General features: G+C 39.3%; 5 protein-coding genes across 9 annotated transcripts; 4 read left to right on the top strand and 1 right to left on the bottom strand.

Annotated features, from left to right (window-relative positions):
* Window positions 1-17,240: 17,240 nt before the first annotated feature.
* YTHDC1 (YTH domain containing 1) lies at window positions 17,241-45,251 on the bottom strand. 5 transcript variants are annotated; one of them, XM_040967424.1, is made up of 18 exons: window positions 44,933-45,250; window positions 43,900-43,923; window positions 37,959-38,060; window positions 37,273-37,601; window positions 36,720-37,152; window positions 33,669-33,758; window positions 33,158-33,211; window positions 32,574-32,668; window positions 29,906-30,014; window positions 29,704-29,821; window positions 28,287-28,371; window positions 27,232-27,398; window positions 24,690-24,772; window positions 23,466-23,502; window positions 23,330-23,369; window positions 23,172-23,234; window positions 20,206-20,340; window positions 17,241-18,213 (listed from the first exon to the last, which is right to left on the bottom strand). In XM_040967424.1, the coding sequence occupies exons 1-18, from the start codon at window positions 44,970-44,972 to the stop codon at window positions 17,989-17,991; spliced, it is 2,229 nt and encodes a 742-aa protein (XP_040823358.1). In that variant the 5' UTR covers window positions 44,973-45,250; the 3' UTR covers window positions 17,241-17,988. The 5 variants fall into 5 exon arrangements, with proteins under 5 accessions (XP_040823358.1, XP_040823360.1, XP_040823356.1 ...); XM_040967426.1 differs by lacking the exon at window positions 33,158-33,211 and having other exon boundaries at window positions 44,933-45,251; XM_040967422.1 differs by lacking the exon at window positions 43,900-43,923 and having other exon boundaries at window positions 23,330-23,393; window positions 44,945-45,250.
* Window positions 45,252-83,156: 37,905 nt separating this feature from the next.
* Window positions 83,157-124,838, top strand: LOC121147122 (transmembrane protease serine 11E-like). Its single transcript, XM_040966858.1, has 10 exons — window positions 83,157-83,238; window positions 99,523-99,647; window positions 103,572-103,693; window positions 106,143-106,210; window positions 106,937-107,100; window positions 109,499-109,537; window positions 111,959-112,136; window positions 115,515-115,774; window positions 116,358-116,500; window positions 123,952-124,838. Exons 1-10 carry the CDS (start codon window positions 83,231-83,233, stop codon window positions 124,111-124,113), a joined length of 1,269 nt encoding a protein of 422 aa, XP_040822792.1. The 5' UTR covers window positions 83,157-83,230; the 3' UTR covers window positions 124,114-124,838.
* An 8,744-nt stretch (window positions 124,839-133,582) lies between these two features.
* On the top strand, window positions 133,583-151,528 carry LOC121147298 (transmembrane protease serine 11B-like). The gene is made up of 10 exons (XM_040967124.1): window positions 133,583-133,650; window positions 140,381-140,496; window positions 143,364-143,479; window positions 143,560-143,627; window positions 145,106-145,266; window positions 146,360-146,398; window positions 149,051-149,228; window positions 150,013-150,272; window positions 150,596-150,738; window positions 151,367-151,528. Exons 1-10 carry the CDS (start codon window positions 133,583-133,585, stop codon window positions 151,526-151,528), a joined length of 1,311 nt encoding a protein of 436 aa, XP_040823058.1.
* Window positions 151,529-167,033: 15,505 nt separating this feature from the next.
* Window positions 167,034-180,308, top strand: LOC121147297 (transmembrane protease serine 11B-like protein). The gene is made up of 10 exons (XM_040967123.1): window positions 167,034-167,089; window positions 168,300-168,415; window positions 172,060-172,178; window positions 172,292-172,359; window positions 175,393-175,553; window positions 176,337-176,375; window positions 176,893-177,067; window positions 178,442-178,701; window positions 179,176-179,318; window positions 180,147-180,308. Exons 1-10 carry the CDS (start codon window positions 167,034-167,036, stop codon window positions 180,306-180,308), a joined length of 1,299 nt encoding a protein of 432 aa, XP_040823057.1.
* Window positions 180,309-201,948: 21,640 nt separating this feature from the next.
* On the top strand, window positions 201,949-258,373 carry LOC121147280 (transmembrane protease serine 11F). Its single transcript, XM_040967103.1, has 10 exons — window positions 201,949-202,008; window positions 223,292-223,443; window positions 230,121-230,239; window positions 240,095-240,162; window positions 241,623-241,786; window positions 243,400-243,438; window positions 245,807-246,008; window positions 250,319-250,578; window positions 251,925-252,067; window positions 258,215-258,373. The coding sequence occupies exons 1-10, from the start codon at window positions 201,998-202,000 to the stop codon at window positions 258,371-258,373; spliced, it is 1,317 nt and encodes a 438-aa protein (XP_040823037.1). The 5' UTR covers window positions 201,949-201,997.
* Window positions 258,374-269,775: the final 11,402 nt, after the last annotated feature.

Here is a 269,775-nt window from a genome sequence, read left to right as displayed (position 1 = left end):
AATAAATAAAACAAATCTTTTTTTTCTTTTCTATTTCTTTATTTTTGAAAAATAAATAAAATCAATCTTTTTTAAAATATAAAGATTAATATTTTTAAATGAATCTTCAGATTCACCCTTTGGGAACATCAGTTTGGAAGATTATAGTCTTCTGCTAAGACACACATTTCAAAGTATCTTGAGTTGCAAACGCATGATCAAGCCCTGCAAAATCTGAGTGGCATGTAAGTGGGAGAAGTGGTTCCTGAGGAGTAGATATAAGAGAAGCCTCTAGGGGGAGTGCCAAGCTTACATAATTTTGTTCTGCTTTAACTAGCAACAGGAGGACCTGGGAGAAGTTTTGAGCTGGCAAAGTTGACAATGTTTTGGGTATGAGAATCCAACAATCCTTTTAATCTGCTGTAACAGATTTGAAAGTTGATATAAAATATCAGCTCATCAGCAAGAAAAAAATGAACAAAGAAAACACTTAGCTTTGTACCAATTTTCTTAATATCAGGATATAGTTACGTGACAGGCACCAGATTCTTCAGTTTGCAGAAACATTTATGCCTAAAAGCATAGACTCTCAACTTAGCCTTACCTTAACATCCAAGGATGGAACTGCTTACATGCAAAAGGGCTGTCCCTTTTCACAAGTTAGGGTAATAAAACATTAAAAATATACAACCAATTAAGTCAATCAGCACAGCAGAACACAGTTCTGTCCATGAACAAAGGATACCTCGATGACAGCGGCAGTGGTCCAGCATTTTAACATCAGGAAATGAGCACCCAAAAATGTATCAATGTCAGGGCAGCAACTCAAAACAACACAACACAAGGCAATGAGTTTCACATCACTGTGTAAACTTACCTCAGTGGAACATGTGTATGAAAGCATTAGTAATATTTTTGAAAAAAAAAAAAGAAATGAACATTATATTACAAATAATTACTCAATTAACTAGTACAGTTCCAGATAAGACAGTATTATCATCTAAATCAGTTATGGTGTCAAGGTCTGATATTAGGACAAATATGTTACTTATCTGGAAGTTTCTTTTTGGATAAGAATTGAAGACCAGTCAATTATTCCAGGAAGTAGTCAGGTCCTACTGATTGGGAGAAGATTGTTTTCAAGTGAGCATCCCAGTAGAAGGCTGTCGGACGCTGCACTCTTGGCTCTGAGCAGAGCTTCTGTTTCTTGTGCTGCCCAACAGTGGATGTGAAGAGAAGAGGTTGGATGCGTGCCTGAGAATGATGGAGCTAAGGCTTGACTCCAGGCCGTTTTCCTGATGGATAAGTCATGAGCAGCATGGGGTAAGGTCCTTCATAGAGAAACCAGAGTTGATCTTGAATGTACTTATGTTTCAGGGATGTTAGCAACACCCTGGGGTGTTGTTCTTGGGGCTCAAGCGTGAAGAGGTGCATCAGTGGGCAGGTCAACCTGGCAGAGGAAACTTGAGAAAAGATTTTAGATTCACACCAACAGATCACATCCTTAATGACATCTAATCTTACCTGAACATTGCTTAGCTGTGCTTTGCTTACATTCATTAAATTGGAAGGGTATGCCATAGAACATCCCATAAACGCTCTACTGGAGCCCATTTCTGGAAGACACTAGAATTCTAATACAATTAGTAATACCCACCGCAAGTTAGTTTCTTGGCAGATTTTCACCAAAGTTTTTTTGTGTGTGTGTGTTTTTGTTTCAATGTTCATTTTCTGTTTTCCCAATTTACTCAGTCTTCATCGGATTTCTAGACCTCCTGATATTTCCAGTACTATTCTCAGGGTTTGGACCTGCCAGCAGGACCAGGGTCACTGAGGGTGAGGCAAATGGTATCCGTTGGCAGCAAAGAGACAAGCTAATGAGGAATGTCCATTTACTCAGCCCAAGTTCCAGGTTTATAAAGGTCTAAGAAAAGGGAGGGTAAGAGAGCGCCTCACCCAATAACGACACTATGATTGGATGAAAAGCATGCCTACTCCTGTTGGCCTTCCAACCATATCAGAGGTCATGTTCCACATACAGGGTTGGAAGGTGCACCCTAGGCCTGCGCAGATAAGCTCTAGGCCACAGCCACCAGGTGGCAGAGACCTGAGGGAAGGGGGAGTGGGGAGGTGATTTTCCACAGGCTATCTTGGTGATGATGGCTCATCTGTGGTCACTCAGAATTGAATAGTGGAATTTTGACTCTGAAATTATTTCCTTATTAAAGATCTTTATCACTTCAGAACCCTCTTTCCACCCTAAATTTAATAATAATAAACTTCCTCCATTCCCATAAAGTGTCTGCCAAAGCTTAATGAGTTCCTAAGGATTCCACTTGCCTTTGGCATCATAGTAAAATCTATCTGCAAGCTTTTCCTTGTCCAGAACTCCTGGCCCAAACTTGATAACTAGAAGATACCAAGTCTTTAACTTATTTTTGCACAGTTCATACATTTCTGTAATAAATTTTGAGTAGTATTTCTGGTTTAGGTCACTTCCTTACCTGTGTATCCATTGTAGAGTGGCATCCTGGCTACACAGCAGGCACTCTGAAGGATATGGTCAATTTCCTTTGCCATAACTGCTCTGACAAGCATTTAGCCTAGCAGTTAAGGCACCAGAAATGTGTTCATCCCACAGGAGAGTGCCCTGTGTTTGACCCCGCTTCGGATTCCTGATTCCTTCCGTGCAGACCATGGAATGCAGTGGAGATTGTTCCAGTGGTTGGATTCCCGACGCCTGTTTGAGGAGATCCGGATCAAGCTTCTGGCTGGCCAGCTCAGTCCCCGCTTTTTTGGGCATTTGGGAAGTAAGCTAGTAAACGGGCACTCTCACTCTCCCAACACCCTTAAATAATTTTTTAACATACGTGTGATTCCCTGTTACAGGAGCTTCATGTCCATGGTACACTCTTGAGCTAAATCATACAGGTATGGAAGACCTCATTCATCATGCCTTTCCAAGTCTTCATCAGAATAATTAGGATACCAGGATGAATATTTGCGAAGCCTGTGTCACACACTAACACCATGATTTTGCCTTCTTGGAATTTCAGTAGCTTAATCTAAGATGTCTGTTTAACTGCCTGAGCCATTTGTTTTTTAAATTTCTGTTACCTATTGGTGTTTCAGCGAAAGTTCTAGGCAATGAAAATAGCCACTTACTTGGTAGCAGGGTGCCCTCTAATGGCCAAGAGTGTCTTTGGTATGTTCAATCTCCCTGTTACCTTTGCTATGAGTCTCCATTCCCCACCTCCCCACCCCACCCCAGATGACTTAGGAGCATACTCCACTGAGAAGAAATACTTTGAGTGCAAATGGCCACCCTCTTTTTGGTCCCCAGCTGCAGACCTCATGCAAGCATCATGAATTATAGCTTTCTAAGCTTGGCTTCCAGAGTCTCCTGATGGGTAACTTCCATATACCCAAGCTATTTACTACTTGTTCCATGTAGCTGTTCTCATTAGTGAACATTTTCAAGTCTGGATTTTCCAACAGCAGATCAGTTAGTCAAGGACAGGTTCTTCAGTCTCCTTGGCAACAAATATGGCTAAGGACTGCTGCTGCTTTTAATTTCACATTTGGATCACCTAAACAGAATGACCCAACAGCTTCAGCAAATGACTGCTTTTTACTCCAGCAGTGGTAACACACAGTGTGAGCTGTGCACAGTGGTTGAGTACTCCAGGGCGACCTTTCCTGCTTCCTGCAGCAAATCAACAAGTGGCTGCTGCTGAACAGACACAGGCTGAGCAACTCCGAGTAACTATGTGGCTATGTCTAGAGTGCAGACAAATATGCCAATGATCTCCCATTTGATCTGAAATTCTGAGTCAAGACTTCTTAAACAATTCCCTGTTATGGATAAACACATCAAAAGGCCTACCAACATCTGCAGACGGAGTTGCCCGCGCAGTTCATAGCTCGAGTTTCATTAGGAAGAGGTATCGGTGTCATTTTCCATTTCATTCTAATGGAGCTTTCTGATATTTCAGGGTTTCAGACAGAGGTTTTACTCTTAAGCTCAAGTTCAAACTCCAGATGAGCAGGAGCTTGAAACTCTTAAGGTTGGCAATGAGGGCCACCCTGGCAAGAGTCCACCTTTGGTCAGGAAGTAAATGTCTTTGCATTTAGGAAAGCTTACACCACAGATTCTTTACACTTGATTGTGAAATCCAGGCCTTTTCTGTGAAGACTTTACATTCCCTCTCAATTGTAAAATTTGAAGTCAACATGGTGTTGTAGGCCAAGGAGTTGATTAGCACTGGTTGGGATGGGCAGGAACAGGAACTGGGCTTGTGGCTAAAAACACCTATACTAATTGGACTCATCTGTACCCAATTTCCTGGCTAAATTAGGACTTGGAGGGAAAGAGTATATCAAGAGAGGTGAAGGAACAATAGAGACTTCGCAGAGACTTCCACCATCACTGGTCTCCTCTCAGTGCTTCACCCCCAGACTTTTTCCCTGTCCAAGTTACTGGCTCTGCTGGCTGAAGCAAATGGCGCCTAACGTGGGGCACGGCCTGAAGGACAATCTGAGGGACCCCTGGACCTACAAAGGTAAGTTTAGAATTAAAAATTTTGCAAGGGCATAAGTGACTGTATCCCCAGACCCTCTCCCAGTACTAGGGCATGAGAGATAATCTGAGGGACCCCTGGAACTCTGGAGGGGCATCCATGATTTCATCCCCAGACCTTCTCCCCATCCTGGGGCGTGAGGGATAATCTGAGGGACTCAGGAAATCCAGAGGCAAGCTTAAAACTAAATATTTTGCAGAGGCATAAGTAAACTTTATCATAGGGCAAGAACTCAGTAAGTGCGGATGATTAAGGGAATCCGAGACCTGCTCCGGTCACAAGGCACCGACACTAAGCTTAAGGCCTCGCAGAAGTTCGTTCAAACTGTCTGCAACGTATCCCCATGGTTTGCTCTCCTTGTGGCCACCTTTTTCCTCTGGTGCTTGGTAAAAAAAATGCTTTGTCATCCCTTCAAGCGGAGGTGCAACCCTTCCTTGAAAAATTTTCCGTAAGAAGGGGAAGGGAACCACAAACCACGGTAAGAAAGAAGGAACCCCAAGCCAGAGTAGGAAGACAGAGGGGACCCCAAACCAGGGTCAGAAAGGAAAAGGAACCCCAGACCAAACAAAGTCTGGAGAAAATGCGCGAAGATTTGCGGTCCTCTTCTGAGGAGGAGGAAAGGAAAGAGGATAGAAGTGAGTTTGCCGATGATCCTCCACCCATAGAGCATGTGCTGAACAAAAATCGCTTTTGGCCAGGCACGGAGCCCTCTGCACCGCCTGTGCCATCGGTGCCACTGTTTGCTCCCCATTTAGTCTGTCAGGGCTGTGAAACCAAAGCCAGGAGCTCCATTCTGGTCTCCCACATGGATGGCAGAGGTCCAAACACTCAAGCCATCATCGACCACTTCCCCAGGTGTATTAGCAGGGAGCTGGAATGGCAGTGCAAGTGGTGGTTTATCCTGACCCCTCACAACACTGGCCTTGGGACTCCTTTCTCTAATACTAAGGAGGGTGTGTTTCACATGCTAGACCTGTCTGGACCTGTAGCCAGCATCAGTAATCCTGAGGCTGGGTTAATTCCTTGAAGAATCACATCCCAGTGCTGGTGCTTTGGGTAGCCATTCTCCAACAATTAATAGGCCTTTTTCTTAGGTCTTTTTTCTTCTGCAGTTGTGAAGAAGGTGCTCAGAAGGGTTCTTTTATCTCCCTAAGTAGGTTAGTGGTAAAAAATAGACAAAATCTCTAGCTCTGGAAATCGTTTCTGTAAGTAGGTGTATTATTTCCAAGACTGAGATAGAAAAGAGAGCATGAACATTAGGCCATCTTGATCTCAATGCCACCTGCTGTCGCCTACCTTACAGCAAACTGCTCTCTCCCCTGGAGGTGGAACAGAGTGCAGGCAGGCTTCCTGGGACAGGATATGATGTGGGTCATGACGATCGAGACTGCCACAGCAGGCGGTGCTGAGGTGGAGCTGGAGAAGCAGGCAGGTGAAGAGCTGCTCCGGGCAGGGATCAAGCGCCCAGAAGGCAGCCGCCTTCTCCTTACCCTTCTCGGAGGATTCAGGGCTCCATCGATCCTGCTCACCTCGGCTGTTAAAGCATCAAGTTACATATTCAGAAATCTGCCCTAGATTTGGGATGCTGTTGCTGGAAATATTTTTGTCTCCTGTTTGAAAAGTGAATGGCGCCTAGTGAAGTTAGGTGATTTTTAAAATTGTTACGATGACTGCCCTTGGTGGAGCTGAAATGCTGTTTTTATTCTGCATTTTGGTAGTTTGGTGCTTTGTTCAAAGTTAAAAGTGTTTTGCTATTGTGCAAAACTTCCTTTAAAACATTTTCCTGCTGAATCCAGGATATTCTAAAGATCCACACCTATATGTAAAGCCACTAAATGACAAAAAACAGTTTGACTAAAAAGGGGTGTGTGTGTGTGTGTGTGTGTGTGTGTGTGTGTGTGTGTGTATGAATTGCCTGTATGACTTTGAGCAGTCTTGACCAGAATATGTGCACATCTGGGAATATGATGGAGACACTGAAGCACTGGGAACAGAGGCTTCAGAGCCCCTGGGGCACTCAGCTGGATCAACAGGAAGCCTGTTGATACTGCATACTGGCTTCTGGCAAAATAACTTCTCTGGTTTTGTTTTTGTTAATTGTGGGTTTTGTTTTGTTTTGTTAAGATCTATTTATTTTCCTTGAAAGTCAGACTTATTGAGAAAGGAACAGACAGAGGTATTCATTCTCAATATGACTAATGATGCTGGAGTTAGGTCAGTCTGAAGTTCAAAGCCAGGAGCTTCTTCCAGGTCTCCCACATGGGTGTGGGGGCACAAAGACTTGAGTCATCCTCTACTTCTTATCCAAGTGTGTTAACAAGGAGCTGGCTCAGAAGTGGAGCAGCTGGGACACAAAAAGGTGCCCACATGGGGTGGCCTTGCAACAGGCCTGCTATACCACCATACCAGCCCCTCTTTTTGTTTAAATCATATTTTCTGTGGACAGTCTTATTCCAATAAAAAGGTATGAAAACTTAAATCGAAGGCATTTCCTTTCCCTTTCTTGTCTTTTGCAGAATAAATCCAGTTGCAAAATGGTACTATGATTCAGTGAACCTTTTTTTTCTTCTTTTTTAAATTTTTTTAAATTTATCCTACAATTCTGCATAGTCTGGGATTTCCCTCCCCACATTTTCCACCCCCTGATTGATTTTTCCCATAATGCCGTAACTCTTCATAAGGAGTTACAATTCCATCATTAAGTGTGTCCCAACATTGCTGGTACAGACAATGTCAGACAGTCCATCATCCCATTGTGTAGATACATCCAACACTTTCATTGGGAGTCTATCTTGTGTTTGGAAGCAGAGATGCATGTTACGTTGTGTCTTCACTTTTGGATATGGTAGGCTCCATTACTCCACCACTATACATTCCAATTAAACAGTGAAGCATTTTTTGACCAAATTTCCTCAAGTTTCAATAATGTACCAGAACCAAGCATTGCCACAGAAAAATATCATACTCTTTTTGTTGTTGTTGTTGTGGGCTTATTATTAAAAGCAAGCAGATTTCCAGAATATAGTGTAAAGGGCTGTATTCAGGGGTGGTCATCAGCGTTTCCCATATGGCACACTCACAAAACAAAGAAAACAAACAACCCAGCCTACATGTAGACAAAGGAACTGACAAATGAAGCAAGAGTTAAGTGACTGAATCTCAGATCACTTTCTAAAGCAAATCACATGCTACCTACCAAAAATCCTTCTCAAAAAGATACAAAAGGGGTTGGTAAGGACTGGCTGCTTCCCATGTAGGGATCCTATGGTGTCTTCTAACTTCAAGAGTCTTTTCCCCAGAAGCCAAAGCTCTGCAGTTAGCTTGAGCACGTGTCCGGCAAGCAAACAAGCAGCAGGTGAGGGATCTCCAAGCCACAGGCAGAGCAGTCCTGAAGCAACTCTTAAGTCCTGCCAAAGTTGCAGGACTATGTCGCCAAGCAACAGGCATGCCCCGGGGGCTAACAGCCTCAAGATGAGTAAACACCAGCTGCTGAAGATTGTGAAGAGACCGGGAAGGGAAAAAAATTACCCCCTTGTTCAAAAAGGGCTTTGGCCATGTGTGGGGTTGTAAACAGGGCGTAAATGCATGGAACAAAGTGACAGAACGCAACCAGAGCCAGGAACACAATACAGAGGACTGTTTCGCCATGCACAAGGACACATCATGGTGTCACGCACGGTGCAAGCTCACAGACGGCTGAAAGGATCCTGGAAGGAGGACCATTCAACATGATAGCAAACTATGAGGCAGCTCTGCATTCTGATCGCTCCACATGGGAGCTAGGTGTAGTTCTGACTGCAGCTTGTTCTTTTTCATCAGGTCTCCTCCACAACAACAAAGACATCTCAGCATAGTTTTAGAAAACACAAGATACTTTGGAACAGGGATGTTAGTATTATTATGGGTTATTAGTGTGTTAGACAAGAAAGGTGGTTTGCCATTAGGTGAGAGGGAGTGGACATTTTATTGTCCATGGCTTCACTACTTGTTCCTTTTCCTAAATTCCCACATTGGATAGTAACCAGTAAATACCTGTTCTTGGTCTCTTTCTTGTGTAAGCTTGCTGTTTTTATCAAACTGATTTGTATGTGTTTGGTGGAACACTGAGTCACCTTGTGATCACTGAATGGAACTCAAGATTGTAAGGTATTTAGGAAGTGGTGCATTCTCTTCTGGAGACACTTAAAATTTTCTTGCACTGGTATCTGAAACTTCCAATATGATTCTTTTAGAATTTAAGATTTCAAAACTGGCACTGAGCAGCATGTGAGTGAGTCAGCACTAGAGGTTGAATTTGTGTGGGTATATGGGTTCTCACTCCAGTGGAACAACAGTCTCCACTGGCACACACAAGAGCGGTTGCTGGGAACAGGACTGATTGCAGTACTAAGGGGATGACCTAGTTGGGCTGGGGCTCCCACTGGTGAGTGTGAGAGCCAGAATGGAGGTAATGATTTAGGCTTGACATGACTGCACTGTCCCTCAGCATGGGTGTGGACTGGGTCTGGGTGCACCAGACTGGGCTAGACTCCAGCACCCACTGGTATGCATGAGAGCCAGCATGGGTTTAGAAGGGGCTAAGTTAGGTCTTGGTTCCCACTGAACCATGTGAGAGCTGTGTCTGGGTGTGGATCAGGTACGGCTGGGCTATAGCACCAACAGTGAGAACCGGAATGGTTGTGGGCTGGTTGGACAGGGCCACTATTCCTGCCAGGACAAGAGGTAGACAAAATCTACTTGAGCCAAAGACCCGCCAGCGTATGCAACACCTACCATTGGGAGGAGACATCATAGAGGAGCACCAGAAACTCTTGTCAGAAAGCAGTCCTTGCAGATGAACACAAGAACCAGGGCAAGGAGCAGCCCTGACCAGGCCAGATTACCACACCGGCATGCATATGGGTTAGGTCAGGGAGCAGTCCAGGCTGGGCCAGTTATAACACCACTGGCAATTCTGAGAACCAGGACAGGGTGTAGGAAGGGCGGGGTGGGCCGCAACACCAGCCAGTTCGCATCAGGGCTGGGACTGGGGGCTGGCTGGGCATGGCTGGGGTCCAGAACCCAGCAGTACAAGCTTACTATTCAACATTATACTTAAATCCTGGACAATTCAGTGTATCACTAAAACATTTAAAAACCATACAAGTTTGGAGCCAGTGCATGTGACACTGGCATTCCACATGGGTCCTGGCTGCTCCACTTTCAAATCAACTTCCTGCTGCTGGTCTGAAAAAGCAGATGATTGCCAAGGGCCTACTGCCCACAAGGGAGACCTAGAAGAAGCTCTTGGTGCTGGCTTTGGCCCCTGCAGCCTGTGACAGCCATTGATGAATGAACAGAAGAGATTCTGTCTCTCCTTTCCCTCTCTTTCTATATACATAGACTTCAAATTAAATAAATGTTTAAAGAAAAATAATAGAGTTTTGAGCACAGGATAATTCAGAATACATGAAAATTTGAAGATACTTTCATTTGTGGGTAGTAGGGAAAATCAAAAACAGCAACTGCAAAATTATCACAATTCTAGAAAATGGCTTAATATAAGACAAATGTTAAAAATCCACTAAAGTGGGGCCTGGAGCAGTAGCTTAGTGACTAAAGTCCTTGCCTTGGATACGCCAGGATCCCACATGGGCACCGACCCTAATCTTGGAAGCCTCACTTCCCATCCAGCTCCCTACTGGAAGCCTGGAAAAGTTGAGGATGGCCCAAAGCCTTGGGATCCTGCACCCACCTGGGAGACCCAGAAGAGGCTCCTGGCTTTGAATTGACTCAGTCCAGCTGCACTGAGGTCACCTGGGGACTGAATCATCGCACGCAAGATCTTCCTTTCTGTCTATCTGCAATTAAAATAGATAAATCTTTTTCAAAAAAATCAACTAGAATGATATCAGAAGATGGGGAAGTAGGAAGTACTTTCCTTGAACCCACAAAAACCAACATATACGTAGAGAGTCATCAATAAAGAAACTGAGTAATAACTGTTAGGAGTTGTGAGGAGGGGCCATTTAAGGAAGTATAGCAGTAGAGTGGATGGAAAAAAAAAGACTACTACACAGAATGGGTTGTAGGGGAGCTCTGCCAACCTGAGCTTGGAGTTGGTATAAAAAAGATGGGGCCATGATCCCCAGTAGACTGCTGGGCAGATGACGCTGGCATCACTTGCCACTGAAGTAACCAAACCCCATTCATGACAGACTCCCAAGAGGGAGATAGAGCTACACCCCTCTTTAGAAGGAGCCACGGATGTGGGAGTGAACCCTGTCCCAACTTGCCTCTCTCTGCTTGTCCCTTGTTTCATATTCTGGCTTTGTGGCAGCACTATGCATGCTTATGCTTCAGACACCTAAGCTAACACATTATTGTTTAGTCACTACCCAGGAACTGCAACTTAGCGCCTCTGCATGCGTCTACAGTACAGATCCCAGCTCCACAGGTGGTCTGTGAACACCCACGTCTCTAACATTTAAGACAGAGAGTTGACCCAATTCCCAAATCTCAAAGCAGCTGAAGCTTCTGCCACGCTATGCAGGTTCTAGCTGTAAAGATCCAGTGCTCGTAATCACCACTCCTCCGAGCTCTCTACAACCCAGACCCAGAGCTGCTGCAGCTGCAAATGCCTGCGGTCTCTAACCAGCCAAATCTTGCACCCCATCATTAGAGGCGGTCCTTACCCTAAGAAATGGGTGCTACTAACACCATATTGTGAAGACTTGGTCTCTCCAAATGTGACTTGAGACCTGGCTCCATGATCACACATCAGATACTGGTGCCATTGCTACCATGACCAGGCCCACAAACTTGGCACCTAGGATGATCCAACTGGGTGAGAGAAGAATAGCGAAGAACCCAGAAACCTTCACTACCAATCCCAATAACCATCTCCACCATCACAGACACACAGAACCTACTGAAGATTCCTCCAACCTTCGTATCAACTTCGGCTGACAGGACTACAGTACCTATGCCTTTGTCAGAACTGTCCTATGTGGCTGTCACTTTGTAATTATGTCACCCATTAGTCTTTCTCTACTGAAACCAGTCCATAAGCTTTGGAGGTGACAATGATTCCATCAAATGTGCAGGCATCATTTCAAGATAACATTAAACATAGCCTGGAGAAAAGGAAATATAACACCACCAAACACAATAATTCACTAGTAACTAACACCAAATACATGTAGATACACTGTCTAAGAATTATAAATCACCGTTTTAAGGAAACTCACTGAACTTCAAAAGAACACAGATAATATATTAATCAGGAAAACAAGGATTGCAAAATTACAAGTTTAACAGATTGAAATAATAAAAAAGAACCAAATGGAAATTCTGGAGGTGAAGAAAATAATAAATAAAAATAAAAATGTATTAGAAAAATCAACAGAATTGATAATAAGAAAAAAATGTCTAAGTTATTTGAAAATGTATAGACAGAGAAAAGATGAAGAATATGTACACTACTTACAGGACACTCTCAAAACAGTCACATCTGTAGAAATAAAAGGACAGAAAACTTAGTTGAAGAATAGCTAAAATTTCCCGAAATCTGAGGAAAGCTCCAAACATCCAGTTCTAAATTATGTTCTAAAAAGGTTCATCCAAGACAAATTTCCAAAAAATGAAAAAAAAAAAAATAGGGGGCTAGCATCCCATCTGGGCAGCAGTTACCGTCCTGGCTGTTCCACTCCTGATCCAGCTCACAGACAATGGTGTGAGCGAAGCAGAAGAGCGTCTTAGAGTCTGAGTCGCTTCTACCCACATGGGACACTCCTGGCTCTGACCTGGACCAGTGCTAGTCATTGTGGTCATCTGGAGTGGGAACCAGCAGATGGACCAATCTCTGTCTCCCTGTCTCAATAAGTAAATAAATATTTTTAAAAGGAGAACTTGGAGAGAGCACCAGTTCCCACATACAACAGAACCCTGTGAGGCTTTCCACAGACTTCTCAACAGGAAATCTGGAGTGACAGAATCAAAGTGAAGCAGGGGGAGAAGGGGTATGACGCCCAGTAAAGCTGTCTTTCAGAAATGAAGCAAAGCTACTTTCTTAGGCAAATAAAAATTGAGGGAATTCATCACAAAGCCTCCTTCCGCTGGAAATGTTAAAAGTAGTTCTACAAGCTAAAAAAAATTGACTGTAATGTTAATCCCCTCTAAAAATTGTAACATTTCTAAATCTCAGCCATTTCCCAATGCATCCGAACTCAGCACCTGAATCGCTGCTGATACTCTCCTTTAATGTTAACCTCCCAAACAGCAGAAATCATCCAACTACTTCACCTCCTTAAGTGTCCTATTAGAAGTACTTAATGTTTACTAAGAATCATTAATGTGACTGTATTGAAATCCTGTACATTCCAGAAGTTTATACTACTTTCATGTTTTTGATTATTTATTCCTATGACCTCTCTTTTTCATCGGAATCTCTAGGAAGGAAGGATATAACTTTCTTAAAAATATCTTGGTATCTTCCTTCCTTGTGCGATTAACATTCCATCTGGAGTGTATTTTGACCACCTGAAACAGGAAACAAATTCCCAAACACACACGAGAAATGTGCTCTTCCTTTCTTCCCGGAGATGACTGAGGTAAAACAAACCTTGGTGTGACCTTACTACACGCTAACAATAAGTCTGCAAACACCTGCCAGGGGGACCAAGTACATGGAATTCCTCTGTTCCTCCTCAGGCTTTTCCTATGCAATGTCAGTAGTTCATCCCACTTAAAAGCCCGAGTCCAGTCAAGGTAGTTATAAAACATATCCTGTTGGGACCAAAGCTTACAATTTTATCAAGATCTAGTAGTCCCTAAACGATCCAATTATATACATGTTTATTGAATTGACTGCGCTCATCAATCTTTGAAGTAGAACACTTCTTCAGTTTACACAAGTTTTAGCTATTTCCATCATGCAGAACACTGCGGTCTTTTTTGATTCTACTTAGTCTTAAACCAGGACACTAGGCTCCACACACTCATGAATTAGTGCTATTCTGGGTCTCCCATAATAAGTAGGTCCCGAAAATCCTATAAAAACTGTCATTGGCCTTTCTACCATGTACTACCCAGTCCTAAACCATCTTTGTTGATTTGGCACTTCCTAAGAGGTTGATGCTTCCCTACCACCATGTTCATTGTCTGAGACAAAACCAGTGATTGCTGAATCAAATGGCGTCAGACATGGTGGACTATACTCTTGTGGTAAGTGAAGTACTGTTAAAAACAACTGTACTCCTGGAACAAGTCGGATTTGTTCTATTACACACAATCTATTGAAGATTTGTGCTTAGTCAGCACTATGGACTCGGATTCTACCTTGGAGTGTAACTTGAGTCCCAGCTGCTCTTCCGTTCACCTTCCTGCTCACGTGGCTGGGAAGACAGGAGAGGATTGCCCGAGACTTGGTCCCTGCCACCCTGTTAGCAGATCAGCTTGGAGCTCCTGGTTCCTGGCTTCATGCCAGCCTAGCACTGGCTGTTGTGACCATTTGGAGAATGAATCAGAGAATGCAAAATCTTTTAATGAGCCACCTTCCAAATCAATACATTTTTAAAAGTAAAATGATTCACATATTGAATCAGTGGAATCTCTTTCAAATTAACTCATTCAATGTGACCTCAGACATGGTAACAGGCAGCTGCTACAGGAATTATGATTTTGCAAAGATGTCTGTGGAAGGCAGGCAGTGGAAGGCACAGGTTGTGATTTTCAATGACCGAGAGACAGAATCGTATCAAAAACCTGAATATTTTGTGAATACAAATGGTTTAAAAAGGGAAGTTGAGCTCATAATTACCAATGTTTTTCCATAAATTTGTTGAAAACTCTAATAAAAGTTAAAAAAAAATTACTTCCATCACAAAGGGAATGCAGTATGTTTAACCTAGCTAAGATGCATTTGTGAAAATCACTTCTTAATTTCGTACCTGAATGCAGGACTTCTGAAAACTATTACTCAACGGGAAGCAGGGTCTTGAACATTCCATAAACCAGCTGCTCATGTTTTCAAACCACAGGCACACCTAACTGAACTTTCTCAAAGCTACCTACCACAGTCTCCAAAGCATGCAATAATAAAAAAACTAAAATAACTTCATTTTAGTGACTTCACTGATAACCTGAAGTCTAAAGTAGTTTACTTATCTACTATACCATAAATATCATTTAAAAGGTCTCTGATGATACAAGATATAGAAAACCAAAAAACAGAAGGGAAATTGAAGTGTAAGATTTAGAAGCAAGGCCTGGAGGAATAACCTTATAGCTAAGTTCTCATCTTGCATGCACTGGGATCCCATGACTGCCAATTTGCATCCCTGCTGCTCTAGTTCCCCTCCAGCTCTTTGCTGGTAGGCTGGGAAAACAGAAGTGGGTAGTTCAAATTCCTTGGGACCCTGCACACACATGGGAAACCAGAAAGAAACTCCTGGTTTCTAGCTTTGGATCAGCTCAGCTCTGGCCACTGCAGCCACCTGGGGAGTGAAACCAGTGGATGGAAGGTCTTTCTATCTCCCCTTCATTCTGTATATCAGCCTTTCCAACAAAAATCTTTATAAATAAAAAGATTTAGCACAAGAAAGGCAAAATACTACACAAAAAAACACAAATGGCAGAGGAAAGAATACTACGAATCATTCATGCTCTTCAAAGTTTCCAACCACAAGGAAATTGGAAGTCTAAAGGTTTGGGCCCCTTCCATATAACACGCCTCAATTTTTAATGTATACCCAGTACATAAGTAATGTTTTCTTTTCCATCAAGAAGCTTTAAAGGAAATCAGGAAAACAGTGATCCAGCGTATCTGCGACACACTTAGCCTGGGTTCCAGGAATTTGCATGGTTGGTGAAATGCTAGCAACGATTCACATTTCCTCATTTCTGACCCATACACCAGGGATGCATGAGGGTGGATGTTATCAGAAAGTAGAAAGCTCATGTCTGACCACTGTCCAAATCACCCTGAACCAAGAGATTCCAAGAGCAGGCCGTATCTACGGTGAAAAATATTCTAAAGCAAGAGCCAAACATTAAATTGACAAAATCATATGTTCAATGGACCCCCGGTAAATTCTGCCTTTCCGTATAACCTCAGATGTCCTTAATTCTCATGGAGGCACCCAAGATGCCACTGCCTTTCAAATGGCTGGCCAAAGATTCCCGTTTGCCTGAAAACATAAATTAGGGCCTGAAACAAGTATGGTCATGTGAACTCTACAAGGCCTGGCACGATAGCCTTGTGGCTAATGTCCCCACCTTGCATGCACTGGGATCCCATATGGGAGCTGGTTTGTATCCCGATGATCCCGCTTCCCATCTAGCTTCCTGGTTATGGCCTGGGAAAACAGTAGAGGTCAGCCTAAAGCCTTGGTAGCCTGTGCTTGCATGGAAGAACCGGAAGAGGTTCTGGGATCCTGGCTTCAGATAGGCTCAGCTCTGCCCATTGTGACCACTGGGGGGAGTGAATCATCAGTCGGATGATCTTCCTCTGCGTCTCTCCTCTTTATATATGATTTTGCGATAAAATTCTTTTAAAAAAATTATTACAATTACTTTCAGTAAAATTAGTATTAGCGATTTTGTATAGTTGGTTGTCTACATATCATTTGATGATTTTCCTAAACTTGAGCATTTCAAGTTGAAAACAAAATTCATGTTAATAGTCTAGTATGACTGAAGATTATAAACTGTAAATGAAATAACTTCCATCACCCATTGGTTTAACAATGTCATGGGGCTGACACCACGGTGAGGGTATGGTCCCACCCACCTGCTGCGCCAGCATCCCTTACAGACATACATCTGTTCTGAGTCCCAGTGCTCCATTTCCTACACAGCTGCTTGCTACAGGCTCGGAAGGGCTATGGAGGGCCCTGATCCTTGGACCTCTGGACCCACATGTGAGACTCAAAGGACGCTCTAGTATTCCAGCTTTGTTATCAGCTTATCTCCTGCAGTTGTGGCTGTTTGGGGAGTTAACCAGCAGAAGAAGGATCCTTCTTTCCTTTCTGCAACTTTCAAATAAAAATGAATATTTACTATTACCAGGGATTAAATTCTGGTATGACAGGTTTAGCCACCACTTTTCACAGTGGCAACCCATATGGGCATTGTTTAGCGACCCAGCTGCTCCACTTTTGATATAGCTCCCTGCTAATATTATGGGGAAAAAACAAAAATACAGTAGAACCCAAATGTTTTGCCCCTTGTCACTCACATGGGAGTTTCGGAAGTTCCTAGCTTCAGCCTAGCCCCGCACTGGCCACTGCAGCCATCTGGGGAAATGAACCAGTAGATGGAAGGTCTCTGTCTCTCCTTCACTTTCTTGTAATTTTCAAATAAAGAAATATATCTTCCCAAAAAAAAGGGGGGGGGGGTGAGAGAATAAAAGGCTTAAATTGTAAAATGTCCACTTTCAAGTAAAACATAAACCTACAATGTACTTCACTATATTCTACAAGTTAAAAACAACAGATCAAAAATTTATCTGGGTGATTAACCACAGAATAGGAAATCTATGTCATCCAATCTTGCTTTCAGAACATCTAAAAATTATGCGGATGGAAGATCTTCCTCTCTATCTCTCCTCCTCTCTGTATATCTGACTTTCCAATGAAAATAAATAAATCTTTAAAAAAAAAAAACAAGAATCTTGCAGACAATAAATACAACAGATAGGTGTCAATCTTTACCAATTTATTTTATACAAAATGGTAGCAATGTAGAATATGAGAATTATCTTCCGTTGCCACACACGCGTCATGAACATTCCAAGCCAACGTATACAATTTAAAAAGGAAAGCTAAGTAATAGCATCAACCATGCTACTCAACATAGTTTTTATTTAAAAAGATTAAAAATTAGATAGCAATGTCTTCTTAATATTGCTCTCATTATTGAAAACTGAACAAAAACGAAAAGTGACTTTGTAAGTTTAAAAAAAAGGAGGGAAAGGGAGAAAAAAGAGGCTGCTACAACACTGCCATACAGTCAAACCATCATACTTCTATATTTGCATACTTGATAGCAGCATTATTTCTTCTGAACCGTGTGCAACTACATGTAGAAACACATCAAAGCAAAATACCATGGCAGTTATCAGTCAAGATCCAAAAGAAAGGAAACAAACAAAAATAGTAATTCTAGGAAGAACATACTCTAAGATGAACATTCATGAAGAAATCAGTATCTACATCCTCGGCCTGTTCTCCTGCCCCAGTAAGTGTCAGCTTAGCTGGCAGCTGTGCATTCTGACGAATGGGAGATTTCCAGTTCTTATTATACTGCATGCTTGGAACAAGGGGATCATAATCCTTCTACACAATGAACTTTAAGTAGACAGCTGAAAATAAATTTACTACTTGTAAACACACAAAAAAAATACAAGATTTGTTTTTTATCTTCAAACGACCAGTGCTTTCCAAGCACATTATCTTCGATATCGACCTCTCTCCCCTCGGTCTCTGTCCCGATCACATAATCGCTCTCTTTCTCTTTCTCTATCACGGCCTCTCTCTCTCTCTCTGTCTCTTCTGTTATCTCTGGGACGATCTCGCTCTCGCTCCCGGTCTCTTTCGTGGGGTCTACTTCTCCGGCCACTGACAACAGCTTGTGTCCGACGCAGGAAATCATCAACCCTCATATCATAATCATGCTAGAAAAGGGAAAAAATGGATTAGGCATGTCAAAAATCCAAATGGAACTTACGTGGTTCCTATATTATGACTGGTAGAGGTAGAATCTAGAGAAACGCAAATGAATGAATCCAAGCAGCATAATTTGGAGAGTTAGGAAGAAGCTATGAGCTGCCTTCTGTGGCTATTCTGCTTCCTGACTCCATGGGACTGCTCTAGGAAGTTTTTAGCCAAAGCAATCACCTGGTCCTAAGCAACAAGCACTATGTCTAAACACTGCCAGTGTGTGTGTGTGTGTGTTTTAATTAGCAGGCTAGCCTTATTTCTCTCCTCTATGAATTCTACAAACTAACTAAAACAAATTCTGCCCTCTTGAGATGAAATCAGGAAGACATCTAAATTCTGTCTCACATGAAATAGCTGTTACTAACAATTATGGGAATTTTTTTGAAAGAAGTACATACTTTTGTTTCATACCTAGCAAACATTACAAAAGGAAGATAATAACACCAGAGGGTAATACAAATATCAAAATGAGACACAAGGGGAACTGTGGCTACCGTAAGCTTAACTAAATGCTCCAGTTCAAGGTTTCCAGTCTTTTCCTCACAGCTGGCCTTCACTGACTGACTCTGGTACTCTTACAAAAGTCAACACAGCACAGAGCATACAGTCAAAAACAAAATTCCATACTATCTTTCATAATGAGCAAATGTTACATTAATATGCAAGTATGTCTATGTATATGTAAACCAAACCTATCATGTAAAAGTCCATGAACTATAACTTAATGAAGGTATATACTTCAGGGGCCTACACAGTGGCTCCAGACTAATCCCGCCCCCTTGCAGCACCAGCATCCCATATGTGCACTGGTTCCAGTTCCACTCAATCCACTTCAATCCAGCCCTTGCTTATGGTCTGGAAAGACGATGGAGGATGGCCCAAACTCTTAGGCCGTTGCACCCATGTAGGAGACCCTAAGGAAGCTCCTGGCTCCACGAATGACTTGGCTCCAGCCATTACGGCCATTTGGAGAGTGAACCAGCAAATGGATGATCTTTCTTGTCTTTCCTCGTCTCTATAAATCTGCCCCTCAAATAAATAAATAAATAAATCTTAAAAAAAAAAAAAAACTTCAAGGAATCCTAGACTACTTCTTTTTTAAAATCATATGATCCTATCTAAAAGGGATGCTTTTAGGACACCACAACCCAGCTAGTCAACGACAATTGCATCATACACAGGATGTGTATTTCTCATGTGGCTAAATGAAAACAAGTACTAAATCTTAAGTCATTTCTTTTTCTAAAAATGGAAGCACTAACAGGAACAAAAAATGGATAGCATTTATTAAACTCAGCAACACTAATACAAAAAAACTAAGACTAGCTACCTTTCACACATCCCATTTTGAAATGACCCAAAAGTAATTTATCAATCACTAAAAGGCAGTTATTCTCATTTCTTAACATGTTTGCTGCTTGCCAGTACTACCAGAGCTAAAGCAACTTACTTAGTTCCTCGTTTCAACAAAATGTAGCAGAAACCAATGATTCAATCAAGTGAAAGTCTGTTAATATACTCTATTTGTTCTCTAATAAAAAAGATTTAATAGCTAATTCAATATATACAATCTATCCTTTACATATTCAGGCAATTAGGATATATAAATACTTCATTAAGTATTAGTGACACTATAATTAAGATCCTGGTTCTGAAAAGAAAAATATCTTAGATATCACCTACCCAGGACAATGCGTTAACAGCTGAACTAATCTATGTAGGAACTGCCTCAACTTATGACTTAATTGAATTGGTAAAATCCTACCTACACAATCTCAATGTGCACAGCCAAGTATTTTCAATAAAACAGGTTGTGAAATACTCCAAAATAGATGGCAGTAAGAATTTACGTAGGTCTCCGTCACTCAACATGATCTGGTATCCGGATACTCAGAACTGCAGAATCCTAAGTAGTTCCCTCAGCCCTGTGCCTTCGGTGCACTTACTACGCGCTTATCTCGGTATCTTGCTTCATGTGGTACTGGGTGATGTCCTGAGTAGGGTGGATGAGCTTGAGGAGGTGGAGCATGGTGTTGATAGTAAGGATGATGTGGAGGTTGTTCCATTCCTGGATAAGGGGGCTTTAAGAAAAAATAAAAGCAAAAAACAAACAAAAAAGCTATTCTTAGACTCTATCCCATCAAAACCAATAACCCCTAACAAATAATGTAATCTGCACCAGTTATATATTTTGATGACGTTAAGGCTCAGGGGGAGCAAGGGGGAAAAAAAAGAAAAACCTGCTGAAAACAGACACAGTGGCCACTTACACACCTTCTAAGGTTTAACATGATTTTAATTTTCTCACAGTATTTAAATATTAAAACGGCAAACACATAGTACTTGCTATGAACCAGGCGCTGTCCTATTACTTTACACTTAGTTTTAAGATTTATTGATTTTTCTTGGAAAAACATATTTACAGAGAAAAGGAAAGAGAGAGAGAGAGAGAAAGCTCTTCCATCGCTGGTTCACTCCCCAAATGGCCACAACGACTGTAGCTGAGGCAAACCAAAGCCAGGATCCAGGAGCTTCTTCCAGGTCTCCCATGCAGGTGCAGAGTCCCAAGGCTTTGGTTCACACTCAACTGCTTTCTCAGGCCACAAGCAGGGAGCTGGAGGGGAAGTGGGAACAGCTAGGACACAAACCAGCACCCACATGGAACCCAGCGCAAGTAAGGTAAGGACTTTAGCCACTAAGCTACCACATCGGGCCCTATGCCTAACTTCTCATTTAATTCTCATATCAATCCCATGAGTTAAGTATTAGCATTTCTAGCTTATAAAAGAAAAAACTAAGGTATCAAGAGAAAAAACTAAGTAGGAGGCTGGTGCCACAACAAAACTCTAACCCCCACCTTCAAACACCACATCCCACATGGGAACCAGTCTGTGTCCCAACTTTCCACCTTCAATCTTGCTCCCTCTTTATGGCCTGAGAAAGCAGTAGACGAAGGGCCAAAGCCTTGAGAGCCAACTCCACCATGAGAGACCAGAAGATGCTCCCGGCTCCTGGATTCAGATTGGCTCAGCTCCAGCCCTTGCAGCCATTTGGGGAGTGAACCAGCAGATGGAACCAGCAGATTAAAGATCTCTCCATGTCTCTTCTGTGTTAATCCGCCTTTCACAAAATAAATAAATCTTAAGAAAAAAAAAAAGAGCTAAGTAACTGCCTTACAATCACACTGCTAGCAACAAAGTGGAATCAGAATGCAATCTCTGTTCCACAATCCAGGATATGCTTAACCACTGTACATGAATTTATCCAGTTGCCCAAGCACTAAATGAACTTTCAAATGCCATTACAAAATAAGGGACAAATTAAGGATTACTTTCATACTGTTGACAGCCCTTAATAAAACATTTCAATTTTTAAAAAACTCATTAGAACCTAAAGGAAAAAATTCTATAATTCAACTATGTTTATAGTAGTATAAAAGTATTTCAAATGAAATAAAGTAAGCATCAGATGAAAAGGTCACGACACAGAGCATTCTATCTATTATTTATTTGAAAGGCAGAGTGACCCAGGGAACAGGAAAGAGAGGGAAAGGAGCTTGTGTTACATCCAAAGATTTTCTCCCATAAGTGGCCACACACAGCAGGAGCTGGACCATGCCAAAGACAAAAGCCAAGAACTCAAATCTGGGTCTCACATGGATGGTAGCAATACAAGTTCTAAAGGCAAACTGTGCTGCCTCCCCAGGCATATTAGCAGGGAGCTGGATTGGAAGCAGAGCATCAGGGACACAAACCTGCACTCCAATATGGAACGCTAGCACTGCGAACCAGTGTAACTCGCTGTGCCATAATACAGCCCCAACGGATAGCATTTAAACTATGTTAGAAACATAAGAGCTTTCTAAACTACTAAACTTATTGGCAATTAATACTTTAGTGCCTATTTATTTTAATATACTCCAAAAATATCCAATTTCCTTATGGGAAATAATTTAAAAATCAGGAATTTGGGCTTTACTCTTAAAAAAAAAAAAAAAAAAAGACTTGAAAGAGTGAAGGGGGAAGGCAGACAGGAAGGGGGATAACAAGAAAGATGATTTTCTTCTGACCTTCCCATCTGCTAGCTCAATCCTCAGATGCCTGCAACAGCCAGACAGACCAGGCCCTAAGTTAAGAATCCCACCTAGGTCTCCCACATAGGTGGCACATGGTCCATCATGCATTGCCTCCCACACACGTCAGTGGAAAACAAGAGTCAGTGGGAAACAAGATCAGAAGCAGAGTAGCCCAGGACTTAAATCAGTACACCCAAACCAGAGAGACAGCTGTCCTGTGCCACAATGCTTACTCACCCTGGGGCATTATCAGTCCTAGTTTATGCAGATAACAAAATTTTAAATATAACAAGCTAAAATTACCATGTATTCTGAAGATTTATCAACAATTCTATAAGGCTAACACTGCTCCATTAAATTTTAATCTACACGAGGACAGACCTAATATATACTTCATCAGCCACTTCCAATATCCAGAGCAAACACAGTGCCTTGTACAGAGTAAGTGCTGAGGTGTGTGTTTGATAAGTCAAACAGCTAACAAAGACCTACTTAACTTTACAGGTGAGGAAAAGAAAGAGATACAAGATAAAACCATCTAAGGTCTGAGTTGGGGAAGAGGGGGAAACATTTTTATGCTCCCAGGAAGAATTTATATTTTAACCATTACCATAAAACATCATTATTATTTTCCATTAGGAAGTACTATTAATGTAAATCAACATGTCCATTAGTCTTTTCATTTCAAAAGAGCCTATAAACATTTGTCACAGAAAATGGGCATTTTTCATCTTTCAATCGTTACTGTTACAGTATTCCAACTGAGTACTGAAACTACCAGGAACTGCATATCAAGTTAAATAACTTCTAAAAAAAATAAAAAGGAATAATACAAACCATTCCTTGCCAAGGTGGTGGAGGTCCCATGTTATGAAATTCCCTCACATAATCATTGTAGGACTAAAATGAAAGATGATAATGTCAATAATAAATAAAAATCTTTCCAGAACTAAAAGTAAAGCAGATCCTTTTATAATATCAAAGTCAATGCTTACCCCATTTAAAAACACATCTCGACGAACTCCTGAAAATCGTCTGTTGGGAATAAGATTTGTGAAACTAAATTCAGGTAATTCACAAACTAGTTCCAAGAATGTAATTCAAAGCTAAGCAAGAGTGAACCCAACTTACCTGTCCACTTCCTGGTACCGTGGATCCTTTAAATACCCTGTTCAAACATCAAGCACTTTAGTAAGTCAAATTTATACTTTTTGTTCTGGCATTACAATTAAACCTTCCTTACCACTCATTTCAATTCTTTCCATGAAATATGACTTTAAGTGGTGTTATTATTCCATTTTCAAATGTTCTTCTCAGATTAATAACAATCTAGGAAGTAGCTAATAACTGAATACCACTGCTAGGTAAGGTTTCTTATGTAACTTGTAAATTCATGAGCCAAATCTTGCTAGACAATTTCTTCATTCTTACGATGGGTAAGGTAAGAGCAGAAGTACTATTTTGAAGACACTGTAATAGAACTTCCTTAAAACAAATGTTTACTCCAACCTACAGTATACATAATGCCTTGCCATAAAAAAACAAAATTGCAAACGTTGCAAAAATGAAGACACACATATTTTAAACCAAAGAACCACAGCACTGAGAGAAATACGCTTCTCCCGCTTCATTAGAAGCATGCCAACAAATTAAAATGTAAAAATATGAGTGGTCATGTTACTGAGGAGAAATTATTTCCATCATCTGCAAGAGAAAACTCATTTTGGAGAAGAATGAGAATTCTTTGTCACTTGTTACACAACAGTAACAACCAAGCTCAGTGCTGCCAATTTAAAAATTGTGTTCCTTCCTAAATGTATTATAACTTTTGCTCTACGATACCCTTTCTTGAACATAGTCTGTCTTTTAAATTACACTAAGGGATAGACTGATTTAAAAGTGTATATTAGATTACAAATCAAATTATTTCTCATTCCTCTCCAAAATTATGACATAAAAGCTTTGTTCTTTCCTTCCAAAAAGTGTAATTTGTTTCTAATTAAGACTAAATACCAAGGAAAACACTGAATGTACAAGGACGCCAAAAGCAAACTATTAGATGACTACTTTCCCCAACTACATTTAATTTTATTATCTGCAGGCAGTTTCCATTTTTGCAAAATTAGCAATTTGAAACAATTAACGGGTTAGGATGAATCACACTGAAATAGACTATACCTTAAATTAGGCGAAGAGTGAGAACCACTGAATAGTTTTTTAAGGTCTGAATAATCCTGTCCTAAAATTTTCTCTCTTAAAATTAAGATTCTGGTGGAAGGGATTATTTTTGGTTTTCTGTTGTTGTTTGTTTCGTTTTAAACAAGTCAAATATCTGCAGGATTATAAAATATTAACCTGGTCTCTGGTGAAACTCAGGGGGATAGTCAATCCTTGGTTTCTTTCTGCTGTTATGAATATCATAATCTTCTGGTCGACGCCTACACAAATTAGACATATTAGAAATTAAACCAAAAGCTGCTGGGATAACAAAGAGTAAAGCAAGAATTTTTGACAAAAATAAGAACAGAATAATCCATATTTTTTATCTTAACATCTCAACTTCTGGAGAGCAAATTAATTCAGCATTCCTAAATTTTGATTCCTCAAATTAATTTCTGTAATTCAAACCTTAAATGTATCGCAGCAAGTAGATATTCTCTGCAATCTCATACTATGAGACAACTGGAAAGAGTAATCTGATCAAAGCATGCAAATAAAACTTAAGCAGTCTGGACAAAGTAAACAAGCCACCCTCCAACTAATGTAAACTTTCACTATAACAATTAAAACACTTTCCCAAATACAGTCTCCATGCAGGTGCAGAAAGAAAGGGAGGGAAGGGAAACCTACCTTCATTATACAAAAAAAAAAAAAATCAATAAACTTCTTAATGTCATCATAGGTTAAGTCTGAACAAAATTTTGTAATAAATTTCCTCTCCTTTGCACAAAATTCTACTTTACATAACCATACAGGAAACTTAAATACTTATTAAAAGTGACTCTATAGAAATTGTTAAAAACAACTTTGAAGAACTGATTTCTTCATACCTCTTAATAACATTCTACATTTAATAGCAGCTAGAAATTAGGGCAACTTTTTTTCCAGCAACAGTATCTGATAGTAAAACTAGCTTTTATAAATTGGCAAATAACAGGCCAGAGTTCATAAAACTAGTCCAAATGTACTCTCAGGTAGAATCTAAGTACAGCGGGCTGCCCTTACTGCCTCCCATAAACACTCATGGTTAATGTTAACACATCACAAATACGCTTCAGAAACAGTATTTAGGATATAAAAGTCTCCCTTTACCCTTGAAATTCAATAGCTATAAACCCTGGCATCACTGATTTTTCAGATATTATTCTGCATGTTGACCACATTCATTAACTTTTTCAACATAAATTAACTCAAACTGCAAAGTTAAATGCAATAAACCCAACCCACCAACAGAATTAAAAACATTGCATCTACAATAAATAATACTAAGAAAATTAACTGGTTTAAAAAAATAAAACATACCGCTTTCCTGAAGTTTGGGGAGTGCATTTACGACCGGTATAAAACATGATAGTAACAGTTCATATAGTAGTCCAACTACTGACTTTAAGCTGTAAGCCACATATATAAATGGAGGCCCTGGCAGGCTTGAGAGAAGGTGTAGTGGTGTTTTAAGTATGGTTTGCAGTCCATTGCAAAACTGAGGTAAAAACTTCACTTGCATATACTGTATTTTGTACTGGAAACCTCTTAAGCTTAAAACTTGAAAAGACATCTCGGTGCTCAGTCCTTTTAGGCCAGAAATAAGGGGCCCTGCCAGGTGTCCTCCTACCTACGATAGTGTCCTTTTTAAGCTCAAAGAAATGGGGACTCTCGTTGGATTATCTGTACCTACCACAGGACGTTTCCACCGAAAGGAAACTTAACCAAAGGTTTCATCCCATCAACCACATATCCAATAGTCTTTAGCAGAATATTTTAGATTAGCTGTACGCAAATCTATACAGGGAAAGGTGTTGGGTTGAAGGGCTTATATCAGTTCTTTGCAAAGACTTCTCCAATTCGGTAACAAGTTAAACCCCCTTTTCCTGGAAAATGCTGTTTAGTTCATAAAGCAGTGATCAATAACCATGGCGATCCTCTACAAACACTTTTTAAGTCCACAGGTACTGCCAGCCAGCATCTGGAAAGGCTGTAAACAGACACAGCAACAGCCCTTCGTTTTGGTTTGCTGCCGGGTCTCCCAGGGCCACTTGATCCCCTTTGGAAAGAACCTACTGTTTTCAGAAGCAGGAAGATGTGTGAATTCACTGGGTACATGTTAGAGAATATTTGGCAATGGGGTTAACACAGCACGGTGATAAAATTTCAAACAGTCCCAATAATGCTCCTCTTGAGTATCAAAATAACTTATTATTTATCCTCTAAATGAGGCGTCATCTTCTGAAAAAATATTAGTGATCCTTTATATAAGTCCCATATCTGACAAGGCTTATCCAGAGACACACCTGAAAGAAAGGCTTTTTACAAAATATTAACAATTTTTGCAAATAAAGACTTGACCTTCTTTTCCTTCTTTCTAGCCTGTTGATAGAACAAATGCCTACCTCATTTTCAAATGTATACTGTATTATCAAGTATTAGCTAATCTAAACTGGCTATCATTCTTTGGCAAATTTTTCTGCATAAGGGGAGCTCCCCATTTTCATCTTGAAAAATCACTGAGACCAAGGTGACCATGTGAAATCCTCAATGAAGCCACAAACTAGTCCATGCAGCTTGATTTGAGGATTTTCTCTTTCTTCTTTACCGCAGAACAAACTTTTGACGAATCATATTCCTCCATCATGTTATTCTGATACATGTGCCTACTATCAGTCCAAAGAACGTTTCTAACCTTCCCACATCCCGGACTGGTTCTCGACGGGATGGACGTCCTCTTGATCTGGGCTGAGAATGCATTCTTCTCTTATGACGCATTTTATGAATGACCTGATACAAGTCAATACTTTCATCAGGAGGAAATAGAAGACAAAGCTGGGTTCCACATTCAAGTTCAATTTCCTAGAATAGGAAAGCAACAGTTAACAAGACAAAAACAAGCGAACCTTTTCCTAGACTTATTTCTCTGATGTAAGAATCAGAAACTGACTTGAATGCTTCCTTCTGCTGCAGGTCACCTGAGATGCCAATAAACTGCCTTCACATTAATTAACAAGTGGTTTGTGTATTTCTATGGCCAGAAAAACTGAAAGCATAAAATCTTTATGGTTGAATATTCATGCACAGTTGCTTAAAACCAAAAACAAATCTCTGAAAACAAGGGAGTATTTCCTTGTACAAAGCACAAAAATCGCAAAGATACTGTCATTCATCTCAAAACAGTGCAGGAAAAAACTCACACTTGTAGGTGTTCCAATAGCTTGGAATACATAAATGAAATGAAATACCATAAAGTAACTACAAAGGCAACTGATCTACAGGCTTTTAAAGATTAAATCGTATGCTCAATTACCAGTGTGATCACTTACGGGCAATGAAAACACCATAGTATAATTCCTTGCCCCCACCAGGTGTGAGAACTGTTACACTTTATTTTCAATCACATTACACAACTTCACTTGCAGATTCAAGGTCTTGTTTCTTTCCATTCAAAAAAAGTTCAGTAAAAATGCTGAACAGCATTTTAAAATGTATTATACATCGTGCAAAATTTGTTAGTGACAGCATAGTAAAAACATCAGTTAAAATGAGGGCATCCCTTCAATTTTTCCCTTCAACAGTATGAATCAAATTATACAAAACTACTTGTATCTCAACACTCAACATTAACCACTTATTGACCAGTCAAAACTTTCTAGTAACCATGAATACCAAATAAGAATTATTTCACAAGGAAAGAACTGGTTGGTGGAAAAAAACGTATTTTTAAAGAAATCAATTAGAACAAACCTGTCCATCACGTCCAATTTTTACTGGCTTATGTTCATTCCAAGGATTGGTAAGATGAGCTGACTTAGTGAAGGGTAATTCTCGCCTAAAAGAAAGTAGCATCAATTACATTCTTTCACAAAACCTAAAAACTCCACATCACTTCAGTAGTAAATTCCTATTTTGTCATTTAAATGTGATCAAAATTTAAACACTGCCTTATCACTGGAAGAGCATACACACTAGAGAGATCCTTCTGATTAGCTCTATTCCACATACTTTCTATATAAAAGCTAAGTGACACTGGTATTACTCCAACTTAAAAAGAACATAGGGTTGCATTCCAATAAACTAATAAAATTACCTTATTTGAAACTATCCAAGTAAATAAAATTATCTTTAAGCTGAAACTTAAGTTTAATACACCTAGCCAGAGCACAGAATGCAGTACACTGCGACGTCTTCATGATACCCTGCAGTGGTCACAGGGATGGCACAGTCTCTACTAACACTTCAAATCCATCTTAACAAAGTTAAGCCAGGGACCACCTATCTGGACAGCACTTAAGGGCATGGGGCTTACATTTCAGCTCTCCTCTTCTCTCTTCCTAGGTTTTTTCATCTTAGAAGAAAGGTTGTCACCATCTACACTTTAGTAGTTCACAAATGAAATAACTCATTTAGCATACTTCTGTTTCCGTGTTCTCGAAAAAGGACTGCACTTGGTAACTGACAAGCCAAACCTTAAGCCAGCTAATAACAAAAAATGAAAACAAGAGTCCCCATTTTTGGTTCAGGGCTATTTTTTTCAGATTTAAGTCTTCCTCCCTATTCAATAAGGTATATTTAATATTTTCTCCCCTTTCTTGAATGGTTCCAAGTTGTAAAATTATTTATAAAAAATCATTTAAGCTATGCAATCTACTAAAATTCAACAGTTATCTATCTGAGCACTAAATCTTTATATTCCATTTTTCTAATAGTCTCAATACAGTTTCAAAAGATCAAAATGCCCACTAAGTAGTTTGTTAGGTTCCTTAGAAAAACATTTAACTGTTCAGTTAAATCAGTCACCCCCAAAACTGTACGCCAGAGTAATGATTTTCTACTCCCCAGTTCACTAATGCTAAAAAAGAAGTAAATTACAGATACACTAAGTAATATTTCCTGTAATCATCTTATTATTTATATTGTTGTACTGCTAATACACAAAGCAAACAAAACACATGAAACTGTTGATGCAGTAAACCTTTGTGGTATCCTATAAAAATGTAATAGGATTACTGAACTGAGCAATGTCAGAGTATGACACTTATTTGTGGATCCAAATCGCTCTAGGAACAAAACAAAAAAGGAAGCAAGTACAAAAACTACCGTAGTCTTAACAACATTCCAAACTAGCAGCCTATTTAAACAAGGGAAGAAGTGTCCAATATACCTGCAAATCCAGTCAATTTTAAAGACACCTCCCAACATCTTAGCACTCATTCCTGCTGGAAGCACCCAGTGTATAGGAGATCCTCCATGATGCGATTCTGAAGAAAGTCTTGCAAAACCTAAAGGAATCATGCAACACAACAAATATGAAGATGATAATGTAATTAATGTTTTTACATATCCAAACTATTTTCATTTCTTACCTTGAAATTTTCCACTCTCTCTGACTGAAAATATTAAGATAACACTCCTCGCAGATCTGAATGCAACATTTAATTTCTTCTCATTCACAGGCAATGTTGACCATACACCCTAAGCAAATAACGAAGAACACAAGTTGTAATTAACTGTAAATCTTTCATGCTTCTATTTACATTTGCAAAGCAGTAAAACTTTCAATGTGCTTTAAATTCAGGCAAGCCACACTGAAGAAGTGTCTCGTAGATCAGCTTTAAGCAGTAACTTTTTTAAAAATTAGGAAAAATTATTCAGAAAACAACTAGTAAACACAACATACAGAAGCAGTGAAGTTTTACGGTCTAGAATTCAAAACAGTACAGCTGTTCACCTACAATCCTTTTTAAATCACAGCAGTAAACACATGTTGCTATAAGGTGAATCACAACTTGTCTTTGAAAAGTGCCAAATCAAACATTAAAAATCATCTGGAATCAGGTGTGGCGAGGAATGCACCAGCATCCCATACGCATGCCAAATTCAAGGCCCAGTTGCTCCACTTCCATTCGAGCTCCCTGCCGGTATGACTGGGAAAGCAACAGGAGTGCTGAGGGCCCTGAACCCACACGGGAGATTTGAAAGGAGGTTTCTGGCTCCGGGCTTTAATGTGGCCTAGCCTCGGGCCACTGCGGCCACTTGTGGAGTAAGCCAACAGATGGAGGGTCTCTCTCAGAAAAAAATCATTTTGTTAATAAAACGATGTCATTTATTACAAATAATAAATTTCTGTGAGGACTCATTAGTTTAAGCTCAAAAGCTGACATATCGTTAGTTAGAGAAGAGTCTAGTGCTTTTCAGCTACATCCAGGATATACACTAAATGCTTTTTAAGATTTGGTTATTCTTGGGCTACCACGCCGGGACCCCAAACGGGCACTAGTTTGTGTCCCAGCAGCCCCACTTCCCAGCTCTGGCCATTGCAGCCAGTTGGGCAGTAAATCAATCGACAGATCTTCCTCTCTGTCTTTCCTCCTCTCTGTATATATGACTTTCCAGTCAAAACAAATTAAAAAAACCTTTTAAAAATTGTTTATTTTTATTAGAAAAATAAAACTGAAAATATTTATATTTATTTATATAAAAATAATCTGAAAACAGATTACTGAAGAGATAAAGATCTTCCATCTGCTAGTTCACTTGCCAAATGGCTACAACAGCCCAAGCCAACCCAACCTGAAATGAGAAGCCAGGAAGCTCTTTCAGATCCTCCACATGGGAGTAGGGTCCCAAGAACTCTGGCCATCCTCTGCTGCCTGCCCAAGGCCACAAGCAGGCAGCTGGATGGGAACTGAAGCAGCCAGGACACCAACGGGCATCCATATAGGACCCCAGCACTTACAGGGAAGATTCAGCAGCTGAGCCACAGCAGCAGGCCCTGTGTTAATTTTTGAAACATTAAGCCAATTATTTCTTCATAAAAAACAGATTGAACACTAAGTAGCTCTAACTCAGCTCACACCAATTATATTTTCTCAGTTACACTAACTGTTGAGTTATTTCTACCTAAACCCACTTTTCCTTAAGCACTGCTATAACATAAGCTACTTGATGTATTGTTTCCTTCTGTTTATTAACTTTTATGGCAACTCCTGACTAATGAAATACAGGTTACTTTCATTAATGGCTGACAATATGTACCAGTAAGTGTTTAAAATTTCAAAAACATTTACGGATTCAATTAAATCAAGAATAGCAAATATTTTCACAGCTACTGTAACATGAAATGTATGTTATAGCAAAAATACAAAATTAAAATTAAGACCTTGTATCTAGTGTAACAGTACACAATCTTTTATTCCAGACTCTTTTTTCTATAAATAAATAAATAAATAAGCTCTCCACAAATGAATTGTATGGGTTTAAAGAATCTCAAAAGCTATAAAACAAGAATCAAAACAAAAATTGGTAAACCTTCAAAACAAAAATTGGTAAACCTTAAAAAGTTCCATGTGTTAGGCTTCCACACAGTAGCTTAATGGCTAAAGCTTTCGACTTGCATGCACCAGGATCCCATATGGACACCAGTATCTGGGCACTCTGCCTCCCTTCCAGCTCCCTGCTTGTGGCCTGGGAAGGCAGTTAAGGTTGGGCCAAAGCCTTGGGACCTGCACCCAATGGAAGACCTGGAAGAAGCTCCTGGCCCCTGGCTTTGGATCAGCTCAGCTCTGGCCATTGGGGCCATTGGGGCCATTGGGGAATGAATCAAACAGATGGAGGATCTTCCTCTGTGTGTCTCTGCGCTCTGCAAATCTCTTCATTCAAAACAAATAAATAAATCCTTATGTTTCAAGTGTTTCTAGTATAAATTTGCAACTGAATAAAAAAAATTAAATTTAACAGAAAGAAATCTTGGCATAAAGTTAAGCTTTATAGCCTAATACTGAATATTTTGAAACCTAAAGTTATCCCCTACATATTTAAAAGACAAATTACTATTAGGCTGGCTGGCTGGCTTTCTTTCTTTCTTTCTTTCTTTTTTGCTACTGTTAAGTTTCTTAACTAGCCACAAACTAGATTCTGAGAGGCAACTGGTCTGAATCTTTAACAAATCATAGGCTACTAGAATTAATGCAAGCACACATTCTCATGTAAAAATCTGAGGATTAGCACAGTTAACAGAACCAATGCTAATACCTTAGCTTTGGCAAGAGACACGTTTTCATGGTTGTTACTTTTTATGAGGAAAAATCTTGCATCTTGAAGGACATACTTGAGCTTACTGGTTTGATCTGAAAAAAGAAAAAAAAAATCCAAACTGATTAACCACTATTACAAAAGGGAGAGTGAACTGAACTAACTAAAATTGGCCCTCCAAAACCCAGCTAAATGTTTTCACCCATTCTACCTGGAAAGCTAAGCCATGACATATAGTAAAGCAAAGTTAAGAAAAGACAACCAGCATTTTGCAAGAAGATAAACCTAATCTAGTGATGTTCCGATATATCAAATCCACACTTAATTATGAAAAGGATACACATTTGAAAGAAAACTTTAGCACCATTCCACTGTGTGCAGTAACTAAAAGACCCAAAAAGATCTGCAATAAACAGCAGAAATCAAACATGAAGCTTTTTAGATAAGACCAACACATTTTTTTTACTTAACATAACATATCGGAACATTACTATATTAAAATAAACTATTAATGGAAACCAATAAGGCAAAACAATGACTTTATGCAGCATGCAATGAAAAACAATTTCAAATTTAAATGATACCTTTTCGGACAGCACGAACGGAAGATGATAATTTCTCATGCTTCTTTTCTGAACCTGTATTTAGCCAAAGTACATTTGTTCAGATTGAGCTTTAATAGAGATAAGACAAAATTTCTACAGTCTTGTCACATATAATTCTCATTCAAGACAAATTATTCTGGCACACCCACACACACACCAAAAAAATACTTCTCAATGTGCACGAGTGTTTTGCATTTTGGGATGTTCGATTTTTTAAAAAATATGTATTTGAACAGTTTCCCACTCAGAAAACTAGTCAGTGAATCATCATCTTCCAAGGAAAAAAATAAAAAGTGAAAATTCCACTTACGCAGGAACAAAACAGGATTAAAATAAAAGCTTAGTTTTCTCTAGAATTATTACACTGAACATGCCAAAATCAGTGCTAATGGACATCAACAAGTTCACACCAAACTACAGCCTCCACACTTCCTAAAGCAGAATACATTAGAACCAGTCAGACAGGATCACAAACGAAAGCAAAGAGTACCTGCATAGGACTCGGATGCAGAACTTCCACTCCGATCGAACACGATGGGAGATATGCCTCTAGCTCTCTTCCTTTCCTTCTTTTTCTCATCTAAAAAGAATCCAAACAAATGCACAATAAAGAAACATGGGTATCCAACGAAGTATCATTCTGTAATTGGCTCTTGCACAGCTCTTACACTTCAGTTATTCCTCAGCATTTCAGTGATCACTCAAGTTCCTCAGGTGTTCCATTTAATGAGGTCACCAAAAAAAAAAAAAAAAAAAGACATTTTCTCCCACCAACCGCAGACAAGTAAAACCACAAGGATTAATTCATAACTGAGAAATCAGTTACTTGATTGTCCTATATAAAGCTGACCTTATAGTTTCTGAAGAGAAAAAAAACTTGCAGTTAAAATTTTCTTTTCAATAAATTTGCTGTGTCCTTTTTTCAGCAAATAGCACTGCTTTAAGTCGTGTTTTGTCTTTAGCAGTGCTATCATTCTTCATCACAATTCTATCTTGAGAAGCACTAGAACCCAATACTTTCCAACAGAAAACCCATGCGCGCCTGTGCACACATACGTGATTCTCTACTGGCTGCACTGCTCATTTTATAATTTCAATCAAATTCTTAAGCATTTTCCCCATGTACTAATTATTGCTATTTCAAATTCAGTTTAAAAATCTACATCTAAAATACTAAATATAGTCAATGTATTTCTACGAGGAAGCCTAGCATCTTCAATAACCTGAAAATGTGTGGATTACCTGTCATATAAAAATCACTTTAAACTCAATTTGGAACTTCTTAAGCATAAGACAAACAAAAACTTGTACTTAATGAAATTAAGCTCTCCTGTCTTCTGCTATTATAAATAATCCACAACCTTCCTTACTTTTAGCTAGGCTGTAAAAACAAATATAAAGGAAAAAATACACATATTTGTTTGTCTAAAAACAATGCAGAGTTGAACAGCAATTATCACTGAGTATACTTGTAATATCCTTCTATACACCAATAGCCAACTATTCAAAAAACTTTCAATTTCCCTTAATCATCAAAACCAATCCTTTTACAGAAGAGGAAACCCCAGCTTAGTTGGGCAGTGTCCCACTATTTCAGGGTACCAGGACCAAGACTCAACAGGAACATATCCTAGCTTACATAAGCTGGAAAACTCCGCTCTTTGAATGAGCGGAAAAGATATTCCACTACCATTTCTGAATGGTAATTCAAGGTTGAACAAAGTTTCAGTGGACTTTGTGCTCTGCTGCTTTTTTCAAAAGTGTACACGTTTCTTCTAATTTTGCCTCCTTGAGTGCTTCCTTTCGAAATCCAAGCATTACAAACTCATCAGATCAGTACTGGAAACAGAGCTAATTGGCTGGCAGACTGGCCAGCTCCTTCCCCCATCTTGGGGGAGTCACCCCTGGCTGTATCCAGCAGGGCTAGGGATGAGATGAGGAAGGGTGGATGTAGGTAGAAATGTCTTTCCACTCAAGATACAGGTGGTTTTTGACAGGCCCTGAAGGACTGGACTGGGCCCAGAGTGGTTGCTGGTTAAAAACAATGCTATTCGGCTCAAAGTACTAAATGATCTCTAACTTAGATAATGCAGGAAAAACAACAAAAGTAGAAGATCCTGTTAAACTCTTTCCATATAATGTTCAATGCAGCAATAAGAAATCTCCAAGACATGTTCATCTTTTTTGTATAAGTAACTGTTACTGCTTAGGTTAATGAAAACTTCCTCTGCCCCCATTACTAATCAGGTTAAAAGAATGAAAATCATAATAAAAATCTGTATCAACAACTGTGTTGCCTTTTTAAGGAAAGTATTGGCACAATGGCTCAGTGGTTAAATCCTCACCTTGCATGCGCCAGGATCCTAGAAGGGCACTGATTCTTGTACCAGGTACTCTACTTCCCATCCAGCTCCCTGCTTGTGGCCTGAGAAAGCAGTAGAGGATGGTCCAAGACCTTGGGACCCTGCACCCACACTAAGAAGCACCTGGCTTCAGATTAGCTCAGGTCTGGCCACTGTGATCACAAGCAGAGTCAAGCAGCGGATCAAAGATTTTTCTCTCTCTGTAAATCTACCTCCAACAAAAAAATAAATCTTAAGAAAAAAATTACTAAAAACTCAGGAAAAAATGAGATAACCTGGACCTAGAAAACTCATGGCACCAAAGGTAAACCAGAACCCCTTGTATTTAAAAACTACTGTATAACATTCAAGAAATTCCAAATCCACCTCATTTTTCTTTCATATAAGAACTTTGAGAAAAATTTCTTGCATAAAACATAGTATTGTATATTCAAAATGAAGACTCTTCCAAGGAAAACTGGCATAATTGCCTTTAATGAGGAAAATATAAGTTGCATCTCTTTTAAGAGAATAAATCTGTTTTAATATCAAAATTAATCATAAAACCAGAGGCTGCCACTCAATCTGAATGTCTTCTCCATAAAATTAGTCATCAAATACCTTGATAATTCTGGCATCATACAAGAGCTTGTTAAAGCATGCAGATTATTTCAGGTTCCACTCAGCTCCCTTTTTTTCATTTAACTCAAATGTGCAACATCTAAGATTCACTGTTTTAATACAAATACAAAAATAGCATTCCTCTAACAAAAACATTTCCTGTCACTACAAATAGTTTCAGGTTTTTCCATTAAAAAAAATGGACATTCACACATACTGCTCATCCAACTTCTGCTGCCCACCCATTTTCATAAATTACAAAACAAAAAGCATGAGAACAGCAAAGAAAAACGAAGATTCCAAAAGTCTTTACATACAATCCAACTATTAATTTATTCAGTTTAACTTTTCCTATCCTCTTCAAAAAGTACACACCCAAGTCTAAAAAACTCTATGAGCAAAAGATGGAAAGCACTTTGTCAATCCCTACAAAGCAGCTGGCTCTGTCACCTGGGCCACATAAAGAATATGATTTACTCCTGGCTCCTCAGTGGCTCTGCTCCGGCCCTGCAAAATCAAAATCAAAATCTAAAAAACCCCAAAAGAGGAAAAATCGCACATACACATAAAAACCGTACCTGATGCATCAGTGCCTGAGCCAGATCGGACAGACCCATCTGTGAAGGAAACAGACTCAGAGCCAGAATCACTGGCCTCACTCCGAGTGTCATAATCATTTCCCTCCTCCTTTTGGTCTCTCTCATCCTGCTCATATTCCTCCTCCTCCTCCTCCTCTTCCTCTTCTTCTTCTTCCTCCTCCTCTTCTTCCTCTTCCTCCTCTTCTCCATCTTCATCCACCTCTTCATCTTCCTCTGCGTCTTCTTCTACCTCTTCATCTTCCTCCACATCTTCTTCCCCTCCTTCCTCCTCGTTCTCCGTGTTGTTGCCCTGGTCATCAGAAGAACCACCGCTGCCAGTCTCATGATCAGAGCCATATTCTTCAGAGTTCACTTCTTCCTTCGAAGACTGGCTGGATCTACTTGCACGTCTATCCACTTCCAGCCCAATTCTCTGATGTTTAAAGAAAAAGGTATATCAGCAGTCAGGTAACACACAATGTCAAGGTGACTGAACAGTTCTAAAGCCTCAAAAAGGAACGTTTTCTTTTATATCTGCAATAACGTTTACTACCTCAGAACCATCTGGTGTGGGAGATTTGGTCCTCCTTTCAGGATCCCTCTTCCGGAGACAAGTTTTCTCAGGATGGCTCTTATAAGGCTCTCGGGAGGCACTGCTTGACAGACGAATCTTCCGATCGGCATCGAGACGCTTATTTCTTTCAGATCTTTGATATTCCTCATTTTTATACTCAGTAACTGACTTCCCTTTCGCACCAACTATTCTTTTATTATTGCTAACAGATGAGCTTAGTGGCTTAGAGATCATTTGTCTTGAATGGACAGAAGACTTTTGCCTCTTGGGGTCAGCAGATTCCATTCGGTCACTTTTTCTTTTCGATCCTTTAACACAATTTAAAGAAACATGAAAATGTATGTGCAGTATTCCATTTATTTTACCAAAAATGAATAGATAATATTTACACAGGAGGAGTGTTTTGTGCCTTAAAATGTTTGTGATGTTTTTGTCTCAAAGCTAATCTGAAACAGCTATCAGTTATTAACAATGAACCTATATTTCAGAAGTTTCATACTTTTTAAGAAGTAGTTTAATTTTGTTCTTACATAATGCCATCAATTTATTCCATGCTTTCAGTCTTAACTGCTTCAGGAACAAGTACAAAAGCATAGTCATTTTCCTAAGAAATGAAATATCCTCTATGCCTATTACTATTTTAACAAAAGAATAAAAAATCTTACCCTTTTTCTCATTTTTATCTTGTTCACTCTCTGGATTATACAGTTCATCATCCTGTTCTGGTACTTCAGTTAAAATATCATCTAGAACATTAAGTTCTCCGTCTGCAAATTAAATAACAGGGAAAACTCTGTAACTTTAAGCATTCTCTTACTAGGTACGAAAACAAACCTTCAAGTAGTTGCTATTTCAACATGAAAACAGATGATTTCTACAACACTACACAAACAACGCACACGGTTCTGGCCTGCAGAGTCGGGAGCACACACCTCAAACATTACAAAAATTACACAGACAGAAAAGCTCAATACCCTTATCTTTTTATCCCTAAAGTTCCCATTTTTTTATGACTTTAATGCAAATAATGAACACTGAAACAAATGAATATTTTTACAAATAATCCATTTATGGAAGTTATGTATTCCCAACAAAATTTAAGGAAAGCTACTGACTTCAGAGTGAAGAAATCTGGTAAAAATCTGATAAATTTCACCTAAATCAAGTAATAAAGATGAGCACCATTATCAGTGGTACTAATCCATGTAATACCCGCAGCCCCGTGAGGATGGCCTGAGAACAGGACAGCATGTCTGTATTATTCCCATGCAAATGCAAAAACAAACCCATGAGCAAGTATCACAGAAACCCAAATGACGGAACATCCAAACCCGCTCCATCGTAAAACACAATGAAACTATTCTACACTACCCAAGACTAAAGAGGCATCTGAAGCAACGTGATCTGACATATAGTAAGAAAAATGGTGTATTCTGGATAAAATGTGTATGTCAAAATATCAATGTTCATTTCCTGATTGTGGTATTAGTAAGGATAAGTAAAACCAAGTCCTTAATTTTGGAAAATTCATAGTTAAGCACTTAGATTCAAAGACACAGCATACCTGGAACTAACAAACAGAAGTTCAGGGAGACGTGCGTGCGTGTGTGTGTGTGTGTGTGTGTGTGTAAATTATATATATATATATTCCAACCCCAATCCAATGCTCCCTGCTTAGAGCACGGGAAAGCAGTAAAAAATGGCCAGTTACTGGGCTCCTGCGCTCTGGCTTCAGGTCAGCCCAGCCCCTGCCTTAACAAAGGGCATCTGGGGAGTGAACCTGCATACGGAAGATCGCTGATCCTTGCCTCTCCCTCACTCTGTGCAACTCTGCCTCCCAAATAAGAGAAATTCGCAATAATAATCTTTAAAAAAAAAGCAAAGAATATGTACCAGAGAATCTTTGAATTCCAAAGTCTTCCCTTTTCCAAAATGTATTGGTGATTCCCAACATAAACGACTACATTTCATATCAGCTTTCTCCAACACTAATAACAGTTTTGCTGAAACATGGTATACAGGGGAAACAGATATGAGGACATCCAGACTTAGTCCTTAAGAGTTAAGAATTACGGGGAGGGCATGGGGAGTTATGAATTAGGACCCGGTGCGGTAGCCCAGTGGCTAGTTCTCGCCTTGCATGCGCAAGGATCCCATATGGGTGCCACTTCATCCCCAGGGACTCTACTTCCCCTCCAGCTTCCTGCCTGTAATCTGGGATAATAGTAGAGGACTTGGGACCCTGCACTGCTGGATGAAGATCCTGGCTCCTGGCTTCCAGATCTGCTCAGCTTTGGCCACTGTGGTGACGTAGGGAGCGAACCAGCAGATGAAGATCTTTCTATATCCTTCTCTCTGTAAATCTGACTTTCCGATAAAAATAAATCTCTTTTAAATAAGAGTTACGAATTAGAAATCTCATTCTTTCTACAATCCAGTGTTTTTTGTTTTGTTTTGATGTTTACCTCTGATGAGATATTTAGCATAAGAGTCAGTGTTGGAAAAGGAAAAAGGCAAGCCATCTCCTAGTTACTCAACACTTACACCCTTCACCAGGACCAGAGTCAGACAGACAATGCCTCCTGCATCCTTTGGCTACAAGACAGAGATTTTGGTCTAGAAAGAAAACTTTTTTTTTTAAAGATTTATTTTATTTCCATTTGAAAGTGAAATAAACAGAAAAGACGAGAGACAGATCTTCCATCTGTTAATTCACTCTCAAAAAGCGGCTGCAACATCCGGAGCTGAGCTGATCCGAAGCCAGGAGCCCAGATCCACTTCCAGGTCTCCCACACAGGTGCAGAGTCCCAAGGCTTTGGGTCATCCTCGACTGCTTTCCCAGGCCACAAGCAGGAGCTGGATGGAAAGCGGGGCCACCAGGATTAGAACCAGCGCCCATATGGGATCCTGGCACATGCAAGGCAAGGACTTGAGCCACTAGGCTACCTTGCTGGGACATTTAAACAAAATGTCCCCACTACCTACTACTGCATAAAATATGACCCCAAAATTTAGCAGCTTGAGACAACAAAAAATCATTTTTCATCCTTGCTCAGATCTTTCCTGCAGCTGCAGTCCAACAGTGGCCAGGACTGCAATCCTCTGTATTTTTTTTTTTTAAGACTGATTTACTTGAAAGGCAGTGTTATAGACAGGACGAGATAGAATCTTCCATCCACTGGTTTGCTCCCTAAATGGTCTGCTTTATAAGGGCTAGGCTGGTCTAGACCCAAGCCAGGAGCCTGGAACTTCTGAGTCTCCCACAGGGCTGCAGTGCCCAAATATTTAGATACAAGTACTGGAAAAACACCTTCCCGTTTTCCCAGGTGCAATACCTGGGAGCTGGATGGGAAGTGGAGCAGTTGGGACTCTTAGCCAGAAGCAATGCAGTATGCTGGTATGCAGGTGGAGGCTTAGCCCACAATGCCACAGCTAACCTGACCTCTTGTGGTGGTTGTTGTTTGTTTAATGGAATCAATCACAAAAGGCCAACCCAGACTCAAAGAACCATTTAGCCAGCTTCACACTGGAAGACAGGAATTTAATTCCCAGCTCTGGCTCCTGTTTTCTTTCCAGCAAACAGAGCCCAAGAAGTGCCCATGTTGATGGTTTAAGCAACTGGATTCCCGTTTCCACATGAATGACACGGATTGCTTAAGTTCCCAGTTCCTGTGACAGCACTAATCCAGCCCTGCTCATGACGGGAACTGCGGGAGTGAACCACAGCATGGAAGTTCATTATCCCTCTGCTTCACAAATAATAAAAATGCGTTTTTCTGTGTTCCCAGAAAAGTGTCCAAAATGGTAGATGTTTTCAAAATTACCACATATATTCTGTTTTAATAACTTAAACTACAAACACATTTTTAAAAATCAAAAACTATGGGCCCGGCGCGGTAGTATAGCGGCTAAAAGTCCTTGCCCTGAATATGCTGGGATCCCACATGTGCGCTGGTTCTAATCCAGCCCCGCTTCCCATCCAGCTCCCTGCTTGTGGCCTGGGAAAGCAATGGCCCAAAGCCTTGGGAACCTGCACTTGCGTGGGAGACCTGGAGGAGGATCTGGGCTCCTGGCTTCGGACTGGCTCAGCTCTGGCCATTGTGGTCACTTGGGGAGTGAATCATCAGAAGGAAGGTTCTTCTCTCTGTATAACTGACTTTCCAATGAAAATAAATAAATCTTAAAAAAAAATTGTCCTGAAAGGACTCTTAACCTTTAAGCTATTTGAGCATAAAACTAATTTAATCAGCCTCCTCTAGTCATTTCCCTGGCTGGCTAGAAACTATTTCTTCAACTTAGTAAGAGATACATTAAAAAAGAAAATATTCTTTCAAAATCTAACACTATTAAAGCCTGTGATCTTCACTGGCATACTACTTGTGCAAAGAAAGAATTGTCTCTAAGAAATAAGGTATCACGATGGGCACAATGGCTCAGTAGCTAAATCCTTGCCTTGAAGCTGCCAGGACCTCACACGGGCACCAATTTGTGTCCCAGCTGCTCCACTTCCCTCCAGCTCCCTGCTTGTGGCCCAAAGCCTTGGTAACATGCACCCATGTTGCAGACCAGAAGCTCCTGGCTGTTGAGGTCGCATGGGTAGTGAACCAGCAGATGGAAAATCTTTCTGCCTTTCTCCCTTCGGTAAATCATTCAGATAAAAATATACAATTTTTTTAAAAAAGAAAAAAAACTACTATCAGTTAATTCACTGTAACTGAAACATAACTTCATCTAAGAACAATAACAGTAAAACAAGCACACATTGGCTTCTAGGTGTGAGTCTCCTAGAAGCATTATAAAAACTTTCTGTGGGAGGCGGGGGAATGTCTGTGGGAGGGGTCAGCATGGTGGCAAATCAAGCTACCCCTCCACTAGCTATGGCAGTATCCCATACAGGCACCAGTTCATGTCCCAGCTGCTCCACTTCTGATCCAACTCCCTCCTTATGTCATAGCCTGGGAAAGCAGCAGAGGTTGGTCCAAGTTCTTGGGACCCTGTACCCATGTGTGACACCAGAAAAGAGGCCCCTGGCCCCTAATCAGTTACACCCATTGGGGAGGGTGAGGGAGAGATAAACCAATAAATGGAAGATCAATCTCTCTTCTCTCTCCCTAAAAATCTGCCTTTCAAATAAAAAATACATAGGATCATTTAAGAATTATTTGTTATGGACCCAACACAACAGCTCAGTCGGCTAATTCTCTACCTCTAAGCACTAGGATCCCATATGATCGTTGCTCCACTTCTCATCCTGCTTGTGATCTGGGAAAGCAGCAGGGGACAGCCCAAAGCCCTGAGACTCAACATTCCTGTGGCAGACCCAGAAGAGGCTCCTGGCTTCGGATCAGCTCAGCTCCAGCCACTGTGGCCATTTTGGGGAAGGAACCAGCAATTAGATCTTTGTCTCTCTCCATAAACCTGCCTTTCCAACAAAAATAAATCAATCTTTTAAAAAAAAGTATTACATAGCTAATGTGCAAATCCTACTTCTTCAATTATTCCATTATCAGGTGACCGAATGACTGAAAACTGCTGCAATTTAGACTCAATGGCAGAATCAGCTCAAAAAGAAGTTCCAGTGCCTACCATCCCTACATACCATGCCCCAATACTCCCAACAGATAACCGGTAAAAGAGGCACTCAGATGCCCAAGTTTCCTTGCTTAAAATTAACAGGAGTCAATATTGGTCCTAATTCTGGCTATGATTTTATGTGTACAACAATGATCAATTCATGATCACTCAGTAGGATATTCCAGAATGCTACAGCAAGTCCAAGAGGTATTCGCCATCTTCCCACGTAGCCCGGAGAAAGCCTTTGTCCTAAGCTAGAAAGCCAAACACTTAGAACTTTTTAAACTAAAAAGTTCAATTTTGGAAACCTATTTAAAAATGGTAAACAAAGGTGAAGTAGGGAATCTTCAGGAAAAGCTGCAAAATGCAAGCATTGCTAGTAGACTATTTCCCTGACAGCTAAAAAAGTTTAGACATTTGGACCCCATCATCATCATCAAAATCTAAAATTCAAATCACCTACTTGTCACACATTCTAATCTAGCCTACCTCTGACTTCACATCAACCTTAATTAATTCTTCAAAGTACTCAATTTTACTCATTTTTAGATTTGGTCCGTCTTACCTCCCACAACCATCAGTCTCCCATACACATAATTAATCACAAATTACACCCTGACAATAAAAGGTCGACTTAATTCTTATTAACATGACTACTAATTAAAGTTTCATTTGTCCATTAACAGCACATAATTTATTGTCCACATTCCTTCCACATTTCTCAGAAAAATGGAAAGGAGAATGGGGGAACTTTCTAGGATTTAGTAATTCGTGAACTGCTAAGATAACTCCATTATCTTATACACTGTCACCCACGCTCCAATCTCCTCCCTATCCCAGAGGCAGTGAACCTGAAAAGCTGAACAGTATCACTGGTTGCACACAAGGGCAATGTGGAGCCCACGTGGCAAATCCAAGCCCCAAATCACTTCACACAGGGCAGCCCCTACGCCCCCACTCATGGCCCATCACTCCCCAGCATCCAACCCAGGCTGCTCGCCAGCAAAGCTGCAGACCAGGAACTACCCTGACCCCTCCACAGCCACGCAGCCCAGTCTTTCCAAAGCCCGACACACTGTTAGCCACATCGGTTCTTTATTTTAATCTTTCAAAGTTCTTACAGTTTGGGGGGGGGGGGAGGGTTGCAGGAGGCTGTGCTTGTTCCTGGACAGCTGCACACAAGGTCTTTCCAGCAAAATGCCACTCAGGAATTTTTTTTTTTTTTGGTTAGACCTGTCACATAATCATCTTTCCAAGCATTATGCTTTCCAAAAATAAGCATCCAAGGAACAAAACACGCAATTCTTGACACACTCATTAGCCGAGAGCAGTCCTAACTGAAGATGTTTTCCCCCAAGATTTTAATAACCCACCACTTCATCACTTTTATTAGACGACCACGTTTCTCCTGACCATGGACTACTCAAAATATTAGGCTTGTTCTGAAAAAGACGCATTACATCCGCATAAGCCTACCAGGAAGTAAGCCTGGAGGACTGCAAACTCCGGCGAGGCCCTGAGCCGCTCCAGGACCGCCAAACCTAGAGCCAGGCAAGGACTCCGGATCGAAGCAGCAGCCAGGCGACCGAGGACAAGAGGGCAGGGCAGGCGGGCTGTCTGCGGCGGGCACCCCATCTCGCCCCAGGCTCAAGGCCCTACACCCCGCACCCTCTACCAGGGTCAGGACCCCTCATCCCAGGCTCAAGGCCACACACCCTCACTTCCTACCAGGATCACGGCCCTACACCCTGCACCAGGTTCATGGTGCCCCACACCGCACCTCTCACCGCGCACCAGGCTCACAGTCCCCACCCCGCACCTCCTACCAGGATCATGGCCCTGCACCCCGCACCAGGCTCACGGTCCCACACCCCACAACCCCATACCAGGGTCACGGCCTCGCGCCCCACACCCCGCACCTCATGCCCCGCACCCCACACCCCTCACCAGGTTCACGGCCCCGAACCCCACACCCCGCACCGGACTCACGACCCCCATCCGCCCGCGAGGCCGCCGAGCGGCCCAACCCCCACCCGCCCGCAACGACGGCCCCCGCCCGGCCCACCTCCGCACCGACCTTTCTCCTCCCGACTGTCGGCCGCCATCGCTCCCCGCCGGCTTCCGCTCCGAGACTCCCGCAGGCGCCGCGGTCCCGGCTGCCGTGGCACGGGCCCGTCCGTCAGACCGTCCTCCCAGCTGCGCGCTTCACCTCCGCTACTTACCCTTCTCGATCCGCCCTCCTTCCCGCCTCTCCCCTTTCCCTCCTTTCACTGCAGCCTGCGGCGGCCCGGTCGCAGTCTCCCCGTAGGGCCTCCGAAACGGGCGGGGTGAGGGGGAGGGAAGGGAAACAGATGGCGACGTCGGGCGGCGCTAAAATGGAGCCTGCTTCCTGAGTGAAACAATCCCGGTCCCGACGTGCCCTGCGCTGTTTACGCTCCGCTCCCCTCTGCAAACGTCACAGTGCGCAGAGGGGCGGGGACGCCAGGGGACCGCGGCGTGACGTAGGCACGTCGCCGCATCGGCGCCCCGCGCATGCGCCGGCGGCGGGCTGTTAGTGCCCCAGTGGCCCAGCTTGTGTTGGGTTTGTATGGACGCCCTGGTCGCCCAGCTAGCGTTGCTTTTCCGTGGACGTGCGGGAGTCGCAGTTGCCTGAAACACTGGGTGGATCCCCTGGCAGGCCTTCCCAGCTGGAGGGAGAAGCGCGGTGGTCCGGGTCGTTCTGCACAAACCTGGGTCCCAGAAATCCTGGCGCTTAATGAAGGCCCCAGGCTTACTCAAAGGCAGTGCAGCATGCAAGAGGTTCAGTTACATTTACAAAAAAGGAATTAATTTGGTAAGGGAATTCTGTGAGGTTTTTTAAGATTTACTTGTTTTTATTGGAAAGACAGATTTTTTTTTTTTTCAAAAGAAAGAGAGGCAGAGAGAAAGATACTCTATTAGCTGAATCACTCCCCAAGCGGCCACAATGGCCAAAGCTGAGCCAATCCAAAGCCAGGAGCCCAGAGCCTCTTCGGGATCTCCCACACGGATGCAGGATGCCAAGGCTCTGGGCTGTCCTCTGCTACTATCCCAGGCCACAGGCAAGCAGGGATGGGAAGTAGAGACACGAACCGCCACCCATATTTTATCTCGGCGCGTGCAAGGCAGGGATTTAACCACTGAGCCAAATATATAATTTTGAAATATTCAAGTTTTGTATTTTCTGATATTGTTTACAAATTAGAGAGAGTGTCGCATACCCTGTTAATATGGAGGAAGGTGGCTGGGATAAATGTTTCAGTTCTTTTTCTCCTTGTGTCTGCTGGGGTGGGGGCAGGAGGAAAAAGGCCGCTCCTTGCTAACAAACTACATCAGTACCCAGGGATTGGTGGTACTCATCCGAGGACACCTCAGAGACTTTGATGTGGGGAAGAATGTTCTGAGGGTGTTGCTTGAGTGACTGATAGTTCTGAGACGTGGTTGGCTTCATTGCACCACGGTTCAGGGAACCTTTCCAAGGTCTGTAGGCTGAGCAAGTCCACCTCAGTGCATCCACACATGCAGACACTTGCTGCAAAGCTTGGCCAGAAGGATGGTCCAACCTGTTCTGCTTTCGGTCCCCCAAGGAGGCACTTGGCATCTTCTGCTGCCTTAGCTGAGTTGCCTATCATGTCCCCTGTGTGCATCTGGGCATGCTGTCCACTGCACAAGCATCGGCAATAGAGGAGGCCCAGTCCTAATAAATGCACTCCAAGGTCAGATCGCATATCTTGTGATTTTCTCTGTGGCCAGTGTTTGAGTCTGACAATCTAGTTGGAGAGTACCCCAGGAAGCCTCATCTGATGGGACCTCAGATTTGATTTCTGTGTACCAGCCAGTGCAGGGTCAGCTATGGTCCATCATCTATAGCATCAAATGCATATAGCAGTTGATTCAGCTGCCTGGTGAATTCTGCCTCCAACCGCATCTCTCAGTTGCTGAAGCCTAGCCCAGCCTGGCCCACCAGAGGCCCAGACCTCGCCAACAGGTACAACAACCTAATCAGAAAGACCCCAAATGACTTGCCCCATGCCCACTCCTGGGCCCAGTTTTTACACATGCCAGTATGTGCTGCAGCCTAGTCTGGGCTGTCTGATGTCCCAGCTAGCGTTCATGCACAACCATGGGTGCTTCAGCTTATCTCAGCCCAACCTGTCCCCTAGACCTGACCCACATATATGCCCACGGATACTGTCACCTTGTCCATCCTGAACCATCCCCAGCCCTGGCTTTCGTGCTCACCAGTGGGAGCTGCAGCCTACTAGGGGAGTGCCTGCAGTTACCCTACCAAGCCCATTATCAGCCCTGGAGCTTCCATTTGCCAAGGTGGGAGTGGTTATTGTAATCCAGCCTGATGTGACTTGTACCCAGTCCTAGCACATGCCAACAGGTTCTACAGTCTAACCTGACTGTCTCAAACGCATTCTGGCTCTCCCATGTGCTTGTGGAAACAATAGCCTAGCAGGAGTGTCCCTGAAGTTCCCCTATCTGGCTTCTCCCAGCCCCACGTCTTGTGCTTGCCAGGAGGTGGTACAGCAGGCCAGTCTGGCATGGCCCACCCCCAGTCTCAGCATTCACCAACAGGTGCTACAGCCTGGCTCTACCTACTCACCTCCAGTCCCTGCTCTTGCCACCAGGTGCAGCAGCCCAGCCTAGCCTAGCCTGGCCCACAGCCACTGCCAGCCCTCATTTGAACTGGCAAGTTTTGTAGCCCCATTCAGCCTTGCCTGCAAGTGTCTTATCTCTCCTTGTGACAATGTATATGTGAATTGGCCCGGCCTGGCCTGCCCCAGACTGGGCCTGCTCATATGCTGATATGTGCTGCATCCTGGCCTGATCCCAGCTTTGGCTCTCACATTCATCAGAGGGAACTGTAGCTCAGTAGGGAAGTTCCCCAAGTTCCTCCACTAGACCTGTATCCAGCGCCAGTTCTCAAATGTACCAAAGGGTGCTGAGGCCCAGCCTGCCATGGCACACCCCCAGCCCTGGCACTCACTGGCAGGTACTATGGCCTGTCCCAAACAGCTCACACTCATTTTGGCTCTAACTAGTGGGTGCTATAGGCCAGCCAAGCCTAATCAACCCCCAGTTCCAGTTCTCAAATGCTATGATCTAGCCCAGCCCATCCCACACCTATTCTGGCTCTTGTGAGTGCCAGCTGGTATTGGGGCCTAGCCCAATTTGGCACACTCTGAGACCCAGCCCACATGCATGCCAGTGGGTCCTCCAGCCATGCCCAGCACAGGTCTGCCCCTTTCCCAGCTCATGCACTTACCAGTGGAAGCAGCTTAGTAGGAGAGTTCCTAAACTTCCCCTACCGGGCCGAGTCCCAATCCCAGATCTTGCACATGCTGGCAGGTGCCCCAAGTTGGGTGTCAGCTCTCATTGGTGGATATTGCAGCCTGTCTTAGCCCATCATGGTCCACAGCATCTCCTGGCTGTTGCATGTTTTAGTGGGGCCACAGGCTGGCCCCACAACCTAGCCCAGACAAATGCTGAGGAATTCTGCAGCCTGGCCTGGCCTGGCCTGCCCCCAGCCAAGCTGGCATCCCCCACATTCTACAGTGCTGCACTGCACACAGAGTTCCCAATGTTTTTCAAGTTTTACATATTTACTATGCACTGCAATAAACTCCAATAAATCAACATGACAGCATGCATTTAGAGAAGTATTTCTTGGTTAAATCGAAAATTGTGCAGCTGGCTTCTGAAAGATCTACATTCTAAGTAGCTTTATAGTGATACGTTTCATTTCTGAGTCTGGACCTTCTTTCTTCAGTTTGCTGTTATCCACATTCACTGAGCAGAATTTAAATTGAGCATTGAGAGCCAAATTTGTTCCAGGGTTCTGGGTTGTTCTTTCTGTCACAGCTAACATCTGGATTGAACAATGCCAGACTCATGACATACAGTGAAGCTCCAGGACCTCCTGCTCTAATAAACACCAAGAGGGGACTCAAGCTGGGGTGCATCTTGGCCTGCCCGAGAATCTGGCAGAGGATCTTTGCAGCAGAAACCTCAGATCAAAGCTGGAAGGCCCAGGACTGTGCAGACTCCACATCTAGACACTATGAACATTCCTCCAAGTATGTCCTTAAAAACAAACAAACAAACAAAACCCAAGCCAACACCAGACCTAAATCATGCTCAGTGTGTTTGCGGGGAGTAGCGGAGCATGAGAGAAAGGTGTGTGCGTACCTAGCCAGGCACACCCCCAGACCCAGCTAAAACTGCTTTATCATATTGAGAAGGCCTCAAATAATGCAAAGACTGTCAAAATGACTCAGAAGAGAAGCTCCCTAACTTGGTTCCCATTTGGCATGTAGGAAACATATAGCGTGTCTGTAATGATAAAATTTCATGGGAGTGAAACATAACAAATATGTTTAAACTCAAAAAGCCATCATAGTCTAAATCAATCTCTCTTTTTGAATCAGGGCAACAAAAACCATTTAATACTTTGAAAATAGATTAACAGAAAGTTACCATTCATACTGCCTTTTGCACTTGAATTGTGTTTAAGATTATCAAAAGTAATTGATGGAGGAAAGTTTCTCTTAAAGGAAGCATTCCAGCTAGTGCATGGCCACAGCAAAGCAGTGACAGAACCAGGGTATCACCACGTAACAGCCAATAATGACATAACAGATCAATGCAACCATTACCAAAAGCTGCTAATTGACATAACAAAATAATTGATATAACCAGTTGTTAAATGCCTTCTAAGGAGAGTATACAACATTATAAGTAATCTTGCCAAAAAAATTAAATCTGGAATTCATCAAGACTTCTGTGTCACTGTTCTTGACCAAGTGGAAGGCAGAAAAGGAGAGTGTGAGTCTGCCCCAACATCTGAAAAGATTGTGACTTCCTCAAAGAGAGAAAGGAATGTTTAAATATAGTAGTAGAGTATCAGCATCCTGTGATGTTTAGAACAGGAAGGCACCCTCCCCCAATCCCCTTTCCCCCCCATCAGCACCAAAAAACAGAGACTTGTCCTGGCCAAGGGTCAGCAAGTGTGCAGGCTTAGAATCCTAGGGAATGGATGGAGCAGTCAGTGGAGTTAAGCAAGCCCACATAAATCCACATAATAAAGTCTATAGGACAAATAAACATGTATCTTCCAAAAGATTGAAGAGCTACCCATACATTAAAAACAAACTTACAAGAAATATACTGGGATCAGTGTTGTGGCACAAGGAGTAATGCCAGCATATCATGCAGGAGCCAGTTCATGACCTGGCTGCTCCATTTCTATTCCAACTCCTTGCTAATGGCCTGGAAAAGTTACAGAGGATGGCTCAAGTGTTTGTGAATTCCTGTATCTGCATTGGGGATCTGGAGGAAGCTCTTGGCTCAAGTCTGGCCCAGCCCTGCTATTGTGGCCATCTGGAGCCAGCAGATAGAATATCTCTCACACACTCTGTATAACTCTGACTTAAGAAATCTCTAAAAGAGGAAAAAATATCTAAGATATATATACCAGAACATGGATGTTGTGGTTTGAACTATGTCCTTCAAAATAATTTGTTAAAGGCTTAACCTGCAGTGTATTGAGATTCAGAAATAAGGTTATTTGACCTGTAATCAAGACAAAATCACCCTGGAATAAGATCAGCTTTTATTCCTGTAAGACTGCTATCCTGTAAGACAGACATACTGGGGGAGAAAGAACACTGTCCTGCAATGAGAGAAGGAGAGAATGGAGGGATAACAGCCAGTTTTCTAAAACAAAGTGCATTGCACGAGGAAGGTTTCTCTCCTACGGGCTTTGGAGAGAGACTGGCCCTCAGCACACCTCCATCTCAGACATCACCTTTTCATAACTGATAAGAAAGTACATTCCTATTACGTTAAGTCAGTTTCTGATACCTTCTTGGAGCCTATAGACACTCTCCACCTCCCGTTCTCTTACATATATCTGAGGGGAATTTCAAAAATTTCATGGAAAATAAATGAAAAAAAAGACCACTCAAGGATTTCAAAGGTATTTTGCATCAAAATCAACTAAATCAACTTCATTCTAATTTAATTTTTCTTTGTTGTTTTAAAGATTGACTTTTCTAAAAACACCTTTTATTTATTTTAAGGGCATTGTTAGGAAAAGAGGACGAAATAGGGAGAGAGAGGTCTTCCATCCTCTGGTTCTCTCTCCATACTGGCCAGAATTGAACTCGTCTGAACTGGGAGCCAGGAGCTTCTTCGAGCAAGGGCCCAAGGAGTTAGACCATCTTCTGCTTTCCCAGTAGCATAAACAGGTTGTGGGATCAGAAGCGAAGCTCATCCGGGATTCAAACGGATGCCCAGATGGGATGCCAACATCACAGACAGAGGCTTAGCCTGCAAAGCTACAATACCAGCGCCAGTCACAACATATTTTTAAAAGCATTCATACGCTTTTGAGATTCATACTAAAACATTTGCAGATAACAAATAAACCAGTAGATAGAGAGATGTGAGTGGAAAAGTAAAGGGAATAAGTCCATGAATTGATCATTGTTGAAGCCAAGACTCAAATATACAGAAATATATTATATTCTCCTCCCTATAGAGTTTGAGCTTTCCACTAATAATTTTGGTGGATCATAAAAAAAAACAGTTGAGAAAATTGAGCAGATGCAAAACTATATCTGTATTAAATTTTTACCCTTTGATAGTTAAGAATTAATAGAAAGGGACCAGCATGATGGCTCAACTAACAGGTCTTCAGCCTGCAAATGCTGGTTCATTCCTTGCCTACTCAATTTGGAGTTGGGAATTTCAACATAGAAATGTTAAGAGAGACACAGAGTTTTCAGATCATAACAGGGTATTTTTGAAGTTTTATGAAGCTTAATTTTTGATCATAGTAACCAAAGAACATAGCCAAATTTCTTATAAATTGATTAGGATTAAAAAGAATTTCAGGGCGCTCAGTGCGGTAGTTAGTATGTGTTATCCAGTCTTGGTTCTTCTGTCGCTGTCCCGCAGCGATGGACTTGGTGCACGGAGCCCATAATAACACAAGTGGACCCTGACTGATGGTCAAAGCCGAAGTTTATTAGTGGCATCAGACTTTATACACTGAGCATTATATGGGATAAGGGAGGAAGTATTGAGCTCATTGACAAAACCCAGTAACAGTTTCTATGCTTTCCAGACAGAACTCCTTTTGTCTTGTATATTCCACCAAGTGTTCTGACACACATACTGTCCAATTGTTCTTATACAAATGATATCCAATCAGGCACACAAAAGGTAGCCATTCGGTTGTTCTCATGCAAATGTTATCCAATCAACTGTAATCCTGTGCTCGCTGACCCTCTAGGGTCACAATGTCCTCCTACATTGTTCCAATTCCAACTCCCCTTTGACACAGACTCTCAGAGGCAGCAGGTGATGCTCACGCACTTGGTTCCCTGCACTCCACCTGGGAGAGCTGGACTGAGTTCCTGGCCCAGTTCAGCCTGACCACTGCAGGTACTAGGAGGCAAACTGATAAGAGCTGTGTCTCTCTCGGTGTGTGGATTTGTGCATCTGTATCTACCTCTCAAATAATAATTAAAAATATTTTTAAATTGTGGCAGAAACAATAGTTGCGGTCACTTGGGGAATGAATCATTGGGTGGAGGATCTTCCTCTCTGTCTATCCTAGTCTCTGTATGTCTGACTTTGCAATAAATAAATAAAAAAAAAATCTTTAAAAAAAGAAAGGCACAATGGCTCAGTGGCTAAATCCTCGCCTTGCATGCACCAGTAGGGATGCTGTTTCAAGTCCTGATTGCTCCACTTCCCATCCAGATCCCTGCTTGTGGTCTCAGGCAACAATTGAGCACATTACAAAGCCTTGGGACCCTGTGCCCACATATGAGACCTAAAAGAAGCTCCTGGCTGCTAGTTTCTTTTTATTTATTTATTATTATATAGATATTTTTAATTTTTATTATTTTTTAAAAAGATTTATTGGGCTGTTGGTTTCAAATGGGCTCAGCTCTGCCTGTTGTGGCTTTTAGGGGAGTGAATCGGCTGATGGAAGATCTTTCTGTCCTGCCTTCTATTTGAAAATCTGACTTTCCAACAAAAATAAATCAGTCTTAACAACACAACAATAAAAACAAGACCATTATGCTGGCTAGGGGCTAGAGGCCGGCAAAATGGCTCAACTAACTAAGCCTCCATCTGCAAGTGATGGAACTGCATGTAAGTGCTGGTTTGTGACCTGGTTGTTTTGCTTTAAATCTCACTCGCTTGAGAGAGTAGTGGGGGATGGTCCGAACGTTTGGGACCCAGCATTCATGCGAGAAATCTGACAAAGGCTCCTGGCTCCTGGCTCCTGTTAGACTCAGCTCCAGCCACTGTAGCTGTTTTGAAAGTGAAACAGCAGATGAAACATCTCTTTGTCTTCCTGTCTCTGTAAATCTGCCTTTCAAAGAAAATAAATAAATCCTTTTTTAAAAAAGGAATGAGATGCTAAAAATTCAATATGATTCAGCATTTTAAAATTCTTTCTAGCTATGTTTCTATTGTTCAAGTCAATGTTATAAAGTTGTAAGTCGTTGCTTCTCTTTCTTATTTTTCGGTCTGTGGTCGGACTGAGGGCATAGGAAATAACTAAGAAACATAAATAGACTTCTCACATAGTTAAGTGTAGACATTAATTGTAACAAGCTTTCTGTAGCAACTTGCAGGAAAATTTCCTGGAACATTCAAAAAATTGTTTGAACACAATGTGCAGCTGCCATGTTTATTTTCGGAAAGACTTTAGCACAAGCGTACACCTGCCAGTGAATGCTTTTTTTCTGAACTGACTCACTGGACCTGCACAACCAGTTCACGTGCTCCTGTCACTGGAGAAAGTACAATAAGAGGGAAAGCTTCTATGGCATTTAAAGCCGAGTAGTTAAGTCTGTACAAAGTTAATGATTGCCTTTGTTTTTCTTCCGTTTGGAGAAAGAAAAACAAGTCAGAAAGCCAAGTGATGTTTGGAATTAATAAATACTGGCTTTCTGTTGAGAATCTGTCTCGCCTCCTTTCCTCCAACTCAAGGCTTAATTTGATCAAAGATTTATACAGCTTAATTGCTCATCCTCCCTTGCTTTCTTGGTCTCTTTGTGTCTTTCCCCACCCGAGTCTTTGTTGAATATCTATTATATGGTAAGCACCAACTAAAATGCTGTCTTTATGCCAAAATACAGAGTTTGACCTTGAAATTTTTCATTAAAAGTCCTCGTACTAGACTGAGCATAGATTTAGAGGGAAATTTGATCGACTCCCTCACTTAATCAGAATGCAAAGGGTCCTTGAGGGCCAGGGAATCACTCCTCTATACAAATATCTCAAGGGAATGAAATAAATGGATTTATATTTAAAAATAATTCTATCTTTTTAAAAGGATAGTTTTTTTTTTTTTGAAAATCGGAGTAATAGAGAGACCAGGGGAGGGAAAGGGAGTGAGAGAGAACATGTGAGATTAAGAGAGAGACAGAGAGAGAGACTATCTCCCATTTGCTGATTCACTCTCCAGGAGGCCACAGCAGCCACACCTGAGTGACGTTGAACCAGGGCCGGGAGCTCCACCGTGCCTGCCGAAGGAGTGGCAAGCTCCCACACACCCAACCACCATCTGCTACTTTCTAGGCATGGGAGTAGGGAGCTGGCTCAGAAGCACAATGGGCAAGGCTTAGAACCAGAGTTCTGACATGGAACGATATGGAATGACTGGAAGCAGGGGCTTGGCCTACAGTGGCACAGCACCAAACTCTGTGAAATTAATAGGACGCTTAGTGATTGGGTTTGTGGGAAATCCAACTCCCCCAAAAATTGTTTTTAAAAACTGCAATGGGTCGGCAGTGTTGTTGACATAAGTAGTTAGGATAGCCTCGTAAGTTGAAACCCCGACCCACCCCCACCCTATATAACTCTATCCACTTAGTTGTCAATCAAATGACCCCTTCACCAGGAAGTACTTCCTCTTACTGGGTATCTGGGGTAGTGTCTTGTAGCCACACCTCTTTTATTTATTTTTTTATTTATTTTTATTGGAAAGTCAGATTTATAGAGAGGAGGAGAGACAGAAAGGAAGATCTTCCATCTGTTGATTCACTCCCCAAGTGACTGCCATGACCAAAGCTGAGCCAATTTGAAACAAAGAGCCAGGTGCCTCTTCTGGGTTTCCTGCATGGGTGCAAGGTTCCAAGGCTTTGAGCTATCCTCTACTGCTTTCCCAGGCCACAAGTAGGGAGCTAGATGGGAAGCGGGCCCTCCTGGATTAGAACTGGTGCCTATATGGGATCCTGGTGCTAGCAAGGCGAGGACTTTAGCCACTAGGCTACCACACTGGTCCCGTGGAGATTCTTTCATGTGAAACAAGAATCCAGGCTATCTTCTTTACATGTTCTACCTGGAACCTCAGCATAGGTAGGCATGTATATAAAAATCAGAATGAGAAAAATAAGTTGTTAAATTTGGTCCAGGTTCTTCACCACTTAAAGCTAGGACTTTATGCTTTAATACTCTAAAAGGCTCAAATTTATTTCATACTTTAAGATACTCAAATTTAAATGCGTGTACCACTACTACATTAATGTGTCCATAGACCCACGTGTATGCTGTAAAACCTCATCTTAGTCTTCCTTAACCTGTCCTTCTTTCTTTTTTTTTTTTTTAAGATTTATTTATTTATTTATTTATATTGGAAAGTCAGATATACATAGAGGAGGAGAAAAAGAGAGGAAGATCTTCTGTTCATTGATTCACTGCCCAAGCAGCCATGATGGCCGGAGCTGTGCCTGCCAATCCGAAGCCAGGAGCCTGTAGCCTCCTCGGGGTCTCCTACACAAGTGCAGGAGCCCAAGGTTTTGGGCCATCCTTGACTGCTTTTCCAGGCCACAAGCAGGGAGCTGGATGGGAAGCAGGGCCACTGGGATTAGGACCAGCTCCCATATGGGATCCCACCCCGTGCAAGGTGAGGACTTGAGCCACTATGCTACCACACTGGGTCCCTGTCCTTATTTCCATCCTTTGAAGAGGTATTCAAGGTCCTCTGTTGGCTTAAGTGAGCTGGCTGTTTTATCTTTCACATGTCTCTGGGTGTTTTTCTCAGCATCCGAGGATACTCAGTCCTGTAACATGTGCTCCAGGATTGGGTCACTTGTCTAATTTCCCTGAGATCAGGGGTGGAGTGCAAAGTGTCTATTGGGAGTTTCCTAAGAATTGTAACCTTTCTTGTACACTTGCAGGTGTAGGGTTAGGCTCAGCCTGACACCTGCAGCAGCCAAAGCACATACTTGTGGGTACAGCTGGCTAGACAGTCTTACCCCCAGTTCAGACTAACATGACAACTAGGGGGTATCGTTGCCTAATCAGGTCTGGCCCACCTCCAGACCCAGCTCAGACACATGCTCTTGGGTGCTAAGCCCAGCTCAGCTTGCTTCCAAGCATGCCTCTTGCAGGCATCAATGTGAGTTCCAACCTAACAGGGAAGTTCCCAGAGTTCCTTCAGCAAGCCTGACGCCAGACCCAGATCTCCCAGGTACTGGTGGTCGGTGCTATGGTTCAGCCTAGTATGGCCTGCCAACAGCCCTGGCAACCACAGGTGGGTGCTGTGGTCTAGCCTGTCCTGTCCTGTCCTCATCCTGGCTCTTGTGAGCACCAATGGGAGCTGCAGCCTAGCAGGGCAAGCCACACTCTTCCTATTTTTAATCCCAGGATCTCCACAAACATGAACTAGACATTTGCATGTTCTTGGGTTATTAATGCTTTAAAAATGGAAATACAATACATGGGTAACCATGAATAAGGGAAACCTCTTTAAAAAGCATTTAAAATTAAAATGGTTAAACTTCTGCCAACTTTAATTCGTTTCAGAGAGAGGAGGGAAGAAATGTATGTGTTGTTCCGTTTCCCTGGTAAAGAATGAGAACAGGAAGCAAGTGATAACTCAGAAGTCGAAGCCACTCTTGCACCTCCCTTTCCTGGGAACTGGTAGTGTAAGTGCAAGCAGGAAGAAAGCATGATTTGTATTATTCATGTGAAAAGACTCAGAGCATTTTGCTTGAATTTGCAAGAACATGCTACTTTCCCTCATTAAATGACAACACCAAATGCTTTTGAGATGTATCAGGTAATACAGCCACAGAGCCTTGGAGAAAGCATAGAAGGAATCCATCATGTGAAAAACATAATTTTGGGGGCGGGGGCAGCGCCGTGGTTGTAGGCTCTGCTTCCTCCCTCAGGGCCGATATCCCATAAGGCCATTGCTTTGTGTCCTGGCTGCTCCACTTCTGATTGGGCTCCCTGAGGAAACCCAAGTTCCTAGTCCCCTGCACCCATGTGGGAGAACTGGAAGAAGCTCCTGGCTCCTGGCTCCTGGCTCCCAGCTGGCTCATCTGCCATTGTGGTCATTTGAGGAGTGAACCAGCCGTTGGAAGATCTCTCTTCTTTTCTCTCTTTATCTCTATAATTTTGCCTTTCAAATAAAAATAAAGCAAATCCTAAGATGACACATGCTTTTTAATCTGCCTTATAAAGACACCAAGCAATGTAATCTTTTATAATTATTAGCTTAAAAGATGGAGATACCCTTTCAGAAAATATTTTCTGGCCTAGAGAGTCGTAAACTGTAAATAACTGAAAAAAAAAAAAGAATTGATTAAAAAAAAAGATGTAGAGTTGACTCATGTATTAGTGCATATTATTTGCCAATGTGATTTTTGAGTTGACATGTTCTACTCTGCCCAGGAGATACAGTTCAGTTGCAGGATGTCTTTATAATAGAATTAAGCAGCAAGGAATTTACAAACTTTGAAAGTGTAGGAACAGGCACCATGCGAGCTCCTGCAAACAACCTCCACTGGCCAAAATGACAGGACAACCCTAAGGGGCAGAGCCATACCCTGGATGCCCAGAACAACCGCTCACGTGAACGCAGTGGCCTCACACTGCAATTTTCATTCCCATGCGTCTGATTGGCAGAAACCGGAGCATGTGCAATAATACCTGTGAGGTCTTTTGGGAAGTGTAGCTTTTACCTTTCAAATTTATGGCGCAGGAAGTGGTATTTGAAGTCAATCAGATGCTTACTTACAATCTGTAACATCATGTTTATTTTCAACATTTCTTTAACTTTACAACAAAGCTGTCAGTATCGTTACACTTTAGAACTAAGAATTAATTCCCAAATTTGTGTCTCATGCTTAATTACTGTAAGGACTTATTCCAATATCCCACCCTGGACCCTGCGCCATTTCTTCTTCCTCACAGCTCACGGAATTCGTGCCAGTCCAGCCATCCACCAATCAGATGTAACCTGGCATTCCACCTGAGAATCCCACCCCCAATCTCCCAGCCCCTTCCCCAACCCCGCCCACTCACCAATCATCCCCAGGCATTCACCTGCAGGCACCAATCCCCTGGGGCCTTGACCTCAATCCCTCCCAATCCCCGCCCCCCACACCTGGCAGACAAAAAAGGCCCCCAGGTGCGGTTCTCTCCCTCTCTCTCTGTCTCTCTGTCTCTCTGTCTCTGTCTCTCGGTCTCCCTCTCTCTCTCTGTCTCTCTTTCTGTGTCTCTCTCCTCTCTCTCTTGCTCCCTCTTCTTGGCTCCTCTCCCTTGCCCTTCCCCTCTCTCTCCTCCTTCTTGCCTCCCTTCCCCCACCTCCCTTTCCCCTTCCCCTTTTTCCTCCTGACCTCCACTACCTCCACCCTGTTCCTGCCCCGCTGGAATAAACCTCCTAAGATAGGTCGTTGCGTCTGGTGTTTTCAGCTCACGGTAAAGAACCAGGTTGCGGGAATTAGCTGCGCGTAAAGTATCGTCATATCCTATGATCTAGAACTAGAACTCTAATTCTTTTAAATAACTAACAATTACAATCTTTTATTTTTAAGGTTTATTTTTATCGGAAAGGCAGATTTACAGAGAAGAGAGAAAAAGAGACAGAGAGGAAGATCTTTCATCTGCAACGGCCGGAGCTGCCCCAATCTGAAGCCAGGAACCCGGAGCCTCTTCCAGGTCTCCCACGCGGGTGCAGGGTCCCAAGGCTTTGGGCCGTCCTTGACTGCTTTCCCAGGCCACAAGTAGGGAGCTTGATGGGAAGTGGAGCTGCTGGGATTAGAACCAGCACTAATATGGGATCTGGGCGCATGCTAGACGATGACTTTAGCTGCTAGGCCACACTGTGCTGGGCCCATTTAATTACAATCTTAAGTCGATCAGAATAAACACAGAGGCATCCATTTTGATTTTTAAAAAGATTTATTTAATTTTGTTGAAAAATCATACCCTAATTAACTATGTAAAGACTGTCAAAAATATAATTTAAAAAACCTTATATTTTTTTTTGGAAAGTCAGATGTACAGAGAGGCGAGACAGGAGATCTTCTGTCCATTGATTTATTCCCCAAGTGGCTGCAACAGCAGGAGCTGAGTCGTTCTGAAGCCAGGAGCCTCTTCTGGGTCTCTCACCCAGGTGTAGGGTACCAAGGTTTTGGGTCGTCCTCAATTGATTCTCCAGGCCACAAGCAGGGAACTGGATGGGAAGAGGGGTCCCCATATGGGACCCCAGGGCGTTCAAAGGCAGGACTGTAGCCACTTGACTACCGTGCCGGGCTTCATGCATTCTGATTTATTTATCCATTCTTTCAATTTCATAATTTTAGGTTGATACATGTTGTTTATTGGGATAAATTTATAAACAAGCCCTTCAATCAAACCGAATGAGAGCTTCTCACGTTTTTGATAATAACTGCAATATAATCCCCTTGGAAACCCATCCACTTTATATTTGTTCCAGCCATCCTGTTGGCATAGTGTCAGTCACAATCAATACATGTGTTTGTGTTTTTGGAAAGTGAAATGATGTGACATCTTTGAGGTTCCTTCGTTACTGAATTTGAACATTTCACTCATCATCGCGGGTGAGCCGTAATCATTCTTTGACCTTTCTCTGCAGTATTTCTCTGCGGTGCCTTTGTAAACTGTCTTCTATGGTGGGCGGCTTCATGTGCTCGTGTGCTTCCTCTGCCTGTACTTGTTAACAGTGAGAGTCTTGATATCTAGTGCATCTTCACTGCAGGCTGGTGATGGTACATTACAGCCCTGGGGGAGGCAAGAGGGGGAAGGGGAAGAAGGGAAGGATGCTCAGCATCTTAAAACTGCACCTAGGAAATACGTGCAATCTCTTCTGTTTAGAATGATACAAATTTGCTAAGCATTTTTTAAAGTGCCCGTCCCTCCCCTCCACGCCAACAGTGAGAGAGAGGTAACACCGCTTGTAAAGGCTTTCAAGTCAATCTGAGGGAGACTTGCTGTCTTCTGCGCTCTCCAAAGCTGGACTGTAAAGCACGAGATGCCCAGTGCACGCCTCTGAACCGCGTGACTGAGGTCTGGCGGCACCCGCGCAGGTGCGGAATGGCTCACTCCTCGCAGCTGGAGCCTTAGAAGGAAGCTCCGAAAGGAACCTCCCTGTGACGCAAGGACGGCTGGAAAGCGTGAGCCTCTGGAGCTGCTCCTCCACCTGCTGGTGTCTGCCGGCAGAGTACCTATTCTCATTTGAGTTAATGAGGCCTCAAGAATTCAATCAGGATGTTCCTTTTCACTAGCAGGTAGTACATACAGCACCCAGACCGCTGCAGTGGTGCCAGCTTCAGCATTACTCATTTTTAAACTATTTCTGGGGCTAAAGATCTTCCCTATGGTTCCCAGGGAATTCAGAGGAGGCATGAAAGAGAAAAGTTGTTACACTTGTACTTACTAATTTAGAAGAAAAAAAAAAACTTATTCTATTTCAGTTTTGTAACTAGGTGTTAAAATTTCACCAGAGAGAAGACTTAACTGCTGTGTCTCTAAAGGTGATGGTGACACTACAAACTGTCAACGTGCTCCATCTAGTGGTAACATTGGTTAACTGAAAGTAAGTCCCTGAAATGAGATCATCTACTGAATAAAGCTGTGCAAACACTTAAAAGAACAATAGAGATTATAGTACTAGACAGAGCTCATGACCATTGTGTAAAATTTTGATATCATAAATAAAAGTCATCCATGATAGCAATTTTATATTGTGTCAGGTTATCTCATTTGGAAAAGTGAGAAGTACCATTGCTGGATGAATGACAAAATATTTGTAGAGTTTTTACAAAAGTGTTTTATATTGTCACCTTAAATATTTTTTAATTAAAAATATATTTAAAGCTTGAAAATTTTAAATCATATATTAATAATTTCAAGAACATGAAATAGAAATTGGCAAAAATTTCAATCAACATCGGAGTTGGATAATTTGACTAGTTGTTAGTGTAAGAACTTTACAATTTGCAGCTAATTCATATAAATCTCATGATTTATATACCCATGTTTAACTGACAGTCCCAAGACAAGCTGACATTCAGCCACTGAGCCAATGGCAGGCATTCTCTAAATAGCTGCAGCAACCAGAGCTAAACAAATCCCAAGACAGAAATAAAGAGCTCCTTGTGGGTCTCCCATGCGTGTCCAGAGTCCCAAGGCTTTGAACCATCCTCCTCTGTTTTTGCAGGCTATAAACAGGAAGCTCTATGGGAGTGAACATCCATCTGGGATCCCAGCATTTGCTAGGTAAGGATTTAGCCATTGAGCTATTGTGCCAGGCCCTGGTTTAACCAATTAAAAAGAGGAATAAGGTATAAAGTTCTAGTTGATGTATCTATGAATGAACAGAAATTTACAAAATATATTTAAAAGAAATGATATACCATGTTCATCACAAACATCACCTTTTAATGTGATAAATATGGTAGACTTTTCCAAGTATGATTTCTTTGACAATTATATGTTTAAATGGTTTACTTATTTATTTATTTTATTTGAAAGGCAGAGTTACAGATAAGGAGAAGCAGAATGAATGAATCTGCTGATTCATTCGCAATATGCCCGCAACAGCTGGAGCTGGGTCATTCCAAAGCCAGAATCCAGGAACTTCCTCCGGGTCTCCCACATGGGTGCAAAGTCCCAAGGCCTTGTGCCGTCCTCCACTGCTTTTCTGGGCTAGAAGCAGGGAGCTGGATGGAAAATGGAGCAACTGGGCCTCCAACCAGCGCTGATATGGTATAGCCGGCAGAAAGTCAGCTGGTTGTACCACTGTTGCAGCTCCTTGAAGATTTATTTTTATTTGTTTGAAAGGCAGAGTTATGGAGGCAGGGGATGGAAGAGGGGCAACAGAGAGAGAGAGAGAGAGCAGCTGGAACTCAAACTAGCATCTATATGGGTTCCTTTAATTTTTTGGCTATTTTTTAGTTGTATCAAGTTCTTTCAATATATTGCCTTTTTGTTTAATTATATTGGCTTCCATTAGTTGCATTCATAAGCTTGAATGATGAAACGTTAGCAGAAATTCCCAATCCATTAGCAGGAATCTTAAATAAACATGGCACACCAGAAGCAGCCAGGACTTGAACTGGCACCCACACGGGGCCCTGACGTAGCAGTGGAGCAGCTTTGCTTCCTATGCCACAACACTGGCCCCAGGCAGTCTGATGTCTAACTTTATGGTATTTTGTATTTCCTATCATCAGTCAAGCCAATAGCAGATTTTAGAGGAGACAGATGATTTTAGATGCCCAGGATGCTTCCCTCCGCAAAAATGATCAAATCAAAGAAAAACAGCTGCCTTTCTCTTGCAGCGTTTGAGGGAACACACTAAGATGCAGGAAGTGTGTGTCAAGTGCTGCAGGGCACAGAGGAGCTCAATGAGAAAGTATCCGCTACCCCATTTCTCTTCCTGAGAACAACCTTAAAGAAAAGAAAGTCCACATGGTAGGAAGAGCCTAAGTGGGAAGCCTGTAGCAGCCTTCATTAACCTCATGCATGCCTAAAATAGTTCCTTCTGAAGAAGCAGGCAGCCTTCACAGGGGCTGACTCTAGCATGGGAAGCTGCCAGGAATCCCATTCCCTTGGAAAGAGCCCAGGGAATGTAACCACTTCCAGGCTCCTGGTGCATAACATCTGCTCCCCTGCAATGCTGGGAAGCAGCCGGCAGCCCCGCCTACTTTCCTGAAGCTTCACAAAGCAGCCTGGAAACTTGCCCCCCCTCCCTGTAGCTATGGGGGAGAAGACAAATATCCTTGCCTAGCCACCTACAGGTTCAGAAAACCATGAATATCTTAGTCCACAGAAATTCCTGAAAGTAGCCACGCAGAACCACCAACCCACCCCTGGCACCAAAGGAAAGCTTGGCAGCCACTTGTGGGCTTCTTTGCCCAGCAGGCTTCTATTTTGGTACCTGGGAAGCCCTGGAATACAAAGGTAGTCCACGTGGATTGGCCAGTGGGGACTGAATATCGTATGAGCCTCAGACACGGACAAGTGTTGTTGGGAGTGCTGGGTCACACAGAGCAGAGCAGCTCAGCCCCTCCTAGAAACTTTGACACTGGCAGGTAACTGCTATGCCCACTGCACTTTGGCTACGCAGACTCAACATGATGGATCTGCCCTGACATCATACCTAGAAATTAACAGGTATTCTACATCTATAGCCATATGTGCCACAGCCAGAGCCTGAAGCAGACTTTCTTCACCTTAAAAGAATCGTCTAGTAATTCCACATGCCCCCTGGACTCCTGAGACACCAACAATACCGAATCGACTGATGATGGCTGGAGAAGCTACATGGAGACTGCTGTGTGCACCTGGAGCCAAAGCCAAAGTGGCATCCAACCAATTTCCTATGACTCATCTCCAGAGAAATGCTTTGGCTGCAGTAGCCACCCTATAAAAAATTTTTTTTAAAAGATTTATTTTATTTTAATTGCAAAGTCAGATATATATAGAGAGGAGGAGAGATAGAGAGGAAGATCTTCCATCTGCTGATTCACTCCCCAAGTGAGCGCAATGGCTGGAGCTGTGCTGATCTGAAGGATCTTCCTCTAGGTCTCCCACGCGGGTGCAGGGTCCCAAGGCTTTGGGCTGTCCTCGACTGCTTTCCCGGGCCACAAGCAGGGAGCTGGATGGGAAGCAGGGCTAACTGTATTCGTATTTCTCCTTCTTGCTAAGATCAATTATGTGAATAAACAGACAACAAAGAACAAAAGTCAATTTTAGAAGGAGAAAACACCAAAAAGGAATAGAAAATTATGAATTGAAGTAACAGCTAAAAAATTTCCAAGTCCTGGGAGTAATATAACACCTGAGTCCAGGAAGCTGAAAGGACTCCAGTTCGATTCAACAACAACAAGAAGTCCTCAGTGTTGAATATCACACTTTGAGAAGTTCAAAATAAAGGAAAAATACTAAAGTAGTAAGGGAAAACACCTGTCTGCTTTCACACTCTATTTAACGTAATATTACAAATTTTTAGCCAAAGAAATAAGGGAAAAAGTAGGCAGCATTCAAACAGGAAAGGAAGAAGTTGAAGTATCACTATTTCAAATGACTTTCCATAAAATCCTAAAGTCTCTAATGAAACCTATTAGAAACAGTTGATGAATGCAGTGAAAGCATGCATATAAACAGCAGAATAAAGTTTAAGGCTTAGGATATGACTCCTATGAGGCTATATAGCTCACATTTCAATTAGGGATAGTTCATAACCCTTAAAATATTTTGTCATTGGTCAGATTCGTGAGCCCCAGGGGTGAGGGATCTGCCGGGGCTTAGGATGCCTGACCCGGCTAATTGAACTTGCCTGCGAGAACATGTCCTACTTGATGAAAAAGCTGGAGCAGTGGACACAGGCCCTGTTGTAAAAGGAGACTGTGGCAGCTCATTTGGTGCTGTAGCAGAAGAAGGAGAACAGAACAAACTGGACACCTAAGCAAACGATGACAGCAAATGATTGCAGTGAGTGCAGCAAATGGTCATTGGCAGGGTGACATCATTGCTGGATCGGTGAAATTGGCAGCATTTCAGAACTACCCAAACAGCTTGGACAGAACCCTCGGAATATGCACACACTGAGACTCGGGGTTGATATGAGGTGGCGGTTCCTCATCCCTGGGGACTGGGATGATTGGAAAGTCATGAGTGCTTTCCCTCTTTGTCTCTCTCCTTACCCAAGGAACAAGAAGAAATAGCAAATTTGGAAGCAATGAGTTCACTCACTCTTCCCACCCTGATCAGCCATGTAATCATTATTAGCAAGTAAAATAAAAAAATAATAAAAATTTTGTCATTGTGGTAGATGTCCAACAGAGTGATCTGACTACCACTTGGAATAACTACTCCAGGGCAGAGTGCCTGGGTTGGGGTCCTGGCTTTGTGTCTGCTCCCAGGCTCCTGCTAATGCGCACCCGAGCAGGCAGTGAGTGACAGACAACTCACGTGCTTCCCGGCTTGGGAAACTGGAGAGTCACCAACTCCGGGCTTGAGCCTCAGTGTATTGGTGGAGTTCAGAGAATAAGGTCAACTAAATCTTTCTCTCCTGCTCCTTTTCTCCCTCTCTTGCCTTTCAAATGAAATAGAAACAGATAAGATTTTCTAAAGTTTTATTTATTTATAATGCTTTTTGTTTGTCTGAAAGGCAGAGTTACAGAGAAAGAGGTTCTTTCTCTAATTTACTCTCCAAATGGCCGCAATAAAAAGGGCTAGGACAGGCCAATGCCAGAAGCCAGTAGCTGCATCAGGGTTTCCCACTTCAGTGGCAGGGGGCCCAAGCAGCTTGGCTATCCTTCATTGCCTTCACATTATCAGGGATCTGTGTTGGAAGTGGAACAGCAGGAACATGACCTAGAGCTGTCATGGGATGTCAGTGTCACAGGTGCCAGCCTGAGCTATTCTACCACAATAGTAGGACCCAGAGATTCATTGCCCTTAATTAAAAGAGAGAGCTTCCATCTGTTGGTTAACTCACAAAATGGCTACAATGACTGTGATAGCACCAGGCCCAAGCCAGGATCCTGCGATGTCCATCTGGTCTCCCATCCGGGCGGATATAAAGAGCTCAAGCACTTGGGTCATATTCCACTTTTTTTTCTCAGCAAGGGGTTAAATAGGGGCACAGCAACAGAAATCTAAATTGATTCTCTAATATGAGATGATGCCATTGCACGATACATTTTAACCCACTGTGCTACCATATCAGTCTCTAAATAAAATTTTTAAAAATTAATTATTTTATGTATTTATTTATTTTACTTTATTCCTGCTACATTTTCAGCCATAAATCTGACAACAAACCTTTACATGAAGGGTAGAACTGAGTGAAAAGTAAATGAGAAAGTGGTTGTAGAGAAAGGCAAAGAAATGCCGGATAATGGCCCAAATACTTGGGTTCTTGCTGTCCAGGAGACCGGGAGGGAGTTCCCAACTCCAGCCAGGTCTAACTCTGACCATTGGGGGCATTTCCAGAGGGAACCAGCAAATGAGGGAATCTCTCTTGTTTGCTGTCTCTCTCTCTTCTCTATTTCTCCATCACTCTTCCAAATAAATAAATCTCTTTTTTAAAGAGCTGTTATTCAGAGCCAACTAATGGTGGCTTTAAGAAAAAAAGTTTCACTTTCACAAATACAAGTTTGCAAAGAATTCTCACACACATTTTTTTTTTTTTAAGTGAATTGCACCCGTTTTATAGCAAGTGAAACAGATTCTGTTTTCGTTAAAGACGCAGCTATAGGAGCTGACATTGTGCTTCACTGAGTTAAGCCACTGCCTACAGCCCTGGCTTCCCAAGTTGTAGTGTCCATCGAAGTCCCAGCTAATCTACTTCTGATCCAGCTTCCTGATAGCGTGTCTGGGAGAGCGGCAGAAAATACCCCAAGTGCTCGGATCCCTGCAACCCACATGGGAGACCAAGCTGGAGTTCCAGGATCTTGGCTTGGGCCTGGCACAGTTCAGTCATTGCAGCCATTTGAGGAATAACCTAACAGATTTCTTTTCTTTTCTTTTCTTTTCTTTTCTTTTCTTTTCTTTTCTTTTCTTTTCTTTTCTTTTCTTTTCTTTTCTTTTCTCTTTCCTTTCCTTTTCTTCTTTTTCTTTTCTTCTTTTTGACTGTGTGTTCTTCGATTAAATGAAATGGAATCTTCATTTTTTAAAAAGGCATTACTCTAGCCAAATCAATCACTCTTCCGAGCTGTGATGGAACTGAAGCTACTGTATGATCACCAACAACTGCTATGAAAAATTGCTCTTCATTACTGCTAGATCACACTGTGTAACTACATTTCAGAATCCCTGCATAGAAATGAGTATATCCTCAACTGACAAATGCCAACACACGTGCACATATGTGAAGGGCACATATAGAGTACATGTGAGTAACCTTTCCATTTATATCCTAGGGGGAAAAACACGTGTCATCTTCAGTATGGGAGTATCACTGTAGCAACTGCTGTGAGCAGTCACAGTAGGTGACCAATTAAGTCTCAAACAGCACTTCTTGTGAATGAGAAGCATTATATAATAATCCCAGTGTCACTGCACCAAGCCCAGTACAGCTTGCTTTCTTCTTCTTTTTCTTCTTTTTTTCTTTTTTTTTAGATTTATTTATTTTTATTGGAAAGTCAGATATACAGAGAGGAGAGACAGGAAGATCTTCCATCTGATGGTTCACTCTCCAAGCATCTGCAATGGCCGGAGCTGAGCCGATCCAAAGCCAGGGGCCAGGAGCCAAGAGCCTCTTCTGGGTCTCCCACATGGGTATAGGGTCTCAAGGCTTTGGGCCATCCTCAACTGCTTTTCCAGGTCACAAGCAGCGAGCTGGATGGGAAGTGAGGCCACTGGGATTAGAACCAGTGTCCATGTGGGATGTGGGCGTGTGCAAGGCAAGGACTTTAGCCATTAGGCTACCATGCCAGGCCCCACATTTGATTTTCAGTGTTACCTTCAGAATGAAGCAAAGAGAAATTGCCAACGCATAGGTGGCAGAGAAGCATCCTTTTTTCTCCTGAAAGGAAATCGTTCAACAAATTCTAAGAGCAGCTTCCAAAACCAAAACAGTAGTCGGCAGGTAGTGAGTGGGCTGAGTCGAGATTCAAGAGAAGTTACTCAGTGTGGAGGTTCATTCAATGTCAGGTCCAGGCTAGCAGCTGCTCCTCTAGTGAGGACTGCCTTTAGGGATAATGGAAAACTGCCTTTTCATGAGAGTAAAAGGAATCAGCCACTCCAGAATGCAGAAAAGCTGCAAATCACCTTCTCATTGGAAGCTTCTCTTTCAAAATCTAAGTTCTGTCTTCTGAAGATAGTATGTATTTCATTTAAAGGAAAATAACCAACCTATGAAAGGCTAAGCTGTGAAATAAGCCCTTATCCACAGCTATCTGAAAGGTGACTCTCAGATCATCAGGATAAGACAGTAGCTTGAGGACAAAATGAACACCTTGTTTGGAAAAGGGAGAGGTCAGGTCACCTCCGTTTAGTGGGCAACCTGGCAGGTAGATATTCATTGTGTAGGAAGTTGTCATGGGGAACCTTGGAATTATGTAATTAATGTCTATAGTGTTGACTTCATATCGCTAAAGAACATACTCAAGAATGTTTGTCCCCTGGGCCAGAAAGTACTAGATACCCTAGAAACTGTGTTCCGCATGACTGGATTGTCAATATTTCTTTGTGTGAATTAACAAACACATTTTTAGTTATATCTTCAGGTACACAAACATTTTGTATACTACAAGGTGGAATTATATTAGCGGGGGACCTCTTCATATTGCATGCACACAATAATATTTTCTAATTTGATTTAAATAGGCATTTTAGATGGCAACATGAGCAAATTAAAATATTATCTTGTGCAGCTCAATTTAATTTGTCCTCATTCATGAACTGGAAACATGTAATTTTATTCGTGAAAAAAAAATTAAGGTTAAGTGGATTCAACTTTCTTTACCTGTAGAATATGCTGGTAGAGAGAAGATGGGAAAAGCTTCCCAACTATTGATGGCATATTCCTGTCTAGCTCTTTATACTATGTCACCTATTTGAATAATTCTCTTGGAGGAAACATTTTCCCTATTTTATAACAGCAAAATTAGGCATTTTAATGAGTCTTGCTCTTAGCCACATAGTAAATTTCAGAGATAAGCCTTAAATTCAAGGCCAGCTGACTCCTCTTTCTGATTTCTTATTGGTAGATTGTAGCTTAAAACTCTTAAAACAACATGTCATCTTGCATGTTACTAATAATTTTGATCTGTCCTCGGCAAGGTTAGCTGTTTTTGTGTGAGCCAGTTTGGGAGGGGTCTTGACTCCAGTCTGAGTGACATGTGTGCTTGGGAGAAGGATGAGCTTTGGAGATGCTAACCAGCTCAGAGAAATAAGTAAGTTGAAAATCTGTCATTCTTTGTAAGGTGATGGAGAGGACAGGGAAATGGATAAGAATTAAGTGTTTTAGCTTAACAGAACAAAGGATGTGGCCTCCAAAAACTCTTGTCAGTGGCAAAAAGAAAAAAAAAAAAAAGAGGGAGTATATTCTCATACACAGGAGATCCAGGGTTACGATCAGGCACATAGTATGTTCAAATTACACCTAATACAAAATTAAAATATTTAATGTTAAAAATGGGACTCATGCAAACTAGAAAGCAAGACAATTAAAAGTCTCAAATCATTATTCTATCTAAAACTAGGCTTATATATTTCATCATTTAGCAAGCTGTTGAACAAGTTCTTTGATTTTTCTTTTATATAAAATCTAAGTTTTTAAAATATATATAATTTGAAAACAGTGTTAGAGAGAGAGAGTGAGAGGGAGGGATTTCATCTGCTAGCTTACTTCCCAAATGTCTCCAATGGTGGGAGCTGATGACAGGTGAAAACCAGGAGCCAAAAGAATTCTTCCAGTCTCCCGCATGGATTCAGAAGCTCAGGCATTTGGGCCATCCTTCATTGCTTTCCCAAGTATAACAGTAGGAAACAGGATTGGAGGTGGAGCAGCTAGGACACAAATTGGTGCCCATACAGAATGTCGATGTTGCAGGCAGTACCTTTACGTGCTACAACACTAATACCCTATGTTTTCCTTTTTTCCCCCCAGTCAATATTTTTCTCAGTTATTTTATTGGAAATTGTGGTGATCATAGCAAAGCATTAGGATATTCAAGAATGTTTTTGTCTTTCTGTAAGCTTTTAGAAACACAGAGTTACATTAGTTTCTGTTTTTAGGAGCGTAACACAAGATCAATATTAATTTCATCTAACTTCAGTCTTGAAAAATAGACATGGGAAAATAGGATACATTTATAACTTTGTTAACTTTATTTCTGTACTCAGTTAGGAACCCTTGATCAAGAAATAATCTCAACTGGCTAGTTAAATATCATTCTTAAAAGTTATTGTCCTAATAGGAAATACAAGGAATTTTATAATTTAATAGAGATATCTCAAAGAGGTAAGAAGACTTAAATTTGTTTTTAATACCTCTAGCAGCTCCTGCACAGCTGGGTTAAAAGAATATTGTATTCTGTTGTAAACTGCATTTCCCTGGATCAGTTGGAAGAGCAAACTGTATAACATACATTACCAACACCCCTTCGGTTAAGACTACAGGTTTGGTCTGTCATCTAGATTTATGCAAAGGCAAGAATTACAGAGAAGGTCAGGGCTCCCAGGCATGACGTACCTGCAGTACACTCTTTCTTTAGTAACCAAAAGGCTTATATGGGCACTAGTCCACATTTTTGGTTTTAGTAATTAGCAAATAGGATCTCTTAAATAAAATAGACTTGAAGCCTTAGAAATTTATTCGTTGCTTGAATTTTTAGGATGCAGAGGGGAATTTCCAGTTGTAGGAACAACGACTGTCCAACCCTTAAGCTCATCCTCAGGCATGAATATTTACACCCACATAGAATAATTCGGGTTTGAAAACCTTGTTGAGCTGCTTGGGAAAATCTAATATTACTTCCAGATGCTGCCCTGAAAGCTGCAGGACAAGGGTCAACTTTCCAAGAAGCAGAATTGTAGGTTCAGATTAAATCTCCTCAAACGTTTATTTATTGCACTGAATTAATGTTTTGTAGTGTATGCACTCAGAAAGAATTATCCCATTCCCATTCTTCTCTACAAATTAATTAGTTTATCATAAACGTTCTTCTGTTGGTGTGATTTATTTGCTCTTGGGAATTCATTACCCACTCTATCTCCTGGTTGATGAGAAATATGGACAGGGTAACAGGTTCTTATGTTTTCCAACTTACAGTTTGATTCAGCTGATGGTAGTCACAACACTATAAGATGGAATAAAATCGGGATATGTATTTCAACACTCTCCTTGTGAATTTGCTTCCTGTGTCCCTCAACTGAAGGTCACACAGCTCAACTCAGCCAAATGAGTTGATGTGACTCCGCTTCCTTTGACAGCCCAAAGCTCAGGGCAACAACTCAACATCTATTCCATATCCTTGAATTACATGTTTTAAAATGCCTTATCCCATATCTTAGTAAACATTAATTTTGCATGCAACCTACTTCTTGAAAATTGCATACTTGGTGGTGTTATTTTTTCTTCTTGGAATTCTAGAAAAACACATCATTTGAGGACTTCACAGTGGAGTCTGACTCAACTGTGCAAACTCTCCTGGAACGTTGGGACTTGAAGAGCATTGACCTTAGATATTATCTGTGAAGGTATAACTGAGGCGGTTTTCTGAATCTTCCACAGGGGAGATGATTATCTTGGTGACACATGGATTATATTTAGAAGGGGCATTTTGACACACTTGTCTTCATTATGTCCCCTTTGACACAGAAGCAGAACTATAATAGAACAGAAATTGATATACCAAGCATAAAATCCAAAATATTATTAATGTTGAAGATATTTGACAAAGCATAAACTGTAAGAAAAAGCAAAGGCACAGGAAGCAATAAAAACGAAGTCAAATTTAGTGAAGTGATGATGTTCACACTGTTTATGGCACATCCTTTCTATCATGATAGGATATTTCATGATTATTTACTGAAGTGGCTCTATATCAGTAAACTATTGACATTTTCTCCTCTCATATTGGGTATTTTCAACAATAGAAATGTCACAACTAAAAGAAATTATTATCTATTCTCCTTAAAGCAACACTAATTTTAACTGGTTAACACAATGTATTTTTGATAAGGTTGCAACCAGTCAAAGAATAATTCTCAAGGGCCTGGCATGATGACTGAATTAGCTAATCTTTACCTTGCAAGTGCTGGGATCTTACATGGGTGCTAGGATCCCAGATGGGCTCCGGTTCTAATTCCAGCTGCTCCACTTCCCATCCAACTACCTGCTTATGGGATGGGAAAGCAGTAGAGGATGACTCAGAGCCTTTGGACTCTGCACCCATGTGAAAGAACCTCCTGGCTTCTGGCTTCAGATTGACTCAACTCCAACTGTTGTGGCCATTTGGGGAGTGAACCAGTGGATGGACGATTTCTCTCTCTCTCTCTTTCTCTCTCCAAATCTGATCTGCCTTTCCAATAAAAATAAATAAATCTTAAAAATAAAAATTTCAAGCTTAAACATCCTCAAGTGAGTCTTTCTTTTTTTTTTTTTTTTTAAAAGATTTATTTTTATTATTTTTCATTGGAAAGGCGGATATACAGAGAGGAGAGACAGAGAGGAAGATCTTCCGTCCGATGATTCACTCCCCAAGTGAGCGCAACGAGCCGATACTATGCCGATCCGAAGCCAGGAGCCTCTTCAGGGTCTCCCACGCGGGTGCAGGTTCCCAAAGCTTTGGGCTGTCCTCAACTGCTTTCCCAGGCCACAGGCAGGGAGCTGGAAGGGAAGCGGGGCTGCCGGGATTAGAACCGGCGCCCATATGGGATCCCGGGCGTGCAAGGCGAGGACCTTTAACCACTTGCGCCACCGCGCCGGGCCCAAGTGAGTCTTTCTTAAAGTCTTCCTTTTTCTAAAATAGAGTTTCTTCAGAAGTCATCACCTTGTGAACCTCTGAGCAAAGCCTGAGTATTTCAGGAAAGCTATCGTAAAAAATCTCATGCAGCTGAGCCCTACCTTGGCCTGAAGCTGGGTGAGAAGGAATTTTGAGTAACATCTGGCATGAAGTGGCAAAATTATAATGGAGCAGGTTATAGTAACCTTTTCCCCAATTAGGGTGGAAAAGAAGACAATGATAAGTAAAACTTTCCATGGGGCTCATAGGAATGAAGGGTTTATCTTGGTGTCAGATCCAAGCTTAAATAGTGGTTTTGAGTATATAATTTCAATTTTATTTGTAGTGATCATGCAGTGCAGGAGAGATCATGCCTTCAGGAAGTGCACATAATCCTATGGTGCATAGCAACAATTTGAACAGTGACAGATTACACATAGAATGGTGGTCCCATCAGATAGTGGAGCCGAAAATGTTCCAATGCCAGGTGACATAACATTACAGACATGGTAACAACACAGTACAAGACATTACTCATGTGTTTGTGGTGATGCCAGCATAAACAAACATACTGCACTTCTAGTTATATAAAGGTGAAATACATACAATTATGCACAGGGCATCATATTCAATGGCAACAATAATAAACAACTATGTTACTGATTTATACACTGACCACATAATGTGTTTTATTGTTACTTTATAATATGCTCAATCCACTTGTTTTAAAAACTTTACTGTTGTGAGTGCTGGGGGTGGGCCAGGCTGGACAAGGTGACAGCACCTGTTAGCATACATGTGGATTGGGTCTGAGGGTGGGTCATTCATTCTGAGCTCACCTCACACCCATGAGTGTGCACAAGGGCCAGATGTGGTGTGGAAAGGAAGGGCTAAGCTGTAATACATGCCAGCATGTGCAAAAAACCAGGGCTGAAGGCAAGCCTGGTGAAGGTTACTGGGGATTGTCCTAAATAGGCCATAGTATCTTGTGTGTGTGAGGACTGGGCCTGTGGCATGCTGGCTGGGCTAAGCCACAGCATCCATTGGGTCACATGAGAGATAGGGCCATGGGAGGAGCTGACTAGGCAGTTGTATCAACTGATATGTGAGTTACTGGTGTAGGTAGTGGATGGAACCTGATCCTGCATTAGTTGGCACACACGAGAGCCAAGTCTAAGGTCACACCAGGTGAGGTTTCTTCAGGAAATTGCTAGCTAGCTGGCTGAACTCAAACTTCGGCAAGAGGCAAAATCACAATAGATGTGGTAAACCTTGGTATACATATATCAGGACTGTCCCTCCATTGTTGCTGATACCTGTGACACTGTCAGCATGCCCAGATAAACAACAGGGGACATGATAGCCAGCTCATCTAGGCCAATAAAGCATGTCAAGTGCCTCATCAGAAGATGGAAGACAGAACAGATTTGACAGCTGTCTTTATCAGACTTTGCAGAAAGTGTCTGGGTCTGTGATGCTCTAAGGTGGAACTGGTCAATCAATAGACCTTGGAAAGATTCCCTCAACCCTGGAGCAATGAAGCTGACAATGTCTCAGAACTATCAAAACCACTGAAGTAACATGCTCACAACACTCTTCCCCACAGTGGGGTCTGTTCATTTCCTCATCCTTAGGTACTGATGTAGTTTGACAGCAAGGAGCAGCTTTCGCCCTTCCTCCACTATGGACATAACAGGAGAAGAAAAGTAAGAGGCCCGGCGTGATAGCTCAGTGAGTAAATCCTCACTTTGCATGTGCTAGGATCCCAGATGGGTGTTGGTTCATGAATCAGCTGCTCCACTTCCTTCCAGATCCTTCTTGTGGCTGGGGAAGGCAGTAGAGGATGGCCCAAAGCTTTGTGACCCAATACTCAGATGGGAGACCTGGAAGAAGCTTCTGGGTCCTGGCTTTGTATATGCTCAATGCCAGTCATTGTGACTAATTGGGGAATGAAACAGTGGGTGAAGCATCTCTCTCTCTCTAGTCTTCTCTTTGTGGATCTGCCTTTCAAATAAAAATGTATAAACCTAAAAAAAGAAAACAAAGAACTGAAATATTTGTCCCACCCACATTCCTCCATACCATGACCTTACCCACTGTAATTGAAGACCCACATGGTCAGGCATCCCTCTCAACTATGTAAGCAACATTAAACATAAAATTTAAAAAATTTTTAAAAAATGGAAAAGAAATTTACCGTAAAGCAATATACTGGAGGTGTGAGTTTGGCTTAATGGTTAAGACACTGGTTGAGACATCTGCATCCATATTGAAGTGCCTGGGTTCAATTCTGAGCTCTATCTCGCTATTATAGTTTCACTCTAATAAAGTCCCTGAGAGGCAGTAGTTGATGGTTTTTGGGTCTCTGCCACACATGTAGGAAATCTGAACTGCGTTTCTAGCTCCTAGCTATGGCCCCCATCCAGCACCAACCATTGAAGGCATGTGGGAAGTGCATCAGTAACTGGTAACTCTCTGTCATCTCTCTTGTCTATGTGGCATTCAAAAAACAAAAACAAAGGCAATTCTATCAAGTTTGAGCAGTGTTTCAAGAGGACACATTATCAAGAGGACACATTAACCCAATGATCTGTACTAGCTAGGTTTGTGCCTTCCATGATGTTCACACAATGATGGAGTCATCTACCAACGTAGCTTGCAGGCCAGCCCCATCCCTAAGCAACAGATAACTATGCTAATACCAAGACTTGAGTTATTATCACCTACTTGATAATAAAAAGAAATTTCACAACAAGAAACATTTGAACTGTTGTAAAGTTACAGTATACCATAGAACATTACATAATCATCATCATCATTTAAATGAGAACATGTAATTGTATTTACTGACACAGAAGGATGATCATTGTATATCATTAAATGGACAAAAAGAGATTATGGCACTAGGCCGGCCTGGACAGTAAGCAAAGAGCATCCAACTCCAAATGAATTCAGGAGAGATATTTTTGTCTAATTGTAGTTATTTTATTTATTAATTAAATTAATGTAATGCAGAGGTAGAGGAGACCCTAGGATTTACTGAGTCAGGTTGTTTCTGTATTATTGCCTTATTACTCAAAATATCAGCTTTGTCATACAGCTGGTTTCAACAAAACCACCCAGGTTATTCACTGGACAAAGGATAATATTTTTGTATCTCATCATATGCAAAAGTCAATTCAATATGAATCAAAGACCTAAATATAAGAATTAATATTACCATGTTGATGGGATCAGATACTGCAATATGATGATGTAAGTTATGATTTCTTGGCTTAGACTCCGAAACACAGGGGGCACAAGCAAAACTAAATCAATGCAATTGTCACAAACTTTGAACAGCAAAGGAAACAATTAATAGAGGGAAAAGACATCCATCAGAATGGTAAAAAAAAAAAATGTTCACAAGTTATCTATCTGGCAAAGCATTTACATCCAGAGTATATCAGCGATTCAAACAGTTTTACAAAAAAAGCCAGTTAAGAGATGGGCAAAGCATTTCAACAGATAATGTTCAGAGAAGCACAAATGGCCAACAAATGCATGAAAAACGCTCAGCATCACTGATCATTAAGGACATGCAAGTTGAAAGCACCCTGAAATTTGTCAACCCTGTCAGAAGGGCTGTTATTCAAAAGATAGAAAGTCATGAATACTGGTGAGGATGCGGTGAAGAATCATTATACTCTGAGGGTGGAATGTAAATTAGTGCGGGCCCTGAACTGTCCACCTACATATGTGTTGTTTCAAAGTCAGTGTTGTCAAACTTGGTCTTATATTTACGATCTTGCTTCATAACTATTTTCTTTTTACTTGTCGAACTCTTCATTTACTGGAGCACTATGCCTTAACATAATGTAAATTTAAAATATTTCAAAAATTAAGAAAGATTGAACAGAAAGGAAAGAAACGAAGCAGAAATGAATGAAAGGAAGAAAAAAGGAAAGGAAAAGAGGTAGAAAGAGAAGTTCGCCTTATTCCTAGAACAATATCTGTGAACTACATTGAATATACTCTTTGTTTTAGTATCACATTAACATAAAAGTTGATGAGAACTATGTTTTATTGATTATCAAACATGTGATGTTCCTGAAAAGCTAGTGCATGAATAAATTCCATAAAAAGGAAAAATTACTTTTATTATTTTTATGATGAGGTCTAGAGAATATGTAACATCTACTAATTGGATAGTGAAATACATTTCTTTTTAAATATCTTTCTTTTGCTTGTTTATATGCAACATGTACATAGCATTGCATTTTTCTGTTTGGCCTTTTAGTCTGTAATATTTCAAATAAATTAAAAAACAAAGGAAATTATGAAACTTTGAGTATCTTTTTGCCCAGCTTCAATAATTACCAGCTTCTGTAGAATAATGTTTTATGTCTTGTTCGTAATAAAAATTTATTTTTGTCTAAAAAGAAGTGAAGACCTATTCACCAGATACCATTTTTCTCTTATTCATAGAAAACCCCTTAAACCAAGCTGGCAAATTTAACTAAATAGATCCAATGTTGCTTTATATTTTCCTAGATATTTATCAAATTGTACTCCATGCATTTCTCTAGAAGTTTGACTTTGTTCAGTTTGTTACTACACATACATTTCACCAAAAAAAAAAAAAAATGAAAAAAGCAGAATGTTTTAAACTACTCACCGTTCAGTAACTGTGGCTGTGCAGGCAGGTGCTCCATGTTGGTCTTACAGCATCCTTCCTTCCGAGGCACCGTGACAAATATCCCTGTGAACACAGGGTCCCCAGTTTAAAACACACAGCCTAGACTTTTCTGTCTTTCCTTCTGTCTGTAAAAATCTACTTTTCCAATCAAAATGAATGGATCTTAGAACAAAATAGACCCTGCTGTGTCCTTCAACTTTGCTTTCTTGTCTTTGAAACTCCATTCTCTGAGAGCTTTGACTTGAGTTTTGCCATCCTGAATTTTCCACCTTATACTTCCCAAGGTAATGCCATTACTGTAGAATTCAGGTTTACTTTCCAGCCCTATGGATTTTTGTCCTGGCCAGGCCTTCTCTAGTGCTTCGTTACAGGATCTTGGATCCATAAATTACAAGTTTTAAGTAATTCTTTCATTTAATACATCTTGGAGTGTTCACCATATTTGTGCACGTGGCTGGTGGGATACTGGCCTGTATTTGAAGAGGTTATATTTTCCTGAAGGACACAAACCTAACACACAAACAGAAACTTATATAACAGAAATCTTTTTACAACTTATATAACAGAAAACGTTTATATTAAGGGCAACATTGGCTGAAATACTAAACCTAATGAAGTACAAAGATGGGCCCTCCAATTGGATATGGGAAATTTTGCAATCATATGATGCAATATAAAGGACAGGTAAAGTGATTTCTTATTTTTGAATGAAAGCTTATTTTGCTCAACCACGAATGATGGTTTCTGAGAAGAAAGGGGATTTCCCCAAACAGTATTTGATACAAGAGTGTCTCTCATGGATTTATATACAAAGGACCAGCATAAAGAACTTGATTACTTGAGGGGTATGGATTAGAAAATAATCAATTTCAGGGACACCAGCATCCCATATGGGCACCAGTTGAGTCTTGGCTTCTGTACTTTTAATCCAGCTCCTGGCTAATGTCCCTGAGAAAACAGCAACCAATGGTCCAATTGTTTGGGACCCTGTACCCACTTGGGAGACCTGGAAGAAGCTTCTAGCTTCAGCCTGATAAAAATGGAGCAACTAGTACTTGAACAGGCACCAGTATGGAATGCTGGCATTCTAGGCAGTGGCTTAACCGGCTCTGCTACAGTGCCACTCCCTCTTTCTTAGTTTTCAGTTGAAGAGTAGAGTAGTAATGTAATTGTGGCATTTTTTCTGAGAGGTGAAATGGAATGAGATGCTGCTTTCCCACTGAGTAACTGAGACAGATCCATCCAACTGCTGATGATCTCCCTGTCTAAGGCAGTACGATACAATGAACAGTAAATCAGGGATGATTTATGACTGAGATTGGAAAAACACATGCAAAAAGATTGTGCTGACACTACCATGTCCTCCTATGGATGTGTGGTTCTGCATCTTGAAGTTTAAGGCAACTGATTTTTTTTCATTTCACATTTTAGCTCTTCGTTCCTTTCCATCCATATATGTATATATTTTATAACTATCTTATATAAGATGTATGATAGATAGATGTAAGATAGATAGATAGATAGATAGACATTGGTATTTAAGTGACTATTGGTATTAAGTGACTATTGGAGTATTTCCCTTAAATCTTTTCAGATGATAAAGAGATAGCATGCCCATTTTGATAGCCTGTTTGTGGATTCCCATTTGAATCATCTGTACTCAATATTTCCAGATATTCCACACATAGGGAAGACTTGTTAATCACTTATATATTTCACTATAATTTTATTAAGTACTAACAAAGCAAGGAGCCACTAATAGGTATAAAATATATTACTGTAGTACAACAGTTTTAAACCAGAACAACATATTTCATAGAAATGGTTCTGGTAACTTTGCAAATACTCTCCAGCACTTCTGCTGTGCTAGGCATTGTGCTACATGTACCAATGAATAAAGGATGAATAAGATTAATATTTTTCTTTATTTCTTTTGGAAATCAGAGGACATAGCTAGGAGTACTTGTAAACAGGTTTATATAATTGAGTGGGATTATTTTGGTAGATCATAATTAAAAAAGAGCTGAGTAACCTTTTTCTAGAGGAAACTCCAACGAGTGTGAGGTAAGATAAGTTGTTCCCAAAGCAATGGGCACATCATTTGCAACACATTCACAGGGGGAAGCAGGGACGGGGCTGTGCAATCAGTGGACTCCTGGAGTGCACAGTGTTTGAGAGGGTTGTGACTCTCTACTCAGAATGGAAATTTTTCTCTTCTTTGCTCCTAAAATGAAATGATTAGAGTCTATTGGGAGAATCATGTGCCAAGATGGTGTGTGTGTGTGTGTGTGTGTGTGTCCCTGCACACCCACGAGAGAGTGACACAAGGTTGCATTTAGAGCTTTCATGACAGAGCAGTGTGGCAACTGTCTTCTTATGTGAATTTGGTATTTATTACCACACATTTGGAGCTGACTGTGAATTAAAGCCAGCTGCTCCTTCCAGTCCTTAAGATTTCTAAAGAAGCAGAGCTTGCTGGAGCAGTTCACGTGGAGTAGGAAGAGTCTCATCTAGAGCTGAGCTCCTGAGAGAAGAAATGATTCCTCTTTCACCCACACCTTGTGCCCTTTTAGGGTTCGTGGGGGGTTACGGGGATGACCTGTATGGATACTGTGGCTGTGTGCAAAGCAGCGCAGAGCTTAGGGAAAGGGCCGGACAGCTGGTGACCTAGGGAATGCTCCTGCCAGAGGGGTTGTTATGTGCATGATCTGGTGTCAGTGTCCAAACGAAACCGTGAAAAGCATTACTAGTGCTGGTTAGTTCTGAAAACTTTCAACCCGGTTTTCACGATAATCATTTGTGCTCTTGGGGCTTGTAAAGTTCGGCAGTTCCCCACTTCAATGCCTAAAAAAAAGTATCCCCTGTTACAGTATCCCCTGTGGCAGTAGCAGAGCATCCTCTGGAAGAAAAGCAAAAAGAAATGACCTTTTAGTTCAGATTACAAGACAACAAAAAAATCATTGGCAGAGTAGTGGCAAATCCATGTCCAGTGGCATTTTTTTACATGATCTTTTCTGCTAGCATAAAGATAAATTAAATTATTGATATTTTCATTTTCTGAGCTTAAACAAATGAAGGCAGATGGGTACTGGCAAAATAATTCATGGTAGGAGGGAATAGATCTACAAATAACAATAGTTGTATTTACCTAGACAACCAGCTCATTCACTAGTGTAACAATACTGGCCAGTCTCTATCATACATTCCAGGAAACTGACCAAGGAAAGGATTGCTTTAGCATTATAGAGACATAACCTAGGTATAACTTTGAAGACTTCCATAAATTAATCACATTATTATAGGCATCCAAGTATTATCAAGCACAAAATGACTTGGTACAAGCTAAGGGATATTCAAACAATGATAAACATCATCCATGACTAGCCACACTGGCACTGAACTTCTCTGCCTTACAGTCATTAGCTGTTTCCTTGCTGAAAATTGCTAAGTGTGGGAAGGACTACGTAACAATTTGTTGGAGGATAAAAATGCCTGTGGTCAAGCTGCTATTTTACTGGTTATGCAACGTGACTTACCTAGTGTGGGATTCCAACAGACTCAAACGCACAAGCAGATTGCTGTTGGCTTTGCTTCCACCACACCACAGGAGTGGCACAGGGAAGAGTGACCATTTGATTCGTGCTTAGAGGAATGGTAACAGAAACTTGATTCACACCACCATTCAGCTTAAATATTTACAGAATAAAAATGCATGATTTTGGAAAAACAACAAAGCATAGAATAAACATTTGAATGCTAGTAAAACTTCCTGCCAGATTTTTTTTTTTACTCTTAGGGGTCAATTAATTTTGAAATTGTTCACTTTGCTGTTTGACCCATCACAGTTAATGATCAAAGAACTACCTAACTGTGTTAAATTCTCCAGGCACAGGAGAATGTAAAGTCTAATGTTTCACTGTCACTTCTTTCCAGGTCATTTTTCAAATTTCTACTGAAAGGTAAATGATACCATGACAGTTGGTAGTGTACACTGCTATGCCTTTGCGTAATCCAAATGAAGACCTTTAGTACAGAAAGGACTGACATAATTGGACTATTATCTTCTTACGCTGTAGATACATAACCCCTAACAGGTGGTGTTCATCATTTTTTATAAACTATACTTTATACTAGTAATATTTTTTAATTAATGAGAGCTCTAATTTTAAAAACATTTTTTCTTTTTACTATAAATTTGTTCAAGTAGGTAAAAGTACCAGAAAGATTCAATGAACACATACAGCTTTAACAAGTTTACATCAATCCTCTCATTTTCCTCAGCTACATCTCTAGGTATTTGCAAAGGTGGATATTTAGTTGTTTCAGGCCAAATAGTTTATTTGAATTTGCAATCTCAGTTTTGTGAGAAGAGCAGACATGCAACATTGTTAAAGTGAGTCTGGTAAGTTTGGTTTAAAGGCACACTTGAGGAATCTGTTTTTGTTTAAAAGTAAGGTACAATCCATACTTTCATAAATATGAATATAAAGCAAAATATGATATTATGAATCCATATTAACATTTTTTGGGGGAGATTTCATAGATTTCCATATACAAAAAACCAGAAGTTCATAATTCAAAAGTGTTTGATATACTGCTGCTGCCTTTTTATTTTTGTATTATCCAACTAATAGAAAGTCAATATCATATATTAAGTTCAAATAAAAAGAAAGGCATGTTATTTACCAATATCGTGAACTCCTGTCCAAAATAAAATAATGTATATCTCCAGCCCCAAGCAAAATATATTCTAATGTAAAGTTTCTTTGGGTTACTACTGGAGAGTGATTCCAATCCTTGGCAGTCCAATCTCACAGCTTCATCAGGAATTCCAGCTTCTGCATCTGTGTTGGCAAAGCAGTAGCTAAATGCATGTGTAGTGATGTTAAATAATATTTATTTGCTTTCCTAACTGATCACATATCCTCCTTCTCCAGTCTTGCTTCTCCCTCCTCTCATGCATGTTTTTTGAGAGCTCATACATATTAGCATTAGAGTTCTTATGCATGAAGAATCTATAGCTTGGTGGAGTTGTGATACCAAATCAGATTTTCTGGTATGATGAGGTTAAGTGTTATGAAACAGGAGAACACAAAAAAGAAACATCTAATCTTGTTCAAGAGGATTAGGCAAGGCAATTTAAAGATTATACCTGACACAAATGCACATTTGCACACAGTATGTTAACATACATTTAAAAAATATGTATTGTTTATTTTCCATAAAGATATTAGTAGTGCTTATATGCATTTTCCAGTAAAATGAAATGAATATATTGAAATATACTTGTAAACTTTATGACTTCTCTAAAAGCAAAGATCCATGTAAGCTTGAGATGTTAATGCTTTTTAAATCTCTAATGTATTGAGACAGTTGACATTATTAATACCAAAGAAAGACTTTTTTATATGCCTACCACAGTGGAAAATGTGTCTGATTACCAAAAAGTAATGTTAATTTTGGCTTGGTGGTTGATTAATTATGTGATTCTTTTATGAGGGCACTTGACATAATTGCAGTTCAGTTTCTTCAGTGGAAACGTGAGATGGTAAGCAAGAAGTTTTTAAAATTTCCTTTGTAGACTTACATGTCTGACTTTTCTAAAAATTCTGGCTTATGTCAAATTTTTTATTCTCATTAAGACAGTAACTTTTAAGTTTCCACGCTTAGAAAGTGCTTATAAGTTATTTTTGCTCTAGTTCCCTATAAAATTTGCCTTTGTTATACTAGTCACACCACCGGTGTCTAACGCACTGGCCAGGACCCGTCAGACTGGTTCTATGCAGTTCATCGGTGACTTCTTTCTTCACCTCAATCCAGCCCACAGCAGCTGGATGCGCTGACGAGAGCTGGAGGCACACACTTGACTCCCAACCTCTGGACCCACAGGACTCCTCCGTGCTGGTCAGCAATGTATCGGTGAGTTCCCCTTTCCTTTCTGTCTCTGGGTAACTTGGATTTTCAAAAGAGGTAAAATGTGTCAGAGAACATATGGACCTCCAACTCACTCTCATTGTTGATACAGAGCATACTTTGTGAGATTATACCTGAAATTATATCAAGAAATAAATTTCTAACTTTCTATGCCAGTGGTTCTATCTTCTTTTGTCCTATGCTTTTCTATAACGGGAAGGAGTCCACAAAATGTAAAGGTATATTCTGTTTGACAATTGTCTTAGTTTTCTTGTTTGTCTCAAGAAGACTGTAAGATACTTCTAACTTGGACTTCATCTTTTTGTTTACCGAGAAAACAATTTCAGAAGGTATACATAAAAAATCCTAAAATCATTTCTGTAAGTAAATAGTCTAAATATTTTCAATCACCTATATTTTGAAAGAATGAGAAAAAGTTAAGACACTAGCATAGCTACATTTTAATAGCTTTTAAAATTCCCCTAGAGGCACCTGGTCATGATAAACTTCTCTAATAGATAAATCATAATTATCTTGAGGTTATTTTATTTCAAAGTTCAAAACTAACCAGTTCCAAAATTTCTAGTGTATTATTTTAGACTGGAAATAACTGTATTTTCAAGTTTATTTTCTCTGACATATTGGTATATTATTTTTTATTTTAATACTGAGCAAAAAGCAGTTTGAACAATATTAAACTTCTAAAAGAATCTTTCACTTCATGTAAGATGGAAAAATAGCCAGGATATTTCATTGATAGAAAGTTCCACATACTTTTTGTCAGAAGTTTAACACTGTTCTAGGCATGACAATGAAGCAATTACAAGCCACAGACATTACTAATTTATTCAGATTACTCAGGCGCTTTGTCTTTTGTTAAGTCTTTCTCTGTTATCTACGATAGTTCTGCGTCTTTCCTTCGCTCCCTCTAGGAATATTGCTATAGAAAATAGCACTTTAAGAAACCTACCAGCCCACATGCAGCCTTTTTATTGCCAGACCATTGCCTGGCTTTAGTATAATAAGAGGTGCATTCATATATTAAGAAAGGAAACCCACTACCAAATTTGCCATAATAAATAGATGTCGGATCTTGTCTGTACTAGATCCGAGTCTGAAATTTAATATAATGTGTATAGGAAAGATACAATCTAGGTCTATTGGGATGAATGTTGTGAGAGTAATGTCTAATGTGAAGGAAATAGTATGCCCACTTTTAGAAGTCCTACTTCCGAGCATATGGAAGTTCCCATCCAAGGACAATCACAAATCAAAATCAAACCTAATCAAACAGGGAAGGCATCTCTGACTGGCAGGTTAGAGGGAAGAAGTAGTTAAGGATAGAAAAAACAATCTGAACCAGATAAATATTATCCTTATTATGCTGCTGTTTTTCAGAAATACTTGATTTTTTTATACTTTTTTTGAGCATAAAGAAATCAAGACTTGTTAACACACACATACACACACAGAGAACAGAATGTTAAATAAGCCTTTCACAGTAATAAGTTTATAGGGAAGAGAAAAAATGTGTTAAATACATTCACTGTGGTGATAATGCATACTCATTAAATCATCAGCTACTGACAAGAACTAAAAAAAAAAAAAAAGATTAACCTCTAGGAAAGGGCATTTGTTGCAGCAGTCAAGATTCTATATTGGAGTGTGTGGCTCAAGTCAGGCTCTTTCTTCCATGTCTGATCCAGCTTTGCTGGGAGACAGCAAAAGATGGCCTCAAGTTCTTAGTTCCTGCTACATATGTGGGGTGCTGGATTGAGGTCCAGGCTCCTGGCCTACCCTGGCTGTTGCTGGCTTTAGGGGAATGGCTCAATGGATCGGAGATGCCTATCTGCCTTTCTCTGCCCATCTTTCAAATAAAGTTAAATTAAAAAAAAGTTTAAAAATATATCTCTGAAAAATGTTTATACATACCTAAATAGATGAAGGCAAATTGAAAAACATTCAAATCAAACAAAACGCACAACTTTGTCATTAAATCAAGAAATGTCACAGTGTCGCTCATGGGCTCTCTGTGTTAGAATTCATGTTTGCTCACTAAAAATAGAGAAGAACAACTCTCATTCCAGAAATTCTAGTGGCTGTCTCTTTGAAGCATGGGAATGCTGCTTTTTACATGTGTACAAGGTAATTGCTATTTACTTTAAGGTTTGGAAAGAATCAATACAATGTGAAGACATAAAATAGATGGGGTGCACATTTGATGCAAGGGTAAAGGGTGCTGGGTGTGTCTGCATAGCAGAGCACTTGATTTCCACTCTGTTCCTTTACTTCTGATCCTGCTAACAGGTACCCTGGTAAGTAGCAGATGATCACTCAAGCACTTGGGTCTCTACCACTTGTGGGGGAGACCTGGACTGGACTCTGTGCTCTTGGTTTCGGCCCGGTCCAGACCTGAAATCGAGGGGCGTTTGGGGAGTGAGCCCTCAGAAAATTGTGTTTTTCTCTCCCTCAATACATTTCAAATAAAATAAAAACTAACACTTAAAAAAAAAAGAAATGAACTCGTAAGACTTAAAGAAATTGAAACCTGAATAAAATGTTTCAGTTGTTCAGAGAAGTAGACTCTGTTTTATTTAAATTCTTGTAATTATATTCTAATAGGAAGTACTCTTTCCCTAGTAACCTTTCCCTGCCTGGCCTCTTCCCTACAAGGGAGGAGAGGACTCGTTTATGCAATGCAGTGATGGTTAAGTAGGAGAGAATCATCTCAGATGGCATAGGCAACTGAAGGCAGGACACCAATTATTTGAGTAGTTCATGTTGTGTAGGAGAAATGAATTTATTTGGATTTTAAGCATCTATTTGTTTATAGAAAACTCCTTGGTGATAAGCTAACTTGTCAATGTTACGTCCTGAAATTAGCCATCAGTGTTACTGAAGGTACAGGTCTGGAACTGCTGCATGATCATGTTCAAATGTTAACTTCTCCATCACCTAACACCAGTCCTTTTAGTGAGTTCTCATTGCCTACTAAGTCTTCCGGGAGGAAATGGAGGACCCACTATACACTGCGCATTTCAATTTTGGTGATACTTTGAGAAATGGCTATTGACATCACTGCTTTCTGAAAATGTAATAACTAGTCCGTGTGTTACTAGTCTATAGTTGGCAAATAGCGATCTCTATTTTCTTGTTTTAAAACCTACCTTGTTTTCTCTGTAACACACTGTTTACCATGTGTGAAAAGCTAAAAGTAGGGTCTTTGTGAACTTTGTGTACTAACAGAGAAATGGAAAATGAAACCACACACACACACACACACACACACACACACACACAGAGTATATAAGAAAAGAACCAGGCAGAATGAACTCATGAACATGTATACTGGTGGGAAAAAGGTAGGACTGCTACCTTTTTCTATGAGTTTCTAGTACATTTTAAACAATGCACTGTCTGCCCTTTGTGTTTAAACAATACAATACGATCCAACCTTTGCATGCTATCTCAAAGCTGATCAGTAACTGAGGTGATGGCACTCCCAGTGGGGTACTAACTCATTCCCCTGTAGTGATTATCATTGTCTAATGGTCTTTTGGGATTCTACCTCTATTGTTTGCTGCCTTCTAGAAGTGCTCCATTTCTTCAACATAAAGAAACAATAAATAGAAAAATTGGGGAAAAACAGCATGACCATTCTGCTCAATATCAGAACTGACATTATTTATTGGTTATTTGCCATGACACCGTTTTGTAGGTTCAGAGGCTCTTCCTTCACCCTTTCCTTCATCTTTTCCCACTTTATCCTCCCACCATTTCCCCATGTTATCACAGTAGTGTGATCATCTAGGAATTAACATTTAGAGGTGCACCTGATGGCTTCAAGTGCTAGGGAATGGAATAGACTGAGCAGCTGTGGATCAGGTCTTGTGATGGGACCTGAAGAAATGGGGTTTCCTCTCATGCCTGTCAGGATGAGGGCTGAGAGGAATTACAGTATGAAGTACTTTAAGCCCCTCTCCTTGGACTTACTCAGTGGAAGAGAACCGTGAAGAATGCCCTCATTGATTCAGGTCCAACTCAATGTATCTTGAAACGAGTGACTGATAGAGCAGCAAGAATGAAAATGTTGAGAAAGGAAAAAAGTGCCCTTTAAAGATGCAGTCGCCTGAGAAGTTGCAAACCCAATCATCTTCCTGGTACACACATGATCTATGTGGATAAACAATTTCTGAGAGTTTTAGAATGATAATTCTAAGGTGACAGACTAGCTTTTTTTTTTTTTTGGAAATCCAAGATATTAAAAACAAGCTGCAAAACAATGAATTTAGCACTTTGAAGTTAAACTGTGAGCTAGTATGGAATAAAGTAATTTATATCATTTGTTTCAAATGAACAATGTGCTAGCCACCATCCTAAAATATCATATACATGTAATCTTCATGATATCCCATGGTTGTATTATTATATGCATTTTACTGATGAGAAAACTAAGACTCACATAAGTAACACTATTTGCCCAGGGCTGTAATACATGGAAAAACAAGCAATTATTATAGATCTATAATATTCTTACAATGTCTAGGTGATTTTTTTTTTTTTACTACTCTGCCTTACTGAATTAATACGTAAAAGATCTGTATGTTAAAGAAAATGTACTTTAAAAAATACTTTTTATTTATTTGAAAGGCAGAGTTATACACAGAGAGATCCTTTATTCACTAGTTCACTTCCCAAATGACTGCATCAGCCAAGGCTGAGCTAGGTGGAATCTAGGACCTGGAGCTTCTTCCAGTCTCCGACACAGCGCTGGAGTTCAAACACCTGGGCCATTCTTTTGCTGCTTTCATAGGCACATTATCAGGGAGCTGGATCAGTAACGGGGGAGCCAAGACATGACTGGGCATAGGCCAATGTTCAGCCTGCTATGCCACACAAGAACGTCAAAGAAAATGTTATTATTCAATATAATCTTTTGAATAAATCTCTGATGCTAGAAACTGAGACTATTCATATTTTAAATACACAAAGTAAGGGAGTGAAACAAGCAAAGGTGAGATATTTTCCATGTGGCCACAGGAAGAGGTGAGTCATTCAATCCTGGAGATAAAAATCTGTCTTGCTAGCTTGCCTATGTTAATGAGTCCAGTATAGTAAAGTGGGAAAATTAAATTATACATGGCCACAACAGCCAAGAAATGCTAGTATTTTTAATCAGTAATGCCATTTAGACTTGTGCATATGACCTTTTTCTTAATTAAGTAAATTTAGATATTTTTGTTTTGTACAATATTTTTGAATATGTGTATAATCTGAAATGGTTACATTAGGCTACTTAGTACATTCATTACTTCCTTCTTGCTTAATAAGACACTGAAAATCTATTCTCAGAATCTTTCAAGAATATAACAGTTTATGGGCTTTAATTTTTATGCTGTACGATCTCTTGAATTTATGCGCCTTATCTAATTGAAATTTTACATCTTAGGATCAGTTATTTAACGCTTGTCAGATCACAGTGAGTAAAACTGAGAGTATATAAAACTGCAATAAAAATATTTCAATATTACATATGTTAATTTACTAGGGAAAATTAAGTAAAAATGTTGCATAACCTTTTCCATATATGGAAATGGAAAGAGAATTGTTTCTTGGTGTGCTCTTTCCTTGAAGATAATAACATCAACATAGCAATTTGCTTTTTTGTAATTGTTTTTGCCTTTCACAGTGCTTTCAGTCTCACTAGGAGAATGCCAAGGAAGTCACCATTCCACCTGTCTGACTTTTTAACTTGTCATGAGAATGGGAAAACGTTACCAAGGCCGAGCTTCTGATGCAGGAGTAGAAGCCCAGTGCTCTGAATTTTGTGTCCCCATCCTCTGAAGGCTTGTTAGATGCTGTTCTATTTTATTTTATTTTTCTTCTCCAAAGTTGTTCTTAAAGGACTCCACTCAGGGTCTGGCACAGTTGGCTTTCATGCTAATCCATCCCAGCACCGATTCATGTTCCAGCTGCTCCACTTCTGATCCAACTCCTGGGAAGGCAGTGGTGGATGGCTCGGGTCTTTAGACCCAGTATCCACATGGGAGACCTGGAGGAAGCTCCTGGCTCTTGGTTTAGGACTGGCTCAGCTCTGGCCACTGCAACCATTTGGAGAGTGAACCATAGCATGGAAGATTTCTGTCTCTTTTTCTGTCTCTTCTCCCTCTTCTCTTTTCTCTTCTGCCTTTCATATAAGAATAATTAAATCTTAACAAAAAAAAGATTCTACTTTGACCAGGGTTTTGGATTTTTCTTGAGGGCCGCTCTCCTGACTGCTGTGGCAGGAGGTTTCTGCTTTGCTCACTCAAGAAAAACAAAAACTAAAACTTATTGGTGAGTGTTAGGAAACATAGACTAACAGCAGAGTACAAAAAAAATAGAATTTTGTTTAGTTTAATATAAAGTAAGCTTGGAACTAAATGGTATAGGTGAATAAGAAAAGTCAGGAAGTAAATAAATGTCTAGACTCCTACTGTCTGCTATCCTGCCACCATGAATGCGAGTCTTCCAGAGCATGTTCTAATGAGGCTGCCTTAACTCCAATCAGCACACGTATATCCTAGTCACGGAATGCACATCAACGTTATAAAGCATGACTAGCCTGAATTTATTCATGTGGTGATTCCTATGAATAAGGCACACCTTTTTATTTTTAAGCAGCCATATGTTTAACTAAACATCAAGATTTTTATTGTTAAGAAAAAAGACCCACATGCTTGACATGGATACTAGGAGTCTTTACCATAAACACGCTGAGCTGAAGGCTGAGAGCTACATTCCACAGTGATGAACAGTGAACAGATGGGGTGTGAGTATGAAGTTTACACAAGCAAGCCGAGCTGCTGGTACAGGTGTGGAAGCTGTCAACATCTCGATGTGAATTAAAGCCATTGATACACGAATATGCTTAGATCGCTAAGAAAAAAGAATGCTTTTCTTATCATTGTTATGGTATTTATTTGCACAGAATTTCTTATATTATTCTAGTGGGAATCAGAGTATCTTTTGTTACATATTATTAAAATGCCAAGTAGGATTCAATTAAGGAAAGTGTGTGATAATCACCTTCACAAATGTTGTGTTCTACTCAAAACTTGAGACTATTACTTACATATGCTGTAGGTCAGCATTGGGCAGGAAAGTAATTAATCAAGAAAATTCATTTTTTGACTCTTTAAAATAAACTTTGATAGGACCCATGTATTTTCTCCAGGCCGCCACTACTTAGTTGATTCAGATAGAATTTCATCATGTACAGGAATTTCTACTATATACTTATTTTTTTTTTAAAGATTCATTTTACTTCTATTGGAAAGGAAAATCTAGAGAGAAGGAGAGATCTTCCATCCACCGTTTCACTCCACAAGTGGCCACAATGGCTGGAGCTGAGCTGATCTGAAGCCAGGAGCCTCCTCCTGGTCTCCCACAGCTTTGGGTCATCCTCTACTGCTCTCCTAGCCCACAAACAGGGAGCTGGAAGGAAATGGAGCAGCTGGGACATGAGCCAGCACCCACATGGGCACTGGATTGCTATTATTTTTAGGATTCTTAGAGTATGCCTTGCAACATTGACCTGGAGGCTACCACAGGGTCTTAGCCAATTTCACATGACATCAGGTTTTTGAGATTTTAAAACTAGCTTAGGATAGGAATAAGAGGAGAAGTATGACTTTCTTCATTATGATACTTCAACTTCAAATAACTTATGGTCTCTTAATTTCATTACAAATTATTTCAAATTATGTGACATTATTGTCCACAAAACAATGATACATTTGAAAAATTTGGAAGAGTTTATTAATAAAGTCTGAATTTTTATTCTAACAATATTAAGCATTTCTGGGTGATGTGAAGCTTGAAACAAGCTTTGGTAGAAATTAAAAGTGCCCACTTTAATTTAAGTTTCCATTATTTTAGACAAATGAAGAAAATAAGAGCACACAATGGCATACAAGTCAGGAGGTGCTGGATGCTGGAACACATTTAATGTGTCTTAGATTTTTCATCTGTTTCACTCAGTCTAGACTTACTTCCACCTTGTCAACTCACATCAGAGGCATCTGAACAAAGTGGCAAGAAAGATTTGGTAGAAAGACAGCTAATTTTACAAAAAGTTTCTGAGAGCCTGAAGCTCTATATTAATAGTCATCAGAATGTGTCTAGCTCAGGCTCCATAAGGAATGCTCTTCTGATGAATCTGCTTTGTCATAGCATTACCCTGCCTGTTCATCCTTCTTTTTCTAAAACACATTTTAAGCAGGTACAATTCCCTATGCCTGTATGCATTGATTCCTATGGTTTTGTTAGCAGTGGGAAACACCTGCATTTAGTTTCTTACTCTGATCATGCTGATTTATGTTCCTGAACTAGAAAGAGGTTGAGGGAAAGCTAAAATATTACCAGAATTAACGCAATAACTCAACTTACAAATCTATAAAACATTACCTGATTGCTTAACAATTTCTTTATGTGTTTTTCACCCAATCTATCTGTAATGACTCATTTCTGGAGGTCAGGCAAAGTGTGAACTTAAGTATCAGTTTGTAGAGTCCTTTGCTGTATCATATCTGATTGGGAACTTAATAAAGACACTAAGATAACATAGTGGAGATGGAAGACATTCCTTAATGTTGAGTTGCCATTAACATTTATATAATTTACCTAAGAAAATCTGATGATACAATAGGTGGGGGAGGCATACTATCACATAAACTTAATGGCAGGTTAAATATACGAATTGTTTAAGCTAAGTATTTCTCCCAAGTTAGTAGTTAGCAAGCAGTAGGATTTTCTGTCATTCTTGATATTTATCAAGAACTTGTTGATGCACTAAGTAATATGATATTTAAAAAGGTTTCATTTTATACCCACTGTTCCAGTAATCTTCATATATTCTATACTGGAAAAAGTGTTCTAGAGTGATTTTGATAGTAATTAGGAAAATGTCACCACAGGGTGATGTCCACATGATTTCCCATAGTCACTCTATACGAAGTTATCTTCAACGAATGGTTATATCCTAATGTGTTTTAATTTATATTTGCTTTATTTTTTTCATTCCTAAATTTAATGCCAGATGCACATACACACTCACATGCATGGCATGACTTAAATACGAGTGTGTGTGTGTGTGTGCGCGTGCGTGTGTGTGTGCTTATTTAAACTTCCCTAAATCAGCCTGGTACAACATGAGAAATTAATAAAAACATTTGTAATAACAACAACAAATCTCCTGTTATTTGTCTTAGTGTTGTAAAAGAACATGGAAATAGTTGACTGACAATTATGTTACTATCCTGTTATAATTGTAACTTCTTCATTGTGGGGAATGCAGACACTATAATTCAGTCCCAGAGCCTGGAAAATGTTTTTAGATACTTTATAGATGTGTTCTTTTTTCAATCAATAGGAAGTACAGAAATATTTATTTTACTTGAAGGTATTTGCTTGTAATTTTTCTTAAAAAGGCAATAGAAACAATACACGCATATACAGTACTTTATTTTTTTTAAATGCTGTATCATTTTAGATGAATTTTACTTATATCTGAGAAATATATATTGTTGGAATAAACTGTCCTCAAAGGAAAATTCTTCTGAGTTATTTGTGTAGATAAGAACAATGGTTATAATTCCTATGAGTTAAGCTAATGTCAAATATTAACTGATACAAATGTTTATTGATTCACTTTTTAAATCTTATTCTCTGGCAGGAAATTTTCAATATCATAAACTACTATGCTATTACTTTGTTTTTGTATCTTTACGTTTTTGTTTTGGCATTATAATATATAGACACTTCAAATGTCTGCCTTAATGTATCTTTTAATTTCATTTTTCCACAAACTTTTTGAAATGCAGGCTCACTTAAAAAAATTGTATGACTTTTTTTTCCCTCATGAAAAATTCTGTGACTTCTTCTCCTCATGAAATTGAGATTCCAGATTCAAATAACTTCTTTGTATGGACTTAAGCACCTAACTCTACATTTATTCATATCTAGGAATGTGGCTGAGGAAAATGAAAGAGTGGACGTTAAAACGTTAAATGTCTGCGCTCACGGAAATCTCTTTGTACTTTTCTCTATTAATTAAACTGTTTTATGGGAAAAAGGGTAAAATCATTTTCAAAAATGAGAGAGCTTTTACAAACTAAGAACATATTATTAGTATGAAATACAATATATGGAAGATTACACATCAAGGCTGTGTATCTAAGACATGAGACTATCAGTCCAACTCTGTCTGTGCTTCCTGTACTTATCTAGTAATTACTCCTCACAGTATAGGACCTGATTTTCCTTGTAATATTCAAGGTCTTTTCCAGGATTAATGTGAACTCCAAGGACAGTGAGAAAGATGAAATACATATTGTGCTCCTGACGAATGGGCTACTCAATTTGGCTTTTAAATTTTAATTTAATTCCTTCTTTGAGCATTTCCTGAACATGTGCTAAAAAATATAAAGTGATATAAGACCAGGCCTATACCCAAAGAGCTCAAATTTATGTTTCTCTGTGAGATTCAGGGATGAATATGTGACTTCAGTAAGGGAGTTTGTGAAATAGGTTTTAAGTACACAAGGCTTCCCTGGTACCAGCAAAAAATAGATTTTTAAATTATTCCATATAGGCAGTAACATTAGCAAAAGCAGAGCATCCCAGGGGAAGAAGAGACAGGCTAGGCTAAGGCAGGTGAACCTGAGGCTTAGTCATTCAAGCCATTGTCTATTCCGCTTTGTGAGCGATAGTTTATAGTAATACAGCAAGATTCAGACACTGGAGAGGCAGAATAGAAACTTGCCATCAAGTTATGGAACACATTTTATTGAGAATGACCAGAACGAGGTCAGGGGCATTGGCTGGAGACATACTCAGTAAGACCTGCCATTGAGGGTGAGACCAGAGCATGAAGAGATCATTGGTTTCCTAGCATCATCAGTGCTGCCTCACAGGCTATTGCTAAAGTCGGTCTTCAGTGACTACAGCCTGGTCACCACATCTGGCCTGTCACTTGGTTTTGTATGGTGCTCGAGCTAAAAATGGTGGTATATTTTTAAATTAATAAGTTAAGTAAAAAGGAGAAAAACATTTCATAGCAGCTGGAAGTCAGTAGAAATTTAAATTTCAGTGTACAGGAATGAGCTTTTATTGGAACTCAGCCACACTCTCACTTTTCTGTGAAAAGTGAAGACAGTCTTTTCGTGGCTGTTTGTGTCTCCGTGGCAAAGTTGAGTGGCTGGAACAGGGATTCAAGTGCAGGACGACTAAACGTGCTGTCTGAAGCTTTTTAGAAATGTTTGCTGCACTCCTACTGAGGGATATTGCTTTGGAATCAATGACATTTTAGGTGTTGTGAACATGTTTCTTCACAGCAGCTTTGCTGGACTGAACGGAGAAGCAAGGTGTGAGGGCGTTCAGACTGTGTGAGGGCGTTCAGACTGTGTGAGCGCGTTCAGACTGTGAGGGCGTTCAGACTGTGCATGGCCAGAAGAAAGGAACTGAGTGTCGGAGCTTTGTGCGCGTTAGCTTTGTGGAAGCGCTGTTCTGCCACACTTTATTTTTTTAAACCATTACAAGCCTTGACTTATCATTTCCCAGTACTTGCCATTAGATTCTCTTGCCTTTTTATTGTCATTGCTTAACAGTCTTAGTACTTTTAAAAAAAATAACTCATTAAGAAGTAATAATGAGGGAAGAGTGCTGTGGCACAGCAAATTTAGCTGCCACTTGAGACATCCACTTCTCACATCGCAGTGCATGGAATAAAGACCTGCCCATGCTTCTGATCCAGCTTTGTATTTTCTCCCTCCACTTCAAACAGCAAGCAATGGCTCAGGTGCTTGGGTTCCTGCCAGCCATGTGACGGTCCTGAGAATTAACTCATGGCTTTAGCTGTGGAGGACATTTGGGAATGAGCCAGTGTATAGAAAATCTGTCTCTGCCATTTTATTCCAAATACACAATCAACTTTGAAAAAGCAACAATAACAATACAAGTCTGAGAATATTACTTGTCCTCTGGGGATCTGAGGTTAAACAAAAGCTCCCATACATTGACTGTCATATTTTACCTGATTTATGACTAGTTACACATCTCTGTAAGATAAGAAAAAAAAAAAAGCTGTATTAAAAAAAGAGTTTGGTACAACCGAGTCTACTAGAATCCTACAAGTTTGTGTGATGGTGAACATGCCTGAGGACATTCAGATAAGTTCTAGCAGGTACGGAATGGTTGTGTAATTATTGAAGTGTAGGAGGGAGTTAATTATGCAAGTGTCTGGTGACAGGTAAAATGCATTTATCCCTCCATTTCACTAATTTTTGAGCACACTTCCTAACCACATGCAATTTGGAGCAATTTAGTATTGAATCATTTGCTAATAAAAAATTTTAGAAATAGGATAAATTATGCCTCAGTAAACCTGGAAAACAAGAGAAACCGAATCCGTTTAAAGAGCAATGTCATCTAAACCGGGAAAGGAGGATGGAATATTTTGAATGACAACCATCTCAGCAATGTTGTTATTATCATTATAATTAATAATTAAAATAATGATGATAATAATAAACATCCTTGCTTTTATACAATGATTGTACACCTGGGAGCTCACAGTACCAAACTTTTTAATTTTAATTATTTTTATCTTCACATTTCTCATCAGGTTAGGAGGGGTTTGAAATCATTGTTTTTCACAGGAAGAAAAGAAGAAAGCAAATTGAATCTGACAGTATACGACTTACAATGATTGAATTGATGGCAGAATACAGAAACAAACTCTTTGGAATTTCTTTTTTTTCTTATTCCACTTAGCATTTTCCTTTCTGCATATTTTACTATGCACACACATATAGGGTGCTATTACTTATATAAAAAGTGTCACTGATCTGCCTGTAGCTCTCTCTCTCTCCAATTTCATGACCACATTGCTTAGGTTTCTGTCATGATTAAAAGTTATAGAGAGTTCACCATCCTATTGTCAAGATATATCTAACAGTTTCATTGTGAGTCCATCTTTGATTTGGAAGTAGAGATACATACTGTATTATATCTTCATATCTGGATATGATAGTCCCTATTAAAAATGACTATAAATCCTGTTAGATGAAACCATAAAGCAGAATCAACAATAGGAAGGAAAGTAGTAAGTTTGCAACAATGCAAAGTTAAATAACACGCTGTTGAATGACCAAGTGTTGCTGAAGAAATAAAAAAGAAAATCAAGCACCTGCTCTCTAACATTGCCCATTTCTACAACGTCAGGATAAACTCAAAGCGAAGAATGATGGACTTGGGACAGTTTATGAAGGGCTATACTGCTGTAATAACATGGGGGAAATCAGTAGGGGAGAAGGGAATTGGAGAGGGGGAAGGGGAAGTCCTGGAGCTTATGGAGCTGTATCATAAAATGATTCAAAAAATTAGAACATAAAAATGATTGCAGAACATATAGAACTTATTATATTTTACAGTTCTACAGAGCAATAAAATGCTAATGAAAACTGAATCACATCTCCTACCAGCACACATTCAGTCTCCACCTGGCACACTCTGACCTTGGTTGATGTCCCTTCCTCCCTCCCTGTAGTCCCACACACTTTTGCTTACATCTGCTGTATACATCTCCTTTCTTCTGCAACAGATGAACAGCAAGCATTCAGAGGCGAATTTGTTTCAGTTTGGGGGGTTTCTTCAGGCACAATTGCACAGAAAAAAATACATTTCATGTAGAAAAGTGTTTTTATATCGCAGAAATTGCCGTTCTAGGAATAGGTGTTTGGGATCTCACTCGAAAGAGAACTGGAGTTGGAAAAATGAAGGGGGAGGGTGGAGATGAGGTTTCCTTAGCTACAGCCCCTGTGGGAAGACCATGGAACAAGGGAGGAGGCATGACAGAATCCCTGGAGCCTTCTGCCGCATCCCAGAGCCTTCAGCCTGGGTACAGTCCTGTGGTGAGGAAGCCGCCTGTGACTCCCATTGCCATGTCTCCCAGACTGTGGGCAGGAGAACCAGCATGCAGTGATGTTGTGGCACCAATCAACATGATAACATCATTACTTCCTGTTGCTGTGTCACTAGGAAATGCAGTTCTCGGGATTTTTGTAAGCAAAAACGCATTCATTGTGAAATGTTTCACAGTTTACAACAACTTTCACAACCACAGTTTCATTATTTAGACAGAATAAGCATCCCATGCATTACTGAAAAGCTACAACTTTTACTAGAAAATTAACTCAGCCTTTAAATGATTTGTCCAAGTTCCAGAGCTGGTAAAGGAAGGGCTGTTAGTGTAAACTCAAGATACTTTCTCTTTAAATTAAAAGAAGGGGAAATTTTTTGAAAAAGGAAAAATAGGAAAGCAAAGAAAAGAAGGGAGAAAGGGAAAATCATTTGATGATTAGAATTCTATCTATGAACTACAATCATTCTATTAAAAAGTAAACAACCAAACATCAATCAATAAGTGATAATAACAAAAACAAATCTAAAATTTCGATGAAAGAAATGAAGGAGGCAAGCAAGCAAGCAAAGAAAGCAGAAAGTTCAGGTTATGTGTAAAATCCACTTGTGATTCAACACCTGGTGCTCTGCCAGGATAAGACCACATTTCACCCTAGACTTCACGGATCACACAGGCAGTGCTTTGGGAAATGGAAGGCCAGAAGGCAGATTTACCTTCCTGATAAATACCTATGAATTTGGCAAACTGGTTTCCTCCCCTAAGAATGAAAACAAAAAGAGAAGAAATCCGAAACATAATTCTGAAGCTGCAGGAAGAACAGAGCAAAGAAAGAAAGAAGCATAAAGGTACTTCCCCCACAGAAGCATCCCTCGGCGAAGGGACAGGACAATATGTGAACAGTGTCTCAGATTGACAGATGGCTCCTGCATGCCAGCTCTGCATTCAGAAACTAAGGACTTTCAACTTTGAAACAGTAAAGAACTGAAGTGTTCACTACTCAGAGTGATTTGACAATGTTAATGCTTGTATAAATGTCATATAATTAACTTCCAAAGGAGTATGTATTAAGTAAGTCTGTAAATATGTTAATGAGGCCAATTTTTCCAGCATTTATAATTATTTTTTTCACTTGTTAGGAAGCTTTTGTTATGTATTTTTCTGTTAATAGTACTTAAAACTGCAACTTCTAAACACAAAATAAATAAAAAGAAAATATTTATAGGAGAAAAAAATAATTCAAGAAATTTACAAATAAAAAAAGGTCATACTCAACTCATTAGCCAACTCTGACTTATGTGTTTGCTTACCATCTATTTAAAACCAGGAAGGGTACAACAGTATGATCAAGCATTTTTTTCATTAATGTATGTTTTATAAACAGGACAAATGAGAGCAAATTAAGGGAATCTCATGCAGATAGGAGTTCCGGTAGCATCACTGAAACTTAACATAAGATTTGCTTGGAAACACAAGTTCTTCTGAATAAAATTAATAATCTCTTACTAAAAATTTGGCTTGGAAATAAATCAGAAGTTAGAAGTTAGAATTAAATCTATCTGGAACCTGATTTAGTTGAAGTTTCAATACATTTCAGAGGTTATTTAATATACTAGAGTGTTAGGGGTGACTATTGACCTACCTATTAACATGAGAGTTAAGGCACCCATGTCCCAAAGTGCAGTGCCTGTAGTCAGTGCTTTTGACCCCAGCTTCCTTCTAATGCAGAGTCTGTGGGAAAGCAAGTGATGTCTTAATTAGTTGGGTTCCAGCCACTCATGTGAGGTACCAGGATTAAGTTTTTGACTCGCAGTTTCAGCCTGGCCCAGCTCCATATGGGGATGGGGCAATGAATGGGCGATCTCTCTTTCTCTCCCTCTCTGATAAGTGAGTAAGTAAGTAAACAAATAAGTAAGTATTTTACTAAACATTCTGTAGTTCTAGAAACAGGCTTCAAACATCTTTGTAGTTTACAGTGCTTACTTCTGTATGTTGCACATAGCAAATCATCAAGAATTGACATCTGTTTATATGGTGTTTCCTACATACAAGTCACTATGTTAGGTGCTTTGCACGTGGTCCTTTTCATCTTCACCATAATCCTGTGAGATCAGTACTGTTATTGTCATCTTCATGTAATGGATGAGGAAATTGCAGCACAAACTACTTGCCTAGGGACAGGCGATCAAAGCCAGAACTAGTTTCAGCAGCTGGAATAGGATGTGAAGACCGGACATTCCTGACTCTGTCCTTTATTCCCAGGAATACCTGCTGTGCCAAGGTGAAGGTGCAGTGTGCCCTCTGATAACATCCACCTCTCTCTTTCTTAGGCCAGCTGTAGTGAAGGCCAGGAAAAGAGCCTGCCCGGAGCCCTGGGTTATTGGCCTCATCACCTTTCTGTCCCTGATCGTTCTGGCAGTGTGCATTGGTGTCACAGTTCATTATGTGAGACACAGTGAGTATGAGCAGCCCTGGCATCATGTGATTTAACCCGCATGTTTCCTTACATCTTCCTGTTTTGATTTGCCTCAGGCTTGTTGATTGATGGCAATGACTCACTTGCATAGCTGGCACAAAAACTTCACCTGCTTTATTTCCCATTTTATCCTCATAAGCTAAGGAAGAATCTCCCATCTTTGATATAATGACACTTCCTCCTGGGAATAGCTTGCTTGTTTTCATATTCATTAAAAACTGGTAATTAAGTATGAAAACTGGGTGGAGATTGCAAGCCAGCTGGAATCCAGTTGTCTTGAGCTGTTTAAAGTCACCTTGATTTAAAATCATTCCGACTTTTAAAAATATGCCAATATATCTGTTACTCAATTAAGGGCATAGGAAAATAAGCCAAATTCTGGACTCTTAACCTGGAAAATGCTGGTTGTGGCATGTTGTTGAGTGAGAGCCTATTTCTATTGTTTAAAGTCTCATGTTTAGATATATCGTGCTGGTTAAAGAGGCTAGGGCATGCAGAGAAGGTTAATTATAAGGCGATCACTCTCCAGTTATCAGATCCCTCCATGCCGGAGGAACTGCTGGTTGCTATGTCATCAGAAAGCTCTCAAGGGCACACTGGAACCATCCTTCCAGTGTATAACCACCCTTCTCAACAACCTTCAACTCTGCCTCGGGTTTTAATTAGTTGACTCAACTATGACATGAGAGTTTAATTTTTCCCCATGTGCCTAGATGATGCTTTGATGCTCAAGGCCCAGTAATTGTTGACATGAATCATTTGATTCTAATTTAATTGCGGACCTGTTAAAGTTGCTTTCCTCTAAAGAGAGTGATCTATAAAACTGGCCATCTTTCACTAATCTCAATTTCTATAGTGAAGTGAATTGTTTCTGAGCAGTTTTAAAAACTAAGTAGTTTTTTTTGTATATATATATATATATATATATTTTTTTTTTTTTGCTTGGCTATCTGTATCCACATGCAGATCTTAAAATTTTGGGTATTTGCATTCTATATCAGAGATATATTTATTTGGTGTATGATTTTAATTACAAAGAATTGCCAGAATTAAAAAAAAATGTTACCACCACATTTAAAATTATTATGACCTCTTTTTGGACATTTTCAAGATTACATTTACTTATTTATCTTTTAAAGATTTATTTGTGCATTTAAAAGAATGACAAAGGGAGGGAGGGTGAGGAAAAGAGAGATCCTCCCTCCACTGATTTACTCCCCTAAAGGCTACAAGGGCCAGGGTTGGGCCAGGGTGAAGCCAGGAACCAGAGCCTGGAGCTTCATCTGGGTCTCTTCATCTGGGGCTACAAGAGCACAGACACTTGCAGCATCTTCTGCTGCTTTTTCAAAGCCGTTAGCAGGGAGCTGAATCACAAATGGAACAGTCAGGACTCAAACTATTGCCCACAAGTGATGCTCATGTTGCAGGCAGTGGCTTTACCCACAACACCACAGTGCTACATCCTAAAACATTGTTTTACTTTTATAATTGTCTCATGAATATCCTAAGTCCATACTTAATGATGGAACTCAAACACTGCTGCAAACATTATCTGCACCATGTTTCCTGTGCGGTTAGGTCCCAGCATGCAGGCATCACCTGGGAGCATGTTAGAAATGCAGAATCTTGGAGGAGGACATTGGCACATTTTTAAAACATCACTTGAGATGCCAACATTCCTTACCAGAGTGTCTGGTTTCAGTCCTGGCTCCTCCTCCCATTCCAGCTTCTTTCCAACATGCATCCTTGGAGGCAGCAAATGACGACTCATGAGGGAGGCCTTGATGGAATTCTGGGCTACTCACTTCAACCAGGCCTGTAGCTGGCTATTGTGAACTTTCTGGGAGTAAATCAATGGCTTGTAATCTCTTTCTCTCCCTGTGTCTTTGATTTTCAAATAAAAATAAAAGTAAAAATAAATGTATGGTAGGTGTTGTGACCCAGTTGATTAAGCTATCACTTGCATTCTTTATCTAAGCACCAATTGTTCCAGGTCAGTTCTGGCTCTCCGCAAATGCACCTGAGAAGGCAGTGCATGGTAGCCTAAGCACTTGGGTATACCTGCTAACCACATGGGAGACTCAGCTGGAATTCCTGGTTTCTGGTGGAAACCTGGCCCTGTCCTGGCTCTTGTGGCCATTTGGGAACTAAACCAATGGTTACAAGATCTGTCTGTCTCTGTTTGCTGCATTGTCTTTCAAATAAATAAACAAATCTCTTAAAAATTAAAAAAAAATTGAAAAAGAATTTTCAAAAAGAAGAAATGTAGAATCACAGATGTAAATTTGGGTCTTAAGTATCAGAATTTGCACTTTGACAGGATTCTCAGGTGGATCATTTGCTCATTAGAGAAGCAGGATTCTACAACAACAGCTGTAGCTATATAGTTCAGAATGGGACACATATAAAAATGCACATACAACAGAAAAGCTGTTTGCATAACTAAGAAATATCTCAGTAAGTTAGCAGCTTTATGGAAGTGACGCATATCAATAGGGATCTGCCTTCTTTTCAGCACCTTGGTCATCAAGTAGAAACCCATTCAGGGAAAGAGGTAATGAAGGATTCAAGAAGATTAAATCTCTCAGTTCCTCCTTAGGACTCCAGATCCTGAAGTTTCATTGTCCTCAACCTGTCACCTGTCCCTATTTGCATCATCACCCCTCTTCCCAGACCTTGTCAGAGTTTGCTCAGCAACTTCCCTCTCTTTCCTACAAAATATCAATGGCCAAGAATCCTTTTGAAATTGTCCAGTGTGCTTTGTTTTGGGTCTATAGCTTTTATACAGCAAAAGATTTAGGTACCTTCAATGATGGGTTTCTCCCCCCTACCAGCCACCCTGTGCTTTCAGAGGGAAAAGCATGCAAAAACAAAACAAAACAAAACAAAACAAAAGTCTGTGCTTTGACAGTTGGGTACTGGCTTGCAAATCAATTGTTCCTTGGCTGTGTCTTATGGGGTTGAGCAAGTTATTTACATTTTTGGACTTGCAGTCTGAGATTGTGGATAACGTTTCTGTTGTTCTGTTAAACGGGCCATGTGAGTGTTTCTGAGACAGCATGCTCAGTGCCAGCTCCCTTTCCCTCTGTGCTTAAGGCAGAGAGAAAAGGAGAGAGACTGAGGCTGGATAAGAAACATTCCATTTTCCTATAACAACCATATGCAACTGTGTTGACCACAATATATTCCTAAGGCTTGGCAAAGTGTCCAACACAAAACAAACAACATTGCTAATAATCGTTGAATAAATGAATCCGTAGAGGGCTGTGTGCTTGCTGCATGTGTAGGCAGAAGAATAAAACGCTTTAGCAGGCAAAAAGTGTGAGCTGTTGTAACTGTGTGCAGAGAGAGCAGACAAGCATCCACTGTGGCTGCGGTAGAAGATAAATGGAATGAAAGGTGGCTGCTCTAGCCACCTGAAAGTGTTCACTGAATTCTTTCCTCCTTAGCCAAAACTAACTTTCTTATACAAAAGCCTCTGTGATAAGAGTTGATGTGTGATTTGCTAAATTGGGGTAGCCTATTTTGGGAATATGAACATGATTCACTCTTGGGAAGCTCCAGAATCCATCATCCCTGGTATGCCTATTGGATGGCATGACTTGCTGTCTCTTGTGGCTTGTTCAGGAACGAATGGATAGTGCATGACTAATCAGCTGGCAGCTCCTGCAGAGTAGTCATACAGTTTTCCAGGAACACTAGACCTTTATTACAGCATTTGTACTCATAGGATGATGAATGCTCTTGCCTTTTATTCTGAGACAGCGGTGAAACTTGACAAATGGGATGAGGTTGGAGACCTAGGACGGAACCTTGCACCCTGTTTACCAACATTTACAAATGGGGAAATGACTCGGCTTCGCACACATCTTATATAAATTATGATGATTTGTCTCTGTATAGATCACAGGATGACCCACAATTACTACAGCACATTGTCATTCACGAGCGACAAAATGTATGGTGAGTTTGGAAGAGAGGCTTCTAAAAATTTCACAGAAATGAGCCAGAGAATTGAAGCAATGGTAAGCCTTTTTTTCCACTCTCCATCACTTCTGAGGCATTTGTTGCCACTACAAATTATGTAGTGGCAACAAATGCCGTCAGTCCAGGGTCACTTCCCCCATCTATGTAATTCTTTCTGCCCATTTGTGAGTCAAGTGATGCTCACCTGTCCTCACCTGGAACCAGATGGCAGCAGTAGTTGCGTCACTGTGTAACCATTCCCCTCTCAAGTCCTGGTAAAGGCCCATGACGGGGAGGGGCTGGCTCACTGGTGCTCTTGGCTGTTGGGTGCGTGCCTCTACCCACTTGCTCTCTTACTTCCTGCAATCTTTACCACTGCGCAGCTGAGGCAGTAGCTTGCTTAAAATGCATGTTAAGAGGCAAGAACCTAGGACATAAATATTTGGTCCAAAACCTAGACTACGAGAGATATACGAGATACAACTATCTTAGTATTTAAATTTCTAGACTATTCATTCAACTGATCCTGGTTATTTTTTACAAGATGAGAAGTGACTTAACATAAGGAATATAAAATAAAAGGGATAGTACTGATACGGCTGAAACGAGTGGTCTTTCCTCACTAATTTTTGCCCCTCCCACTCATCCTTCCTGACAAGTGCTGAGTTCTTCAAAGGCAGAGCCCAGAAATTCTGCCACGTCAGTGTGGCCCACAGTATGATCGTTGAGTTCTGTGTTTTGTAAGAAAGAGAGCCTGAGTACCAAAGAAATAGCCAATATTAAAACTCCTCAAGCATGTAACTGAATAGCAGTTCAGGTTTAAAAACAAATCCCTCCCCTGGGATCAGTTTTGGCCACACCAATCAGTAGGAGGCTCTCTGATGCTGACCGCTGTGCTTAACAGACCAACATTTAGAGTGGATGTATCATACATTTAAGCAACTGGAAAAATGAATGACATAAACCAAAAGAGCAGAACCTGAGTCATGAGTTCTCACCACTATCAATGTACTTCAAGAATACATTGGGCTGTTTCTGATAGCTCACAAGGTAATTAGTGGGACGATGTGGAAACAGCATGCAACAGGTCCTGGGATGCCTACTGTAGCACCATCTCCTGCCAGCTTGCTGTACCACCTGGAGTAGCATCTCCTAACTGCTGATATGTCATTTAGCATATTATGCCATCAATCTGGAAGGAATTCTTTATACAAAAATTAAGGTAAAATTGATTAGACAAATCTTCTTACTTTTCAAATTTTCTTCCCATTTCAATATCCTGAATAAGAATAGGAAGAAAAATGCACCCTACCCTCCGGAAACTGCCTCACATCCCAGAAGCCTGAAGATTTGGCCATCGTACTGAGGCAGGGGTCCAGTTCTGGTTACATTTATACATGTAAATGGAATATAGGGAATTTAAGTAATTTCCTCTTTAAGATAAAATGCCTGTGTAAAATAAAGGAAAGGAAATACAATGAAAAAGTCACTCAAAAAAAAAAAAGAGAAAAGAGATGCAACTTTTTCTCATGTTCTTTGTATCATTTCCCAGTATATTTTATGTAGAATCCATCCTGACAAAACTCCAAAGAATATAGATAGAGTTTCTTTAAACACCCTTGGCATTAATAATAATTTTTAAAAATTACTTAGGAAAGATGGAGTCTCATTTAAAATTCTTCAAATGGAACTATTTAAAGGATTTACCCTCTGCTGTTTTGTCTCACCTATGCTGTTGTGTCCTTTGCTACAGAGTGAGAACTCAACAAAATGTAAGAGAGCATAGAAGCGCTCAAAGCGTCTGCCCATGACTGTGTCTGGTAAAGAGCCACACTCAGAAAGTAGCCAACAGCTGCAATGTTGTCCTACTTAAATTTCTAATTAAAAAAAACTAGGTTGGCACAAGTTCTTATTTTTAGCAGTAAGAAATATCTCCACAAAATACCGTTCTTTCAATTGCTTAGAGCCAATCTCATAGATGTGTTAAGGTAAGCCTTTCAGTTCACTTAGGACCCTCTAAGATCCTTTTCAGTGCCAAGAGGGTACACATTACCCACGATACCTGATAGACTTTCACTGGCTTAGGAAATGTGGTGCTGCCGTGCACTCATGGTCGTGACGGAACTATCACTGGACAAAACCGTTTCACTTCCTTCGTCAGCCTGTAGCAGGAGTTCGTATTTCAGGAAACAAGCACTCCCATTTTTTCAAGAGCAAACCTGTCCATTCTTGTAGGTCTCTGTCAGTGTGTCCTGCAGCGGACGGTACGTGTGACTCTGCTAGGATTTCCTAGCTGCTATGATTCCTAAGGTGGAGTTTAACTGAAATCACTGAGTAGGATACCAACAGAAAAACAAACAAAAAAATCCTCCAAGTTCCTCAAGCTAGAAACATTGCGAAACAATGTTTTCAATACTTTAAATGTTACTAATTTTTCCTAGTTTTGAACTAACACCCAGAATTTCAGAAAATTTTGCTTGCTGACATACTTCAATGTTTTCCAAACAGGTGAAATATGCATTCTATAAATCTCCATTAAGGGGGGATTTTGTCAAGTCTCACATTATCAAGTACAGGTATGTGGATCTCGTATGCTCACTTTTGAATTCGATTTAAAGCTGATGCTGTTAACCTGGTCAGCCGTGTTTGCAAGTGTTAAGGATGTGATGCAATTCAACGTAATGCCAGCATTTATTTGGCACCTGTTATGTGTAAGTTGTGGGTTACAGTGTCCCTTACTAATTCTCTAAATTCAAAGCTAAGTGTTTACAAGATAATTGCTAAGGACAGAGGTGTAAGTGGTACCTGTGCTATAAAACTGGTTTTTAGGTAACTCCGAGTAACACAGATAGGTACTTGCCTCACATCTCTTGGTTTAATAGGACGTATTATTCTGAGTCAAACAGTGTCACATAAAAAGGCTTGTCTTCAGGCATTGGTTCTCTTCCTTATAAACATTTTTTTTTCTTTTTTTGAAAGAAGGGTTTAGAAGAGCCAGAAAGTTGCTTTGGAGAAATGGGCAGATTTAGATGATAGGAATTAAAATTGACATTGCCCACTTTTTTTTGGTGGTGGCTGAGGGGTTAACTAGGCATACACTTAGCTACTTCCTTTAGTGGCAAGGAAGATCATCAGCACACTACCTTGTTATCAAGAACACTAAGCTGAGGGTTCTCTATGCAGTACACTAGAACGTAGAAGGAAACAGCAATGGGTTTATTTGTACGCATGCGTGTCCAGCTGCACACATTTCAGTGGATGGATTGTGGCATTATCACTAATTATTCTTTCCCTGCCTAAAGTCAGGAGGAAGATGGCGTGTTGGCCCATATGCTGCTGATTTTTAGATTCCGCGCTACTGAAAATGTGGACACCAAAAATTCAATTATTCAGCGTATTCTACACGAAAAGCTGCAAGATGCCACAGGACCTCCTAAACTAGATCCTGCATCAGTCGAAATTAAAAGTAATTTTATTATTGTTATTATTTAGTTAATTTCACTCATATAGAGCAGATTCACTTGAGGGCTGAGCTTTGTAATTTCTCTTTTGAATCTTTTTAAATTCTGGGGCATTGCCAACAACAGGGCATTTCTTTACAAGTAAATTGGCCCTAATTATGCATTTTAATTTGTAAAAGCTGTTTATTTTTAAGCTATCTCCTGGCAGATTCTTCTAAATTAGGCTTTGTGCATTAGCTATAACACCCAATTATGGGTAGAAAAGGAGCTTTATATATTTCTCTTTTTTTCTCATTTCTTCCCTTATTTCTTTTTGTAACACATGTATGCTTTATTATTTTTATTGAAATTCTTTTTTTTAATTTAAGGAATTTACTTAAGCACTAGATCCTCAGATCACAATAGATTCATGATAATTATAGCACAATTCTCATTAGTTTTTAAGTTAATGTGATATGAATTCAAAGAGAACAGCTTCAATGTGCTTCATAGATATAATTCTAATACTTCATCCCTCCCCACTTCCCTTCCTTCACTGTTTTTCTTTCTTTCCTTTTGTCTTCAAAGTAAAATCAATTTATATTTATTTTTATTTTTTCTGCAGATTTTGCATCTATAAGATTGTGTAGGTGTGGAAGCTGGGTTTATTGTTGCCCTCTTGCTCTCTCTTTTGTAGAGTAAGAGAGACTTACTAAGTGGTGATGGGTTGTCACTGTTAGGAAGTAAAGAATGAGCTCCTCAGTTGAAATCAATATCTGACGAAGGGCTAGCACGTATTAAACAACACAGATATAAAGGAATAGCATGTGGGCCACATGTATGAACATATCAATCCCCACTACGCCTCCATTCTGTATCCCCGGAAATACAGAACCAGTGAGCACAATCCACAATGGGCTGAAAATAATAAATTTTCATCCACATGATGTTATCAAACAAGATACAGAAATAAAAATGCATCACAAGAGTGGTGAAAACAGAAACCAAACCTCCCCTATGAGAGTTCTGATCCAGTTTTCTGCCAATGTATCTGGGAAAGCAGATTATGACAATTTCCTGGGCCCTGCCACCCAAGTGGACACCAAGGCAGAGTTCCAGGCTCCTGACTTTGTCCTGGAATTGGCAGCCACTTAGTCAAAAACTCAGTGAGTGAGCCGTATTGCTCCTTTTCTCTGTCTAATAACTAGGTGTATAATAACAAATAAATAAATAAATAAATCTGCTTTTCAAATAAATAAATTTATCTTTAAAAATATATAAAAGAAAGCCTCAGAAGAAAAGACTTAAGAAGTGATAACATAGGGCCCAGCATGGCCTAGCGGCTAAAGTCCTTGCCTTGAACACCCCGGGATCCCATATGGGCGCCACTTCTAATCCCGGCAGCCCCGCTTCCCGTCCAGCTCCCTGCCTGTGGCCTGGGAAAGCAGTCGAGGACGGCCCAAAGCCTTGGGACCCTGCTCCCGCGTGGGCGACCTGGAAGAAGTTCCTGCCTCCTGGCTTCGGATTGGCATAGCATCGGCCATTGTGCTCACTTGGGGAGTGAATCATCAGATGGAAGATCTTCCTCTCTGTATATCTGACTTTCCAATAAATACATAAATCTTAAAAAAAAAGTGATAACATGCTTGTGAATGAAATGCCATTTGGATGAGTTATACATATGAAACTGCTTCTATTTTGGTAAAATGACTTCAAATTATGGTCAGTAAAAACATAATCATATTGGGCTCTGCGCTGTAGCCTAGTGGCTAAAGTCCTCACCTTGCATGTGCTAGGATCCCTTATAGGTGCAGGTTCTAATCCTGGTAGCCTTGCTTCCCATGCAGCTCCCTGTTTGTGGCCTGAGAAAGCAGTCAAGGATAGCCCATAGCTTTGAGACCCTGCACCCACGTTGGAGACCTGGAAGAAGCTCCTGGCTCTGGCTCCGGATTAGCTCAGCTTTGGCTGCTGCAAGACACTTGGGGAGCGAACCAGTGAAAGGAAGCTTTTTCTCTCTGTGTCTCCATCTCTCTGTAGATCTTTCTAATAAAAAAAAACCACACACAATCATATTTGAGGAAACAGTGCTTAGTATTTCCCAAAGACGGGTTGTGGACAATGTGCATCTTATTTCCTGGCATAAACCTCAAATTTGGGGGCTTTAACCCAAAGCTACTGATTCAAATATGCTTCTTATGTACCCCTTATGTATCCCTGTTGTTTCAGGCACCCTGCCCCTGTCTCTTCCCTCTTCCCCAACAGGCAATGAGCATACTAAATTAATGGTAAATTAACACTTTGATTTCTTAGGGATGCTCTCTTATTAGTGAAATTTACCAACTTTTTAATAGGTGAAATACTGAGATGCATTGTGCAATTCTGATATACTGATATTCTTCTACTCATGATATCTCTGTATTTCAGAAATCAACAAGACAGAAACAGACAAATTTCTGAACAACTGTAAGTTTGACATTTATTAAAATTGCATTAATGCTTACATGTAAATTGGTAATATGTTACGTCTTAGGGTTTCTTTGTGCTGATGTTTAGGGGCAGAATTCAACTTTGTTGATTTCTAAAGAGCTTGTGGTTCTCTACCTTATGACTGAGGCCTGCTTTGTTACTAAAATTTGAAAATTTTGGAGTAGATGTATGTGTACTTATTAGAACTGTGTACGCAAAGTGAATGGAACTTTTAAAGAAGGGACAAAAATGTTCAATTATTAATGTTCTTTTTCCAGTATCTGGAACACAATGTGACAAAGTTTTCTACAGATTTTATAAAAGTAATCTAAATATTGTAATTCCTTCAGTTAGGAGAAAAAAATTTCTTTCAATCTATCTAAAAATAAAATTTTGATGATACTAGTCCCATGCTATAAAAATTCCAGGCAATCATGGGATTGAGGAAGATTTTCATAAGATTTCTGAATGCTCCTGTAATATGTTTCAACGTATTTTAGAAGCAATCAATACCCCTAGACTTTATATTTCCGTTTCTCAGAAGTTTAGTGTCCCACCATGATTTAGCGAATACACTTAAAAACTATGGAATTAGTACAGATTACACTTTTCTTAGAAGACAGAAGCAAATGTACTTGTCAGCTTAGAATATTGGTTAATTTATAAACTTCAGTAAGCAGAATCCACAATTGTTTTTCTTTTTTGAGTAGCATGTTCTGCTACCAAAATTTGTTAGGAACCTACTATGTGCTAGTACAATGTTAAGCAGTAGAAATAAACCATGGATTTGCTGTCACCTGAGCCCAGAGCAGCTCATATTCTATATTCTAATGGGACCAGATGAGTGACACTCACATGAACACAGAGTCATGTGTTGCTTAAATCAGGGTTAGGTTTGAAGTGATTTCATTGTTGTGTAAGCATCATCATGTGTTCTTATGTGGGCTATCTGCTATAGGTCAATTAGTCAACACAGTCTGCTGATGCAATCAAGAGATGTGGTAACCATGATGTATGAAGTTGTTATCGGTGTAAGATTGCATGCTGTTTTGCAAGAAGTGTTCTTTAACAGTAGGATACAGCTAAAATATAATGCAATGTTGTAAATATGTATCAGTAGTACAGTTGTTTCATACTCTTATAAAGTACTATGTAATATCCATAATTGTGTTACTATCATTCTATTCAACTGGTAATACACAGGCTTTTAATTTTTCTGTACGAGCATCAACACAAACATGTATTTCATTACGCTATGATGTTACAATGGGTGTGATGTCACTAGCTCCATTATTAGCTTCTGGATCACCATTGTACATGCAATCTGTCATTGACTGAAGCACCACTGCATGACACATGACTGTAATTCTAAAACAGCTATTCTTCACCAAGGACAGTTTCATACATGAAATGTCATCTCACACTGTGGCATTTTGTCAGGATTGTAGAGGCAATGTTACTAGCTAGGATCCCAAAAAACATCCTATGAAGCACAGGCCAGCCTCGCGATAAAGAATGTTATATATCAAAGTACCAATAGTGCACAGGTTGAGTAACTGTCATGAACAATTTTGAGCAGTGTGTGTGTGTGTGTGTGTGAGTGTGTGCGTGTATCAATTATTTGACTCTCTTTCATTTTATAAAATGTAAGCCTGTTATTACTTCTTCTAGGATTCATTCTCTAGCAACTTCCCTGTCTCCAAAGCAGGCTAGTTATGATTTTCTTGATGCTTCAATAATAATAACACTTTATAAATACATATGTAAGGATTTCAGAAATCTGTTGCAACATGGTGGACATTTGGTACAGTAAATAAGATGTCTTTGTGACACCCACATCCTATATTGTGGTGCCTTTGTTCCTAATTCCAGCTGCCTTTTAAATACCCACCTAGCAAGCAGTAGGTGATTGTTTATGTAGTTGGGTCCCTGCCAGCCATGCCAAGAACCTAAATTAAAGTCCTACTCCCTGGTTTCAAACTGGCACAGCCCCACTGCTGCATTTGGGAAATGAGATAGCAAATCTAGGATTTCTCTCTGGGTATCTCCATGCCTCCTCCTTTCAAATAAAATAAATAAGTACACAAATCTAGTGAAAATAAGTGTATATTTTCATTTCATTTTTCCATTAACTCTTTGAAGTATCTTCATGTATGGCGTATTATTATTATTACTACTAATAATAATTAGTCATAACTAATCCAGTTTGGAGGTAAAGGACTTGTCAGAGACAGTCTTCCAGCAGTCAGATTCGAATCTGAAAATCCGAGGAAGAGGTAACTAAAGGGAATACTACTGCTCAAGCAAAGTTAACAACATGGAAAAATAGTTCATATTGATGGAGCACAAGTACAAGAAAGTTGGGATGTAATACAATTTAAAACTTAATGTGATTGTTAATTACTCTCTCTTTGACAGGTTGTGGGACACGAAGGAGTAAATCTGCAAGACAGAGTGTCAGAATAATTGGTGGTACAGAAGTCGAAGAAGGAGAATGGCCGTGGCAAGCCAGCCTGCAGTGGGATGGCATCCACCGCTGTGGAGCCACTCTGATTAACAGCACATGGCTTCTGAGTGCTGCTCACTGCTTTATCTTGTAAGTTCTGGCCCTCTCTGATGACTGAGGGTAAACAAAGTGTCCAGGGTTCGGCAAAAGGAATCTGTATCTCTACTATAAAAGTTAAATGTCAAAATGGTCAAAAAAAGCTAAAGCTATAACAAATAATCAAGGCATCAGCACAGTAAAAAGATTTAAATTGTAACATAAAAACCACATTGTGGGATGAAGGACAAATATCTATAAATTTTTGTGTACAACAGGAGTTGTTATCAGCTTAAAGTTGCATATTGTGACTGTTAGAAATGTTAAATATTGTCATGGTAAGCACAAAACAAATTGCTTTAGCAGATATGCAAATGATAAAAAGATAAAAGTTTAGCACTGTAGAAAATGATCATATCACAAAGGTGGACATCAAGAGACAAAGAAAGGGACTGCAAAAAACTCAGTTTTGGGTCTAATTAGGTAAGTTTTTTTTTCTTTTTTTATTGTTAATAACATTGTATTATGTGATACAGTTTTATAGGTACTGGGATTCCACCCACCCCTCCCATAACCCTCTCCCCATGGTGGATTCCTCCACCTTGTTGCATAACCACAGTTCAAGTTCAGTTAAGATTCCTTCATTGCAAGCATATACCAAGCATAGAGTCCAGCATCTTATTGTCCAGATAAGTTCAATGGCTTCTTGGGGAGACCTTCTCTGGTCTGAAAGTAGAGCCAACAGAGTAAAATCCCGATCAATTAAAAGCTCCAACATGACATCAGCAACAGATAAGTTAAAACATATTTCTTTTTTTTTTTTTTAAAGATCTATTTTTATTATTTTTCATTGGAAAGGCAGATATACAGAGAGGAGAGACAGAGAGGAAGATCTTCCGTCCAATGATTCACTCCCCAAGTGAGCGCAACGGGCCGATACTATGCCGATCCGAAGCCAGGAGCCTCTTCCGGGTCTCCCACACAGGTGCAGGGTCCCAAAGCTTTGGGCCGTCCTCGACTGCTTTCCCAGGCCACAGGCAGGGAGCTGGAAGGGAAGCGGGGCTGCCGGGATTAGAACCGGCGCCCATATGGGATCCCGGGCGTGCAAGGCGAGGACCTTTTAACCACTTGTGCCACCGCGCCGGGCCCGAAAACATATTTCTAATAGCATTAAAAATAAATTAAATATCCAGAAATAAATTTAACTGAGGTATACACTGGAAGATATTAAACATCAAGGAGAGACTTTAGGCCCTGGTGATGGCTCAGTTAGTTGATCTTTCACCTTGTGGGTGCCAGGGTCCCATGTGGACATCGGTTCGTGTGCTCACTGTTCCATTTTCCATCTAGTTCCCTGTTTGTGGCCCATGAGGACAGGGGAGAATGGCCCAAAGTCCTGGGACCCTGCACCCATGTAGGAGACCCAGAAGAGACTCTTGGCTCCTGGCTTCTTGCTTTGGATTGGTTAAGTTTCTGTTGTTGTGGCCATTGTTGGGGAATGAACCAGCAGAGGAAAGACCTTTCTCTCTGTCTTTATAAAATCTGCCTTTCCTAAATAAATAAATAAATAAATAAGGAAAGAAAAAAGGGACGACTTTAGAGATGCAAGTCAGGAAAGTTATCCTATACTCAGGAATCAACAAGAATATTGTTTACAAGTATGTACTAAATAAAGACATATTCAATGAAATCTCTGTAAGAATGATATTGATATTCTTCACAGAAGCAGAAACAAGGAACTTATGGGATGTTATCTCATGTACATTAGAATGATTGTGATTAAAAAAAAGTCAAGTGATAGATGCTGGTGAAGGTGTGGCAAACAGAAAACTTACACTTTGTTAATGGGAATGTAGATTGACATAGCCATTATGCAAAACAGTATGGAGGGTTTTAAAATGAATTAAAAAATAGAAATGCCAAAGAGCCCAACAATTCCTTTTTTTGTCATATGCCTGGAGAAAATTAAATTGTGCTATTTTAAAAGCATTTGTATTCTCATGTTCACTGTAGCAATATTCATAGCAGCCAGATACGATAATATTCTACTTACCTGTTATAGATAAATGGATAAAACAATCTTGGTAGCTACATGACAGAATTGTATCACCTAAAAATGGAATTCAGCTCTGAAACCAAATAAGACTATGCCATTTGCAGCAACATGGATAAGCCTGGAGGATGCTCTGTTTAGTGAAATAAGTCAAGTATTAAGAGGAAAATATGACTTGGTTCATATGTATGGACTTTTAAAAAACAAAAGTCAAAGATACATTGAAGAACAGAGCAGGGGCACATAGGTTGTTATGGAGAGGGGAATGGGAGAATGTAGATCTGAGTAATGAAATTAGCAGCTCTGTGGGAATAGTAAGCGTCGAGAAACAAAGAACAGCATGGGCACCGCACATCATAAATTGTTGGAGAATGAACCAATGAATGGAAGAATTTCTGTCTGTCCCTCTGATTTTCAAATAAGATAAAATTAAGCAAACTAACACTTTCTGCATTATTAATTCATAAACACACAAAGTTTGTTTTAAAAAAATAGGAATGTAAGTCATCTTTGGACTTTGAGCTGGACGTTACAAAGGAGGCCCACTAGTATCTTTATCAGAGATTACAGTTTACATGGATTATTGGAATAGTTCCAAAGACAAATTTCAGAAGCAAGAATGAGAATGATTGTGTCCAGTGTTTGGGCACAGTGGATTAAGCCACCATTGTAATTCCAGTATCCTGTATGGACACCAGTTCAAGTTCCAGCTTCCCCATTTCTTTTCCAGCTCTTTGCTAATGTTGTTGGGAAAGCAGAGGAAGGTGACAAATGTGCTTGGATCTCTGCATCCACATGGGAGACCTGGATGGAGTTCCTGTCTCTCGGCTTTTGCTTGGCCCAGCATTGGCCATCACAATCTTTTGGGACTTTCTGTATACTATCTTTCAGACAAATAAAAATAAAAAAAAGATTTAAAGGGATAATTGTGCATAAAGAAATCGGAAAATGACAAGCAATACAAATTAAAGGTGCTAATTAGCTATGTTCCAAGGAACAGAAGCCCTTTTATCCTGTGTTAAACATACATAATGTATAGAATTATGCAGCCTTGTTGGTTTTCAAGGAAGCCTATTTGCTGTGGGTAGACTATCTAGGGCACTCAGAACACACTGACTTCTCTCTTTCTGGACAGCATATGCTTTCCTTCTGTCCCTAGAGTCCTCGGTACCCCAGGATCTGGAGGGCGTGGCTTGGCATTAGGACTGCATATGCCCCCAAGACTGATTCTCAGATTAAAAAGGACTTGTGTCTACACATGTGAGCTATAAGTTAGGAAGGAAAATTTGTACTGTTACTTACAAACTGAATCGTTTAATGCAACTGATTAGATTGGAAGCATGGAAAACTGGAATGTAGTCTTTATTCTCTTCTTCCAGGTATAAGGATCCAGCCAGGTGGACTGCATCCTTTGGAGTAACCATAAAACCTCTCAAAATGAGGCAAGGCCTCCGGAGAATAATTGTCCACGAGAAATACAACCACTCAACACATGACTATGATATCTCACTGGCAGAGCTTTCTAGCCCTGTTCCCTACACAAATGCAGTACACAGAATTTGTCTCCCTGAGGCAAGCCATGAATTTCATCCAGGTGATGAGATGTTTGTGACAGGTTTTGGAGCACGACAGAATGATGGTGAGTATTTAAGGAGAAATGTGGATTGTAATGGCCTGATTCAATATTCTAAGTCATTGAATGAGCAGAATACCATTCATGCCAAATTATGTTGGCCTTTGGTCACATAGACCTAGGTCAAGTCAAATCCAATGAACAAACTAAATTACTTGGAAGACACTAAAATTCTTTCCTGTTTTAGGTCATTATTAGTTGTATCGCTACTGGAAGAATGATGAAAGAGAAAGTCTGTTCTCTTAGCACCTGAAGCCTTTACTAGGGAATTATCCACCAAGATTAAAGATCATCTGTATACCATGAAAACTCACAGAACCATAAGGCCACTATTCTCCCCAAATGAAATTTATTTATAATTTTACTAAAGGGGCATAAATAATTTAGAGAAGTGAGCTTGATTTGCAGGCATCGAACTTTTTATTTAAAGTAGTTATTTAGAAAATAGTTCTTTTTTCAGACATTACTGCATCCAAACGTATGTGTCCTAAAACTATATATTACATCCTACATTATTATTGAAAGGACTTTCTTCAGGTTTATAAAATATCTGTACTCATATAGATGCAAAGACTTTTTTCTCATTTAGGTTACAGTCAAAATCACCTTCGAGAAGTACAGGTGGATCTCATACAGACTGATATTTGTAATGATCCTCAAGTTTATAACGGTGCCATAACTCCTAGAATGTTATGTGCTGGCTCCTTACAAGGAAAAAGAGATGCATGTCAGGTAAGCGGTTTTGCTTGTTGGAATGCTATATGAGCGTTTTGTCTGCTATTTTTTTGAAGTAATCATAAATTTATAAGAAGTTGCAAAGATAATACAGAGAAGTCACATGTACATTTCAATGAGGTGCAGGAAGAGAAACTGGGATTAAAGGTGTATTCAATGAAATAATACAGGAAAATTTCCCTAAACTGGAGAAATAATTGGCAAACAGCATCCAGGAGGGCCTCAGAACTCCCAATAGGGTTGATCAAAAGTGATCTTCACCACGACATACGATAATCAAGCTCTCTTCAATCGAACATAAGGAAAACTCGTAATGTTTCTCTTCTCTTTCGCCTGCTATCTTTTCCTCTTCCTCAGCTCTACTTGACTAGATTCATTGGACCTTTACCACAGTCCTTTCAAACCGTTATCTGGATCAGTTACTTCAGCAACATTCACTTCATTCATTACATTGAATTACTTCATCATGAAGGCCTTTCCTTATTCTTCTGGAAAAACAGAGTGATACCATTAGATTGTTTTACAAAAAAATTAAAGTGAAAACAACATTGCTCATGATTGTTATAGCTCTCCTACTATATTTCTTTTTTATTGTGTATGTGTGTTCGTTTTTTTTTTTTTTTTTTAACATTTTTGTGCTTTTTGCTTGTGTGCCTGTGGTTTTGCTCTTTCAACAGTTTCCAAGTGTGGTGTTAAAATAATTTGAAATGCTAGGATAAGCCTTACGAGGGAATGTTGTGTGTTTGGCAAGCTTTATTCAACTGTGAGTTGCAGAGTAGTGTCGATGAGTTCAATGCTAATGTGCCTACATTAGATTTCATTACCTAGAAGTATAATTACAATACGGTTTTGTATTGATAAGTTCATGCAGATACAATCAGACTTCTCAAAAAACCCTAATCTTACATTTCTTCTTAGAGCGATGATTGAGGAATCACTAACTAAATATCTGTGGTTACTGCATACCATATAATTACTGCCAATAAAGAAAATCAACTGTGTTTTAATGATCTTTTTGAAAATCACAGAATCATTAAGACATTGTTCTTGACTTTTTCTTATTGTAATCCTCTTCATTCTACGTGTCTACTTCACTAAAAATGTGCTTCAACCCAATCTGGCATGCCCCACTTGCAGTCTCAGATCTTATAGCTTAACCTAGCTGGGTGTGGGCCGTACCATGTCTTGTCTCTTGTGTGTGCCACAGGTGTTATGGCCTGGCCCAACCTGGCCTGCTCCTAAACCTTGCTTACACAAATGCTGATGAGTGCTGCTATCTCCCTTGCTCGGTGTACCCCAAACCCTGGTTATTCTACTCCCCAGCAGGAGCTGTGGCCTAGCAGGGGAGTCCACTCCCCTCCCGCCACCGGGCCCATGACCTCAAGAGTGTTGGTGGGCGCTGTGACCCTGCTAAGCAGGGTCTGCACTCAGTCTTGGCCCCTGCATGTGCTGGCAGATACTGTAGCCTGGCACAGCATGGTCCATCCCAGCCTGAGTTCCAGCAAGTGTCAGGTGGGCTCCTGTCAGGTAAGTTTCATGGTTCAGACTGACTTGGCCCATCACCACTCATAAACTGGTAGGTATTGCAGTCCCACAGAAGCAATCCTACAAGTCTGCTGTAGAATCTGTCCCAGATCTGATTCTCTGGTATTCTGTTGAGTGCTGTGGCCCAGTCTGATGTGGCTAATCCCCTGTTCCAACACGCATGTGTGGGTACTACTAAGCATTCCCTCTAGCCCCAGCTTCTGCATGTGTCATCAGGTGGTGATAATGTTATTTAGTTCAACTCAGGTCTCCCAGGTGCCTTGGCCTGATCCAGATATACCTTTCAGTTTCCTGTGAACAACTCTGTCTCATCTCCCTTGTCTACCTACAAGTATTGTGGCTGAGTCCATGGATGACCCCAGCAGTTATTCTCCTTTCAAACATACCCTCAATCGCTCCTACTCCAATAAGTACCCACATTCCCTTCCCTGGGCAATCTCCAGCCACACCCCCACGCCTAGGGTCAGAGTGGCATGACCTTTGTTCCTTGTCTTCTTCACATGCCTTTAAAAAAGGAAGAATAGACTAAGCAACGATGTTGGCACACTGGTACAGTTAACACAATTTGGCATTAACAAGGCCCAGAATATCTGCCAGCCTTGGCTGCTTCGCTCTCACAGCAGTGTAATACTTGCCTAGGTACAAGGCAATCTAGACAGTGGCCTACAGCTGGAGTTCTCTCTTCTCTCTTACAATGCAGTCTTGTTCCATGTTTTAGTAAGATGCTGATTTCCCCTCTTCGCCTACAATTATTCATTTCCAGTTCTGTCCTTTTTTTGCGGGGGTGGGGGGGGGATCATATTTGCTCTCTTACTAAAGTGTGGCTATGAAGACTTAGATCACAAATGAAATTTTTCTCCACTCTGAATCCTCTCTCAAGTAAGGCTTTTTAAAAAATTTGGATCCATCTGTCGTTTAAGACAACTAAATCTACATCTCTAGAAATCAACCCTTGCCCAAATTTAGTCTCACATTTTCTCCTACTGCAGAGTCATTTCCATTTAAAAGTTATTAGTACTCATGGGAAATTTGTATCTGTTCCATCTTGAAAAGTTTATTAGTCTTCCAGTTTTCAAGACTTTCCCTGCACCTCCTGGAATCTTCTTTTGCTCATGTCTCCTTCACATGTAATCAGTTAAGTCCTAAAATATTTTCTCCTTTCACCAATTGCTTCAGCTGTATCTCTTTTGACTCATTTTCTTCCTTTAAGCCTGGATGTATGTTGATACTATAGCTACTTTCTCATCTGCCTTCCGGTTGAATACATTTCTTTACTGTTTCTCACTGAAAATAATAAAAGAGATGTTTATAAATTCCTAGTGATAGCAAAAGCAATTATCTCTATTTTGAAAAATAAATTAGCCAGTGAAAGCAGGCAGAATGCCCAGGAGCTAAATGTAACTCAGAAAGTGTCAAAATGTACAGAAAACATGAAATGAGTTCAATGACTTGCTGGTGCTGAAGTAATACGTGAAGAAATATCTCTCTGAGCAGAGGAAGAAGTGCCAGAACCTAGGAGCTATGCAATACTGGCGTGTGTGTCTCTGGGGTCAAGGTCTCAGATACAGGTGCTCTAGCATTTTTTTTTTTAAATAAAGATAGACAGTTTTCAGCAATGCAATAGATAGGGTGACAGGTTTTTTCTTTTTTAAAAATTATTTATTTGAAAGAATTGTAGAGAGACATAAATTTAATAAGAAAGAAAGTGTCTTGGAGAAATCAAACTAAAAAAAAAATCAAAATCCATAAGATATAGCTTCTGCTTACCTTTGTTGGTGAGATATGTCTCCTGAAGGCAACAAACAGATTGGTTTTGTGTTTTTAGGTCTAGTCTACTAATCTATGATTGATGAGTTTAAAGCCCATTTACATTCAGGCTTAAGTGAATGGTTGGTAATTTGGTCCTGTCATTTTATCAATGGGTTGTTCATTGATTTAGTCTTCTGTTGTTATTTCACTGGGATGTTCTTCACTTTTGGTTTTGTTGAGTGTCATTCTTCCTCTCTGTCAAGAGAACATCTTTAAGTATACTTTTAGGGCAGATTTGGAAGGAGCATGTTCTTTTAGTTTTTCTTTACTGAGGAAGAATTTTATTTCACTTTCAGACAAAAGAAAGCTTTGCTGAGTATGTTATCATTTGCAGACAATTTTTTTGCGTTTACAAGCTGGAATATGTCACTCCATTCTCTTTCAGCCTGTAGAGTTTCCTGTGAGAGGTCTCCTGTAGTTTATTTGCATGTCCTTATATGTCAACTGATTTTTTTTCATATACACATTTAAGGATCTTTTCCCTGTGTTCAGCAGAAGAGAGCTTAAGTATCATGTGTCGTGGTGAAGATCACTTTTGTTCAACCCTGTTGGGAGTTCTGTGACTCTCCTGGATTTCCCAATTCTTTAGATTAGGGAAATGTTCCCTTATTATTTCATTAAATACATTTTTAAAGATTTATTTATTTGTGTTACAAAGTCAGATATACAGAGAGGAGGAGAAACAGAGAGGAAGATCTTCCTTCTGATGATTCACTCCCCAAGTGAGCACAACGGCTGGTGCTGCGCCAATCTGGAGCCAGGAGGCAGGAACTTCCTCTGGGTCTCCCACATGGGTGCAGGATCCCAAAGCATTGGGCCATCCTTGACTACTCTCCCAGGCCAAGCAGAGAGCTGGATGGGAAGTGGAGCTGCCGGGATTAGAAGCAGCACCCATAGGGAATCCCAGAGCATTCAAGGCGAGGACTTTAGCTGCTAGGCCACAGTGCCAAACCCCTAACTACATTTTAAACCCAGCTTCTCTTTATGTACCTTCTGGGACTCCTTCTGGAACTCCCACAACTCTTATATTGGGCCTTTTAATAGTGTCTTTCAATTCTTGAATACTTTTATTGGCCTGATCCAGGTCTGATTCCAGCTTTTTATTTGTTTCCTCATTGTGACAAGAAATATCTTCCAATTCTGACATTCTTTCTTCTGCTTCCTTCATTCTATTTTTGAGACTCTCCACTGTACTTTTAGTTTGTTCCACTGTATTCTTCATGTCTAATGTATCAGCTTTCATTTGATTCATTTTCAGTGTGACATATTCCTTAAATTCCTTGAGGTCCTGCATTATGTACTTCTCATTGTTGATAAGAAGCTTTATAAAAAGTGTTTTCAATTCTGTATCCCCCATTTTCTCAGAATCTTTCTCAGTTCACTCTGAGGTTGGCAAAGGTTTTGCTCCTTTGCAGGGGAGTCTTCAGTAGTTTTCATGGTTCCTTTGTCTCTTCTTTTGCTCTTGGTCATTGTACTTCTGGTTAGCAGAGTCTTCTCCATGGGGCAGGTTTCTAATCTGTGTCACCCACAGGTCTACAGTTCAATTTTACTTATTGCAGTTGGTACATGGTTCTTTGTTTGCAGTCTGTTGTGCCTCTCCCTCCAGCGAGTTCCAGGTCTTGGTTCTTATGTTAGATTTCCACCATAGTCTCCATAGTCCCAACTCCTGGCTCACCAACCTCTACCTGCTGTTACCATGCTGAGGCTGCACCATTGTCTGTACAACCTTTGTCCAGCTTCCGGTTGGAGCAGATCGCAGGATTAGGAAGACACCAGTTGTCTTAAATAGCTAGGGTATTGGTGGTGCTGTTCTTGCAGAAACCTGTTAACCATTAGGTCTGAATGGTTAATGCTGTCAACCATTAGGACCTATTTTGACCCATATGATGCAATAGTCTGTATTATTTTCCCTGTGGGACCAGTGCAATGCAGTGAGCTCAGTTAGTTGTCATGAGCTCAGCACAAGCACAGGTCACTGTTGTCCCCTGTAGTCCTAAAACTTTTGCCACCTTGTAAGAAATGGCACCTGATGTGCCACTATGAGAGTTCTTGACCTGTTGGCCATTAAGTCTGATGGCTACCCAGACTTATCTTGGGTGGAACCTGTAGTTGCCACGCCATTGCAGTTCACTGATCCAAAAATGAGTTCTCTCCCAGCTTAGTGTATGTACAGTCCTATCCCACAGCCTTTGCTTCCTTAAACAAAATGGTGTCTGGATTCGGCTCTAGGGGGCGAAATGGGCTGAGAAATCCACCATGTTCCTGCACTTTCCTTCTGGGATCTGCTGCTCTGTTTCTGCTCCTGGTCAAATCAAACAGACCAGCAGGATGGGTAGTTCTTTGGGTTCATCTCCTGAGCTCCCAGTAAAGACCCCTTCCCACCTTGTTTCTGGTGGAGTTCTGGCTGCCTTTTCAGTTCAGATCACTGCTTTCTAAATGTCACTGAGGTTTCAGTCAGTGCAACACCACACTGCTGTGTTCTCTGTTTTCCTGTGTGTGTTAGTTCCTAGGTATCCCTCTGCTGTTATTCTGTCCTGTCCTATTTCCTGGGAATGTGCCTCTCTGCCTCACATATATAAATGTTTGTCTGTTTAAACATGTCCTTACCCTATTCCACCACCTTGATTCTCTGGTATTTGAATTTTCTGTTTCTTCTTCAAAAACTGCCTGCCTCCTGCATTTCATCTTTAATTTTAATCAATAAAATTAGTTATTTTTCACAAACCTCAGATAACCCATTTTGCGTCACAAGAGAATTGTAGGCTTGTTATAGACAAACACATATGTTTGCGTTCTTTTTCTATCTGCTGCCACATATTAAAGTATCCATACAAGTTGGTGGGTTAATTGATTTAATGGTTATAAACATTTCAGATTTTGCTATTATTACTAAATAACATTTTAAATAGACAAAGCATAATTTCTAAAGCAGTTAGTATAATGTTGGAGAAATCTAGATTCAGATTTGAGTTCTGCCAAAAATGACTACATTTTCTCAGGCAAGTGACTCAGTTCCTCTGTTTACTCATTGCCCAGGTGTAGTAAATGACACATTATTGTGTTTTATCATAAGAATCACATGAATTAATGAGATAATACTTCATAGGAACCTCACAGGATTCTGAACAAATAATATGTAGAGAACAAGTGGAGTCCAGGATATGGAGGAATAATCAGCTGGTGCCTTGTCCTTATGATTGTATAAATAAACTGACCTCTAGAGTTTTAAAGATATAGCCAATTTGAATTTATGGCTTATCTGTATTTCCTAAGTTCTACTTTATGTTAGGATAATCCTTTTACATTTACTGTCTAAGGTAATTTTCTAAGTAATCATCATAAGTAGCTTTTATTAACAGCATGTACAGATTTATTTATTTTTATTGGAAAGTCAGATCTACAGAGAGAAGAGACAGAGAGGAAGATCTTCCATCTAATGATTTACTCTCCAAGTGGCAGCGATGGCTGGAGCTGAACTTATACTAAGCCAGGAGCCAGGAGCCTCTTTGGGTCTCCCACAGGGGTGCATTGTTCCAAGGCTTTGATCCATCCTCAACTGCTTTGCGAGAACACAAGCACGGAGTGTATGGGAAGTGGGGCCACTGGAACATTAACTGGTGCCCATATGGGATCCCAGTGCATGCAATACATGGACCTTAGGTGTTAGGCTACCGTGCTGGAGCCAAGGATTATGTACAAATGAGTAAATTAAAGGTCTTGGCTGGAAAGACCCAAGCTTGGGATGGAAACATGTGTTTAACTTGGTATCTGTGGTTCTTATCAGTGATAGAGTCTTCACTTTTGGGTGGAGGCAACATTTATTGCAAGTTTGTCAGATAAGAGTACTTTTTCCCCAAAGAGACAGAGCCTTCAATTTTTATGCGTTGAACCATGAGACTAAGCCAATGCTCCTGGGTTGGGAGCTCTTCCTTGATGTGTATAACTGACGTAGATGAAGAATATCACTTCTCAACTCACCCTCCTGGAACCTTTTGATAAAAACTGTCATTTTATCACAATTTTAGCTTAGGAAAATATAAAATTCCTCATTAATCAATTGAGTATAAATTACTAATCTCTCCTCTCTTCCTTAGGGTGACTCTGGTGGACCACTGGTTAGTCCTGATCCTAGGAACATCTGGTACCTTGTTGGAGTCGTGAGCTGGGGAGATGAATGCGGGCAACCCAATAAGCCTGGTGTTTATACTAGAGTCACTGCCCTCCGAGACTGGATCACTTCCAAAACTGGCATCTAATGAGAAAGATCTAGCAAAATGGAATGTGTGTGTGTGTGTGTGTAGGCTGTTTTTAGAGATGCAGAATTGCAGAAGAAGCCTTTGATTCACCAGGATCTGACTCATCTCACTAAATTGTATGCTTGATGCATATATATATATATGTATATGTGTATTTTGGCTCTATTCCATGCCAGAGCTTCCTGCTTCTGCCAGATGGACTCTGTCCTAACCTGCATGTATCTAGAAATTTCCTGTCTTCAAAATTTGAGTTTGTTAAACATAATTTTTTGGCACATATATTAATTTCATTAGATTTCTTATTTCAATAAATTTCTGTTTTGAAGGTGTGACATAGAGAATGAAAGAAAATATATGAAGGAAAAAAATCACACTTAAAAATGTATGGGAAAATATTAGGGATTTTCTTTTTCTTCTCATAAAATGTGGAGAATCATTGTAATTAGTATGAAAAGTCAAGCAAGCAGAGACAGCAGAATGCCAAATTCTTTGTAATGGAGAAATAACAAGAACTAGAGTAAGGAAATAAAGGGACAATATAACTTTTCTCTCATTTCCAGCCTGGCAGCTACTGAGATGAAACTTATGAAAAACTGTCTCCTTGTGATCTATTAGAATTGTACAAACACTCTGTAATATAGTTGGTTTGAACAAGTTGAAACAAACTGTTAATTGCACTGCTGAGGATGTCCACAAGTGATAACAATAAAATAGTGAGTCATCAACTTGCTTGGCATCATTATAAGATAACCCATGAAGAAGCGAAATTTGAAAAAATGTTAGTAGTCATTTTATTGAAAATTCGCTTAAGCATCATTAGCATGTCTTATGTGGTACAATAATTGTGTGATATAATGGGAATGAATGAGGAAACAACCAGTCCAAACTATTGAATGAGATCTGACTGTCAGCAGTAGCTGCACATCTAAAGCTTTCCCAAGCCAGGTGCTCCCATTGGTTGCAGTCATTCAGCTGGAGCTGGAGCTCAGGCTGCACTCTGAAACAGTTGCACAATGCTTCTCTCCCCTTGCCACTATTTTTCCAGTGCACATTGGATACTAGTTATATAAGAGGACTCTGGGCTGAGATTTGAACATTGGACAGGAAAGCAACATGGACATGACCTTCCTGCTACATCCACAGGACACTGGCTTGCTAACTTTCTGGCTGGGGTGCTTTCATATTAGATTTGGTAAATCGTTAATAAAAAGTTAAGACATTCAAGTGCTTTAGGACCTTAGACAATCAGGATTAGTGCCACAACAAAGAACATGTGAATGGTAGTATGAGGAGGTAGATGACTGGTAAGTAAATAAATGAGATCCTTACTGGAATGAGAAAAGGGGGAGTCCCCTGAGGGTGGACAGGAGGCTTGCTTCTGCCCAGAAGTTTAGCAAAAATAATACCAATTCCACTCCTTTGAGGTTCCAGTTTTATCAAGAGGATAAAAAGACTGAAGTTACCAATCCCACCCTTCTGAAGGCCTTTTTTTTGTATTCTGAGCAGGCTACACATTATTACAATTTGTGCTCTTTGGTGGGTCTTGGTTCCATTCTCAAGTTGATGATTAGCTAATATTGTGCTCACCTACTTGTGTTTAAAAGCCTCTATCTTGACAAGCTTCTTCTGTCTTTCTCTCTTGGAGCCTCCTTCCTGCCTGCTGCAACACATTTCTGACTTAAATATATCTAGCTTTTTTCACTGTACCGTACACCTGGAAATTCTACACGAGACAAGAACCAAGATCACTTCCTTCACTGCCGTTTCCCAATAACAGCCGGGTAATGCCAGAGTGACTCAGATTCAGCATCAATTCGATCGCATCTAGCATTGGATCACCTTGTTAGAAGGGTGAGCATGCAGGCTTTCCTTGCTTCTGGCTTTTATTTTTGAGTTTCAATCCCTTCATTAGCAACCATCTCATTCTGAAATTGAACCCTATAATGTAAGAGCAGGACCGAACCTCATGTCTATTTCTCTTAGCCAAAATTGCACTTATGTATTCTTTATCCCCCCCCCCCCCCAAAAAAAACACATTAAGGGAATGATCTAGCTGGCCTTACACAGTTCTAATCACCAAAATCAATGAGTCATTTGCTTCTCTCTCAGACAAAAGTCTAGATGGCCAGTATCATCCGGGGTGATTTGTGTAGAGGAATTCCGAGTCTGAGCAGAATGTTACCTGTCCTTTCACATAACCTCCAGACTAATGGGAACCTGTCTGGATATCATAAATTACTTAAAGAGCACAGCATCACTGACCTATCAAAGGAAAGTCACAAATCCCACTGACTAACCGGCAACTTGGACATGAGCTGATCACACACCCTCAGCCCCAGTTTCAGTATGTATGAATCTTTAACTCCTCAAGGATCATGGGATCTAAGTAATAGCTTTCTGGTTCCTCATTCTGTACTTTGCAGTAATTTTCTACTTTCTCCTACCACACAAATGTCAGTGATTGGCTGTCTGCATGTCAGATGACATGACCTGGTTTGAAAGTTCTGCAACAGTGCCTCCAACAAGTTGAAGGTGTTGTTATTTCAGAATTCTCTCAGGAACACTGGTCCTCTGTCAGCTAGTCAAAAGTGGTTGACACAGCTGCTGGTCATAAGACTCAATTATCAGACTTGCTGTCCAGGTTGAAGCAATCTCCTAGGGTTGTGACTCTGTTCTATCCTCTTCTTCCCTTTCCATCTCTCTCATGTGGCTAGACCCCTCACAAAGCACTGGGACGAAATCCTGAGATGACTGAGAGATGGTGTTTTCTGAAAATGTCTTGGCTGGACTCCAATCCTCCACAAGCCCATGCGAAGCACAGTTCCTATAGGAAACGACATTATTGAGACTGGGCACAGTTGAGAGTGAAGCTTTGGACCCTACTATCCTGCACGCTATCCCATATTGAGCGCTCATTACTTGCTCTTCTGAAGTCTTCTCAAACACTAGAATCTCCTCCCTTTATACTTTTATCTCAGCTTAGAATGCTGTTCATTTCTGACACAGTTTTCTTGTCATGAGAGACTTGGCGGGGGGTGTGGTGATCTTGGAGAAATTGTAAAGTTCAGACCAAGGCAATATTTTGGTGTCTTAAAGTCTCCTTGTCTGGATACCAGGCTCTGACAGTTAATTATCGTGTCTGCCTGAAAACTGTATTCTCTTCTTTCCATGGAGATAAATGTGTCAGTGAGACTGGGAAGAGTTTGAAATAAGGCTGTGAGTTCTGTGCCCCAATTCCTCTGATTAATCCCATCTGTTTCCCCAGACTCTGATAAAATTTCTCTCCCTTTCTCTGCTTGCCACATGACACTGTACCTTCTACATATACTCTCTGCTTCATGAAATCTGCTTCTGCAAGCCAGAATTCTTAGTCTCATTAGTCAATATCTCCCTAAGTTGTGGGCCAGAATACAGATGTCCCTTTCACAGACAGGTGGCCTTTTCCATCAGGATTCCTCAGATTCCATCATGATCTGAACTTGCGGAGCTCAGTCCTCCAGAATGTTCCCTGGTGTCTCCTTCCTTCCTTCTTTTTAAAGTATCTTCCTCTTTTGGAATTTTCTCCTTTAGGTCTTTTCCATTAGTGCCTATCTCTGAGGTAGTTTACTGGGGAATATTTTTATCCAATCCTCTTTCCCCAAATCGTCCTTTATCCCTTTACTTGCCTAGTCACACCAACCCAAGTGGTAGCTAGGCCTTGTACCTTCTCTCCAAACTCTAGCTCAAAAGGCTTTTGTTACCACTTTTGTCATGAAGGTTCATTGTCAAAATCAGGCCCATTAGACAGGACTAAGAGGTGTACAATATGTAGTGTTCTAGCATGCCACAATACAGGGAACTGGTCCCTTGTGTATGCTGTTCTGACAAATACAAATCCTAGGTTACAGGTGTGGAAGACTGAGCAATCACGGGCAATAGGTGCTAGTCCCACCCATTCTCCCCTTTCTGTGGCTTTAGTGCATGTCTTGACACCACGATTGGCTAGGGAGTTTTACCAAATGTCTCAAATTCAGGAGAAATAAGAACTGAGGGGTGCTTCTGTTTTTATCCCTTCATTCCAGCTGGAAAACAAACCATCTACCGTAGCCATTTCTGCACCACTGCCTGCCCTGGTTATAAGCTAGAGGATAGAGAAGGCTAGTCGAGTTCCTTATGTCCAGTCTTTCTTTGTGCTAAACTATCCCTGATAGACCAGGTACCACAAGAAAATTGTCCTACATTCCTTGGATGCCCGAGAGAAACAAACCTCACTGGATTCTTCTTTTCTAGGAGAACGGGTGGTTTTAAAGATTCTTAACCCAGTCTGCCCAGACATTAGGAGAAAGTTCCAGAGGTTTGCAGTGGACGTGAGAGCACCCAAGACAGCCTCTTAAAGATGGTCACCCTAAATGTTTCTCATTTGTTATTATTATTATCATTTTATGATACAGTTCCATAGGCCTGGCGATTTCCCCTACCCATAGATCTCCTTAAATAAGAAAATAATAAACAAACAAATTTTGCTTTGCTCACATAAAGAAAAGAACATATAGTGTGCTTTGCAATTCTTGAGCATGTCAGTATTGACCATTACAATGAGGTAGGGTAAGAAATTATGATCATAGTATTGGCTAATTATGCAAGAAGGCAGGCAGTTTTCATCTTTCCTCTTGCAAGAAGCAGTAAAGATTTCTGAATGCATTAATTTTTCAAAAAAGTGTTGAATGTTTTATTTTTGCTTTATACAGAAAATATAGCCTTATTACAATCAAGCATCATGTGAAAACATTTTTGATCAGGGATGAACTGTGTATGTAGCAGTGATGCCATAAACTTATTAAGAAACTGAAAAATCTCTTTGGCCTTTGATGCCCTAAGATTGTAGCACAACATGATACTCACGCATGTGAGATCCAGATCTACACAGTCATGTACAGAAGTATAACTCACACAGTTAGTCATAGCACATTACAACAGGAGAAGCTTCTTATAGCTTGTGCTTACCATATTGCATTTATCACATAAATAGTCTATACCATTTGGTTTGTATGAATACACTAAGATATCAGATGTTTATACAATGATGAGCTAATCACTGATACATTTTCTAGAACATACTCCCTTAATAATAAATGTATAGTTGTATTTATATTTTAGAAATAATCTCAAATATTATACTGTAAAATTTAAGCTAAGTATTCAGATTCTGTAAGCTTTAAAAACATAGCTATAAGACATATAATGTTTCTTTAAATGATGATTGTAAAGATAAAACTAATGTAACATTAGAAAAGCAGTAAGCATGGTTCTCAGAACACAGCTCTTACATATTTAAAATTAGTTATGAATATGGTACTATGTAAATTCCACTTAATGTGCCATTAAAATTTAATGCTTTCTATGGAGAAATATGTATGTAAGACTCTAGATGGCGCTAATAATTAGGAAATCAGAGCTTAAACCAGAATGAAAGGTAAGTATCTCCAGGTGACATAATCACAGCAAAATTATATTTATTTGAAAAGTAGTCATAAAAGCAGCTAAATTGATTTCCATATGAGAATGTATGTCTATTTAAATTAATTCAAAGGAAATTAGTATCTAGCAATATTCTTAGAAAACTTGATCTCAGTGAAAAAAATACCAATGCATAAGAAATGGTATTTCTACATAGAATTTGTAGAAATAAATGTAAATAATGATATAGATTAGATACGTAGGAAATGGAAACACAATATACAAAACATTTGGGTTTAATAGATACCCATCCCTTATTCAGTAATAGGCTTATTGACAAGATTTCTCAGTTTCCTTGAGAAATTTCTCAAATTAGGAACTCAAGTATTTTGTACATTATAAATTTGTTAAATCCACAGATTGATAATATCAATAGCAAAGAATATGAACTGTGAACTCTGGGTGAAAATGATGTTTCAAGATAGGTGCATCAGTTATGACAAATGTGCCACTCAGGTGGAGCGTGTTGACCAGAGGTGTTGCATCTATGAGAAGAGGGGTGCAAGGGAATTTCATATTTTCTAATTAACTGCTATGTCCCTAAAAGGGCTCTGGGAAACAAGGTACATTAGCCACAAGCTGTAGACGGCATGCAATTTGACAGCTATAAGAAAGCCCACAGCTCTGAAAGATCACAGGAAAAGTATAACAAGGGAACATCTCAGAAGAGGGGGCCAGTGCCTTCTCAAAAATGAACAAAGGATAACTTCAATCCTAAAGTTGCAGCACAAAGATATTGAGGAGCTCCCAGACAGGGAATGCAAAAATAATCATCATGAGACTTTTTCAGAGACAATGAAAAATGTTGGGAAGAACTTAAGAAAATCAAGAATAACATCATCACAGAGATAAAACAGGTTCAAACTGAAATACTAGGGCTAAAGAACACAACAGAAAGCTTTAACAACAGGATGAATGCTGCAGAAAAAGTAATATCAGAGGTAGAAGATAACCAAGAGAATATCACACAACTAATCAGGCATCAGGAAGAAAATCTGAACAAAGCAAAAAAAAAAAAAAGGTATCCAAGAAATGAATGAATGATAGCATAAAAAATCAAATATTGGACTCATAGGAATTCCTGAAGCAGTGGACAGACAGGCAGGATTGCAGGAGGTACTCAATAAGATTATAAAAGAGAAGTTCCCGAGTAGTGGGAACATAAGGGAAAGCTAGATACAGGAAGGGCAGAGAACACCAAAGAGATTTTACCCAAATAGATACTCACCAAGACACATTGTGGTCAGGCTTCCCTCAACTGAACACAAAGAAAGAATATTGAACCAAATACGGAACAAAAAGAGCAAACAACATTCAGAGGAAAACCAGTCAGAACCACTGCTGACTACTCAGAAGAGGCCCTTCGACAAAAAGAACTGAGTAGCATTTTTCAATATTAAAACAGAAAAACTGTCAACCTAGGGTAATATATCCAGCAAAGCACTCATTTGTATTTGAAAGTGAAATAAAGTATTTTCATAGTAAATAGAAGTTGGAAAAATATGATAACGCTAACCCAGCCCTAGAAGCACAGCTCAAAAAGGTGCTGAAGTCAGAAAGGAATGTGTAAATTATTTAAAGGACTTATTTAAAGGAATCTGTTAAAGATTGTTAATCACAATCAACAATGGCAAAGAGGGAGATCTTCCCAATAAAGTCTGCAAAAGAAAACAAAGTTAAGACTACAACAAACACACACACACACATACCAGGACTAAATCACAACCTCTCAGTAATAACTGAATACAAATGGCCTAAACTCATCAATCAAAAGACATAGATTAACAGAATGAATCAAAAAGCAGGGCCCATCTATCTGTTGCCTACAAGAGACACTTCTAATAAACAAAGATGCAAAGAAGCTGAAGATGAGAGGATAGAAAAGGACATTTCTCAATCTGTTGAATGTCTCTTCATTCTGTTAATGATTACCTTTGAGGTGTGATAACTTTTGAGTTTTAGATAATTCCATTTGTCTTGTGTTTTCTTTATTTTTCATGCACTGAGGGGGGGTTGGGTAAGATCTTATCCAAGACATCATCTCTTCACAGAAGTCTAGAAGTATTTTTTTCTACATTTTCTTTCAGTAGCTTTATAGTCTTTAGGTCTTCAATTTAGGTCTCTGGTTTATTTTGTGTTGAGATTTGTGTATGGTGAAAGGTAGGGATCTAATTTCACATAGATAGGTAGATAGATAGATAGATAGATAGATAGATAGATAGATAGATTAGATACTATTCCCAATACTTGTATATTTCTTTTTCAACACCTTTTATTGAAGCAATTATTCTTTCTCTGATATATGGTCCAGCAACTTTTGTTAAAAATCAGTTGAATGCATCTACATGAACTAATTTCTTGGGTTTCTTTTCCACTGATTTATGTGTTAGCATTTTGCAAGTCCCATGCTGTTTTAATAATAGCTTTGAAGTGTATATTGAACTCAGACATCTTGATGTCTCCTGCTTACATTCTTTCCTCCCTCAGGATCACTTTGTCTATTCCAGGTCTTTCGTTATTCTCTTTGAATTTCAGGATTGCTTTTCTAGGCCACAAGCAGGAATCTGAATAACAAGAAGAATAGCCAGGACACGAACTGGCATTCACTGGGATATGGTGCTTTTAGACAGTGGATGAGTCAATTGAGCCAATGTGACAGCCCAGGAGTGCCATCTTTTGAAGCAGGAATTGTATTGAATTGGTGGATTGCTTTAGACACTATTTTAAAAATATTTATTGATTTATTTGAAAACCAGAGATACATAGAGAAAGTGCACACACACACACACATACACACACACAACCACACCCTCGCTTCATTGATTCACTTTTCAGATGGCCACAATGACCAGCACAGGAGCAAGCCTAAATTAGAAATCAGAAGCTTCATCCTTGTCTCTGACCTTGCTGTAGAGGCCCAAGCACCTGGGAGATTTTCTGCTGCTTCTCCTAGGCCAACAGGAGGGAGTTAGATTGAAAGCAGAGCAGTTGTAAAATGAACCAGCACAAGAATGAGATTCTGGCATTGTGGGTGGTAACTTAGTCTGCTACCACTGTGCTGGCCCCATGAGATAACATTTTAAATTTATGTTACAACCCAAGGCTTAGTAGTCCATTAAATAAGCAGTTAAACAATTAAAAACAGTACAGTTCGGCAGGAGTATAGGCAGAGTATAAACATTATCAACTGAAAAGATGTCTGTTTCCCACATACACAGGAGCTAAAGTCCTCATCTTATACATGCCAGGATCCATATGGGAGCTGGTTCTAATCCTGGTTGCAGTACCTACCATCCGACTCCCTGTTTGTGGCCTGGAAAAGCAGTCAAAAAAAGATGGCCCAAAGCCTTGGGCCCTGCACCCGCATGGGAGACTAGGAAGAAGCTCCTGGCTGCTGGCTGCTGGCTTCCAAATGGCTCAGCTCTAGATGTTGCAGCTGCTTAAGGAGTGAACCATCTGGGGAGTGAACCAGCAGATTAGATCTTTCTGTCTCTCCTTGTCTCTATAAACCTAATCTGCTTTACCAATATAAATAAATACATCTTCAAAAATTGTCAACTTCTTCTCAGACATTTATAATGTTTTGAGAGAAATTTAAGATAGTGTAAGTACAGGAGTACACCAAGTGCACAGATTGAACCTTTGATGTTTTGGTTTTGAGGAGCCACTACAGTTGTGGGCTCAGTTGCTGAGACCAGATGCAAGTGGCTCACACTGTGCTTCCTGTGCCTTTCTCTCATCCCAGAAACTGACAAGGACCTCAAGACCCCTTTGGACCTGGGAAATGTTTTAAAATGTAGTGTAAAATGATAATTTTATGAAAAAGTGTGCCAATTTGAGGATTGGTGAATAAGGAGAAGATGCACTGATTTTGATCATAGCAAGATACCGGAAAAACAAGGGACGACTTGTATTTATAGGATGCTGGTGGACAGAAATGTCAGTGAAAAGTCTAAAGAAAAAGTATAAGCACATGGGGCTTCAGGCTCACAGCAGCTCACAGGATGCCACCAATGATTCCTGTGACTGCCTTCTGGCAGGGTGAGAGGATGGTGATCTTGTCCAGGGGAGAACCTGTGGTCCCTCTGACTTGCAGTATGGGCAAAGGAGCTGTTGGATTAGTAGGATGCCCACTTCACCCTCTCAATGGAGAGCACATTGCTTCCTTCTCCTCCTTCCTCTAAGGCACCTGGCAAACACCAGGGGAAGTGCCATCCTCCCAGAATAAAGTGAGTAAAGGCTGCCATGGGCAGTGCATCTCTGAAGAGTTTTGTCAGAGGGAGAAATCTTCAATCATTACTGATTTTGAATCTTGCCTGGAAAGTTGAAAGGAGACAGGGTACCGATTTGATGCATTACTCTCATCTCTTCCTGCCACAAAAGAAGAGGACTCAGCTTGCCAACATAATGCACCACCTGACCTCAGCTGGGCAGACAGTTGACTTCAGAGACAGGGCGGCTCTCAATTTTGATGGGGAAGCTTGCAGGACAGAGCATGATTCTCTTGCATCCTGTGACTTGGGAAATTTTCACCCAATACTTAGGAATGACCCAATAAGGGCATAGTTTGTGAGTCCAAACTGAGAAGCTCAGAATTCCCTTAGTGTTGGCTGGCAAGATAGAGGGCTCTATGCTCACATTACTGAATCATAGATGCTATGTGAGATGTATGAGCTTGAGTAAATAACAGTGGGGTGGTTCATTCTTCTTGGCACAGAGAAGGGCAGAAGTAACAATCATGCCCGCCTGGAGTGATCATCCCTTATCCCATACTAACTACAGAGGAGATCCACCACAGGCAACTTGGGTATCACCCTGGACTTTTTTTCCTATCCACAAAATGCTGGTGAGAGCTTCTGGCCCCATCAAGCACACATCTCTGGAATACCCCCTGAAAGACTGACATTTCGCTATGCTTAGAGGTACATTCCAAAACAAAAATTTCAGAAGACATTTCAACAAGTGTTTCTCCAGATGCATACAAGTAAGTGTGGAAATACAGAAACATGAACCCAGCCTTAGGCAATGGCCTAGGTTGCCTTGTACCTAGACAAGTATCACACTGCTGGGAGAAAGTCAGGGAGTAGCTGACAAGCTTATGTCAGTTATACCAGAGAGCCAGAATAGTTGCTTATCCTTTTTTTCCCTTTTGTTTTAAAGATAAGTGGGGAAGGTGGGGAAACTCTGGACGGGACACACCACCTGGTACCCAGATGGGGTCGGTTTGCGGGGAATACAGATTCACCCAAGGAAAGGGGTCTGAGTACATATTGGAGTAGGAGCAGCTGAGGGCATGTTTGGCAGGCAAGGAACAACTTCTGAAGTCTTCCATGAACCAGGCCACTGCACCTGCAGATAGATAAGGGAGACAAGATGGAGTGGTTTAGAGGGGTGAAACTGGAGGGCATGTCTGGGTCAGGCTAAAGCATTCATCCATGTGGGAGATCTGGGCTGGGTTAAATTGTGTCACCCCCTGCCCATTGGACCTTGTAAAGCTGCTGAATGTTGAAACTGAGGGTGGGCCATCTCAGACTGGGGCATAACATCTGCTGGGTCATGCAAGACCCATTGCTGGGAGTGAGCCTGGTAGGGGAATTTGGGGGATTCCTTTGCTGGGCTGCTGCTTTCTCTGGTGAATGTGAGAGCTGAGATTGGGGGTGGGCTTAGGAAGGCTAAACTGCTGTATTATACACGCTGGTGTGTGTGAGAGCCAGAATGGGTAGGCCTGGCAGAAAAACCAGCTGGCATGTGCTGGGACTGGGTAATAGTCATGTCAGGCTGAATCTTAGTAACTACTAGCATGCACACAATCCAGATCTGGGAGCATGCCTGGCAGGGGAACTGTGGGCACTCCCTGCTAGGATGCACCTATTTCTGGTGAGCACCAGGTGTAAGGTTAGGCCAAGCTGAAAAAGCCAGTGGCACCCATTACCATACATGGAGACTGGCTCTAGGGATGGGATGGGATGGGCTGAGCTAAGCTGCAGCACTCATGAGTATACATGAGAGACATATGAGATGTGGGTTGGGCTGGGCCACAACAGAGGCTAGCATGAGCAAAACCAAGGTTAGAGGTAGGGTTGGTGAGGGTTACTGGGGGGTTGCCCTAACTAGGCTATGGTACCTGCTGGTATGTGTGAGAACTAGGTTTGTGGGTTAGCTAAGCTGGTTGTAACACATATCAGTTCATGTGAGCTATGGGGCTGGGACAGAACTGACCAGGAAGCTGCATCTAACGTATATGTGTAGGCTAGTACAAGTGACAAACTGCAGTTGATCACACAATGGATGGCACACAGGAGTCAAGTCTAAGGTCACCTCAGGCAAGTTTCTTGGGGGACAACCCAATTAGACCGCTGGACTCAAATTCTGGCCACAGAGAATATCACAGGGTGTATGGTCTGGCCTTTGAGTGCATATATAGGAACTGGGCTCCCACAATAGCTGATACTGGGTGGTAGACAGCTTGTCCAGACATAGATGGGGCAATGATGGCCAGCTCATCTTGGTCAGCAGGGGATATTAACTACCTCATCAGAAAATAGAAGGCAGAACAGGTTGGATAATTCTTCTGGCCCAGCTTTGCAACATGATCATGGGTCTGTGGATGCTCTAAGGTGGACTCTGCCAACCAACAGACTTTGGGAAGATAAACAATTCATTAGAAAAAATACTGAGGGGCCCGGCGCGGTGGCGCAAGTGGTTAAAGGTCCTCGCCTTGCACGCCCGGGATCCCATATGGGCGCCAGTTCTAATCCCGGCAGCCCCGCTTCCCTTCCAGCTCCCTGCTTGTGGCCCGGGAAGGCAGTCAAGGACGGCCCAAAGCTTTGGGACCCTGCACCCACGTGGGAGACCCGGAAGAGGCTCCTGGCTTCGGATCGGCATAGTATCGGCCCGTTGCGCTCACTTGGGGAGTGAATCATCAGACGGAAGATCTTCCTCTCTGTCTCTCCTCTCTGTATATCCGCCTTTCCAATGAAAAAATAATAAAAATAAATCTTTAAAAAAAATAATAATAAAAATAAATCTTTAAAAAAAATACTGAGTGAAATTGAAAATCAAGAACAATATTCGCAGGAGAAAACCTAAATTTTCTCAAAGTAGGGGAAATACTGATTATTTTCACTGGTAATTAGCAAAACTCAATTGTAAATTACACTGAAAGAGAATTTCATTTGCACCATAATGATAAATCAAAATTGGTGCTATTAGTGGACATTAGGGATCCATCGGTCTCAAGCAGGAGTTCCTAAAGGAAAGTTGTACTTATCAGTAACCATAAAAGATACAGAGGGAATATATAACTTTGTGAAGAACTTGCCTCTGTGTGAAACAATATGGGAGTGTCCAGAATGTGGAAACGGGGATGGGAGGGCCTCTCCCTCTCAAGTAACAGGTATCTTTATACATTGCATTTAAAACTCTAAACCAGTTCTTTTGCAGCTTTCCTTGGTTTATTGGTGAGTTGATCGCCTATGCATGAAACTCTACAAAACAAGTCCTCCCAGTGCATACTCTACATTACAAGCTCTCAGGAATATCATTTTAAATTTACTGTCCTTATTCCTGTGCCTCACTCTTGACCAAACCCCACATGCATGGTCCCAAAATCATGTGAAAGTCATTTGTCAGAAGCTACCTGCTTAGAGCTAGTTTCAACAAAGGAAGAAAAGCCAGTGTAATGGAATTGGTGAAATCATGAGTTAGGATTAAAGCTTTTTCATGGGTGTAACTGTAAGCAATCTAAACTGGCTTATAAATGTATTTTTAAAGAGCCATGTCAAGGAAATTTGTCATTCCCTGAATGACTCCTATCTGGAAACCATTGAAATATGACAAGTCATTAGCACTAGTCAGACAAGTTTCATCTCATTTGTTCTTAGATTTCACCCAACCCATTAAAACCCCAACCAAGCAACACTGGATGTAACACACAATCAACAACCACACCAAAACATTTCCATTTCTATCACTACTATCCTCATCGCCATCATTGCCATCACCATTGTCACCATCATTAACCTAGGCACTGTCACAGCAAAACTCACCTCATGTATAGGTAAGTGGCACTAAACCTGGGAAATCTAATAACTGATACAGAATATCGTCTAGATTTCGTTTCTGTTGTCATTATGAATCGGTTGCTTTTTATATCTTAGGCTTTATTCCTCTATATTATCAAAATAATATTATTGCTGAAATGCATGGTATTGCTTGAAGTATCTGAGAAAATCAAAAAGTTAGAAAAAAAAATAGAATTCCAGAGAATTTTGCCTTTTGGGAAAGAATATAAATATACTCACAGATTACCTTGCAATATCAAGAAAATGAAATACCATTATACACGGTTTTCAAATGCATTCCTTTCTGCAGGCTTTTTTCTTTTCCAGGGGAAAAAGCAGAAGTAGAGGCAATTCAATACTTTTGATTATATATTTTTTGTCTAGTCTTTATTCACAACTGTTGCCCTAAGAGTTACCTGGCATGAACTTTCTGGAGAAACACAGTGAGGCTAATATTTCAATATGTGAATAATTAATTACCATAATTTTAATATTATTATTAAGTTCATTGAGGTGTATGGTCTACTGTGCCAAAATAGCACAGTATAAATTTAGTCCAATAAATGAGCAACTATAGTTTAATTAAATACATGAAGCTGATTAATCAATTGAAGATAAATTTTTAACCTTCTCTGTATTAAATGAAGGATGCATCCTAGAATGCAAGTTCCTATAGCAAGAATTTGCATGACTCTAAATGTATTTTGTAGATTAGCTGGTGAATGGATTTCTTTTGATAATTAGAATATTTTATAAATTCAGTTGTTATTCAAAAACAATTTCTAGAGCCAACACATTTCGTTTATAGAAAGAGGATCAGATTAATCATAAATAACTATAATTTGAATATAAAATTTTTTCTAATTATTTTTGATAGAAAAACTCTATGGAAGAAATGGGTCATATCAGATTTATTGCGAGCAATATGTGTTCTTTAGAAAACTCCAGAACATCTAAAAATGATTTTTAGAGAAAAATGTCTAAACTATTATGATTATTTCTGTGTAGAAATCATATCCCTTCTGCAATGCCTCAGAAAACTAAAGACTAAATTAATTGGCTAACTCAAAACAAATCTGATGGATTACACTCACATGTGCACCCTTTCTATTTATTACAAGAAATGCATTTGTGAGCATTATTTAGAGTTACAAATACTATGTAGGAAGCATTATGCCTGCATGGTCTTTGCTTGGAGGATGAAGTTAAACAATAGAATTACAGTATGGAAGTATACATGGATTACATCGGGGAGTTTCCCTGAAGAGGTTTGACAAATGACGTCAGTTCTGGGAAACCCTAATTAACTAATCATCAAAAGAGACAATAAGGTACAAGGAAGGGTTAGGATTAAGACTAGAGGATAGAATGAAGAGGAAGTAAAACTGGGTGGAGTTGCACATGTGGTATAAGATAATTTTCAGAGAAAAAAACTTACTTAAAAGTAATTTTATCGTGGGAGAGATGAGAATGAAAACATTCACATATTCTTTGGAAATAGCTACTCTTTTAAATACATTCCTGATTATGAGTTTTTCTTCTTATAAGAGTTGTTCAGAACTTCCAGAATATGAAGTTTTACAAATGATTGAGGTTGTATGACATTTGAAACAATGTCCTTCCTCCGAATGACATCATGCCTTTCAGAATATGAACAATGATCAGTGTCCAAGCCTTAAACAGGTTAAGTGTGGCCATAAATCTAACGATAACCTTAAACTATTCTTTCAATGGGATTCGAAATGACAATATTTGCTGATTCTTCTTTAACTAGCTGGCTTGGATGATGAAGCAACTTTGTTAATCTATGTTAACAGCAATGATCTTCATATGCTGAACAAAAATTTAAATGGACAGCTAGGTGAAAAGTTAAAAAGATTGATAAGTCCTATCAATAATCTCATAATAGAGTGATTACTATACTTGACATTGTGACATTTCCTTATATATTTATTACACCGATAGGTGCTTTATATGTTTGTTGCCAGCCGCATCTGCATGTACTGGCCACATGCCGTACCCAAAATGGTGCCGGCCGGAAAAGCCACACCTTGGTTCCTGGTGACGTAGCTTTCGCGGTACTGCGCAGGCGCCTAGCGCATGCGCAGTGAGCTGAGGCGTGGCTGGCGCATGAACACTGGGACTGACGAATCCAGTCGCCCAGGACCCTGCGTAATCATGACGCCGACCTATCATCGGCGGAGGCGGGGCCAGTCAGCACATAAGAGCAGACAGCCTGCCGGGGTCGGTGCCTTTCCCTCCTCATCTTGGTGCGCGCAATAAAGATTACCGCAGAAGACTTCACTCGCGTCTGCCTCTTATCGCCGGACGATAAGAAACGTGGGCGCGACATATGTTTAGTTTATAAGTCTTCATTTGTCCATGTAATGATATTGCCATAGTTTGCAAAATTCCAGTGCAAATATACTTAATGTTTTATAACCTGTTTTATAAAAAAATCAATTTCCCCTTAAGAATATGAAGCAGAAACATTTATGTTGCTCACTAATGTATTCTCAGCATGTAATATGACACTCAAAGATGATTTACTAAATGAATGAATATAAAGATCTATCAGGCATTTGAGACTTCAGTATTTTAAACTATCATAAGGAACTATTAGTAAACTATAATTCATGCTGTGGTTTGAAGACACAGGTAGTTTTGGAATCAATGTCATCTGACTTTATCATTTTTATCTTTTGTAGGCCCAGAACATCATCAAAGAGATCATGGCCAGTATGGATGGTAATTGTCATTTTCCTTGGAGTGGTGGCAATCTTGGCAGTCACTATCGGACTCCTTGTTCATTTTCTGGCAGTTGGTCAGTATTGGCTCTATTCAGTCTTCACCAATACTAACAAATGTTAAATTTTCAACATCTTCTTGGAAATTCTTTCATTTACTTACTATTACATTTCAGTACCATTGTGCCCCATGATGTGAATCAGATGATTTCTCATGTTTGTCTCTAAACATGGCTGAATGGACAAGACAGAGGTGTTCCATATGGATATGAGCAGGAGTTGAGTAGGCCTTTAGCCGAGTTATGGCAGCCTTTAGGAGTCATTATACCCTCTAGTAAATAGAGTTGAGAGCTTGGAGATCCTTACTCTTTGTGGCTCAGTTCTGCTATTGAATGTTAATATCTGATATATTGAGTAGCAATGAGTAATAAATAACTCTTCTAGCAGCAAATGTTAGATGTCACTTAAAGAACTAAATTTTCACACAAAAGTTCTTACTTTTGAAATTTATATTAATAGTATTCTCATAATGGTAGATTTTCTCATTTGTTTTTACCTTTTAAAAAATAAACATTTAAAAATTTTCATCATTTTTTATTTTAAAAGAAAGTTACATTCATTATTGCACTAAGTAAAAATCCTCTGACTTAAGAACAGCAGATTTTGCTAGTGTCCTATTTTCACAAGCAGTAAACTGTAGCTTGGAATAGTCAAGTGAATTATTCTAAGCTGGTTAAATGATTATGATAATGAAAGATAGATAGACCTTGCATTTCTTTTATATTACAGTGAAATTACTTATTTTAAAAATGTGATTGTATCATTTTTATTTCTAATAAAGGTACAAATTCTATAGGGCCTCATGATTCTCATTTAGCTTTAAAGTCCTTTTTGAGACCAATTTCCAAATACAATCATGTTTGCATCTAGGGCTCCAACAATACATTTTGAGCCAAACACAATTAATAATAATCAAGGGAAAGTTAGTTTAAATGATTTATTTGCATATTTAAAAGACAGAGTAAGAGGGAGACACAGAAAGAGAGAGACACACACACACGCATACACACACACACACACAGATTTATCCATTCTTTGCTTCACTCCCAAAATGTCTACAACATGTAAGATGGTGCCAGCTGAAGCCATGAGCCTAGCAGTCCATCCAGATCTCCAACAAGAGTGCCAGAAACTCAGACAGTTAGACTGTCATCTACTGCATCCCAGGTGCTTGAGCAGGAAGCTGGATTAGAAGTTTAGCAGGCAGGATTAAAATTAGCATTCTGATATGGGATCCCAGCACTGCAAACAATAGTTATATTAGCTGGGCCATAACATTAACAGAAAGTTTATTTTAGAATGGTTTCCCAGTAATATAATTAAAGCAGAAATCTAAACATCATAATTTCTTTGAATCTGGGCACAGTATGAATAAGTATTGATAAATTAGTACTTGTAAATACTCAAGTTCAGCATTCGGGATACAATACAAACTTATTTTGTTTTGTAACTTATTTTGTATTGTATCATATTTGTTTATTCTAATTCCTTTAGTGACTTGCTTCACAGGTTATAATTATACCTTACTAGCAAAAAGTACATTCTATATATTGTCTTTTGTACTTCAATTTTAGTGAAAAATACAAAAAGCAGAAAACAGAGGAAGCTGAAGTGTAAGCTAAGGTAGTAGAGCCTGTGTGCGCAGCGCCGAGACGAAGTGCTGGACAACATGGTCTAGGATCCACTCATACGGAACTTGGCATTCGATTTTCTTATGCACTGGTTGCAATATGGAAAAAAAAAACAGGAAAATAAGAAACAGATTTTTACTTCACATTGAAATTATTTCTGACTCCCAAGTCCCTGACTGATTTCTGTTTGGGAGGTCATACTTCTAAGTGTTTTCGAGACTTATGATGTGTTTTCTTTTATTTCTTAATGTGTACATGTTTACCAGCTGGACTGTAATATTTTAATACATGCATACAAAGAGCACTGATCAAGTCAGAGTAATCCTCACTCCCCCTTCTTTGACATTATTTTATAATTAGACCCTTGGAATTCTTCCATTTACTCAAAAAAACCAACAATGGGTTACAGAAACTATCATTATCACACTGTGCTAGATAACACTTGTAACTTATTCTTTTAGTCTAACTCTGATTTTGTGGATGCTATTTAAACTACCCCCTGAACTATACCTAAGGTGAATCAAAAACCCAGTCACTTTCAAAATGGATGGAAGATTAATTCTTTAATCCACACAGGCACTATTTTGTATAGAGTTTCTACTTCTTAAAGTATTCTTAGGACTTCTAAGAGCAGCCTCTTCAGCTTGTCCTGTTTCATATTATAGTGGGCTATTGTGTCAAGCTGACGAGCAGTTTAGAGAGAAGGAAAATAAGGATGTGAACCCTTATGATGAATATAAGTCATCACCCACCCACCTTATGCTATATTCAAGTACAAGGCCAAGGTGAGGCACTCAGTGGATGGTTTTCAGGAATGCAAAGCAGACAGCAGGAAAATGGGTAAAGAAACCGTGCAGGAGAGTGTGAGTCGTGGAGTCATCCAGAGTGAAAGGTGGTGCTTGTGATGCTCCCATCAGAACTGCCTGGAAAAGTAAATTGATCACTCACTAGACTAAGAGTTCGATATGAAAAATGGGAGTCTCTCCTGTGCACACACAGGTGACCTTAGTGGTTTCTGATGCTGCTATCTTGAAGATTGTGCTTAAGGTATGCAGAACTTAGCAGGGAAGTGATGTCTTTCTTGGATCAACTCACTGAATGAATGCTGGGTAGTTTCCAGGTATGTAATCTTCTGGCTGTCCCCTGGGCTGCTTTAAAAAGCCAGATTGCCTGTCCATTTCAAGACACAGAGAAGGATGAACTTGCAGCCTCATCTTGGTTTTAAATTCTTGGAATATTTCTTTATTTCACAGGAAAGATGCACTATTACGAAGGTGTTTTTCATATTTCTGGAGTCACCTATAACGATACCTGTGACAGTGCAGCTTCACAAGCCAGTACAAACCTGAGCAAAGACATTGAGACTAAGGTAAATCAGAATTGTTTTATTAGTGTCTTTGTAAATTTGGCTGAAGTACACACGGGGTTGTTTTTATTCTCTCTTGACAGATGTCAGATGCATTTCAAAATTCTAGTATTTACAAAGAATATGTTGACTCTCAGGTCATCAAAACTCTGTAAGTACAAAATAATTGAGAACCTTATGGAAAAGAGGATATGATGTGTGAATGGCACAGCAACATAAAACAGATAAAGACGGAGGAAAAGAAAGAAAAGCAAAGAACTTAAAAGGAGTTGGGTATGAGAGAACAAAGAAACATTGGAGAGAGGAAGGGAAAAAGTGAAGGGGAGGGAGAAAAGAAATGAGAGAAGAAAGTGGGAGGATTAATGTAAGAGTGTCAGAGAAACAAAAAAAATGAGCTCTATCCAAACTGAACTATGATTAATATTTAGCAAATTAGTATTAGTATGATTAGTATTAGGAAATAATTAAGGAAAGATCCACTATATTCAAAACTGTGATTACTTGTCTATTTACTAGGGGTTATAAGGTGATTGTTGATCAGTCCTAAGTGGCTCTGTGAAGAAAGATAAATGTGACTATGCAGAAAATAAGGAGTCCAATATCATTAATGCAGTGCTTATCCATCGCTGGCCAACTCTCCCTACCCATACCAGTGAGATCACACGTAACCTAAAGGGATCTTATTAGGGGTGCTTCATTGAAGAGTGAACTAAAGCCAACCTTTGGAAAAACTCTTCCACAAACTTGCCTTTGGAGGATGCTTAGGATGACCTTGGCAGGGAGGGGTGCAGGACGGGAAGAGTGGAGCATGAGGGAAATGAGAGAAGGGAAGCGATCACCTATGATCTGGAATTGCATTGTCTATTCTGGGAAACCTCGAACAATGAAGATAAATTGAGTTGCCAGATCAACCAGTGTACTTAATTGCTTACAAACAGAAACCTTTAAAGAACCTTCTTCGCTTGATCAAATTTATTTGAAAATAGATTTGTGAGCTTCGTTTTAAAATTCTAATTGATATAACTTTGTTTTTCTTTGATAGTCTTCCAAAACGAATCAACTTCCTTTCCTGAAGAACCAGGAGTGTACTGAACTCAAAGATAATTCAGATTTATTTGTGTTTTTGAGTTGTTTTCCTGAATTTTATGCTTGTGTGGGTCTATGGGGCTTGATTGGTTGTGTATCAATAGCTGTAGAAGCTTCAGATTGGACCCTGAATGTATGCTGGAACTTTTCCTTTGAGTGCTTTGTCTTGTCTTTATCATTCATCTTTTTCTTTAAAATTAAGTTACTAGGAAAAAAATTTGTAAGAACACTGGTTTTTACTGTATTATAATAAAGTACCCGCCAGTATCTAGCTGCTCTTATGTGTTTGAATGATTCTAATTTCTAGTTTAGGATCCCAGGCTTTACCATACAGTGACTCTGAGCCAGCAGAAGATTTTTAGGAACTGTTACACTTCATATACTACATATTATATTTATCCTGCGATGTAGTTAGAGAGATATTATGTATTTTATAAATATTCTTGAATATCTGTAAAGCAAATGTAGTTAACAGGTGGAAAACTTGATATGTTCACTACAACATCAAGAAGTACCACATCAAAATGCTTCTGTTGCTTATAGGCCTGAAACCAATGGCACCAGTGTACAGTTACGGCTGACGTTCAAGTTTCCTCCAGCAAAGAATGGTGACATGAGGACTGAAATTACAGCCATCCTGCTTCAAGTGTTGAGAGACAACATGGCATCCTGGAGTGCAGTTCCTGCTTCCTTTAAACTTACAGGTACATCCACTATTTCCATTATATTCTAGTACTCGAACTTCTGGAGCAATTTAAAAGACTGTAGGGTAAAAATTAATTGAAAGCTTGGAAATTTAGGGGGAGGGACATTTTTATCAAACCCTGGCACTCCTAGAAACGAGTTAGTAGTGGAAGTGGCAATGCCATAAAGGCGTTGTTTAACAAGTGATAGGGGTAAGTTTATTCAGGAACATTTAGAAAGTGGGTGAAGGTTTCCAATGAAGCAGTCTTTCCCTCCTCTTCCTCCTGCCAGGACATCATGATAGACAAAGAGAGTTCTCTTGGTTATTCACTAAGGGGACTGCAGGGCTAAATTGCAGCTGGGGGAAGGGGCTTGTATCTATTCTTGCAGAAGAATTAGTGTAGTGTCTCTTTGAAAAGTTGTAATAATCCTCTTAGAAAAAACAATGAAAGAAAGTAATAGCATTTCACCCTTGTACAAAAAGGAACCTTTTTCAAGATCAGGAAGATTCTGCCTGCAAAGGTTTCGAAAGTCTCACCTCAATTGTTAAACTGTAAGGAAAAGCATGTGGTTTAAGCATCCCTAACTTGCAAACAGTTGATCTTAGTGTCCTTGAAGGCTCAAGAGGCCATCAGTAGCCAGTTACAGACCCTTTCCTTCAGAGCACACACTCTGGTGACCAGTAAACAGACCACTGCTGAAGAGGGAGTGTGAGGTAGAGCTTCCCCAGGGCGCCGTGAGGGTCCTCTGCAGGTGGTTGTAAAAGACAGCTACAGGGTTCTAGGACCAAAAGTCAGCACATGTCTGTGTTTCCTTTAACCCTGCCCCTCTTATTTTCTGAAATCTCACACAATCCAAATATTTATAAGACTGTCACCTTACCTCATTGACTATTTTACTGCAAGTATTACAAGTTGTCTGATAGAGATGGGGAGACATGTTGAAAATATAACAGTTAAGCATTAAAAGGGCTGTAAGTAATTGTGGACTAGTCTGAACAGTTAAATGTTGGGCATAATTAGACTGGAAAAGTTAGCATTTATTTTGCAATGAAGGTTAACTGGTTGGTGATATTTTATCACTGTTTCCTTTTTATTTTGTTTTTACTTTCAGAAATCAGCAAGGCTAATTCTGAAATGCTTGTCAATAACTGTAAGTTAATGAGCTTTAATTCAATATAGTCACAAATGAGCTTTAATTCAATATAGTCACAAATGTTTCTATGTATTTTTATGAAATATATTGAAATATGCTATGTGGAAATCCATAGTATTTTTCTTTGCTTTATATATTTTTAATTTGTTACATTTAAATATGTTAATATGTAGAGAAAGGTTTAATGAGTTTCATAGATGCAATTTAAGAATACATGGGGGGCCAGCACAGTTGTACGGTACACTAAATCTCTGCCTGTGGCATCAGCATCCCATGTGGGCAGCAGTTCAAGTCCAGTGGCTGGCCTTGCAATTGAGTTCCCTGAGAATGGCTTGGGAAGGCAGTGAAGGAGGGCTGTAATGTGGAAGACCTGGAAGAAGCTCCTGGCTCCTGACTTTGGATCAGCTGAGGTTTGGTCATTGTGGCCATTGTGGTCATTTGTGGAGTAAGCCAATGTTGGGAGACTGACCTTGCTCTCTGTCTCTTCTCTCTGTAGCTCTGCCTCTCAAATAAAGTAAATCTTTTAAAAAAAGCATATAATGATGCTTTCCTTCTTTCTCTCTTCCTCTATCTTCCTTGCTTTGTTTCCTTTTTTCTTTTAACATTTTTTGGGATGAAATATGTTCAATTTACTTACTTTATAATTATAGGCATAATGTTCCTTTAGCCAAAGGGTTCTATAAGTAAAATGTAAATAGACCATGGCTGCACAGCAGTACAGAGAAGGAATATAGACAACAATCATATCACAACGTGATATATTTTAATGTATTTTTGTACACTTTATATTAGCTATAACCAGCCAGGGAAAGTGTAATGATTGCCTTTGTGGGATCTAACCTAAAAATAATTGCCATTAAGCATAATGGTCTCAGTTTTGTTGCAAAGGACAGGATTTCATTCTTTTTTAGTGGCTGAGTTGTATTCCATCATATGTGTTTCTTCGGTATCTCAGCTGATGGACATCTAGGGTGATTCCACATCTTAGCTATTGTGAATTGAGCTATAGATAAGTCTTTCATTTGCTAATGTCATTCATTTTGTGTATATCTCAGGAGGGAGATGTCTGGTTCATCTGGTAGAAAGTGTTCGGATTTCTAAGGCATCTTCTTAGTGCATGTACATTTTACATTTCCGCCAACAGTATATTACAGATTTTAAAGGTTACTGAATATACTAGATACAGATCATGAGGTTTTTTTTTCCTGAACACTGATACATAAATATCAATATTTTCAAGGAGTTGTAGAGGGTTTGTTTCCAATGACCTACAGACTACCACTTGACCCCATTTCCTAAATGCTAAAATTAGGTCAGTTCTCCACTCAATTCATTAACTGTTACTTAAGATTTCAGACTTTAACATTTACATGAGTTTGCAGAGCCAATTCTCACTCAGTTCATAAAAGGGACAACTTCATCTGAGAAGTAAAGACAAACCTACATTCTATGTCATATACATTTATTGTACCATAAAAATAATTTTGTATCTTTTAAATCAGTTGTGGGGAAACTTCTTTTTTTTTCATTTTAGTAGATTTTAATGAAAGCAGTATTTGTAGGATTGCTTTATGCCTGCATCTTCTCAATTGTTTCTTCTTTACATTTGCCCTTCTCCTCTCTTATGTGATGCTATTTGACTTCCCATTCAAGGATCATTTTATAGTATTTGTCTAGTTTTATCCTAGTGATAACCACTTTATGATAATGAATGTCCACTTGGAAGTAGCATCACTGACCTGATCTCCCACTCCCTGTCAGTGTAGATGACATATTTATTTCTTCCAATGAACCTGATCTACTTTGCCAACTTGTTGACATAGATAATGGCTTCAAAAAGCTTGCATTTCACCATCCCTTAGGATGGGCATGAATCCACATTGTGTAAAAGTCTCAGCTCTTTGGAAAGAAAGGAAGAGCTAATCTTTCTTCAAATGTAGAAAAGGGCATTGAAATCCTTTTTGAAATCTTGTTTTGGGCAGAGGTCACCATCAAATTGAATCTCATTTTGGCTGCTGCATCTCAGACATTGACTATAAAAGAGAAAAGGGAAGAATCTACGATCTCAAGGAGTATTTGGTTGTTCACAGATCATGCAAAATTTCAGCTTCAACGTTTGCCTGCTACAGATTTACTGAATTTTGAATTCCATCTGATTTTGTCTTGGCAAAGCCATACCAAATGATTTTGTAAGCCTTACAAAGCCTGCAAGCTGGAAATTCTCCATTCTTGCTTTTCAGAGTATTTTGTCACTCACAAGATATATTTATAGATTTGTTCATTCAATGAATATTCATGGACTATCTATTATTCACATGTGTCTAACAGACACTCTGTATATGCTGGGCAAGAACTCAGCAATCATAATGGGTTCTCTACCTTCAAGATCTTTGCAATTCATTTAGAGAGAAGAGAATTTTGAGGAAGAGACCAAATAAAAGGCAAGAGTTAACAAGAGTAGAAAGGAGGGCAAGAATCACCAAAGTGTTGATGGTGTGGTGAGCCATAGTAACAGCATCCTAGAAAAGGCACAATCTTCATCAAGAGATGCTGGATTCCCACTGCTGGTTTTCAAGCAATGTTTGGGATAACCTTTTTCTAAAGCAGAATCGAAATTGCCTGATATATATATACATCTCCTTTCTCTAGGTTGTGGGAGACGACTGAGCAACAGTATCACAACTGGTAATCGAATAGTCAATGGGGAAAATGCCCTGGCAGGGGCATGGCCATGGCAGGCCAGTATGCAATGGAAAGGCCACCATAGCTGTGGAGCATCTCTGATCAGCAGCAGGTGGCTCTTGTCTGCAGCTCATTGCTTTGCTAGGTAAGTCAAACAGTCTGTGTGAAGGATGTTGGGTGCAAGTCTATTTGGATTATCCTGGAAGGGTTAAGACAAGGTGATGGTGGGGGTGGTTGGGGTACAACAAAAGGAAGTCACACTTTCTAATCATAAAAATTCCATATAGAAGGTGTAATTTAACCCATAGAAAGAGGAGGAGACCAAGGTTCAGAAAAGCAATGGATTTGACTTTAAAAATTGCAAGCTATCAAATAATAGACACAGAATATATGACTTCAGTTCTATATGATTTATCTTGTTATATAGAGATTTACAATTTAGCTGAAAAAAGGAAAACTTCAGCTATGGAAAGTATGATGAAATAGCACAGTAAATGCTATAAGAATTTGAACAGAAACATGGTGTGTGGGATGGGCATTTAGTCTAACAGTTAAGAGACCACATCACAATTTGAGTACATAGCTTTGGTTCCCAATTCCAGTTTCCTGCTAATGGACATTCTGGCAAGCAGCTTGTGATAATTGAATAATACCTCCACATGAGGTGCCTCAATTGAATCTCAGATCCTGAATTTGGCCACTCAAACCCTATCATTCTTAGTGTTTGGTATGTGCACTAGCACATGGGAAATCTCTCTTTCTTTTGCTATGGTTCTCAAAGTAACTACACGTTTTAGAAAAGTTTGTCAGTATTAGGAAAATAGTGGATTGTTTGTGAACCTCATGATTGAAAATCAATGATAATGACCATCTAGACCATTGTTGTAACCCAGACAATGGGTATGTTTTAATTAAATTGTGTCCTCCAGAAAAAATAACATGGAAGATTGGACTGTGAACTTCGGAACTATTGTAAATAAACCATATATGACACGAAAAGTCCAGAGAATTATTTTGCATGAAAATTATAGCAGTCCTGCGGTCCATGACGATATTGCCCTCGTGCAGCTTGCTGAAGAAGTCTCCTTTACAAAGTACATTCGTAGGATTTGCCTTCCTGAAGCCCAAATGAAGCTCTCAGACAATGATAGTGTCGTAGTTACAGGTTGGGGATCACTTCACATGTTTGGTAAGTTTTTCTGTGTAAATACAATAGCTTTATGGGAGCAATCAATAAATCATTCCCAGCACACAATTAGTAAACAATAAGAATATTGACAAAAATACCTTGTGGCAGACAAAAACATGATGTCACATCATGAAAAATTTCCAAAATATGCTTGAGATTAGGCATGAGGAAATTGCATCTATGTGTAAGGCAGCTAACTATAATAAAAATCCTGTGATGTCACTGATCTGACCCTGGCGACTAAAAGAAAATCCTTTATACTGTAGATGTTCTATGCTACAATAAACACGATCTCACTAACACACAGCATTTGTTGCCTTTAGGTGATTTCCCAGAGATACTTCAACAAGCCCTTGTGAAAATTATTGACAACAAAATTTGCAATGCCCCACATGCACTGTCTGGCCTTGTGACAGAAACAATGCTGTGTGCTGGATATATGTCAGGCAAAGCAGATGCCTGTCAGGTACGTCTGGCTATAGTATCCGATCACTTCCTCCCAAAGTGTCCGTTAAATAATATTTTTATCAACATGAAATATTTTTATGAGCTTATATTTTTATTTATATTTTTATTTAATGAGTCCTGCACAGCACCTACTTATTTCACTCTACCTTAATCTATCAATGCTATTTATGTGTCAGACAACAGCCCAGATATTGGGAATGATGTTGTAAGTTTAATTTCTGCCTTCATGAAATTTTCAGTGCAAGAACCTATACAAAGAATTACACTTATTAATCTTCAAGTTAATTTGGGTTATGTTTCCAGGCAGCCTGGGGATCTAGAAGGCTCTCTCCTTAAGGGAGTCAGTGGGAGGTTATGCAGGATATGGACCATCCACTGTATTGGGGAGCTGGCACATAGTCAAGGCTGGGCTCTGGGAGGCCAATGACTGATCTTGCAGTTAAAGGGAATGTATTCTGGTTTGTACCTATCCCAGGTTTTTAAAACAATCTAAAAATTCCAAAATTTTTGGCAGCAAAGATTAATTTGTCTCAATGACCAGAGGATTATTTTTTTTAAACTCCAGAAGTGAGACAAAATGAAATTCCTTCATAAGAATAGTAACACTATTTCCTTTCTTCTTCTAGAATGATTCTGGTGGACCATTAGCTTACCCTGACTCCAGAAATATCTGGCATCTTGTAGGAATCGTGAGCTGGGGTGATGGATGTGGGAAAAAGAATAAGCCCGGTGTCTACACACGAGTCACCTCTTACCGTGACTGGATTACCTCCAAGACTGGACTCTGAGAGAAAAGCATGAAGAGAAACTCAGGGCAGTCTTATCTATAGGCTCAAGTAACTTTCTTTTGATGTGTGATAAAACAATTATTTTTATATACCAAAACAAAAACGTCTTTATCAATGTTGAATCTAAAATACTCCCATTCACTTACTCATCTATTCAACTAATATAGGAAAAATGATACAAAACATTGCTTTTGTGAACACTGCACTTCTGCTCTATCTTACTGTTCCATTTGTAACTGACTCTACTTTGTTCCTCAGAATTCTAAGAAAATAAAACACTCCCTCTGTCAATTGAAAGCATATATTTTGGATAGTTCAAATAAATCATCTAATTCCATAAATTAAAGTTATGTTTGGTTTGCTGGAATGTGCGACACAAAACAGATATTTATTTTTATTTACATGCGAAATAGTTTGTGTACTTCAAGATAACATTTGATATTAGAAAAGATATCAGAAGTTCATTTAGACCGAGTCTTTCGATTTATAGAACAGGAAGCTCAAGCTTAAGAAAAACTTACCTATTTGCTCAAAGTAACTTCGTTTTTAATACACTGAAGATTTTGATATCATATATATTTTATCTCGTTATGTTTAACTCAACATTCACCAGCAATTAATAAGTGGTTTATAACTCTCAATTGCCCATATACAATTTTTCGTGTCCTTCTTTTGTTATTTGTTTTGCCTTTGCTTGAAGCAATAAGAATATGAAGTCCTCAAGGGCAGGAGACAGTGTGATGCATGCTCCACTACCTCTGCTTGAAGAAGGGCACAGTTTGAAAGCAGGACCGTAAATTCTGCAGAAAACTAGCCTTTTATGATTTTCTAACAAAAAGGAGCCCCTTTCTTTATAACAATTTATTTTTTTATTGGAAAGGCATATATACAGAGAGAAGGAAATACTGAGAGAAAAATTATCCATTGGCCATTTTACCTCCTGAATGGCCACAATGGACAGAGCTCAGCTGATCTGAAGCCAGGAGCCAAGAATTTCTTCTGGGTCTCCCCTCAGGAACAGAGTCCCAAGACATCAGGCCATTCTCTATTGTTTTCCCAGGCCACAGGCAGGGAGCTGGATGGGAAATGGAGCATCCAGGACAAGCACTGGCACCCATATGGGATCCCAGTGGATGCAAGTGAGCGTTTAGCCACTAAAATATCATGCTGGGCCCAGGAGCTTCAGTTTTAAGTCAGTTGAAATAAACTAAAAAATTCTTCTGCTGTTTATAAAGTATGACTCTTTTTTTCTTTTAAATTTTTTTCTTTCATGATATGGTTCCTTAGGCAAAAAATGACTTCCTCTTCCACCCACCCCATTCTTCCCCATACTGTTTTCTCCCATATTATTGCAATAGTACAGTCCTCTGGAAGTCAGCATGGAGAGTACTAAGACAATTGAAAGTTGATCTACCATAAGATCTAGCTATTCCACTCTAGGGAATATATCCAAAGAAAGTGAAATCAGTATATAAGAAAGTGATTTTCAACCTTATATTTTCAGCGGCACAATCTACAATAGTGAAGGCACGGAAATAAACAAAATGTCTATTGAAAGCGGAATAGATAAAGAAATTGTGGTAAGACTATTTCATGGAATACTACTTAGCCATTAAAATGAATGAACTTCCACATATACAATAAAACTGTCCCAACCAGAGACCATTATTCTCAGTGAAACAAGTCAATTCCAAAAGGGCAAACATGATATGTTTTCTTTGGTATGAGGCAATCTTCATACAAAATACACTATCAATAAATACATAGGTAAACATGTATATAATGCATATATTCACCTAGAGGAACTGTTTAATGGAGACTAGCATAAATTATGACTCTAATAGTATCAACCATAATTATTATTAGCTGTGACTTACTGGTGTCTTTCCCTACTCTTGTCCCCGGCAGGTCATCCTTGCCTACTGAGCCCTCACCTATCCCGAAACAGCCAAACAGAGGCACAGTATCTTTTTACAATGATCATACACTTAGTGCAAAAAGACAGTTAAGGAACCATTGTTGTGGTGTATCAGGTTATGCTACCACCTGCAGTTCCAGCACCCTTATGGATCCCAGTTCCTGTCCTTACTGCTCCACTTCTGAGCCACATCTATGCTAACGCATGTAGGAAATCAGTGGAAGATGGCACTGGGCCCCTGCACCTTCCTGGGAGACCTGGATGAAGCTTCTGATTCCTGCCTTCAACCTGGCCAAAACTTCGTCATTGTAGCTATTTAAGGGGTGAATCAATGGATACAAGACCCCTCTCTCTCTCCCTCTGTTTCTCCTCGCTCTGTAACTCTCTTTTAAATAAATAAATAAGTAAATAAAGAAATAAACAAATAATAAATACTATAACTGCACAAATAATATTATAAAGGAAATAGGAAGTAATATGATAGAAATAGGGCTCACAAGGAACACCTAGGTTTTCACTATCTTAATAATCTCTCTGAATGGATATCAGTTGAATGTGACCTCAGCAACACAGAGCAGTCCCTCTCTACCCCCAAAAATAAATTTGTTGGGAATAACTGTTTGACTTAGAAAGTGAAGTAAGTGACATGGACAAGTTGGGCAGGAAGATGCCAGTGGAATGAAAACCTTGTGAGCAAATATGAAATGGTGGGAAAGAGGATGGAAGACCCAACTAGGAGCCAAATAAAACAGTGTTTTGTAAACCATTGTAAAGATCTTAGATTTACTTGTAACTCCCCTGGGAGGCACTGAATTTTTCTAATTGGAGCAGATGATCAGTATTCATTTTGAGAGGATTATTTTCACTTCTGAGAAAGAGAAGGGGCTGTAGCTATGAGTAAATAGTATACAGTGAGAAACAGGGAGGCAGTTTGAAAAGTTAATACAAGGCCTGGCACAGTAGCCTAGGGACTAGTCTTCTCCTTGAATGGGCTGGGATCCCATATGGGTACTAGTTTTAATCCTGGAAGTCCCGCGTCCCATCCAACCCCCTGTTTGTGTCCTGGGAAAGCAGCAGAGGATAGCCCAAAGCCTTGGGACTCTGCACCTGCAAGGGGACCTGGAAGAAGCTCCTGGCTCCTAGCTTCAGATAGGCTCAGTTCTGTCCATTGCGATCACTTAGGGAGTGAATCATTTGATGAAAGATCTTCCTCTCTCTTTTCTTCTCTGTTTATCTGACTTTCTAATAAAAATGAAAATAAATCTTAAAACAAAAGAAAAACTAATGCAATTGTCCTATCAAGAGAGGAATACATACATGAGACATAACAGTGCTTGAGAAGTAGTATGTGATTTTAGCCTTGTGAACTATTCAACATAAACCCATGGACCAACCTGTTTGATTCTCTAAAAGCAACATAGGTATGTATGTATAACAATATGTATATGAGGCCTTGAGCAAATAACTTGGCTTTGTCTCAGTTTCCCTGTTGTGGTCTGGGGATAAGAACAGTATCAACTTCAGGTGTTGTTGAGGAGTATTCAGAGTGATAGTGGCCCAAGTATGTGTAGGAAATGTATGACCATATTACCCCTTTCAAATGAACCCATTATGCATAAAGCTGATTTTTTTATAGTAATTTCAGTTCTGATCTCTTTATTTCTCTTTCAGTGTAATCTTTTTTTGTAAATTATTCAAGATTTTTTTATAATTCATTTAGATTTTCATAAATTAACATGATAAATATTTAGACATAAAGTGAGTAAAAATATTTACTGTTTCAAGTAAATATTACTTGGTGAAACTCAGTTATCATTCTCTATCTCACAGTTCACTAACGGCTTTCTTGGAAATTTCCTATACAGAGTTGCAACCATAAGTTAGATTCAGGATGGGAAATTCATGTCAGCCGAAAGAAATTTGATGTAGGAAACCATGTTCCATAAAATTGTTGGAAAGGCTGGTGGTGCAGTTCCCAACTACTGGTCAGAGATCATTCACAGAATATTAGAAAACAGATGTCGGGCCTGGCGGCTTGGCCTACTGGCTAAGGTCCTCTCCTTGAACGTGCCGGGATCCCATATGGATGCCGGTTCTAATCCCGGCAGCTCCACTTCCCATCCAGCTCCCTGCTTATGGCCTGGGAAAGCAGTCGAGGATGGCCCAAAGCTTTGGGACCCTGCACCTATGTGGGGTACCCAGAAGAAGTTCCTGGATCCTGGCTTCAGATCAGCTTAGCATCAGCCGTTGCGCTCACTTTGGGGGGGCGAATCATCGGACGGAAGATCCTCCTCTCTCCTTGTCTCTGTATGTCTGTCTTTCCAATAAATAAATCAATCTTTTTTTTTTAAAAAAAAGAAAACAGATGTCAAGGGGCTCCACCAGAACTGGCATTTTCAAACTGAATAGTTAAGGTGAAGGAACCAGGGAATAGGGTAAGAACCATTTAAGCACATGGACAATCATCAGCCAGGGAGACTCGGAGAGGTCATTATCCCAGGAAATAGGAGAGGATGGGTCAATAGCAGATGGACACCTGAAGGCTTATGGACATGGAGAAGCATCAAAGACAATGGAGCAGTGTTACAGTGACCAGACACCCCAGTGGTGGTTGGTGACTGGCAATTGGAGTTCCACTAGTGGCCAGGCGGAGAGAGGAGTTCACCAGAAGCTTAGAAGGTGAACCCAGGCATAGAACTGCCCATCTCACTGATTTACTTGAGTTGACCATTAGCAGAAACAGAGGAGCAGAGCCCAAGTAAGCAGATACAGGAACAGGGTGGATTTCTGGCTCAGATCTCCACCAGTGCCACATTGGGCACCATTTTCTATGTTGAGGAAAAGTCTGTGGAGCTGGAGAGACAGCAAGCTGCACGTGTGCTAAGGCATGACTGAGTTCATTTCTGGTTTAACACATTGCACTGGTCCCACAGGGAAAACAGTCCCTACTTGGCATCTTACCGCTTCAGTTCAAAATAGTCCTGGTTGGCCTCCAGTCCTGAGAGCCAGCAGGCAGGCCCAGGCCTCCACCTATATCACATTGGACACCATTTTGTATACTGAGGAAAGGCTGTGGGGCTGAACAAACAGCAGCAAGCTACACAGGCACTGAGCCACCAAATAACTCACTTCTAGCTTGATAGATTGCACTGGTTGCTTGGCATTCCATGGGTTCCACCAAAAATAATCCTACAGCTTTCATTCAAAATAGGCTTGGGTGGCCATCAGACCTAATGGCTAGCAGGTTCCAGCAACATCAACACTGCTGACAACCCAGTGTTATAGGACAACTGGCACATCCCTAATCCTGGGCACTGCTCAAACTGAGAGTGGGAGAAGGGCCATGCAGGCAATGGTGCAGCCATAGCATAGGATCACAATAAGTGATACAGGAGCTGGGACTTTGGAGACCATGATGGAAGCTTAGCACAAGAGTCCAAAACTGAAACTGTCTAGATGGAGTGGCACAAGCACTGCAAAAACAAACAAACAAACAAAAACCCGAAAAAAAACCAGGTGCCAACCTGCAGACTAGTGGACAACATGTCTTAGAAATTGACCCTAAGGAGAGGAATCTGCTAACCAGAATAGCAATGACCAAGACCAAAAGAAGTGATAGAGATACAATGAATATTACTGAAGACTCCCCTGCAAAGAAGCCTTTGTCAACCTCAAATTTAGCTGAGGAAGACATCGAGGAAATGGGGGATAAAGAATTTTTAGCAACTTGTTACAAAGATTCATAACAATAATGAGAAGCACATATGGGGGTTCAAAAAAATTAAGGAATATGTCACACAGGAAATAGCAACACTGAAACAAGCAGAATTATTAGAAATGAAAGACACAATTGAGCAAATTAAAAATTCAGTGGAAAACCTCAATAATAGAATAGGCAAGGTAGAAGAAAAGAATCTCAGAATTGGAAGACATTTCCTTCAAAAATGGGGGAGAAATTAAAAAGCTGGCAGAGGAACTCAGCCAAGGTAAGAAAAGTGTTCAGGAATTAAGGTATAGTATTAAAAGGCTAAATATAAAAGTTATGGGAGTTCCAGAAGTCACAGAAAGAGAAGCCAGGTTTAAAAAAGCATTCAATGAAATAATAAAGGAAACCTTCCCTACTCTTGACAAAGAATTGGTAAACAATATAGGAGAGGCACAGAACTCCCAACAGAATTGATCAAAAGCAATCTTCACCACAACATATGATACTCAAACCCTCTTCAATTGAACACAGGGAAAAGATCCTTGAATATACATGTGAAAAAAATCAATTGACAAATGAATGGCAATCAGATTCACAAATGACCTCACAGGAAACTCTACAGACCAGAAGAGAATGGAGTGTCATATTCCAGATTCTAAAAGGGAAAAATCATCAGCCCAGAATAACTTACCCAGCAAAGCTTTCCTTTATCTTTGAAAATGAAATAAAATTCTTCCACAGTAAAGAAAAGCACAATGAGTTTGCCTCTTTTAGAGCTGCCATACAAATGGTACTTAAAGATGTCCTCTTGACAGAGAAAAGGAAAAACACCTAGCTAAACCAAAAGCTAATGTGGAAAATGACCCAGTAACAACAAAAGAAGACTAAATCAAACAATGAACAACCCATTGTTGAAATTACTACTTATTGATATTAACCCTAGATGTAAATGACTTAACCTCTTCAACTAAGTGTCATAGATCAGCAGACTGAATCAAAAAAACTTAAGTCCATCTATTTGCTACCTACAGGAGTCACATCTCACCAACAAAGATAAACAGAAACTAAAAGTGAAAAGATGGAGAAGATATTCCAGGCAAATTAAAAGTAAAACCAAGCTGGTGTAGCCATTCTTATATTAGATCATGTAAGCTTTGATGTGGAAAATATTAAAAGCAATGAAGAACACCAAGATACAGTGCAGCATAAATCTTTACTTCCAAATCAAAGATAGATTCCAAATAAAACCGTTACATATATCGTGACAGTAGGATGCTGGATTCTCTGCCATTGTCCATTCCTGCAAAGTCAGGATATGGCTAAATAGCTGAATGATGGACTTTTGATTGCTTATGAAGGACTATACTATCTGGGGGAGAGGAGATGATCTGTGGAAGGGGGAGGAGAAATCCCAGAGCCTATGGAACTGTGTCACTATATCATAAAATAATAATAATAATAATGTCAAAGTTTGACTATTAGGGAAAAAAACAAGATGCGAATCAGAGAGCAGAAAGCCATTATAACCAATGGTATAAGCCTTACAGCATCCTGACATCCATATGCTAGTCTTGTCTTTGACTATTCTGAAATTACTTCTCAGCTCCAAAAGACTGGGATACAAAGAATGAATACTACTGTTGGAAACATCATGTCTTTCTCACCATCCACTTGTACATCCAAAAAACCTGCCCCATGACTTGCTTCTCTCTTCCAAGTATCATCTAACCAGTAGAATCCAATTGGTATACAGAAACCTAAATACAATGGAATCTGGAATGTGTAACCTTTAGCTTTACTAAAGCTTAGGAAAATTTATGTTCAACAACTGTTAGCAGTAGATCTGGCATTGGAATAGAGTCAGACCCTTTCTGTCATATCATACTACCAGGGTCATCATTCACAAAAAGAGGCAGAATTCTGCAGGGTATAAAATACAAATATAACGTAGTGATGAATAGAGGCTGGAAATAGTGGAACAATACAGAAACATTGCGTAATAGGTACCATAGTCAGTCAAAAGTAGTAAGTTCTCATGTTTCACTGTATAGTGGGAAGAGCATATGTCAAAATAATGCACTAACTACTCTACAATAAACTGGAAGACAGGAGTCAGTAGGCTCCAAATGCAAGGAACAGATAAGGAAATAGTAGGGCTAGTTGAATGGTTTATGGCATGTATGTGTTTTGAAATGTCGCACTGTACTTTATAAGCATCTCTCAGTACTACATGTTAATCAAACAATTTAAAATAAAATGCTTATATTAAAAGACTGCCAATAAAATAAGTTCTGTTGTTATCCTGAAAGAATGTAAGTTTTGAAGATGTTTAAATACAGAAATATCATGAGCATATGTTTTGGAAGATGAATCACTCCATTTAATATCAGCATTTGGGTACCTGCTCAAAGCATCTTCCTTAAAGAGGCCTTTATTGGCTACCCTTCAGATAACTACAATTTCCCCACCACTATCTACTCAGGCATTCTGCTTTCTTTCCTTTATAAAATTCTCACATGATATATGTATTGTGGTGTTCATATTTGTTTTTCTCATTAGTGTATAAGATTTACAAAGGCAGAAACTTATTTATATCCATTGTTGCGTTTCCACCATTGGGAACAATGTGTAGCCTCAGAAAGCACATGATCAATGTTCAGTAGATAGATAAATGAATGGAGTACGTGATCAAAGACATAAAAAAAATAACATCAAGAATCAGGATCTTTATATTAAAAGGTGTCTGAATACACACTGAATTTTTGTTCTCAGGAAAATTAGGTGTGTCACTAAAAAACTTAATCCATATTCACCAGGTGAAACAAATCAGACCAGGTGAACAAGTTCTATTTCCTTTAGAATTACCAAAGTTGAACTATCACTTCAAAACTGACTCCACCTGTGACTCCATTACTGTAAAATTATATGTAGAGTCCCAGTGAAAATTTGTGGATCAAGCATGTTTCGAATGAGCAATGCTCTAGTAGAATTAATGCATGACAAAAAGACAACTTACATTTTTTTCATTTGTCAGAGACTGTTTGGTGGATAAAGTTGGTTTCATTGGGGAGGAGATCTGTGCCATGAAAGGAAGGCTGCCATGTGAGTCACACACTGAATCACCAATCTGTGCTGGCATTTCTGGGGTGGGTCTCTTAGATGACCAACCTACTATACTTTTCTAAGCATCCAAGTCAAACAAAATTTCCATTTCTTCCTCTAAACCACAGACCTAGAGCTGTCATCACACTTGTTAAACAAGTTTCTTTTAATTACTTTCTGTTATTGCTTCCAGCCCTTAAAATTCCAACTATCATTGTGTTAATACATTTACCTGGGAACCACTGATCAGGACATTTCACCAGCACATTATGTATAGGTAAGTGGAAATTTATTTGACCTGGATTTGATATAAATGGAGATAACTGTCTTCATGATATGACTCCCACCTAAGGATTGAATTAAGGTGGAAAACCTGTTGTTTTCAATTCACAGCAGTGTGAATTGTCAACTTGTAGACAACCTCATTATCAATAGGAAGTCATGTCTGGAATCTAGATTTATGTAATGCATTGGGAAGTGCTTCAGAGAGGCAGCATTCAGTTCAACACCCTATAAGTAAAAAATAATACAGATGTGTGACGAGTGTGAAAGGAGAAAATCAAGAGATAAATTAGTGTTAGCTGGGTGATGATTATGGCTTCCTTTGCATTTTCTACTCTCTACAATGCTTTATGAATGTTCTCCTGAATCTTACGGTACCATGGCTTTAAATATGGTTCTCTATAAAGTGATATATAAATCCATATATTTTTATTTTTAAAATACAATGGTATTACCCACTTTCACCCTGTAAACCTTGACCCTTTGTACCCTCATCAACTAAGTATGATTATTAAAAAATAATTTAAAATATTTTTATTTTTTAAAATGTTTCTTACTTAGATAAATATAATAATGTGTACACATGGGCTATATGTCTTTAGGGTCTCTAACCAGATAATTGTTATTTTAAGGGAAGGGTGATCTTGCTTTTTCACATTGTGATGATAGTCAGAATCCCTCATCTTGTGATATTAATATTCCTGTTCTCAAGAAAAATACCATCTGTATGTGCACATTCAATGTCCACATATGAATTAGATTTGGAAGAATGTTAAAACTGTTAAATCTAAAACTAAAAAATCTCTTAGACTCAACTATGCTTGTTTCAAAAGATGTCACTTAATATTATTTATTATTTCCTTAATACAGAAAAATAAATGGAACCTGATAATGAAAAGAGAATAGTGACCATTAAGGGAATGATTTTAAGAACATACTTTAACCCAAGAAGAACTTTTCCTTCCATGTATAATGCATTACAAAATCAATTGTCTCTAATTATAAAACCTCTAATGTTTTATCTGCAGGGATCTATAAAATATAAATCACATCTTACATGAATATTTGTCTAACATGTTAAATCCTCTTCTGTCACCCATTTAAAGTATGCATATATGTAAATAACAATACTTACATATATTAACATCAGGTTTTATGCAAAAATGTGGTCAGGAATATTATACTGCAGCAGAATCTGTTAAGAGCCTTTATCTTTAATTAAAGTAAACCATGTTTTATAATTTGCTTGAATGTGAAGTATTACTCTATTAGAACCCCAATTGATTCCTGTTAGTCACACTTTGCTCATCCAGTAAGAGTGATCACACACCTTGAAATGGGAGCAGAAACAGCAGGACTGCTGGGTTTTATTTTGGTTGTGAGATCATCATCACCTTTATGCTGAGTGGATGCTGCTTTTTTAAGGCAACTCTCTTTTACCATTTAAAATTTAACATTTGTGTGATGTCCACAACCTGAAAGACTTCAAACGAATAACTCATCACAAAAAAATAAATCCTAGTTAAGAAATGCATAAACTTCAATTTAGTAGCTGAATTATTTCCACTTGCTATGTGTTGATGTGTTTATCTAGTGAAGTGTCAAAAAGGTCATAAAATGAAATTAAAATGTGCCATTTTTATTTTTATTTTTATTTTAAAGATTTATTTTTATTATTTTTTCATTGGAAAGGCGGATATACAGAGAGGAGAGACAGAGAGGAAGATCTTCCGTCCGATGATTCACTCCCCAAGTGAGCGCAACGGGCCGATGCTATGCCGATCCGAAGCCAGGAGCCTCTTCCGGGTCTCCCACACGGGTGCAGGGTCCCAAAGCCTTGGGCCGTCCTTGACTGCTTTCCCGGGCCACAGGCAGGGAGCTGGAAGGGAAGCGGGGCTGCCGGGATTAGAACCGGCGCCCATATGGGATCCCGGGCGTGCAAGGCGAGGACCTTTAACCACTTGCGCCACCGCGCTGGGCCCCAAAATGTGCCATTTTTAATAATTAGGAAAAAAGGAAGGGGGAAGTGGGATAGAGGGAAGATGAAGGTGGGAAGCATCAAATGCTCCTAAATCTATATTGTAAATTATGTGAAATTTGTTCACAATGTATAAATTTTAAAAAGTTAAAAGTAGCCAAAACTAACAAAAAATCTGACCTGTAAAATAAAAAAATAAAGATTAAAAAAAAAACTGTACAAGGAAGGACCACAACTTGAGCACTACTTGGATCTAGCTCCATGCTCTTAAAGCAGCAGATGAATCAAGTATTGGGGACTATGCACCCAAATGGGAGACATGGGTGAAGTTCGTAGCTCATGGCTTTGACCTGGCATGGGGCTACCCATTGCAGTCATCTGAGGAAGGATCCAGCAGATGGAAGATACATCTCTCTAACTCTGACTTTTAATTAAACAACTTAACATTTTAAAAAAGTGAACAGGAATCAAGCAGAATGGGGTAACAGACAGAAAAACATTAGCCAGTGTAAAGCAAAGAGAGCACATTCCAGGAAACAGGAGAGGATGGAACAACAGCAGAGGGGCACCTGGAGGCTGACAGACATGGGAAAGCACAGACACATGGTATGGTGTTGCAGTGACTGATACCCTAGACACATTCAGCCAGCATTTCTGATCCAGTGAAGTGTAACAGCATGGCAGACTACAGGCTCCACCCAAAATAGGTCCAAGCATCCATCAGACCTATTGGCCAACAGTTCAAGAATTCTAGCAGTGGAATATCAGATACCATTTGCTATAGTGTGGCCAAGGCTTTAAGACTGCAGGGACAAGACTGAGCTGTGTATACACTGAGCTGTGAGCAAACTCACTGAACTCAATGCATTGCAGCTATCCCACAAGGAAAATAATACAGACTTTGGTACTGTATGGGTCAAAATAGGTCCATTTGGCACCCAGACCTAATGGCCAACAGGTTCCAGCAAGAAGAGCACTACCAACAACTTAGCTATATAGTATTCATGGTGTCTCCCTGATCCTGGGGCCTGCTTCAACTGGAAGTGGGAGAAAGTTTGTACAGGTAACGGTGCAGCCTCAGCATGGTATCACAGCAGGTAGAGGTTGGTGAGCCAGGAGCTGGGACTACAGAGACGATGGTGGAAATCTAACATAAGAACCAAGACCTGGAACTCGCTGGAGGGAGAGGCACAAGTGACTGCAAACAAAGAACCATGTACCAACTGCAATAAGTAAAATTGAACTGTAGACCTGTGGGTGACCCAGATTAGAAACCTGCCCCATGGAGAAGACTCTGCTAACCAGAAGTACAATGACCAAGAGCAAAGAGACAAAGGCACAATGAATATTTCTGAAGACTCCCATGCAAAGCAGCAAAACCTTTGTCAACCTCAGAGTGAACTGAGAAAGACTTTGAGCAAATAGTGGATACAGAATTCAAAACACTTGTTATAAAGCTTCTTATCAACAATGAGAAGTACATAATGCAGGACCTCAAGGAATTTAAGGAATATGTCACACTGGAAATGAATCAAATGAAAGCTGATATATCAGAAAAGAAGAATACAGTGGACCAAATTAAAATTATAGTGGAGAGTAAAATGAAGGAGGCAGAAGAAAGAGCCTCATTATTAGAAGATACTTCCTGTCACCAGGGGAAACAAACAAAAAGCTGGAACCAGAGCTGGGTCAAGCTAAAAAAACGTATTCAAGAATTGAAAGACACTATTAAAAGGCCAAGTGTAAGAGTTATGGGAGTCCCAGAAGATGCAGAAGGAGATTGATTTTGGGTTTAAAAATGTATTTAATGAAAGAATAAGGGAAAATTTCCTTAATCTAGAGAAAGAATTGGGAAACAACATCAAGCAGGGGCAAAGAACGCCCAACAGGCTTGACCAAAAGTGATCCTTGCCAAGACAATGATAAACAAGCTCTCCTCAATAAGGAAAAAATCCTCAAATTTGCATGTGAAAAAAATCAATTGACACATAAAGGAATGCTAGTTAAATTCATAGGAGACCTCTTGCAGGAAAGTCTACAGGCCAGAAGAGAAGAGTGATGTATTCCAGGTTCTAAAAGCAAAAAATTGTCCACAAAGGGTAACATACTCAGCAAAGCTTTCCTTTGTCTTTGAAAACAAAATAAAATTCTTCCACAGTAAATAAAACTTTAAAAGAATATGCCTCTTCCAAACCTGCCCTACAAATGATACTTAAAGATGTTGTCTTGACAAAGAGGAATAACACCCACTGAAACCAAAGGCAAAAGTGAATAACATCCCAATAAATTAGACAACAGAAGACTTAATCAATTAAGAAGCACTGCTAAAATGACAGGTCAAAATTGCTTTCCATTCATATTAACTCTGAGTGTAAGTGGTTAAATTCATCCATCAAGCATCATAGATTAGTAGACTAGATTAAAAACACAAATCCCATCTATTTGTTGACTACAGGAAACACAACTCAGTAACAAAGATCAGCAGATCCTGTATCTCATGGATTTTGATAATTTTTTTTTACTTTCATCTCTTTAAAATGCTTTCTTATTAAATTCTTCAGTGACTCATAGATCATAGAGTAGCATCATTTTCTTTAAGAAGGTTCTTGTTTTTCTTTTTATTTTTTCAGCAACACATTAGTCATTCAGTAACATGTTATTTAATTTTACAGCATTTTTTCCTTTTTCTTTCTTCCTGTTGTTGATTTTATTTTGTGGACTTTAACTGTGTAATGGAGAGTATCCCATCCAGAAGCATGTTATTTAATTTCATGGCATTGTTAATTTAATTTTTCTTCCTATTTTTGATTTCATATTGTGGCTTTTCATTTAAGCGGATGTACAGTAACTGCCTAATGGAAACTATCATATCCAGATGTGATGATACAAGGCATTATGCATCTCTATTTCTGGACCAAAGATGGACTCCCAATGAAACTGTTCACTATATCTTGATAATAGGATGCTGGACCCTCTATCATTGTCCATGCCCACAGTGATGGACACATGACTTTTTATGAAGAGCTATAGCAATTATACAGGGGATCTCAGTGCGGGGAGGGGTTGGGGAGAGAGGAATAGAAATCCAGGGCCTATGATAGTATATCACAAAATGATAATAATAATAAAAATGAAGCAATACACACATACATACAGATGTACATAAAGTGTACATGGACTAGAAATGCAAAATCTTGTAGCACCTCTAATGAAAAAGAATTTAAAAGAAATTATTTGAGCATTCCACTTTCAATGAATAGTATCTGGATGAATTCTAACAGATCTTGCTTCATCAAATTTTAATAGATATAATTTTTTGTTCTTATAAGGATAAAAATTACAAAAACTAAGTGATGAAATAAATTAAAGTTAAACATAAAATTGTTTGAACTTATGTAAAGATTCCATTTGATTATAGCTTTAGAAATGAAACTGGTCAAAATAAGAAAAGTGATAGTGCATCGCCAACTAAGGGTTAATTAAAAAAAAACAAATCATGAGGGTGTGGGAGACAGAATTGTAAAGAAAGGGTGGGGAGTAGAGGTTGGGTCAGCTGAAGAGATGAATACTTAGAGGATGAGGCCAGAGCCAATCCATCAACCAAAGATCAACAACAGTTTCAACTTGACTGTTCAGGAACAAATGCTCATACTCTAAAAGTGATTGAGTGGTATCTAGCAACAATTATGTGATTTTTATTCTATCTACACTCAGGAAGGGTATGAAAACATTAATTAGTTTCCATTACAATGCAGATAAATTTTTGTCCAGGGAGAAGAATAATTTTTTTTGCCATATTTTATGTAATGAACATGCTGAAACACTGATTCATTTTCACAGTTTTGATTCACACTGCTTTTAGATGAGTCCTAAATGTGGTTCTCAGTTTTCCACTGGTCTAATTTCTGCAGCTGTATGCTAGATTTCAAATGTCCCTCAAATTCAAGATATAAAAATTCTCCATTTTTATCATAAATTTCTATTTTTTTAGATTTTATTTTACTCTTTTTACTGAAGCAAAATCTAGTGTCATGTTTAAGATATATTCTCTCTCCCTCCCTCTCTCTCTCTCTCTCTCTTTTTCCCTCAGTCACTCTGCGCCTCAAACAAGTAAGTGTTCAAAAGTATGATACGAGGGATACAACGTTCTTTTGTGATGGTTGCCATTTTCTCATCGTAATGGAGAGATATTAGCTAAGAGGGAGAACGGGATAGATTGTGCTGCAGGGTTGAGAAAGGAAAAAGTTCAAATTCGTTTTCCAGGAGAATGGCAAAACATCAGTAGAGGATGGTAAGAAAAAGGAAAGAGGCTTTTATAAGACGTAATACTCAAGAATACTAATTGTTATTTCTTACCTGGAAAATAAAATGACATATTTCTAAAAAGTAAATTTAAAATATGTTACGCAAAAATTGAGAGAAAAAGGGGAAGAGGGAGGGAGACATAGAGGAATGTGTCATTACATTCCAAGAATTGTATCTGTGAGCAGAATCAAATGTGCTTTGTTTTGAAAATGCAATGCGAAGTATTTTCAAAAAGTTTCTGGGAAATAGTGATCATGAGAAAAATGTGTGGTATGTGTGAACAAAAAGACTGCTTGTAGCTTGATGATTGCATATAGCCCTTACACACCTGAAGAATTGTGACTTTTTTCTGGTCATTAATTGAATTTTTTATAAAGTAGACGGTTGAGTTTGTGGTTAGAAAGTAAATCAAAGGCATGTAATTGTAAAAAGTGAAACAGAAAAGGAAGGAGGAGAGAATGTGAGAGCAAGGATGGGAGGGATGGTAGAATGAGAAGTATACTTAGGCTCTTAAAACTATAAATGAAAAACATGTAATTTGTTTCTTTTATATAAATAACATTAATTATAAAAGAAAGCACTGCTTGGATTTCAAGATTTTTGTACACAAATAAGCATTTAATTCTAGTTTCTGTCAAATTTTGCCACGAAAACAGAACATAACGTAGTGAGAATTTCCCTGCCTAGGAGTATCCCAATGCAAATTCCGATGTCTTTCCAGGAATTCAAATTCACTTAATCTAGGCTAGGATTATACAATCTGCACGTAAACTTAGCAGCTTCAGGTGATTCTGATTAAGATCTGCAGTCACACCAGGCAGAATCCCAACATAAAAGATTTCAACACTTTAATGTGGTATCAGGTCTATCATGTTAATACCTCTGTGTTAGTCAGGATTTTCCAGAGAAACAACCAGAAGTTAGGACAAGAGATACACATAAATGAATGGTCTTCAAAAATCTTGGAAAACAAATATGAAAAACTAGGCATAAATTTAACTGTGTTGCATGCCAATAAGCCTATCAAAGTGCACTAGAATCCAATAAGGGCATTATAAATGTTGATAAAATTCAATTCGTATTTTTAAAACTGTGATGGGTTGAAATGTAAAACACCTGTAAGATATTTTCCTCCTCTTCCTTTCCTCTATTAACTCTATCTCTCCCCATGGACTAGAGGAAGGAGCTGGATGCCAGCCATGCATAGATTGGCACCAATCATCACATTGCTGAACAAAGTTTCATAGCACAGATACAGAAATACGAATAAAATCTCATAGACAAGCTCAATCATATACTTCAAAGGAAGTACCCGTATCTTCCCAGCCTCCCTTTATCCTTTCTTTATTTTTCCCCTCCCTTTAAATAGCTTTTGTTTCTAATGTGACTAAATTATGGAGCTTTTAGGAATAAACAGAAATATCGATTTGAAAGACAAATCTGACCTGTTCCTTTTCCTGTTCATATCGTTTCCATGCAGGCCTGTCACGGCTTCCCGGACGTCTCTGCCGTTATGGGCGCTCGCTCTCATAGTGTTTGGAGTTTTGGCAATCCTTGGAATTGCTATTGGTCTTCTGGTCCATTTTCTGGCAGTAGGTTGGTAAAACACATTTTTTATTTAGTTCACTTCTTATAATTATTATTTCCATTTCTGTGAAATATTAAGAGTCAACTGCAAGCAATAAGTTATCTTCCTTTAAGATGAAATCAGTGACACTTGGTCCCATAAACAAGCCATGTATCATTGGTCACGCACTTTATTGCAGACATCTCTTTTCAGCATACACGGGCAAAAGAATGAGTATGCATTCATAAACACATATGAATGAAACTGTAGGTAATTGGTAGGTATGGAGATAATTCTGCCAAGCTAGTGCTATACGTGTTATCAAAATATTACACTGTGAAAAGCTGATCCAATGAATATTTGATTTTGATTATTTTTCTTAAGAGAGTAATATAAAAATCCACTTACCGGATGGCTTTAAATAAGGTTGATAAGGTTGATATCTTTTTAAATAAAGCACATATTTTATTCTTAAGCATCATTTATATTCTACTATAAGAAGCATATCTATCAGGTGCTTCTTCTCATTTTCTCCCACATTTTCAGTGGTTTATTAGCAATAGCATTGTGCTTATCGTGTCAATGTTTGCAACATTTTGTTTTGATTTACAATAAAAATTATTACAGTTGTCTAGGTTTTAAATACATATGCTCATATGATCTGGATAATTAAACATACTTCCTGAGTTCAACAATATTTTAACAATAGCCAGAACAGTCTGTCTCTAAGATTTTCCCTATTATTTGGCCAACACATTTGACCCTTTGGGATCAAACCGTCAGGTGGAAGTCTTCCATGTGGAGTTGTCTGTTGATAATGGCTTTTACTAGTGCTGCCTGTGTCAGTTGCTTTGTTGAGAGAATGGGAATTGGCAGTATATTAGATATTTTATATTAAATTGATCATAATTTCTGATCAATCCAAAACATATCCCTGAATTTTGCTTGGAAGTATTATTTATTCTTTAGTTTCTAGAGTCACCTTGGGAAGAGTCCAATGTATAAGTTTTGCTTCTGTTGCACTTGTTTTCAGCTATACCTCAGCTTCATTGGCCTAAAAACAATTATGAAAGGCATTGGGATCTAATTGCTTAACCCAATCTTCCTTATCTATCTATCTATCTATCTATCTATCTATCTATCTATCTATCTATCTATCTTTAAGATTCATTCATCTTTATTGTAAAGTCAGATACACAGAGAGCAGAGACAGAAAGATCCTCTGTCCTCTGGCTCACTCCCCAAGTCACCTCAATGGCTGGAGCTGAGCCCATCTGAAGCCGGAAGCCAGGAAACAAGATTGAGCAACCAGGAGCCTTCCTTAGTACCCCTTTGAGGCTCAGAGTTCCAAGGTCCTGGGCTGTCCTCCACTGCCCTCCCAGCCTATAAGCACGGAGCTAGAAGGGAAGTAGAGCAGCTGGTTTGGTTCACCAACTGGTGCCCACATAGGATTCTGAAACATGCAAAGTCAGGATGACAGCCTCCAGGCTACCATACCTGGCCCCAATCTTGTTTTTTTTTTTTTACATTTAGAAATATTTTATTTTGTTTTATGATATAGTTCCATAGGCTCTGGGGTTGCCCGTGACCTTCACCAAGGTCTCCTTGCCCCTCCCCCTGCATGAATTTCCCCACTAGTTTTGCAAAGGATGTCCTTCCTGAGCAGTCACAAATCCATCATGCTGTCATTAAGGTGTTTCCTGACAATGTAGGCATGGACATCGTCAGAGAGTCCCTCATCTTACTGTTAGGATGTGTTCAGTTCTTTCACTGGCAGTTCATCTCTGATCTGTATGCATAGAGACATACAACACTTTGTCTTCATATCTGAACATATCAATCCCCACTACGCTTAACATTCTATATCCCTGAAAATACAAAACCAGTGAGCACAGTCCACAACACGCTGAAAATAATAAATTTTCATCAACATGAAGTTAACAAACATGCTACAAATATAAAAATGTATCACAAGAGTGGTGAAAACAGGAATCAAAAACTTTCTTGCAGGAATAGATGTTCGTACGGGACCCTTGTGGTGCTGAAGGAATTACAATTAAAAACTAGACCTTCATTATTCATGATACATAGCACAACAATATTGAAATGGACATTTACAAGCTCCAGTGTTTACAAGCAATCCATATCTTATGGTTATTGATTAATGAATCACAAAAACTTGTTGGGAGAGATACAAATAGCTTGAATGTGCTAAAAGATAAGATCTACAGCCAAAAAAAATTTTTGATTTGACACTGCAAAACTGCAAGTTGAAACAAGAAAGAGCCATTCCATAAGAAGCTGAGCAAAACAACCCCTAACCATATTAGCACTGAGATTTTTGATGGAAGAAAATCTTTCTTTTTAATTCCATTTCCATCTCACTTTCCAAAGTACCTGGTTCCATTTATGAGTCTTTGAATCTAAAAAGCACACATCACATTTTCCCTGCTCTATATTCCTTGAGTCTGTTAGGCCTGTACCACTCATGTGCATCTAATTTCCATAGTGGTGGTGTTGTCACCTCTTCGATCATCATTGTCTTTATGGGTTAATTTCCTTAAAAATCAAGCCCAACCACTTTTCTTATCATTTTAAAGGGAATTTTGGAGGAAATTGATTTAAATCTATGGCAATACCACTGATATGCACTGTGAACATTGAAGTATGAAAAGCAGGTGGAATAGTTTTGTGTTTTTTTTTTTTTTGCTGCTTCTGACATGGCCTAATAAACTACCATTGCACAGCTTAGTTTCTATAAATGAAACAAATTTCATGACCCTAGGAAAGACAGTTTTAATGAATTATTGTACTTGAATAATTTTAATCAACCATTTACAGAATTTTTCTTGGGACTTTTTGACTTCTTTTATATAATCTTCTTTGTTATATAATAGTTTATCATGTTATAATATTATTTTATTTAGATAATATTTGCCTTTCTCTATATTCATATAGACCTTAAAGTCAAAATGTCAGCCTTATAATTAATACTCTTATTCGTATCCTATGTATTGGTTTTACCCATATTGAGCCTGTCTCCTACACAAGATGGCTTTCAAAATTGTAGTTGTATTGTAAAATAGTGTTATGGAATTTATTATTCCATGTATGAATGCCCAGCACATAGCATATTCCTAGATGCCAATCATCTAGGATATAATAAGCGTGAGATGTGATATGAAGTGTTTTAGAGTCTATGGAAGTTTTGGTGTCAAACAGCTTGATTTCTGATCTTTGACACCTCTTAGTAGTCACGTGGTATCAATGAAGTAACTTAATCTATAGGAGAATGCATTTCTCCTGAAATATTACTGTATGTCATCAGATATTTCTAAGCTTTTCACATAATTGACAATAAGTGAAAACAATTTTATTTTAACAAAGTATTATTCCAGTTGAAAATTTCAGTATATGTATATGAACATATGTGTGTATGTATGTGTGTGTTCTATCATGTATTTATGCATGTAATTGGTCCTGACATACGTATGTCCTATGTAAATTTTCTAAAATGCCTAGGTAATGTAACTAACCATACCAGAAATAGTCACAGATTTACCAATAACAAATATAAGCACAATACATACTATTTTGCAGTACTTTATAAACCAGCTTTAGGTTTTCAGTGCATTTGGCTTTATAGTTCTTGAATCAATTTTGTGTCTTACAGAAAATAGGACCTATTACTACAAAGGTAGCTTTGAAGTGCTGGATATCCCATATAACAGCAATTATGAAAGGGAGACATCAGCAGAAAACAACTATCTTAGCAAGATTCTTGAGACCAGGGTAAGTTAGCATTGTTCTATAATTATGAATTCTCTGAAATATTTATATTATAAAGTAAATATTCATGTATATATTATTGAAATTTGATACTTGACTATGTTCTCTCTTAACAGATGACTGATGCTTTTCAAAGTTCAAATATTTACAGACAATATATCAATTCTCAAGTCATCACCCTAGTGTAAGTAACACTATCAGAAAATAGATCATGCCATCATACTCATCATTCTATTTCATGTTCCTCTGTAAAATGCGTATTAGCAACTTATGGTCATTATCCAATAAACTACTTGTCAATAGTCAGTCTCTTCACACATTCATATATTTCCACAAACATCATATAAGTTTCATATAAAATCAATGTAAAAATGATGTCTTTCCAGGAAATGGTCAGCAGGGACTCACATATACCTTACTAGGTAGCACACGAAAATAAGTTACTCCTCACTGGGGTATTGAAGATGTCTCTGCACACCCCTCCTAAAACTGTTCTGTGCCTCAACTGTTGACATATGCCTTCTTAAAGTTATAAGTCAGTTTGGACTATCCTAAAATCTGTCAAGTTCAGTAAAAAATTATGCCTCAATATAATAAACTGCTAAATACAAAAATGAAAATAGACATGAGACAGCTGAATAGTATCCTATAGCCATTTTAAGGTGGATAGAAGCCGGTTGTATATAAAGTAAAAATTAAATGTCAGTGAAGTAGTCATAGGATGTGGTTAAGAACTTGCACTTTCTAACATATCAGTCATTCAATACCGTGTCAATTAACTCCATAATGTTGTAAACTGTTGTTGATGTTCTGTTACGGCTTTTAATTGGTCGGAACGATAGTCTGCCAGCTCTGCTTTTAGATCAGGGATGGTCTCCCCAAGAAACTGTTGAATCGATCTGGACAATAAGATGCTGAACTCTGTGTATGTTACATGCTTGCAATGAAAGAAGCAAGACTGGATTTGAACTGTGATACTGCAATAAGGTGGAGTAATCCACCATGGGGGGAGGATACGGGGAGGGGTTGGGGGAACCTCAGAGCCTGTGAAATGATGTTATAAAATGAAATGCAATTAAAAAATGATGTCTTTCAAGTTCTCTAAATAGTTATGTCTATAAAACATTGGATAATCCTAGACCATTTCTTGATGTTGCAATTTTTGGTTTAGCAGTAATGTAAATATAAACCCTATTTTCTCATGCTTTTAAGTCATCTATTTATCTTTCGGAAATGCCTCTAGAATTCTTACTAGGTATTATATAAAAGGGAGTAATCTATGTCAGATTTGAACCTAAGGAAAATTTTCTAGTTATCATGACAAAAGTATAACTATGATGTGTTTGCTATAAATGGATTTTGAGCTGATTAACTAGCAGGATTTAAAAACTTGACCACAATCTTGACTACTCAGTAGCTGTGAAGTCTTGGGCAAGTTATTGCATCCTTGAAACTGCTTCCTTCTCTCATAAAATGCTAATAATGGCAACTACTCCACCTTGATTATACAACCCCATCAGGATTAAATAACTAATGGGTGTAGAAATATTTGCAAATAAGTGTATTTTAAACAAAGGTGACTGTTGTTTTTCCACTCATCAATGTCATTAGGACCTGTCCTTTCCACCGATCTTAACCTGCTCCCAGGTTTATATTGATTCTGAAAATCACAGAATGGAATTAGTCCCAGCTAGCATTAACCGTAGGCATCAATTTAGTACGGGACATAAACAGGAAAACTAAAGTTGCAGGGTCCAGTAACCTCTTAGAGGTGACTTCAGCAAAGAAGGCTTCTCTGATATTTTTTGCAACATGTAATTTCAGCAGTATAGGGTAGATTGGACTGAGCAAGAAATGGAGAGATCATAAGGTTGAGTTTTTTGCTCTGTTATGTATACCACAATAGCCAAATGTATTTACTTTGAGGGCTTCCTAAGAATTATTATTGACTTACATGACAAAATTTTTAACATCTCATAAAGATATCATGCTAGCGTCACTGCAGGTACAGCCTCAGGGCTCTGTGACAGTCTCTACATGTCCATTGGCCTGCCCTTTGAGCTCATCCCTTTTTCTCAATTCCAAGAAAATTTAAGCTTAGTGCCACAATCAGCAAAATTTTACTCAACAAGTTCTTACTAATGTTACCAACCGGCTTTACCAGGCACTGTAGACACTGTGTGACGAGGCATAGGGTCATGAGTGCAATGTATACAGCTCAGTTAATCTAGTCAAATGCATTGATTCAAAATTCCAGTGTGATATCCACAAACTCTAAAACTCTTTATCTGTAAAAGGAAAATAATGCCATTTATTTGTTGCTTTGAAGACCAAGTGTGTTAATAACTATGATAGTAAAATGCCTGGAACTGTAACAGATACTCAATAGCTGTTGAATAATATCATTGCCATCTAGTTATTCTGGAATACGCTTCTTCTGCTTGTCTGCTTCATGAAATTTGCTACCTGATGATGAAACAGCAAATGTAAATATTAGAAATTCTAGGGTGTGTGTCCCTTCATCCATGAAAACTTTTCCAAGCTTTTTTTTTAAAGATTTATTTTTATTTTTATTGGAAAGGCGGATATACAGAGAGGAGAGACAGAGAGGAAGATCTTCCGTCCGATGATACACTGGGATTAGAACCGGCACCCATATGGGATCCCAGGCGTGCAAGGCGAGGACCTTAACCACTGCGCCATTGCGCCGGGCCCTTTTCCAAGCTTTTAAGTGAAAAATTGTTCTTCCTCTGGATATCTCCAATTAAGGTGTATTGTTTCAAACCATTGTTAAAATCATTTGTGTAGGTGTATTACCTTTCCTAAAAGTCTGGAAATTCCTTCAGGGTGGGAGCCATGTCCTAGGTCACCTTGCATTATCCAGTAATAACCAGCAGAGATATTTTATAGCAGTTACAAAGAAATTTATTGTTGACTAAACGTATAAATTATCCCTGTTCTTAAGTGACATATTTACCCTGTGCCTAGGAATTTCTTACTTTTGGATTTGCAAAAAAGAAAAAAAAAGATGATCATCTAAACTGAATGGTATGCTGCCATTGGCACTGTTATAAAATAAATGTAGGTAGTTGGTTGATTCAGTGCCTAAACTTGTGCTACCCAAACTTATGTAAGAGAAAAAGAAGTCTGGAAGATCATAGAATGAGGAAGAAAACGCTCTGCTTAGCAATATATGAAAGCTGTATGTTGTTTCCAGTCCTGACAGCAACAATGTGACAGCACACATATGGCTGGTCTTCAAGTCTACCGCAGCCAACAAGGAAAACACAAGGAGAAGAATTGAAAGCATCTTGCGTCAGCTGCTGAGGAGCAACTCGGGATCCCTGACTACAGATCCAGATTCTCTGAAGCTCACGGGTAAGCACGTGCACGGATGTGAGCAGCCTACTTCTTTTATTTTACCCCTAGCACATCCCACAAACAGGCACAGTTATTGGTATCCAGTAGTTTCCTTCAGCGAATAACTTAGGAGTTATTAGAGAAATTATTTGTATTCTTCATTGCGTTCAAATAAACAATGCCATATCTTGTAATGGATTGAGTAGGGAGAGCTGCTTCTCGATCCAAGGCAGATATTAATACCTTCAACAGTACTTGTGGATAGTGCAATTCTTTTCACCATGTCTTATAGTTGCCTTATGAAAAAAAATTATTTATTTCACTTGTAAAGTCAGAATGAAGGAGAGAGATTCAATCCCCAAAAGGCTGCAGCAGTCAGAGATGCGGTGGTCTGAAGCTAGGCTCCAGAGGCTTCTTCCAGATCTCCCACATTTTCAAAGCAGCATTGTATTTGCTATTACTAGTCACTATTCAAAAGTTATTTTTGTACACTGACTATCAGCAGTTATTTCAGTTATGAAAGCAGCGTCTTTTAAGGAAAGGGACTTAGCCATTTTTCCTCCTGACTTGATGCGGAATACAATTCAAAAAATCTCTCATGAGGAATTATAAAGATGATACTTTTATTTTGTATATTCACACATAGCAAGAGTGAACTCCAATTAATCCTTTCTATGTCCACTTTATTTTGAGATTCCAAATTCTTTTTAGGCCCTCCTGCTCTGCTGGATCTTAGCCCAGCACTCCACGGTCAGTGGTGCTGAGTGTTAAATTTACCCTGGATGTTTTACTCTGTTTCAGAAATCAGTAAGGTTGATGCTGAACGGATTATCAACAACCGTAAGTTCAGTTATTTTTAATTAAATATATGAGGTCACCTAAAACACAGTAGTCAAAATTTGGTATTCTTATTCAGGTATAGTTTTAAACACTTTACCTACTGTAATCACTGACTCCTTGTAATGGTCCCTGAGATGGGTATGATTATGATCCCTTTTAGATATGAGAAAACTGAAGTATGAAGAGCAGAAATATTGATTCCAATTAATCTAGCTTGGTGAGACGAGACTTCAAATGCAGAATTCCAGTGGCCCTGCACATGGACCTCAGTGTGATTTTACCTGCTTCCTGTGACTTCCTTGTTCTGCAAGGGCTGAAGGGTCCTGAACACCCTGCACTAGATCCGGGTGATACAATGGCAGCTGGTGTTTCTGTAGAGATTACGTTCTACTCATGTCAATGCAAGATGGTGACAGACATATGCAAATAAGGACAGCTCAGTGCATGCTTTGCTTTGCACTTAAGCCAACATTATCATCCCATTCTCAGTGGAACAAAACTTATCCCTTTCTCACAGGCTGTGGCAGACGAGCAAAGATGTCAGCTACATATGACAGAATCAAGGGTGGCTCCAACGCTCAGGAAGGAGAATGGCCATGGCAAGCTAGTCTCAAAATAAATGGCCAACACTACTGTGGGGCATCACTCATAAGTGAAAGATATGTACTAACTGCGGCTCACTGCTTTCAAAAGTAAGATCATCCGTTATGGTCCCAGGGCTGGAGAGAACACAGGCCCTGGGGTGGTTGTAATATTGTACCTGCTATTCCTGTTCATTAAGTCCTAGTCTTCCTACCTTTTAAACTTTGCTTTGAAGATTTATTTTATGTTTTTATTGGAAATACAAATAAATATTTTTCCATCTTAGTTCACTTCGTAAATGGCCACAATGGCTGGAGCTGAGCCCATCTGAAGCCAGGAGCTAAAAGCTTCTTTCAGTTCTCCCACAGGGGTACAGGGTCCAAAGGCCACTACTGCTTTCCCAGGCCACAAGCAGGAAGCTGGATGGTAAGTTGAGCAGCTGGGATATGAACCAGTGTCTATATGGGATCCCAACAGATGTAAAGTGAGGATTTAGACAATAGGCTGTCATGAGGGTCCAAGGCTTCCACCATACCAGAAAAAATAGGAAGAGTCACCCATTTTGGATATGACTTTTTTTTCTCACATGATTTTTATCTCTTATGGTTTTGTACTGCAGAAATCCTATATTGTTCATATTTACTGAAAGGAATCATCTTACTTTGTACCTCCCTTCCTCTGCGCACATAGCTGCTTTCTTCCTCCACCATCGATCTGTTGACTGCTCCCATCATTCGGGCAAATGCAGTCTCATCCAAAATGCTCTTTTGCCTGAGAAATCTTCCATCCCTTAAGAGTACAAAATGAAGTCCTGTTATTCTATGGCCTACTAATTATACAGAAAATCATTTAAACAATTAGTGTAGTTCCAATGCTTTCTATCTTTAGACATAAGCTTCTTGAGGCTTTGACTATTCATTTTCTTTTCTGTATCTCCGTTGCCGTCTACAGTGTATGCTTTAGGAACTCGAACAAGAACTTTTAAATTAATTAGAAATCAGGTGTATCCTTGTCAATAAATTGTAGAGCAAGAAAATATTAATGAAAGTGAATGGTGAGTTCCCAGCACGAGAGTGTAATGGTTAAGGTCCTCTCCTTGAACATGCTGGGATCCCATATGGGCACCGGTTCTAATCCCTGCAGCTCCACTTCCCATCCAGTTCCCTGCTTGTGGCCTGGGAAATCAGTTGAGGTTAGCCCAAAGCCTTGGGATCCTGCACCTGCATGAGAGACCCAGAAAGAAGTTCCTGGCTCCTGGCTTCGGATTGGCACAGCACCAGCCATTGCGATCACTTGGGGAGTGAATCATCAGACAGAAGATCTTTCTCTCTGTCTCTCCTCCTTTCTGTATATCTGCCTTTCCAATAAAATAAATCTTTTTTAAAAAAGAAAGTGAATGGTGAATGCAGACTTTTCTGTATTTATAGTAGAATACATCTATTTCTGTTATATTCAAGTAAGTAGTATGTTTGTTCTTTCTTTAGAACTAAAAACCCGAAGAACTTTACTGTCAGTTTTGGTACTGAAGTGACACCCCCCTACATGCAACGCAATGTTCAAGAAATTATTATTCATGAAAAATATATCAAGGGTGAACATCATGATGATATTGCAATAATATTGCTGACGGACAAAGTTTCATTTAATAATGATGTGCACCGAGTTTGTCTTCCTGAAGCTACACAGGTTTTCTCTCCAGGAGAAGGAGTTGTTGTTACTGGATGGGGAGCATTTATATATGATGGTGGTAAGTTCTTTGTATATGTCTATCTATGCTCTGCAAAGTCCAGAAATTGTAAAAAAAAAAAAAAAGTTAGTTAGTGACTGAGATACAGAATCAAAAGAATCATTTACACCCGAGTGCCCACACTCCCGGGCTATCTTTCAGGGAATGAATGGTGCCCTTGGAGTCAAAGACTTGGCAAATTTTCTGGTCTGGAACATTCCAAGGAAGCTGGTTTGAACAAGGAGCTTCCATTATCTAGAGAATCTTTAGAATGTTCTTATTCGAAGATGTTAGAAGAGATACAAATACAAAAAAAGAAATGTGTGAATGGTGTTTCACATGAGAATTTGAATCTTTCTTTTTCATTGACCTGAGTAAGGGACCTAAATATGCTTTTTCAAGCTAAGAATAAGCAGTAGTCAGATTTAGGCTTCACAATGAGAGGCTTTGATCCTGAGCAGCTATTGTGCTGATAATGTTTACTTCCTATAGATGAATACCCCGTATTACTTCAGAAAGCACCTGTGAAGATTATTGATACAAACACCTGTAATGGCAGAGAAGCATACAATGGTATGGTACTGGACACAATGCTGTGTGCTGGGTACATGGAAGGAAATATTGATGCCTGCCAGGTAATTCATATTCACCACACTGTACAAGAGCAGCTACTATTATTTCATGTAAATCACCAATTTGGAGAGAACTAGATGCTTCCCCTGATTTTCACTGTGACAATCTCATCTGTGTTCCTATTAGCTTTGGTGCTAATCCAAACTTTCCTACATATACCGTGAGCTTATGGTTGTCTAACAAACTCTGAAGTTGGAGTTAGTCTCTGAGTCACACGTTGTCCCAAGTATTTAAAAAATATCAATTCACTTAATCCTTACCACAGTTTTAGACTTTAGGTGCTTCCATTACTTTCATTGTTCTCATTTGTAAATGAGGAATCTGAGGCAGAAGAAACTTCAGTGATAGACACAAGGTCGCATCACTCCATAAGCAGTGGAACTGGCACATAAATCCCAGGTGTCTAGCATCACAATCCATACTCTTGACTGTAGTTCAATGAATGATCAGTCTCAAAAACGTTTTCATTACTTTAAATCCATTTCCAAATTCCTTTTATCTTCTTATCCTCTGATGTCTAAAATACGAGCCACTTTCCTCAAAGTCCTGGACTTTAAGTAATTTTGTATCATGCATCTTGAAAAATATTTTTCATGGAAATATAGCTTAAAATATACCTTCAAGTTTCAGGTAACTAACAAACGGCCCCTACAAAAGTTTTTGGGTCAGTCACACTCAAGGTTAAGGATGATACAGATATTTGAATAATATACTATCCTGTTGCCTCCATGAAGAATTAATGACTTTTATGTTCTTCTAGGCTTACCATGTGATGTGAAGTATCTGAAAAGGAAGTTGTCTTAATTATAAATGTTCTTTGCCTTATTTAGGGTGACTCTGGAGGGCCACTGGTCTATCCCAATTCTCGAAATATTTGGTACCTTGTTGGAATAGTGAGCTGGGGAACTGAATGCGGTCAACTCAACAAGCCAGGGGTCTATACACGAGTGACCTCCTACCGCAACTGGATTGCCTCTAAGACTGGTCTCTAAAAGAGAAGAAAAGCATCAAGCAACCACTGTCACCGGTCACTGTTGTCTGTTACTACTAAGCCTTATTTCACGTATATTTTGAACTTGTGTGGCATGCCTTCTTTGAATGAATTTTAGTCCCAAGGGAGTATTTATGATCCTTCTTTTTAAATAAACCCAGTAACAGAGTAAGAAAGTTCATAAAGATCATAAAGTTCATAAAGATCTAACCAGAAGAAAATGCTGCCACTAACAATAGACTATTGCAATGCTGCTTTATATTACATTAATTCGCAATAACAGGTATCCCAATGCAGCATAAAATTTTGTTTTATCATTCAGACTTTCTAGAATTAGGAAAGTATGCCCGTTATCTGTGACAAGTCAGCATGCAGCACTGTGAAAGACTGAAGCCAATGTCTTATAAAGGTTGAGTTGGAAATTGTGTATCTACCTTCATGCAGTGGTATGAGTGTAAGCAAACTCAGGCCAAGGGAAGGTATGGAGTCACACTCTGTTATTTGTGCTGAGATCTTCATAATTTTTGTCATCACTGTTGAAGAATTTCACTATAAGCAAAATTAAGCAGACCAACAGAAACCAACTGTAACTGTAATGTTTGCACACATTTCTATGGAATTTTCTTATTTGTATTATATTTTGCAAAAGTGGCCATGAACCATGAAAATGTGTAATGTACTTAAAATAAATGTGTAAGTAGACCGTATTTGTTCAATGAGACCTCTCCATGTTTCTGTACTTTCTTGAGAGTTCGCGAGTCACTCTTGCCTTTCCTCCTACTATTCTTTGTTCATATGAAGCATTATTTTCACTCCTGGCTTGTGGGGTTTAAACAGCAGAAGTCTCAGGCAAGGTGACTTAAGGGTCTCTCAGAAGTCAGTGGATGAGTAGGCTCTGAATCATGCTTAAAGCAGTGAGGCCAATCCGGCCCGATTTAGGTCTCTTCAGCCTGCAGTTTAGTCAGGTGATCACCAGCCTTCTGGGTGCATTTTCCTGTCTAGGACGTGGTTCTCCAGGAAGCCGCAGAAATGCAGGTCTGGGTATACAAGCCTGAGACGTGCAGATCTAGAAGGGTGTGACCCAGATGCATGTCCAGGGACTAGGCAGTTCCCATGGCACCCAGGTTGTTGCTCTGCTCATTCATGAACAGCTCTTGACTGCCAGGAACAGGGCTCAGACCCCACCTTAGTTTTGCATTTTTTCACAAAATATTGGGCACCTTGAAATTCTCATCTATCATCTGGCAAGAGTGGCCCGTGCCATCCAAAGCCATGTCTTGCTGGTGGAAATGGACATTCCGAGAATAAGGGATAGGGAGACCTGCAGGTATAGGTTGACCAGGCTGCAGCAAGTCTAGATTATCTGGAAGGGTATAGTTAGTGAACATTAAGAAGCCAACTAAAACAGGAATGACAGTAGTGGATCTCAGAAGGGGGATGAAAACGCCGAAAGATTCATTTCTTAAAACAAATGATGTATGACTATATTCTGCCTTAATGGGTAAATTAATATGAGAGTGAATTTCTAAGAAAATGGTGCATTTATCCTCCTTTTGCTCTTTCTCAATCCTGACTTCCGCTGTGTGGGCACAACCTTCTTTTCTTCTGGAAGATAAAGAGAAAAAGTTAGGAGTGGAGAGTAGGTTCTATGCTAACTCCAAACCTACTGGTGTCTTGAACATCTGTAGTCTCCAGAACTATGAGAAAAGATTTTTTTACAAATTACCTAGACTGTGATATTCTGTTATGGAAGCATAAAATGCACTGAGGCATTCAATCCCATTTTCTTGTTATAGATTTCCTTTCTTTTTAAAGAGCTCAGCTGCATGTTAATTTAACTTTACTTAGAAGGGAGGGGTGAAGCAAAGGCCCTGGAAACTATGGGAGAGAAAAGAGAGACTTAACTAGCCAAATTATTTCATGTTGCTCCCAAAGTGGAGGCCCCTTGATACAGCAAATAAAGGAGTGCACTAGGAAGTTCCTAAACTGTAGTTTTCTTTTTCTTAAATTTATCCTAATAAACATAAATGCTAGACACAAAGATAAATTGACAAAATGCTCCCTACTCAGTTAGGGGATTACAAGGAGAGAAATCTGTTAATGACATTCAGATACCATATATGTACTCTCTTGAAAATGCAAATACAAGTTGTATTTCTTTCAAAGTGTAATTTAACCATACCAATTAAATTATTTTGATCCCTTCTGTTAAACGTTGTTTGCTTTCTCTTGAATTGGATTAGAGGATTATTTTTACGCATATGATTTGGAATCACTATCTGTTTGGCATTTGGAAAATGATAGTTCAGCAAGAACGATGTTCCAAATACTGACACTTTTTGTTACAAATATTCCATGCAGGAGGTAGCCCTATGGGAGTGTCCCTTCACGTCCAGCTGCTTTGTTTTCAGTTCAGCTAATCCACCTGGGGACACAGCAGAAGACCCGTCACCCATGCGAGAAACCCACATTGGACTCTGGCTGCTGGTTTTGGCTTCTCCCAGTCATAGCAGTTATAGCAGATGGAAGATTTCTCTGTCTCTCTCTCTCCCTGTCACTGCCCTCCAAATCCATAATTGGTGATTTTTTTAAATCACATTCATCAATAGCAGAGTTAATCCCATTCTAAGGATTTTATTTCAAGGGATTGTCAAATTTACAAGAGTACAAATGAGATTAACAAAATTCTACTTTCCACAATATCTCATTTTATTGTTAGTAACAAATACTGTTAGTTGTTTTCCTTGGGACTGAAAAAACCTGTAGTTTATGGATTCTAAATAACCACAGATCATCAGGTATTCTTTTCAAATAAATAAAAATATTATTCTATGACAAAAGGGGTGTATTCCATTTTCAAATCATACCATTGATCAAGTGCTTTAATTAGAGACTGAGGTTTTTTTTTTTTTTTAAGATTGATTTATTTTTATTGGAGAGGCAGATATACAGGGAAGAGAGAGAGGAAGATCTTACCTCCAATAATCCACTCTCCATGTGACCACAATGGCCAGAGCAGTACCGATCCGAAGCCAGGAGCCAGGGACCTCTCCCAGGTCTCCCATACAGGTGCAGGGTCCCAAGGCTTTGGGCCGTCCTCGACTGCTTTCCCAGGCCACAAGTAGGGAGCTGGATGGGAAGTGGCATGCCGGGATTAGAACTGGCACCCATATCAGATCCCTGCACAATTCAAGGTGAGGACTTTGGCCGCTTGGCCCACACCGGGCCCAAGACTGAGTTTTTAATTTAAGCATGTAGGAAAGCGTAATTTCCACTTTGTCATTCAGAACATTACAAAGACATGTACTCAAGGTAGTGATTTAACAGTATTCATAATTTTAAATGTCTCATCCAGAGCATTTTATCATGAAATTAACTCCCCTCCCCACCCCTACCCCCGGAAAACAGGTGGCAATGAAAAATACAATGCTTCAATGACAAAGTTTTTGGTGCCAGCGTTTGACTTTGTTAAGGTGCCAACAATTTTTGTCCTATTACTTTTGCATCATTAGTGTGACTTCACACATCTACTGAAGAAATCTCTAGGGAGCAGAAGAAAACATTTTGAAAACTGCTAATCTGTATTAATTTTTATAAAGGGAGGTCTACAAAATGGTATTCATAAAACTACCGCATGGATCTGTAAGTAGATAAGAATCATTCATACATGTATTCACATTATTACAGAACCCTTAGAAAGACAACTAAAAATGAGTGAAGGTTGGTGACACTTTCAGAAGGCCTATCAGAGGCATATCTGTTGAATGAGTCTTTTCAGAATGATCAAGGAGTCTCTTGTAGCTTCAATGGACTTAAGAAATATGAGAAAGTATATGATATTTGGAAAGCCATCCATTTCTTTGTCCTAAACTAGTTCCTTCAACCAGACCCCGGCACTACTTTATATTTAAAAGAACAAATCTGGCCGAGGGGAGGGCAGGATATGGGAGGGGACAGGGAAATCCAAGACCCTATAGAAATATACCATAACATTCAAAATTTAAAACAATAATAATGATAAACGTGATAAAAATTAAATAAAAGAACAAATCATTTCCAGAGAGCAAACGCTAAAGGGCTCTGGCAGTCAACCAAATGATGACTCGTTGAGAGCTGGAGTAGGTTTGATGAGAAAGGAATAAAAATGGCCTGGAGTGTTCTGATATGGAGGAGATTCCTGGAGGTGAAATGATCCAAATCGCTGCCTAGTACTGGAGACATAGCTTTTCTCAAGCGCGAAGATGAGGGCGAAAGAAATGGTAGATCAACTTTCAATTGTCTTAGTACTCTCCATGCTGACTTCCAGAGGACTGTACTATTGCAATAATATGGGAGAAAACAGTATGGGGAAGAATGGGGTGGATGGAAGAGGAAGTCATTTTTTGCCTAAGGAACCATATCATGAAAGAAAAAAATTTAAAAGTGGGCCCGGTGCGGTGGCGCAAGTGGTTAAGGTCCTCGCCTTGCACGCCCGGGATCCCATATGGGCGCCGGTTCTAATCCCGGCAGCCCCGCTTCCCTTCCCGCTCCCTGCCTGTGGCCTGGGAAAGCAGTCGAGGACAGCCCAAAGCTTTGGGAACCTGCACCCGCACGGGAGACCCGGAAGAGGCTCCTGGCTTCGGATCGGCATAGCATCGGCCGTTGCGCTCACTTGGGGAGTGAATCATCGGACGGAAGATCTTCCTCTCTGTCTCTCCTCTCTGTATATCCGCCTTTCCAATAAAAAAATAATAAAAATAAATCTTTAAAAAAAAAGAAATAAACACTATGTTAAGAGGAAAACCATTTTTAAACATACACAGATTTGTGTGTCAAAATGCTACGAAGAAAAGTCATACAAAGATGCCATGCAGTGTGTCTCTACTATGGAAAATATGAGCAAGAAAAAAAATACTAGAAATACAGGAAGCCGAATTTACATTTCAAAGATATTAATTAACCTGGTATGGTATCACGTGCCCCAGCAGAGGGCGCCAGAACCCAGTTCCAGTTCTCAGAGTTGAACAACTGGATGCAAACCGAGATGAATTATACTCATTCCAGTCCATCTGTATCAAGTATCAGATGAATAGCTAACAGCAAGAAGGAAAATAATTTTTATAAGGATTGCACAACATCACAGAGATTAAACTGATTCTAAGAAACAGCATCAATTAAATTCCGTAAAAATACCAATTCTTATAAATATTTTTAAGTTTCATGCATGTATCAAGTAACAGATCTTCACTAAAACTCACTTTTAGTGTACAGAAATTACAAGGACACAGCAACTCTGTAAATCAACTCTAGTACCTACCAGGCTTTGGTCCTCTTCAGGTTAATTTCAATGTCCTGCTGTCTTCTCGGCCATGCCAAACAACTCCCAAATCTATCACACCCAGAGTACCTCGTCATGATTCACATAGCAGCTCCTCTTTCTCTTTTCAATTTTTACTTTTTTACTTAATTGCTTTACTATTCTTTTTTTTAAATTTTTAATAACATTGTATTATGTGATACAGTTTTATAGGCACTGGGATTCCACCCACCCCTCTCACAACCCTCCCCCCATGGTGGATTCCTCCCCCTTGCTGCATAACCACAGTTCAAGCTCAGTTGGGATTCCTTCATTGCAAGCATATACCTAGCATAGAATCCAGCATCTTATAGTCCAGATAAGTTCAGCGGCTTCTGGGGGAGACCTTCTCTGGTCTGAAGGTAGAGCTAACAGAGTAGAGTTCCGGTCAATTCCCCATGTACTAGTGTGCAAAGCAGTATCTAACCTTGTCCACAAACATAATGAAGGTACAGCATTTAACAGGAATCTAGCATGCAGGATGAATTATGGCTGGAGAAGCTAGACCTTGATGGCAAGAGAGAATTTTAACAGGTGGAGAGTTGGGCCAATGCTGGGATTTCACATAAGGAAAGCTAATGACAAATAAGTGTGGCATATTTGGGTCAGCTAACAAAGGAATGCTTATTAAAGGGAAGAGAGAGACAACCTGGGGCAAATAGAGTGACTCAAGGGAGGAGTTCCCAGCTTTCCAGGTATGGGAGCAGAGGAGAGATATAGAGTTATCATAGGAAGCTTCAAATTGTTTATCGCTCCAAACAGAGCTTTCAGCTAAAAATGTGCTGCTTCCACATATGAATAAAGTCTTAATTCATAAAATATAAAATCATTTAAAAGGATCAAGAAATAAACCCTTTAACTTTTCTCAACGAAGACCAGTCTTCACATCTCTAATATGCACAGTTTCCCAGATTCTGTTTTTTAGAAAGACTTATTTATTTTTACTTGAAAGGCATGATTAAAGAGAGGAGGAGAAATAGAGAGAGACAGAGATCTTCTATGCTCAATTTACCCAGAAATTGTCACAATGGCTAGAGCTGAATTGATCTGACACTAGGATCCAGGAGCTTCTTCTGGGTCTCCCATGTGGGTACAGGAACTCAAGGACTGGAATTCTCTTCTGCCTTCCTAGGCCATAAACAGGGAGCTGGATCAGAAGCAGGGTAGCCAGGACTCCAACTGGTATCTGTATGGTATATTGGCATTTTAAGTAGAGGCTTAGCTTGCAGTGTCACAGCACAGGCCCCCTCTGTTTCTTCACACCTTCTCTAAATCCTTTCAGTCTCTAGTGCTGAAATATGTTTCAATTTGCCTCACAGCAGAAAAAGAAATGTCACTTTAGAATATGTATTTGTTTGTTGATTCCTTATCTCTCCTCTTTAAATATTGGCTGCTACAAAGACAAGGACATTGCTGTTTTCAACACCATCACTCCAGGAATTGGAGCACAGTCCTACACAAGTTGTGCTTTTAATAAATATTTGCTGAATAAATAAGAAGAGCTAAGAAATACCAGCTCCCAAGGTACTGCAAGGTAGATGAGTTGATTATGCAGCTGTTAATAATCAGATTAAAACAGTAGCAGAAACCCCTTCACTCCCTCTTTATATTAATCCTTAGTCACTTTTTCAAACGATATTTCCCATCAATAAATGAGATGTCACAGGGCAGGAAGGACAGAGAAAAGTTGGTTAATGGGCTTTAATTCACGGATAAGACTAAGAGGCTCTGGTGCTCTATTGAACAGCAGGTTGACTACAGGTCGTTGTACCGCATATCTCTTTTAACAATATAAGAAATAATTTTAAATGTTTTCATCATGAAGAAATAATAAATATTTGATGAAGCATAACATTGGACACATGTATTTAAATGTCATATGGTGTCTTATGAGTTATTTTAAATTATGAGTTAAAAGTAAAAAGGTAATAAATTAGAGACATCCAGTTTATAATTAGAAGGTATACAAATACGGGGCCTTGTTTTGTGGCACAACAGGCTAAGCTATCACTTATACTGCCCACTGTTCGATGCTGGCTTCGTCCTGCTGCTCACCATCTGGGCCAGCTTGATGCTAATGTGCCTGGGAAGGCAGCAGCAGATGATACAAATGCCTGGGCACTGCCATCCATGGGAGACCATGACAGAATGCCTGGTGCCTGGCTTCAACATAACCCAGACCCAGGTGGGAGTGAACCAGCTGATGAATGAGCTCCATCCCTCCCCTGGCCTCTCTATCTCTCTGTATCCCCCCCTTTTTTTTGGTCTTTTTTTCCCTGTGTCTTTGTTGCCTTGGTTTTTAAAGGAAGATAGAGAAAGAAAGAAAGAAAGAAAGAAAGAAAGAAAGAAAGAAAGAAAGAAAGAAAGAAAGAAAGAAAGAAAGAAAGAAAAGAAAGAAAGAAAAGAAAGAAAGAAAGGAGAGAGAAGAGAAGAGAAGAGCAGGAAAGAAGGAAGAAAGGAAATAATAAAGGAAAGAGGACAAGAAAGAAGAATGGACGAGAAGAAAAAAAGACATCATTAAATGAAAAGGTTTATAAAAGTGATTAGCACCCACCCTGAGTCCTAGTACACCACAAATTCCCTCAGTCATGTAAAATTTGCATTAGTATCTATTATTTGACTGAATATTCCAACCTACAGGACATTAACTTTTACCATGTTCTGGTTTGTAAAATACGCTTTCAATAATTGTACAAAATCCTCATTATTTATGATTGGATAATGTGTTGTCACTTGGGTGCCTACTCATCAATACATTTTGAACTTGTATAACCTCAACACTCATGAGATAATGAAGATGTCATGAGATGCTTAGCTGTGACTCCCATACGTAAACTAAACAGGTCCTTCAAGAATATAGTTAACACTGACTGAGAACTATGATGTGGCCCCAAGTACTCAATATATAGGATAATATTAAGACAATTTTTTTTTTACTGTCAATGTCACGTAACTTGAAGCCTTATATTATCACTAGATTTCTTACCTTTATTCTGACATGTGTGGGATCCAAGCAATTAAAGAACCAGTAATTGTAGGGTAAAAGATGACAGCTCCATAAAGCAATTTTTGTGTCTGAACTTTCCTTTCCCAAGAGCTTGACTGGGATTTTTCATTTGAGAGGAGTGAAAAGAGTTGCGTTCTCTCCTCCCCAGTCTGACTGTTACTATTTATACACAGCACATTAACAAAATCACTCTATGTTGTTGGCACTGAATGCATGGGATGCATTAATATAAATGACAATAGTAGGCAAGCAATTATGTGTAGTATAACCTGTTTATCCATATACGCTTCTATTGCTACATCAGAGTTACTTCTGACGTCTCTATCCCTAGGAAATCATCACCCCGCCTTTTGCAAATAGAGTGAGGTATTTTCAGAGCTAGTGACTTCAGCAACTCTATGCACAATTCCCTTCCTTTGTCGTACCATCTGTTGTGTATAAAGTTCAGAAGCTGGAGTCGGTAAATCTGACACAGCTCTTACAGGAAATTGGCTCTTCTTACTTATTTATTTTTTTTGAGCCAGGAAAATATAATTCTCTCTCCTGTTTCCATTTGGTCTATCACTGACTATAACTAAAGCTGAAAAGATTTCTTCACTACAATTTAAACTTTTATTAAGAATACGATTTGACATTGGGAAGAGAGACTTGTAGCCTCAGATCATTAGACCACAAACTTCTAAGCTTTCCAGCAAACAGAGCCTGAAGCAAAGAGCTTATCCTTTATGGAGTCTGAAGTTCTAGGGAAGAAGGACTGAAGAAAACAAGATAAAAAAGCACAAAGAAATAAAGAGTGAATGAAAAAGGCACTTTATCCACTTGGACAGAGCTGAAGGTAATGGAGTTTCTTTGAGTGAGTTTACATGCTCATCTCTGGACAGTCTGTTAAGGGAGAGAAAAGGAAAACACACGACATGGTGAATCAACTGTGATAGACTTTTGTGGGATATCATCTGTTTCCTCTAGGAAGGAGGAAGGGGATATGTTCCAAAGCAGTAGTGACAGCATCCGTACAGTGGAGTGACAGAAAGCACATTGCAATCAGTGTGGAAGAAAATCAGTAGCACCTGCTACCTGCCTGAACCTCGAGACCTAGCTGCGTAAGCAGTGCATGTCCACAGGGGATCAATGACGCAGCAGGAAAACCCCGGGGAGGAGGAAGCGAAGATTCAGAGCAGAGAGTGAGGTAATATGCTGTCAGGTCTAGTTTGAGAACTTCATTAAAAACCAGGAGCAGCTGGGGCTGAGTTGATACCATAGCATGCTAATCTTCCACCGTGGCTCTGGCATCCCATACGGGCACTGGTTCAAGTTCCAGCTGCTCCACTTCTGATCAATTCCCAGCAAGAGGCGTGCAAAAGTAGTGGAGGATGGCCCAAGCCCTTGGGTTTCTGTACCTGTGAGGGAGACCTGGAAGAAGCTCCTGGTTCCTAGCTTTGAACGGGCCCATTTCCAGGCACTGCAATTATTTGGGAAGTGATCCCATGGATGGAAGATCCTCTCTCTCTTTCTCATTGTAATTCTTTTAATAAAAATACAAATAAACATTTTAATTAAATTAAAAAATTTAAAAGATGAGCAATCATCTAAGTGGAACAGGCTAGCCAAACAGGTGCCTTGTCATTAAACCATGGGTCCCACGAGGAAGGCAGCCGCCAGCCTTTCCTTTAATACAGTGATTACTCTATCATTTATTCTGATGTGGTAAATACAAGTCTTTTGGAGTATCATCAGGCATAACCTGATAAAGTGGCAGTCTAGAATCAAAATGACACATAGAAACGAGACTCAGCTAATGAACTTAGAGTGGCCCAGTGATGTAGCCTAGCAGCTAAAGTCCTCACCTTACATGCCTGGGATCCCATATGATTGCTAGTTCTAATCCCGGTGGCTCTGCTTCCCATCCAGTTCCCTGCTTGTGGCCTGGGAAAGCAGCTGAGGATGGCCCAAAGTCTTGAAACCCTGTTCCTGCATGAGAGACCTCAAAGAATCTCCTGGCTCCTGGCTTTGGATCGGCTCTACTCTGGCCTTTGTGGCTGCTTGGGGAGTGAATCAAAGAACAGAAGATCTTTCTCTCTGTCTCTCCTCCTCTCTGTATATCTGCCTTTCCAATAAAAAAAAAATGAATGGTTAAAAAAAAAAAACCCAAGAGCATGAGTTCACGGCAGAGGTTTGTAGCTATTTTAAATATTTCTGTAAACTAAGCTTGTCAAAAATGCAGGGAACTCAGCCATTTTATTTATTTTAAAATTTTTTTAAATTGAAAAGTCAGTTATACAGAGAAGAGGAGAGACAGAGAGGAAGATCTTCTGTTCTTTGATTCACTCCCCAACCAACCACAAATTTTTGTTTTTCTTCCTGTTGTTGATTTTGTTTTTTGGCTTTTCACGTGGGGGGTTGTACAGTGACTGTGTAGTGGAGATTGTCATGTCCAGCTGTGAGGATACAGCATAGTGTGCATCTCCACTTCTGGATCGAAGATGGACTCCCAATAAAACTGTTAAATATATCTTGCCAATGGGATGCTGGACTCTGTGCCATTGTCCATTGACTTTCTGCTCTCCTACTTGGAAATTTAAGACTAAATATTTTAATAAAATATTTAATTATATATGTGAAGACACCATTCTCTCTATTGTTTTAGCTTTCCTCGTGGTTTGAATGTGTCTGACATAATAACTCTATGGCAAAATGAAGGAAACAATGAGGTGTCCCTTAGCTATTCTGATAAGGCCATAACTCTTGTGCAATTTCATCATGAGAGCTTAAATACACGCTGAAGAATCATTCGTGTTACTTAAGATCCTAGTCAAGGAAAAACCCAGGTATTAGCAACGTCAACTTTGTTTTGCTTTCTTATCTTATTCCACCTTGAGCTTAACCAAGGTACCAATTAAGTACATTCATATTATAGTGCCTGTATCATAATAAAATTGCTTAAAACATTTTCTATGAGGATGATTTTTGAATTGTGAACTTGTAGTTTGATAAACCTGATAATGTATATTATTTGTTTCAAGACTCAAAAACAAAGAATAGTTCAGGATTCTAGACAAATTCCCAAGAATTCAATAAAGTCTGAACTTTCCCATAAATGTCTTCACTGTAATTCCCTATGACAGCAGTGACACATCAAAGTATGTCAGTGAACCATAGATGTCTAGATACAAGCAAGTCAAAAAGGAGATGAGTGGGTAAGGTACCAGGTGGGACAGAAGATCTCAAGGTGGAGAAAGACTATTTCTGTATTTTAGGGAAAATGGCAGATAATGTTGCTTTCCAGAGAATGTAGTTCAGTATAGAATATGTTCTCTGTTACCAGGAGAAATGAAAGTTGACAAAAATAAATACGTGCTCATTAGTCAGATTTTCATTACTAAAATGAAATACATGAACGCACCCACCTGTGAAATATAGTGCCTTATTTTGGCTCATGATCTTCAAAGCTCAACTCCAAGATCTAATGGCCCATTAGATAGGGTGTGAAGCCTGCAACACGAGCAGGGGAAGATTGCATTGTTAGGAAGGAAAGAGAGTGGATAGGCCCAGCCTGGTTTTGGTAACCAACATTTTCATCAGAATTACCTTCCGAGAGCATAACCCCAGTGATCTAATGATCTCTGACAAGGTCCACCTCCCAAAATCAGAACTGTACAGTTAAATTGTGACCTTGTTTAAATATATGCATGGCCTTAAAATCCAAACCCTGTTTAAGTCATGGAAAGAAAATAAATAATAATTTAAAATTACATTTTTTTTATTAATTACATTGTATTATGTGACACAGTGTTATAGGTACTGGGATTACCTCCACCCCTCCCCCGAACTGAGTACAGTGATTAAATGTTAATCAAACACCATCTCTTAAAATTAATAAATGCTAAATAGAGGGAAATATCTAAAGCTGGACTTCAAGCTTTATCTCTTCCTGCACCTGCCATCTCTCTAGTCAGAAGTGTATGGGATCTGAAAAAGAATAGACATCAGTATTTTATAAGCAGTCCTTCATCAGTAATCCATCTGAGTCATTTGAACATGAATGCAGAAGAAATAAACAGTAAGGACTGAACAACTTAACAAAGTGAACGTTTAAAATGTGACTTCAGAAAGAAGAAATCCTGAAATGCTTTGCTCATTGCCAATATGGAAAATGTATTCATTATTTATTCTCATTTTGTTTGAAATCCAGAGAAAGATTTTCCCACTAAGTAGAACAAGATTTTTGTTTGTCTCACTAGTGATTATGTTCATTTTAGCCACCTCATTAAGAAGTTTTTTTATTTCATTATTACGTATGTTTTTAAATACACCGACTCTGTGTAAACATTGTTTTCTTCATTAACATCTCTTTCATGACATTTACCATGTATATGTATTTTTGGCTGGATCAATCATTAGATGTTTCTACAAGAAGTAAAATTTCTAATCTATCATTCCTTGTATATTTATTGATGAGTATCCTGCTATCAGAAAAAATTGCCTTTTTCTTTCTGCTTCCTGTTTTATTTAATAGACAATGATATGATACTATTATTTGTTTTGACACTGATATCCTAAATTTGGATAAGTCAGAAAGTCCCCTCATACTGACTTCTGTACTCCATCAACATGTTCCTATTATTATTTTTGAATAATTACACACTTCTTTGGCAAAGTCCTCATGATTTAGTTACCACTTAAGTATCTCATCTCTTAACACTCTTACTTTTAGGTTCCCATTTCCTACACATGAAATTCTGGGGACACATTTAAATCAGAGCAGCACAAATTTTTGCATTGTTTTTGTTTGTTCTATACAAATTCATTTTTCACTGGCAGGTATAATCATAAAACCCATTAATTTGTATGCAAAGAGCATTCAAAAACGTGTTACCATAGGAAGTATTTCTCATTCATTTTATTCAGCAGCTCACAGTATATAAATGAGATAAAAGAGATTTCTTGTGTCCAAATTCTTTCGTCAATATTTGCACTTCTTACTTTCTACGGAGCTCTTGTAAAGTGAGATTAGTAATGATTTCCGTCTCCATTTTGGAATCTGCAAGACTTGATGGGATATATGCTTTCCTTAGGGCTCTTTGGAATTGAGCCAGGAATAATGACAGTGGTGCTCCTGGAGTGTTTTGATGACACCTCAGGCGCCAGTTGCTGTTTATAGCACAGCCCTTTGATTGGCTAAAGAAAGGGGTCATGTGACCGGCTTGATGGGCAAGAAACCTTTTGAAAGCATGGTCTGTCACTGACAGACTTTTAAGGTCTGGAATAAGGAAGCTGACTCTACAAGTCTTGAATTTATTTTAGATCTCTTAGGCACGATTCTAGAATTTTTGTTCCGGGTCCAATAGCTGCCAGCCAAAGATGCAGATGCCATTCATGGCAGAACCATAAATACAAGGTATGGAAAACAATGGTTAAGGAGATTAATGCAGAGTTTAGAAGCCATTTTTTTTTTGCCGTATTGCTTGTTATAGGTTCTTTTGTTGGTGTATTTTCTTAATATACTTGTTACATTTAAAAAAATGTACTGATTTTTGTTGGAAAGTCATATTTACAGAGAAGGAGATACAGAAAGCTCTTCTATTTGCTGGTTCACTCCCCAAGTGGCCTCAATGGCCGCAGCTGAGCTGATCCTAAAGCCCAGAGCCAGGAGATTCTTCCGAGTCTTCCACGTGGATTCTGGGTCCTAAGCCTGGTCCATCCTTAACTGCTTTCCAAGACCACAAGCAGGATGAGAAGTAGAGCAGCCAGGATACGAACTGGTGCCCACATAGGATACCAGCACAAGCAAGGCAAGAACTTTAACCACTAGGCTACTGTGCCAAGCCCTACACTTAAATTTAAATTCTGTCCCTCTCATTTCTCCTTCTCTCTACTTGAATCTTAGAAGATTAGATAGAAGTGTACCTAAATTGAGATGTCCAGTCAATGTATAACTCTTTTGAAATGCAGGTTTCTTTATGTTTGAAAAGTTTGTGTCATTATTTCTTAAAATGTGTTGCACATACTTCTGGAGATGCCTAGACTGCTGTGGGCTTTTCAGATCAAAACCATTTGTGTACTAACATCAAAATGTCATTTGTAGTTTTTCCTGAGTCAACAATGGCACTGACGGAGCAAATGCAATGCTGAGTGCAACTACTGGTAGCATATGCAAATCACAGCGTAGGCCCAGACCGTTCCAGTCACTTCCCAGCCACACAGGAAAAAAAATGTCATGTTCATTCAGGAATGTTCTTTGTAAAAAAAAAAATATGTATTTATATGAAGGGTAGAGTTACAGAGAAAAACTTCTGTCACTGGTTCAATCCCCTTTTTTGGCTGCCATGGCCAGGTCTGTCCCAGGAGCCTGGAACTCCTATTCATGAGTTTTTACGAGGGAGGCAGGTTTTCTCCCAGGTGTGTTAGAAGGAAACTGGATCAAGCCGGAATAGCCAGAACTTGATCCAGTGCTCACATAGGATGCTGATGGCACATGCAAAAGCTTAACGGGCTAGAGCACACCGCTACTCCAGGGATATTCTCGATGAAGTATAAATTATTTATCTCTTATTAAACCTTGAGTAAAATTGCTTTGGTATGTTACATGGCAAAATGGAAGCCTAAATACCATTTCTATCTTCAACATCCTTTGAAGTACAGTGGTGTCTGGAGGTAAGTTCTTGCATCTGACCTGGAAACTGAAATTACAGCGATTTGATTGGCAATGCCAGCATTACCTTAAAAAAGAAATGACTGACAAACAAGCCTTTGATAGACAAGTTACAGAAAGTTCATGGTGTGAGAGTATCCTTTCAGTCAGAACAAGGTATTGGAATATTAACCTCAAAACTCTATTAAAAATATACGGCCCCACAAGCAAAGCTCCTGCTCTTTTTTCATTCAGTGACTCAGTCCATGACTTATCTAATATGGTAGTGATGTATTTAATGATAGTGCAGACCTGAAGCTTTCACAGGAGTGATGCCCGTACACTGGGTGGTGCTTTTTCATTTGAATTAATACTTCAGTCGTAGGGCAAGACACTTAATATTTTAGCCTTTTCCAGAATCGTGCTGACGATCTCTAACAATATATACCTTTGACGATCAGACCTTTGATCTGAACAAAAGCAGCAGTGGGATTTTCATGGATCATATGATTGTAATCATAGAAGCAAAATTATTTTAGCAGAGAAGAAAATATCTGTTTTGGGTGGCAGAGGAGAGATGAAAGCAGATACACAGGAGGATAAAAAATGTGATAAGGCAGATCAGTTCGTAACTAATTCTAGAACTACAGCCTGGTAGTTCTAGAATCAAATGCCCTTTGAAATGTGCTTTATCCCATACAGATTTCCACTTTGTGGCATGTGTAATATTTGATTTTGAGCACAAAATACTGAATTACGATGTTAAAGCAATTCTATTATCCTAACTAAATAATCTTTGAATTTTTCAACTATTCCTTTAGTCCACAAGACAGACTAATTTTACTGTTAATACTTTGAGGTACTACATTAGATGTGCAAATTCAATACTGAAAATTCAGTTTGAAATCCTATCGAAGTTCTCTAGATAACAATGTCCTAGCTTTGTAACAAACATGTATATATATGTACACCCATGCTTATATACATATGTATATTCATATAAATATGATTGTTTACATAACATTGTTTTATAAACTGAAACACTGAAAGATTATGTTTAAGGCACATTTGGAGAGAGATGATGGGAAAAGCTTTCTGATATTTGTATCTAAAGCAGAGCTGGAGTATTGCAGTTTCCAGGATCGCCTGTGTTTCTTTTCTCACTTTATTATTGCTTTCCACCCATTTTCTTCTTCCTGCTCTACTTTTCTTCTCTATGTAGCCTGATACTGTCAAACTAATATGAATTTTCACATTTGAAGAAAAAATTACATTAGTTCAATTGTCGATTACCATTTTTCATGCATAAAAATCACGTTTGGACTTGAATACATGTCTTATATTTATTTCTTTTGTTTGCAGTGTTTTATCTTCTTTTTTAAATGAATAGAGTTTTGAGCCTGGTGTGATACCCTAGCGGCTAAAGTCCTCTTGCTTTGCTCACACCAGGATTCCGAATGGGTGCCAGTTCTAATCCCGGCAGCCCCGCTTTCCTTCCAGCTCCCTGCTTGTGGCCCGGGAAAGCAGTCAAGGACGGCCCAAGGCCTTGGGACCCTGCACCTGCGTAGGAGACCCAGAAGAGTCTCTGGGGTCTCCTGGCTTCGGATCGGCTCAGTTCTGACCATTGCAACCTCTTGGTAGTGCATGCATGAGGACTTACATTTGTATTTCGTTTTTTTAAATAGCTGAGTGATATTCCATAGTATAGATGAACCACAGTTTCTTTATCCAGTCCTCTGTTAAGGGGCTTTTAGATTGCTTCCGTGCTTTTATGGTTATTGATTGTGCTGCAATGAACATTGGGGTGTATGTTGCTTTTTCTTTTTTGTTGTTGTTTTTTGTTATTCTTGGAAAATTTATATTGTTAACATGTGAAAACATTTTCTGAAATGTATTTCTATATTTTGCAATGTCTCCCAACAATGATTTTACTATAACCCATTCTTCTTTTTTATTATTTCATTTTATGACACAGTTTCATAGGCTCTGGGATTTCCCCTAAGCCCTCCCTAAGCTCTCCCCGATATTGATTTCCTCCATATTATTACAGCTCATAAGCAGTCATAATTCCATCATTGCAGGCATGGACTATGCAGAGAACCCAGCATCTTATTGTCAAGATAAATTCAACAGTTTCATTGGGCAACTATCTTTGATCTGAAAGCAGAGGTGGCAAAATATAGTTCCCTCAAATGAAAAGCCACAACACAAATTCAACAAGGGGAAGAAAAATAGAAATTTACATCATAAAGTTGACTAACATGCTACTGAATGACCAACGTGTTAGAAAATGCAAGTTCTTAACCACATCCTGTAACTATCTTAATTTCAATTTATACATAACCAACTGCTATAAACCTTAAAATGGTTATAGGGTACTATTCAGCTGTCTTATGTCTTTTTTTTCAATTCATATTTTACAGCTTACAGTATTTCAGCAAGATTTTACTGAACTTAGTGAATTTTAGGATAATCCAAACAGACTTATAACTCTAACAATCCATATATCAATAACTGATGAACAGAACAGTTTTAGGAGGGGGGGTGCAGAGAAATCTTCAATAACTTAGTGAGAAATAACTGATCCAAGCTGACGTTTTCTTGTCTGTTCTAAGTTTTCCTTATTGGTCTCTGTCTATCTGATCTAATTTGGGGGGCTCTGGAGCAACCCTGATGGTCATTGCAAGAGAGGATGGGGAGCCAAAGTTGGAACTAAGTAAAGACCAGAGAAAGTTCCTCTCCTGAGACCAGAAGTATGTTTACTATTCTGCTTCTGAGAACTGCCCAGGGCTCCTGGCTGTTGTTCTGATGACATTACACCCTGTGGGGAGGGTTTGGGCTTCTTCCATCCCATGTGGGAGATCCGATAGGGAATGGTTGAGCTCAGAATTCTCAGCCTACGAGGGCACTCAAATTCCCTGTGATCTCCTTGGTAGTTGGGATATGTTCCTTGGTGCACATACTGATAGTCCTTGATGAGATATCCACTGCTTCTGTGGCGAAAGCATTTGGGAGGTTACCGGGGATCTCCAGGACTAGAATACAAACCTCTTCCTGTCCTCCTGTTCCACTCTGGGGTCCCCTCCTGCTCTGTGCACATGACCTCCTGTCAAGAGGCTGTCAGGATTGCTGTTGGATCCCACTGCATGTCTTTATAGTTTTTACTAATGTCTGATGTAGTTTCGAATCTGCTATCTGTAAGTTAACTGTTACAATGTTGACAGAATACACTTAACACCTTGCTCACACAGTCCAAGTAGGTGGAAGACTTTTCTGCTCTCCCGGCCCACTGCGGAATAACAAAGGATATTAAAAACAAAGGATATTTTGATGTAGATCCTCTGGGGATTCCATATTCTCCAGGGGCAGCATTGTACTCGAGGTATTTGTGGCACCTCTGTGGTCAGTAGAGTCATAGAGAACCCTGCAGTTTTTCAGGAGAATCCTTCAGAGAAGACTATTGACAGCTATATAGCTTTTGCCATGGGTTATTAGTGTTCCAGGATACCATTAGTTTAGTTATTATTTAATTTGTAAGGCCTTATCAGTGACAGTAGAAAAATGTTTGTCAGCAGGGGTGTTTGAGTCTCCTTGTGGCCAGTTTAAAAATTAATTGTTAAGGGCCTGGCGTGGTGGCCTAGCAGCTAAAGTCCTCGCCTTGAACACACCAGGATCCCATATGGATGCCAGTTTTAATCCCAGTGGCCCTGCTTCCCATCCAGCTCCCTGCTTGTGATCTAGGAAAGCAGCCAAGGATGACCCAGTGCCTTGGGACACTGAACCCGCATGGGAGACCTGGAAGAAGTTCCTGACTCCTGGCTTCAGATTGACGCAGCACCGGCCATTGCGGTCACTTGGGAAGTGTATCATTGGACGGAAGATCTTCCTCTCTGTCTCTGTTCCTCTCTGTATATCTGACTTTGCAATAAAAGTAAAAGATAAATCTTAAAAAAAAGTTGTTAAAAGGCTAATTTTTGACAGTGTTATAATAATCAGTCTGTCTCTCATTGATTATTGCTTCATTGGTTCTATCACAATCTTATTTCATGTGATACAGGCTGTTTGAGGGTATAATAACATTACAATTTACTGGTACTATTTTTGGATTGACATTGTTTCATGTTAAATTAAGGCAAACATTTGATATCTGGTCTTTTGGGATTGGCTCATTTCCCTTTGCACAATAGTTTCCAGTTGGGCCCATTTGGCCACAAAGAAATGCATTTCCTTTTTTTTAAATAGTTGAATAATATTCCATAGAGTCAAAGAACCATAGTTTTCTTATCCAGTCTTCTGTTGATGGGCCTTTTGCTTCCAAGTTTTTGCAATTGTGCTGCTATTAACTTAGGGGTGCATGTCGGTGTTTTGGATATATTCCTAGAAATGCTATTGCTGGGTCACATGGCATGCAAATTTTCAGTTGTTTGAGTGTTCTCCATACTGATTTCCATAGAGGCTGCACCAACCTGCAGCCCCACCAACAATGGAGTAGGGTTCCCTTTTCCCACATTCTTGCCAGCATGTGTTGGTGGTTTTTCGTATGTGAGCCATTCTTACTGTCATTAGGTGGTACTTCAGTGATGTCTTAATTTGGATTCCCCTTATTGCCAGTGAGTTTGAGCATTTTTTATATGTTTTTTGACCATTTGGACTCGTTCATTTGTAAAGTGTCTGCCCATTTCCCGTGCCCAATTCTTGAGTGGTTTGTTTTGGTTGTTCTGGAGATCTTTGTATATTCTGGAGATTAGCCCTTTATCACCTATGTAGTGTGCAAAGATCTTCTCCCATTCTGCAGGTTGCTTTTTTACTTTGTTGATTGCTTCTTTTGCTGTGCAGAAGCTTCTTAGTTTGATGTAGTCCCACACATTGCTTTTTCACGTAACTAGTCTTTTGGATATATTCCTAGAAGTGGTATTGCTGTGTCATATGGTAGGTAGATTATCAGTTGCCTAAGTATTCTCCTTACTAACTTCCATATTGGTTGCACTAGCCTACAATCCCACCAGCAGTTCAATAGGGTTCCATTTTCCCTATAACTTTGTAGCAGGTGTTGATAGTTTTCTGTATGTGGGCCATTCTTACTGGTGTTAAGCGGAACCTCAATGTTGCTTTTATTTGAATTTCCCTTATTGCCAAGGCGCTTGAGCATTTTTTTTTATGCCTGTGAGCCCTTTGGATTTGTTCATTTGTAAAGTGCCCATTTTTTCTTGCCCATTTCTTAATCGGTTTGTTTGTTTTGATGTTAACGGTTGCTCCAGAGTTCTTTGTATATTCTGGAAATCAATCCCTTTTCTCCTGTGTAGTGTGCAAAGATCTTCTCCCATTCTGTTGGATGATTTTTTTACTTTGTTGATTGTTTCCTTTGCTCTGCAGAATCTTCTTACCTTATGTAGTTCCATTTGTTTATTTTTGTTTTGACTTCTTTTGCTTTTGAAGATTTTTCTAGGAAGTATGTACCTACACCTATATCTTGCAGAATATTTCCAACTTTTTCTTCCAAAAGTTTGATGGTTTTTTGGTGTATTTTTGACCTTTTATTCATTTAGATTTGATCTTTGTGTATGGTGAAAGTTGTCCCACAAACTTCTTCCTGTACCAGAAGGCTACTTTTTTAAAACCAAAGTTATCACCAATGAAAAAAATGTTAATTTTTGCAATCTACTTACTTTCATCATGACTTAAAATTATATTGTCATCTATCTTTCTGACCTATTTTTAATGGTTATTCAAACTGCATTTTTTTCATTTGTCAAATGTCTTGGGATTATGTTTGGTATTAATTCCTTTTTGGAATATTATAATAAAATGTCAAAATTGTTTCCTATATAAAATAGGGTATTTCAGATAAAGGTACTCCACATGAATAACAGAAATGCATATTCATAGCTTTTTTCTTTAATATTTCCCATTGTGAGGCCTTTTAAAACAACTCTTAAAATTGTAATATCTATCCTGTAAATTTCTTGCAGATATTTAGACTAAAATCTCTGGTTTGTAAAGGACTATTTGCAAATAATAAATAACTGGCACTCCAAGATGGAATAAGGTATTCCTAGAGATAAGAAAGTGCAAATAGAGTTCTTTAAAAATTATTTATTTATCATGTTCCTTTTTGAAATTTTTTTTTCATTAAGATATTTAATTTTCAGCTGTAAAACAGATAGGATTAGAAAAAGCTCCAAGGGCTGCCATCCTGTCTTGGAGTCTTGGAGGAAAGCTAGACAACTTGCTGGTGCTCGCCCCATCAGGGCAGCAGAGAGGGTGACTGGGTCCACAGGCAGGTGTGGCTCCTTCTTCATACCTCGTGACTCCCTCATAGGGAAGACACAGAACATTTCCAATGAGTAAGAAAGAGGGGAGGTTTTGCCCTTGGTTGGTCTGTTTGTTTTTGAAAACAAATTGGGACCACACCTCAGTGGTGACCATACCTCCCCAACCGGATAAGTGAGGGTTTCTGAGTCATGAGAGTTGCCTGCTGTGAGCACTCTGTGGCTTGGCATCTCTCCAGGTGAGTATTGACACTGACTTCACCGTGTGTAGCCAGGTGGCATGGAGTTGATCAGGCACTTATCAAGCTCTATCAGACTTCAATCACTTAACCTGTCAAGCTTGTTCCCTTTCTTGTTGCCAATGACTGTCATTGTTTTTATCTTCCCAGTGCTAATCTGGCTGATGTAGATCAGATGGTGACTGAATAGAAGCTGCTGCAGTCTTGGGTCCATGATGTACGCGTAAGTACTTGGCTTTTCTCATTAAGGGCTGGCAGTGTGGACCGAGGCTTACCACTCCTGATACAGTCCATGCAGGCACTGGCTGGTACATATTGCTTTCAGATAAGTTTTACACGTGGTTTAGCATATTTGAGTTTTATTTTGTTGTTGTTGCTTAGAAAAATAAGATGTTTGTGAAACAGATTGGCCAATGAGCCCTTCTTTCTAAAAAATAAAAATATAAATTAAATGCTGTAATAGGTTAGCTATATTTAAACATTTTGAAAAGTGTGTTGTTTCAAAGAATGAAGTGTTGGCACAGCTAATGTACTTTATTTCATATGTTTTACAGCATGACATACATTCTTTATGTATGCATGCTGTCTAACCAAATTACATTTAGAGGAGAGTCCTTTTTTAATTTAAATTTAAAAAGTAAATAGTAGAAAGAGTAAAAATGAGATTATTGTATATTCCACCCTAATGAAATTGTTAAAATGAAAATACTCAGATAAATGATATCGAATAAAATCTAGACTTTAGGTGATATTTGACATAATTAAACATAAAAAATTGATTAATTAAGGTGAAGGGTGTATTCATATTTATATTTATGTCATGTTCAAGCTGCTGTTTTGTGGGATCAGCAGCCAATAGCTGATTGCTCCTTGGACTTTTGTCTAAGATCAAGTTCAAAAAATGAATAGCTGAAGTTGATGAGTGACTTCATGCAAACTCCTGCTTAGTTTAAACTTGTTTCTCAAAGAGGATTTTAACCACATTAATTTCTCACTAATTCTGTGCTGACTGATGTTTCAGACTTAAGCACGGTTTTGTGATAATTGCAATTGTTCAGCAATTTGCTTTTTGTCTTCAATTAAACTAAATACTTTAAGCCTGTAGGCCCTGGTACTGTTAAATGATGAGTGTTTTTATTCGCTCTAGTTTACTTTCTAATAACAGTGAGAGCCTGAGGAAGACCATCCATTTCATGCACAGAGGTTTTCCCTGTTGCCTTTTGCACTATCATGACATAACATATAATCTGTACTTGTAAGTATGTATACTTACCGTTTAGTAAGACAGAATAATACAAAATATGCAATAGAAACTAAATTTTAATATTTCATATTCGTATGTATACATGCTACCAGTTTCAGTTTTTAAAAATTAACAAACAGCTTGTTCTTTCATATTCGTTTAGTCATTGGTGGCACTATTTTTTTTTAAGATTTATTTTTATTGCAAAGTCAGATATGTAGAGAGAGGAGAAAAGAAAGAGAGAAAGGGTGATAGCATAGTGGTTAAGGTCCTCGTCTTGAAAGCCCGGATCCCATTTGGGTGCTGGTTCTAATCTCAGCAGCTCCACTTCCTATCCAGCTCCCTGCTTGTGGCCTGGGAAAGCAGTCGAGGATGGCCCAAAGCTTTGGAACCCTGCACCAGTATGGGAGACCCGGAAGAAGTTCCAGGATCCTGGCTTTGGATTGGCTCAGCTCCAGCCATAGTGGCCGCTTGGGGAGTGAACCATTGGACGGGAGATTTTCCTCTCTGTCTCTCCTCCTCTCTGTATATCTGCCTTTCCAATATAAATAAATAAATCTTAAAAAAAAAAAAAAGAAAAGAGAGAAAAATCTTCTACCTGTTGATTCACTCCCAAGTGGCCACTCCCAAGTGGCTGCAATGGCCAGAGCTGAGCTGATCTGAAGCCAGGAGTCAGGAGCTTCTTCTGGTTCTTCCATGTGGTTGTGGATTCCCAAGGCTTTGGAAGGTCCTTGACTGCTTACTGGAGCCAATATGGGATCCCTGTGTGTTCAGGTGGCACTATTTTTAAAAATTCAATTATTGTGCATTTATATTTGAAAGTCAGAGAGTGAGAGAGTTAAAGAGGTAGGAAGAAAAATACACAGATCTTATAGTTTCACTCCTCAAATTCCTGGTTATCAAACACCAGGGCCAAGTAAGATCAAAGCCAGGAAGCTATTTACCTTTCTCTAGGAAACCATGCCTTTCTCCAGGCTTAGCTCTAACTTTCCTTAGATCTGCCACATGGTGGCACGAACTCATGTGTTTAGCCATCAGCATTACCTCCCAGAATGTGCATTAGTAAGAAACTGGATCAGAAGTGAGAGTCAGTGTTCTAACCAGGTGTGCTGATACAGGAAACGGGTACCCCAAGCAGCATCTTACCTGCTGTGCCAACTCTCTGTCCTATGGCATGATTTTTTTTTTATTAGCCTGGTTCTCCTCTTCCTAATTTACGACCTCATCTCTACTCACCCACATTTGCACTACTAAGGTCTCATTTTAGGCATTCGGGATTTCTATATTGAAGTATTGTCAGCTTTGATTCAGTTTATGGTTCTAAGCATTTTTCAGCATCCCTTCTAATAGGATCCTGGGCCACCAGCAGCATGTTTAACATAGAAGGTCAGATAGATGGTTCATCGAAGTCATTAGTAAATGTATTTTGCCAAATGTACTCACGGAGTGAATGAGCCCAACATGCTGGAGCTCATCAACGTGTCGTTTTCAACGTGCTAAAGTAAAATGAGACCAGCATGATATTTACATGTGTTCTAGACCCAGCTTTAGACTCTTCTCTAAACTTACTTATCTGTCAAGATATCACATATATCTATGTAAAATGTGGAGTTTATAGGGAGCCAAACAAGGTAGGAGGTCTTGTCATTGTCAGTACACCTTGGGATCATTTTTGTGGGTAAACATGAATCTATTTTTGTTTCATTAGTTATTTATTTAGCATATATGGGAATTGCTTTTTTATTTGCTACATTGAAACAAAATTGACATAACACCTGATACTAATCTTCTTTTTTACTACATTTCAAATACTAAACATTATATTGTGGAACTATTATTTTGAAACTATGAGTCTCCCTGATGCAGAGCATTTATTAATATAGGTTACTAAAAATATTTTTAAAAAGACTTGTCCTTTTGAATGCCTAAATTCTATTATTTTGGGGTTAAGAGTTAACTAATATGGACAATATTAAGACATTAGAAAATCGCTGATACTATATTAGGAGTAGAGAATTAGCTTTGGCTTCGGAATCCCTATATGTGATCAATGGTTATCAGCTAATAGAGAACTTCATGGCAAGAAGCAAATCCATGGGTCACACCCTGACGACATAGTCTGATGATACACCTAAAAAAAGGATAGCTCAGGTGGTACCCAACCAACTCAAAAAAGTTCTGAATATGCAGTGATTGAGTGAATAGGAACTACTTGGAAAATAAAGGACACATTCTACACTGAAGGCGATGGCCCTTGTAAAAGTTATAGGGCTTAAAATGTGCTTGCAAACAGATGATGGAAATTGATACTGGAATGATTGATTTGCCTATAAACATCTTCATTTGTGCTAAATTCAACTTTCTGGACCTTATTATGAGTTAAATGGGAACAAAAGCAGGATATAGAAATGATGGTATTCATACATTGAAAGCACTGGGAAGACCAGCACAATAAATGAAAGCCAAATTTGAAATATATCTTGAAAATGTAAGAACTGAAAGTTTCCCATTGTGCTTCAGAGGAGCTATGTGAAGCTGCAAGTCGAATCTGAACTCCTGTAAGATTTCAGCATTAGAAAGATCTTTTTATAAATGTTTTTGTGGGGGCTATTAATTTTTAACTGTTTTATGATACGATTCCATAGGCACAGGGATTCTCTCCCCAACCTCCCCATTCCACTCCGCCGTCCTGCCAACTGTTCACCCTATGGTAGTACGATAGAATAGACCTTCAGCAACAATCACAAGTCTGTCATTCTGCTCTTGAATTATATCATGGCATTGACACAAGAAAACTATAGGAAGAGAGGTTGGTGTTTGCCCTGGCAGATAAAATCCTCCTGCTCCATGTCAAAATGTTTCATTGGATACTAAATTCCCCTCCCCTTCCTTCTCCCCCCTCCCTCCTTCCTCTTCCCCCTCCTCTCCTGATTCATTTATGTATTTTCTTCTTCTGGTTCATTTATGTATTTGAAAAGCGGAGTCACAGAGCAAGAGAAAGAGAAACACACACAAAAGGACATCTGCTGCTTCACTCTCCAAATGACCTCAAAGTCTGGGCTGAGTCAGGCCACAGCCAGGAACCAGGAGTGTCATCCAGTTTTCGTACATGGGTGGCAGGATCCCAGGTACTTGGGCCATCTTCCACTGCTTCCTCAGGCACGTTAGCAGGGATCTACAACAGAAGTAGAGCAATCAGGATTGGAACAATGCTACTGCTATAGGCAAAGGCTTAACACATTATGCCACAGGTCCAGCTCCTTAGTTCTGCTTTTGATTCTAGCTTTCTGCTAATGAAACTCTGGAGAGGCTGTGGTGGTGACTCAAGTGTTTGGAACATGGCCACATATATGGGAGACTTGGCTCATTATGTGCATTTGGGGAATAAACATGTAAATGGGAGCTCTCCTTCTAACTCTTTGCCTCCCAATTACATTATTGTTATTTTTTTTAAAGGAAGATTGCATAAAAATAATATCCTTACCAAAAAGATGGCCTACATTTAAAAGGATATCTTGGGCCCGGCGCGGTGGCGCAAGTGGTTAAAGGTCCTCGCCTTGCACGCCCGGGATCCCATATGGGCGCCGGTTCTAATCCCGGCAGCCCTGCTTCCCTTCCAGCTCCCTGCCTGTGGCCTGGGAAAGCAGTCGAGGACGGCCCAAAGCTTTGGGAACCTGCACCCGCGTGGGAGACCCGGAAGAGGCTCCTGGCTTCGGATCGGCATAGTATCGGCCCGTTGCGCTCACTTGGGGAGTGAATCATCGGACGGAAGATCTTCCTCTCTGTCTCTCCTCTCTGTATATCCGCCTTTCCAATGAAAAAATAATAAAAATAAATCTTTAAAAAAAAAGGATATCTTGTATTTTGATATACTATCAATATTCTGTCTTTGGAGTGCTAAGGAGTTAGTAGGGACGGCAAATGTATACTTAGGGATAAATACCAAGACAGATGTTTGTACTTTCGTGTTGCATAAGCATCATAAATCTTCATTGTTTATGATGAACCTGTTAATACTTCAGGAACATTCATATTCAAATTCAGTGCTCAGAACCCAATTCAAAGACAAGTCAGAGATGTTTGACTTGCTGTTTCGGATTTATATTAGGTTTCCTACCCAGCAGCACATAACAAAACTTTGGTCCAACTTGTTACTTGTAGCTGCCAGTATTTAGTGTGCACTAACTTGTCTTTAAATTTTTTGCAAACACTGTTAAATTTTATTTCTAATGGCTTGTTGTTGCTGAAAACTTTAAAACAAGCTACTTGGAGGCATTCAACAGTTCACAAAACTTTACCGAGACAGCAACTCACATCTTGAGTGTTTCATACAAAATAATAATTAATGTATTTAAACTGCAACTTTAGAAAATATGCAGTATAAAATACAAGAGGACACGATGAAATTTCTCCTTTTGTAGTTGAAGATCATAAATCACTAGCAATTTCGTATGGCTCAAATTTACAGTCTTTTTTGTTAGAATGCAATATACGAAATATTTAAGGCAACCTCAGGAATATATGATTCTTAAAAACTAAGTGTCAAGACAACATTTGAAAACTTCCATGTATGATCTAAAAATGCTATCATAGATACTGAAATGTGAAACAACTTTGAAATCATATTCCAACCGGTGAAAAAAAATCAATGCAGGGTGTAGAGGTCTGTTAGACACCACTAAGAAAAAGATGAGCAAAAAGCCAGTTAATCATGTGATCTAAAAGGTGTCAGAAAATACTGCGTCAAATCACAAGAGAAGGAATAAAGCAAAAATGTCAAAACCTTTATTGTGATAAGTGTCTTTTTAAAAAATGAGTTAAAAACCAGGTCATTTACTCTGCTTACATTTTGACATTGAACTCATTATTTCGGTCACATGCCTAAATCTGAACTGGTTGTTAAGACCTGTAGGGGACTGAATTTCATCCAGTGACATAGATCTCACCTGGAAGCCACATCAGCATAGTGCCAGCATGCCAGTTTTTTGTTGTGTCTACCAAATCAGTAAGACATACCCTGTCCAGTATCACCTTCTCTCTTTCATCTTTGCATTGATTATTCTGCTCTTAAGTCCATGGTTTTACAGTAATTTCCAACCTCAAAATTCAAATGCTTCTGAGGGACTGGTCACCGTTTCTACCAAGTAAAGGGAAACTCAATTACTTTATCTTTTACATAGCCTAAAAATCATATCACTATTTTTAAATTAATAACTTTGATCACATGAAAGGGTTAAGACAAGTTTCTCAACCTTTTCACAGAGTGAGCGGAATAATTTTCAGTAGAGTTAGCTCAAGAAATGAATATTTCTTTAACAAAGATTTATTTATTTTTATTGCAAAGTCAAATTTACAGAGAGGAAGAGAGAGAGGATTATCTTCTATCCACTGATTTATTCTCCAAGTGGCTGCAATAACTAGAGCTGCACCAATCCAAAGCCAGGAGCCAGGAGTGTAGAGTCCCAAGACTTTGGGCCATCCTTGACTGCTTTCCCAGGCCACAAGCAGGGAGCTGGATGGGAAGCAGGCCTGGCGGGATTAACAGCAGTGTCCACATGGGATCCCAGTGCATGCAAGATGAGGACTTCAGTTGCTAGGCTACCACACTGGGCCCAAGAAATGAATCTTTAAAGGAGAACACAGATTGACCCCTTGTCTTTCATGATTTCACTCTTTTTGGGTAATAATTCTTGCTTAAGATCCATTCTGTGTACTTTATTCCTTGATCTAATAAGAACAGCAAGAACTTATTGGTAATTACTGCTTTTCAAATTTAACAATACCACTAATTTCTCCTTTCGAATCATGTAAATGTTCAGCCATAACCTTCGTCTTATTGACACTAGTTCTAAACTGAACATTAAATTTGTAACTCGATTGTGGCACTTTAAATATGCAGCTTCTTAGATTTTTTCTTATTTATTCACAGACCTATGGCCCGTGAGCCTGTTTTTTGTTTTGTTTGTTTTACTAGTGTTTTCCTTGACTCTTTTTGGAACTTCCATTATCAAAGAATTTGGATGACTAAATTTGAATTGCAACTTATAATCAAGGAACATAGCAAGGGCAGCTGTTACTATATTCTTGTCTCGTTGCTCAACTCAAACAGGTTTCTGATATTGGTAAGCCAGAGTGCAAAATTAAGCATCCTTCTACATTGCTTCAAAGAAAAAATAATCAAGAGAGTCACAGACTCACTACCAAAATAGCCGTAACTTTAAACTAGTCAGAACAAACTGTTCTATATCTGTGACTGTCTTACTGAAAGTAATTTAGTAAATTTTAAATAATATATATTTACTTCCAACAGTCATGTTTTAAGAGCTGTCCTAGATTCCTGGAACTGAATTCCTGCTTGAGTTACACGTTATTTGTGTTTTAAAATAAATGGCATACAGATCATTGACAGTGAAATCTACTGAATATAACTGAATTTATTTTATTCATATGCTAATGTTGACTAACCCAGCATAATTTTAATTCTCTAAAACAAGCTGTGTGAAAGCTGGAGTCCAAATCACTCAACATACTTGGTGTAATCTGGTGGCTATCATGCTTGTAAAGTATGAAGCAAGCTTTTTCCTGGCTGGAAATCTTTTTCAGAGTTTTGTGTTTTTGTTTTTTTGTGTGACCTTGTGTAATAATGTACTAGGTTGACTGAAGAGTTTTCAAGTAAATATAGAGGTACATTTATTTCCACCTACTTATGCAGACAAAAGTAGAATATATCAGAATATGAAATATGGTAATGGAACACTAAGTACCATACAAAACTGAATGGTTACACTTCTTAAGTTGCCCACACAGCTATAAGTTTTCTTAGAAAGCTCAGATGTTAGAACCCAACTATTCTGTTTAATATTCTGTAACTGCACAGCGTAACTTTTTAAACTTGTAAAAATTTGGTGGTATTGCTATACTAGTTGATTAGGCATCAATGAGCTACTTTCAGATCATGAGAAAGTTACAAAATAGTTATTTGAAAAAATATATGTCTTATGAAATATTATATGGGCTGCATGATTTTTAGTTGTCAACAATAAGACAGCTGAATATCTGAGAGGAAAATTCCAAGCGTGAGGCTCTTTGAAACTTCCTTGTCTGTTGTACTCTAACCCACTAATTATGTCACGCACAAGGCTCTTCAAAAATGGGCCAGAAAGATTCTGGGACATGTTAATTGTGTTATTTGGCATGCAAATTTTATGAATTATAAATGAGAACATTGTTGATCTCCTTTATCTAGGACATTTATATCTTAATCAGAACTCCTCCCTCTGAAATGGATTACAAAATACCATTGAAATAGAAATATTTGTACAAAAAGTTATATGGGAAACTAAGTTAGAGTTGTTGGGTATTTATTGTTTTTGTTTCCAAAAACTATAAACTAATTATGCATTCTGATTGGCATTTGTAATACTTTATACATACATGTACATGGATGTATATATGTATATGTATAGGTTTTGTAAAATTAAACTAGAATTTATTACAAGTCCAAATTATATTCAAGTCTATTGCAACTAATCATAACTCGTTTAACTGTATAGATTTTGAATATCAGGAGATAAACCATTGAAATGTTTTTCAACGTGTCAAAAATATTCAACATCAACAAATATTATAAAATATTTTCCATAAAAGTATATTTACTAATTTATAAATTATTTAAGTCATCATTTAAATTCAAGGTTTTAGAAAAAAATCATAAATTTTATATGACAAACCAAAAGAATGCAAACAGTCAAAGCAATCTTGAACAACAAAAAGAAATCTATGGTATCACAATATCCTATTGCAAGGACTACTGCATGACACCCAAATCAGCATTGATAATCAATTGATACAATCATTCATGAGTGATACAGTTGTTCAAAAGATTACATCAACCAACTGAATAAAATAGAAACCCCAAGAATAGGTGTGGGCGTTTACAACTAATTTATCTTTGAAAATGTGCTAACACAATTCCTGAAAAGTTTAACACAAATATAGGATAAGTGTTCTGAAGTTTAGTTTTGTGTCCTGAAATATTCTTCCGAATTCACAAGCAGTTTGTAGAAATGGATCTCTTAAGAATCATTTTGTTGGTTATTAGATGCGGATAGATAAACTATATTAATAGAAATAGTCGGACTGCTGTTAGAATTCTTGAGATACATTTAGCATAGCCAACATAATTTTTCTGAAGCTGACATGAGATGCGTGGATTCAGTGATCTGAATGTAGCAGAAGGGGAGAAGTTTCACAGCTGCTTTCCTATAATGTAGTGCTTTTCTTCTCCATTTTTAAAATGTCAGTATTTGAAAACAGAATTGCTGGGGTCTTCTTTGCTACAGACATCAAATTGGTGTCCTGTTACCCAATCAGAAGGTTCAAGCCAAATGGATGAGTGTTCTAGTTCCTCCATCCTTTGTTAGGTGACATAAATGATTATTTATACAGGAGACAAAACAAAACTACAGACCAAGAATTCTCAATTGGATTCCAGGAATCTATCCTGGAGCTTCTAGATGATCAAACATTGATTTGTGTCCCTCTTGTCTGTGTGACCTGCTGGCAGGTTCTTCATGTGACTCATATTCATAGCTGTAATTTTCCAACTTAACAAGGTTTCTAAATAATTGTTTTGCAAGAACCTTATAAAAATGTACAAGCAGAAGACACATTTCTGGTCTGCTGGAGACTGCAGTTTTGTTTAAGCACTGGAGTCTGTAGATACAAGCTAAAATAAATAAGCATGCAATCCAAGACTTCACTATGTAGTAAAATATTCAATCCATGTCAGAGGAGAGCATACTAACAACACCACAGGATATCAGGATATTCAAATCATGCTAGGTAGCACTTCTAGATTCTGTGTGACCTTTGACCCCAGAGTATCCCTGTCATTACTGGGTTTTTCTAAAATCTTAAATTCATTAATTATTTTAAACATTTATAAATGTTATGAAATCCTATGTTGATAGTATTATATGTAGTGAATTCTACATGCTGTAACATCGGCCATATTGTTAAAGCTGATTTGTACACTCACAAGGCATTTGGGGGGTGGTGGTAGAATAAACTATTGTGCATATTTCTTTTAGCTGCTCCCTTCCTCACTCACTAGTTCTATCTGCATGAGTTTTACCTCTCTATCCAACAAGCTTCTACTCATTCCACACAGGCTGCCTCATCTGCATGTGCAACTCCTTTTAATTTCACCAATTTACACAACCCTTCAGTTCTTGGCTCAAATGTCCTTCTGATTCCTGATAGCAGAAAATTTTCCTTTTCTAGGCAATTCTTTCTCTTGCCATTTTCAACTTATAATTATGTGCTTTTTATGACAGTTTTGATGTTTAAGTTTCCCTTCTAGATCATAAACTCTCATGAAACTCTCTGATTAATCTCTCCCTCCACAAATATGGAAATTTTCAATTTTTAAATAAAAATTTGAGGTAGCATTACAAAAAGCACATCCATCACAATTGCTTCTTGGAGTCTACATTAGAAGGAAGCTGGGGTCAAGAGATGAAACCAGGAATAAAACCCAGGCACCCCGCGATGGGACCTGTTCATTTTAATCACTAACGTCCTACTCCCAAGCACTATTTTTAAATTAACATATAAATCTCAAAATTCTTTATCAAGCCTAAAAGTGAAGATCTGGTTGGAAATTGCTGTATGGACAGAAAGTTTCTGTTTCCTATGAACAGTCTTTGGGCACTGTGTCTGTGTCCTTGGTAGTAAATTCTCTTTTGACACTCAAGATACATGGGAAATAAAATTCCTGATTACAAACACCCATCTCTTTTTGAAAAAGTGGCATCTTTTCTTTAAAGGAGAAAAGATTTAAGTGAAGTGCATTGATTTTTCTCTCCCTACTTGTTATTAATCAACTTGTGGAAATGGGATGACTTTAGCATGACTGAGCCTAATTCACTTAGTGACACCCTTGCTAAAAAAAAAAAAAAGATCCTAGGGCCCAGCGGCGTGGTAGCCTAGCAGCCAAAGTCCTTGCCTTGAACACTCCAGGATCCCATAAGGGTGCCGGTTCTAATCCCAGCAGCTCCACTTCCCATCCAGCTCCCTACTTGTGACCTGGGAAAGCAGTTAAGGATGGCCCAAAGCCTTACAACTCTGCACCTGTGTAGGAGACCTGGAAGAAGTTCCTGGCTCCTGGCTTCAGACCAGCATAGCACCGGCTCAGACAGAAGATCTTTCTGCCTCTCCTCCCCTCTGTATATCTGACTTTACAATAAAAAATAAATAAATAAAAATTAAAAAAAAAATAAACCTTTAAAAAGAAAAAAAAGGTCCCGGTTAAAAAATCTTAACACAGAAAAAATGGTAAGCAAAATACATATGGGTTGTCCAAGGAACGTACCACATAAACCTGGACCCCACCGACATATTTGGAATGAATACAATCTCTCCTTGCCTTTTTTTTTTTTTTACATGACTTGCCTTCCTGGCAATTTGGCTATTTAGTACCATATTTTAATTGTTTTATTGGAGCCCATCCAGCCTAACAAGATGTAGCCACATGCAACCCTGGCAGAAACAGCCTGGAGATGGTATAAACATTCTTCCTAGTATAAACTCCAGAGATTAAAATTGTAAAATTAATTACTTCAGTTGCATAGAAGGCTTTAATATTTATAAGCACACATAATTTTTAAAATATTTATTTATTTTTCCTGTAAAATCAGATCTACAGAGAAATGGAGAGACAAACAGGAAAATCTTCTGTCTACTGGTTTATTCCCAAGTGACTGCAATAGCCATTACTGAGCCGATCTGAAGCCAGAAGCCAGGGGCTACCCCTTCTCTCCCATACGGATGCAGGATCCCAAGGCATTGGGCCATCCTAAACTGCTTTCCCAGGCCACAAGCAGGGAGCTGGATGGGAAGTGGAACAGCTGGGATTGGAACTGGCATCCACTTGGAATCCTGGTGTACGAAAAATGAGGACTTAACCACTAGGTTACCGCCCTGGGCCCACAAATTTTGCTTTGATTTATTGCATTTCCTGTCATCAAATGCTTTATTCTTTAGTTCATTTTTAAACCACTGTGTTGAGCTATAATTAGGACACAGCAAGCTGTAAATATTTAATGTGTAGAGTTTGCATATAAATATGCACCTTTGAGATCACCACAGTCGGGGTGGTAAACTGACCCATCATCTTTCCAAGTGTTTTCTTTCACTTTTTATTTTTTTCTACTTAAAAACTACTTTAGGGACTTTTTTTTTGTAGTAAGAGGTGTCAACATACTAGCCTCTTGGCAAATTTCAAAGTAAATAACACGCTTTTGCTAGCTGTATGCCTTACAGCACACAGTACATCCACAGAACTGTTCATCTGGAGTAACTGAGACCCTGCTCGATTTGAGTTCGATGTTCCCACCGTCCCTATCCCTGGTAATCATCATTCTACTCTGTGGTTCTGTGAGTTTGATTACATTGAGCATAGAGTGTAACTAGCCCTTAGAATGTCTCGTTGCTTTAGGTATATTTTCAGAAGTGACAATTGCCAGACTAAGTAGTCAGTCTTCCGTAGTGGCTGTAGCAGAACCCATCTGAATCAGCTATACACAGTGATTCTCCTTTCTTCATTATCTTGTCAACAATTCTTATCTTGTTTTCTGATAACAACCTCTGTAACAGATGTGAAATACTGTGTCACTGTTTTGATGTGCATTTAGAAGTACACTGAACGCCTGTCCTGCACCTGTTGGCCATTGGGACGTGTTCTTTGGTGAAATATCTGTGCAGCTCCTTTCCACGGTCTCCCTTTACTTTTATTCATTTATTTATATAAGAGACACAGAGAGAAGCACATATGTGGATGTCCAACTTGCTAATAGCATTTAATGAACAGACTGTCATCTGTGCATGTGTATTCAGGGCCCCCTTATCAAAGATCAGCTGGCATGCATTTATTCATGATCTCGCTATTCTGATACAGTGGTGTATGAGTCAGTCAGTTTTGAAGCCAACATCATGTTGGTTTTATTCATGTACCCATTCTATCATGAAATTGGGTAGTGTGATGATGCTTCCAGAATTGCTTGACTTTCAGGATCTTCCGTGGTTTCTTATGAATCTAAGACTACTTTATTATTATTATTATTATTTCACCTTTTTAAATATCACAATCTATGCTTCTACCCACTAAGCTATATTCACTGAACTCAACTTTCTTGGGGACAAACTTTATGCCTTTTAACTGATGAAGAACCGATTATAATGAAAGTTAATCCATTCTTTGGGGTTTAATTCCACTCTGCCCTTATATGCATTACCACGCACTGAGAGGAAAGGCTCTGAGTCTATGGATAGTCCTCAGCTTCACAGGCTCCGTGGGGCGTTCTAAATCAATGCTGCATTGACCTTCTTTGCTCTTTCTTTTTATTAGTGTGTGTGTGTGTGTGTGTGAAGAAGGATGACTTACCTCAGTTAACTCATGTCACTAGAGAAATGTTTTAGTAATAAACAGTCCCAGAAATAAAAGCATTTTGGCAAAGAAGCAGAGAGGATTCTGTCCAGAGTACCTCGTGTCTGCCTGCTCTGGGTTGCACAGAGCTATGCTAAGATGCGTAAGACATAAAAAGAATTTTCCCTCAGGGCTGCTGCTGGAGAACACCCGATTTGCACATAAATATTCATGGGGCACACAAAGAGTTTATTGCATTTAACTCATGCTTGGTTAATTACATTTCTCCAGTAACAAGGCTAGTCAGATATGGAAATCCTCGTCTTGATAGATTTAAATCCTCATCATGATCAATTATCTGATGCCTTCACTTCACCGGGTTCAAATGAATTATATAGCATTTTCTTATAATATTTTACTGACACCAAGGACAAATGTAGAAATGGTCCCCACAATAAAATCACGTAAGGTTGATCATAAATATTTGAAAAATTTTGGTCACACATTAGTAAAGACTATTTACATAGCCCCACAAAGTAATTTTTCATTTATACTTAAACTCTGTCAACTCTTTGTGCTACTGAGTTAGAGTTTGTGCACTGAGTTAAGTATGTGAAGCATAAACTCTTGGTCTTCTGTTTCTGACTTGGAGACACAACTTGGTTCATTGGTTTGTCTTATTAAAAAGTGAGAAAAAGGAGACTTGGAAAGTTCTTGCTATTGAGGTGCAGATTGGGCCTGGCAGTTGGGACACTGGTTGGGATACTTCATCCCACATCAGAGTTCCTTCTTGGAGTCCCAGATATTCTCCAGTTCCAGCGAACCCTGGGACGCAGCAGTTGATATCTCAAGTGAAATCTCTGCTGTGCACAAGGGAGGCTTGCATCACCCCCTGCTCCTGTCACTGCAGGCATTTGAACAGAGGATGGGAGATTGTTCTGTCAACTTGCCTGCCTGAAAAAAAAAATGTTTAAAGGGAGCCATGTTTTCTACAGCCTTTTATGTAATTAGTATTAATGTTTCCCAGTTTATAAAAGATATTTAGAAAATGCCATCTCAACACGTTCCTGACTTTTCCCAGACTACATAAAGAGAATTTAAGCCTCTGGTTTGGATAGTGATAGAAGGGACTCCATACTTACACAACTGGCTTTCATTTTTGTGGTAAAATGGACTTTGGCTTCTTCATCAGTGAATATCCAGTGCCTAGTCAATGACAGTGAGAACAGTTAGTGATAATTTGTGGAATGAACCACAAGTGACAAAAAAAATTGAAGCTGTTTTGTGCGTCCCTGAGGATACATGACTCGCACTAGTCAAAGATAAGAAGGATTTCCTCAGAAACTTAGGAAGGAAATATTTTAAGAAAGAATGTCTGCACAACATTGTGATGATGCTATAATGAAGAGGGTTTTAACATTGGGATTAAAATGGATTAATCATAAATTCTATTTAACCTAAATTCTGTGGTTCTGTATAAGTCCTGAGAAAATCAAGCTATGCTGACAAAATGTATTTGCGAATATACCTAACAGAAGAAGTGAATCCCTTTATTCAAGATTGAGTTGTCTAGATTTCCTCCTTTCTATTGCTTCTGCAGCCAGGGAACAGAGAGAAAACAAACAGTTCCTGTGTGCGATCACCCCTGAGTGCTCATTCGCACTTACAGTCTGGACCCGCCCAGCTGTTTCCTATGTTGAAATGATTTCCAATGGACCAGTTTTACAGTACCATGGTTAAGATACCACCTGCAAGACTAACATCTCTTATCAGAGTGCCAGTTCAAGTCCTGTATGTTATGTTTCCAATCCATTTCCCTGTTAACCTGTCTTGGAAAATAGTGGGAGATAGCCCAAGTACATTATCCCCCACCAACGATGGGGGTTACCTGGATGCTGCTCTCGGTTTCTCGGGTTGGCTCATACCAGCACTAACCACTGCAGTTAATTGAGGAATGGATCAATGAATGGTTGATTTCTCTGTGTCTCTCCCCTTTCTTTCTGTAACTTTGCTTTTATAATTCTAGAATGATGAAGATGTGTGTGGCAAGTAAAGCTTTGAGAATAAGAACAATTATCCGGGTCTGTGTGAGAAATCAGAATGCTGAGGGTTCCATCAGGGAGAATTTTAAGGGTTATAGAAAAGACTTACACATCAGTGTGAAGCTCAGCAGTCAACATTGGCTAATGTGTTTCAGGAAAGTCCTGACCGGTTTGACGAACACGTAGAGTGCTATGTGCCTTCTCCATGCCTGTACTCCAGGTTTAAATCTCAATTTGATTCTACATAAGTATTAATTTAAGAAGGTTGTGCCACTTTAATTAACAAATTGCCTCACTTTCAAAATCTACTTGGGTATCATATATTTCCTTGCTCAGGGCGATTTTGTGAGAGTTTTGATGAAAAATCATTAGACATTTGCCTTCTGGTCTGTATTTGCTACTTTTTACTTCATATTTCTTTATACTGCCTAATTTAAAATATTCACAAGCACATATTTCCTTCAGTTAATAATGTAAAAAGGGCTGCCTTGATGCTATTACATGCTCAGAACATTTGGGATTTTATGGCTAAACTGCATGGCTGGTTTCAATGAGAGAGTCTACGTTGAGAACTGAAGTTTGTCCTTTGTTCTATTACTTATTTGAAAGGTAGGGTGACCCAGAGAGGCATAATGACTATGTCTTTGGGTCTAATTGGTATTGTTGCTTCAATGTCACAATACCAATTATACTCAATTCCACACATGGTGGAATTAGGGCAGAACCCTAAGAATGGAAGCAAGCAGTGCTGCTGGTCTATAGGCTGCGCTTTAGAAGGACCAGTACCCCCAGATGGTAAAGGTAACATAGCAGCCTGAGTTCTAGGGAGGGGACATGGGCACACACAAGCTCCTTCTCTGCAGGGATGTAATGACTCCAGCCAGCTCTATACCCTGGGCTGGGTCCCTGTGAGAACTGTGGGACTCTCGTATTGCCAATACGGAGCTGTCAGTAGTGGTAATGCGGGCTGCTTAGGCTCTCTTGTTTACATTTTCTTTTGGATGACAGCTGCAGGCCGCTTCCTTCCCTTGTCTGTCAACTTAGGATTCCAATCACCACCCTGCTGAAATCCAGCATTTTCTCTCAGGCTTTGTCCTAGGAGAACAGCTGTCTAGTAGTACTTTTGCTTTTTCTTTGGAGGAGTTGAGTGTAAGACACCTCTGTTCAGCTCTGTTGATGAAGTCTGTCACTGCTGTCCATTACTGAGTTTCTGGCTTCTGCTTCCCAGGATTGCCAGTGACGTCACTGCAAGAAGAGCTGCCCAGAAAGAATCCCATTGTCCACAACTGGCGTAAATTAAACTGGTTATACCATACACCCTTCTATCAAATTGGCTTAATCCTCTCCACCACAATGTCCATCCCTTTATGATCTAAATTCATTTAATCACTGATTAAATGCCCATTGATTTACCAGTTCTCCATAATGATTTTTAAAGTCTTTTAAAAGTAATGTTTTTATTATTATTTTACATTGGGGTTCTATAAACTCTGATTTCCCCTATCCCCTCGCCAAATCTCCTCCCTCCCACCGATTTCCCCAAATTATTACAGTAGTATAGTTCTTCATAGTCACATGTCCATCATTCTGCTATTTAAGTGTAACCTTACGTTGTAGGTATGAACAATGCCAGAGAGTCCAGGATCCTATTGTCAAGACATTTTTAACAGTTTCTTTGGGAGCTCATCTTTGGTTTGGAAGTAGAGATGCATACTACATTGTATCTTCAGAACTGGTTATGATAGTCTCCATTACACAGTTATTATACTTCCCTTTAAATGAAAGCCTATAAACCAAGATCAACAACAGGAACTGTAATAAAAAAAACTTACAACCACTTCAAGTTAAATAACATGCTACCTTATGACCAATATGTTGCTGAAGAAATGAAAAAGAAAATCAAAAACATTCTTGAGGAAAATGATGTTATTGTGCAACCTATGTGTCACTGAAGCAATCAGTAGGGAAATATAAAACAACGTTTTTGACGAAATGAAATTGAAAACAAAACTATCAGATCCCATGAGATGTGGCAACACAGTATCAAAAGCACCTTCATGTTGTCTCCCCTCTATTGTCCCCTGTTTTTTGTAGTAAAATAGTCTATCAAGTGTAGTCTTGACTCCAACTTTCTGCTCTTTACGTGGACATGACAATTTTTTAATGGTCCATTCTGCCCGTGTGTCAAGTGTTTTTTCAATGTAGGCAGCTTCCCATACTTTCCATTTGCCAGAGACAGACTTACAAACATCCACAATGGATTCTTTTCGTTCTTCATGCTTCATCTGAAATGCTACTGCTTATAGTCCATTGATTCTGTTCAAGTATTCCCCTCCTTCACCGAACTTACACCTTCCTATTTTCGATATTACTCTTCTCAATAGATCTTGCCAATCTCAAAAGCATATTTTTGCTAGTTTTCTCAGTCTCTCTTCTACATTACTAGCATCATAATATTGGGGACCATGTATTGTTGTAGTTGCAGTTTTTTAAAAAAAATTTTAAGATTTTTATCTATTTTTATTGGAAAGTCAGATATACAGAGAGGAAGAGAGACAAAGAGGAAGATCTTCCATCTGATGGTTCACTCCCCAAGTGACTATAGTGGCCAGAGCTGTGCTTTATTGTGGTTAATTTCATGTAACAAGATTCAATACATGAATCATTTTCTAGTTCACAATTCAAGACCAAAATATATCATACTCTACAATTTGTCACCTCGAACATTCTTAAAATTTATTTTGCGTATCACAAGCATTTCACAGCTGCTTAACTAATAAATTTCTTTATAATTTTCATCACAATTAGCTGGTAACTGCTTACTGTTCTTGGCGACCATTCTTTAAATATAAATAACAGTATACTAAAATGTCTACAAAGTAAATGCTAATACTCATTGTCATAGCTTTTGGAAACAGAGAAAACAATTATGAATGGGAAGGAAAGGACATTTCTAATTTCTTTTTAAAAAAAATTATTTATTTTTATTGAGACAAGGAGAGACAGAAAGTTCTTCTGTCAGTTGGTTCACTTCCCAACTGGCTGCAATGGCTGGAGCTGAGCCAATTAGGTGATTTAGTTCTATAAATCTGTAATTGAATTATTATCTTTAATAGACTTATTATAAAGTAATAGATTATGCAAGTAACACCGAACAATGCAAGAGAAAGGTATTGAAACATGTGACTTCATGTGACTCAGACCCAAGTATAAATACATTAGCAATAATGATGTCTATTTTGGAAATATTCTTTCTATTTTATTCTTTCTCATTTGACCCAGAAGCAGTCATTCGCCTTGACAACCGAACAAATGAGTCACTAGCACCTTTCTTGACTTATGGCAATCATTTACTCGATAAAGCAAAAGGGTTGGAGCTAAATCTGTTTTCTCTTCAGCTAGAGTCTTCCCTGTCTGTGGACCTTCTGTTTAACCTCTACTCAGTCTGCCTTGAAATGCATCCTCATCCAAATATGTCATTATTCTAAACGCTAACCCTGGTTTCAACTGTTTGGCTCCAACCAGTTGACCCTGGTTTCAACTGTTTGGCTCCCTGCAGGGTAGGTTTCTAGCTGTTTGGCAGGGTTATCAGCCTTGGAGCACCCATTTTGCCTCTGGCACTTCCAGCACAGCAGAGCTAGTGATGGCCTTGCAGTCTTGAATACACTCAATGCACCGCATTTTTTTTAAAAAGAAGATTTATTTGTTTTTATTGCAAAGTCAAATATATATGTGTAGAGGAGGAGAGACAGAGAGGAAGATCTTCATTCTGATGATTCACTCCCCAAGTGACTGCAACAGCCAGAGCTGAGCCAATCCAAAGCCAGGAGCCAGGAGCTCTTCTGGATCTCCCACTAGGCTGCAGGATCCCAAGGCTTTGGGCCATCCTCGATTGCTTTCCCAGGCCACAAGCAGGGAACTGGATGGGAAGTGGAGCTGCAGATATTAGAACTGGTGCCCAGATGGGATCCTGGTGTGTGCAAGGTGGGAACTTTAGCTGCTATGCTATTGTGCCAGGCTCCACCACAAATTTTTAAGAGAAATCGCCATGTTTTATTTGTATTTTCATTCCCAATTCTCCCATCCAAGTACTAACCAGGCCCAAGATTAGACGAGATCGGGCGCGTTCAGGGTGGTATGGCCCTAGACTTCATTCCCAATTCTAATTGCTGGCTATGAATACTGCTTCACATTCTTAGCTCTTTGCAGTTATTTTTCCTGTGTTAGTTCCTTGTTCTTGTCTTTTCTGTTCCACCTAATGAATCTACATTCTTCGAGAACTTATTTGTGTTGCATTCTTCTTTTTCTTTTTTTTTTTTTTAAGATTTACCTATTTTATTGGAAAGATAGATTTACTGAGAGGAGGAGAGATAGAGAGGAAGATCTTCATTCTGATGATTCACTCCCCAAGTGACTGCAACAGCTGGAGCTGCACCAATCCGAAGCCAGGAGCCAGGAACTTCTTTCTGGGTCTACCACTAGGGTGCAGGATCCCAAGGCTTTGGGCCGTCCTCGACTGCTTTCCCAGACCGCAAGCAGGGAGCTGGATGGGAAGCAGGGCTGCCAGGATTAAAACTGGTGCCCATATGGGATCCTGGTGTGTGCAAGACAAGAAGTTCAACCACTAAGCTACTGCACCAGGCCCTGATTGTGTTGCATTCTTGGCAAAATCCCGCAGAACAGTTTTTTGGAACATTTTATGTAGTATGTACTGTTTTAAGTACTTTCTATTATTTTACTTCATGGAAGATTCAATAAATATTTTACCAAATAAAATTGAAAGAAAAAACATTTTGCCAAAAACTCATTTGAGATAATGCAATGTTGAATCTTCTTGTGTGATTTAGAAAATAAAGCAAGGAAATGATCACTTTCAAGTTAGAGATGGATCATTCGAGTGGATAGTGGAGGCAGGGCACCGAGAGAAAAGCTAAAAGTCAATGAACGATACTCTTCAGTACTGTAATTTTATCAAATAAAATTTTTGTTTTCCCTGGGGAGGCTAGTAAAATACATAAAAAAATATTCAGGGCTGCAAAAGATCATTTTTTTTAAAAAAAGACACTGAAAATTTTCTTTTTAATAAAGTAAAACTGAGGGCCTGCTGTGATAACCTCGTAGCTAAAGTTCTCTGCTGAGATCCATTATGGGCACTCGTTCTAATCCAGGCTGCTCTGCTTCCCATCCAGCTCCCTGATTATGCCCTGGAAAAGCAGTTGAGGACGGCCCAAAGCCTCGTGAGCCTGCTCTCATGTGGCTGACTTCTGGAACAAGCTCCTGGCTTATGGCTTCAGATAAGCTTAGATCATGCTGTTGCGGCCACTTGGGGAATAAATCAATGGCTGGAAGATCTTTCTCTCTATATCTCTTTCTCTCTGTTTACCTGCTTTTCTAACAAATAAATAAAGTAAAACTAATGACAATATTCTGAAATAGTATTGCTAAAATTCCCTTATCTAAGTGACATAAAGGTATTACTGTTTCTAAATTGTATTTTAAAAATGAATCATGTTTCATTAAATTTTCAAATTGACATCATGGCAGAAAAACTGTAGAGAGAAGAGGTCCTCACTGAAGCCTGAGCAACAATAGACTTTGACTGAAATTTATGCTGTGACTACGGTAACAAGGGAGGGCATACGCATTAAAACCTCGTGTTCTTTTCAAGGGTTAGAGATCCTACTGTTGGTTGGCAATGCAAACCGTTCATAAAGGGCCAGAGGAAGAGGACACTAAGCCAGAGCCAGTATGAATTCCTACCACCTGATTATTGTTTTTCTTTCTGTTATCACAGACCAGTTGAAATTTCAGAAGCTGAATACCCACGAGTTGAGTATCAACGAAGGCAGCAATTTTGGGACCCTGTAAGGCTAGCTCTTTTCTCGTTGGCGATTGTGGCAATCATAGCCATTACAATTGGTATTGTTACGCATTTTGTTGTTGAGGGTAAGTATCCAGGTCACAGCTGTATTGCCTAAGTGCTCTATGACTTAGTGCCTTGAGATTCTGTGTTGTATAAAAAATGGCATTTGCATATTCACCTTTTAATTACTAATCTTTCATTGACCTTAAATTACAATTTGTTCCCACATTGATATTTGTGCTGCATATTACCTACCCATTGAGACTTGTAATACATGTTGCATTGATAGGCACATTTAAAAGAAACATATAAGAAAGATAAGATTTTCTTTAGCATGAAGACAAATAACAGCATGTGTAAGCTTAATTCACTCTCTTCAGAATCAATGCACTAAATTGTCAAAGATCAGTTATTATCTCTGAAGAAAAAACATATTGTTTATGGCTAAGGGGGAAACTAAAAGCTCCTAATTAATTTGTAATTATATGTAAAACTTGATAATCAGTATTGTAGTTAAAGCAAGGAGGATTCTTGGTCTCTGGTTTGTACATCTGTAATCACAGTTAGTTGAGATTCTCCTTAAAATGTTGGGGACTTATATCAGTCATAAAAATTATATTACACTTGGAAGACCCTCAAAGAAGAATAAAATATTGTACAAAATGCCCAACATTTCTAATACATTTTATTTGGCAAAGGTTTTTATCTCTTTTTAGACTCTCATAAAGTAAAAAGATTAGCTGTGTTGCCTTCAATTTTCCTTTGTTACTGCCATTTCTTTGGGTATGACATAATGAAGTAATTAAAATATCAATTTAAAATATCAATTACCCTCAATGCTAAAGGTTTTTTAAAAAGAAAAGAAGTAAAAAGAGGTGATAAAATGAATGATTTACAAACTTTTTTTAACACGGTCATACAGGTCATGACTGATGACCCATCCCTTCCCAAAGATGCATGTTTGTGCTCCGTAAGCTTTTTCACGCTACTTGAGAATCACATTGGACAATATTTTCTATGCTTTAATAACTAATTAAATAACTAACTCAATAACTAAATAAATGCTTAGGATTAATGTATTTATTTTTCTTATGAGAAAAGAACTGATATTTTCTTATATCCTTGTTATTTCTATGTAAAACTTTATTTTTTATTTCATCAAGGGCAAAAGATTTTAATAATAAAAATCACACTTCAATATTATGAAAATATAACAGTATTGTGCGTGTTTTTGGAGGTTGTTCCAATTCAACATGGTTGCCAGACTCATTCACTTCATAGTTTGAGGGGGATCTTCAGAAAATTTGTGGAAATAGTACATTTAAGACATTTTGTACCAAAATAGCTTGCACATTAGTGTTGCAATGTGTCTGAAAGGATCTAGTTTGAACCGCTAAGAAAAGTGTCTCAATTTTTAAAGAGCTCCTGTCAGACCAATAAGATTCTTGCTAAAAGTATGTCAATCCTATTGTGAAGCTCATAGAGTAGAATGGCGAAATAATTGATGCTTTATAGAATTATTATCAAGAAATGCCACCAAAAACCAGTGTTTTTAAGAAATTATGGAATAAGGCTAAGGGTGAAGTGCTCAGACATAGCAAGTAATGCTGTCTACCCTAGTGGCAGCATCTCATATAGGCTCCAACTGCTCCACTTCTGATCCAGCTGCCTGCTAATCTGCGTGGAAATGCAGTGGAGTGCAATCTAAAGCCTTAGACCCCTGAACCCATGTGTGAGACTCAGACAAAACTGTCTCCTGGCTTTGGCCTAGTCCAGACTTGGCATTTGCATTCATTTGAGAAGAGAAGCAGAGGATGGAAGATTTTCTCTCTCTCTCTTTGTCTGTCTCTCTTTATCTCTGCAACTTTAACTTTCAGATAAATAAAATACATATTTTACAAAATAAAAATGAAGTGCAGAGTGGCTGACTAGCCACATCCCTTTGCAAGAAAGAAATTAATCTGTTCGTATCTTAGTTGACGTAGGTCAATAGTGAATAGCAGAAAGAAAAACAAAAAAGCAAAATTATAGGCCTCTTTGTTGATTCAGCTCACAAATGTCTGATTGAAAACAGAAGTGCAGCAACCTTCTGTTGCATGGATACCTGTGCTGTGGCACTCACATCAGCCACAGACAAGAGCAGAGCTTTCTGTGCATGTGTTAAATAAGTAAGATTAAGATTTTAAAGCATTTTTTCCCAGTAATCTTACAGCAAGAAATGTGGCTGTCACAGTGATCTTAAAAGCAAAACACAGTTTAAGAAATGACTGCCAAATGGTGTAAATGGTCCAACCAAAGCACAAGTGGACCAAGGAAGACAAAGTCATGGCAATAGGCCTATGGAATGCGCATGCATTTTTCTCAATTAACTTTCTACAGGACCAAACAGCGATTACACATTTTTGTTGCTGAGATGTGTTTCTTATAGGCAGCAGATAAATGGGCTTTGTTTTTTGAACCAGTCCATTAATCTATGGTGTTTGATAGATGAGTTTAAGTCATTTATATTCAGTTAATATGGATAGATAGTAAGCTAGTCCTGCCATTTTAGCAGTGGGTTATATATGCAGCAGCTGAAAGTGAAAGAATGGAAAAAGATGTTCCAGGCTAATGGAAAGGAAAAATGAGCTGATGTAGCTGTTCTTATATCAGATAATATAGAGTTTCACATGAAAAACTTCAAAAGAGATGAAGAGGAATACCACATAATGATCAAAGGATCCATTCAGCAAGAAGAGATCACCATAATAAATGCATACACACCAAAATAAATAATCAATATAAGAGGGAAAACAAATCCAATAGAGACCAAGTGAATAACACATAAGTTCAATGAATCAAAAAGCTGGTTCCTTGAGAAAATCAACAAAATGGGTTCCCATCCACCCAACTAATCCAAAAAGGAGGGAGAAAACATGAATCAATAGAACCAGAGACAAAAAAGGAAATGTAACAGCAGGTGCCTTGAACATACACAGAATTACTAGGAACTACTATACGCAACTATATATGCTAACAAATCAGAAGACCTAGAAGAAATGGATGGATTTTTGAACACATACAGCCTACCAAAATTGAATCGAGGCCATTAATAATCTAAATAAAACCATAAATAAGGGCTCAGATTGAATATGTAATTAAATACCTTCCAACAAGAAAAGCCTTGGACCAGAAGCCTTCATTGCAAAATTCTACCAAATGTTTCAAGAAGAGCTTACCCCAATTCCCCACACATTATGCCAAAAAATAGAAAGGGAGGCAATCCTTCCAAACTCCTTCTATGAAGCCAATATTGCCTTAATATAAAAGCCAAATAGAGACACAACAGAAAAAGAGAACTACAGGCTGATATCCCTGGTGAACACAGATGCAAAGATCCTCAACAAAATTCAGCCAACAGAATCTAATAGTACATCAGGCAGATCATTTGCCTGGGCCAGGTGGAATTTGTTCCTGGCATGTAAAGATGCTTTAACATTCACAAATCAGGAAATGTGACTCACCACACCAACAGGCTGAAAAATAAAAAACCACATAATGGTCTTAATAGATGTGGAGAAGGCATTTGATAAAACTCAATGCCACGTCACGCTAAAAGCTTTAAGCAAGGTAGGCATGGAGGGAACATTCTATATATATAAGAAATCCAATGCCAGCATCATACTAAAGTGGGAAAGACTGGAAGATTTTCCAGTAAGAACTGGAAACAGTCAAGGATGTATACTGTCACCACTGCTACTCAATATAATGTTGGAAATCCTTGCTAGAGTTATTAGGCAAGAAAAACAAATTGAAGGAATTCAAATAGGAACTGAAGACTTAAAACTATCTCTGCAGATTACATGATTCTCTACATAGGAGAACCGAAAGATTCAATTAAGAGTATATTGGATCTTATAGGAGAATTTCGCATGGTATTAGGATACAAAATTAATGACCATAAATTGATGGCAGTAGAATACAAAAATAACTCCATGGCTGATAAAGAAATTATAAGTGCAGTCATCTTTAAAAAAGCAAAGAGGAATCTTTAAATACCTTGGAATTAACCTGGCCAAAGATGTGGAAGACTTATATGACGAAAATTATAACATATTGAAAAAAGAAATAGAAAGCATTAAAAGATGGAGAAACCTACCATGTTCTTGGATTGGCAGGATCAACATCATCAAAACATCCATATTACCAGAAGCAATATACAGATTCAATGTAATCACAATCAAAATCCCAACAACATTCTTCTCAGAAATAGAAAAGTTCACTTGGAAGCACAAGAGAAACCAAATAGCCAAAGCTGTTCTGAACAATATAATAAGACTGGAGGAATCACAATTCTAGACCTCAAGATTTCTTACAGGGCAGTGGTCATCAAAGCAATCTGGTACTGTACAGAAACAAACAATAAAATAAATGGAACAGAATAAAAATTTCACAAGGAATCCCACACATGTACAGCCAACTAACACTTGAAAAGAGAATTGAAAATAATCTAGGAAAAAAGGTTTGGTCTCTTCAATACATGCTGTTGGGGCAATTGGATAGCAGCCTACAAAAGCAACAACCAAGACCCCTACCTGTCACCTTATACAAAAATCAGTTCTAAATGGATCAAGGTCCTAAATCTGCACCCAGAAACCTTCAAATTATTATAAGAAAACATAGGAAGCATCTCCAACATACAGGATTGGAAAAGACTTCTTAGAAAAGTCACCAAAAGCAAGGTAGTCAAAGCCAAAGTAAACAAATGGAACTACATCAAACTAAGAAGCTTCTGTACAACAAAGGAAATGACCAAAAAAGTGAAGAAGCAACCAACAGAATGGGAGAAAATCTGCACACTACACAACAGATAGGGCACTAATACCCAGGATTTACAAAGAACTTCAGAAACTCAACAGCTGCAAAACTAACAACCCTGTGAAGAAATGAGCAAAGGAAATGAGCAGCCATTTTTCAAAATAACAAATTCAAATGACTAATAAACACATGAAAAAAGTACTCAGACTCCCTAGCTGTCAGGGAAACACAAATTAAAACCACAGTGAGGTTCCACATAACTCTAGTGAGAGAAGTACCTTCCTTCAATGTTGGTGGGAGTATAGGCTAGTACATTGACTGGGGAAGTCAGTATGGAAAGTGCTAAAATAACAGAAAATTTATCTGCCGTATGAGCCAGCTATCCCTCTTCTGGGAATATATCCAAAGGAAATGAGATTTGCATATGAGAAAAGAATTTTAATCCTCTATTTACAGCAGCACAATCTACAATAGCAAAGACATGGAAACAACAGAAGCCTGTCAAAAGAGGAGTGGCTAAAGAAACAGTAGTATGTCTACTCCATGAAATTCTACTTAGCAAAGAAAGAAATGAAAATCTATCATTGCAACCAATCAGTCCCAACTAGAGATCATTATGCTCAGTGAAATAAATCAATCCCAAAAGGACAAATATATGTTGTCTCTGATAAATGGCAATCTTCATGCAAAAAATACAATTAATAGTGTTTTTAATATTGTTTTTGCTACATTTCATATTTTTGTTTTTATTTTTCATTTCTTTGAATTTTTTTCTTATTAATTTCTTCACTCACAGGTCATAGAGTAGTTTTGTTTGCTTCAAGTTTTTTATTTTCTTTTTCATTTTTTCAGTGACACATTGATCAGTGGCATGTTATTTAATTTCATGCTGTAAATTTTCTATTTTTCTTTCTGTTTATTTGTTTTACGGTGTTTCATTTAACAGGATGTATAGAACTGTGTAATAAAATGTGACACATCTGTATCACATCCAGATGTGAAGATACAATGCAGTATGCATCTCTACTTCCAAATCAAAGATGGACTCTCTCGTGAATATATCTCGCCAATGGGATGCTGAACTCTCTTCCAATGTCTCTTCCTACCATGTCAGGATAAACTTAAATAGCAGAAGGATAGATTTAGTGCTATTTATGAATGACTATACTACTGTAATAATATGGGGTGGGGTAGGGCATTCAGTTGGAGGAAGGAAGGGAAATCCCAGTGCCTATGGAACTGTATCATAAAATAATAGTAAAAACAAAACAAGCAAACACAAAAACCCCAGCTATAGCATCTGCTTATTGTGAGAGGTTTTCTTTTCTTCTCATTCTTTTTCTTTTTTTTAGTAACTGAGGAATCTAGTTCTCAGAAAATCCTCTATCACAGCGAAGCTCCTGTCCACTTGTCATGAAATGAGGACAAAGTTTGTGAGTTCTGATGGAAGATCATTATCCATCCAATTTCCACTCACAATTTGACTAGTTCTGACTTTTTATGCTGTCTAATCTTTAAATGTATTTTTAAAGCATGATTTTTTTCGCATTAATAATATAAAAATGATTTCCTTGACATATTAGGCACCCAGATCCTTCACATCTTTATGAATAAACTAGATGACAGTTTCATTTTTGGAGATTGTATTGAAAAAGCGATTCATTTTAATTTTTATATTTTTTTAAAAATTATTTATTTATATTAAAAGTAAAGTGACGCCAAGAGGGTAAGACAGGGAGAAAGAGAAATCTTCATCCACTGGTTCACTTCCCAGGTATCCATAACAGCCTCATCTAAGCCGAGGTGAAGCCAACAGTCCAGCTGGGCCTCCTAGGCAATAATTTTTGCATTAATTAAAGACAAAATGCATTGTGGGAGCCCTACTGATGATACTGGTGAAGAATTAGGAAATAAGAAACTGATCACATGAAACTACAAATCTTTCTTTTATTTTACCTTTCAGATGATAAATCGTTCTATTATCTTGCCTCTTTTAAAATCACGAACATCAAATACAAAGAAAGTTATGGAATAAGATCCTCAAGAGAATTTAGGGAAAGAAGTGTTCAGATTGAAAGAATGGTAAGCACAATAGACAATTTTAGTTATTTTTATAAATAGGAGTGTGGGTTTTTTTGTTTTTTGTTTTGTTTTTTCTTTTGTACTGTGAAAGTGAGCATTTAAAAAACTTAATCTCTCTCAAATGAAGACACTGTAGTATTCAGGTCACACAATGATGAAGAACAAATGACTTAATTTTATACAAAATGTTTAGAATTATTTTGTGTACCATTAGATGTATATGGATTAAAGTAGGCTGTCAATTAATTTCTGAGAAAATTGTTGGATGAAAGATATATATCTATTTTTAAAAATCTCTTTGGAAGCTAATGTGTTTAATTAGCATCTGCATTAATACTTTTTAATCATTGTGTGAATCTTTTGATTTTTTTTTATAGAATGCAATGTGGTAAGTCCATACATGCACTCAACAGTGCTGATTAAATAAAGTTAGCTAATATTTTGCACTCCCTAAAAATTGTTAATTTCTTCAGTTGACATATATTAACATAAAAATTTTTAAGTTCTTAAGTGACACTAAAAATATGTTGTTTTTATTATTTCATTCTGTTTGGAACCTTTGAACTCCTTTCTTTACTTTCCTTATTGAATAGTTCATAGGTTATTGTGGACCACAGGCGACATTGCGGAACGCTGGGACTTCCTCGTTCTGTCTGTATTTGGTTGCTTATTGTCCATCCTCTCTCTCTACACCCTTGTATTCACTCTGCTGATCACTGTTCCATGGTTGAGTGGAGCTGGAGACAAGGGTTCTTATCTGCTGCAAATTCAAAAACTTTTAAGTCTAACCATGTAAACTATGGACCCTCTGGGTTATTTCCTCATTCTCTTTCATGTTTCTTTAACACATGCACATTCACTGTTTGAAAAATCATTTCCTCTCCAAACAAACAGGAATTTGACTTTCATAATTATTGATGCTGTTGGTGAAAAAAATGTATCCTAAGATTCATTCATTCATCTTTCCTTTACCCCATTGAACCATCAGTATATGCATTAATTTGTTCATATATTTATTTAAGGAATATTTAGTGCCTCCTATACCCCCCAAATCCTGTCAACTTTGTATTTGCTTGAAAGGGTGTTACTTTTTTATTGATGACTAAAAAAGGACAAGAAACAAAGGTTATATTCACCTTTAGTAATGTATTAATGCTTCAAATTACTAACAGTTTAAATCGAGGTTTATTGTTGATTGATAGTCAGTATCTCTAGCATCATTTTCTGATTCAAATCAACCTGAACTACATGCATAGTGTCCTCTACCTCCAGCTAATAAACACTTGTGTAGGTTTGATCCTGAGTTCAAAGAGCTTTCACTCTGCTCTTCTTAGACATAGATATCAAGTGCCCTACCCGCTTCTCTCCATCCTTAGTGCTTTGATATCATTGTTAATATCTCCATGAGCTTAGAGTGGGGGTTTGTCTTTAGTATATGTGCTGCCAAGGCGAGCACAAGGTGAGGGGGAGGGTTGTCTTCAATTCACAACATTCCATTCCCTTGCTTTCCCTAAATCATGTTATTCTCACATATAACATGATGTCAAGCCATCCCAGAAGGCTTAAAGTCTTAATTCAGTGCAACATTACTTTTTTTTAAGATCTATTTTATTTTTTATTAGAAAGTCAGATATGCAGAGAGGAGGAGACTGAGGAAAATCTTCCATCTGCTGATTCACTCCTCAAGCGGTTGCAACTGCTAGAGCTGAGCTGATCTGAAGCCAGGAGTCAGGAGCTTCTGCTGGGTCTTCTGTGCAGGTGCAGGATCCCAGGGCTTTTGGCTGTCCTTTACTGCTTTCTCAGGCCACAAGCAAGTAGCTGGATGGGAAGTGGAGCTGCTGGTATTAGAGCCAGAGCCCAAATGGGATCCCAGTACAGGCAAGGTGAGGATTCTAGCTGGTAGGCTACCGTGCTGGGCCCCCAACATTACTTTAAAAGTTCATAGTCAATAATGCCAGCTGACACTCAAGTAAAAATCTCCTAGCTGTGAACTAAGAAAACAAACAAACAAATAAAAACTAGTTACTCCCAAGATACTGTGGAGAGGCAGGTAAGGAGTATATATTTCCATTTCAAGTCGGGGAAACAAGGGCACGGAAAGGACTTAAAGGATCAAAGCAACGTTGCTTCAAGAAATCAGTCTTTAGCTACTCACCACTGTACTGACACTGGAAGTACCAGAAGTGAGTAGCTGATAAGACACAAGGCTTATTTAAGAAGCCAGGGGAAAGAGTATATCTCTGGATGAAAATGACTCTGTTTAATCAGCAGAAAAGGGGTAGCCACAGGAGTTCATAATAATAATATAATAATAATAAAATGTCTAGTGATTTGAATACCGGGTATATTTTCAAGACAGGTTCTGATGTCATCTGACACTGGTCAGGTGGATGTTTCTCTGATACAAACCTAAGCTTACTATAGGTTGCAAATATCTTGCTTAGCTGGAATGTGAGATCTGGCATGCTAGCATTTTCCTTTCAATTAGTTTTCGAAATTCTTATACAAACATTATTATTCGCAAGACTATTATAAAAATCACCATATTAGTCACAAGATAAGTCATAGGACTAGTCATGAATAAGTCACAGGATTAGTAATTGGGCTTTATTTGGTTAAAATGTAAAAACCAGGAAAGGAAAGATGCATTTCTTAGGGCTATAGCAACACCTAAAACCAACAGGGAAAATGCTGCATCATAGGTACACAGGGATTCCAATGGTTTGGACTGCCCCAGCCCTACAATTCTGGGGTCACAGCCCATGCTTCAGTTCTCAGGAAGGAATCTCATCTCTACAGTTCCACTAGATGCTGACCTGATTCAAACTCTTTGTAGGGACTATGTACCTGGAGCTGACATATGTCCTGGCCACTTCAAAATCTAGGTGGAGGCTTCTATGTCATCATGGAGCTGTCACATTTTGCCCACAGAACTGCTCTCTGAGGCTGCACCTCATAATCTGCAATGTTCCTTAGCCAGTGTTAGTGGCAGATGTTACTGGCACATCTGCTTTTCTGGGATTTCGTCTTCATTACTCCTCACATGTGCTCAAACCTCTTAGCACAACTCTCCCTGTCTCCCAGGCTTTCTTTTTAAGTCTCACTGGGAGCTCGCATGAGCCCAGAGCTCCAGCATTCTTCGTGCTGACAAAATCAATATTATGTGAACAACACTAGAATGTGGTATCATCATGAGGCAAATCTGAAGTCAGGGAGCTCAAATCCAGAGGAATCCTGGGGCAGTGGAACACCCTGGGTTCCTTCCTGGAAAGTTTTCCCTGGCAGGTTACTGAAAAACAAACTTGCACTTTGAGCCTCTGCTGGGCCTGTGCTGGATGGGGCAGGCTGTAAGAGCTCTGAAATGCCCCCGGGGTGTTCCTCTCATTGTCTTGCCCATTTACATGTAGCTCACTTTCACTTGCTCTAATCCCTTTAACAAGTGATCTCTCCCTGTCACTTTCCTGTTCCCAGTGAACTTTTTCTTCATTCCCTCCTTGACCAAATCCTTCTGTTCTGCTCCCTTTTATTCCTGTTTCTCACTGTGAAACTTACATATGCCCATACCGTAGCCTGAGCATGTTGCCACCTTAAAGTTTGCGCCATCAAACAAGCCAGAGTAGGGATGCAATCCCACAGTGTTGCCAGCGTGGCCTGTACTGTAATTTCCCACAGCGTCCTCATCAACAAGACCATTGCTGTCAATATTTCCACCTGTAATCCGGTCTGCTGGGCTCTCTTCAGCGTTGCTGAAAGCACTCCGTTTACAGCAGTCTAGTCTTTGGCTAGTAGGCTCATCCCAACCTTCTCTGATACACAAATTCCAAAACTTCTTACACATCTTTAGCTATAGTTACTAGTGTGACCTCACTTCCCCACATCAATTTTCTGCAGTTATCAGCTTTTTGTTATTTTAATTAAATACCCAGAAAGATCTTCTTGAGAACATACAGGTTTGCTTTATTTTAAGATCAGCTGGTCCCATTAGCCAGCAGGTGGAGGAGATTGTTCATAGCAGAGTAGATGCAAAGGAACTCTCACACAGGAAGCCAGGAAACAGAGAGAGAATATAGGCTGCACCTAACTCAAATAATCAAGTTTCTTGCAAATACTACCTTCTGAGGGCAAGCCCCCAATGACCAAAGGATATCCCACCAAATCCACTGCTCAGACCTGTAGCTGAATCAAGTCTCCACCCTAAGTCCCTCAAATCTTAATACTAAAACTTCAGAGTTGAAACATATGCATAGGGCCCGGCGGCCTGGCCTAGTGGCTAAAGTCCTCGCCTTGAACACCCCAGGATCCCATATGGGCGCCAGTTTTAATCCCGGCAGCTCCACTTCCCATCCAGCTCCCTGCTTGTGGCCTGGGAAAGCAGTCGAGGACGGCCCAAAACCTTGGGACCCTGCAACCGTGTAGGATATCCAGAAGAAGTTCCTGGATCCTGGCTTCAGACTGGCATAGCATCTGCCATTGCGCTCACTTGGGGAGTGAATCATCAGATGGAGGATCTTCCTCTCTGTCTCTCCTTCTCTCTGTATATCTGACTTTCCAATAAATAAATAAATCTTTTTTTAAAAAATAAACATGCACCACTTTGAGGAGCCAATTTCTCTTCCATTGATAACAGGAAGTGAGGAGAGCAGGAAAGAGCAAAGGGAGATGGCAGACTCTAAGTGTTCTCAACAGTGATGCTTTTGTCAGATTTCTATGGGATATTTGAAGGCTAGATTCCATAACAGAAGAGACTCTACACAGAGGGATAGGTACCATGATATTGATGTTGTACCAAAAAGGGCTGCCCTGGTAAGGTAGAGCAAACCTCCCAGCATCACTGAACCAGTGCTCATGTCAGGCAAGAGCAACCTGCTGGAGAAGTTCGGGTATGAGATGCTATCAGCCAACAGTTACAGAAACGAGGATACACCTGCCCACTGAACCTGCAAATTCAGTAAAGAATAAGTTTCTGCTTCAATTCTTTCATTGCATGTCTAAGTGAATTAAGTTTACTCATAACCTCAAGGAAAAAACTAAAATGCATTTTCTTGATGAATCACCACAAACAAGAGATATTAGAGAAATTGATGGTGGACAGGTGATGTATGGATGGATAGATAAATGATTGAAAGATAGATAGATAGATAGATAGATAGATAGATAGATAGATAGACAGACAGACAGATAGATAGTGCAGTGAAGGCTATTGCAGAAAACAGAGACTCATCTGGCTTTAGGAAGTACCATAACATTGTTCTCAAGATTTCATTCTTTCTATTAGTCTTGATGTGGCAAATGACTTACCTAGTATTTACTTTATATTTACATTTTCCCAAGGTAGTAACTGAAGTGAGAAAAAGACAGTTTTCCATAATCATCCTTATTGGGAATTTGAAGAAACAGTCTGGCTTTCAGTCTGGTCCATTTTGGAACACTTACCCATCACTGCACTGTGAGCACAAGAATCAAGCTGTGCCACTCTTGCAGGAGATGAGACAAGGAGGTAAATTCAGCTGAGTCTGAGTGTTGAGTCTACAAGAATGGGACTAAGCCACTCTTCTTCATGCAATAATCTCTTTAACCTTTCTACTTGAATCTCACAGATTTCTCGAAGTTACCATTTCCTAGATCACTTCTTGAAGGTTCCCCCCTTCAGATCCTTATGTCCCTGATTGTTTTTCACTTAACAAATAACATCAGAATCTTTCTAGCTGCTAGAATATTTTCTCTTCCATCATCCTCATGCCTAATTACTCAAAAGTTATGTTTCTCCTACCAAATCATGATGTCCATCCTAGACCTAGCTAAATCTACCCAGCATCATGCTTCAAAGAACTAACTGCAAATTGTAACTGTTTTTTTAAATATTCTATTACCTATGAACACCACAACCAGAAAGATCTTTAGGAAACACATTTTTTATTCTTTTGCTTAAACTTAGAATAAAATGCCCTTGCACCTGCAGCCTTTGCTCTGACTCCTCCCACACCTACACTCTCCTCCTCCTTCACATGCTCTATCTTGTTGACCTTCTTTTGGATTCCTTGCACAATTGGTTCCCTCCACCTAGAACATTACTTCATGGCTCTGCTCTTTTTGCTGCTGATTCCTGTTCATCTTTGAGCTACCTCTTAAACATTACTTCCTACCTTTCTCTATTATAGTCTCCTAGTGATTATTCAGTTTGATTTCACTATATTAATTGTCTTTCCAAATGAATGTCTTGTTGTATAGAGACTTTCGATACGTCAATTCTGAGTTCTACATCTTTGTGTTCACTCCTCTTTATTTACCTATTCCAGTTAATTAAACCTTGGGGACCCTCTAGCTTATCATCCTGAATGATTAAGAAAATGACAAAAAAAGAAAGAGGCAGGATGTACTGAAAGCTTTGTGCAGGAGAATAAAAGTCAGCTTTTTTTTTCTTCTTGCTGTTAAAATAAGCCATAGCTAGAGAATCAGTCCTTAATGAAACGGTTATTATACAGCTATGTCATGCAAAATGATAAAGCCAAGGTTAGAAACATATGGTCCCTTCTTTAGAGGAGCTTATAGAATGGTTGGTGTACAGAAATTTATGCCTGGAAAAAAATGTAAAATGAAAAATTTAGATAACAAAATGGTGATTAGATAAGATCTGCCTATACTCTGGTTTCTCTTCAGATCGTAGATAAGACCTGCCACAGTGCAGCACACAACTGTCAAAAAGCGTGACTGGAATGATCATTATTTTAGGAGTTCAGGGGAAGGAAAATCCCTTGGAGTTAGCAGAAAGCTTTCCTGGAACAAAAACGGTGGGATGATTTGTTGGTGCCTTTGCCCTCTGCTGATACACATTTCCCTGACAGGAAAGGGACTCAGCACAACTTGCCTGCCTTAATTTCATGGGTGGACCTCAAAGGGATTCCCTACTGGCACAAGTAATTCCTGGTCTTTCTTGAGTGCTTAATTTGCATGCAGTTCCCAGTTGGAGGAAATTTACAAGCTCAAACTTGCCAAATAACAATCATCGGGTGGGTATCAGCTTCTTTAGACAGAGTCACAGGTAATGCTTCAAAAATGTTGTTTCATTTTCTAATACTAGAGTTCAAACCAAGGACAACAGTTGGTCTCTAATTTTAAGGTGAACATTTTCCTCATTTTACGTTCAGCTTGGAGACTATCTTAAATGGAATAATTGCTGATATAATGACTTAGGTTTGGATCAATAAAATGCAATTATATAAGCAATAGTTTAAACTGAATATCATGTTACTAAATTCCTGGATGAAAACTGTAAACATTACCTAAACTTCCCTGAAAATGGTTACAATACTAGTAATCAGTAGAAGACAGTCTCTTTAGTCCTGTGAACAGTGGAAGCAACGAGGGCAACGTCTAAAGATGTTATCTTTTTTTTTTAAAAGATTTATTTTTATTATTTTTTCATTGGAAAGGCGGATATACAGAGAGGAGAGACAGAGAGGAAGATCTTCGGTTCGATGATTCACTCCCCAAGTGAGCGCGGGTGCAGGGTCCCAAAGCTTTGGGCTGTCCTCGACTGCTTTCCCAGGCCACAGGCAGGGAGCTGGAAGGGAAGCGGGGCTGCCGGGATTAGAACCGGCGCCCATATGGGATCCTGGGGCGTGCAAGGCGAGGACCTTAACCACTGTGCCACCGAGCCGGGCCCAAGATGTTATCTTTTATAAGGTTAAGTTCCAGGAATAAAAGAACAGATTTGTGACCTGAACCTTGCTTCCCACTGACAAAGCTTCTTCTCGTGGTCAGCTCTAGTTAGGATCCAGAACATTCTGTTCATTTCCTTGTAAAATTCAGTTTTAACAAGGAACCCTGATAAGTCAAGTTAGATAGAATCCACTCCTGTTGCCTTACAGCTGATCAAGTTCCTCTTCCTCGAGATGTCAGATTGGTCTGGCCTGCCATCAAGAGTTTTGCTCTGTTAGTTTAGCCAGAATACTCTCACCCCTGATGTTTCACCTGGCACTTTTTTTTTTTATTCAGTAACTCCCTTCTTGCTCCTTGGCTAGAAACTTCCCTTGCCCATGCAGTACTGTCTCCCCAACCATACAATTACATTGCAAATATTTACCTCAATATCTCTTCATAAAATTTTACTGATCATAGTTTAACACGTATCATTGGAAAGTTTTTCTTCACTTTCCTTTGGACCAGAACATTAAATAGTTACTGTCGTATAAGATCTTGTAATTTAGACATATTAAAAATTTTGAAAGGTAAAAAGAGGCTTTGATGGTTGGACAGGGCAACATGCAAGTTAATGAAGGGGTAAGGTGTCCTGCTCACACTGAAGATCTTAGACTTGAAGCAGAAGTATAACATGCCCAGATTTGCACTCAAGGTGACATCATGGTTACTGGGATTCAAGGGGAGACAGGTGGAGGTGGACCACATAACTGTGCTGGTGAAAATACTACTGATGATGCCCAGGCACATGTTTCTAAAGAGATGTTGTAACTGGACCATAGGAAGGAGATTCAGCGTTTATGAAATAAAATCTATGGGGCATGTTACAAGTTTAGGAAGGGATATTGTAGAGCAGGAAGGCCATATTTTTTTCTTTCTAGAAGATGTACTAATTAGGGGAGACTTGTATTGGGATTGAGTCTTTTTTTAAAAAGATTTATTTATTTTTATTACAAAATCAGATAAACAGAGGGGAGGAGAGACAGAGTGGAAGACCTTCCGCCCAATGATTCACTCCCCAAGTGAGAGCAATGACCGGTTCTGTGCTGATCCAGAGCCAGGAGCCAGGACCAGGTGCTTCTTCCAGGTCTCCCACGTGGGTGCAGGGTCCCAAGACTTTGGGCTGTCCTCGACTGCTTTCTCAGGCCACAAGCAGGGAGCTGAATGGGAAGTGGAGCTGCCAGGATTAGAACCGGCGCCCATGTGGGATGCCGGAGCATTCAAGGCGAAGACTTTAGCCACTAGGCCAGGCTGCTGGGCCCAGGGTTGACTCTTATCTCAGCATCCATGACATTACAATTACTTCTAATTCAATCTAATACATAAATAAACATGTAAATTTGATTTTCCCTGCTGTTAATATTCTTTAGTATTCTTTATAAAAAGTGAGTCTCTTTCCTCCCCCAGGGAAGTGGCATATTCTCTTATCAAATGCTGTTGTTTATTCAGCTTTATTTGTTTTTCTCTCTGCACAGTCAGTGGCTCCTATGTTGCCTAGGTTGACTTTTGAGAATCAGGATCATTTAAGAAATAGTTCATTGAACATTCATGATCCTTCAGTGGTTCAGAATGGAATGGCTGAATCATGAAATGCTGATGACTTAGAGTGTGGTGACGTTCATTCCCAACCCCAATAAGAGTTGTGAAAGAGATGTTGTAGAGAGATGACTAAAAAGTTAGTCACATGGTAGATATCACAAATTATGTCAAATGGTCTGGTAATCACAGGATCATTTCAGAAATCAACCCAGTGGTATCAGTAGTGAAGTAAATGATATCTTGGGAAATGAGCAAACCAGAGAAGGTCAGCTTTCTTAAAAAAAAAAATAGAGTGCTGTCTTAAAAAATAGCACATATCAAATTACACGACACTTAAGACTAACAGTGTCAGTCATTTATTAGCTATCATACAAGGTATGAAATGCGTTATTAAATTTAATTTCCAAGTTAATTCAAGGAGGCAGCTAAAGTGATCATGTCATTTTACAAAGGCTTGGTGAGATTGAATAATTTTGTTAAGATTGTTCAGGATTAGAATTCAGATTTAGCATTATTGCTATAAGTTAAACCACTTGAATAAACTAAACTCTTGATTTTTACCTCCAGTCTCTAGATAACAACAAGTGAAATTTGTTGGTGTTTGTTTTTGTTAATCAGATATCTAGGATATTTCGACGTTCTTCTGGAGGAGGACGGTTCATCAAATCCCATGTTATTAAATTAAGGTATGTGAACTGCTTTGCAGCCTGACACCTTTTATCTTAGGATTTTTTTTTTTTTTACCAACATGCTTGCTTAGCTGCCTTGCATATAGCTCTACCAACACAAAGGCTTTATAAATGTCAGGCGACGTGAGCCATACTACCCAACTGTATCCTGCACTCTACAGAAGGATTTAGACCACTTCACAACAAGAAAGTCGCAGCTACAGGGGAGAAAATGCTGCTGAAATAGATGAAGAAAAGGGATGCTGCTGCTTACGCATCTCTACCCTTAAGTTGGAGAAAAATTGCTACCTTTTATTTCCTCCTGTTAAGCTGATAACTATCAGATTATGTTTCTCTGTAATAAGGGTCTCCTTTAATGCCAGTGCATTTTTGCTATCATTACTTCATGTAATTTTATTTGGGTGTATTGACTGACCAGCAAACCTTAAAACATCAGTGTTTTAATGTAAGCATGGTACAGGACAAAGTCAGAGGTGAACACGGAATGGGCAGTGGTACAGATTGTGGAGCAGAGCATCCCAAGGGGTCTCCTACATCTAGTTCAGGACCAAGGGTCAGCAAAGACAGGAAAATAGTATGACAGGTTTCTTAGGTGCCAGATCTGGATGCACAGGGCATCATGTCTGCCCACATTCCTATGGTCAGAATTTATTTGGGAATTTTGATTATTTCAGGAGAACCTAGGAAATGAATGAATTCAACTCTGCACTCAGCAGGCAAAGGAAATGAGTTGATCAGCACAGTCATGGTTTCTGCCACACTGCTCTGAACAATAGTAATCATGGCTACAAATATTGCCCAAAATATCTTAAAATCTAATTTTATAGATTTGCATAAAGCATAATTTGTGAACACATGCTCCCTCAAATCTCACTAAACTCAACTAAGTAAGCGCAGAGAGCAATTTCCTAGGAAAACATGTTCTGCAGCAATTCTTACTTTTATTTTTTAAAGATTTATTTATTTACTTGAAAAACAGAGTTACAGAGATGGAGAGACAAAGACAGGTGAAACTTCCATCTGCTGCTTCACTCCCCAAGTGGCTGTAACTTCCAGGGCTGGGCCACACTGAAGCCAGAGCCAGGAGCTTCATTTGGATCCTTTCCCTGGGTGGGAGGGTCTCAAGCACTTGGGCCACCTTCCCCTGCTTTCCCAAGACATTAGCAGGCAGATAAGCTGAAAATGGAGCAGCTGGGACACATACAGGTGGCCACATGGGATGCCAGCCTCCCAAGCTGTGGCTTTCTCCACTAAGCCACACCATGAACCCCCATATGCATAGGCCAACTTTTTGACACTCAACATCATACAGCCACTCCCATTCTCTATGTCCAGAGATGATGTGAAAGGATGGTGTTCTCATACCATCCATTATGTTTCTCTAAATTCGAGTCCAATTGATAAAAAATGGTTCATGTTGGAGAAACGACATTACTCACTGATTTCTTGCTCTTCAGTCCAGATGAACAAGGTGTGAAAGTTCTCATGGTGCTCATGTTTCGATACTCATCTACGGATAGTGTTGAGAGAGTCAAGAAAAAAATTGAAAGGACTTTATACCAAAATATGAAGATCAAGCAGTTGCCTCTGACTATAAGCAAACCATCTTTTAACCTCACACGTAAGTCTTTTTCCTAACCTGTTTATTGAAATATCACATATATTCTATAAATATATATATAATTTTAAAATATTTCTGCTTTGTTGCACATGCATGTTAACCTTTTATTACATTGTTTTAAAACCAAAATAACTACAGTTTGTGATTATATTCCATAACAAAAATTTAACTGTGTATATTTTCTGTGGCCACAGATATCTTTCATTAAATAGAGAAATACCTAGGGAATCTGTGGAGGAGACTGGGGATTGCATCCCTCTATCCAGTTTCAGGATTTAGAACAAAATACTCTAGTGCTCCAGAACCCTGGCTTTTCCTTGTTTACTTCAAACTGAAGGAAATTGACCAGTTCTGGGAAGAAAATATCTACTGTCCTCCTTTCTCCTACTTCCCTTTCTTCCCAAGGTCAATGACAAAAACCAGACTTCATCTTCCCCATAGGAAGCCACATAACCTAGACACATTACTCTAACTTTTCCTGCTTTTCTGTGAAGGGGTTAGATCATAAGGACCCTCTTTCCAAAGGGGCACTGTCATGTACCCAGGAGGAAGGAATGCTACACAACACACACACACACACACACACAGGAGCGTCTCAGCAGACAGGCACTGGTGTGGCTCGCCCCTCAGTCTGCCATCATTAGATCACAGCCTTATTCCCTGTGCACTTCCGCAGTACACAGTTGTCCACTCTGCATTGAACTTACACCTAAATAGCTTTCCCTGGATCTTCACATCCTCATTTCTGAAGCCTTCATATCATGACAAGCTTTTATTAAACAAGGGTGTACATTTTCGCTTGTTAATCTATCATTATCAGTTTTAGCTCAGGTTTAATTAAGGGCCTCATGGGGGGAAATCCATGTTTCTGAGAAAAATCACTGCCTAATTCTCCATTTCCATTTTGACAAATAAATAGAGTAAATGCTCACCAAACCAAGCAAAGTTAAATGTAGCTGACCTAAAATGAGCAGAATGGATACATTTGTTGGGGGAAAGATGTTGCAGATGTCTCCTCAACTTCTCTGACTACATTCCTGCTCTTTCCTCGTCCAGGTGTTGTAAGCCTCGGGACATGTGTAATGCCGGTAGCTCCCAGGATGCTGGCCAAAGGGACAGACCTAAACCCAAAAGCCTGGTCAGCACCCACTAGGCTCAGAACAGAAAATTGTTTCCTCAAGTTATGTAGGCCCCAAGGAAAGTGACCACATTTGCCCTTACTCTTTGTTTCCTAATTTTTTTTTCCTGTTTCTGAAGAAAAGTGTGAAAATCAAGAGCCTCTGATTTTACTTTAAATCAAAATTATACAATATGCACCCCAAATCAGTGTTGAGGGCTATGTAAAATGCACTTCAAAAGGCTTTTTTTTTTAATGATATTAAAAGATGAGTTTATATTGGTGAAAAAATTTTGAAAACCATGCATAGCTTTTTCATATTTTCCATGTACTTTATTAAAATCCCATATATAATACATGCTTATGAAAAATTGAATGCCCTTGTGAAATATGAACATTTTAGACAACAAGCATTTCTAGTTATGACCATTTAAATAAAATGACATAAAATGAGAATATATTCTTTATTAACTAACTCATGTTTTATTTATTACAGCTATTGACAGTAAAAAGATGCGGAATCTTCTCAGTAGTCGTAAGTTTAAACATGCACAATTAATCTGATCATTTCATAGCAGAAATCATGAGGAAAAGCCACAGAGAACTTAGCAGTACAACTTACCCAGCTTACAAAAGTTAAAAAATAATATATAAGAGGCAGAGACAGGAAGAAAGAGAATTTTCAGCTGCTGATTTCCTTCCCAAATGCCCAGAATGCCCAGGGTTGGGCTGGGCCAACACCTAGAGCTCCAAGATCTCACCTCTCCGTGCTTCCTACTCATATTTCTCAAGCTACTACTCCCCAGGGGCTGTATTAGCAAGAAGGTCAAATCAGATCCAGATACTCCAATGTGCAATCCGTCATCTTTTTTTTTTTCTTTTTAAGATTTATTTATATTTTAATTTGAAAGGCAAAGTTACAAGGAGAAGGAGAGACAAAAGTTCTTCCATCCACTGGCTCACTCCCCAAATGGCCACAAAGGCCCTGAGCTAATCTGTTTCCAGGAGCCAGGAGCTTCTTCTAGTATCCATGGGGTCCAAGAACTTGAGCCCTCTTCTACTGCCTTCCCAGGCCACAAGAAGGAACTAGAACTGGTGCCCAAAAGAGATGCCAGTGCTGTAAGGTGGGAGATTAACACGTTGAGCCACGCATCCTAACTGATATTTTAACCACTAGGCTAAATGGCTACCTACAAGCTAACTTTTTTTCATTTTATATTTGTATAAGAAAGTAATCTTTTTATAATTTTTAATATTTTAGATTCTTACATTTATAAATTTGCACCAAATACTTTGTTTTTTATCTATACAGTTAAAAAGACACATAATGTTGTAGATGATACACTCCAATTATCTTTAAATTGTCCTTTAAAATTTTTCTCTCACAATTCAGGAGAATATTTGAACTTTCTCTTTTTATTTTTCAGTTGTATTGCAGTTTTATTGAAATCCTGGAGGTGCACATATTCATACTTGGAGTCTTTTTTTTAAGGCAGATAAGCACATTACAAATATAAAAAGGCAGTTGCTCGGCCTGGATTCTGGTCCTCTCTCTAGCTGCTGCTTCCAGATTCCTACTCATGCAGACTAGGAATGACAGCCAGATAATGATCCCAGTGGCAGAGTTCCTGCCAGGCCTAATCTTAACCATGTGGGTATTTGAGGAATGGACTCCAGCAGAAACACCTTATTCTCTTTCTCTGTCCAAACAATTTTTTATTTCTTACTGCATAGCAAGTAAAGCTGTCTGCCCTCCATGTTGCTGCTTTCCCATATGGATACCAGTTTAAACCTTGGATGCCTTAATCCAGCTCCTTGCTAATGGTCTAGAAAAAGCAGTAGAAGATGGCCCTGATAATTGGACTTCTACTACTCATGTGAGAGTCCCAGATGAAGCTCCTAGCTCCTGGCTTTGGCCTGGCCCAGTGTGGGCCACTGTGACCGTCCAGGGAGTAAACCAACAGATAGAAGACTAAGATCTCTTTTTGTTTCCCTGCACTGTCCTCTCCCACCCCGTCTCTGTGACTCTGACTCAGCTACTTACCTTAGTCTTCAATGCAGTTTCCTCATGTAAAAACTATGTAGCTATAAATATGCCTAAAGCAGGTAGCAGAAGATCCACACATTTTTGATATTCAATAACGTATCTATTTGCCCATTGTAAAATTTTTAAAACATCTAGTTAGTTCCATTTCTGATCCTGCTACCTATTAATGTATCTGGGAAAGCAGTAGAAGATGGTCCAAGTGATTGGGCCCTTGACCCACATGGGAGATCCGGATATAATTCCTAGTTCCTGACTTCGGTCTGTCCCAGACCTGGCTGTTGCTAAAATTTGGAGGGTGAACCAGCAGGTAGAACAGCTTTTTCTTTTTGAAACGCAGAGTTACAGAGAATTACGGACAGAAAGTGAGATAGAGATCTTCTTTCCACTGGTGATTCCCTGTGATGTCCTCAATGGCCACCAAAGCCACAGATCTCCTAGGTGGATGGCAAGGGCCCAGACAGTTACGCCTTCTTCAGGTGCTTTTCCCAGACCATTAACAGGGCCAGATAAGAAGTGGCGAGATTGGAACATGAACTGGCATCTATATGAGATGAGATGTCGACATTGCAGGCAACAGTTTCACCCACTAGGCTATTAAGGCTGCCCTCACTGTGCTTGTTTTTAACAGAGAGACACAAGTAAGTTCCTGATCTGAGTATAATGAAATGTTAATATTTCTTCTGCATTATAAACAGAGCAGTCAGAAACCCTACAAAACAAAATCTCAAAGGCTAAATACAAGAACACGTTAAAGAGTAGCTGAAACAACTGCTACCGAAGCATCTCCACCTATGAGTAATCAAGATATACTTTCTCCCCGTTCCTTTCATGAAAATAAATTGTGTTTCTATGGCAGGCTGTGGGATAAGAATGACACCTTCAGACATGCCATTGCCAGCATCCTCCTCTATGGAAAGGATTATCCAAGGGCGGGCCACAGCTGTGGAAGGCGAGTGGCCCTGGCAGGCCAGCCTGCAGCTCATGGGGGCGGGCCATCAATGTGGAGCCAGCCTCATCAGTAACACGTGGCTGCTCACGGCAGCTCACTGCTTCCGGAGGTAAGTCCACCAGGCCTCTGTCGTATCCAGCTTAGCCTCAGCTCCATTCATGGCAACTCTGCTCTGCTCCTCAATGAACTCTACTAGTTCTTAATGTAATTCTGTAGCATTGTGACTTGGGCTCGCTTTCCTCCTACATAATTGTCTTTGTGTAATAAGTAGCTATTATACTAGGAAACTTCAAAAACCATAAAGTATGTGCATTATTGACTGCTACAGATTTTAAATTTCTTGTACCAAAATATTTTTTTAAAATATTTTTATTTGAAAGGCAGATTTTAGACAGAGAGAAGGCGAAACAAAGAGACTGGTCTTCAGCTCCTGGTTTACTCCAAATGGCCACAATGATTCGAGTTGAATCAATCCAAAGTTGGAACGCAGGTGCTTCCTCTGGATCTTGCATATGGATGAAGGATCCCAAGGACTTGGGCCATCCTCTGAGCTGCTTTTCCAGGGATTGGAAATGGAGCAGCCAGGACGTAAATCAGTGCCCATAAAAGATTGGGCACTGCAGTCAGAGGAATAATCTACTATGCCACCATGTTAGCCCAACTGTATTTTTTAATTCATGTTTCCTCATCTTTGTCACAAGTTTAAACACACCCAAGGAGTAATTCACTCCGATCTGTTGTATTTCCCTCATTAAGTCATCTAACTTCGTATTTTGGCATCCTTTGTCACTTCAGAAGTAAAAATAGATCATGGCTATCTCAATTGAAACCTTGTTTTCTCGTTACATCATCCAAGAGCCCCTGCTGCTGGCTTGCATGGTCCAGCATGTCCTGTGGAAGGTGGGAGAGACTTGCTAGCTTGCCTCTCTACCCTTGCACCATTAAAGACTGGTCATGGACAACACAGTAGGAACTTCCCGCTGGGGCTTTCGTGATGTGGTTCTTCAAACTCAGCTGGAAGTGGCTGTTTGGCACAGCAGTAAGGATGCACCTGAGGCTCCTCTGCCCCATGTTAGGGGGCCTGGGATTGAGTTGGGGCATTGCTTTTAATTCAGTCCTCCTGAGAGTATGCCTGGGAGAGAGCAGATGCTGGCCAAGTGTGTGAGTCCCTGCCACCCATATGGGAGACTGAGTTTTGGGATCATGGATTAAATCTGGCCCACTCCACACTGTCCTAGCCATTTGGGGAGTAAAGCAGAAGATGGATTATCTTTCTGCTTCTCAAAATTAAAAAAAAATAGATAAGTGGAGAGACAGATAGATAATGAATAAATTTTTAGCAGTTTAGCTGTGTTAATTCAGACACAAGGACACGCAGACTCCTTATTGTCTCAGAAGATAAAGGATATCCTTTTATCTTCCCTAGAGATGAAACTTCTAGTGCAGAAAGTCCTTCCTTTCAACGTTTCCATGACAAAAATCTCTGAGTACAGTCCCCTTGCCTGACCAACAACATTAATCTTATACCCTCCTCAAGAGGCCATCCATGATCAGTCCAGGAGCCTCTCCCACAGCCTTCCCCTTGCCTGACCAACAACATTAACCTTACACCCTCCTGAAGAGGCCGTCCCTGAGCAGTCCAGGAGCCTCTCCCACAGCCTTTGAAGTGTAGCACCATAGCTGTTTTCAAGATACTGATGCAGCTCTTTACGTAGCAGACTTGTAGTGAGAATGTCCTAATGAATTGGAGGTAATTATCTGCTACTACCTCACTAGAGAAAAGAATCCCCTTTAAATAATTTTGAACTTTTTAAAAAGATTTATTCATTGTTACTGGAAAGGCATATATACAGAGTAAAAGAGATACGAAGAGAATGATCTTCCATCTGCTGATTCAATCCCCGAGTGGCGACACCAGCCAGAGCTGAGCTGATCCCAAGCCAGGAGCCAGTAGCTTCTTCCAGGTCTCCCATGCAGGTGCAGGATCCCAAGGTTTTGGGCCATCCTTGGCTGCCTTCCCCGGCCACAAGCAGGGAACTGGATGAGAAGCAGGGCAGCCAGAATATGAACTGGCACCCATATGTAATCCTGATGCATGCAAGATGAGGACTTTAGCCACTAGGATACCACACTTTGCCCCAGACTTTGAACTTTGGAACCAATCAACATTATGCCTTGAATGTGAAGTTAAGTTTCATCCACTTGTTAAGGCTTTTTGATTTGTACTTGTTCAGAGAGTCCTCCAAATGTACATTTCCATTTCTGTAAGAATTTACAATTAATTGGTCTTTGCTTAGGTATAGTGAAAAGAAATAAAGCCAGAATATCGAATTGATATTTAGTGCTGGTACAGTCATCACTGTATGGGCATGGGTCCAGCAGACAATAGAAGGAAGATTGAATGCCCTAAGTCTATACACCAACTTGCAGGCACTTGCAAATGAAAACAAAACAAAACAAAACAAAAAAAAAAAAAAGAGAGAGAGAGAGAACATTTGTGGAGTCAAAGGAAGTCATTTTATTTTTATTGGAAAGGCAGATTTACAGAGAGAACAAGAAGAGAGAGTAAGATCTTCTGTCCACTGATTGACTCCCCAAGTGGCCGCAACAGCCAGAGCTGAGCTGATCTGAAACCAGGAGCCCCGGGTCTCCTTCAGGTCTCCCATGTGGGTGCAGGTACCAAAGGCTGTGGGCTTTCCCAGGCCACAGGCCTGAAGCTGGAAGGGACGTGCAGCAGCTGGGACATGAGCTGGTGCCCATATGAAATTCCCGCATGTGCGAGGCTAGGATTTAGCCACTGACTCATCATGCCAGGCCCAGAAAGTCACTTTTAAAACATTGAAGCCATATTATAGAATATTTTGTGCTAAAGTTCATGGTTCAGGAGAGTCATTGTCATTAAGGTGATCATCCTGGACAAAGGTGATTCAATGTTTCAGATGGTATTTCATGTAAATGTAGCATATACTGCTGTGAAGAGAAAATGTAAAATATTTTGAAGTCAGCATAGCAGTTCTCAAAATAGTTATTATGTTTTTGAAACTGTGTTTTCTTCTGCAGAAATAATGTGTTTATAAATTCTGTTCAAGTTAATCTTAGCACCTACACATCCATGAAAGATCAATGCAGTCTTTGTGTGGGTATGTAAAAAAGTTCTTCATGGTATGGCAGGAGACATGGGCCATGTCCTTCTGACACCAACTGGCTGGGTGTGTCACTTGCCTGGACGAGTCACTGAGTTCCCTGGGTTTCTATTTCCTTCTCCTTGCAACATGTTGAGTTGGGTGTACTAAGTGAGGTTTTCTTTCTCACCAGCAGTGAATGAAGGGATGGGAAAACCCTTGTTTTGTCAATTAATTTATTAGTGCCTTAAGACCTGGAGTTGTATTCGTCTTCATACCCCCATAATTCTGTGTAGCAACCAGTGCCTGGTTCTCCAGGTAATATTTCAGTTCTAAAATTTTTGCTTTAAATAAAAATTTTCCTTAACAAGCAGCAAGCTAGATAAGAGCAGAGAGCTCCCCCCCACCCCACCCATCAACTCCATGCCCTTGGCAGCTCAGCCTATTTTGAAGACCACTGATCTTTTGAAGTTTTTTGTTCCACTTGAAAGTTAATGATTCACCAATTTAATCATCCTCCTTCAAAGTGGAAATCCCCTATCTAATTTACCTGTGTGTGGTTTCCTTCTCCAGATTTTTTTTAACCCAGGGTTTCAAGTCTCATCTTCCTTAAAAAAAAAAAAAGAATTAAAAAAAAAGGAGATAGAAAAAGCTGGAGTTTGGAGAAGAATTAGAGAGATAAAGAAATAATAGGACTAGAAACAATTTGCTTATGATGGAAGAGTGTAAGGAAACAGTCACCCATTTAAAGGATGAGCCCCAGTCCAATTAGAGGGACTTTCTAGACCAGACTGTGGGTGCACGGTCGGGCTAGGGCTACAAAGTCCTTGAAAATCGGCAAGATATATGGGCAGAGGGTTATAGCCCTGGCATACATGGGGTACATGCAAAGTGGACAAACTACAATAGTCAATTTGTGAATTCTAAAAATGGATGGAGGGTTTGCTACTGAGCTGAGGGAAAATGAATCTTAGTGTGCAAATTATCCCAAACTGATCAAAACTAGTATCTTCCCAGTTCATTAAAAATAGGAGAAATGAATCTTAAAAACTTTCTAGTTAACAAACTGCTTAAATCTTATACTTTGAACCTCATAATTCATTAACTTAACATAATTGATTGTATTGATTTTAAGAATTAATTTTTCCCATAGAGTCATCCATGGCAACTTCTCTCACCATGGGGGTATCTTCAGATGCATAGTGCCAATAGTGGGAGAGAAATATAGTCTCAATCTTTTTTAAAGTATGAAGTTAAGTATCACCAATCTTACCCTTCAACTTTTTTTTTTTTCCAGAAATAAAGACCCAAGTCAGTGGATTGCTACTTTTGGTACGACTATAACACCACCTGCAGTGAAACGAAGTTTGGGGAAAATTATCATTCATGAAAATTACCGTAAAGAAACAAATGAAAATGACATTGCTTTGGCTCAACTCAAGAGTAGAGTTGAGTTTTCAAATATCGTCCAGAGAGTTTGCCTCCCAGATGCATCTTTAAAGCTACCACCTAAAGCAAGTGTATTTGTCACAGGATTTGGATCTATTGTGGATGATGGTGAGTAGTTTCAATACTGTTTTCTTATCACAAAAATGTCTTGAGATCAAACAAACTTTCTCAAATTTTTCGTAAAAATAGTGGTGATACTTCCAAAGTATGTGGCCCTAGGCAGGCAAGAGGGCTAGATGTTCAAAAATAAAGAAAATAGGGTCCTTAGTTTTGAGTTTCTATTTGCAGCTGTGATAAGACAGGGAACAAACTAACAGGGAAAAAAAAAGAAACAGAAAACTGGATAAAAAAAAGGGCTAAGTACTATGTAAGAGCAAGCGAGTAACTAAATACAAATTATATGCTTTTTGAATGTAAGGACACCTGTTCAGTACATAGCCTACATCTCAAGCAAGCCAAGGAATAGCATCCTTATCCTTTGCTTACTGCAGCCTTTCCTAATTTTAAAGAGAACTTACAATAGCTATAAACATTTAGATGCGCTTTCTTGTTAATAGAATATGCAAACTTTTTTTCTATTCCAGTAGTGATGAGACTGTGCGTCTAAGAATTTTATAAATTTAAGGCCAGAATGTAAAGATTATTAAACACTATTTCACTCTGTTTTAAAGAAAGAAATTATCTGAATATTATGAAGTAAAAAATAAAAAGTTATTAAGGTTCTACCAAAAGTATCCAGAAGAAACAAGAAAATAAGTACAGTATTATTATATCTTAATTTCAACTTCTTGGGTGAGGAGAATTGATTTCATTTTTAATGGAAAATTTTTGGACTTCTCCATGCATATCCAACTTGGCTTGGAGAGTTTCCTGAAGTCTCACTTCATTTCCCCTTCCTATGCTGTTGCATAGTGTTTCACAAACAGCTTTGGCCTCTCTCCCTTCCCATGTCCTATAGTTCAGTGTCCCCCACTCCCAACCCCAGACCTGTCTATACTGACATCAGATTCTTTGCACCAAAGAGACATCCATTTTGCTCCCAAAACCACAAGACACACACTATCAATAGAGCAGAGCAAATACATCTGTGCATCTGGGTCCTAGTTTCTACTTCAACAGCTCTTGGGAAATCAGTTAACAAGGCCTTGGCTTCCTTACATGGAAAATGTGTCATTTGGATAAGAGCTGTGTGATGGAGCACTCCGAAGAAGTACAGAAAAATGTGGACACATTTGTCATAAACAACAAACCCACATAGATACAGATACAGACAGGTTTTGCATGTAAGTTTGAGTGCCTGAAGGATCCACGAGTATATTCGTGGAATGTGTGTATCACTAGCTCTTCGCATGTAGACAACAGAAAGTAGAATCAAAAGATTACTGCTAATAAAACAATCATGTGCTTTTGCTCTTAAGAATACACATCTATCTTCATGTTTGTTTGTGTAATAGGACCTACACAAAATAAACTCCGGCAAGCTAGGGTGGAAACTATAAGCACTGAAGTGTGTAACAGAAAAGACGTGTATGACGGCTTGATAACCCCAGGAATGCTGTGTGCTGGATTCATGGAAGGAAAGGTGGATGCATGTAAGGTAAGTCCAAGGCAAAGTTCAAAATTGAAAAGGGAAATTCTCCTTGTTGTGTCTAAATTTGGCATATATTTTACCAGCCAGAAAAAATATATAGCATCCCTTTCACCAAGACCTCGTTTTATTCAGTAATCACATTGAATGTTTAATGTATGACAAGAAAAAAGTTAAGCAACCTTTCTGCATTCTTTTATTTACCATAAAGAGATAAGAGGAGCATTCTGATTATCCCTATTTTACAAATCAGGAAATTTAAATCTATCATTCTCTATTTTTGGGCTCCACAATTGCCTTTGTTCTCTTTTATTATTTTCTTAAGCAAGCTCAGAAACAAAAGACAGAAACCTCACCTCTATAAAAGGCAGAAACTCATCCCTTTTTGTGGGTCACACACATGCTGTGTTCATCCGCAGCCTCCAAACCCACGCCCTTTGCATTGCCATCTTGCTTTAATGGCCTGAAACAGGTTTCCTCTCCATTCCATGCTAATGGCATCAACATCAATCTGCTTAAATACCCAGTTCCTAAACTTCATCTCCATTTCCATCTGACTGCTTGACAACCACCCCCAGTGTTCCCTCCCACATGCTTTCAAATAATACACTCCCTATGTTATTTTTCAGCACGCCAACCTTCATTCCCAACACACATGGCATGGCATGCACAATTATTCTTTGTGTGCTTTCTGCTTTATTTTATTCTGTAGCCCTCAGCAATATATCCAGTACATAATATTTTTACTTAACTTTTGTTTCTTTGCTATTTACCCATGAAATAAAGTTAAATAAAGGGAGATATTTTTGGAAATCTATATTCTTGTTTTCTATACTATCAGCACCTAAGACAATATCTGCTGCAAATTGTTAACTGCATTAGAAATACAGTCATGGAGTACAAGGTGTTGCCTTCGTGTATGTATACACTGTAGCATGACTAATTCAAGATAATTAACATATCCATCATCTCACTTGCCTCAGTTTTTGTGGTACTACATTTAATCTCTCAGCTACTTTGAAATATACAATACATAATTGTTGATATGGGCACCCTACTGAGCAGAAAATCTCAAGACTTATCTGTACCCTTTGGCCAGCAAGTCCACATTCCATTTCTTTCCCTTTCTCACCTTCCAAGCCTCTGATATTCTGCACTCTAGCCACTACTTCTATGAATAAAAGATACAAGGGCCATCAGGGGGTCACGTGGTACTGGTCTTTCTGTGTCTGACTGATTTAATTTATCATAACGGCCTGTAGATTCCTCCATGTTGTCCTATGTGGCAGATTTTTGCTCTTTTTCTTTAAGAGATCTATTGATTTTTATTGGAAGAGCAGATTTACAGAGAGAAGGAGAGACAGAGAGAAAGATCTTTCATCTGCTGGCTCACTCCCCAATGGCCACAAAGGATGGAACTGAACTGATCTGAAGCCAGGATTTAGGAGCTTCCTTCAAGTGTTGCACGTGAGCGCAGGGCCCCAGATGCCTGGGCCATCCTCTGCTGGTTTCCTTGGCTATAAGCAGAAAGCTGGATTGGAAATTGTGCAGCTGTGATACAAACTGGTGTCCATATGAGTGGTTAGTGCTTGCAGGTGGAAGATTAGCTAGCTATGCCACTGAACTTTTCCCAATTTTGTTCTTTTAAAACCTCAGTAGCATTTGAGTATGTGTATATAAATCACGTTTTCTGTATTGTTCATTGGACATTAGGTTGATTCTATATCCCTATTGTGAGTAATGCTACAATAAACATGAGAACTCATGTCTCCTAAACATCGATTTCCAATATATTCAGGAGTCAATAGTTGCATTATTTTGCTTTTAATTGCTGTGCTAATTTACACTCATAACATGTACAAGGATTCCTTTTCTTCTCATCTTCACCAACACTTTTCTTTCATCTTTTTTTTAATTTCTTATCATTTGACTAGGCCATGTGCTGTTGAACTCTCTTTGCTAGATACCATTGAACTTGCTATACCTGAACATTATTATCATTCCAAAAATTTGGAAAATATTTACTGTTTCCTTCAGTATACTTTCTGGATCATTTTCTTTCTGTTCTCTTTTACAAACCCCAACTGCACCGTAACGTTAGTTTTCTTGTTAATGATGCTCCATAATTCTCATGGGCTTCTTCATTCATATTTAATTGTTTTTCATTCTGATTCTGCGACTAGGTAATTTCAAATATTCTCTCTTTGAATTCCTTAATCCATTCTTTTGCTTCAAACAATTGAAGTTTTCTACTGAATTTTAAATTTATTACCATATTTTAAAATAAATTTCTATTTTGATTCTCTCAATTACTTTGTTGAACTCATTTTGTTCATGAATTAATTTCCAACTTTCATTTAGCTTTCTATTTTTTCAAAAAAATTACTGTAGCATATTTATTCATTTGATAAGTGAGGCAGAGAGTGAGAAAGATGTCACATCCAGCAGCAAGAACTGAACGCAGACACTCTGATCATAAGTGTGGGCATCTTAACCACTACTACAAGTGCTTGGCCCATATTCAAATTTTCATAGTGCTCACAATTCAGACAATTATTCTAAATTATTTGTCCATCGTTTCATAGGTACCGATTTCTTTAGGTGCATTATCAGAGCTTTGTTAAATATTTTTGGTGGCATGATGTTTCCTGAATTTTCATAATCTTTGTGTCTTTGCACTAGCTACTACTCATCTGATGGAACAGAAATCTATTCCAACCTTTATTTAGTATTCTTTGGTGCTTATAGTTTTGTGGTGAGCAACTCCAGACAGGTGGATTCTATCATGTTCCCTTGTTGGACTAGGCTGTTACTTATGCTTTGGAGTCAAGGGGAAAGTTCTAGTTGTGCTCTATAGTGAATTCAGACCATCAATTATTGTTCTTTGTAAGGTAAGAGATATTGAACAAGTTCTGGGCTTATCTCTGATCAAATGGAGATGTAAGTTATATTCCCTAGCTGGCCAATTCTGCAACTTGCATTCTGTTACTGGATAAGATTATGTGTTGGCCTCCAAGACTCAGCAAGGTCCCTAGGATTACTACTCAATCAATTAGGGTGTTCAGGAGCCTGAGACAATGCTTCAAATATTTAAGAGACTGTGTTCCATATATGTTGGGTCATGGGCTTACCTTCCAACCTATGGTAGTATTAAGCAGAACCCTGAAGCTTAATGGAATAGCTTTCATTGTGGCCTGACGCTCCCCTCAGCAAATACACATTTACTTACTCCATCCTCCTGGATTACCTATGGTTTAAGGAGAGCATTAGAGTTGGATGGGAAAACTAGCCAGGGAATCAAGTCTGGGAACACCATAGACCGTGTTTCCTGCAGAGTAATACTGCTGGTTATGTTTCCTGGAATGCTGAGCCATCAACAGGATCCGTGCTGGTCAGAGGAGCCCCACCCCTTATTCTTTTATTCTAACTGACTCCAGGTAGTCTAACCCTGCCAGCACCGCTGATGTTTCCCATGACGTGAGACAAGACAGCACCTGCTCTGAAAGATCTCAGATTGGCGAGGAAGCTAAATGTTCATTGCTGACTCTTCCCCTCCCTTTGAAAAGCACGTGGCTTTATTGAAACATCTGTGTGCAGGGCTGTGTTTGTCTTGGAAGAGAAGGCAAGCAGAAAACATTGCTCATGTCTTCTTTGTACAGCTGTTCTCAGTACTGCAGTCGAAGGAAATATTTCAGCCTCAATCTTAAGTTCTGGAATACTCACAAGAGTTTGTGAGGAAAACAGACCAGGACAACTGTGATTGTAGTCCATCTTGCTGACAACACTCCTGACATTGGTTTTAGCTCAATATTGTTTAAGCCCAAGCTTACTTGTGGCACTCTCTTTCAAGTGGTTCTTTTTGACAAAGTTCCCAAACTAGAAAAAAGCTCTCCCTCTACTCCTCCACCTCCACTCAAGTAGAAATTTCCTGAAGAAAATATTAAAAACACATTGGTTCTTACCAGAAATTCCAGATAGCAAAATCTGATAGTGCATATTTGGATTTTTGTTTGTTTGTTTGTCTGATTGATTGCATGCTCTCTCCAAATACATTGGTCTTTGAAATTCCCCAACACTGTCTCTAATCCCTGTTTTTTTCCTACTACTTGTTATCATTTGATGACTTTGTTCCCCAATTTTAAAGGGAAAAACAGAAGCACCTTTCCACCTGCTCAGCACCAAGCACGCAGCCCTGCCTTCATCTTCATTCACTTCTTCCACTATGATTTCAAGATTCAGATGAGAAGTTGCACCTGCCACTAGCCAAATCCCTCCTTGCCAGATCTCTGTTTTTATGTAGCTTTTGGTGAGGTTCACACTAACAGTTGCTTTCTCTCTGTGTTTTTGCAGGCATCATTTATCTTGTTACTGAATCTTAAGATGTCTTAGAGGGGAAAATGTTCTTTGTTTACATGGATATCTCCAATTGGCAGTCTACCTTTTCACTTTATCATCAAGCGTTTGAACACCTTCAATGCTTCTTACTTCAGTGTTCTTGCCACCTGTCATTTTCCTTCATCCATTTCAACCAGGTTTCTTCTTCCTCCACAGAAATGGTACTTCCTAAGGTTTCCAGTGATGCACATTCATGTGTTTAAAAGTCAACAAATGCTTTTTTGATTTATTTTTAACCTTTTAGCAGTTCAATGTTCAACACTACCCTTTCTTGAAATATTATCTTTTCTTGCCTTGTAATAACTTTCACCTGCTTCCTCTCTAGAGTCCACTTGTCACCCACAGCCTCAGTGACCATCTCTGCAGATAATTTGTAGGTTTATGTTGTCAGTGCACAGCTTTCCTCAGAGATCCAGAGTCACACATCCAAGTGTTACACAAAGACTCTACTGGAATATTTCAAACACATCATAGATTTGGAATGCTGCAACTGATTCTGCTTATTCTCATACCCATGTAACCTAATCCTCTCCCTTTGGTCAAAATACTTGGACCACTGATACACGCACGGGAGACCCAGAGTTCTAAGCCCCTAACATCGTCTTGGCTTAATCCTGGCCATTCAAAGCCTTCTGGAGATGCTGCAGCTGATGGAACATTATCTTTGTCTTTTCCTCTCCTTTTGTCACTCTGCCTTTCGAACAACAAAATGTTTAAATTTATTTATTTTATCTTTATTTATTATGTTTAATTAATTTATTTTTATTGGAAAGGCAGATTTACAAAGGAGATAGAGAGAAAACAATCTTCCATCTGATGGTGCGTTCCCCAAATGATCGCAATGGCTCAAGCTGAGCCAATCTGAAGCCAGGAGCTCTCCCGGGTCTCCCATGTGGGTGCAGAATCCCAAGGCTTTGGGCTGTCCTCCCCTGCTTTCCCAGGCCACTTGCAGGGAGCTGAATGGAAAGTGGGGCAGCCAAGACACGAACTGGTGCCAATATGATCCTGGCGTATTCAAGGCGAGGACTTTAGCCACTTGGCTACTGTGCTGGGACCTAACTAAGTCTTTTTTAAAGAGCAGGTTCGTTTGTATTTTTTATCTATACTCACAAATACTAAGTGTATAGTTAACAAAGTTTATGCATGGAAATTAGACCATGTATAAACCAAAGCAAAAATCTGAAAACCATTCCATATGAATGGTGTTAACCTCTCCAAGGAAATAATGTAATTTAAATGTTAGCACACTTCCGTGGGCAGGCATTGTACAGTGGGTTAAACTACAGCTGCGAAAATGCTTAGAAGTCCAAGCTGCTCTGCTTCAGTTTTCCACCAGTGCACCTGTGAAAGCAGCAGAAGATGGATCAAGTGCCTGGGCCCCTATCAACCACATTTGAGACCCAGATAGAATTCTGGGATCTTGAGTTTTGCCTGTTCTAGCCTGGATGTTGCAACCTGCTGGAGAATGAACCAGCAAATTCAAGATCTCTCTTTGTAATTCTTGAAATTTCTCCCCTTCTCTCTGTGACTCTGCCTTTCAAATAAATTATTTTAAAAATTTAGTATAATATTTAACTCAGCTGAGAAGACTATTATGTAATCTATGATCATTATATAATCTAGCTTTGTGGTCTATATACCAATTTCTACTTTTTTTCTGTAGAAGATAAATGATAATAATAATGATCATAATAAATGATCATAATCTGTATACTGAATTGGAATAAGTTAACAATATTAAATTCGTTTTTATTTTTTTAGGGTGATTCTGGAGGACCTCTGGTTTATGATAACAATGACATCTGGTACATTGTTGGAATAGTAAGCTGGGGACAATCTTGTGCTCTTCCCAAAAAGCCTGGAGTCTACACAAGAGTGCATAAATACAGAGACTGGATAGCCTCAAAGACTGGTATCTAGTGGAAATTGTCTGAATTTTAGAGCCATGGAATGGAAACACCCGTTTCTTCTATATTATTGTTTACAGCAAGTGGCTTAGAGCAATACTTTTACTAGATGTCAAGAACCTCTTTGGACCTGAACCAAATTAATACTATGAGGTGGACATTATGTCCACATGACCAAAATGTCCCTCTCATGAAGGAAGAAGACATAGCAAATGTCAGATAGCACTGTCTCCACACTCAGCAGGGGAATGCATGTGATAAGTGATAAGATGTAAAAGGTCTCTTCCCTCCATGGAAGCAGCAGAGCATCATTATCTGCAGGATATGAAAAATCTCAAGGGGTGCCAAAATTATACCTCATATACTGGGATTCGTTTAGAAAAATATCAAGCTAGTTGAAATACCCTCAAGTTGAAACCCTGAGGATTTTCAACTTTCCAGAACTCAGGACTACACACTCAATGATTACAATGTAGGGCCATGATATTGTAATACAACTTGAACACTACCGTGGGTTTGTATTTAATGAGGCAAAAAATATATATTGTTAACTACAGGAGGTGCCTTTTTTGAAGTATTTAAATGTAATTGAACTTGCCAATAACACTGTGTTTTGCTTCAAGCATAAGCTTCAGGAAGCATACTGTGTTTTCAAGAAGCATTTCTGATTTACTCTTTAACAGTGTTTTTACTCTGTGACATTATTCTTGCCATCCTTGCATCAGTTGTAGCTAGCCCAGAAGGAAGACACAGAAAATTCTTAGACATTTTATTGTATAAGTGCAAGGAGCATCAAAAGAAGGGGATGAATGCTGTGAAATGATTCAAAACAGGAATAAATATTTGGTGCGGTGAGCTATACAATAATCTATTTAGAAATATAAATAGCAGTATTTGTTGGCTGGTACTTTGGTAAGTCTTCAATTCTATGACAGAATAGATGTCTATCAGAACATTTTCACTTAACACAAGAGCCCAAACCTGAAAGTAGCTGGAGGGAGTGGCGCAAGGGACTACAAACAAAGAGCCAGGTACCAACTGCAATAAATACAATCTAATTGTAGACCCGTGGGTGACACAACTTAGTAACCTGCCTCAAGCAGCAGACTCTGCTAACCAGAAGTACAATGACCAAGAGCAAAAGAAGAGACAGAGGCACAGTAAATGTTACTGAAGACTCCCCTGCAAAGGAGCAAAAGCCTTTGCCAACCTCAGAGTTAACTGAATAATACATTGAGTAAATGTGGAATACAGAATTCAGAAAGCTCATTATAACGCTTCTCATCAACAAGAAGCTCATACAGGAGTTCAATGAATTTAAGGATATGTCACACAGGAATTAGCAATACTAAAACAAAATCAAGCTGAATTATTAAAATGGGCAAATGAAAAAAAATCAGTGGAAAGTCTCAATATTAAAATGAAGGAGGCAGAAGAAAGAATCTTACAAATGGAAGATATTTCTTATCAAAATGGGGAAACAATTAAAAAGCTGGGAATCAGAGCTACATTAATCTAAAAAAATCAAGAATTAAAATATACGATTAAAAGGCCAAATATAAGTTACACGAGTTACAAAAGGTTCAGAAACAGAAGTTGGGTTTAATGCTGTATACACTGAAATAATAAATGAAAATTTCCCTAATCTGGAGGAAGAATTGGGAAACAACCTTCAGAAGGGGCACAGAACTCCCAACAGGATTCACTAAAAGCAATCTTAACCCCGACACATGATAATCAAGCTCTCTTCAGTTGAAAATAAGAAAAAGATCCTTACATGTGCCTGAGAAAAATATCAGTGGACATACTGAGGAATGGCAATGAGACTCAGCTTACCTCTCACAGGAAAATCTACAGGCCAGAGGAGTATGGAACAACATATTCAACATTCTAAAAGCCAAAAAAAAAAATGTATCCAGCAAAGCTTTCATTTGTCTTTGAAAATGAAATAAAATTCATCTACAATAAAGAAAACCTCAAAGAATATGCCCCTTCCAGACTGCCATATAAATGATATTAAAGATGTTCTCATGACAGAGAAGAGGTACTCACCAAAACCAAAGGCAAATGTGAAGAACATCCCAGTAAATCAGAAAATGAACAACCCATTGCTGAAACAACAAGATCAAATTACCATCTATTCATATTAACCATAAATGTAAATGGCTTAAACCCATCAAATATCATAGATTAGTAGACTGGATCAAAAAACAAACATCTATTGCCTACAGGAGACACATCTTACCAACAAAAATGAGTGGAAACTGTATCTCATGGATTTTAGTTTCGTTTTTTCAAAAATGTGTTTTTTTCTCATATTGAATTTTTCAGTGACTCATACATCATACAGTAGCATCATTTTCTTCAAATGGTTGTTGATCTTCTTCATTTCTTCAGCGACACATTAGTCGTTCAAAAGCATGTTATTTAGCTTCATGGTATTGTAAATTTTCATTGTTCTTCATGTTGTTAATTGCGTGTTGTTGATTTGTGGTTTTTCATATAAGGAGAGATATATTAACTTTCTAATGGAGACTATCATATATAGATGTGAGAATACAATGCAGTATGCATATATATACTTCCAGAACAATGATGGACTCCCGATGAAACTGTTAAATTTATCTTGACAATAGGATGCTGGACTCTCTGCCATTGTCCATGCCACAATGATGACTTACTACTGTTGATGAAGACTTATATTGTATTAATATAGGGAAAACTATTGCTTGGGGGAGGGAATTTTGGAAGCAGATCAGGGATATCCCAGAGCCTATGGAGCTATATCATAAATTAATAATAATAATAAAAAATAAGCAAATTTTATAAAAAAAAAGTCTACAATTTTTCAGACTCATTGTTTTAAAAGAGAGATTATATCCATTGGGGTGACAGTAAGTTATGTAGCATATACTCCAGGTAGAATCATCTTGGAGTTCTAGGAGCCATGATAATTAAAGGGTAACTTTATAATACTAGAACAAGATGTACCCCATAGTTTTGCTAACTGTGTTCTAACTGAAGCATTCATGATTCAACAATGAAACATATGTATTAATAGGGGTTTGCTGATTCAACTGAATATGCTTATTAGCTTATTTTTTGTTAACAGAATTAGTTGACAAGAAAAGATCTGTGGGAATCACATCCCATATAATCATGGAAATGAAAAATCCTTCTTACAGAGAATTGCAATTAGAATAGTAGCTGCTGGAACTGGGTGGGCCCACAAGCTTATCTTCAACAGCCTGTTTGAGCTTTTGTGTAAGCAGGGTCAAAACAACTTCTACAGTAGTTGCAGGCTGTGTAGGAATGGACACCAGCGCCCCAAGCTGTGAGTTTCCCTGATCCTAACATGGGTTTTCAAGGCTCAGTGGGCAAACTCCACTTGCTTAAAAGTCACTGAAATTACATGATTGTTGCTGAACTGTCTGTCTTGGCAAAAACAATATAATGTGAGCTAAGCTTTACATGGTATTTAGTAGAAAGTATTGCTGCATCGAGCCAGTTTTATGAGTCAGGGAACAACTCAGCCAAAACCATATCTAACTGTGCCTATGAAAATGAGGGGTGATTTTAGTGTAGGCAAAGCTACTTTGCTAGTTAAAGTGGCTGGTGTCCACACTCCATGGAAAACTCATCCCAAAGTCACGCCTTATTGTTTCCTTTCCTCACCCTCCACATTAAGCTTTATAATCAGGAAATAATATAAAGCCTTGATATAATACAAATTAAAAAGCCATTTAACTATTGAAATGTTTTAAATATTAAAATGTTTGAAAATAATCCTTTAAAACACACAGTTTTTTCTCTTCACTCTTCTTTAATACCTCACTACAAAATTTGTTTTATAACAAAATCAAAAGAAAACTCTGGGCTGGGCACAATAGCCTAGTGGCTAAATCCTTGCCTTGCTGTGCTAGTATCCCATATGGGCGCCAGCTCATGTGCTGGCTACTCCATTTCCCATTCAGCTCCCATTCAGCTTGGGAAGCAGCAGAGGATGGGCCAAAACCTTGAGACCTTTCATCAACTTGGGAGACCTGGAAGAAGCTCCTGGTTCCTGCCTTCGGATGGGCCTAGAATCTGCTGTTGTGGGCACTTGAAGAGTGAAACAACAGATGAAAGTCCTTTCTCTGTATCTCCTTCTCTTTGTAAGTTTGACTTTCAATAATCTTTATAAAAATCTGACTTCCAAATCTTTATAAAGAGTAGGTGCTGCGTTTGTGAACCCCAGGGGTGAGGGATCCAGCCACGGCTGGGACACCTGGCCTGGGCACTTGGACTCGCCTGCAAGAACATGTCCTAATTAATGAAAAAGTGGGGCCTAGGACACAGGCCCTGCTGTAAAAGGAAAGAATGACTTCTCAGTATAACTGCTTAAAGTTGCCACCTGCAATGCCAGCATCTCGTTTAGAGCATCACTTTAAGTTCCAGCCACTTTGTTTCCAACCATGCTCCCTTCTAATGTACCTAGGAAATCAGCAGAATATGGCCCAAGCACTTGGATGCTTGAACTTGTGAGGGAGATCTTCTTGTCCTCTTCAACCCTGAACATTGTGGCCATTAGGAGAATGAACCAGCAGGTAGGAGATATTTTTCTTTCTCCTTTTCTCTCTTCTCACTTCTTTGCAATAAATAAACCTTTAAGATTTGAAGGAATTTTTACATGGGTGCTAATATTTTTACTTGCTAATAGCATTGTTTCATGTATTCCATAGTTACTATTTTGCTGAAATTTACCCAACATTTTTTTCTCATGAGAAACCTATAACACAGATGCTATGGTTAATATTAAATGGTTGAATAAAGAAATCCATTTTATAAGACCATAGCTGCCACCCATAGTGATTTCTTTCATAGAACTGGCATAGTCATTTGCAAACCATCTGGAAAGTATGTTTCATTCCGTATGCCATTATCAACTTTCATGATTCCTTGGTGGAGGTAAAAATAGCAACACTAATAGGATTTGAGAGAAATTCTTTCCAACCCTAATAGATGTCTTTTAGGGCCTCAAGATCCCATGGAGGGAGAAACTGCAGGCATGGTGGAAACTGCAAGAAAAGTGGGATGAGAGGTCCAGTCCAATGCCATGATTAAGCTTTGACAGTTGAGGTGTTGCCTCTTCTGAGTAAGCAAGACAGTAGTTTCTTCAGGTTAAATGTGCTCCTGGGGAAAAATACTGTAGACCTCGCTGAAATGACGACAAAGGTTGTATACTACAAAATAAACTTAGTAGATTAAATGGTGGCAGAATTTGAGAGGATTAATGCAAATTTAGAAAGATGTTCTGTATGTAAAATATTTTCAAATAGCATAACATGCTACAGAGAAATCTTTCATGAAAGTCAGAGTCTGGGCCAAAATTGTGGCATAACAAGTTAAGAGTTCACCTGCATCGCTGGCATCTCATGTGGGCCCTGGCCAAGTCTGGGCTGATCCACAACTGAAGAAGCACAGGACGGTCTAAGTGCCTGGATCCTGCATCCCCATGGGAGACTCAGATGCTTCAGCCTGGCCTAGCTCTGCCTGTGGCATCCAACTGGGGAAAGAACCAATGAATGAAGGTTATCGCTCTCCTCATAAATCCAAAAAGAAAAGAAAGAGAAGAAAGTAACTGTCAACTTATGTGGTAAACTTCACTGTTAGTATTATTTCAAAGAATTCCTGCAGCCACCTCAGCCTTTAACATTTACCACCTTTATCTGCCATCAGCCAACACCATCAAAGCAAGATCTTCCATTAGTAAAATGATCATAACTCACTGAAGGCTTGAACAATTATTATAATTTATTTCAGCAATAAAGTTTTTAAACATAATTTTACTTTTGATATGTTAACGTAGTTGATTAGGATGAGAAGGATTGAAGATTAGGGGAAAGTGGATGAGACTAGTGTTCCCAAATTTTCTGTTTATATTTCCTCTGTATGGGGTGAGAGGGGCTGTTGGGGGACGCTACACCAGCCTCTTAACCACCTCAGTACCTGAGGATGAGGAATGACAACCCGAGTTGTTCCAGGGCCCCCAATGAGGAGGATGCTCTGAGCGTTTGACTCCTAGAGATTTCTATAATTCTGAAATGCTGTAGATCTCATTGCTGCAGGAATGAGGACATCCTTCCAAGGTCCATTGGCTGAAATAGTCCACTGTGAGGGCAGTGGGTTGCACTCCAGTCTTTCTTCTCTGTCCTTGGACGAGCTGTGCTGGGACTTCCTTGATAAGCAACTCTAAGAACTCAGGTTCAGTTCACGTTACTCGGCAGCCTGGCTGGTATAAGTGGCCCACAGCTTACCTGCCAGCTGTAAGAGCTGTATTTGACCTATGACGTGATTGGAACGTCTGGAAAGATAGATGTGCCTTCTAGCCAATTAAAGTGTCATTGTTGGTAAGAGGACAATCTATACATATCTTTCTGCCTTCCCCCTTTTTAGTCTATATAAGTTTATGCTTGCTTTACAGACATGTCAATCAGATTGTCTCCAGTGGTTCTTGCTGTTGAAGAATACCATCACCTCACCCCCTTGGTGGTCACAGGACCCTGCTGATCAGAAAACTCCCAAGAGTTCACCTTAGCCTCTCCATTCTCCTAGATATTTGCTGTCAATGCTTGGCTGGGGTAGTTGACCAAATTGTTTGGTCCTGCTTTCTCTGCACCAGTATCAGATGTCCTTTGCAGGCCCCAATGGACTGCCATACCATCCAAATGCATCTGGCTATAATTCCACTGTTCTGTCTAAGCCACTGATGAGACCCAGTTCTGCCATATACATTCCACAATCAGACCACAGATCCTGTGTTTCTCCCCTTCTGTGTGATATTTCTAAACTCAAAGTTATTTTATACTTCACAGACTACAATACAATGTAACCATAATTTAAAAAAAAAAACTGATAGGCAGAATGATAGAGAAAGGGATTAGAGAGAGAGAGATCTTCCATCATCCAGGAGCCCTGAATATCATCAATTTTATCAATTTTCTGTATTTTCACTAATTTGGTTGGCATTGTGAAATATATAGCTTACCTATTAAAAACTAGTTTTGATAAGTAAAATCATTCTAAGATCTTTTGCCTTTATGTCATTATTAATAAAAAGCAATATCATATCCATGCTTATGCTACGTTCCATAGCCAAAGAGTGTTTGGAAATAGGATTAAGGGCACTGTCTTCGCATATTCAGGATACTCTAACCAAAATAAAGAGTACTCATTCTGGAGTGTTAAAACCATTGCTTCAAGCACACACATCCCATATCAGAGTGAGTTGGATCTACCAACTTCCACTTTCAATCCAGTTTCCAGAATACACTCCCTAGAAAGCATTATCTAATGGTCCTAATTCACATGATCTTGCTAATCATGTGGAAGATCTGGATGGAGCCCTTGGCTCCTGGCTTCAATCTGGCAAAACCACCCCAGTTGTGGACCCAGTAGTTGGAAAATTTATCTATGTAACTCACTTTGTCTCTACTTCCATATAACTCCTTGTCTCTGTCTCACTTTGTCTTTCAGAAGAAAAAAATAACTAAACAAAACCTAAAACTGAATGGGTAGCTTATGAACAACAGCATTTATTTCCTACAGTTCTAGATCTAATCAAGATGCCAACTGATTCAGTGTCAGAGAATAGACATAAACAGCACTTTCTCACTGCATCTTCCTGCTGTAGAAGCATCAACCCAGCTCTCTGGAACTTTCTTTACAAAGGCTCCACCCTTGTGATCTAGTCATTTTCTAAAGCTTAACTCCTGATAGTACCACAAAGGAGACTAGCTTTTTAAAGATTTTATTTATTTGAAAAGACCAAAGAGAGTGAAAGAAGGAGAAACACAGGGAGAGATCTTCCAATCCAGGGTCACTTTTCAATGACTAGGCTTGGCCACCTAAAGCCAGGAGCCAGGAACTCCATCTTGCTCTCACAAGGATGGAAGGAGCAGAAGTACACTGACAATCTTCTGCTGAATTACCAGGCATAAGAGCCGTGTGCTGAATCGGAAGCACAGCAGTAGGCACTCCAGCCAGCGCTTCCAATATGAAATGCTGGTATGGCAAGCAGCAACTTACTCAATGGCACCACAAGCTTACCCTGAGATTAGCCTTTCAGTGTAGGAATTCTGAGGGAACACAGGCTTTTAGACCATTACTGCTACTGACCATCTGTCATTGAGTCAATCAAACGAGACATTACTCAAATGTCCCTATATGTAAGATATAACCTAATACCTTAAAAAATGAAGCCATTGAAAAAGTTACAAGCTTTTCTTCCTAACAGCAAACAAGTTAGCGATCCCAAGTGTATGTAGTTACAACATTGCTGGCTTGAAGATGAAGGGCAGCTTTAGCTTATAGGAAACAAGGAAATGGGGAAAACATCTTCCTATAAGAAATGGAATTCCACCAGTATGCTGAATTAACTTGGGTTTACTCTTCATCAAGCTTCCAGACAAAAGGTTAGCCAGTACTTGTGGCACTTTCAGTCTTTGGGAGTCTGAATAGAGAACAAAAAAAGTTCAGCTCACCTGCACTTCTGTCTTACAGACTAAGAGCAGATAATCAGCAATTGTTACCTTAAGCAATCAAGTTTGTGATCAATAATTACATAGTGATAAAACTGATAGATATATCAGTTTGAAAAATTTCACCATGTAGTGCATTTATTGGTTGTATTAACACTATATTTCTGTTTTTAAGATTTTTTTCACAATGAAAATGAAGTATGGGGCAAATATAAGAGGAAATGTTCATTATTGAAGTGATGAAAGGAAAGATCCAGCAAATGTAAAATTTCACGATTTTTGCAGAGATGCTTGTAAGTGTATAATTTGAACTGCAAATATTCACTACCAGGAAGGATGAATCTACAAACCTAAAAAGAGAAGCCTAATTGATGAGAGATTGGTCTGAAAGCGTAGGCTCTGGAGTTCAGGTGCCTCCTGGAGGAGGTGACGTTAGGATACAGGTTTTTGGAGCAGGTATAGATAGCTACTAGTTAAATACCCTTACAGCAAAATACATATTGAGTTGAAAGCTGTGAGATAGAGAAAGAAATTGACATTTTTGAGATGTAAAGCTAAGATTCCAGAAAAACGATTAGACTAGCAGAAAAAATTCAGCTATCAGAGAAGGTATACAACTAGCTAAAAAGCAGAACACAGAAGTAGTAATGCCCTGTCAAACGGCATGGGATTCACAGTGAGTTTCATTTCGCTTCCTTTGAACAGAATCCCCCTTTAGGGCAGTCACAAATGAATTTTGGATCCACATGTGAGGAGCATAGAGACCATTGTACCAAGCTTAAAAAAAAAAATCAGTCAAGAGCGACTTGACATTATATAGAAACGTGTGATCTTGCTTGAGGTTTGAAAGACAGAGCCCGAGAGCCGACTTGTGCTGACTCAGAAGGAAGAAGCCTCTTCTTGAAACACAAACAGAAAACTTCTCAGAATACCACAGGGTGTTGCTTGCTTTTGGACTTGATATTGTTTCCCACTTAATTAGCTAGAACCAGGAAATTCTTACTTCCTGCAACAGACTTATCAAATGGTTCGCCATCTCAAACCATACTATTGGTTAACATGTACTCATCCCAACTTGCTAAACAAGTTTCTTTTAAATCCTTAAGTATTCTCACTTTAGTCAGCTTACAAATCTGAAAGAATGCCCATGATACTACTCATTTGACAAGAAGTTACACAGCACGGAGGTGGAAGATTTCTAATTCTCCCCAGCGCACGATGTATCAGTAAGGTTTTATTTTATTTCATTTTTGAAAGATTTGTTTGGCAGTTGTGGCTTTTAATGGGATTTTAAGATTTTTCCAAATTAGAAATCCGATCATTTTCTCTACATTTGTTGAATAAAACAGTAATAATAGCAATAATAATCCTCTTTATTTCAGGAAACCATATGAGTTTTAATCACCACAATGAGTTTGTGATTAAAATTTGATAAATTTGATAGGTTGGATTTTAGTCAGAGGGTTTAATGTGAAGGTGTTGTAATTACAGAGAAAGGGAGGAAAAATAGAGCCGGAGTTTAGCTGTCCAGGTTGTAAGAGTGGGATAGGGCAGGGAAATCAGGGTTTGTCACCCTCCCTCAAGAACTTAGAATAAGTAGTGTTGTTTGTAGTATTCCTTGACCCTTGGAAAAAGAGAGGAAACTTTCAGGTTGAACAGATAATATTGTATTCAACCTCTGCTCTACAGGTATTAAATGTAACTGAAATTCTAAAAGTAAATACAAATATTAAGGCCTTTTGGAAATTCTTTGTCTTTTGAACTAGAAAATGAATTAATCAACGATACAAGAAAAGAATGAAAAGCAAATATGTGACTCCAACATTTTTGAATTTTAGTATATCTTTGTAAGGAAGTCTGTAAATAGTAAATCTAAAGAACTTTTGATCCTTACTCTTCTATTTTATCTTTGTTTCTGAGACTTTTCAACATTACTGAACATTGTCTTTTTTCAAAAAAAAAAAAGAGCTTTATTCACTTACTTATTTGTTTACAAGGCAGAATGACACAGGGGTATGGGGGCATGAGAGACAGATACAAAGAGTGAGAGAGCCATATCTTACATCAGCTGGTTCCCTTCCTAAATGGCTACAACAGCTGGGACAGGCTCAAGCAGAAGCTAGGAGCCAGACACTCCATCCAGGCCTCCTGTGAAGGTGTTAGGAAGCCAGGCAGTTGAGCGTCCCCTCATGTGCTGTTCCTAGGAACATTAGCAGGGAGCTGGATCAGAGGCAGAATATCTGGACTCATACTGGTTCTCTGCTGTGAGATGCCAGGGTCCCAAGCAGAGGCTTAACCTGCTGCCCTGCAATGCTAGTCCTGAACACTAATTCTTCACTAATAAATATGAGGTCTACTAGAACAAACTGCTCAAGATAAACAAAGGACTTACAAATGTTTTTTTTAAATGATGTTTAACCAGAGTTGCATTTTTCTTAACAGTGATTTCATATTTACATATAAAATTCAGTTAAATACATAAGAATTTCTAAACTATAATCTGCCAAATAGATTTGACTTTTCACAATCATTTAAAAAATTTCTTGTCCTTCCATCTCATTTTAGACTAACAAATTAAGATTTATATTATTGAAAGATAAAACAAACAAAAACAAATTTGCCACATGAAAATGGATTTCATTTATGGAGCTGATGCTGATTTGCTTTTCAGATGGAATGAGGCAGGCATTTGGTGCAGTGTCTGTTTAAGATGCCTGCATCCTATACCAGAATGCCTTAGCTGAAGTCCAGTCCTGCTCCGCTCGCCATTCCAGCTTCATGCTCATGCACATTTTGGGAGGTCCCAGATGCTGGCTCAGGTGGTTGGGCTCCTGATACCTGCAGAGGAGCTCTCTTTTAAACTTTTGACGCCTGGCTCTATCTTGACTGATACACC

This window comes from Ochotona curzoniae, unplaced genomic scaffold (assembly GCF_017591425.1).
Source record: "Ochotona curzoniae isolate NIBS_2020 unplaced genomic scaffold, NIBS_Ocur_1.0 scaffold_4506, whole genome shotgun sequence".
NCBI lineage: Eukaryota > Metazoa > Chordata > Mammalia > Lagomorpha > Ochotonidae > Ochotona > Ochotona curzoniae.
This window is presented reverse-complemented; position numbering and strand designations above follow the sequence as displayed.

What these genes read in the sequence shown, in the direction of transcription:
- YTHDC1 (XM_040967424.1), bottom strand. Translation starts at nt 44,972, where the DNA reads ATGGCGGCCGACAGTCGGGAGGAGAAAGGTCGGTGCGGAG. An exon ending in TGCATCCGAGTCCTATGCAG is followed by an intron (nt 33,212 to 33,668) that starts GTACTCTTTGCT and finishes GGCTAAATACAG; the next exon opens with GTTCAGAAAAGAAGCATGAG. An exon ending in TGTCTCTTGCCAAAGCTAAG is followed by an intron (nt 30,015 to 32,573) that starts GTATTAGCATTG and finishes TTATTTGCTTAG; the next exon opens with GGTGTATGGTCAACATTGCC.
- LOC121147122 (XM_040966858.1), top strand. An exon ending in GCCAGAGAATTGAAGCAATG is followed by an intron (nt 103,694 to 106,142) that starts GTAAGCCTTTTT and finishes TTTTCCAAACAG; the next exon opens with GTGAAATATGCATTCTATAA. An exon ending in GCTGCTCACTGCTTTATCTT is followed by an intron (nt 112,137 to 115,514) that starts GTAAGTTCTGGC and finishes CTCTTCTTCCAG; the next exon opens with GTATAAGGATCCAGCCAGGT.
- LOC121147298 (XM_040967124.1), top strand. Translation starts at nt 133,583, where the DNA reads ATGGGGCTTCAGGCTCACAGCAGCTCACAGGATGCCACCAATGATTCC. An exon ending in TGTGACTGCCTTCTGGCAGG is followed by an intron (nt 133,651 to 140,380) that starts GTGAGAGGATGG and finishes TATCTTTTGTAG; the next exon opens with GCCCAGAACATCATCAAAGA. An exon ending in GCAAAGCAGATGCCTGTCAG is followed by an intron (nt 150,739 to 151,366) that starts GTACGTCTGGCT and finishes TTCTTCTTCTAG; the next exon opens with AATGATTCTGGTGGACCATT.
- LOC121147297 (XM_040967123.1), top strand. Translation starts at nt 167,034, where the DNA reads ATGCGAAGTATTTTCAAAAAGTTTCTGGGAAATAGTGATCATGAGAAA. An exon ending in TGAACGGATTATCAACAACC is followed by an intron (nt 176,376 to 176,892) that starts GTAAGTTCAGTT and finishes CCTTTCTCACAG; the next exon opens with GCTGTGGCAGACGAGCAAAG. An exon ending in GAAATATTGATGCCTGCCAG is followed by an intron (nt 179,319 to 180,146) that starts GTAATTCATATT and finishes TGCCTTATTTAG; the next exon opens with GGTGACTCTGGAGGGCCACT.
- LOC121147280 (XM_040967103.1), top strand. An exon ending in TCCCATGTTATTAAATTAAG is followed by an intron (nt 240,163 to 241,622) that starts GTATGTGAACTG and finishes CTTGCTCTTCAG; the next exon opens with TCCAGATGAACAAGGTGTGA. An exon ending in ACCATCTTTTAACCTCACAC is followed by an intron (nt 241,787 to 243,399) that starts GTAAGTCTTTTT and finishes TATTTATTACAG; the next exon opens with CTATTGACAGTAAAAAGATG.